The 282,809-nt window shown below is 51.2% G+C and overlaps 6 protein-coding genes and 1 non-coding gene across 12 annotated transcripts in view; 4 read left to right on the forward strand and 3 right to left on the reverse strand.

The window, feature by feature from the left end:
• Positions 1–6,058: 6,058 nt before the first annotated feature.
• On the forward strand, positions 6,059–18,174 carry EIF4A3 (eukaryotic translation initiation factor 4A3). Its single transcript, XM_052657411.1, has 12 exons — positions 6,059–6,283; positions 8,262–8,334; positions 8,941–9,007; positions 10,082–10,144; positions 10,964–11,096; positions 11,300–11,380; positions 12,576–12,717; positions 13,584–13,722; positions 14,346–14,461; positions 17,426–17,533; positions 17,634–17,761; positions 17,943–18,174. The coding sequence occupies exons 1-12, from the start codon at positions 6,115–6,117 to the stop codon at positions 17,957–17,959; spliced, it is 1,236 nt and encodes a 411-aa protein (XP_052513371.1). The 5' UTR covers positions 6,059–6,114; the 3' UTR covers positions 17,960–18,174.
• A 2,703-nt stretch (positions 18,175–20,877) lies between these two features.
• Positions 20,878–36,442, reverse strand: GAA (alpha glucosidase). Of its 3 annotated transcripts, none has more exons than XM_052657259.1 (20): positions 36,344–36,442; positions 33,084–33,750; positions 31,737–31,882; positions 30,647–30,812; positions 30,468–30,564; positions 29,869–29,988; positions 29,677–29,795; positions 29,461–29,592; positions 28,418–28,528; positions 27,857–27,970; positions 27,674–27,758; positions 27,132–27,249; positions 26,616–26,749; positions 25,338–25,489; positions 25,027–25,175; positions 23,706–23,847; positions 23,162–23,305; positions 22,572–22,736; positions 22,138–22,290; positions 20,878–21,735 (listed from the first exon to the last, which is right to left on the reverse strand). In XM_052657259.1, exons 2-20 carry the CDS (start codon positions 33,588–33,590, stop codon positions 21,676–21,678), a joined length of 2,814 nt encoding a protein of 937 aa, XP_052513219.1. In that variant the 5' UTR covers positions 33,591–33,750; positions 36,344–36,442; the 3' UTR covers positions 20,878–21,675. The 3 variants fall into 3 exon arrangements, with proteins under 3 accessions (XP_052513219.1, XP_052513220.1, XP_052513218.1); XM_052657260.1 differs by having other exon boundaries at positions 33,084–33,605; positions 36,344–36,391; XM_052657258.1 differs by lacking the exon at positions 36,344–36,442 and adding an exon at positions 36,081–36,098 and having other exon boundaries at positions 33,084–33,605.
• Positions 36,443–38,186: 1,744 nt separating this feature from the next.
• Positions 38,187–82,745, reverse strand: CCDC40 (coiled-coil domain containing 40). The gene is made up of 20 exons (XM_052658160.1): positions 82,717–82,745; positions 81,207–81,270; positions 80,361–80,783; positions 77,267–77,399; positions 75,962–76,125; positions 75,137–75,220; positions 74,840–75,059; positions 68,279–68,436; positions 67,960–68,082; positions 64,789–64,910; positions 51,453–51,696; positions 51,190–51,372; positions 46,821–47,066; positions 45,641–45,854; positions 45,054–45,223; positions 44,873–44,964; positions 43,343–43,463; positions 41,074–41,262; positions 39,386–39,544; positions 38,187–38,432 (listed from the first exon to the last, which is right to left on the reverse strand). Exons 1-20 carry the CDS (start codon positions 82,743–82,745, stop codon positions 38,187–38,189), a joined length of 3,384 nt encoding a protein of 1,127 aa, XP_052514120.1.
• Positions 82,746–83,615: 870 nt separating this feature from the next.
• On the forward strand, positions 83,616–171,478 carry TBC1D16 (TBC1 domain family member 16). Of its 4 annotated transcripts, XR_008201006.1 has the most exons (14): positions 83,616–83,676; positions 102,825–103,070; positions 105,837–106,434; positions 155,468–155,614; positions 156,682–156,829; positions 157,790–157,957; positions 158,493–158,641; positions 159,263–159,397; positions 160,164–160,350; positions 162,362–162,541; positions 165,060–165,206; positions 166,042–166,290; positions 166,443–167,101; positions 170,915–171,478. XR_008201006.1 is itself a non-coding variant. In XM_052657433.1 (13 exons), exons 2-12 carry the CDS (start codon positions 102,887–102,889, stop codon positions 166,288–166,290), a joined length of 2,292 nt encoding a protein of 763 aa, XP_052513393.1. In that variant the 5' UTR covers positions 83,616–83,676; positions 102,825–102,886; the 3' UTR covers positions 166,443–171,478. The 4 variants fall into 4 exon arrangements, 3 of the variants coding, with proteins under 3 accessions (XP_052513393.1, XP_052513396.1, XP_052513395.1); XM_052657433.1 differs by having other exon boundaries at positions 166,443–171,478; XM_052657436.1 differs by having other exon boundaries at positions 157,793–157,957; positions 166,443–171,478.
• A 37,359-nt stretch (positions 171,479–208,837) lies between these two features.
• TRNAC-GCA (transfer RNA cysteine (anticodon GCA)) lies at positions 208,838–208,909 on the reverse strand. Its single transcript has one exon. It is a non-coding gene; the product is annotated as a tRNA-Cys (tRNA).
• A 31,613-nt stretch (positions 208,910–240,522) lies between these two features.
• On the forward strand, positions 240,523–246,303 carry CBX4 (chromobox 4). Its single transcript, XM_052658279.1, has 5 exons — positions 240,523–240,840; positions 240,989–241,032; positions 242,180–242,245; positions 244,336–244,402; positions 244,648–246,303. The coding sequence occupies exons 1-5, from the start codon at positions 240,523–240,525 to the stop codon at positions 246,052–246,054; spliced, it is 1,902 nt and encodes a 633-aa protein (XP_052514239.1). The 3' UTR covers positions 246,055–246,303.
• Positions 246,304–282,736: 36,433 nt separating this feature from the next.
• The window catches only part of CBX8 (chromobox 8), a 2,428-nt gene continuing 2,355 nt past the window's right edge, over positions 282,737–282,809 (forward strand). Inside the window, exon 1 of the mRNA XM_052658281.1 lies at positions 282,737–282,809. This exon is cut by the window's right edge and continues 59 nt beyond it. Within this exon, the coding sequence (XP_052514241.1) occupies positions 282,800–282,809 (10 nt within the window). The 5' untranslated portion in view covers positions 282,737–282,799.

The raw sequence follows: 282,809 nt of genomic DNA on the forward strand, positions 1-282,809 counted from the left end.
TAGACGGACCTTAGTCGGCAAAGTAATGTGTCTGCTTTTGAATATGCTATCTAGGTTGGTCATAATTTTTCTTCCAAGGAGTGTCTTTTAATTTCATGGCTGCAGTCACCATCTGCAGTGATTTGGGAGCCCCCAAAAATAAAGTCTGACACCGTTTCCACTGTTTCCCCATCTATTTCCCATGAAGTGATGGGACCAGATGCCATGATCTTCGTTTTCTGAATATTGAGCTTTAAGCCAACTTTTTCACTCTCCACTTTCACTTTCATCAAGAGGCTCTTTAGTTCTTCTTTGCTTTCTGCCATAAGGGTGGTGTCGTCTTGTCTCTGTGGACTTGCCTATCTGGGACATTTCACATCAGTGGAATCATACGCACGTGACGTTGGAGGTCTGGCTTCTTTCATACAGCATAATGGCTAAAATATGTCCCATCACGTGGATGGACCATGTTGTGTTGATTTATTCATGTTTTGTGGACCCTGGGTTGTTCCCACCTTTTGGCTGCTGTGAGTCCTGTGGCTATGAACACATGGGCATATGTTTGCTTGATCTGTTGGTTTTGCCCATGGCTTCCCCATCTCATGATGGTACCCATCCAGATGCTCACGCCTGAAACCCAGGAGTCAATCTTCATCCTTTAAACCCTAACAGGCCCCTCTATCCCATATGTCACTCCCTGTCCAGAATATCACCTGGGCCCTCCTCTCACATCTTCACTGCATCAGCTCCAGCCACCACCACTGCCTCTCCAGTGGGGCTCCGGCTCTCAGCCCTTCTCTGGCTCCTTAATGCCAATCTCTCAACCTCTTGTTGCAGCCAGGCCACCTTTCTGCACTTGACCTTAGCCAAAAGAGTGAGAAGTGATAAGCCAGCTCACCTTCCCAAACTGATTATCAGAATGAGTCCTCTCCCAGCAAAGAATGACCACCCTGAAGAGGCTCCTATGGCAACCATGACGCATTTAAACTCTGTTTCATAATCTATTGTTGCTGTTGTTCAGGCAGCAAGTTGTATCTCACTCTTTGTGACCCCATGGACTGCAGCACACCAAACTTTCTTGTCCCTCGTTCTCTCTCAGAGTTTGCTCAAACTCATGTCCATTGAGTTGGTGATGCTATCCATCCATCTCATTCTCTGCCGCCCCCTTCTCCTACCCTCAATCTTTCCCAGCATCAAGGTCTTTTCAGATGAGTTGGATCTTCAAATCAGGTGGCCAAACATTGGAGCTTCAGTTTCAGCATCAGTCCTCCCAATGAATATTCAGGGTTGATTTCCTTTGGGACTGACTGGTTTGACCTCCTTGTAGTCCAAGGGACTCAAGAGTCTTCTCCAACACCACAGTTTGAAAGCATCAATATTTTGGTGCTCAGCCTTCAGGTGGCACTAGTGGTAAAGAACACGACTGCTAATGCAGGAGACATAAGAGATGTGGGTTCAGTCCCTGGGTTGGGAAGCTCCCCTAGAGGAGGGCATGGCAATCCACTCCAGTATTCTTGCCTGGCAAATCCCATGGACAGAGGGGCTTGGTGGGCTACAATCCATAGCACTGTACAGAGTCGGACATGACTGAAGCAACTTAGCATGCAGCTTTCTTTATGGCCCAACTCTCACATCCATACATGAATACTGGAAAGACCATAACTTTGACTGTACAGACCTTTGTCAGCAAAGCGATCTCTCTGCTTTTTAATATGCTGCCTAGGTTTGTCATAGCTTTTCTTCCAAGGAGCAAGTGCTTTTTAATCTCATGGCTGCAGACATCATTTGCAGTGATTTCAGAACCCAACAAAATAAAGTCTGTCACTGTTTCCACTTTTCTCCCTTCTATTTGCCATGAAGTGATGGGACCAGATGCCGTGATCTTAGTTTTATTTTTTAATGTTGTTTTAAGCCAGCTTTTTCACTCTCCTCTCTCACCCTAATCAAGAGGCTCTTTACAGCCTCTTCAATTTCTGCCATTAGAGTGGTATCATCTGCATATCTGAGGTGGTTGATATTTCTCCTGGCAATTTCGAATCCAGCTTGTGATTTATCCAGCCCAGCCTTTTGCATGATGTAATTTGCATACAAGCTAAATAAGCAGGGTGACAGTATATAGCGTTGATCTATTTCTTTCCCAATTTTGAACCAGTCCATTGTTACATGTCCAGTTCTAACTGTTGCTTCTTGACTTGCATACAGGTTTCTCAGGAGGCAGGTAAGGTGGTTTGGTATTCCCATCTCTTTAAGAATTTTCCAGAGTTTGTTGTGATCCACACAGTCAAAGGCTTTCAAATAGTCAATGAAGCAGATGTTTTTTTGGAATTCTCTTGCTTTTGCTAGGATTCAATGGATAAAGGCAATTTGATCTCTGGTTCCTCTGCTTTTTCTAAACCCAGCTTGTACATCATAGTCTATAAGACCTTTTATGACCTGGCTCAGCTCACCCCTTCTGTCACTCTCCCTCTGGCCCACATCCTAGATACTGTAACCAGGCTGGCTTTCTGTCCCTTGATTGTGCCAATCCCCTGTTCACTTGGCAGTCTCCACCCTACCTGTCCCTTGTTCCTGGAACCTGGGGTGTTACTGTGGCCACCTCTTCTCACAATTTACGTGGCACCTTCTTCCAGTCACCTGGTAAATCCATCACCCACTAACTCTGCTACTTTGCCTCATTTTATTTGAATCACAGTAATTAAAAAATCTCTAACTGTCTTATTGCCCTTCTCTGGAACACAAGCTCTGTGAGAGCAGCACTATCTGTCCTGCTTACTGCTCAATCCAGCCACTGAAACAGTGCCTGCATTAGGATGGTGAGGCCAAAATGTCAGATGCCAGTCATGTGGAGTCCCAGGTCTGGCTAGGTGTGGACCAGGTGGTGTTTAGTAGGATGCCCTGCCTGGCTGGGTGGGTTAGAGATACTTGTGCCTACAAAGGAACAGTGTTTGCCATTTCATAGGTGTGGTTTCTGGTAGGAAGTTGCTCTTTGGGGACAGTCCCTAGGATCTGGGACATCAACTCCTGTGGTGATGACTCATGGAAACCTAGCCCAGCCCAGGAGCACTGCACCCAAACCTCCACCTATTCCAGACAAGACGAGCTGCCTTGATCATCTACACCCTGAGTCCAATAAGGGTTCAGGGAAGAGGCAGGTCGGCTCCTCGGGTGCAGCTGTTTCTGTCTTGCCCACCACTCCAGCGTGAGCTGGGGGTTTCTGTGTTCCTCCTGCCCTCTCGTTCTGGACATCCAGGCACACCACACTGGAGCCCTGGGGACAAAATAGACACAGGCCAGCCCTCCTTGAGATTAGTCTAATCAGGTGAGATAAACTCCCTCTCCCAAATTTGGAGACTGTGGGAAATGAGACAGAGGGCTGAACCCTAATGTAACAGGCAGGTCCACCTTGGTGACCACTAGCCCTGGGACAAAGGGCATGGTAAGCCATATAAATAGTTTTTCAGGGACTCAGAGTGGGGCAGCTTTTACCCCTTGCTGTGCTGGAGGTTACTTTAACTTAGCAGGCGGGGCCTTAGTTTTCCCAGCAGTAGAACGGTTAAGACAATATATATGACTGCACTCCTTGGTCGAAATTGTGATGGAGGTTTCTCATAAGAATTGGAACATTAATCTGGACATTTAAGCAGTGAAATTATGTACTGACAGCTGAGCTGGGCTGTCAATTCCTGCTTTCAAAGTACAGTTTACTCTTAACAACAGAACTTTAAACTGTGTGGGTAACATCTACAGTGTTTTGGATCATATGACAACATTGATGTAGGTACCGAGAGACTGATAAGTCACCTTGCAAACAATGTAAACTTGGGTTATCAACAATTACAGTACAGTGCTGGTAAATGTATTTTCTCTTATGATTTTCTTAAAAAAAAAAAAAATTTAGGCTGCACCAAGTCTTAGTTGCAGCACACGGGATCTTTAGTTGCATCATGTGGGATCTATTTCCCTGATCAGGGATCCACCTTGGGCCCCTGCATTGGGAGCACAGAGTCTTAGCCACTGGACCACCAGGGAAGTCCCCTATGATTTTCTTAATAATATTTTCTTTTGTCTAGCTTACTTTATTGTTAAGAATACAGTGTATAATTCATAGAAATACACTATGTGTTATAAACTATTTATATTATGGGTAAGGCTTATGGTCAACAGTAGTTAAATTTGCAGTAAGTCAAAGATTATACTCAGATTTTCAAGTATGCAGGGAGTTGGCAGCCCAACACCCATGTTGCTCAAAGGTCAACTTGGGTGGAAGCTTCGGTCCAGCATAACATGCCTACGCAGAGCAAATATTTTAACAAGTGTGAAGAGCCAGGCTTGTTCCAACACACTATTGCTTAGATTATCCTCACCTTCTGGTAATAAAGCAAAGTGTGTTTCAGGGAATTCCCTGGAGGTCCAGCGGCTAGGACTCTGCGCTTATACTGCATCCTCATCAGGCACATTTAAAAGATCAATTACATGGACATATTCATACCTCAGGGCAAGAGCGTCAGGAGAAGTAAGACCCTTTGCTTGTTTGCTGTCTGTGTGCTGTGCTTAGTCACTCAAGTCACGTCCGACTCTTTGCAAACCCATGTACTGTAGCCCGCCAAGTTCCTCTCTGTCCACGGAGATTCTCCAGGCAAGAATATCGGAGTGGGTTGCCATGCCTTCCTCCGGGGGATCTTCCCAACCCAAGGATCGTTTGCTGTCAACATACTGCAAACCTCTGCTTTCTAATGTGTCTGGCTTAGTGGATAAAATGATTACCTAGTTTTCACTAAATTAACATTCACAAGAGGCCAGCAGTTCAAGCAGTTCTGGAAAGAGGCTGTGGATTAAAGATATGGCTAGTGATTGGAGGGGCTTCCTGGCTGGCTCAGCGATAAAGAATTCGCCTGCCAAACAGGTTCCACCTCTGAGTTGGGAGAAGATCCTCTGGAGAAGGAAATGGCAGCCCACTCCGGTATTCTTGCCTGGACAATCTAATGGACAGAGGAATCTGGCTGGCTACAGTTCACGGGGTCGCAGAGTCGGACACGACTTAGTGACTAAACCACCACAGTGATGTGAGGCAAGCAAACAATGGTAAAGGACAGAGCTGGCACCTGGGGAAGTTTGTTTCACGAAGTTAAAGACGCCATTCTCTCACGACACAGATGAACCCGCGGCAGGTAGCGACGGTGGTTCAGAAGCCGATTCTGGGCCGGATTCTTAGAGGCACTTAGAGAAGCTTAGCGTAAGATGCCATAACTGGTAATATTCTACAGGGCAACCGAAAGCCATCACCTCCAGGGCCATCTTTTCTGCAAGGCGGGATTTATTAGCGCCGCCATCAGACACGCGGAATACAGGGACTCAAAGAACAAGGAGACGCAGTCCAAGGTCACGCGACCATTCCTGGAGGCCGTGGAGCTGGGGACCATCTCAGAAGCCTAACTCTCCTACACTCGACCCCGGATAGGAGCTTTTCCATTAGCAGGTTAAAAACCGGCCTGGGGGAGTGGGATCGGGGGGCGGGGTGGTTAAAGTGAGAGCTGACAAGCAGGCAGTTAGATTCCAGATTTTTCAAAAGCAGACGATGTACAGTGGGGATATCCATCAGAAGGCAGTGATAACGAGTAATAACGCGTGTGCCGGTGCAGGGTTGGGGACGTGCGCCCAAGTTCCCACTCGACGCAGGGCCACCAGGGGGATTTCGCCCGGAGCACGGGCGTACTGGCGCGGCCTGCAATCCCGTCTGCAGGGGCTACAGGTTTACAGTCCCGCATAGAGAATCCGGGAAAAGCGAGGCGGGAGGGAAACCAATTGAGCCCGAGAACCCACCCAACAGGGCCCCACGCGGGGCTCCTCGGCGCCCCGCTGCCTCCGCACCGATTAATCTTAGGAGTGAGTAGAGTTCTGCCCTGCGAGATCCCACGCGAACCCCTCCCGAGCGAGAGCCACTGCACCGTCGGTCTCTCTGCGACCAGCCTCCGTTCCCCTTTCACGTGACCAGGAACGCCCCGCCCCTTCCGAGGAGTGGCCCCGACGCACGCTCGTACGCATGCGTGATGGCGTCACTTCCTGGCGGCGGCGGCGCGGGGCCTTGCTTCCGATTTCCGCTGCGGCGCGCGCTCGGCTCTCAGCCGGTTCGGTATCATGGCGGCTACGGCCACGATGGCGACCTCGGGTTCGGCGCGGAAGCGGCTGCTCAAAGAAGAAGACATGACCAAAGTGGAATTCGAGACTAGCGAGGAGGTGGACGTGACCCCCACGTTCGACACCATGGGCCTGCGAGAGGACTTGCTGCGCGGCATCTATGCCTACGGTAGGTGGGCTCGGGGCGCGGGCTGGGGGCGCCCACGGAGAGAGCACGGGCCCGGCCGGGGGTGGGGCCCGAGACTGAGAGTCCTGCGCCCCTGGGGGCTGGCGGTCGGAGGTGAGGCCTAGCCCGGGGGCCCTACCCGCGTTTGTGTCGGCTGTTCAAGTGTTCTCTCGGCATGGCGCCGTGCTGGGTCCCGCGAGGGCTGCAGGGTCCTCTGTGCACTCCCAAGTCATTCATTCAGTGGATGACTGTCTTGTAACTAACAGGTGCTAGAACGTGCGCGGCTCTAGGCACTGAGGGTTTAGCAGTGAACCAGACAGGCCTAGGGTGCTTAAGTTGCATTTGGGAGAAAGTGGTAATGACTACGAAGAAAATAAAGCGGGTTAACTGAATCAAGCATGACTGGGGGAGGAGAGAGTTAATAGGGCAGTTAGATTTGGGACCTCCCAGGCTGGAATCTGACCTGAGATCTGGGACAAAGCCCGTTATGAGTAGATGATGGTAGAACCGAGCAGAGAGAGAAGCTGGTCCCAGGGCCCTGCAGCCTGAAGCCTTGTGTATTCCAAGAAGAAAAAGAATTCCCCCTGTCCGGGGAACCTAGGGGCAAGATTGGGGCGTGGGAGGGGCACAGCCAACAAAGCGTGGTGCCAGATGATGAAGAATTTGAATTTTATTTTCAAGTCCAGTGGGGCCTTTGGAGGGTTCTAAACAGGGAAGTGGTGGGATCAGATTAACAGTTACAGAGGTGGTCCCGGGTGTCTGAAAAACGGAGGGAGGCGAGGCAGGAGAGGAATCAGGGAATGTTAAGAGGCTTTTGTTCCAGTCCAGGGAAGCGATGTATTGTGTTGGAAATGGAGTGCTGACAGGGTTTGATTATTGGTTGAATGTGAGGCTCAGAGGAAAGTCCTGGGTGTGTGAATAACTGGGTAGGTGATGATTCCCTCTCTTCTGGTGGGGGGCACTGGAGGGAACTCTTTTCTGGATGAGTGGAGCTTGAGGGACCTGTGAACTATCCTGTGGGACATGTAAGGGAGGCAGCTGGGGAGCCTGAGAAGAGGTGGGGTTGGAGATGCAGATAGGAGTGATCAGCACTTGTGCTTAATGCCTGGGACTGGGACAGACATCTTTTCTATCCAGCAGTCTCTGACACTGTGACAGTTCAGCACAGAGAAGGTGCTGAGGGAATGGGAGTTGAAGAGCCATAGCAGCCAGGCCTGGTAGTGTGGCTGACAGCCCTGTCTGCCTCTGGGCACCCAAGACATCGCTGCCCTAAAAACACTGTGTTTAGTTTCCCAAACCATGTGCTGTGTCATCATGAGGGATTTAATTCATCTGTTATATTTGCTTTTGTGTTAGATAGGAAAGTGTATTATATTTTATAAAACTACCAGAAATTGAGGTATGCTATGTTTATTTTCTTGCCCAATAGAGGGATGGTGTTGTAGTTTATGTAGCTGCATCAAGCAGGAATGTGAACCAAGCAGTAGGTGAAATGGAGTTCTAGGTGATATGAACAACTTGCAGACTTACTACTGGTTGGGAGTGGTGGCTACAGTACTGATTGGTTTATCCTCCTTTTTTACCTCAAAAAGTAATGTCACAGAACCCCCAGCAGTGCAGGTTATTATAATGTAAGCCAAACAATACACAAGTAATTGGAGTAAAGTGTGAGTCTCCCTGACCCAGATTCTCCAGGAGTAACCACAGACATTCTTTTTTTAACCTCAGGTCTCTCTGTTTTGCAACAATGTTCCTTAGAGATTGTTTCTGTATAAATAAGATTGTGTGTTGGTATGAAAATCTCCTTCAGCCTAGTACTTCATTCAGTAGCAGTTTCTTCTGAGCTTAGTATATTGGACATTGCATTACAAGTGGGTGGGGAATTTTAAAAAAATACCATCTTCCCTACAAGGAGCTCCCGTTATGGTTTTAAGTATGCTGTCCTAGTGGCTAGAGCTCATTTTTTTGTTTTAATTTACAGGTTTTGAAAAACCATCAGCAATCCAGCAGCGAGCTATTAAGCAGATAATTAAAGGAAGAGATGTCATTGCGCAGTAAGTCTGCACATGCAGTAGGATTCAGGTGCTAGTCAGCCCAGGAATTTGTGGTTTAGTGCTTCTCCATTCAAATGCCTCTACCAGCTCTTGACTGGACTTCAGCTATGGGCTGTTTTTATTTTTGTGTCCTCCACTCTAGAAAGCATTTTTTTTTTCTTCAAGCCAGATTTACTTACCTATTGTTTGGTGTATGGAACTTTTTTAATAGCTTTATTTCTGATTTGCCTTATTTTTAAAGACTCATTTACCAAAAAAAAAAAAGTCTGAAATTGTAGAAAAGAATTATATAAAAGGTAATCCTTTTGTGCTGCCTGGAACACCCATTCTACAGATTGTGCAGTTCTGTAACCCCCTGATGCAAAGGCCACTTTTACTGTCCTTATCACCTGTGATTTAAAGGTTATGCGTAAGTCCTACCCCCTTGTAGTTAAGATGTTGGTTAGGGCATTGGGGTCAGTGAAGGGGGGACTCTTGGAAGAAGCTGCCTAAATGCTTCTGCAGCCCACCGCCTCGGAGCACTGCTGCAGCAGGGGTTACCTGAATGGGAGCAGTGGCATGTAGCCGAGCATTCTACATCCCATTTATCTGTGTTTTCTTTACTAGATCCCAGTCTGGTACAGGCAAAACAGCCACCTTCAGTATTTCTGTCCTCCAGTGTTTGGATATTCAGGTAATCTTAAACTTTAATCTTTGGAAATACTTCCTTTACCTTCTGTAACTACAGTGTTCAAGAAGTACAGTTCTTAAATATATCTAGTACTGAATAAACATTTTTTAAGAGAATCTTAATTGTACACTAGTATCTGAGCTAATATCCTGTCAGAAATTCCTTTTTATTTAAACAGTTTTTTTTTAATTTATTTTTTTATTTACTTTAAAATTTTTATTTTCACTTTATTTTACTTTACAATACTGTATTGGTTTTGCCATACATTGACATGAATCCACCACGGGTGTACATGCGTTCCCAAACATGAACCCCCCTCCCACCTCCCTCCCCATAACATCTCTCTGGGTCATCACCGTGCACCAGCCCCAAGCATGCTGTATCCTGCGTCGGACATAGACTGGCGATTCGATTCTTACATGATAGTATACATGTTACAATGCCATTCTCCCAAATCATCCCACCCTCTCCCTCTCCCTCTGAGTCCAAAAGTTTTATTGAAATGCAGTTGATTTGCAGTGCTACATTAGTTTCAGATGTACAGCAAAGTGCTTCAGATGTGTGTGTGGATATATATACACATACATACATACTTTTAAAGATTCTTTTCCATTATAAGTTATCTATTTTATGTATATAGTAGTGTGTATATTTTATTTCCAAACTCCTAATTTATTCCGCTTCCCACCCTTTCCCATATTGTTTTCTATGTAAATTGGGAGGTTTTTTTAACTAGTGGAAATCCTTGTCTGCAAACAAGAATCCTGACTAGTATACCTCATTATTGCTGGTTATCTGGTTTAAGTAATATTCATACTTGCTTCCCTGAAATCAGATGTGTGGTTAACATGAGGTGATATTCAGAGTAGATCTGAGTCTGAATATATGTAGTCTACCTGGAGAAGGGAATGGCACCCCACTACAGTATTTTTGCCTGGAGAATCCCATGGACAGAGGAACCTGGTGGCCTACAGTCCATGGGGATGCAAAGAGTTGGACACAACTGAGCAACTAACACACACACACCTCTCGAAAATACTGAGGTTCTCTATTTTCTGACAAAAATTATTTTCCTAGGTTCGTGAAACCCAAGCTTTGATCTTGGCTCCAACAAGAGAGTTAGCTGTACAGATCCAGAAGGTGAGTTGGTTAAAGATGGCAGTGTCGTATTTGCAAATACACTTGGTCCTTGAATACATGAGTTTGAACTGCGTGAATCCCATTTATATGCAGGTTTTTAAAAATGAATACGTACTACAGTACTGCCTGATCTGAACTTAGGTGGCTCCAAGGATAGGGAGGGCTGACTGAAGTCTGTGTGGATTTCTGACTAAGCTTGGGTTTGGGGGTGTCTGGAGTCAGTATATAGGTGTCATCCCTAACCATCCTTTGCCATTCACACTGGTCAAGCCAACTGATTGACTTAATTGAATCTGTTTTTTCTCTTCTATTGGATTTTTTCCCCCTGATTCCTCATGTTTTGCCATAAATCACTGGTTTGTATGAAGTCATCTTTAGTTCTGCTTGTATGATTCCCCTTAGTTTTTTGCAATCTCACAATTATAATTTTTTTCAAAAAAAGTCCATCTTAATAAAAATAATTATAACTATTTTGTTTTTATAGTGTAAACACTGTGGAAATGGAAATGTGTTTGTTAAGATGTTAATATTGTCTCTGGGTGGTAGGATTGAATTTTGCATGTTTTCTTATTTTTCTATAGTTTCTAATACATACTGCTTTTATAATAAGAAAATAGTAAAACTAACTTCATTCTGGTGCAGAAAAGAGTGGAAGGAGGAGACTTAGGCTGTCTGTAGTTTTATAATAGAAGTAATAGCATACTGATGGTCATTTTAAATTAGAATAGAAGCAGTCTTCGTTTGGGGAGAACTCAGATATTTCTGACTTTAGAGTGGTCTTTGGGCAGACCTTGGACATGAACCTGTGTTTTAATTCAGGGCCTGCTTGCTTTGGGTGACTACATGAATGTCCAGTGCCATGCCTGCATCGGGGGCACCAATGTGGGGGAGGACATCAGGAAATTGGACTACGGACAGCACGTTGTCGCCGGCACACCTGGGCGTGTCTTTGGTGATTAATTGCTTTCGTCTGTAAAAAGTGCTTCAGTGATAGAGGACTGTTTTCATTTTGATATGCTATCTGATAACTTTTTGCATTTGAGTAACTTTTAAGAAGTGGAGGGAAGGTCCCTGAAATGCAATGAAAACTGGTTGAAATGGCTGGCTCTTTACTTAAAACCTGACCTCTACTTATTTGGAAATCTAATTTTATAGATATGATTCGTCGCAGGAGTTTGAGGACACGTGCTATCAAGATGTTGGTTTTGGATGAGGCTGATGAAATGTTGAATAAAGGTATGAATAACAAGAGTTTTCTAGAATTGAGATGTACTTCATGTATTTCTACTAAAATACATGCGGACAAATAAGTGAGGACCCCTTTGTGACAGCAGTTGTGCTCTTAATACAGTGACTGGGAAGTGTGTAATGACAGCTGTCACCTTGGTTCAGTAGCAGCTGTGACCAGTACCCCAGAGTCTTCACGCCTCTGTTCCCTGCACACCCCCCTCCGCAGTCTTCCTTCTGCATCGGGGGCCCGGGTGGGTCATCTCTAGATACTCTGGTCTCCCAGTGTAAAGGGAATAGTTTCCTTCTCAGGAATCACCAGTAACTCGTGGGGTTCTTCCCAGGTGTTTTTCTGGTCCCTGGTCCTTGAGCAGTTCTCTTAGAACCTAGAGGCTAATGGTGTCCCTCGGAGCTGCCCTCCACCCCACGTCTGTCTGGGGCCCCTTACCTGGAGGGCCTGCTCGTCAGCTAAGTGAAAGGTACAGTTACTACAAAGTGAGGTCTCTAGACCAGCAACATCTATGTCAGCTGGGAATGCACTGGAAATACAGTGTCTGGCCCCCTGATCTCAGCAGTCAGGGCCTGCCCCCTTCTCATGTGCTGTCTTCTAACCCCGTCCTGCAGAGGTGGTGGTGTGGTGACCTGAGGGCGAGGTCCTGCTTGCCAGCAGATTTTATTCATCCTGTACCCTGTGAAATAATGTAAACTAGTTGCGTTATTTAATAGGGAGGTTTTTAAGTCAAGATATCACTGACGTCTAACATTTTCCGGTGTAGAGCATGACTCAGTATCTGTGGGAGATTGGTTTTGAACGGGGGGTTTTTTAATTGATTTTTTGGTGAAAATCCAGATCTCTGGATTTACTTAAAATATGGCAGGTTTGGCCACCATGGGTGTACATCCTCAGGGCGCCAGCAGCTGGAACTGAGGTATGACCACCTGGCAGAGGCCCAGGGTTATGGGCTCAGGTTTCTGTTGTTTTCAACTGTTGGCATCCAGGACTCTTGGGTGGGATCATGGTCGCCAGAGCTCACCAGGGAGAGGAGAGGGGATGTGAAAATTTGGTCCAGCTCTATAAGAAGATTCCTTGTGAAATCTCACACCTTAAAGCCACAGTCTGCATCTAGTTGAGTGAACGCTGAGGTGCGACTTGTGTCAGCGTGTACAGCCTTAAAGCTCCTGTGTGTCTCACCCCTCACCCCAGGCTTCAAAGAGCAGATCTACGACGTGTACAGGTACCTGCCCCCAGCCACACAGGTGGTGCTCATCAGCGCCACACTGCCCCATGAGATCCTCGAGATGACCAACAAGTTCATGACCGACCCCATCCGCATCTTGGTGAAACGGTGAGGATGCCCTCTTTCTCAGGAGAGACTAAAGCGTAGCATCGTTGTGTCAGGTTTTCAGTTCAGTTCTGTTGCTGAGTCGTGTCCGACTCTTGGCGACCCCATGGGCTGCAGCACGCCAGGCTTCCCTGTCCATCAGCAACTCCTGGAGCTTGCTCAGACTCAGGTCCATCGAGTCGGTGATGCTGCCCGACCATCTCATCTTCTGTTGTCTCCATCTGCCTTCAGTCTTTCCCAACATCAGGGTCTTTTCCAGTGAGTCAGTTCTTTGCCTCAGGTGGCCAAAGTTTTGGAACTTTAGCATCAGTCTTTCCAGTGAATATTCAGAACTGATTTCCTTTAGGATTAACTGGTTTGATCTCCTTGCAGTCCAAGGGACTCTCGAGTCTTCTCCAGCACCACAGTTCATAAGGGTCAATTCTTTGGCTCTCAGCTTTCTTTATGGTCCAACTCTCACATCCACACAGAACATGAAAATTCTCTTGACTTTTCTCTTTGGAAAAGCAAGCTTTTATATATTCTCCTTTGATTCAGTAATTTCAGGTATAAAAATTTGCTGATAGTATTTGTTTATCAGTGAGATTATTTGTTGCTGGGAGTAAAATGTGTATTCTATTAAACAGCCAAACATTTTCTTTAGAACCATATACAAGGTGTGGTTAAAGGTTCAGCCTAACCTCGAGCTTGGGCTCATTCAGTGGAAGTGGTGACTCCTGGGAGGATGTGGCAGGTGGGAGGGTTGGGGATCTAATGACCAGACTCCTGTGCTGCCAGGGTTCAGGCTGGCACCTGGAATGGCACCTGGGCTGTGTGTGCCCTCGTTTGGGTTGGAGGGATGAGTTGACAAAATTGTCTTTGTCCTCCAGTGATGAACTGACTCTCGAAGGCATCAAGCAGTTTTTTGTGGCTGTGGAACGGGAAGAGTGGAAGTTTGACACCCTGTGTGACCTCTACGACACGCTGACCATCACACAGGCTGTCATCTTCTGTAACACCAAGAGGAAGGTGCGTGGTTGTCCTGGCTCTTTAGTGTCCTTGTGGCAAAACAAAAAATGAAAATCATAGAGCTTACACTTTTCCTGTTGAAGGCCAGAAGTACATGTTTTAGGCTCTGGGTACATGGTCTCTGCAGCATACACTTGGCTTTGCCCTTTAGATCAAAGTTGCCATATCTGATGGGTGGACAAGTGAGTATGTCCAGGGAACATGTGTACCGGGTGTTGGTCTGGTCCCGTGATTGTAGGCTCGGGATCACTGGTTTGGATGGCACCGGAGCCTGCGTTCTGTGAGCTCCCATGTGATGCTGATGTGTGGGTAGAGCTGAGAACCCTGGCAACTTTCCTTGGAAAAGGAGGATTTGGACTACATTCCAAAAAAGATTGGAATTAAAATTTCTAATGAGAACGTTGAAGCACATATATATGAATTTTTTTAAAGAGAATTTTTGCCCCAGTATTTGCTGGACAAATTTAAGTTTTCTGCACATCCAGTGAAGATCAGTGTGAGTTTTAAGAACATTTGTTTTATGAGTATTTGTATTGGTCCTGCAGGTAATTGACATGAAATCCTGAATCCAGTCTCTGGTTTGGTTTGTGAGCTTATGGCAGCCCCTGTCTACTCATCTGTAGGTTGACTGGCTGACGGAGAAGATGAGGGAAGCTAACTTTACAGTGTCGTCCATGCATGGGGACATGCCCCAGAAGGAGCGAGAGTCCATCATGAAGGAGTTCCGGTCAGGTGCCAGGTGGGTTGGGTGTGCCCTCTGCTCCTGCACTGGGGCCACGGGCCAGCATTTACGGGGTGTTACCTGAGCTCTGGGAGGTCGCTGACATGCTTGGTGAGCAGGGCAGCCACTGTGATGTGATAGACTAGGCTGAGGTGAGAACTAACCTTAACTAGAGGATCAGTTGTCTTATTTAGAAGCATATTTTTCTTGTTTCCAAAGAAGACGGGGATTTTCTGTTTATCCTTTTGTATTGGTTTTAGCTTAATCTCACCACAGCTGGCGAGCCCGGTTTGTATGATTTCTTCCCCTCGGTGTGCATTCAGAGTCGCCTTGTGGCCCAGCATGGGGTTGTTTTGAGGCCATTCTTTGTGCTTGGACAGGAGGGGTTCTGTGCTGTGCAGGCGCCCTGTGTCCTGGCTGTGCCTGTTGGCTTTCAGTTGGTTAATTGTGTTTCTCAGACCTTCATCCTTATCCCTCTCCCCTTGACTCTGTTTCATCTGTGTTGAGAGTGCTGGTCTTTCTCTTGGGGGTTCTACTTGTGTGTCCAAGTTCAGAATTACTAGATGTCTGGAGGATTTAGCCACTACCTTGGAAGTACCTGCCCCGCTTTACTCGGGCCTCTGTCCTGAACCCTGCTTGTCTGCGCCAGCCTCCTTAGTGTACCTTTCTTCTTTCACATCTGGTTTCCAGACTTAAGCTTTAGATGGATTTCGTGCAACCAGCATAGTGTTGGGTTTTGTTTTTCCTCTCCTTTAAAAAAAAAGTTAATTGGTTTATTTGACTGCGCCAGGTCTTAGTTGCAGCTTGTGGAATCTTTAGTTGCAGCTTGTGGAATCTTTAGCTGCAGCTTGTGTGTTCTTGTTCTCCGACCAGGGATTGAACCCAGGCCCCCTGAATTGGGGGCTAAGAGTCTTAGCCCGTGGACCACCAGGGAAGTCCCTGTTTTTCCTTTTCTTTTAATCTGATGATGATTGCTCTCTTTTAATTGGAATATTTAGCCCAGTTTTGTTGTTTGTTGTTCAGTTACTCAGTTGTGTTGAACTCTTTGTGACCCCGTGGACTGCAGCACGCCAGGCTTCCTTCCCTGTCCTTCACTATCTCCTGGAGTTTGCTCAAACTCATGTCCATTGAGTTGGTGATGGTATCCAATCATCTCATTCTCTGTCTCCCCCTTCTCTTCTTGCCTTCAGTCTTTCCCAGCATCAGGGTCTTTTCTAATGAGTCAACTCTTTACATCAGGTTGCCAAAATATTGGAGCTTCAGTTTCAGCATCAGCCCTTCCAGTGAATATTCAGGATTGATTTCCTTTAGGACTGACTGGTTTGATCTCCTTGCTATCCGAAGGACTCTTCTAGCACCACAGTTTGAAAGCATCAATTCTCCGGTGCTCTTATATTTGGTTTTAAATTTTATAAGATAAAATTGTCTATCTTTAAGTGTATTTTACTTGTCATTTCTTTAGTTTGGATTTTATTCTTGTTATTCCTTTCTTCACTTTTTATTTTGGAAAATGTTTATATTTTATTTCTTTGTGTATTTAGCTGCTGATGATGCTTAAGAGTTATCAGCAACTATGGTTGATGGTACTTTTATACCCTCCCCTGAGGGTATAGAGAACTTGAAACCCTTGACTTCAGTGACCCTCCAGACTTCTGTCGCTGTTTTCATGGGTTTTAATTTACATGTATTTCAACCCCCACAAGACGTTTTTGCTTCATGTGACGAAACGGGTCTGATTCATATCATAAATGCTTTGTGCTGACCACCCGCGTTACTCGTCTCTCTTTCCGTTATCTCTGAGCAGCTTCTGTCAGGGTTGCATTTCCTTCTGCCTGAAGGATGTCTCTATTTCGTTTGTGTCAGCTGGTCTGTGAAAATGTCTACTTCATCTTAAAACATCTCCTGATGTTGAAGGAGGCAGTCCAGCAGGATTGGTCTCAGGAGTCCCGTGGACATCAAGCTCTGGGCGCTCACATCCCTTCTGTGAAGTGGCCTGGTGCAGTTGGCCTTCCGTGTTTGGTGTTTCTTGGTTGCCGTTGTTCCTGTCAAGACACCACTCCTATGAAAACTGTCTTTTCTGCAGGCTGCTCCTTAGGTCTGTTTCGTTTGTGCTTTGTTTCAGTGGTTTTCACCCTCCTGGATCCATGTGTGAGTTGGTCTTTCCCCTCCTGTTTGGAGTTCACATGGCTCTTGGCCTCACCCCACAGGTGGTGCTCTGGCTGCACTCTTTGCTCTCCCTCTGGGCTCCAGTTCTGTGTCATTGTCTGGTAGCAGCAACACTTCTCCTGCTCTTTTGAACTTTTTTTCCTGTTCTGTTGTCCCTTCAAACTTTGAATGTTTCTATACCAGTGATATCCAGTAGGAATGTAAATCATGTAAACATACGTTATTTAATCCTGATATCATTTCAACATATCATCAGCATTAAAAATATTAATGAGGTTTTCTGCCCTTTTTTTTTTGGTACTAAGTATCCAAATATAGTGTGAATTTTACAACTTCAGGCAATCTCATTTCAGACCAGCCACTCCGGTGCTTTGTGACCTGGTGGCCTCAGCATTGGATAGCATGGGTCTGTGGTGTGACAGATTCTGTCCTTTGAGAAGGACAGAGTGGTGTGAGTTGCACTTCTAATTAGAAGACACTGTGTTGTGCACCAAAATCAGTGAGGCCGGTGTACTTGATTTTTCGCTAGACAGAAGTAAAATGTCCTTCCCAAGTAGTTGTTGCTCTAAACAAATTAAATGTAATAGAGTAAAAGATAGCCTATATACACACACATATATATGTATTTTTTTATTTTAATGAGGTAAACACATGACTTAACTAAGTAAACCAAACACGCCTTCTGAGTGGGGCTTTCTGGTGCTGTGCTGCATGCTTTAGCCTGCAGAGGGACCAGTTCGAGGAGCCCTAGTGTGCTCACAGCTGGTTTGACCCTTTTATGCTAGGCGATTGTCTCAAATGCCTTTCTTTCTGCAGCCGAGTGCTCATTTCTACAGACGTCTGGGCCCGGGGGCTGGACGTGCCCCAGGTGTCCCTTATCATTAACTACGACCTGCCCAACAACAGAGAGCTGTACATACACAGGTATGCCATGCAAGCTTTTCCTTGGTTTCATTCTTGTAGGTGGATATACTGAAACCTTCTTTGCTATGCTTACTAAAGTGATTTTGCTTTATTCTTAAAGAATTGGGCGATCCGGTCGATATGGCCGAAAGGGTGTGGCCATTAATTTTGTAAAGAATGATGATATCCGCATCCTCAGAGACATTGAGCAGTACTACTCCACTCAGATTGATGAGATGCCCATGAACGGTGAGACCCTAAGTCTGTCTGTGATTGTTGTAGGAAGAACTTCCTGGTTCCTAGTTTGGGGCACTTGAGGTTTTCTCATTTTGCTTTGTTTCTGCGAAGTCTTTTGTGAGCTTTTAGTTAACTTTATAAATTTTCATTTTGTTTGTATTATTTCTTATTGTTTATCTTTCTTCACTTTCAGTTGCTGATCTGATCTGAAAAATCTGCTCACTGGAGCCTCTTCATCTGTTTTGTATCAGTTTGGAAATATTTAGAGGCGGTTTCTATTTAACGGGGTTTGTGCGAACTCTATTCTTAAACCACCTCTCTCCCCACCACCTCACCCCAGAACGAACTCTGGAGATGGGGCTACCTTTTCTTACCCACGTGTAAATAATGCATTGCTTTCTTTTTCATTAAACATTTAAAACTTTTCCCATAAATTCTAATTTGTATTTCTTAAGGTGGACCCAGCTTTTACTGTCTGTATGATCTCCTTTTACTCTGAATTTTGACCTTTATGATGGTAAAATAGAAATGGTAAGCTGCCTGGCCTCTCCACGCTTCCCCAGATTAGAACCTGATCCCATTTCTTTAAGGATGGCAGGTGGGGGAGTCAGACCATCAGTACTTTTCTTTGGGTTGGCCTGGGTCTGTGTGCCTGCGTGCAGAGGGCAAGATAGGATCCCTGGGCGGATAACTGTAAGGAACCGTTCACAGCCAGGCTTCTCTGGGTTAATGAGCCCACCTGTCTTGGCTGAGGAGGGGCCGACAGGAAACAAGCCTCAAGGGAAGACACCTGAGAAACTCAGCCTAAATCAGATGTTGTCAAGTAAAGAAACAAATGCAGACGTCCACAGAAGTGTACCCTTGGGGATGATTCAAGAGTGGTATGTGATTTCCAATGGTTTCATAACCATTAGCCCTGAGTGTTGGTGAAGAAAGTGTGATGTTCATGTGAGTAGGTACAGACTTTCTGGAAGGCAGCCAGGCTCTTGGGCAGTAGGAGCCGTTGGAATGATACTCCCCTTTGAGGGAGTCACCCTGCCATCGGCAGTGGTCTGGAGTGCAGGCTGCACGGGTGTGCTCACCAGTGTCCCCAGCACCAGGGAAAGAGGCCTGAAAGGGCTGTGCAGCGCCAGGGGTTGGGGGGTGAAGCGACGTCCTATCTGCACAGATGCACACGGGCGGGTGTCTGGGACCGCTAGTGTCACAGGCCGAGTGGGTTCAGCTGCTCTCCATGGTGGCTAAGTGTTGGAGTTGGTGGGGAAATAACCCAAATGCCCACTGAACTGAAAGATGCAAGTACACATGATGGCTATTGTTTGGCAGTAGGAGGGAATGAAGAGCTGGCACATGTTGCAATTTGAACCTTGAAATAGGCTGAGTAGAACAAGCTAGTCACAAAGAGCCACACAAGTGCTTCTATTTCTATTAAATGTGTAAATCCATAGAGACAGTGGATAACCGGTTTTCTGGGGGCTGAGAGGGGGTGACTGTAAAGGGTACAGGGCTTCTTTGAGGGTGATGAAAATGTTCTGGAACTAGAAGTATGGTTGCACAATTCTATGAATATACGAAAAGGTACGGAATTGTACATTTTAAAGTGGTAAATTGTGCAGTATGTGAACTGCATCAAAAATCAGGTGGGGAATCTAACACTTCCTCTAAATTATACTTAAAAAGGGCATGAGCAAGGGGGAAAATACTTGTAAAGCATGTACTTGACAAAAGACAAACTGGAAAATACGAAGAATTTTGTGTGTAGGTAGAATGATGGTCCCCCCAAATGTGTGCTTAGTTGCTTAGTCGTGTCCAACTTTTTGTGACCCCGAGGACTGTAGCCAGCCAGGCTCCTCTGCCCATGGAATTTTCCAGGCAAGAATGCTGGAGTTAATTGCCATTTTCTCCTCCAGGAGATCTTCCCGACCCAAGGATTGAACCTGTGACTCTTGAGTCTCCTGCATTGGCAGGCAGGTTCTTTATCACTAGCGCCACCTGGAATTGGGGTCTAACATGACAAACTCAGAACTGAGGGCTAAGTATGAGGGCTACTAATTGTCTATCAACTTCCATTTTTTTTCTTAGGACCTCAGACAATAGTGAAAATAAACAAGGAATTACTGTCTGTCAGTGCTGTGGGCAAGAATATGTCCTAGGTAAGGAGTCTCTATTAAGAAATCCATCTGCGGGCTTCCCTGTTGGCTCAGTGGTAAAGACTCTGCATACTAATGCAGGAAACACAGGTTTGATCCCTGATGTGGGGAGGATCCCACATGGCTCAGAGCAGATTAAGCCTGTGCTCTAGAGCCCATGTGATGCAACTACTAAAGCCCATGCTCTCACTCTGAGAACTGAGAGAAACCCATCCACCCCACCGCGAATGCCCACATCTTAATCCCTGGAACCTGTGAATATCCCACATTAAATGGCCAGAGGGGCTTTGCAGGTGAGATTAAGTTGAAGATTTTGAGATGAAGGGCTACCATGGGTCAGAGTAGCGTAATGGAAGAGGCGGAAGAGAGTCTCAATGGTGAGGATTCAGCTCACTGTTGCTGGATTTGGTCCCCCGAGCTATGATCTGGAGTAGCCCCTAGAAGCTCAGGAGGATGTGTAGGTGACGGTGGACCTCAGACCTGTATGCTCGGGAGACCGAATTCCGGAGAGGAAGCAGCAGCTCTGCTAACACCTGATTTTAGCCCGGTGAGACCAAGTCAGACTTCTGAACTACAGAACTGTGATAGAATAAATCTGCTGTTTTAAGCTACGGAAGACTGTGGTAATTTGTCAGTAGCAATGGAAAAACTTTTATAACTCAGGGGGAACAAATCCAAGTAAAAAATAGGCAAAATACCTGAACAGACACTTCACCAAAGAAAATTGAGTTACATAAGTCCAAGAAAAGATGCTCACCATCTTCAGTCATTAGGAACATGAATCAGACCCATGAGATCCACTGTCCCTGGAATGACTGAAATTGAAGAGACTAGACCAAGCCACAGCAAAGCTAGTAGGAGCACAGAGCAGGTCACCCACTTCGGAAAACAGTTCAATTATACATACACCCCCTCCATGTGATCTGACCCTGTCATGCTTGGTGTCTGCTCAAGAGAAATGAAAACATGTCCATTCACACTGGTCCACGACTGCTGACCACATCTTTATTCCTAACAGTAAAAGGCTGAAAACACACTTAAGGCCATTAAAATTTGATAAACCATGTGGCACCTCCATACCACGGAAAACTATTTGGCAATGAAAAAGCACACATACTACGTGGATGAATCTCAGAGCAGTTGGATTAATATTAGGGCCCCCCCCAATTCGCTGTATGATTCCATTCATAGAAAATTCGAGAAAACAAACTGATTTATAGTGACCAAAAGCAGACCAGTGGTCGCCTGGGAACGGAAGCGTGGGCGTAGCAGCTTTAGTCCACAGAGCCCTTGGGCAGCAGGGGCACTTCAGATTGAGGGTTCCCTGAGTCCTGTGAACTCTGCTGAGTTGGGGGCAGCAGCCCCCAGTTCTGTGCTTTCATCGGGTCCCGGCAGCAGGGCCTCCCGAGGTGGGGGGCCTTGCAATGCAGGTACCACCCTGTCCAGGCACCACCTCTGCGTCACAGGCAGGCAGTGGTGGCTGACCGTGCACACACTGCAGTGACAGGCTACAGGAGCCAAGCTTCCGGTAAACATTTCCAATACAGGGCACCCCTCAGGGCACTGATCTGACTGGCATCTGGGCAGAAGACTCAGACAGGCTGCTGGCGCAGAGCCAGGGAGACAGACTCACAAGCGGATCTGGGTGTTCAAGGATGTCAGTGCCATGTGACTCGGGGCAGCCGCTTCTGACCCGAGGCCCCTACACCGCCGACTGAGGGTGCAGGCGCTGGGCCACTGGGAGGTCTGTGAAGAAGCAGCACACCGCTGGGCCCCGGGTTAAGACCAACTGATGACAAACTGCTCTCCCATGGTCAGCGAGACAGGGATGGCCAGAGTCTGGGGACAAGAAATAGGAAAACTGGGTTGGCAACTGAAGTGAGCAGACAGGAGCCTGTAGTGTGGCTGGGCAGTGGACGTGGGGCCTGGCCCAGCCCTGGGAGTCTCGCTGGGTTCCCTCCCAGCACTCTTGGCAGTGGCTGCCTCAATCTGCTTTGGAAACGAGCTGCCCTTTAACCAGGGACCGACAACATGGACACGGGCAGAGGAAAGATGTGAAGTGTAAGGGGCTAAACTTCCCACTCTTCCCTGATGTTCAGCTTCCTTTCTGCTCCTTCTAACACTCAAGTGTCCTCTCCATGCTGGACAGGGAGTCCCATGATGCCAGCTCAGCTGGCATTTCCCACCCCCTCACCCACCCTCAGGGATAGGCCCTCTGGGCCCAATTGTGGGCTCTCTTGCCTCCGTGTCAGGATTGAAGGTGAAGTTGGAGACAGGAACGCTGTTGCAGAGGACCTGCTGCGGGGCTGTGGCCACCCCTAGGACGGTCACGTTCCTCAGCTGCAGGCTGGCCCCCTCACTGCTCATGTGCACCAGCTTGTTTACAAAGGTGTTCTGGCCGGAGCAGAGAGATAGGACAGGAGGTGTGAGCAGATGGTCTGGGGCAGCAAGCCCCACTCGGGCAGGGTCTCTGGGCAGCACACCCCCCGCAACCCCTGGGATGCTGGCACAGTGCAGGGAACTCTGGTCAAGGGACTTGGCCCATGGGCTCTTCTCCCCTTCAGTCTGGTTGACCCAGTGACAGGTGGCCACCCCAGGACCCCAGGCCCAGCTACCCTCACCGAGTCAGGATAGTCACCCGAAGATGGCCCCCAGCCTGGGCGGATCTGACTCACGTTCTTGGCCAGGAAGATGAGCTGCGTGTAGTCCCCACCATCCAGCACTCCCAGGCTCTCCCCGTCGTCCCAGAACAGCTCCCCTTGGGCCTCCCCACTGGCTGTCAGGGCCACAGCCAGGGCCATGGGCTGCTTGCGGGACTCGGTGGTCGTGAGGGCAGGGCCCTGGGAGAGGGTGGCCCACGTCACTGTCCCAAGCCAGGTGGAGGCCTCCAAACCCAGGTGTGAGGAACACTAGGCTAGGACGGTGCCGTAGTGGAAGAAAGCAAGATCCGCAGGACAGTCTACGGCCAAGTAGCCTGGAGGCCCATGGAGACCACTGACCCAGGGGGACACCTCAGAGGACACAAGGCCCATGGAGGTTTGCAGACTGTTTTCTGAGTAGGGCCAATGAAGCTCTAGAAGGCCCTCCCCTCTGCCTGGCCTGGGAGTAAGTCAGTGCAGGGATGTGTCCTTCCCCAGCCCAGGTCATCCTCACCCTTCAGAAGCATCATCTCTCCCTGGGGGCAGACCTCCAGCTGGACAGAGGCATGTGGGGGCCCAGTAGCCCCAGGGCTGGATGAATGGGCTCAGGGGCCCGGTCCAGATACCTGCATAGGGATGATGTGCCCGGCCCGGAGGTGGACGTTGATGGTGTCCAGCGGGGCGGACAGAGTCACCCACTGCCCCTTGCTGTGGATGACAGACGTGAGGGGTGCAGGAGGCGGGAGGCTGCCAAAGGCTTCCATTGGTACCTGGAGGGGGATGTCATGTCACAAAGGGTCCTGAGCAGTGGCCAAGACACTGTGCTGTTGTTGGGAGGCAAGAGCGGAGACTGAGCCCCACAGTGGGGACAGAGCGAGAGAGGCAGAAGCCAGGGCTCAGGTGGGGCCGCTCAGAGAATGGGAGAAGGGGCAGGTGTGTGGAAGCAGGAGAACTGGAGTCCTGGCTCAGCTTGGTGGCAAGTCACCCATCCAGCCTCAGTTTCTCCATCTAGAAAATGGGTCCTGCAAGGCTCGTCCAAGGTGATGCTAGTGGAGCAGCTCCAGGTGAGGGCCCTCATGTAGCAAGGACCTCTCCATACCAACAGCGCCAGAGGGAGGACCCCTCCACCATCTCCCCCATCCTCCCAGGCTTCGAGGCCCCAGGACTCACCGTCTGCAGGTCGTACCATGTGCCCTGGGGGAAGTAGCCAGTGACTTCAACCTTCTCAGCCTCGAGCACTGGGGTGATGAGCAGAGCCTCCCCCCACAGGAGCTGGCGGTCCACAGTCCAGGTGCTGGGGTCCTCGGGGAACCTTCAAAGAGGAAAGACTGGCAGGGTGGTCTAGCAACCTCTGAGGTCAGTGGGCTCAGGAGGCCCATGGGGAGGTTTGGAAGGGAGCTGAAGGACCTGGGTTACACGAGGCAGGGCTGATTCTGGCCAAATGAAGTCAAGGCAGGAGCCAAGAATAACCTCTCCTTGCCTGATTATCCGGGTGTGACCTGTTTACATTTCCTACTTGCAAACTGTGCTCTTGCCCACGTGTTTTACTTGGTTCTTGATGTTAGTCTTACACTTGGTCTGAGTTTCTGTACATTAGGGAGAGTGTCATTTTATTGACAAGTGAAAGTCACTCAGTCATGTCCAACTCTTTGTGACCTCATGGACTATACAGTCCATGGAATTCTCCAGGCTGGAATACTGGAGTGGGCAGCCTTTCCCTTCTCTAGGGGATCTTCCCAACCCAGGGATCGAACCCTGGTCTGCTGCACTGCAGGCAGATTCAACTGAGCCACAAAGGTTTTCTGCTATTCATTTGCCTTGACAATCTATGTTTAGAGCAGTTTTCTGTTTATTTTTCTGTTTATGTTCAGAGAAATGTTATCTTTTCTTTCTCTAAGTTAAACCTCCTTCCTTTGCTTTCTGCTTTTGATGCTTAGAAAGCCCTCTCCTGCCAGAGCAGAGGGAAACATGGACTTCTGTTTTCCTGGGGCTTTTTCTACAGTTTAACTTTTGACATTTAATTCATCTGGAATTTAAGTTTGTATGAGATGAGAGGAAAATAGATTTTTGCAGATAGCTTACTAATTACCACACTACTGAAAAATCCTTTAACCCTCGGATTCAAGGAGCCATTTTACATAATAGTAGCTTCTCAGGTATACTGAGTCCTATCTGGGGGATAGCTATTGGATTTCTTTGGTGGTCTTATTACCTTAAGCCCCAAACAGATTCAATCGTGGTAGACTTACAACTGGTTTTGCCATCTGGGAGGCCTGGTCTGTACTCAGTGTTCACCATGGGATGTTCTGTTATCAAGGGCTCCCAGCCCTGAACTGGGATCCAGTGGGTGGGGACTGGGGGTACCTCAGCGGGGAGAGCCCAGATTTTGCGGCCACCTCTTTCGTCTTGGTGCCTGGAACACCCGACGCAGGAGGGCGGCTGCCCTGGGGTCCGTGGGCCTGAGGCCATTGCTCCCAACCCAGGCACTCACTGCAGGAAGAGGGGCCGGGCCACCGTCTCGCCTCTGGCGTGGGCCCCGTGGAAGAGCGTGTAGAGGTAGGGCAGCAGCGCGTAGCGCAGGGTCAACGCCTTCCTCATGGCTCGCTGCGCCGCCTCGCTGAACCTGTATGGCTCCTGCGGCTGCAGTGGAGGGAGTGGCAGAAGCACCTGGGATCTGGGGTGGCAGTGCCCGGTGCCCCCACCACAGGAGACCTGGCAGTTCGGGGCCAGCCAGCGCCGGGCTCCCTGGCACAGAAAGTGGCGTTCCCCAGGGCACAGCCTCCCCTGCCGTCCCCACCCTACCTGGCTGGTCAGGGCATTGTGGTTCCGCATGAAGGGGTAGAAGGCCCCCAGCTGGGTCCAGCGCACACACAGCTCCTCTGAGGTGTTGCCCAGGAAGCCACAGATGTCGGCCCCCACCAGGGGCACCCCCAGCAGATTGAAAAGCAGGGTTTCTGGAGGGCAGAGTCGGACAGGTCTGCAGATGCCACAGCTGGACCAGTCCAGGAGCCTGACAGATGTGTCTGTTGAACTGGCGAGGAAGGAGGATCTCTCCCAAAGCCCCCCCACCCAGCCCCCACCCGATGGCTGGTGCATCCTGCACTTGTGGTTTCAGCAGAACAACCAGCCGTATCTGCCCCCTAACACCTAGAGTGTGCAGGGCAACCTAGATTGGTCAGGGATGAATTGAATCCCCTTCCCTCCCCACAAAGGTTAAGTTCTAGTCCTAACCCCCAGTTGCTGGAAATGTGACCACATTTGGAAACAGGGTCACTGCAGACACAATCAGGTTGAGGACATCAGGGTGGGCACTGATCTACCATGACTCATTTCCCTATCAGAAGAAGGAATCAGGTACAGGAAACACAGAGAGTCCCAAACAAGATGAACTCAAACAGACCTACACCAAGACACAATTACAATGGCAAAAGTTAAACAGGATTCTGGCCTGACCGCCACGCTGGCCCCAGGGTGAAAATCAGAGCCAGTCAGCACCCGTGGGCAGAGCCAGCAGTGGCTTTGTGAAGGAAGAATGGACTCAGCTTGGCAGGACATCACATACGCATCACACATGGAAGCGAGCCTGTGACCAGGAAAGCACTTCCAGGCTGGAGGGTTTGGGGGAGGCTCTCTTCAGCTGTGACTTCAGGGGGTCACCTCTCCCCTCTCCCCAGGGCTCCTGAGCCATCCCTGGACGTAAGACGTCTGCAGCATCAGAGCTCTTGGAACAAAAATCAAAATTCTCTTTGCAAGGTGGAGCCAGGCAGAGACAACAGGGGTGGGGGCACCCTTTGGACTGAGCTCAGATGCAGTTTTCACGCAGCTCAGAACGTGGTCATCAGAAGGGATGTTCTGACAAAGCATGAATCCAAGATAGGATGCTGGGAAGAGCAGCACCACAGGTGAGCCCACTCACACGGGTAGCTGACTCGCACAGGTGAGCCCTCTCACAGGAGTTGGTGGCAGGCCCCACCCCATCGCAGCAGCAGCATCTCTCTGAGGACCTGGCTCTGGACAAACTCCCCTGGAGAGGGGGCCCACCCTCCCCTCCTTGCCCCACCTCCTGACAGGTGTGCTCACCTGGCACAGAGTAGGAAAGCTGCTCCCAGTTGCTCCACACATCCCCTGTCCAGTGGCCAGAGTATCGGCCATGGCCGGCAAAGGTTGAGCGAGAGATCACGAAGGGACGCGTCCCTCGAGCCTTCACCAGGGCCCTGGGTGGAGAGAGCTGTGCTGAGCGGGGTCACCGGGAACCCCATCACTGCCGGCAAGAGTGCCTGGCAGTGCAGCAGAGAGGGCGGGCTGGGAGCAAGGAGCCAGATAGCTGAGGCCTCCGCCCATGTCTGCCGGGCAGTCAGCCCTGCCACCCAAATACCCTCAAAATGCACGTGTCCCATGCTGGACAAACATCCCTTGAAGCTCAAGGAAGCCAGAGGTCCTGGCCAGCCCTGGCTCCCTGTCTCATCACCATGCCCTTCCTCTGAGGCACCAGGCATGGAGCTGGAGGGCAAGAAGAGTTAGAATGGGGGTGGCAGGGGCCCTGGGGGGAAGGGGCCCTGGGCTTCCTTCTCTCCTTCCCCAACCCTGGCCCCTCACCTGTGGGAGGCTAAGGCTTCAGTCAGGCCATACAGGTTGTGCAGGTCGTAGTGCGTGGACAGGAACTGGTGGCTGGAGGCGCAGATGGTGGCTGCCCGGAGGGTCCCGCCAACCACCCCTGGAGAAGAGGGGGCTGTTTCCTTGGAGCCTCTGCCCAGCAGGCTGGTGCCCCCCACATCCTGGAGCCCCTTGGAACCTGGGTACAGTCTCCACTTCTCCAAGGACAGGACAAGGTGGTGCCACAGCCTGGCCTCTGCAGACCCAGACTTCACCTCTGCCTGCTTCTGAACCAGCTGCGCCTGGAGCACCCGCTCTGAGCGCTCACGCAGCACACGCCTGGTCAGCATCACGTGGCTGGGGTCTCCCCACGGGAACCTCACTCCTGTCCCAGGCTCCTGCTATCCATCAGCTTCTCAGAATCCAGGGCTTCAAGCCTCCCAAACCAGAGAAGGGAAATCCCTTGATTTGAGCTATTAAATCCCCAGCTGACTAGTGCTGGGAACAGGCGGGTGGAGGCAGGCAGGGATCAGGGGACAGCTCACCTGGGAGGTAGGGTGGGTTCTCCAGGCTGTTGTCTGGGCAGCCATCCACTGAGCCCCTCACAAAATTGGATGGCTCGTTCATATCCTGCGAGAAAGGACCAGGGGTTGGACATCCTACCTGGTGCAGGGCTTGGGGCTGGTCCCCAAGGCCACAGGACACCCAAGGGGCAGGGCCACACTCACAATCCACATGCCATCGAAGGGCACTTGGGCGTGGAACTCGGTCACCATGTCCTGCCACCAGTCAAGAGCTTCGGGGTTGGTGAAGTCGGGGAAGGCGGTGAGTCCGGGCCACACCTGGACAAGAGGTCAGAGGGCAGACGGGGCCCCTGGAGCCTGCACAGAGGCCCTGGGCAAACCAGCTGTGGGCAGGGCTGCAGCCTCACTCCTCTCCCCTGGGGGTGGGTGGACTGCAAGGGGGAGGAACATGGGGAAAGGCCCCGGAAGCCACCCTCCTGGTCCTGGGCTTGCCCTCGGGAAGAGGCAGGGACTCTTCTGGATGCACCCCTGCAACCCCCACCACTCCTCCCCAGAAAGCCCCTGGGGACCCAGAGGCTCTGAGGTCTCCCTGAGGAACTTTGGAGCTCATGTCTGAACTGCCTGCAAACAAGGGCCCCTGACACAAGGATTCTAGGTGCCCTGCCTTGTCAGAAGCCACTGTCACCCCTAGCTGTGAACCCCGCCTTCAGTACCACTGGCTGGAGACCCCTCTTTCTCCCCCTTGCCCCCCAGGCCCCACTGTACCTGCCCAATCAGTGGCTGCCCAGTCTCATTGGTGATGAAGACCCCCCGCCTCAGACCCTCGTCGTAGGGTCGGTAGGTCCCAGCAGGGCCTGAGCTGCTGATGGCAGGATCCTGGAGAGAGAAACCGGTCAGGATGAGGCATAAACGCCTGAAACCTTGGCCCCATCGCTGGGAAAATGCTCTCCCTGAATGTTAGCAAGGCAGAAATGGATGCGGCTTCACATGAGTCAACACGCTGCGCATGGAGGTGCACGCGACCTGCCCCCGGATGGCCAAACAGGGAGCACCTGGATGCAAGTTACTTTTGCTTGAAGGGCCCAGAATTTCACAAATGCTCTACAGCAACCATTTATTTCATTTAGAAATAAAAATAAGAAACGGTCTGCACCTGCCCTCCTTACTCTGAGTGAGTGGCCCTGGACACTGCTCCCTTCAGAGGCGCTGTGAGGATGGAAATACCATCAGTCCAATTCCAAACGGATTTCCTCTCCTGAAGGGCATCCACGGTGGCGACCACTTGGTTGTCTCCCCCTCCCCACCTCCTCCTCCGGGCACCCCCCCCCCCAACAAGCTATACCAGCCCGAACTGCACCCCTCTGGCTGCGGGGACTGGCCTAGGGAAGTGTGTCTTTGTGCTGAACCACTCAGAGCCTGCTCTGCTCCCCACAAGGCAGAGCTGACCACTGGGAGGAAAGGCAGGGGTCTCACAGAGCGTTGCAGCTGCTCCGGCACACAGCTCCACCTGGCCTGCCCACAGCTGAGCGGTGTCAGCCGAGGGATGCCCTCACCACTTGCTTTCAGCGGTTCAAGCAACTTACAGCTGCAAGGATCCTGAGCAAAGACACATTTCCAGGGACATCACTGGATTGCAAAGGCCAAATCTATAAATCTGATATTCCCTCAATACCAAAGACCCTCAGAAATGTCCTCTGTGCCCAAGGCAGGTCAACAACGATGCCACTGAGTTGGAGCCACCAGATGCTCAGACCCTTGGCTTCTAAAAGAGCCCGCTCCGTGTGGCACAGGACACAAGGGGCACTCACCACGATCATGATGTACCGCCGACCACCCTGGTGGAGCTCCTGCACCATGGCCGGGAAGTCCCCGAAGTGGTCCTTGTTGAAAGTGAAGTCCCGTCTGGCATCCATGTAGTCGAGGTCATTCCACTGGACGTCCTGCAGCCACAGCACAGGGCGATTGCGGCCCAGGCTCACCACCCCCGCCCCGCAACGGGCCCCAGGCCCCTCCCCAGCACTCACCAGGGGGAAGTAGGCCCTGGTCATGTTCTCCACGACCTGGCGGGTGATGGCGGAGGTGGAGTAGCCCCAGCGGCACAGGTGGAAGCCCAGGCCCCAGTACGGCGGCATGAACGGGTAGCCTGGGGGCCAAGGTGACTGTGAGTGGGCAGGAGGGGCTGGGGAGGCAGCAGCCGGGGCTGGGGCGAGGCCTACCCACGACATCCAGGTACTGCTGCACCACGCTCTTGGGCTCCGGGCCCAGGAAGATGTACACGTCCAGGATCCCGCCTGTCGACCTCCAGCTGAGGGCTGGGCTGGGCTGCAGGACCACATCTGGAGGAAGCAGCCTTGGGGCTCAGGGACAAATACTCACCCCCCTTCCCTGGGGCCTTCAGCGCTGCACCAATGGGCCAAACACCTGCTGCAGAGGTCCTCCCGCAGGGAGCTGGGGGACCAGGACAGTCACTCTAAGCCCAGCTCACTGAGAAACTTGGAGCAAGACAGGAAGGTGCTGAGCAGCCTGAGGCCCCGCTTTTTGGCCTTAGTCCCCCTCCTCACATCAGAGGTCTCACCTTAGGGGCACCGAAGGATAGAGCTGGCAGAGGCCATGGCCCACTGCTCATTTCTCGGAGAATGTACAAGGCCCAATTCTCTGCCCCCTCTCTGAGACCTGCAGCCTGTCAGGCAGGTACAGAGAGCCCCAGGCCCCTCAAGGTAGGAGGGGGTGTAGCTGCACCAGGGAAACCCTGGCTGGCGGCTTAGAAGCAGAACTGGCCAGAAGATGTGGAGGGCCCCAGTGCCCCCATGCTTACCCATGGCATTGCTGTTCAGCAGGAAGACCCCGTGAGCCAACCCGCCATCCTCCAGGACCAGGTAGAAAGGGTGAGATCCGTACAGGTTCACGTTGGGCTGGGACATGGCAGACACCCCACTTTACGTCCTGGCCCATGAAGCCCCTCTGATCCCAGACCCCCTTCTGCCACCCTTTTACCTCAGGGGCGATGTCCCGGTTCCAGAGGGTGATCTTGGTCCAGTTGGTGCTGAGCATCAGGGACCCGAGGTGTTCGGCAAGGCCTGTGATGTAGTGGGATGGCAGGGAGGTGGACAGCTGCAGAAATTGGTCCGCAAAGAACAGGGGGGCCACCGTAGTGTTCAGCCTGCCAGAAGAGTCCAGGTGGCCTCACATGAGAAGCTGACAGCTCTCTGAGCCCTGACCACAAGCGGCTGCTGCCCCAAACCCTTCCAGTCCTGGGAGTTGTGGCCCTGAGTACCACCTCCCAGGAGGGCCAAACTGCTCCCAGACTTCATGGAGCTGCCCAGCCAGAGGCAGTTAGGGCACTCCAAGGTTCCACAGGGTCAAGAGAAAGGATGAGACAAGTTAACAACTGCAGTGTCTGGTAAACTGATATGTGCCGTGTGCTGTGCTTAGTCACTCAGTTGTGTCTGGCTCTGTGACCCCATGGACTGTAGCCCGGCAGGCTCCTCTGCCCATGGGGATTTTCCAGGCAAGAATACTGCAGTGGGTTGCCATGTCCTCCTCCGGGGGATCTTCCCGACCCAGGGATCAAACCCAGGTCTCCCGCACTGCAGGCAGATTCTTTACTGGCTGAGCTACTAGGGAAGCCCATGTTGATATGTACTATGTGATAAGTAAATAATAAAGCAGAGTAGGGGGTATTGCCTGGAGTGGGGCTGCTCCTTTAGCCTGGACAGGGTTTCTCAGCCGAGGCACTGGGCCAATCCCTCTGTGTTATGGGCCGTCCTGTGTGCCGCGGGGAGCTGGGTGGAATCCCTGCATCCCCGCCTTGGTGGTGACAATGTCTCCAGCTGTTGCCAAGTGTCCCCCGGGGAAAATCACTCCCAGTGGGCCTCCCTGGGGGTGGACAGTGTGAGTGGGGGGCCTTTGAGAAGGGGCCTTTGAAGGCTCGGGTGCAGGGAACAGTGAGCACCAGGGCCCCCGGGGGCCACGAACAGCAAGGAGGCCAGAGCAGGAGGGTGGACCACAACAGGGTCAGGGACGATGCCCTCCAGCTCCCTGGCCTTCCCACCCAGACTGGGGGGCACAGAGACGAGGCACTCACAGCACCCGTCCGTCCAGCTTCCGCCGCACGACCACCCCAAAGGGCTCCTCCGAGAACTCCACGCTGTAGAGTGTGAACGGTGCCTGGCTGTAGACACGCGGGGTCTCCAAGGGCACCTCATAGCGTCTATTGGCGGGATCTTTGATCTAGAGGACAAGAATAATGTCATGAGGCCCTTGGTGGCTGGCCGCCCCTAACACCTGTCTACTCCAGCCTTCACCCAGAGGAGGGAGGAGTCAGTTCAAGTCCCAGGGCAGCTGCACAGAGCGTGGAGTTGTGGACAGACTAGCCCACACCCCTGAGCCTCAGTATCCTATAGAGCCAGGAGAGCACCTCCTGTGGGCTGCCAGGTAAAATACAGAACACCAGGAAATCTGGGTTTCAGACACACAATTGTTTCTAGTATTAATATGTCCCAGAAATTCTATGGGACATACTTATGCTTAAAAAAAAAAAAAAAGACCAATTCCTCCATTATCTGAAATTCAAAATTGTATTTTTATTTCCTGACTCTGGCAACGGTTTTCTGCCTGGCATTCCTAGTCATAGGGTGAATGTGAATACATAATTAGATCACCCAACCATTGTTTGGGTACACAGTCATCACTCAGTAATTCATGGCTGTTAATTACTTTGTTAAAATAACTGGGTATTACTGAACTGCGTGCTGCAGGCTCTCTCACCTTTGTGTCTGGACATTCATTCAGTTGACAAGTTTTTACTGAGCACCTGCTATGTGACAGATACTGTCCCAGCAGCTGGGAATAAATCGGACAAGAGGCCCTGCCCTCAGTGGCTGGGATCCCACCGCCCACTGCCTGGAATGTGTCCCCCTTCCTGCCTCCTGCTTTAGGTCCCAGCTGCGATGTCACTTCCTGGGGGGGAACCTAACCTCCCACCACCTCACTTTAAGCCCTGCCCTCTAGAACACTCCTAGAGCCTCCCAGTCACTGTCTGAGTGACCCACTATCCCCTGAATGTGATGCCAGGTCTGCTCAAACCCAGACTCTGGTGAGGGTACAGTACACATCTGTGCGTAAATAAACACCCCACAGAGTCTGTCTTCAGGCTTCCCTGGTGGCTCAGATGCTAAAGAATCCACCTGCAATGCAGGAGACCTGGCTTCAGTCCCTGGGTTGGAAGATCCCCTGGAGGAGGGCATGGCAACCCACTCAAGTATTCTTGCCTGGAGAATCCCCGTGGACAGAGGAGCCTGGTGGGCTACAGTCCATGGGGCCTCAAAGAGTCGGACATGACTGAGCCACTCAGCACAGTAGAACCCGTCTTCATCCACTGTCCACACACTCTCTCTGCCCCTGCCCAGCCCGTGGCTCCCATCCTGCCCACCGTGAAGTGAAGTCTGCTCTCGGTCTCCATCAACACATCCAGCCTCAAGGTCATGATGTCCTTGGGGAAGAAGGTCGGGACGGCACGGGTCAGGGTGGCCGTGTACCCCGTCTCAGTGGTGGTCAGGTTCTCCAGCCTGTAACTGGGGTAGCTGGGAGGGAAGAAGCACCAGGGCTGCCCCATCTGGGCATCCGGAGGCCACTCTGCAGGCACGTAGCAGCAGCCGCGGGCCTCACACTGCTGCTGGGTGATGCCCTTGTCTGGGGCGCAGTCGAAGCGGCTGTTGGGGGGCAGGTCGCACTGTGTGGGCGCTGCCCTGGGGCTGCCACGGCATTCTGGGCTGCTGGCTCCTGGCTGGCAAGCTTGGTGAATCTCGTCTTGGGAGAAGCCTCGTAGTTCTCGGGGGACCACCTCCAAGTCATGAAGCAGGATGTTCCCCAGGAGGGCCAAGGAGAGGAGGGTGCAGACCCCCAGCAGGGTGCGGGAGCAGGGTGGCCACCTCATCATGGGTGGACAGTGGATCTAGGAAGCGGGCAGACAGAAGAACCAGGCTCAACAGGACAGCAGGAGGGAATGCCCAGGTCCTCAGGGGACTCTCAAAGCAGCTTCCAGACTTGACTTGGGGCTGGCCCAATAGCGCCCAGGGCGGAAGTGAGTGAGGGCAGACCTGGGGCAGGGAGGAAAAAGGGAAAGGAGAGAAAAGTCCCAAACAGGGAGTTGCAGAATTCTGCCCATTGTGAAGTCTTCTAATATGTCACAAATAAACGCATCTAGAATGTCTGTCAAAATGACTTAATGACTTAACAAAGACAAAATAACAAAATGACTTGACAAAATGACTTAATAAAGACCTACGTGACAAATTAAGTGGAACAAGTTCCCACAGTAGATGGAGTAAGTCCCGCTCTTGTATGAGGATTGTGGCTGAAGTGATTAAGTCTTGGCCAACGGGGCGGAAGTGCACCCTTTCTCTGTCCCTCTCTGCTGACCTGGATGTGGATACAGCCTCTGAGGGGTCTTGGGCACCACAACCCAGGGCAACACTCAGGGACGGCCAAGCACACGAGAAAGGCCTGGCCCCCAGGACTTGGCAAGGGGAGCCCCTCCTGGCCCCTGCCGTCAGGTGTGTGAGAAACCTGCCCATAGCAGTCTCTGCCATAGCCACTGCACTGGAGCCTTGCTCTGGTGAGTCTGGTGCTGAGACTGTTATTACCTGCATCTTGCTTGTTTGTCCAGCTCCTCTGAGGAGCAGCACCCATGGATATGGGACTAAACATAAATCTGCTTGAGAGAAAATGAGGAGGCTGGCAGAGAGGCTGAGACCACCCACATGTACCCAACCGTTTGACCTCACAGAATAGTGGCTCCCAGAGCCCCAGACTGTTATGCAGGTTAAGGAAGGTTGGGCAAGGTCATGGCGGTGGGAGTCCTCAAGCCATGAGTCCTCAGAGGGGTCCAGGTCTCCCAGAAGAAGCCTGCCCTAGTGTTAAGGGCCAGGAGGTGGCCCCTTGCAGGAGATGGCAGTGATGATTTCAGGGCACAGGAGCTGAACCTCTGTCAGCAAAGCTCCTTGTGGCAGGAGGTCTGTAAGCTGCATTCTCATGGCCTCTGGAAACATGCAGATACTGGGGGGTGGGGGTGGGGAGAAGTCACCCACCGCAGAAGTGCACCCACGTCATTGAGAGTCTGAGCCTGTACCAAACACAGACCAGTCACCTGGGACATTCTGGGCACCATACTTCACCAGTATGTAAGGTGTAAGAGCAAACTGTTTTCATTCACAACACTTCTGACACCAAAAGTGTGGGGCTTTTTCACACTCAGGTCAATTCAATTCTGATGAGAACTACTGGATTAGCAAAGACCCTACAGGTTGAGGGCTCAGTGCCATGAACTTCCCCCACCTCAGACACTACTTGCAAGTTCCAGACTGTCACTTGCACTTCTGACCACGCAGCTATAAATTCCAGGGTTCACACAACACCCCTCACATCAGGTTCAATAACTGGCTAGAACAACTCACAGAACTCAGGAAAGCACTTTACTTGTTTATCATAAAAGATACAACCTAGGAATACCCAGAGGGCAAGGTATGGAGAAGGGGTGCTCAGCTTCTATGCCCTCTCTGGGCTGGCCACCCTCTGAGCAACAAAATGTGTTCACCAGCTTGGAAGCTCTCTAAACCCCAACTACTTTAGGGTTTTATTATGTAGGCACGAAAGGATGAGATCACTGACCACTGGTAATTAACTTAATCACCAGCCTCCTTCCTGGGAGTGAGGCCAGGTGAAAGTTCCCACCCTGGAATCCTGCCTTGGTCCTTCTGGGGACTAGTTCCCATTCTGAAGCTGTTTACAAACCCCCAGTCATCTCATTAGCATGAAACAGACATTCTTATCACCACCAACATTCTAGTGTCTTTAGGAGTTATGTGTCAGGAACTGGAGGCAAAGACTGGGGATAAATATAAATTTTTTATACCACACAGTGCCCCAGCTCCACTTGACTCTGCCAGACACATTTATGATGGTGATTATTCAGAAACTTGGGGAACTCAAAGTGGAAGGTCTTGGCCCTTCCCACCCAGACTTAAGAAGTTGAAGAGGTGGCCAGTGGCACAGTCAGGGCAGCACCTCATCCCTTCCCTGTTTCCATTTTACAGACAGGGAAGACAGCCTAGAAGGGGGAAGAGATCCTACAGTGGGGAAGGGCCACACTCACAGCGCTCGACAGTTTAGAGAGAAAAATGGAGAAGGACTGACCGTCAGTAGGTTAAGTGACGCCCCGGAGGGCCTGTCGCCCCGTTTTCTGGGCTGTGACTTTGAACCATTGGTCCCCAGGCCACAGTGGTGGTACGGACAAGCTTCGTTCAGAGCCCAGCTCCACCACCAGCAGAGGCAGCTGAAGAATTTTAAACCTCCCGTGCCTCAGCTTCCTCCCTGTGAACGTGGGCAAGCACAGCCTTCCTCGCCCAGCTCGGGGGCAGTGAGTGGGTACCATGGAGCTTCCGGGATCCCCATGTTACTGAGGTCTCTGTCGTCACTGCTGACCGCTGGCGCGCGGCCCTGGCACGATGCCCTCAACTTCTCCAAAAGGAAAGCACTGACGACCAACCCTTCTATCGATCGACCCCTCCCTTCTCGGGCTTGACGACTTCCTGGATCCGCCAAGCCTCCAGTCTGGGGTTACCGCGGACCGCCCCGGCCCCGCCACTCGCTGGGACCACCCGCAGCCCCAGTCCAGCGGTCGGGCCGGCTCACCTCCGCGCACGCGCGCCGGCCGCAGCGGCCACCTCGGGATCCAGCGCCTGCGGCGCAGCGGCGGCGAGTCACGTGACAGTTCCCTGCGCAGGCGCCCTTGGTGAGTGCTCATCCCCGGGCGTGCGCCCTCTGGTGGTGGGGCGCGCAGGGGCATCCTCGCCCTCTTGGCCTCGGCGCCCCTGGAAAGTGGGAGGGGCCCAGTGGCCGTGCGCACTGCAGGAGAGAGGGCTCTGGCGAGAAGCCTGGCCTCGCCTTTTGCGATCTGGGCAGGGTCCCGATTGAGCGAGCTCTCCGCGTTCTAGAGCCCACCAGGCCACTCCAGAGGCCTGACTGCGAATTTATCACCCAGAGGCCGAACATTTGGAAGCAACTTAAACTTCTTCTGAAAGGAAAATGTCATAACCCATAAAACCGTCTGTCATGAAAATGTTCGATGACAAGTTACTTTTCATACAGTGAGAAAAGGCTCATGTTAAGAGGAGCAAGCTTGTACTGCAAGAAACTAACACAACATTGTAAAGCAACCATGAGCTAAGTTGCTTCAGTGGTGTCTGATTCCTTGCGACCCCGTGGACTGAGACCGCTGGGCTCTTCTGTCCATGGGATTCTCCAGGTAAGAATACTGGAGTTGGTTTCCATGCCCTGCTCCAGGGCATCTACGTGACTCAGATATTGAACCTGCGTCTCTTCCATCTCCTGCATTGGCAGGCAGGTTCTTTACCACTAGTGCCACCTGAAGTGAAAGTGAAAGTCGCTCAGTCATGTCCCACTCTTTGCAACCCCATGGACTATACAATTCATGGAATTCTCCAGGCCAGAATACTGGAGTGGGTAGCCTTTCCCTTCTCCAGGGGATCTTCCCAACCGAGGGATCGAACCCAGTTCTCCCACATTGCAGGCGGATTCTTTACCAGCTGAGCCACAAGGAAAGCCAAAAAATACTGGAGTGGGTAACCTATCCCTTCTCCAGGGGATCTTCCTGACCCAGGAATCCAATCCAATGCAGGTCTCCTGCATTGCAGGCAGATTCTTTACCAACTGAGCTATCAGGGAAAGCAGCACCACCTGGGAAGCCCAAAGCAACTATACTCAAATATAAATTAATCATAATAATAAAAGAGGAGCAAAATTTTCAAGTGAAAAGTTGGATCCTGTGACCCTGTCAGGTGGAACCAGGCACAGAAAGCCCTACACAGCAGTGTCAGAGTGGGATTGAGGGCTTCCCTGCTTCTTTGTGGGGTTTGCGTTTCTGAAATATTTTAGAATAAATACACTTTTTCTCGCACACTCAGGAAAAATTTTTATTTTCCTGCTGAAACATTTAAAATTATAGAACATTTTCCCTTTAAACTGCAGGGAAGGCATAGGTAGCAGGTGCTTGGGAGTCAGAGTGTGGGGGGAGGCGCCCTGGGTGGACAAGGACTCTGGACAAGTGGGGAGACAAAGGGAGGTCTGTATTTACACACCTGTGTGATCTCACCTCAGGCTTTAGGCCTCCGGACGCAGCCAGGGATTCACATCCCCCTGGACTTGCTCCCATAAGTTGGGAATCTGGATTTAACCTATGCTGGAGGTGGGGGCAGGAGCAGAGGCCTGTATTTCCAGTTTTACTAGGAGAAGTTAGCCCAACGTGGGAATGCAGGTTTGTGTTCACTGACACTGCCTTTGCAAGTGGAACACTCATCGAAATGGAACCACAAATGCAGGGATTTCCTACAAAAAATTCCTACAATGCCACCCTGTCTCTCTTAAATGGTGTCATTCTCTGAGGGCAGGAAGATTCCAGTTCTGATGACACACAAGACTGGTCTCCTCCTTGTGGGGGTTGGAGTCATCTGGCTCTCTAGGACCCGGATGACTCCAGCCTTTTGGCGATGGACTGGCTGACCTTGAGCAGGGCCTCTTGGAACTGGGGGTACTCTTCCTTCACGTGATCGAGGATGGTGCTGATGCTGACCAGCCTGTCGTGCAGACGCTTGAGCTCCATCAGCAATGACTGCTTATTGTGGTGCGTGAAGACGTACCGCCCGTCCTTCACGGCCTGCAGGTACTTGAGGCGCGTCTGCAGGGCCACGAGCTCAGAAAGATTCTTGGGAGGGACAAGAGACCCCATGTCAGGCTATGGGTGTTCAAAAGAGGACACCTGCTGGCCTGGCACGAACCCCGACTTGAGGATGCGCCAGGGGAAAGCTTGGCAGATCCAGGGGAAGGGGCTGATGGACCCGCCCTCACCCACAGTCCAACCTGACACGTGCCCACCACACCCATCTAAGTTGATCGGGCCCAAACACTGCAGCCCTGAGTGACCCCTGCCTTCTGCTCACACCATATTCAATCCAGCAGAAAATCCCAGTGGGGCAGCTTTGAAATAACGCGCGGAGTCTGATGGCTTCTCACCAGCCTGAGGCTACCCCTGGTCCATGCATCCTTCTTAAGAACTATGATGGCCTAAGACAGGTCCTGTGTCCACTCTCGGCCCTCACATTCCACACTCATCGTGAGAACCAAATGACTGCAGTGATCCTAAGTCACTCCCCCCACCCCATCCCTGAGGGAGCAGCCCATGGTCATGGTGCTGTCCCCTCCAAGCCTTGCAAGCCCGGGGCCGTGGGCAGCCTCCACTCCTGCTGTACCTGGGAGTGCTCAATCCCTTGCTTCCCCTTCAAACTTTGACTCAAATGTCACTTCCTCTGTGTGGCCATCTCTGACCACCCTGCCTCCTAGGGCTGCCCCCATCCACCCGACACCCCTTCTCTGCTTCCTCTTCCTCCAGAGTGTCTGTCACCATCAGAAATGAGGTATCATTTTGCTTATTAGTTTGATTATCTGTCCTCCCATCCTCAGATGGTGACCTCGGGGAGGGCAGGGGTTGTCACCTTTTCTGTTCGCTCTACCCCTCGCACCCAGGACAGTGTTGGCCCATGGAGCCTTCATGAGCAATGTGAGGTGGATGACAGCAGTAGGTTGCTGTGATCAGCCTGGGCTTAGCTGGGCCAGAGCAGGCCTTGCTGCTGGGTTCCTGTGGCCCTGGGGCTTGCCTACCTGTCGTTTGAGGGTCGCCAGCTGGTCCAGCTCAACTTCGAGCTCGTCGGCCTCAACCTGCATCTTCGACAACTGCTCCTGTTTCTCCAGGAGGGAGTCACTCATGGATTTTTGAGATTCTTCCAGTTCCAGGATGGTTTGGGTGCATTCCTCGGTGGCCTGAGGCGGGGAGGAGGGGGTGGTGAGACAGGAGCATCCTGGGACCCTGCCCCCAGTTATTCAGCGGACAGAGAAGAGTCAGGCAGGGAGGACCTCCCAGGACTCTCTATGCACACAATCTGGGAGGATTCCAAAGCTGGGATGTAGGAGAGTGCCTCAGGTGGGGAGGCCAGCGAGGGAGCCATGGCCGGATACTCTCTGGCAGTAGGGAGAGGATTCTGTTGCCAACCTGGGCAGAGGAGGCCCCTAGGGAGCCAGGAGGGGTGGAGAGGGGTGGATAAAAGAAAGTCCAGGAGTGGCCAACATGGCAGAGAAATGCACAAACCAGGACCAGAAAAGGCCCCTCTGCACCTCCAGGAATGTCCAAATATTGAGCAGCTGGATCAAATCCATCATTTTCAGCTATGCTTTCCTCATGCAGGACTCCCCCGACCAGGGCTATTCCAACATTCTCCACCTGGTCCTCTGGGTGACACCACGAGGTGAGGACCCATTTCACAGGTCAGTAAGCCAAGGTACAGAGAGGTCAGACAATATGCCTGAGCCACGAGTAGAAGAGCAGGGCTGGGACACATGGTGGGGCTCCAAGGCCAGGTTCTGTCTAGGATAACCCTTGCCTCTCTGGGAGGGGTCACTGCCCCTGTCTCCACTGACAGATGAGGAACTGTGGGGGTGGAAGGTTTCTCACTCACTGAGGCCACATAGCCAGCCAGTGGGGGCTGAGGGAAATCTGAGCTCAGAGCCCGGCCTGGTGACGGCAAAAGGAGGCGGCGCAGGGGCCGTAGCTGGTCCCCTCCCTGGGCACGCACACACCGCATGGTTGGTCAATGTGGCCAGGTGGACGGGGACATGGGCTCGAGTGGGTGCCCTCCATGTTCCCATCAGCCCATCCCCAGCACCCACTGGGCATCAGTGACACAGGGGCTCACACTCTTCACCAACACTCCATGCTTCCCTGACGCCATTTCTGTTAGAAGAGGGGGCAGAAACAGGGCCGCTTCCAGTCCTGAGCTGCACCTGCCTCACGGGTCTTCTGTTAAACCCAAGACAAACTCCCAAGCAAAGGCCTGATCAGAGCAGGGCGGTAGGGACACCTGGGAAGCACCTGTGGATCTGGCCACCACTCTGTCTTGACCCAGAACCGGCACTTGGGGTGTGGGGCTCAGACTTTTGTCCCCCAGTCCAGAAGAAAGTGGCCTGTCTGACTCAGGAGCTGAGCTCCTTCCAGCCCCCAGCCCCTACTGCCACTTGTCTTTCTCATAAAACAGCCCCAACATAGCAGCTGGGACCGCAGCTCCAGGAATGAGGGGCAGAAGAGGCGGTAAGGGGGATGAGGTGGGGAGGGACCCCCCAAGAAGCAGGCTGGAAGGACCGAGTGAAATCTCAGCCCAAGTCGGAGAAAGTGCCTCAGAAATTCGGCCCTGGATGGTCATGCACGGACGCCTGCCAGTGGGGCCGATGACCCAGCCGACCACCCGTGGACGGGGGGCCCGAGGCGGGGCCTCTTCCCCATGGCCCGGCTCCCCTACCTTGTGAATGTCCCTGATCTTCCGTTGGAGCTCGGTCTGCTTGTGATGGAAGTCTGTCCGGGTGAACAGCTTCTTGTCCATCTTGCTCTGCCCCTCAGCCCGGGTGGAGATGGTATCTCTTCGGGTGATGGCCAGCTCCATGTCCCGAATCATCTTCTCCTGCTGCTTCAGGAGCTGCCCGTGCTTGACCTGGGTGCACAGGGCAGGGGGGCTGGGCAGGAGAGGGGCCCGCGCCGCCTCCCTCTGCACCCAACTGAACCAGCGGGGAACTCATGCGAGTGATGCCCCAGGGAAGAAAGGAACGTGGGGGCTTTGTCAGCTGGTCAGAATGATTTCAGTCCATGTCAAGAATACCAGGTCAGCAGGGCGACACTGAGAAACCGACAGAGACGGGTAGATGGGGACGCTTGAGGACCACATGCAGCCTAGGGTTGGGTCCTGGAGTAGAAAAAGGACATTAGCCAGAAAAACAGTGATTTCTGCTTAGAGTTCGTTGTTTGGTTAACTGTATCACACCAAGGTTAATTGCCTTGTTAGGAAAAGGCATCGTGGTTTTGTGAGATGGTGGCCTGAAGGGTCTCTGGGGCCTGGGGCTGGGGGCTGGGCTGTGGCGGGAGTGGGGCTGTGAGGGGTGTCTGAGAGCTTTCTGCACAGGAAGGCATGGTCCACGTCTCCATGGGGCGGTGGCCACGTTATGTACACTGGACATTTCAAGTGAGTTCACATTACTGCATGTAAGCTTGTTTATTGTTTAGTCGCTAAGTCATGGCCAGCTCTTTTGCAACCCCATGAACTGTAGCTCGTCAGGCTCCTCTGTCCACAGGATTCTTGGCACAAGAATACTGAAGTGGGTTGCCATTCCCTTCTCCAGGGGATCTTCCTGACCCTGTGATTAAACTCATGTCTCCTGCATTGCAGGTAGGTTCTTTACTGCTGAACCACCAGGGAAGCCCTGTAAATAAATTATTCCTCAATAAAGTTGATTTAAAATAACAAGAGGGGGACTCCCCTGGCAGTCCAGTGGCTAAGACTCTGTGCTCCCAAGGCAGAGGGCCTGGGTTCAGTCCCTGGTCAGGGAACTAGATCCCACATGTTGCAACTAGAGATACCATGTGTTGCAACTAGACCCAGTGCAGTCAAATAAATAAACATTTTAATAAATCAAGATGGTGTGGATTTGGGCTCTTAGATCAGTGCACACAGAAGACAGCCCAGAAAGAAACCCCCCAAAATATGGATGCTGATTTCCATAAGGATGTCATTGTGACATTGTTTGTAGTGACAAACAGCAACAAACTGGAGACAGTCAGCATCTTCACATCAACCTGGGAAGGCTTCATTAAATTATGTTGTATCCATAGGATATTCTGCAACTATTAAAGAAAGTTCATGTCTGTATCACTAAAAAAAGAATAAGTTGCTAAGTTATATGTACTATTTTGGTGAAGGAAAACAAAACTGAAACACAACTAGGAGGGAGGGGGCTGGCAGTCCCATTTGTGTGTGTGTGTCTCCCTGTGTGTATGTGTGCACCTATGTATGTGTGTGTGTCTCTGTGTGTGTGCGCCTGTGTGTGTTGTGTGTGTGTGTAAGCTTTGTGGTACAGTGCTTGACCTGCTGCAGCAACATACATGGCTTCTGTGGTTTGAAAAGTCAGTTAAATGGAGTGCTTATTAATGGGTGCATTTGATCAGAATTCCTCTGGACTCAGCCAGCAGGGTTATTATTGACCATGTAATTATAAAAGTGATATATTTCTTTTTATGACCTGCTGTGATTTGTATCCTTAAGTTCCTAAACCTTTGGCTCAGTGACAGCCTGTGATTTAATTACCAGCCTTTTTTTTTTAAGGTAATGAAATCCAGCTAAAGATGACAGTAGAGAGAGAACATGCCTCGATGGGGAAACATGGTGTGTTCCTTGCACTCTGTTACTGAGTGAGTCTTTTTGGTCCAATGGTGGGATACATCTCACAGTGGGTCATGAGATTGGGTGGGGATTGGTCACAGTCAGCATTTAGAAATACTGGAGTACATTGCTTGCTTGGAGTGAGGGTAACATAGTGATTTGTGAATACCGTGCAGGTCACTGTGTGTCCTGTGACCATTTTGGTGCAGTAAGAATAAGAACTGGACAGGCACTGGTGGAGAAAGTCAGCAGGGGGAACAGCGAGTTTCCTTGGTGTGCTTGGAGTGCAGGCTGCTGTGCCAGAGCGGTTTCTTCCTAGGACCCCAAGCTCCAGGCCCCCCACCTCCCTCCTTCCACCCACCTTCATCCTGTGTATCTCTGCCTTCATGGCCCGGATCTCCATCTGGCCTGTCTCAGAATCCACAGAGGCCCGCATCTCTTTTGCCAGTTGGATTTTTTTCTCCCAAAGCATGATCTGGTGTCTTTAAGGGGAGGGGAGACAGTGTAAGAGCTGCAGAACAAAGGGTTTTCTTTCTGGAGCTTCGGTGAGCATGGCGCACTGTGCTTGGGGCGTGCTGTGCTTGGAATGGCCTCAGAGCTCACGGAGCAGTGTGATAGGCTGGGAGACCCTTGCCTTCCTGATGCAGGCTGCCCTTGCTGAGCAGGCGGCATGCTTAATTTGCAGGCACCCAGGCAAGGGTTTAAATAGAAACAAATGTCCCCCATTTGGGGACCAGAAGGTAAACTCAACCCCAAGGCCTGCCATCCTCACCTAGAGAGAGGGGGGACAAGGGAGAAGGCAGATATGTAGCTTTAGGAGAAGCTGAGTAAGTCAAATATAAGTGACAGAAGTTGACATAAGGAGAAGTCAAAAGCCTAAATAGACCAAGAGCCTGAAAACTATTAAAATGTTAGCAAAGACATATGCCCCCCACCCGTTGTCTGAATGTTTGTGTCCCCACCTCGCAAATCAACATGTTGGAATCCTCATGCTGGGTCTTTGGTGGGGGCACGGGTGATGAGGTCGTGAGGGTAGAGTCCCCATGAATGGGATTAGTGCGCTCATAAAAGAGACCCCAGAAAGCTCCCCTTCTCTTGCCACCCTGGGAGGACACAGTGAGGAGTCTGCAACCCAGAAGAGAGCCCTCACCCGACCTCACAAGTACCCTGATCTCGGACTTCAGGCCTCAAGAACTATGAGCAACAAATTCCTGTTGTTTATAAAGCTCCAGCCTGTGGTGTTGAGTTATAGCAGCCTGGAGGCACTAAGATCCCCTGAAAAAGTTCCAGGTAGTGTTATGTGTTGACTCTGTCAAAACGCAGGGAACGGATGGTCCGTTTGCCGCTCAGCGCCTTGGAAAGCACATGACGCCAATTAGGGTGCACAAAGGGCAGCTCAGGGGTCCTTCCAGCTTGGAACGCAGACCCGTGCACCCCGAGGGGGAAGACATCCACAGGAAAATATAATAAAGGCTGCTTCAAAGGCAGACAGAGAACATCGCACTATGGTTTAAAACAAAAAAAAGAGGGAAAGAAACCCACAGAGAAAATGGTAAAGGAAGAGGGCTGGATTAAGCGTGATTCTCCTTTCTACTCTGCACTCATTGCTATGGTTTACAATGCTTACCGTTGGGTCTGGGTTACTCTCATAATCAGGCACCAGAAAGATCACACAGGTTTTAAAGTCTGTCCTGAGGGAAGCCACTCCACTTCCAGTGATCGCCATCATGGCTTTGCAGAAGGGCTGCCCGGAGGCACAGAACTCGCTGTTCCCAGGGAATCCGCTCAGGTTCCAGGACCGTGCCTCCCCCGGCCCCCCCCCCTCCCGCCCCGCAACTGGTTTCCGTGAACCGTGGGCAGCGACTCTCCGGACCGGCGCCTGGGCACTCACTCCGCCTCCACCAGGCTGTTGAGCACGGCTGCCTTCTCCTCGCTCAGCTGATTCAGCTTCTCCTGCATCTCGATGGTCTCCCGCTCTGAGGCCTGCGTGGGGAGGACAGGGGGCGGTGGGCGGGGCCGAGGGCTGCGCGCACCTGCTTGCCCCGCCCATCCGCTCTGAGCCCGGAGCGCACCTTGAGCGAGCGCACGAACTCGCCCTCCGTGGCCAGGTTGTCCTGCTGTAGCTCCTCGGAGCTGCACCGGTTCTGGTTCATCAGCAAGTTGAGCTTCTTCAGATCGTTGTCCAGGTCCTTCTTGTGGCGCTCGATCTGCTTCTGCTCCTTCTTCTCCTGGTTGATCTTGTCTGTGGGGAGGGTGGCCGGGGGTGGGGAGTGGCCCCTGGGGGTTGTGATCGGGGGTCTGTGCCCACGGCGCCCTCCCTCCCCGCTGACCCTCGGGCATCCCCACCCAGACGGCGGAGGCAGAAGGGGACGTGGTTGCCGCTCAGACACTGAGTCCCCAGGAAAGGCGAGCAAGCTCTGGGGTAGGGGGTGGAAAGCAACGACCCCGACCTCGCACAAGCAGGTTTGGGCGCCCCGAGGGGCGGACAAGAAGGCGGCAGGATCTCTGGGAAGAAACAGGCACGATGTGTCCAGGCAGAGTGGGCCCAGGACACCGGCAGCACTTCCTGTGGGGCTGCCGGCCCGGCTGACCCGGTGGGACCAGGTGGCCCCAGAAAGCCTCAGCAGGTGCTGTGGAGGGGCTGGGCAGGGGAGCTCACTTTCTATCCGTATTTTCTTCTGCTCCAGGATGTGGATCTCCTTCTTGGACATGTTCAGGGAGATCAGGTGCTCCTCGCGCTCCTGCGTGACCTTCACCATCTCTTGCTGCAGCCGCAGCCAGGTCACCTGGGCCTGTGTCACGCTGGTGTTGTTTTCCTCGATCAGCTTGGTCAGCCTCTTGATCTCCAGCTCCAGGGGCCCCACTTCTTCCCCCTGAAAGCGATGTTCACCAGAAAGCAGGCTGAGTCCCTAAACTCAGGTGGGCTGCAGAGGGCGGGGACACCTAAGACCATGCCTCTGTATGCTGAGTGGGGGGATCTTTACTCAGAGGGCCTAGGGGCCCTGTCGTTGTGTCCCCTCTTCTGCAGTCCCAGGCCATATCGTGTGACCTGCTGTGGGAGATTCTGTTTTGGTGATTTGCCAGTCTGCCACCCCCTTCCCTTCCCTCCACTGGCCTGGCCCCACCCTGCCCCAGTCTTGTGGGGCCTCTGTTTCCCAAAAGGGCTTTGCAAATAGTCTTTTCACAACAGACTGTCATAGGTTAGGGTCTTTACTCCCTTGGAATCCATTCGGGTTGCAGCTCTGAGACCACGCTCTGGTTGGGGTCTACCTAAGAGCGTGCCCACCGACTGCCCCTGCTGCTTTGGGATTTGAGGCTGTTGTGGGGTCCTCAGGTCAGGGACACTGGATAACCTGTAGAACTTCAAGCCTCAAACCCATCAGACCACTAAGAGCAGCGGTGAGTGAGATCCTTCCTGCTGCCTGTCTTCACATAGTCCATGGGACACACAAAATATCAAAAGAAGACAATTTCGTGCCAGGCGGAAGTTATACTGAATCCAGACTTCAGGGGCCATAAGTAAGGTTTCATTGCACATGGGCACACTCGTCTGTTTACCTACTGCCTGTGGCTCCTCCTTGTAACCGCTAGGGTGAGGGGTTGCAACAGAGACCGTATGGTCCATAACACCTGAAATATTGACTATGTGGCTCCACATAGAAGGTCTGCAGACAGCCCCTGAGTCAGCATTCTACACAGACATGTACATTTCACCCGTAAGAGGGGTAGGGTGGGAACGCCTGTGTCCTACATGAGTCCGTTCCTGAACATAAGCAGTTTCGGAAATGGCCAGGCACAGATATCAACCCGAGTGGCCTCTCCTGGTCCCGGGGTCCTACCCCAAGTTCAGAAACCATCTGCTCCAGCTGCTTGTTGAAGAAGTTGATGAGGCCTTGCTTTCTTTCAATCAGGATCGTGCGCCTGGAAATTTCATTTTCACTGTTGGTGATGAGGTCGCTGACTTTTTTCACTTCCTTGTCCAGCTCAGCCAGCGTCTTCTGATGCATGTCCAGCCTGCAGTTGGTGTTCGTGACGTCCAGGGTGGCCTGAGCAATGTCACCGTCAATTTTGGAAAGATGTGTCACCTGAATAAGCAGAAGGGAACAAGTCTGAACTTTTTCCCTCTTTCTGAGAGGCTCCACATGAGCTGGTTGGCTTCTTGTTTTCCTTGATCTGGATATTCATCTGGAGAAATTCTAAAACAGAGGAGGATGTTGGTTTTTTCTCCACCTTATGACCTGTCAAAGGACTTACTTGTTTGACACTAATGATTCCTCACAAAAAAAGAAAGCTGATATTATTATCTCTTCTTATCAAACAGTAAAATACATTGAAATGGGGAAATGTAAAAATACAGATGATCACCCGTAAGCCTGCCACATAGTTATCCAGCATCACTATTTAGAATCTATCCTGCCTTCTTGACTTTGTATATAAACCCTCCTCCTCCCTGCCCAAACAAAAACAGGGTCACACTGTACATATAGCTTTGAAAGCCACGTTTCAATTTGACACGTCATGTCATTTTTAATGGTTGTATAACACTCAGTCATATTTGTAACAGAGATTGGGAAGCAAGTCACAGCTGTCCCTGGGAATGTCATCTGTTCCACAAGTACAGGGGCCCTGCTGTCGACAGCTCATGTGCTTTTGGTGAAGAAAACCAGCATGCCTGCCCTCTTTGAGCTTGTCGTCTGTCATCAACATTCCTACTCGAAATAATGCTATGACAAATGCCAGCTTCTAACTTCTATTTTATGGGACAAATGTCCTTTGCATTTCACTAAAAAATTGGACACCGTCCTGGAGAGAAAAGATTGTACTGTGGGGTGTCATTTACCACCTGGCCAGAGGCTTGTGATCCTGGAACTCTTGCCAACCATGGTTTTGGGGTTGGGAGCTTCAGCCCAGGGCAGAGCTGCCCAGGGCTCCTTGGACCTGCCCTCTGTCCTGAAGGCTGAGCCAGCCCACCCTACCTCCTCTACAGGTTTCAGAAGACAGATTTGCTCCATTCTTTCCTACAGTGGAGAGTTGATTGTAAGGACACTTGTGAGAATTAGGGAGGGAGGCAGCTCAGGCTCACTTTGGTGTCAGGGCCCTTTTCCCTGGACTGTGGCTATGCCTTGACCTTGCCAGCCAGCCTCTCACTGTTGGCTGCCCAGCGGCTCCTGCCCATGCAAATCCTCAGCTGTTTATCAGCCTGCGGCTCCCACCAACTCCTGCCCATGCTCCAGTCATCTCTTCTCTTCCCCCACGTGACCCCAGCTGGCTTTGTCAAACACCCACTCTCTGACCAACTATCATGCCTGGCTTTCCAGGACATCCCTAGGTTTAAAGTCAGATCTTGCCAGCATCTCAAGGCAACCAGCTCCCTATGGTCACAACTTGGCCCCTTTGGCTCCTCTGAGCTCTGGTTATCCACCCATCCCTTTCTTTGCCAAGATTATCCAAGGTTGCCAGGTCTTCACAGGGACCGTGCTTCCTCACCATACTGGAAGGGCTTCAGTTCCTAAGTCTCCTTTCAGCCACCAAAGAGGCCAACCAGAGCACCCTGACCTCCCCTCAGCCTCCTCAGGCTGTTTGTCCCCCATGTTGAGACCACCCTGGCCTCCTCCTGGGACATCAGTACTGCTCCTTTATTAACTGTGTAGACCCCATGGTTCACCTATGCCTGCAATCCCTCTGAACACAGCTCTGGATGATTCTGTCCCTCTACAACTTCTGCTCCCTGTCCCAGATATCCTGTTTGTCACCAGGCCACAGGGGTATTGAGCAGTTGGAGAAGTGCCTCCTTTCAAGAGCTGGATTTGCTATTGGCTATTGCAATAAATGCTGGCCCAGGACTCTTTATTGCCCTCATGTGGACATGAATAGTAGTACACCTACTGCCCACAAAGCGCTCCAATACATGCTGGTTCAGGACTCTTTACTGCCTTCCTGTGGACATGGGTGGTAGTACACCTGCCACCCACCAACTGTTCCAACAAATGTTGGCCCAGGACTTTACTGCCCTCGTGTGGACACAGATGGTAGTACATCAGCCACCCACCAAGTGTTCCAACAAATGCTGGCCCAGAACTCTTTACTGCCTTCCTATGGACACGGGTGGTAGTACACCTGCCACACACCAACTGTTCCAACAAATGCTAGCCCAGGACTTTATTGCCCTCCTGTGAACATGGGTGGTAGTGCACCTTCTGCCCACGCATTTTTGTAATAAATGCTGGTCCAGGACTCTTTATTGCCCTCCTGTGGACGTGGGTAGCAGTACACCTGCTGACCATGAATTTTTGCAATAAATGCTGGTTCAAGTCTCTTTACCGCCCTCCTGTGGACATGGGTGGTAATACTCCTACCCCACGAATTTTTGCAATAAACGCTAGCCCAGGACTCTTTACTGCCCTCATGTGGACATGGGTGGTAGTACACCTGTATCCCACCAAGTGCACAAATGCTGGCCTGGGACTCTTTACTGCCCTTCTGTGGACATGGTGGTAGTACGCCTACTGCCCACCAAGTGCTCCAACAAATGCTGGCCCAGGACCCTTTACTGTCCTCCCGTGGACATGGGTGGTAGTACACCTACTGACCATGAATTTCTGCACCACATGCTGGTCCAGTACTCCTTACTGCTGTCCTGTGGACATAGGTGGTAGTACACCTATCACCCGCCAAGTGTTCCAACAAATGCTGACTGAGGACTTTACTGCCCACCTGTGGACATGGGTGTTAGCACATGTGTTGCCCACATGGGTGACTGGGAAAGGGGGACACCAGGGAGCCTGGGGATCAGCCTCTGTGATGTTGCATCAGGGCCGGGCAAGTTTATTTGACACTCACCACACTGCGTAACTTTTCCAGTGCACACTTGGGCCCCATTGTTTTGCTCCCAGCAGGTAGTCTTGCCCCCACTTCCTGGAATAAGAACTGGCAGGACTCCACTAGCATCATCCAGGACATCTCAAGGAGACCCAGGCATGCACAGTCTTGGCTCCAGCCCCCTCTCCTCAGTTCCTGGGCACAAGCAAGCCAGGAGCCAGCTTTTCTCCTCCCAGGTATCTGGAGGCATGAGGTGCCTCAGAGTTCTAGCAAGCCACGTAGACAGCACCCTGAGGCAGGGGGTCACACAGGAAGAGCCAAAGAAGAAACAACCTAAGTAGCAAATTGCTTTTTTCAGGACATAGGGACCCCTGCTCAGAGAAAGGAAAGACCCTGGGGGAGCAAAAGAGAGCTCTTTCCAGGGATAAGGATTGGGTCCTCAGTCCAGAAGGGCCAGTCACACTCAGGACCTTCAGGCACATTCTGGGAAAGCAGAGGGTCAGGCTACTCCATGATTCATTGTAAATGCTCCTACCAATTTGACCAGGGTCTCTGCTGCAGCAATTTATCCTCAGACATGTGGACAAAGATGTGTGAACAGGTATGTTCAGTGCTGAGTTATTTCTAAAGTTTAAAACATAGAAACAACTTTAAGTGTCCAAAGAGAGAATTATTAAAGAAAACATGTATATTTGAAGGATAAAATGCGATGCATAAACCAACAGGCACTTTTTCTAATAACATTTATGGAAAATGTTATGTTAAATATGACCAATAATGTAAAATAAAACACTACACACACAGTGAAAAATTAATGGGCTCCTACACTTGTTGTTTGTGCACTTTTCACTCTGTGTTGTGTTTCAGTAAAATTAATGAAAATGGATTAGAGTGGTTTAAAGACTGATATATAGTAAGAGTTCTATGTCCTCTCAGGTTGTGTGTGCATATGTATCTTCACATGTCTGTTCATGTATGTGAACAGGTTAAACAAATGTGTGTGTGTGTGTGTGTGAATCTGTGTGCTTATGTTTGCTCATGTGTGCATGTGGGGATGTGTATGTGAATGTGTGTTTCTGTGTGTCTTTGTGTGTATGATTATGGCCATGTGTGTTTAGAAAAATTTCCAGAAGGAAATACACCCAAGTTTCAGAAGAGATTATCTGTGGATGGTGGGATTGCAGCTGTCTTAGTTTCTTCTTATGCCTTTTCATATTTCCAGGTTTTCCACAATAAAAATGCATTACTTTTACAACTAGACAAAAATGAAAGGTGAATGGACATGCTCAGTGCCCTTCCACTGTGGTCTGTCCCCACTAGAGCTGCCCAATGTTTGAGCACCATGAAAGCATCCACCCATTGTGGCCCAGGTGTGTGCAGCTGGCATACCAGGTTGGTCTTTTCCTTCTGGAGCTTCAGGATGAGCTGGTGGAAGTATTTGGTCATCTTGTTGGAGGTCATGTGCTCCTGCAGCTTCTCCGTGATGGAGGCATCCATCTTCCTCCTCAGCTCCAGCTCGTGCTGGATGGCCTGGTGGAGAGTCTGCAATTCTCCCATAGTTGTCATGTATTCCTAGAAAGGAAGAGTCAGAGGGTGGATACTATGCGGCAGAGTGGGGAGGCTTGCCCTGCTGGTGGGGGACATGACTGTACCACATGGGCCTTGCCCAGTGCATCCTCTGTGTCCAGCAGGGTGAGCCTGTAGGTGTTAAACTCATTCTGCAGGGCCTCCTCCTTAGTCAGGCACTGTGAAGTCAGTTTCTGCATCAGGTTGGCTTCTGTCTCTGCCCGGTTCAGGATGCTGGCCAGCTTCTCATTCTTTTCTTCCTCCTTCATGATGGATTTCTTGTAGGCTTCAAGCTCACCATCCATGGACTTGACTTGATGCTGGCATTCACTGCCAAAATTGAAAGAGCAAAGCCAGGACATCAGAACACCAATGTGTATGGTGGTACCCTACTGGGAGGAAGCTCATAGAGTGAAGAGAAAGAAATTAGGAAACCAACTCTATTAGTATTAGTCGAATATTAAAAAAAAACTTTGCACTGCTTTCAAATATTATTTATTTTTTTAGCCACACTACACAACATGTAGGATCTTAATTCCCCAACAAGAGATCAAACCCATGTCTCCTGCAGTGGAAGCATGGACTCCTAACCACTGAACCACCAGGGAAGTCCCAACAGTGGTTGAATCTTGACTACTATTTTCTAATGTGCTGGAACTATTACCCTTCTCAAGCCCTAGTCTAAAACTCTTCTAATATTGTGATGATAGGAGGAGGAAGGACAGGAAACTGTTGGCTTGTGCTTGGTTGTGAGGAGTGGTCACTGCCAGCCCATCTCCTTTAGTTGTGATCATAATCTTGGAAAGAAAATGCTGCTATCTCAGTTTGGCACTCTTGAACATGAAGCTCAGGGCATTTGAGTAAATGGTGTGGCTGGGAGGAACACAGGTGGCTGTCTCTTCAAATTCTCTCAGCATACTGGCCATGGACATGCCCATAAGTAAAGTCAAGTTAAAAACTGCAGATTCTGGATAATGGAATTTGAATTTTTGTGTGTGAGACATTTTTTCCCTTAATTCTTTTCAATGACCAAATAGAACTTTAAATACCTCATTGGCATACAATTAGGCTTTATCCAGTTTTGTTTTTTTTTCTCATCTCATCAATGTAGCAGTAAACATCATTAGTCAGTCAGTTCAGTCACTCAGTTGTGTCCGACTCTTTGTGACCCCATGGACTGCAGCACACCAGACCTCCCTGTCCATCACCAACTCCTGGAGCCTGCTCAAACTCATGTCCATTGCATTGGTGATGCCATCCAACCATCTCTGTCATCCCCATCTCCTCCTGCCTTCAATCTTTCCCAGCATCAGGGTCTTTTCCAATGAGTCAGTTCTTTGCATCAGGTGGCCAAAGTATTGGAGTTTCAGCTTCAACATCAGTCCTTCCAATGAATATTCAGGACTAATTTCCTTTAGGATGGACTGGTTGGATCTCCTTGCAGTCCAAGGGACTCTCAAGAGTCTTCTCCAACACCACAGTTCAAAAGCATCAATTCTTCGGCACTCAGCTTTCTTTATAGTCCAACTCTCACATCCATACATGACTACTGGAAAAACCATAGCCTTGACTAGACGGGCCTTTGTTGGCAAGGTAATATCTCTGCTTTTTAACATGCCATCTAGGTTGGTCATAACTTTTCTTCCAAGGAGTAAGCGTCTTTTAATTTCATGGCTGTAGTCACCATCTGCAGTGATTTTGGAGCCCCCCAAAATAAAGTCTGTCATCATTACACATTAAAAAAAAAACAACCCTGCACTCTGAAAACTAAAAGATACTGATGAAAGAAACTGAAGATGACACAAATAGATGGAAAGATATATTGTATTCCTGGGTTGGAAGAATCAATATTGTCAAGATGACCATACTACCCAAGGCAATCTACAGATTCAGTGTAATCCCTAACAAATCACCAGCAGCATTTTCCACAGAACTGGAACAATAACTTTTTTTTTTTTTCAAGTTGAAACAAAATAATTTTTATTTCCTAACCCATGGCAAACATATACATCCAATATGTACTTATCTTGCATACTCAGTCACAGATGACTTCCAAACTACAACTGCCTTCATATTTAAGCAGGAACTAAAAGTTACCTTAGTTGACATGATAAATGCTCTTAGATGGATCATGTATGAATATATTGGATTGGTGACAGCAGAATCTGACTGATTAGTTCTATAAGTTTAAAGCTTGGAAAAGCTACTACGTTCACATCTAACACTTTCCGACAAGTAGGATGCAGCAATATCAGCTTGTATTCCAGAGAAATTTCCTTAGTTTTTCTGGTGATGGAACCACTTATCCACATCTGTTGGTATTGTGCAGGCAGATTCACATGGTGGTGGTAAAGCATCCACAATGGCTTTGGCAGCATCAGGATCACACTGGAAGGGGCTCTCAGACACCGTGGTGTTCATGCAGCTGATTCCTTTCCCATCAGTTTTCTTAGTCACTAATGCTCTCCAATAGTCATGAGTGCTTTCAATAATGTCAAATGCAAAGTTCTTATCTTTAAATTCTGCATTGAAAGCAAACTCATTCTCAGGTTTTCCATCTGGAACCTTGTACCTCCTAAACCAATCCACAGTAGCTTCCAGGTAGCCAGGTTTCAGCTGCTTGACATCATTAATATCATTATAATTGGCTGCATCAGGGTCTTCCACGTTAATAGCAATGACTTTCCAGTCGGTTTCCCCTTCGTCAATCATCACCAGAATGCCCAGAACTTTCACTCTGATAATTTCCCCTCGTGCACACACCTTGCTTCCAATTTCACAAACATCAATTGGGTCATTGTCACCACAACAGCCAGTGTGTTTGTCATTGTGTCCTGGGTCTTCCCAAGTCTGAGGGATGGCACCATAGTTCCAGATATATCCTTTATAAGGGAACAGATTTGCAACATAACGGAGTTTTCCTTTCTTCACATCTTGTTTAATTGGGTTTAAAGGGTCCTTTGTAGCAATCTCCATTTTTGCATTCGACCAGCGTGGTACTTCAACAACCATGTGAAACACTTCCTTATCTGCATAAATTGGAATATCATGAAATGGAGAGATATATCGTCCTTTTTCATTTTTGAGGAAGACTCAGTACTCGAGGGTGAAGGGCGCCACGCACTCCCGGAACAATAACTTTTAAAATTTGTATGAAAACACAAAATATTCTGAATAGCCAAAACAATCTTGAGAAAGAAGAACAAGCTGGAGAAATCACACTCCCTGACTTCAACTATACTATGAAGCTACAGTGATCAAAACAATATGGTACTGGCACACACCCACACACACACACACACACACACACACACACACAGCAGATGCATAGATCAATGGAACAGAATAGAGTCTGGAAATAAACCCCCAAACACGGTCAATTAATCTAAACAAAGGAGACAAGAATATACAACGGAGAACAGACAGTCTCTTCAATAACAAGTGCTGGGAAAACCAGACAGCTACTTGCAAAAGAATGAAATTAGAACATTCTCTAACACCATATACAAAAATACACTCAAAATAAATTAAAGACTTAAATATAAAGCCAGATACTATAAAACTCCTAGAGGAAAATATAGGCTGAACACTCTTTAAAATAAATTGCAGTAATATTTTTTTTGATCCATCTCATAGAGTAATGGAAACAAAAGCAAAAATAAACAAATGGGGACTTCCCTGGTGGTCCAGTGGTTGAGAATCTGCCTTGCAATGCAGGGGACACCAGTTTGATCTCTGGCCTGGAAAGATCCCACGTGCCATGGGACTATGCACCACAACTGCTGCGCCTGTGCTATGCAGCCCACTAGCTGCAACTAGAAGCCTGCCTGTCTAGAGCCTGTGCTCCACAATAAGAGAAGCCACTGCAATGAGAAGCCCATGTACTGTGATTAGAGAGCAGTCCCAACTCTCCACAACCAGAAAGCATACACACATCAATAAAGAGCCATCACATTTAAAATATAAAATAAAAGAAAAAATAAACAAATGGGACTGAATCAAAATAAAATGTTAAAATAAACAAATGGGACTGAGAAGCTTTTTCACAGTGAAGGAAATCATAAACAAAAAAAGAAAACATACAGACTGGGAGGAAATATTTGCAAATGATACGACCGACAAGGGATTAACTTCCAATATATACAAACAGTTCAAATAGCTCAATATCAAAAAACCAAACAACCCAATCAAAAAATACGCAGAAAATCTAAACATACGTTTCTCCAAAGAAGGTATACAGATAGCCAAAGATGCTCAATATGGCTAATATTTAGAGAAATGCAAATCAAAACTACAATGGATATCACCACACACCACTCAGAATGGTCATAATCAAAGTGAAAGTGAAAGTTGCTCAGTCGTGTCTGACTCTTTGCAACCCCATGGATTATACAGTCCATGGAATTCTCCAGGCCAGAATACTGGAGTGGGTAGCCTTTCCCTTCTCCAGGGGATCTTCCCAACCCAGGGATCAAACCCAGGTCTCCTGCATTGTAGGCAGCTTCTTTACCAGCTGAGCCACCAGGGAAGCCCAAGTATACTGGAGTGGGGAGCCTATCCCTTATCCCTTCTCCAGTGGATCTTCCCAATCCAGGAATTGAACCAGGGTCTCCTGCATTGCAGGTGGATTCTTTACCAACTGAGCTATGAGGGAAGCCCACCAGTCAAAATGGTCATAATCAAAAACTATGAATAACTGGGATTTCCCTGGTGGTCCAGTGGTTAAGAATCTGACTTGCAATGCAGAAGACGTGGGTTCAGTCCCTGGTTGGGGAACTAAAATTCCCACATGCTGCAGAGAAACTAAGCCCTTGTGCCCAAACTACTGCGCCCACGTGCTCCTGGAGCCCACATGCCACAACTAGAGAGCCACGTGCTCCTGGAGCCCACACGCCACAACTAGAGAGCCCATGTCCTCCTGGAGCCCACATGCCACAACTAGAGAGCCATGTGCCACCAGCAGAGACCCCACGTGATGCAACCAAGACCCAACTTGCCCAAACAAATGAATACTTCAAAAAAGCACAAACAATAAATGCTGGAGAGGGTGTGAAGAGAAAGGAATCCTCCTACACTGTTGGTAGGAATGTAAATTGGTGCAGCCTCTACAGAGAACAGTGTGCATGTTCCTTTAAAAACTAAAAATAACGTTACCATGTGATCCAGCAATCCCACTCCTGGGCATGTATCTGGAAAAGATGAAAGCTCTAATTTGAAAAGATATATGCACCCCAGTGTTTATAGCAGCACTATTTACAATACCCAATACATGAAAGCCATCTACATGTCCATTGACAGATGAATGGATAAAGAAGATATGGTGTATATATAAGTGATTACTCAGCCATAAAAAAGAATGAAATAATGCCATTTGCAACAACATGGATTGGACCTAGAGATTATCATATTAAGTGGAGTAAGTCAGAGAAAGACAAATACACGGTATCACTTAAATGTGTAATCTAAAAAAAATAATACATATGAACTTATTTACAAAATAGAAATAGACTCACAGACATAGAAAACAAACTCAAGGTTACCAAGGGGGAAAGGGGTTGGAGGGATGCATTGGGAATTTGAGATTAACAGATACACTCTGCTGCTGCTGCTGCTAAGTCACTTCAGTCGTGTCCGACTCTGTGCGACCCCATAGACGGCAGCCCACCAGGCTCCCCCGTCCCTGGGATTCTCCAGGCAAGAACACTGGAGTGGGTTGCCATTTCCTTCTCCAATGCATGAAAGTGAAAAGTGAAAGTGAAGTCGCTCAGTTGTGTCCGACTCCTAGTGAGCCCATGGACTGCAGCCCACCAGGCTCCTCCGTCCATGGGGTTTTCCAGGCAAGAGTACTGGAGTGGGGTGCCATTGCCTTCTCCAACAAATACACTCTACTATATATAAAATAGATAAACTAGCTCAGAGAACTATATTCAACATCTTACAATATGTGGGCTTCCCAAGTGGCTCAGTGGTAAAGAATCCACTTGCCAAGCAGGAGACGTGGGTTCAGTCCCTGGGTTGGGAAGATCCCCTGGAGAAGGAAATGGCAACCCACTCTAGTATTCTTGCCTGGGAAATCTCATGGACAGAGAAGCCTAGCAGACTACAGTCCACAGAGTCACACAAAAAGTCAGATACAACTTAGTGACTAAACGACAACAACACAATAGATATCTATTTATAATAGATCTGAGTCACTTTGCTGTTTGCTGTATACCTGAAACACTGTAATCAACTATACTTCAATTTTTTAAAATGAGCAACATATACCTCATCAAAGAAGATATGGCAAATACTCACACGAGAAAATGCCCACTATCATTAGTCATGAGGGGAATCAAATTAAAATCTCAACAGAACACCACAACATGTCTACTAACGACTAAAATGAAAATGATGGCATTATTAGGTATTGGTGAGGATGGGAATGCTTGGGAATCTCAATGCTGTGTGTTTCCCAGAGTGGCCTGTTCCATTTTGCATTCCCACACCAAGATCTGCATACAACGTCACTGCAGCTCTGGCCATGCCACCCTCCAGACTGGAAACAACCACATGTCAATGTATCCACGTGAGGGAATACTACTCGGCAACAAGAACGGACAGACTGCCGACCCTGAAACGTCAGGAAGACTTTCAAAGCACTGTGCAAAGTGCAAAAAAGCCAGACAAGAAGAGCTGCGTATCGTGTGATCCCATTTACATGAGATTCTGGAAATGACACAACTACAGAAACAGCAGATGAGCTGGAGGGGCTGGAGGTGGGAAGGGGCACTAGATTTGGGGTTGCCAGAAGTATATGATATCTTGAGTGTGTGATGGTTACTTGCCTCTGTCCATTTGCTGATCTGAACTGTGCTCTGACAAAGGATAACTTCTTATGTAATAATAATGGTAATTGACATAATAAATAATTTACCTAACAATGATAGTTTAAAATAATAAATTTTTACATAAGTTATCTTCAATAAACCAAAGTTTTAAAAGTTACTTATTTTCTTATACTTCTTTAGGAAGTAGAAGCCTTATAAGCATCTAGAATTTGACAATAATAAGACATCCAAATTTTTTTGTTTATTGTTTTTTTTGGCTGCACCATACAGCACACAGCACCTCCCCGACCAGGGACTCAGTGGCGCCCTGGCAGTAGAAGCGTGGAGTCTTAATCAGTGGACCACCAGGGAAGTCCAACATGTCCAGTTTTCATGACAGAAATTGGAACACTCAGTAAGACAGGCACAGGCAGACGCCAGAATGCTAGCTAATAAACTGTCATTGTCACAAAAGGAGAAAGACGGTGGTATTTGAAACCTTTATTTCTGTTTTCCTAATTTCCTGGGATGTGATCACTTATCCTGAATAAAAATTATTCTTAAAAAAGACACACTTGGGAATTCCCTGGTGGCCCAGCGGTTAGGATTCGGTGCTTTCACGCCGTGGCCCAGGTTCAATCCCTGAGGGGGAACGAAGATCCCACAAGGCACACGGCATGGCCAAAAAGTAAAATAAATAAAAAATTTTAAAGACACACTTTAAAACTGTCCTTCACAGAGAACAGACTAGTAGTTGCCGAGCAGGGGAGGTCAGAGAGGAGATGAAGTGGGAGGTTGGGGTCAGCAGATATAAGCTTTTATAGAGAGAATGGATAAACAACAAATCCTAATGTATAGAACAGGAAAACTACATTCAATATCCTATAATAAACCATAATGGAAAATAATATTTAAAAAAGAATATATATATGTATAACAGAATCACTTTGCTGTAGAGCAGAAATTACTACATTGTATGTAAATCAACTATACTTCAATAAAAATAGATTAAAATGTCCTTGATTAACAGACACGAATAGAAAAAAAAACCCCAAAACATAAAGAACTTGTGGAGTCTAGAGTATGTCTGAAGCTTGACCCAATCCATCTGAGGATTAAGAGGGAGCCTGCTGCAGAAGCTCAAGGCGGTGAAGCTGACAGATTAACACCTGACAGAGGCGCTGAGCCCCGCCTGCCCCCGGGTTTCCTGTCGGAAAGTATGGCAGAAGCAGAAACCCAGGCACAAGGGGACCTGTGTGTGTCCTTGACCCTGAGAGGGCGTAAATTCTAGGCAGGGTATCCTCCCTAACCCCAGGTAAGCACAGTTTAAAATTTTCTGGCTTGTTCTGAGATGTTTCACATGGGAATAACCGGTTTGCTTTTTTTTTAACTTTTATTTTGTATTGGAGTACAGCCGATTAACAATGTTGTGATAGTTTCAGGTGGGCAGCGAAGGGACTCAGCCATACGCATACATGTACATATCCATTTCCCCCTGAACTCCCCTCCCATCCAGGCGGCCACATAACATTGAGCAGAGTTCCCTATGCTATGCAGTAGGACCTTGGTGGCTAGCCACTTGAAATGCGGCAGCGTGTACATGTCGACCCCAAACTCCCTAACTAGGCTCGTGGGCTTTGCAGGTGTGACTTCCAGTGTTTGCTGCAGCCTCCTCATGATTCTGTGGTTGGGACCCCTCCTGATGGGACTTTGTCACTAATGGTGAAGAGTTGGTGGGAATCTTGTCTTTCACGTCTTATTGTAGCAGAGACCTATGTGATCTCAGGTCACCTGCTGGGTCCCAATCAACACGACATGCCCATGAGTCCCAGGGAGCGAGGGCCACTTGGCCTCCCCAAGTGGGAAGGGGGGGATGTGACACGGTGTGTCAACAGGGCAATCCCCAAGGGCCTTGCCAGTGCCCTGTGTCTGCCCTGTGTTAACCAGCAGCTCTCTGTGCCTATGGCAGTCCTGGGTGTCCAGAACTACAGGCCTCCCTGGGCTTGGGGGGCGTTGGCAGTGGTGGGGCACCACCTGCCAGACCCTGGGCCTGACGGAGGCCAGCCGGTGCTGAGGAGGTAGTCCCTGCCTCCAAGTCCCATACCACCTTCCACCTCCCTCTCTTCTCCCACAGCTAAGGCACTTCCTCAGCACCCAGACAGCTCCCAGGAGGGTCGGGGGTGGGGAGGTGTCTAGCTTCATGTCCAATGTCTGGACCATCAGCCAGGAAATCACCATTTTTGTTCATTTTCTAAAATGGTCTACACGCTACGAGCTGGTATTTGGTACTTTAGTTTAGCTGCTGAACTGGCCTGGAAGTCCCAAACGATGCAATGTTCTGTTTTTGCAACACCTTGAATGCAGAGTTCCAAAGAATAGCAAGAAGAGATAAGAAAGCCTTCTTCAGCGATCAATGCAAAGAAATAGAGGAAAACAACAGAATGGGAAAGACTAGAGATCTCTTCAAGAAAATTAGAGATACCAAGGGAACATTTCATGCAAAGATGGGCTCGATAAAGGACAGAAATGGTCTGGACCTAACAGAAGCAGAAGATATTAAGAAGAAGTGACAAGAATACACGGAAGAACTGTACAAAAAAGATCTTCATGACCCAGATAATCATGATGATGTGATCACTAATCTAGAGCCAGACATCTTGGAAAGTGAAGTCAAGTGGGCCTTAGAAAGCATCACTATGAACAAAGCTAGTGGAGGTGATGGAATTCCAGTTGAGCTGTTTCAAATCCTGAAAGATGATGCTGTGAAAGTGCTGCACTCAATATGCCAGCAAATTTGGAAAACTCAGCAGTGGCCACAGGACTGGAAAAGGTCAGTTTTCATTCCAGTCCCAAAGAAAGGCAATGCCAAAGAATGCTCAAACTACCACACAATTGCACTCATCTCACATGCTAGTAAAGTAATGCTCAAAATTCTCCAAGCCAAACTTCAGCAATACGTGAACCGTGAACTCCCTGATGTTCAAGCTGGTTTTAGAAAAGGCAGAGGAATCAGAGATCAAATTGCCAACATCCGCTGGACCATCGAAAAAGCAAGAGAGTTCCAGAATATTGTCACCCTGCTTAGTTAACTTCTATGCAGAGTACATCATGAGAAATGCTGGACTGGAAGAAACACAAGCTGGAATCAAGATTGCCGAGAGAAATATCAATAAGCTCAGATATGCAGATGACACCACCCTTATGGCAGAAAGTGAAGAGGAGCTAAAGAGCCTCATGATGAAAGTGAAAGAGGAGAGTGGAAAAGTTGGCTTAAAGCTCAACATTCAGAAAACGAAGATCATGGCATCTGGTCCTATCACTTAATGGGAAATAGATGGGGAAACAGTAGAAACAGTGTCAGGCTTTATTTTTTGGGCTCCAAAATCACTGCAGATGGTGACTGCAGCCATGAAATTAAAAGGCGCTTACTCCTTGGAAGAAAAGTTATGACCAACCTAGATAGTATATTCAAAAGCAGAGACATTACTTTGCCGACTAAGGTCTGTCTAGTCAAGGCTATGGTTTTTCCTGTGGTCATGCATGGATGTGAGAGTTGGACTGTGAAGAAGGCTGAGCGCCGAAGAATTGATGTGTTTGAACTGTGGTGTTGGAGAAGACTCTTGAGAGTCCCTTGGACTGCAAGGAGATCCAACCAATCCATTCTGAGGGAGATCAACCCTGGGATTTCTTTGGAAGGAATGATGCTAAAGCTGAAGCTCCAGTACTTTGGCCACCTCATGTGAAGAGTTGACTCATTGGAAAAGACTCTGATTCTGGTAGGGATTGGGGGCAGGAGGAGAAGGGGACGACCCAGGATGAGATGGCTGGATGGCATCACTGACTCAATGGACGTGAGTCTGAGTGAGCTCTGGGAGACGGTGATGGACAGGGAGGCCTGGCGTGCTGCGATTCATGGGGTCACAAAGAGTTGGACACGACTGAGTGACTGAACTGAACTGAACTGAACTGACTTTGGTTAGTCTCAGATTCCCTCCTTCACACCTATCTGGATGCAGCGCTGCAATCACAGGTCACAATTCTCACAGCATCCTGTGCAGTCAACACATTTGAAAGGAGGCCTCCCTCCTCCATGGCTGATGTATCTGGGGTTGCAGGAAGGCCAGCTGAGCCAGAACTAGTGCCCCGTGACTTGTTGTTAGGGGAGGTGTGTGTTGCTAAAATGAACATTCGATGGGCACCTGTTATATACACATGATGTCATTTTTCTCATCAATGAGATCAGCACAGTCGAACATGTGCTCAGTTGTCAGGGAGGGGGCTTTGGAACACTGCTGGGGGAGGTGTTATCGTCTCAGCCCTCCTGGGAAATCCCTGTCCAGCCTGCCGAGTGCGTACCCTGGAATCCAGAACTTCCCGGCTTGATAGGGAACATAATTATACAGAATGATATAACTATAATCGCCCTGGATGTGACTCTGTACAGCAACATTGTGATGGGAAAGGCATGTGGATAACCTTGAGTCCATCAGAAGGTGTGTGGCAGGAAAAGAAGGAACAAACAGCCGGTGTGTTTTGGTTTGGGAAGATCTCCAGGACACGCAGCGGAATGAAAAGAGCAGGCACAGAACATGGCACGAATGGGAAAGTGAAGGAGGCGAATTTGTGCAGTCTCTTTTGCTGTCGTGGATGACCTAGGGATGGAGACCCAGGAAACCAGGAGGTGTGTGTGTGGGAAGGGGAAGCAGACCATGGAGGACACGGGCCTATTGACCTCACTGAATATGAGTCTACAGATAGTTTAGACCAAGTCACTGTGTTATCTATTCAAAATACTGAATTTCAAAACAAGAAAAAAGAAAAGGAGTGACCGTCAAGCCATGCCTTAGAGGACAGGTAGGAGCAGCCGGGGGGAGTGGAGGGGACAAGGTCAGGAGGAGGGTTGTAGAGGGACATCCAGGTTAGTCCTGGAGACACAGAGTGCTGGGCTAAGCGCAGCGTGTCCCCCTGAACTCTGGAGGTCCCTGTGTGGGGGAGTCCACAGGCCATGAGACTCTCGGCCTTGACCTTACTCAGGGTCAGTGTTAGGCAAGAGGCAAAAACTGCTCACTAGCCAAGGCCTCTGCTCACCAAACATGGGGCAGCACTCAGTCGACAGACACAGCGGGAACAGGTAGACCAGCAGCCCCGGCGGGGGCTGGGCAGGGGTCAGCCCAAGCCCACAGCCCCGAGATAGCCCAGTTCCTCACCTGCGTGTTCAAAGGGAAGGCAGATTCTTAGCCAGACTTTGCCTGGATAATTCTATGATTCTCCCTTTGGCTTTCTTTTTTAAAAAATTTATTTACTTATTTCAGATTTTAAACATTCATTCATTTAGTTCTGGCTGTGCTGGAACTTTGTTGCTGAGCGGGTTTTCTCTAGTTGCAGGGAGGGGGGACTACTCTTTGCTGCAGCGCACGGCCTTCTCATTGGGGTGGCTTCTCTTGTTGCGGAGCACGGGCTCTAGGTCACATGGGCATCAGTAGGTGTGGCTCATGGGCTCTAGAGCACCCGCTAAATAGTTGTGGTACATGGGCTTAGCTGCCCTGAGGCACGTGGGATCTTCCCAGAGCAGAGATCGAACCCGTGTCCCCCTCACTGGCAGGCGGATCCTTAACCACTGGACCACTGGACCACCAGGGAAGGCCTCCCTTTGTCTTTCTATCATCGACTCAGGGACGCGAAGGAAATGAGTATTTTTAGTCTGGTATTACCCACATAAATGTGGCTCGTTTTAAAAACAGTCATAGGTATATGCCTCCATTTTTGTTTTTCTTAATCACAAGACTGAGAAGGAATGTCTCTCCTAGTTGTTGGGCTACCAGAGGCCATGCCATGGGACTGGCAAAGCAACCCAATCCCTCCTCCCCGTGGTCAGCAGGCCTCTCCTGGGCACAGCTCACTGCCAGGCTGCACGCTGAGGGCTGAGTTGAGCTATGATGCGTTCCTTCCAGGACCTGCTTCCACACTTGGGCCCCAAGCATCCTGCTGGTTTGGGGAACTAAGGCAATGGTGGAAGGCCCAGTCTCCAGCACCCCACCCAGGGTGCACGTCCAGTCCTTGCTAGAAGTGAGAGGGGAATGCCAGGCGGGGCCTCTTCCTTCCCTTTTCGGGGAGATTAAAGCAGGATTTCGGTTGGAACTCAGCCCTCGGCAGAACAATAGAAGAAGGGTGAAGTTTCTGCACACAGGTGGTGAAACTGCAAATCAAAGGGACACCTTTATCTCTCCAAGATAAATACCCCTTTTTCTTTCCCTCTCTCTCTCACTGTTTCTCCTTAATCCTCCCAGGAAATCTGAGCATGAAAGCTTTGCAGCTCCCGGTGCCACGGAAAGTTTGAAAGGATTTAAAAAACACTGAAATCTGGGTGAACAATAAGGGGGGGTTTCAAGAACGGAAACTGGGGCCGCAGGGCTGCAGGTGCACCCCTTTGTCCCAGGAGAGCCGGGGACGGGCGCTCCGTGCTCGCCTGGGAGGAGGCGGGCATGGAGTCCACTTTGCACCCGCCTCTGAGTTCCCACATGTCATGAGTTCTCCCACCGCTCCATCCAGGGCCCTGCCTGTGGCCCCGAGAAGCCTGGCCCGCCTCTGTGGCAACCAGCAGGGCCGCCCGTACCTGAGCGCCTCCTGGATGGTCCTGTGAGCCTCGTCGCGATGTTTCATGCCCACCAGGCTGGTGGCCCACTGCTGCAGGATGTGCTTCTTCTCCATGTGGATGGCCTCTATTTCCGTGCAGGCCTGCAATGGAGAGTTGAGGTTACGTGGACGTTGGTCTCACGTCATTAAGCTCAGAGCCCCCAAAAGGACGTCAGAGAGCCCCGAGCTTCCCAAATCACCTTCCTCCTCCGTGACCCTAGCTTTGCTTTATATGCAGCAACAGAAGGACGCACGTGAAATTAAACATGGCTCAAAAGGCCCATCCAACACTTGCCTGAGTCTTGAGCCCCAGACGTGACACGGGAACAATAACAGTACCCACATGCTGGGGCCATCAGATCAGACAGGACAGTGCCTGTAGGCCCAGCACACTCAGCTTGACCCCAAGTGCTGGGTCTCATGAATGCCCTTATGTGTCATTCCAGGGGAATCACTGCACTCCTAGCAGTTTGGCCTTATGCTGATTCTTGGAAGGGGCACAGAGTGAGGGCTCAGGGGAGGCCCTCTTTAGGCCACGAGCATCTTAGTGGAGATGCTGAGTCCGATCAGCCTCTGCTCTTGCGGGACGTGCATGGTAGACACTAGAGGAGGTCAGAGCGGCCTCGAACACTCACAGGGATGATAAGAGGGCAGAGCTGGATGTGAAAGGAGGCATTGCACTGGGGAATCCTACTCCTGTCGTCAGGGCTTTAATAAATCATCTATTCATTACCATTATAGAGCATAAAGTGGTGAGTTAATTATACCATGACTGCTGAGACATTTCTGGATCTGGGTAAGTTATTAACTGAGAAGCCCGTTCTGTGGCATGGACCAGCTTCTACACCAATGGTACCCGGCTGAGGCAGAAGGAGCCAAAACTGCTGGGCTCCTCCCCAGGCTGGGCTCAGTGGGGACGGTCAGCCAGAGGCAGGTGCCCTCCCATGGAGCTCCCCAATCTGCCAGACAAGGGCTTGTTGACCAAGGTACAGGCTGAGATGTAAAGACTGAGCTGAATTTGGTTTTTAAATGTTTTAAACACAGTCCCCATTAAAAAAAAAGTGTTCGTTCTATGCAAATTAGAATATGTAAATAAGCAAAAAGAAAATAAAAATAATCCCATTATTTAAAGTTTACATTTCTATCACCCTGATGTTATCTTCCTGTGTGTGTGTGTGTGTGTGTGTGTTTTATTTGCCGGTGTGTATGCAATCACATTCTATTATTGTTTTATAACTTAGTATTTAAAAGTAGCATATTGTGAATGGGTTTCCATGTCAGCAAATATTTTATTGGTGAGATAGTCCTCTACTGTATGGATATATCATAATTTGTTTAACCAACGTCCTCTTCTTGGGACTTTCTTTGCTATCACACACAGCACTGTGTCCCCAGGGACTCTCTATTCATTTTCTTCACTGAGTATTTAATGTACAAAAAGTTAATTTGCATGCCCATTTTCCCTGGAATGAAGGCTGAACAGTGATATTTCAGGAGAGTGTGCTAGGGCATGGGGTGGGTGCCTGTGACATGTGGTGCAATACTGCCCTTGAATAAAGATTCTGATGAAGGCACGCTGCACCCCCACTATCAGTGCAGAAGCCCTGGTTCCCTTGCCTTGCTCATCTTCGCCAATTTGGTTGGGAAAACCCCTGCCCTGCCCTCGTCTGTCATCAGTGTCTGTGGTGCACCTGCCACAGCCCCCACCCTTCCCCCAGCCCCCTGCTTCTGGGTGCAGAAAGGCAGGATGAACAAACGTGGGATGGCCCTGTCCTGGCAGGACACAGCCAGCAGGGAGCGGTGGGAGACACAGAAAGACGCAATGGAAGAAAAACGACAGCGTCGTGTGTGTGTGTGTGTGTGTGTGTGTGTGTGTGTGTGTGTGTGTGATCAGCACAGAGCAGAAATGTGCGTGGCAGATTCTGGATTGATTTTCAAAATCTCTTTACACCACCAAACTTACTGGTATTATGCTTAGAAAGCCCTCTTCAGCCCAGGACTCTACAAATATTTCTTTTTCTTTCTTCTGGTATAGCTTCCCTCATTTCAATAGCTGATCCCATGTGGAATTTGTTTTAGTGTGTGGTATGAGGAAAAGATGTGATTTTTTTCCCCCAAATGATTAACCAAATGTCCCAACACCACTGGGTGCATAACTCACTTGCTCTCCATTAATTTACAATCCATGAAATTTCTAGGCAAGCGTTTCCTTGATTCTGGGCTCTCTCACAGGCTCCCACAGACTACCTGTCTGTCCCTGACTCCAGTAAGTCATTATTTTAGCCACTTGGGCTTTATAGTATTTAATGTTAGGGGGGGACCCACCATCCTGGTTTGTCCTGGACTCCCCTGGTGTTAGCTTAGAAAGTCTCATGTCTCAGGAAACCTGTCATTTCTGGGCAAACAGGCTTCATGAACTTTCCTCCCTGGACACTTCTCTGCTAGTCCTCTGAATTTATATTTTAGGTAAAGTTAAGAATTGCTTTGTTAACTAAAAAGCTTCCCTCTGCCGAGATTCTGATGGGCATTCATTCTAGATTAAGTATACTCACAGGTTGGTGAGAACTGGGCACTTTCCCATGTGGACTCAGGTATATTTGTTTGTTTGTTCAAGCCCACCCATTTGTCTTTCCTTCAGTGAAACTGTGTTGTTTCTTTCATGCCGTCACTGCATGTATGAAGATAGATGGTGATTCACAGATTAAAAAGCGACAGCAATTTTGGTTTCCAGTGCCAGTCACTGAACTTGGCGTTGCATTGAGCCTGGGCTCTCTCTTACTCGCCATGGAATGGAGATGTGGGCACTGCCCAGGTGTGCCAGCAGTCCAGGCTGAGAATGGTTAGGGAAACTTCAGCTCTCCTTGAAAGAGGTCTGCTGTTGCTAAGAAGCTTGTTAAGGATGTCCCAGCAAGCAGGACAGAATGTCCCAGCTCCTGGGACATCTTCTAGTGTATCACTGCTACGATGAGAGTAAGAATACTGGCCATCAGTCAGCTGGTATCATTACCGTGAGTCAGTCAGATGCTCTGAGATGCTTATGAGGACAGACAGATGTGCAGGGGGTGGGCCCGCTAACTGAGGGCTCAGTCAGCCTCTCAGCAGGCATGCAGGCACTTCCCAGGCGCTGCCAGATGGCGTGGGTGATGCGTACCTCACTCACTGCTTTCCTGAGCATCTGAGTGTCTTTAGCCTGTGCGTGGTACTGGGCCTCGAACAGGGAGGTTTGTTCTTCCAGCTGGTTGGCTCGGGTGGTCAGCCGGTCCACGTGCAGGTCCTAGAAGGGCAGAGATAAGATGCATGGTGAGACGATAAGGGATGATGCATGGTTGGTCCCCACCAACCCAGACCCATGTCAGCGATCCCAGGCTGGACACGGCTCCCCTAGGGCTGTGGTATTCAAACAGGGGCAAGGCTGACTGGGAAATCCAAGGTGTAGCCATCGTCACGCGGGCATCGTCTTTGCAGAATACCTGCTGCTGCTTCTCCAGCTCAGCCCGCATGCGCTGGGCTTCTGACTTCTTCACGACTTGCTTCATCACTTGGATGTCATCACGCACGTCCTGGTCTATGTTCTGCATGTAGAAGAGATGCAGAGCCAGGGTCTCCATCTCGGTTTGCAGAGCTGCCACTGGGAAGAGAGGGGGAGGGTGTCCCAACATTGCACACAGACCGACACAGACGCAGCACTCCTCCCCCCACTGTGGGACGGGCCTGAGAAACAGCCTCAAAACTACAAAGACACAGACCATGCCATCAAAGACCTTACAGTCTATTCATAGGTGGAGAGACAGAATATATAACAACCTACACAGCATATTAAAAAGCAGAGACATTAGTTTGCCAACAAAGGTCCGTCTAGTCAAGGCTATGGTTTTTCCAGTGGTCATGTGTGGATGTGAGAGTTGGACTATAAAGAAAGCTGAGTGCCAAAGAATTGATGCTTTTGAACCGCGGTGTTGGAAAAGACTCTTGAGAGTTCCTTGGACTGCAAGGAGATCCAATCAGTCCATTCTAAAGGAAGTCAGTCCTGAATATTCACTGAAGGACTGATGTTGAAGCTGAAACTCCAATACTTTGGTCACCTGATGCAAAGAACTGACTCTTGGAAAAGAGTCTTGCTGGGAAAGATTGAAGGCAAAAGGAGGGGATGATAGAGGATGAGATGGCTGGATGGTATCACTGACTCAATGGACATGAGTTTGAGTAAACTCCGGGAGTTGGTGATGGACAGGGAGGCCTGGCGTGCTGTAGTCCGTGAGGTCGCAAAGAGTTGGACATGACTGAGCGACTGAACCGAACTGATGCCCATCAACTGCAACATGCTCTCCAACTCCCACCACATGTTAGAGATTATTCATGTCCAAGGATGTTTTGAAACAGTGTCAAGGTTATGAGGCCTTGTGTTAATTTTACAGATTTCTTACCACATGGAGGTGGCAACATCAGGTTCAGTCCTAAATCTCCTGGGAGAAAAACCAGCCTGAAGGGTGGGCTGAGCACCACTGAAGTATGGGTTCCTTGTAACAAAACTCTCATGAGATGGATTTATAAGCTAGAACATCAGCTTATTTAGGGAGATAGACTTCCACCAGTAACTGTTCCCTGGCGTAGAGCGTTCCTTATTCAGTGTGTAGATCCAAACGGAAAATCGATTTATAGATCAAAAGGCTGCTGGGTGAATATCATATTAGAGTCAGGTGTTTCTGAAGGATGGACTTAAACTTGACAAACACATTTTTTTTTAACATCCAAGATGATTTAAAAACTCTAACACTAGGGAATTCTTTGGGTCCCATGTGGATGAGAATTATAGGGGAGGGGAATGGAGGGGGTACAGGGAAAAGAGGGGGGAGTTTTGTAGAAAGAGTGGTTGCTGGGTGGACTGTAGGAGTGTATCTGGGGAGAGGGTCTTTAAAGAGGTCATTAAGGTAAAATGAGGTCACTAGGGTGGGCCCGAACGACTGGTGTCTTTAGGAGAAGAGGAGGTTAGGACACAGACACACAGTGGATGGGCACAGGGAGATGATGACTGTCCACAAGCCCAGGAGATTGGCCTCAGGTAGAACCACCCTGCCAACACCTTGATCTTGTACGTCTGGCCTCCAGAATTACAAGAAAGCAAACTTCTATTGCTCAAGTCGCCCGGCCTATGGCCCTTCGCTATGGCAGACAGCGCTGAATAACCCACCCTACCTGAATCAGGGAGCTTGCCCACCCTTCCTCCAGGGCACTCACTTCTGCCCCCTCTTTCCTTGACTGAGAGCCAATATTTCGAAATTTTTTTTAATTAAAAAAATTTTGTTCATTTATTTTATCTTTGCCTGCACTGGGTCACCGTTGCTACAAGCAGGCTTTCTCTAGTTGCGGCGAGCGGGGGCTGCATTCTAGCTGTGGTGCTTGGGCTTCTCATTGCAGTGGCTTCTCTGTTGCGGAGCATGGGCTTTAGGGCCTGTGGGTTCAGTCGTTGTGGCTCAGGGACTAAGTTGCCCCGCAGCATGTGGGATCTTCCCAGACCAGGGATAGAACCCATGTCCCCTGCATTGACAGGCAGATTCTTACCACTAGACCATTAGGGAAGTGCTCAAATATTCTTTTTAATTTGTATTCTTTGAACATTAGTGAAATCAAGTCTGTTTTCACAGTATGAAGACCGGCTGTCCTTTTCCTTCTTTGGCTTGCCTGCTCATACCATCACCCCTTCTTCTAGAGCAGGATATCTTTTACCTATTAGGCTTTGAAGGGCCCTTCATGTAATAAGACAGGGTGGGCAGGGTCTTGAAAAGCACCCATGAGCTCTGCCCTGGTGTCACTCCTGAGATCAGGTTGTGTTTTGTGGCAAAAAGGGTAATTATCAGACGGGCCTGACCTCAGCAGGTGAGTCCTCTAGAAGCAGAGTTTTCTTGACCTGGTGTTAGAAAAGGAAGTCGGAAAGATATGCAGGGTCAACAGGCTTTGCTTAGCATGAAATAGGAGTCTAAGTGTTCCTTTTTGGATGGTCAAATGAGCGAAAATATTTAGTAACTTTAAAGTGCAATCTGTACATTCAATTTGCAGTAAATAGATAGATTCCAGAGTAAACTTCCTGGAACTCCCTACTCTGCACCATTGATCTATTTGCCCATTTTTTTCCCTTGAGCCATTTTGTTTCTATTGCTGTAGATTGATACAGTGCTTTGATACCTGTTAGGACAATATTCCCTCATTACACTTCTTTTTCAAAATTTTCTTGGATATTCTTACGCATTTAGTGTTCCAAGTGATCTTGAAAATCGATTTGTTGAGAATGGAGAATTTTTAAGGTATTGCTCTGGAATAATTTCTAGCAAGCATTGATAAGGGGGAAAAAGCAAGGAACAGAGTGGTGGGCATAGTACACAGCTACTTGTTTAAAAAAATAGAAAAAAATACAACACCCTTATAACTTTGCTTTTATATGCAAAAATATCTTTAAAAGAATATACAAGAATCAATAATACCATTGTGACTCTGCAGAGGGGGCTGGACTGGGCCAGAGGGAGACTCCAGAGAGCTTCAATTTTGTATTATTGCTCCTCAAAAATAATAAATAACTATGTTAAATAAATTCAAGCTCGCCCAAACATCCCATTGTGGATTTTAACTGGACTTGCAGTGAACTGCTTGTTAATTTAGAGAAATAACATTTATATACTGTGCATCCTCCCATCCCATTATAATCATGACTGTTCCATTTATTTAAATGTTTTATATCCTTTAGTAAAGTTTTATTGTTTTTCTTCAGACAGGTTCGCTTGCTTCTTTTTATTGATTGACTGATTGATTTGGCTGCGCTGGGTCTTCCTTGCTGTGTGTGGGCCTTTTCTAGTTGTGGTGTGTGGGTTTCTCATTGTGATGGCTCGTCTTGTTGCAGAGCACGGGCTTCAGGGCGTGCGGGCTCAGTCACTGTGGCACAGGCTTAGTTGCCCCAGTGCATGTGGGATCCTCCAGGGCCAGGGATCTAACCCATGTCCCCTGCCTGGGCAGATGGATTCTTAACCACTGGACCACCAGGGAAGTCTGGTTCACTTGCTTCTTATTAGACTTATTCCTAAGTAGTTTATGGCTGTTATAGCTATCATGGATGAGATTTTTTAAATCACACTAATAATTCATAATCGGATATGACTGGCAGAAAAGAAAATTATAACTCTGGTATTCAGTTACTTTATAGATTTCTTATTGCTTTTATTTGCTTCTTTTTCAACAGTAATCTTGAATCTTCTAGGTAAACAATCATACCATTGGTGGAGAATGAGTTTCATGATGTCATATCCAGAATCTATACTTTGTTTATATTTTCTGTTTACTTTCATAGCTGGAACGTCCAAAACAGTGTATCCTCATCTCATTCCTTACCTTAGCTATGATCACTCCAGGGCTTTCCACTGAGTAAAACTGTCTTATTAGTTGCTGATAAACACTTACAAAGAAATTTCCTTCTACCCTAGTTTAGGATGAATAATGAGTTTTATTCAAATACCCACTGGGCATCCACCCAGAAAATCTTTTTGTTCTCTCTCCTTTAAGAAAAAAGTGCAATGAATCAGTAGATTTCCTAATTTCAAATTATTCCAGAATTAAGCCCTTCTTCACTAGGAGCCATTTTTTTCTTTTCATATATTGCTGAACCTAATCTTCTGTTGCTGAGCAAAAGTTTAATATTTGCTAATATTTTATTTAGGATTTTCATATCATGTAAGTAGGATCACTATGTTTTTATACACTGTAAGCTTTTTCCAGTAAGGATTATACTGAGAATTATAAAACAAGCCTGGGAAGAATTTCCCAAAATTTCCACCCTCTGGAGGGTTGAATAACATAGGGAATGTCTGGTTTTGTCCTGTCTGTAATCCTATGGCATTTCCCTCCTTTTACCTTTGGAATTTAAAAATTTCACCAACTATGTCTGGGCATGTTTATTTTTTCTTCCACCCACCTGGCCCTACATGAGTCTTTACACCTGAAAATTCATCTTTCTTGAACTCATGCAAACGTTTTCCTCTGATGTCATTGGTTAATGCCCCTAATCTCCTGGAATTTCTATGTTATGGGTGCTGACTTTACCAGACCTACATCCATGTCTTTTATCTCTTTCTCAGAATGTCCATCACTTTGGGTTTTTGCTCTGAATTCTGGATAGAATTCCTCACACTGGACTTTTAGTATACAAATTCAGTTGTTCAATTTTCAGCAGTGCTGATTTATCTATTTTGTACTTTTTGGGGGAGGGGGGGATGTTGCTGCTGCTGCTGCTCCTGCTGCTAAGTTGCTTCAGTCGTGTCCGATTCTGTGCGACCCCATAGACAGCAGCCCACTAGGCTCCTCTGTCCCTGGGATTCTCCAGGCAAGAACACTGGAGTGGGTTGCCATTTCCTTCTCCAGTGCATGAAAGTGAAAAGTGAAAGTGAAGTCGCTCAGTCGTGTCCGACTCTTAGCGACCCCATGCACTGCAGCCTTCCAGGCTCCTCCGTCCATGGGATTTTCCAGGCAACAGTACTGGAGTGGGGTGCCATTGCCTTCTCCGAGGGGGGGATGATGATTCTATTTTTTAATTCTGAGTGTCCTTTTCTCTAATAGTTGTTTTCCATTTGACTGGTGAGATAGCCTCTAAAATCTCACGTCAAACACCAGTTGCACATGCTGTTTTCAGAACCCGATGCTTGTCTGTGGAGAGGTCTGCTCTCCTGTCTGGGGATGGCTGCTGTGGACTCACACTTGGGTGTGAAGGTTACTGACTGGTGGGTTTCACCTCCCTCCCAGGTAAGGTGGGCAACCGTAGACACTGTCCAGAGGCAAAGGCCCATGTTTCACCTACAGGACAGGGCAGTGGCAGCACCTGGTGGGCAGGGCTGGGACCATCACCCAAATTCTTTAGTTCAAAGAAGGGAGAAATGGTGTTGTGAGGTGGGTCCTTGCTCGGTGGAGCAAGCTCTGCCCCTGCTCCCTGGTGACCTCCAGAAAGGACACAGTGTCCATAAAGACAACTGGATCTTTCCAGAAGCCCATCTGCGCTTGAGCCTCTGATGAGGGTGCTGGTGACCACTGACTGCCCCTTTGTGGAGGGAGTGGGGGACTTGTATCCTCTTTCAAACTGGTCTAACTTCTGTTATAACTGGAGGATGTGGCTCCACTGTTCCAGTGTGAGTGCCCTGCTCTTCTCTTTTTGGTAATTCTGTTAATTTGGTGATAATCAGGGAGGAGTGCTCCCTAAGTGAGCACTTCCCCAACTCTGTCCAGAATCCTCTCCTACATTTCTCAGGGTCCAAAATGCTTCTTTCCATTGACAGTTGAGATACAGGTGTGATTCTGTTTTCTTCCAAATTCTTTTAGGTTACTTCCCCCATTATAATAGTCACACAGAGGTGACGAAGAAAGTCGGAAACACGAAAAACACAAAAACTGAAGTAATCTGCTGCGACCACGCTGTTCACTGTGGCCCACTGCCTCGCTCTGTGCAGGGCTTCGCTCTGGTAGGAACAGTAACTAGTCCTAGCCCCGTGGTCTCTTCTGCTCCAGAGTCACCTGCTCCCCTTAACCTGCCGCACAGCCTGGGGCTGCAGGGCTCTGGATCATGGGTCCCTGCACTTTGGATTGGCCTCACCTATACCTCCCCACCTGCTTAAACCCTGCCCATCCCCACTCTTCCCTGCTTTCTGGGGACCCTATCTTCCATCCCAGCAGCCCAGCAGCCTCTCCCACTTTTGACTCCATAAACCCAACCTGCCGGCTTTTAGTGTTCGCTGCTTTGCCTAATTAGGTGCATTTTAAGACATGTCTTTCCTTCCCAAAAAGGATGGGAATGCCTCCAGGATGTGAACACATCTTGCCTTTCATGATATCCCACAGTGGCACGGGGTCAGGACAGCACATGGGGACACCCCTTGGGGTCATGATGGCACTTGGGCCACCCCACCCGGTTGCAAAGGTATTCAGGGATTCGATGGCAGGTGAGGATTCCCCTTGGGGTCTCTGTGGCATGTGGGGACACCTTCAAGGACGCGGAGCTGGCTTACGCTTTTTGCGCTCCTCGTTGGCAGTCTCACAGGTCTTGGCGTAGAGCAAGCGCACCCTCTGCAGCTCCTCCTCCTTCTGCTGCCTCGTGCACGCAGCGATGGAGTGGCGGTCGTGACTTTTCTCAAGCTGCATCTGCAGGCGGGCCAGGTGCTGCTGGACCCCGTAAAGATTCACCCCTAACTCCTGCCGCTGGACTCGGCTTTGCTTGGTGGCCACGCTCTGCACCAGAGAGAGAAACTACGTCATGGAGATGCAGGAGGGAGCACAGCTAAGTGGGAGGTGGGACAGGTACGCACCAGTTCTTGAAGTTCCAGCCTCATTTTCTCTATCTGCCGGTTAAGGTAGCTCTTCAGGGCAGCCTGGAATCTTATCATCAGGGGCTAGAACAATGGAAGAGCATAGCCAGTTATTGTCCTGTCCCCTCCAGGGCTTAGCCACAGCTCTTGGTGGGGCGGAGACAGAAATGACTTTCATACTGGGTGCTCCCCACTTCTGCCCAGGATTCTTCAGAAGTCGCTTGTGGTCTCACCGTAGGCACTGAAGGACCTGAGTGCATATTTTGACAAAATGACAGGATGAGCTGGGGTGGTGGTACTGGTTTAATTCCTGGAGCTGAAGGGCAGTGATTAGCAGAGCCTTGGATGCCAGCACCAAATGCACTTTGAGCCCCATTTCCCACTGCAACCTTAGTGCCAGTCAAGACCCATCCTTCCCACTTGCCAGAGGCATGGGACACACAAGGCAATGGCTCTCAGTGGAGGTGACCTTGCCCCCACCCAAAGTCTGGAGACATTTCTGGCCATCACAACCAAGACGGCGCTGCTGGCATCTGGTGGGCGGAGGCCCCGGGGTGCTCCTCAGCACCCTACAATGCTCAGGAAGCCCCCACCACAAAGAAATGCTGAGTCTGAGTGAATGAACCTGAATGGAGAATACACTTGACACGGTGGCAGCCCAAAGCCTGCAGATAATCTATTCGGGGAGCAGATGAGACAGAGCATGGCATTTGCTGGGTAAAAGGTGGGCCGTGGAGGCTCCAGGCAGAATAGGGCAAATGCGGCAGTGTCTCTAAGTCCAACTTCGCCTGTGTGGGGCAAAAGCAAAACCCCCGAATGTCTTACATGGTCTGGGTCCAAGACCACCAGCTGGGATCTGTCTTCTTCCGCCTCATCGCTGCTCTCAGATTCCACTGTCTCCACCAGGCCCCCTTCCTCCACCATGCTTAGCTGCTGGATCCTGTCCAGGAAGGAGGACGCGGCTCCCTCCCTGGGGTGGGTGTCGGGCTCTAGGGGGACAAGTAAGGGGGGAACAGCAAATGTTATTGAGGAGTTAATAGAGAGAGTGCTTCTCTGGGGGGAGTTCATCAGAAAGCTAAATGCCCAGCCTCATGCAACATGAGGGAAAAGAGAAAGACAAAGCACCCCCTTGGGTTAGGGTTCACAATGCTATTCACAGGGTCTTCTGCTCATGAATTTTCTCCTAGCTAATTCAACATATTTTGTAGGAATGATGGAACTTTAAAGCTAGACAAGAAGCAAACACATTTTGTGGATACCTTTTAATACATAAATAATGAACAGAAAGGGGGCTTCTTAATGATGGACTAGATTTTTTTTTTTTTAAAGGAAAACAACGGATACGATTGAAAAGCAATCAGTGAGGCTCAAGTTTCAGCTTTTCTTCCTTCCTGAGCTGGAGAGATCCTGTTTGGTTTCTAACTCATTTACATGAGTGCTGCCTGCACGTCACTTGCAGGTGAGGTGAGGTTTTGTTGGCTAGATCGTCTGCACACCACCATCAGATGGAATACTTGTTGTTGTTTAGTCACTAAGCACTATCTCCCAGAGTTTGCTCAAACTCATGTCCACTGAGTTGGTGATGCCATCCAACCATCTCATCCTCTGTCATCCCCTTCTCCTCTGGCCCTCAATCTCTCCCAGCATCAGAGTCTTTTCCAATGAGTCAGCTCTTCCCATCAGGTTATATACAATATAAAATAACCCAATCTGCTTTCTCATGTACTCAACACTGGGATACCAGAACCAAGTGGAAAGATAGGGATGTGCCTGAAAGCACCATGGAAAACTCAGCCCACAGGGACATGTTTAGGGCCAAGCTCCCCTCTGAGACCAGAAGGCCAGGGCTGTGTCACTGGATTTCGGTCCAGGCTTGGTTCTGCCACTTAAATGGTTAAGTTACTTAATGACTCTCATGGTGTGTAAAATGGAGAACAGTTCCTTCCTCACCAGGTAAGTGAAAGGATTAAATTAGATAGACCAGAACAAATGTTCCACGTGTCTTATCCATTTCTGTTAACGACATTTTTATCTTTAGGCTCACAGCCCAACAGGAAACGAGGTAACAGGGGGCGAAGGAGTGAGAGCCCTTGCACAGAAGGCGATGGGAAGCGGCCTGTCCCGTGGTACCTGACTCCGGGGTGAAGGGCACCTCTGTGCCCGGAGGCAGCTCGTCAAGACCCAGGGATGTGTCGCTGCTCCCCGGGCTCTGTCTGAGGTGATGCCCAGCCTCCAGAGGAAAGACCTTCTGCTGGGGCGCTCCCTGGGATTGTATAGAGCAAATACAACCAAATCTGAATTTATGAGGGTTTAGTCAGGACTGAGGCCTTATTCAAATTTGATTATTACAGTGTTCAAAATTTAACACAGTTGGTAAAGCAATAGAAAATTACTTGCATATCATTTGGCTTTCGCAATTGTCAAAACAAAAAACACCTGCCTCCACCCCAGTGAGGGATTTAGGAGTGGTCTCTGCCCATCTAGATCTGTAGCAAAGTGTAAACACTGAGGCATGGGCATGTGCTGGATGTGAGTTTCTTTATTTCCAAATACTGCTCTCCCCGAGGCTGGTAAACAGCATTTCTGAACGCCTGAGCCCTGTCCAGGGTCTCCCGAGAGAGCTGTTTCTTCTCTTCTTTCAAACGGTTTCACTTTGGGGACATTTCCAGAAGAAAATGTTTTCCCAAGCACCTGGCTCCGTTTTAACTCTAAAGGAGACTCTTGCAATGATTATCATTGACAATAACTACTGCTGCTGATGAACTGGTGAACATGAGTAAGGGCAGACAATGACCCTGCATGGGACCCTGCAAGGTGGATGCCAGGCGTTTCTGTCTCCTGCAAGGGAAGCAGCTCATAGAGGCTGAAGACCTTGCTTAAGTTCGCCTAGCCAGCCAAGGGCTGTCTCAACGCCCAGCTCCTGCTTTTTCCAGCTGTTTTTCCTCAGGTGATGCTGCTTCTAGAAATGACTTCTGAGGCATCCAGAACCACAGTGACATTCATGGGAGCCCAGAGTCCAAAGCCTACCTCTGGGGGGTCCAGAAAGGGCTTTTCTTAATGACCACACCGATGACCCAGCAGCTCCCACTCCACAGTTAAGTTACTTGAGAGCTAGGAGGAGGGAAATAGGGTTCTCTCTTAGGGTTTGTCTCTGCCCTTCTGGTTGATCAAATTTGGAGACTGTTTCCCAGTGAGTTTTCTTTTTCTTATAAAGTAAGAGGTTTTATTAAGATACCAAGCCATACTGTTTTTTTCTCTCATACCAATCTTCTTTTTAAAAAGAATTATTTATTTACCTATTTATTTGGTTGCTCTGGGTCTTAGCTGAGTCATGAGGGTTCTTTAGATGCAGCATGTGGAATCAACCAGGGATTGAACCTGGGATCCTTGCATCAGGAAGGCAGAGTCTCAGCCACCAGACCACCAGAGAAGTCCCCCAGGTGAGTTTTCTAGAAACTAAACTTGAGGATGCAAACTGGGTTTACAGCTCAGCAAGCGACCTATGCTTTAATACTCCTGGCTGTGTTTGGTTGCTTGTTTTTTCAGCCGTGCCATGTGGCTTGCAGGATCTTAGTTCCCCAATCAGGGACTGAACCCAGGCCCTTGGCACTGAAAGTGCAGAGTTCTAACTGTTGGACCATCTGGGAATTCTCGGTCCTGGCTATCTCATAAAGGAGGGCACTGTTTAGTTGTTAAAATCTTACAAGTGGTTTTGATATGCATTTGTCATTTGTAGTCATAAAGCTTAATTATGGTGCATCAAATATTGAATCATGTGATTCTCTAAAGTTATTATCTCTTTAGCTTTCACAGGGTGGGGAGGAACTTCACAGTTCAGAGCAAGCATGACTGCCACCATAGCTGCATGCCTCCGGGTAAGGAAGTCCTTTGGCTCCTCAGTTTCCTAATCTGAGCAATGGGGATAATAATAGTTCCCACCTTATGGGGTTGTTGTCACTGAGACAACACACGTAAAGGGCATGGAAGTGTCCAGCCCAGAGTACATGATGAATAAATATAATGCCTTCTCTTCCTGCCCTACCCCTCGCTTCCCTTCTAGAACAATCAAACCTAAAGCCAACAGGTGGAGTTGACCCAGTATGGAGTGATGAGTCTGGACAAAATGAGGAGGGTGGGTTCCAGAGACTGTCCCCAAGGTGAGACACAGGTATCAGGCCTGGGCCTGGTGAGGAAGGTCTTGGCACGGAGAGTTACAGCCCAGACATTTGGGGGCTTGCCCATCAGTAATGGACAAGCTGAACTGAGGCACCACCTGATAGAACACCAGAAAAACATGGCATCCTTCAGTGACATTCTAAACCTGGAGACCTGAAAATACCAGGCAGAACCGAGCTGAGGGACATTCTACAAAACAGCTGGCCTGTGACCTTTAAAAGCGTCAAGGTCATCAAGGTCAAGGACAGATTGAGAAGACTAAAGAGATGATACAGCTGAAGGCAGCAGGCGATTCTGAAGTGGAGCTCTACTATAAAACACATTACTAGGACACTTGGTGAAGGAAGCCTGAGGTGTATTTGGTAATGTAACACATTGATTTTGATAATTATCACATGGCTGTTTGTGGAAAACATGTACGAAAACATTGGGAGGCAATTTACTGTCAAATGCTTTTAAAAACATTCTTAAAAGTTCTTTAAGGTACTCTAGTTTTTCTGTGTGTACTTGATTAAAAAGTTCTTTAAGGTACTCAGTTTTTCTGTGTGTACTTGATTTAAAAGTAAAAAGTAAAAGTAAGCCTATAACTATTATTATCCACAGCTGCACTGTCCAGTCTGGTAACCACTTATAACAGTTGGATATATACATTTAAACTAATTAGAATCCTCAAAAGGTGAAAAGTTCAGTTTCTCTATCTCCCTGGCCACATTTTAAGTGCTCTGTAGTCACACGTGACTAATGGTTACCATACTGGACAGCGCAGATAGAGAGCATTTTCATTATCATGTAGAGTTTTACTGGACGGTGTTGCTCTGGAGACTGGACACCCGGATGCCCTTACGTGGAATGTTTCCAACTTGGGTTTGGGAACACAAAGGAGGGTCCAGAAACTCTTGGCCTATGATGGTGGCTCCTGAGACTTAAGTTTGCTAAGACATTTCTAACAGGCATTGCCATGTGAACTATTTATAGTGTACCCTGAGTTCCTCACATAGATTTACAAATGTCATGAGCAGTAAAACACTATAGACCTCAGGCTACTCACCTGGTTCATTTGCTCAGACAGGCCTAATACTTGCTGGGAGCTCTTTGTGGTGACGAACCCCATTCCTGTGGATTTGGATGGGTGGGGGGCCTCTCTGTCCTCAAGACCCATTTCCCCCCTTGCTTCTTCATATGGGTGTGCGCGGTCAACTTCATCTTTCGGTCCCTCCCCAAGACTGATGTCTGAGGAAGCCAGATCTAGAGAACTGACTTCCCCTTCAGGGGACATGGCTTCCAAATCAGATTCCAATTCCTCTTCTAATTCAACTTCCTCTTCCATTTCCATTTCCCCTTGGCTTCCTCCATAGTTCCCCTGGGCTGTGACTTCCCCATCATTTTCAATTTCCCTTTCGGAATGCTCTGTAGCACCCTCAGCTTCTTCATTCCTCTGGTCGTTGCTCTTCTCCATCGACGATACCTGTAGCTATGAAGCAGGAAAAAAAAAATCAGGAGACAAATTGTAAAGGATCTTGTGAGATTTTATCCTTAGTAAGGTAACTATACTGATGGGAAAACTGCATCTATACACTTGGAGCATCGCTAAGAGATTATATTTCATAGTTTAGCTTATCTGCTCTTTCTTTTTTTGGTAAATATCTTGCATCCTTTGTTACAGGAAATGAGCTCTGAAAAACTCAGGGTGATCTAGGCGTGGAATATCCAAGGCATTCTTGATGAGCCATCAACACTTCAGAAGGAGGAGGAAGGAAACTAGGTTTCTCTGCAACTGAACCGAGTCTGTTCCAGAGCAAGGTCATAGGATCATCGTGCAATTTTCTTAAACAAATCTGAACTCTAATTCCTAGTAAATACAGCCTAGACTAATTCATCCCATAAGGAACTTCACCTTGCCGCCTTCAACATTCTGGTCCTCTTCTCCTTCAGAAGACGATTTGCCTCCCAAGTGAGACCTGGTGGCGGAGAAACAATTGAACAGTTTCAAATAACATCTTTCTTTCTCTTGGCATTTCTCTCCTCCTCACTGTCTATATATCTAGTTTTTATATTTACTTGTTAACTGTCTGCCTTCTCTCTAGGCTGATGGCCATGACCTTGTCACCAATACCAGCACTAGACCATGCCTGTCACACGGCACAAGAATCACTCCAAGAGTGAGCGAAAAATGCAATGATTGAAACATTTAAGGAACAGTACAAGTAGATTATGCTAGAAGGTCACTTTAAATATACTTGTGTTTGTGACAAAATGGGGAAAATAAAAAACAAAATAGGAGAAAATTGCACAAAAAGGACAAATACTGTAGAAACTTTTAGTTTCCCTATGATTTGGATAGTACAAGAATGTCACATTCTTAAAATTGTTTTTTTCTAATTAAAAGTCAAACTAATACAGCCATATGTGACACAGACAATGAAAATCCCCTGTGACTTCTCTCCTGTTCAAGATAACAAGACGTAATAGTAAGAGATTTAAGGATATTTTTTATGTATTATTTTTTATTTTTTAGATATTTATTTGGCTGTGCCAGGTCTTAGTTGTGGCATGGTCTAGTTTCCTGATCAGGGATTGAACCCAGGCTCCCTGCTTTGAGAACATAGAGCCTTAGCCACTGGACCACAAGGGAAGCCCCAAGGATATCTTCTATCAAATATTTTTCTGTGCATTTAAAGCCACCCATCCACCAAATTAGAGATCACACTATATACACTGTTTTGGATTTAGTCTTTTCATTTATTGTAATCTGGACTTTTCCATGTCAATAGACGCAGACCCACCTTAAAAAAAAAAAAGAAAGAAAGAAAGAAACAATACAGAGGTGTCCAATGTGAAAGGTAAATTTTTTAAAATAGTCTCTATCCTTTTAAACAAAGTGTAAGAGAGGAGAGGCCTGATGGTCCTGTGTTAGTTTACCTGACTATAGCCTATCTGTGTGCTCAAGGCATTCACGGTGGGGCTGCCTGGCCCTACCGAACCCAGTCCATCACCTGCCACCTCCAATCCCGGTGAGGTTGGGCTGGTCTCCCTCTCACTGACCTCGCTGGGCAGCATCCAGCACAGAGACCCCTGCTCTTAGGGCTCTGCAGCAGGGATTACCAAGCATCGTGGTTGCCATGGTTACTGTGGACTGAGCAAGTCCCGGGTTTCAGAGAAAGGAGCGCCCAGAAAAGGGAAAAAAGGGAGGGTACGGGAGAGGACAAAGGGACGAGAGGTGAGAAAGCAGAAGGGCGTGCAGGAATGTGGGGGTGACCGGGGAGGTCAGGAAAGGCCCAGAGAGAGGGGAGGCAGGGGTACAGGAGAGAGGAAAAGGGCATGGAAGGGAAGGGGTGCCTAGGGGGCTATGGGAAGGGGGAGGTGTGGGGGCAGCTCCGAGGCCCCAGATCCCTAAGCCCGTTTACCCGCCAGCGCTGCCGTCCGGCTCCGCCATCTCCAGTTGCTATGCGACGCCGTCAACATCCGGCGGGCAGGGACCACGCGCTGGGCTTGCAGTGCAGGAGGCCTTTGTGCCATTTGTGTACACTAGAAACACAGAATATTTAACTCTGTAAATGTATTAAAGGATAAATACGCATCTTCTCCATCTCTAAGTCCGAGCTCTACCTAGCCTGACTCAGTTTCTGTAAAGCGACAACCGTGTCAACGTGTGTCCTGCCGGCCACTCTGGCGCCCCAGGGGCTCGCGCAGGGCACCCGGGAAGCCGGGGACATGGGACGGCCAAGTGTCCTGAGGATGGCAGGAAGAGGCAGGGGCGCGAGGGGGTCCGGAGCCGGCCGCGCCTTCGGCGACCGAGCCTCCGCCAAGTGCCTGCCTGTCCATCTCCGGACCTGGGGGGCTCAGTACCCCCTTCCCGAGGTTCTTGCGAAGAATTCATGGCGGGAGAGGGATGCCCCGTGGCCTCCTGGTGGGTGTTGTTCTCTTCCTATCCCAAAATAGGAAAAACAAAAGCAGAGGAGGGGACAGAGAGGGCGAGCACGCACGTGGCACGTCCCAAGGGTCCTGCCTTTACTCCGGGGGCGCGGGGCTTCCCACTGGGGCAAAGTCCCGGGGCCGGAGGCCCGGGCGGGCGGCGAGGCCCGGAATAGGAAGGGGGCGTCCGGGCCCGGGCCTCGTACCGGAGAGCGGAAGGTGACTGGGGCAGTTCCGCGACACGGTTGGGGCCGGGTTGGGACTGGGGCTGGCGGGGGTGGGGTGGGCGGTGGGTCTGATTGGGCCGGGGGCCGGGTTGGGCCGGGGGGCGGGCCGGGGGCCGGGCCTCGCCGCGCGTCCCCGCCCCACCAAACCTCACTGGCGGCGGCTGCAGTGGCGGCGGAGGCGGCTCCGGGAGCCGGCGCAAATCCGGCCCCGGGTGCGGGACCCGGGTGGGTATCGGGGACCTGCCGGGGGCCGCGGGGGCGGGGCCTGAGGGGCCGGCGGGGGACCGGGCAGCGCCCCTCGGCGGGACGGGCTGGGGGCGCGCGGGGCGCGTGGGCCTGCAGCCGCGGGGCCCGGGAGGGGCCGGGGTCTGGCCGCAGCGCAGAGAGGTGCAGGGCCAGAGCAGGAGTGGGGCGGCAGGATCACGCGGGGAGCTCCCTGAGGGCCCCCTCCGCGGTGGGTTCTGGCGCCCTGGGCAGGGAGTGGGCCTAATTTGAGGAGACTCGGTCTCAGGCTGTCTGAATCTGTGGTCCGGAGAACTTGCGGTCTTTGTCTGGCTGGATCGTCAGAGCACGCGAATGAGAACTTGTAGGGGCCCGCCGTTTGCCGACACAGCCCCCCAAAGTGTGTGTTTCAGCCGCACGGGGCGCGCGCTTAACATTCTCGGCCTTGGGGTGGGTGGTCTGGGCGGTCTGAGCCGCAGGTCATGAAATTCACACCCTTTAGGCCCGAGCTCTTCCTCTTGATCTTTTCTTAAATGATAATAAAAGAAAGGAAGAAAAAAATAGAAAGAAAGAAAAGAAAAAGGGAAAAGGAAAAAAAAACAAAAACCCCGGCAATTTAAGAGTTCTAAATATAACCTAAGGCACGCTGCCAGAAGGCATGAATCTTGAAATCCTGTTATTCCCACACTCCGAAGTTGGTGTCATATGTTGGCCACAACCTAGTTCAGATTCTATTCAGAAACAGAAAACGACATAATACGTTCACTTTTCTTACCATGAAGTTTGTTTTACTGTTTCCTCAAGTTCATAAGAGAAGCCAGGCCAGCCCCTGTGTCTGGTCCCCTTGATCCTTCTTTACCACCTGCAGGCACCAATTCCTATGTCTGTAAAGAGGGAACTGGTTCTCAAAAACCAGCCATGTGATGGAGCATATTATTAAAGGGCAGGGGAAAGGCCCAAAAGGAGAATTCCATTCTAAATCTGTCACAGATTGATTAGAGAACTTAAAAAAAAAAATCTGTGTTTGTTTTAGAAATTCCCCACCAGAAACATCAATATTTTGTTGACTAGCAAACATTAAACACTTTTAAGGACCAGGAAAACTTTTGCAAAGAAAAGATTATTAAAGTGAGGAAAGCCTCTTAGTATTAACTGTGAAACTCATTCACGGCCGTGTGTTGTTGGTATCGGAAGGCTTGTTCTCTGCTGAGTGCACTTGGCTTGTGGAGCGTTTGTGGTGAGCAGAGTCTCAGAATATGACTGAGGAAAGTTCTTATCAGTGGAATTTTTTAATCCTCCAGTCATGATGATTGTGATGTAAATAGATTCTGATTATGTTGCATGAAGTAAACCCATAAAATCAGGAACTGAAGTGATCCCCATTTGACAGGTAGAAACACTGACCCTTAAATTCCCCAAGTTCACGCATGGAGTGACAGAAGTACAGGCCTTGGGCCCAGGATGCTCCAGCTCCACTGTACCACACTGTACCACAAAACCACTGTACCAGACTCCCCCCACCCTCTTGCCCCTACCACTCACGTGCACACATTCTCCCTGCCCTAGAGACTTGGAATAACATGGTTCACTCTGCCAAGTGACTCATAAACATTCGAGAGAGTGAGGACTAACCGACGTCACCACTAGCTGCTAGTATCAATTCAGCTGAGTCTATAAAAAGCCCCCCAGGCCTCAGTGTAAAGGCATCTGAGATGATAGCCTCTGCGTTTGCAGAACCCTACCTACAACTGCTGGTCTCCCTGGCTCAGGTTTTGGGTAGTTCAGTGCATGGGTTTAAAACATGGCCTCCAAATACAGACTGCTGGATTTGAATGCCAACCCAGTGCATAGTACTGACTTAATGCTACTGTGCCTTGGTTTCTCCATCTGTAAAACGGGAGTAATACAACCTGTCACAAAGTTCTGTTGCAACAGTTATCTAAAGTACCTAGTACCTGGCTCATTCAAAGTTCCTGTTAATATAAGTGTTTAATTATTATTAGTGACCATGGTTTGGATTTTTCACGTTTAACTAGATTGGTAAAAATATTTGGTTTTGTTTTTTGGTTCCTTGTATATGTGGTCCATCGGGTGGAAAGCTGATCATAAGCAGAAGTGGAATTCTCCATTTAGATATATTTACAGTCTCTCTCTTTTTCTTTTTTAGTTTTAAAATGTGGACATTTATTATTACAAAATCAACTGGTTTGATTTTTAAAAACTACTATATTTTAAAATAATACAAATACAAGTTAAAATAATTGTAAACTGTCATTCTTTTGAGTGCAAACAAATAGTTACCCAAAGAAGAAATAAAACCTCCTTGTGTGCTCAGTTGTTAAGTTGTGTCCAACTCTTTGCGACCCCATGGACTGTATCCCGCCAGGCTCCTCTGTCCATGAGATTTTCCAGGCAAGAATACTGGAATGTGTTGCCATTTCCTTCCCCATAGATATATTTACACTCTTGATAATTTTGTGGGGTGCTGGGTCCCCCTGGGCCGACCAGGGACCAGGGTGACCAGGTTGCCTGGCAACGCAAATCTGGAGTAGAGATTTTAACTTGTCCCCCTACATCCAGCCAAGGGTCCCCAGTTTTCTCCATAGGCCTAAATCCTCTCCTATAAAATTAGTGAATTAGCTTCATACAGTGGTACAGTTGGGGAGGGTGACTTTAAACATGAAGGATCTGTAGCAGTGGAGGTTGGTTTTATTGGTGTTCTTTGTTATTGTACATTTTTCTATTGTATTTGTATTAGATTGATGAATGTTGATGAGGCCATTGCACACAGAAGGCACATACTTCTCCCAGCCCACCCCCACCTCCTCGAAAATGACATAGGGAATCTTTTCCCACTCACTTCCATGTTGGTGGTTTTGATGCTAGCAACCACCCACGTGTCCTCTGGGCACTTGGTCTTGCATCTGTAATAAATCTGCTTTGATGAACTACCTGATGATATGTGATCTGAAGCATGTCCTTTACTCCATCTTCTGAACTGATACAGCCATCCTCAGAGAGGAGAAATCAGGCGCTTAAGACTTGTTTAAAAAAAAAGATCAAGTTCGCCGTCTGCGTGTAGTAGCCTCAGTTGTAAGGCTAGTACAAGGAAAGAACTGAAAGAACCCAAATGCATTATCCAATCTGAACGGCATTCCCTTCTCTGCCTGAGCCTCCAATGGAGAGTCTCTCCAGGTGTTTAGAGTTGATTGGAGAAGGAAATGGCAACCCACTCCAGTGTTCTTGCCTGGAGAATCCCAGGGATGGGGGAGCCTGGTGGGCTGCCATCTATGGGGTCGCACAGAGTCGGACACGACTGAAGCAACTTAGCAGCAGCAGCAGAAGCAGAGCTGATATACAAGATGAGGGGTCTGTATGGACTCACCTGACTGCATACAGAGATGTGGTAGTATCTTTTCCATGCTCTTTCTAGATTGGCTCCTACAGAAACCACCATCACCTGGGTGCACCCTGAGCCTGTGTCTGAACCTGCTTGCACACTTTGGTGTTTGCTCTGGTTTTCCACTGAGTGACCCTGAATTCAAGTGGTTGATAAATTGGTTGTTACACTCTCTGGCATTGGAATCAGGACAAAGGACATATCTGTCAGATGGCATTTGATACCTTTACGATTTTTCAATTTCTTCTATTTTTTAATGTTTATTTGGCTGTGCTGGGTCTTAGTTGCAACATGTGGGATCTAGTTCCCTGATCAGGGATCAAACCCAGGCCCCCTGCATTAGGAACACAGAGTCTTAGCCACTGGACCACCAGGGAAGTCCTGGTTTTTCAGTTTCTGGAGCTAAAATGCTTTCCCAGAGGAAGATCAAGTGTGTTGCATTCCGGGGGTGTTGTCAGTATGTTCCCGCCCAGTTTGATTTCTGTTTTGTGGTGCATTAGCTACTCCTTTGCCACAGACACTGAGAACCTCTCTGTGTTAAAGTTTATAGGCACAATATAGAGGTCAGATGCCCCTCATCCACTTTGGGGTTGGTCAGTGGTTTCCTGGTTGGCTTTACCCTTTTTCTTGCTTTTTGGGTTTAGTCCTTCCTCAGTATGGATCCTGACTCATCTTTAAGTCTGTTTCTTCTTGCAGGCCCCCCCTTCCTTGGCATGTTGGGGGAGGTGGTTTGAGGGTATTTTCTGTCCAGGGGCATGGGCAGCAGATGGTCTTTCTCTGGACAGGCAGAGGGTTTGGGGTTTTCCAAGGAGTGGGTGATAATTGAAGTGACAACTGGACAGTTGGGAGAGGAAAAACAGCTAAGCAGGCCACCAGGTCTTCCCTCACCCTCGTTTCTTTAACTGTCTTCTCCAGTTATGGCCTCTTGAGGGTCCTTTTTCCTTATGGCAGTTGGCCCAGGGCCCCAGCTCTAGTATTTCTGCCCTAAACTTCATTCCTTCGATTTAACTGCAAGTCGACTGTGTTGTCCTCACTTCCACACAGAGGGCCCCACACACAGCAGCCCTATCTTTGGGCCACGATCTTTTCCATGTAAATCCTGAATGCAAAACACAAGTGCAGCAAATATATTTCTCTTCTGCAATGATCCCATAATTTGGACCTAAATAAGAAGAGGGGTGATATCAGCTCCCAGGTGTCTTATCTGGGCAGCGAGACTGAAGAAGACCCAACTTCCCCAAACTGTGCACCCCAAAGAAAAGTTTCCTGATCTGCAATATTTGTATCACCCATTGAACTGCAAAACCGGATGTTCCCAAAAAGACTGCGGTGCATGTGCCTGGCTCTAGGAGAGAAAACCGGGGCCTCTTGTGAGGTGTATTAGCAGCAGATGTTTTATGAGAGGAAAACAATCCTTGTTTGCCTGTGCCTGGCTCATGTTTAAGATGGCATTACCATGTCCCTGCTCTGTGTTGATTGGTCTTTGAGGGCAAAGCAGATGAACTAGTTTCTTCTGCTCATCTGGCAGGTGACCAGAGCTCAGGGCAATTTGCTTCTGAGCAGTGTGACAGTGGCAAGTTTGGGGGAAGAATCACCTGTGGGCTTTGCCATACAACACGTCCCCTAAGCGTTCATCGGCCCCACTCCCTACCTGCTTCCCCCTCACTGCAATGGACAGCTGTCACAGTGGACGTGGGCTGTGACAGGTGTGCGGGAACTGCCAGATCACGAGCTGCCAGGACCACACTTGTCCTGTTGACCCAGGGTGGTCCTGCGGCGGGGACATGGCACAGAACAGTGAACGGGAGAAGTCTGGGCAGAGCCTCCCTCCTACTGGCTCCAGCCTGCTCTGTTTCTTTTGTCTTCTTAGAAAGGTTCAAGAGGTGTCTGCACCTTTGCTCTATTTGTTTTCCATTTGGGAATTGATGCAGCTCCTTACACCAGCATGGGGGCTTCCCTGGTGGCTCAGCAGTAAAGAATCTGCCTGCAATGCAGGAGAGGCATTGGGTTGGGAAGATCCCCTTGGAGAAGGAAATGGCAACCCACTCCAATATTCTTGCCTGGGAAATCCCATGAACAGAGGAGCCTGGCGGGCTACAGTCCATGGGGTTGCAAAAGGGCTGGACACGGTTTGGTGACTAAACCACCACCAGTGCCAGCGCCTTACACCAGCACAGGAACCAAGGCTCTGGCACTTGTCTGTGCACAGCTTTCCTCTGTCCTGTCCAGCCATCGCAGAGGCTGGGTCTCCCCTCTGCAACGTCTAGGCCCAGGTTCTCATCATATTGCTTAAAGGCTAGTTGTTCTGAATGGAAGTTTGATGGACAGTGGAGATGGAAAGCCCCCTGGAGAGTTAGAAGTCAGCTCTTTACAGTGTCCTTGGTGTGATGTGGTTGGCAGAAGAGCAGTCCCCAGATGTCCAGATGTTACTTCCTAGTTCTGGGACCTTGTGACTGTATTGGGTCATGTGGCAAAGGGGATTCAAGTTGCAGATGGAATTAAAGTTGCCTATTGGCTGACTGTGATGTGGAGAGATTGTCCTGGATTATCCAGTGAGGCCGTGTCATCACAGGGTTCTTGAAAGTGGAAGACGGGGCCAGAGTCAATGTCAGAGTGATGCCCTATGAGAAAGACTGCACCTGCACTGCTGGCTTTGAAGGAGGAGGAAGGGGCCATGAGCCAAGGGATGTACGTGGATTCTAGTTGGAAAAGACAGGATTAATGGATTGTCCCTTGGAACCTCAGGAAGGAACCCAGCCCTGCTGACACCAGAGGTTAGCTCAGTGAGACCTGGGTTGACCTCTGGCCTCTGTAACTGCAAGATAATACACTGTATAGTTTTAAGTCTCTATTTTTGTGGTGACTTGTTACAGTAGCCAATACACTGGGGATAGAAGTGCTTTGTGAAGGATGCAGGAGAGGAGACTTGTGTCTTTTCTAAAGGATGTCATTTCTGCGTCTGTGTTTTGCTCGTTTCTGTCTTTTTTGATGACTTTACCTCTCTATCTAGGAGGACTTTCGCTGGGTCTAAATCACTAAATCTTGGGGAATGAATTTGGGGTAATAGTTTCTTTTCTAAAAAAGAATTCTTCAGGTTTCTTTTGGCTGTTCTGCGTCCCCTTTGCTGTGCTTGGGCTTTCTCTAGTTGTGGCGAGTGGGGGCTACTCTGTTGCGACGCACGGGTTGCTCATTGCAGCAACTTCTCTTATTGCAGAGCATGGGCTCTAGGCACACGGGCTTCAGTAGTTGTGGTTCAAGGGCTTAGTTGCTTTGAGTCATGTGGGATTTTCCCAGACCAGGGATCAAACCCATGTCCCCTGCATTGGCAGGCAGATTTTTAACCACTGGGCCACCAGGGAGGGTAATAGATTCTTAACTTTACCCCTGTAAATATTAGCTAGAGGAGAGCCCCACCCCACCACTGCCATACGGAGCTACAAAAGCCTTGCTTCCTCTGGGCCGAGTGTCAGTGGCCACGTGGCTCCTGGGGAGGGAGGAGGGAGCATGTGTGGTTAACAGCAGGTCTGCTGCTGCCCACTGGCTCCAGCCCAGCATGGCAGGGCCAGTTCTGAACAGGGCTGGAGAGAAGAAATCTGCTATCCTTCCCAGGCCCCACCCTGCTTCTCTTGGGGCTGCTGCGGTTTCTGACATCTCTCTTCTATAGGCACCCTCTCCCCACTCTCCAACCACCTCAAAACCTCTCTCCTCCTGGAAGCAAACTTGAGTTACCTTCATCACCAATGTGACTTACTCCTGCAAGTCGCAGAGGACCAAGAATAGTTCTCAAAGATGTTCTAATTCTTAAAGAGTTGCAGGTTAATAGGAAGAATGACTTCCTAGTCAAGGAGTTTCTGCAGTCTTTTGTTTCATGAGCATGTTTGTGTTTGTGTGTGTGTGTGTGCGTTTTCTGAGGAGAGGCCAAGTTGATCTTTTCTTTCAAATTATACAATAGCCTATTTTGTAAAAAATGTGGTCCTACCCAGTGGTTCCTGATGGCTCAGAGCAGCACAGAATTCAATGTGTATTCATGCATTGATCAGAGATGGTTAAAAGCCAGCACTGGCATTTTTATTTTATATCTTTTAAAATCATTGCCTTTTTTTGCACACTCAAGCTAATGCACATTCCAGATCTTGGCCTGACTCCATTTCTGTATTCTTTGTGCCAACTGCCAGGTTGGCATCACTCTCCTTTCCATCAACAAAAACATGGCATTTGGAACTCTACTGAAGATGGCCTTTCATAAAAGGAACTTCTCAGAGATGTCATGGGCTCAGGAGCTTATAATCTAAGATCAACAATACTGATAAGAACATAACCATTTTAAAAGTAAAAGTATTAAATGAATGCATTCAAGGAGAATGAGATTTTGTTTTGTTTTCTATTTTTAAATAGTTGTCACGGTTCTAGCTGGAACTGTTTCTCTATCCACCCTTCATCTCTCAGGATTTGGGGAGAGGATTTATAATACTGGTACAAAGTGCTTTGAGCATCTCAAGCTGCTTTTTTATTTCAATTAACAGCGAATCCTTAGTAGAGATGCAAAAAGTCAGATAGCTGTTTCTGACTATAGACATCACTGGTTTTGTGTGTCTCAGGATCTCTGCTGGTGGCATTTTTAGATTATACGAGAGGGTCCCCTTGTACAGGTCCTCTCCGTACACCCTCTCCAGGTCCCCACCTCTATCCAGGTCAGGAGGAGAGTCAGACTGGCCCGTAGAAAGACCCCAGATCTGTAAAGGGGACCTGGGTGTTCTGCTTGCTCCAGGTTCTGTACCTGGCAACCTTTCTGGAGCACAGTTTTCTGGTCTTCCAGTGGGGTGGGAATCTTTGTTCCCTGAAGGACTCCAGGTCCCAAAGGTCCCGGGTAAAAACTGCTCTGCACATCTGCTCAAGAACTGTTCAAGGTCATGCATCTTGTGGATTCAGGGACATTAGAAGATCTGTCATCGGGTTGCTTGGTCTTTGCCAGCCCCTGGCATTGCTGCTGGCAGCCTGCCCTCAGTGCGGGGACCTGAGCTCCCTTTGTCACTGGCCTCAAGCTCCCTGTCCTTTTCCTTGCCTCCATCCACACCATTCCACTTTATTCTGGCCTCTTTGGCTGCAAGCTTCCTGGTCCCAGATTTTTTTTTTTTTAATATATATTATTTTTTTAGGGCGGTACGGAGAATCTGTACACCCTCTCCAGGTTCCACTATCATTACTATTTTTTCATTGTGATAAAGTACACACAGCAGATTTTGAATACTGAACACTTTGAAGCACATAATTCTGCAGCATTAAATGTATTCTCATCCTTGTGTGGCCATCACCCCCATCCATCCCCAGGACTCTTCCCTCCCCTCCACCCAGGCCGCTCCTCTGGCCGGGAGCTTTCCTGCATACCTGTTCCTACTCCTCCCAATGGCTCCTTCCAAACAGCCCCTGTCATCCCAGCCCGCGGTGCAGGGGTCAGGCCCTTGATTAGCTCTGCCTCCCTACCAGTCTCTCCTCCGTTTTATGGGTCCCTAGGCATCTGGTCCCATCACTTCATGGGAAATAGATGGGGAAACAGTGGGAACAGTGTCAGACTTTATTTTTGGGGGGCTCCAAAATCACTACAGATCGTGATTGCAGCCATGAAATTAAAAGACGCTTACTCCTTGGAAGGAAAGTTATGACCAACCTAGATAGCATATTCAAAAGCAGAGACATTATGTTGCCAACAAAGGTCCGTCTAGTCAAGGCTATGGTTTTTCCAGTGGTCATGTATGGATGTGAGAGTTGGACTGTGAAGAAAGCTGAGTGCTGAAGAACTGATGCTTTTGAACTGTGGTGTTGGAGAAGACACTTGAGAGTCCCTTGGACTGCAAGGAGATCCGACCAGTCCATTCTAAAGGAGATCAGTCCTGGGTATTCTTTGGAAGGAATGATGCTAAAGCTGAAGCTCCAGTACTTTGGCTACCTCATGCAAAGAGTTGACTCATTGGAAAAGACTCTGATGCTGGGAGGGATTGGGGGCAGGAGAAGAAGGGGACAACAGAGGATGAGATGGCTGGATGGCATCACCGACTTGATGGACATGAGTCTGAGTGAACTCCGGGAGTTGGTGATGGACAGGGAGGCCTGGCGTGCTGCGATTCATGGGGTCGCAGAGTCGGACATGACTGAGCGACTGAACTAAACTGAACTGAACTGGAGGCATCAGCCCCACTCTGGCCTGGCAATGACCCTCTTCCTTGGCCTGAGCCCCAGCCCTGGTGTCTTTGAAGGATCGCCTCCACCATCTCCTTCAGGGCCATGACCCTGTGTAGTGCACCCTATAAAAGTTCCAGCTGCCCCTCCTGTTGGCTGTGATGTGGACCCTGCTGTGGAGCAGTCATGTGCTCCCCACGGACCCAGGGAGTGCACCCTGAAGGAGACAGGGGGCCCCTCCCAGGCTGCCCCCTGTCTCAGCTTGGCCCCAACCCCTGCCCCACCCCCAGCCTGTTGAACCCTCTGGGGGCTCCCAGTTAGGACATAGCCTCAGGGTCAGGAGAGGGTGGCAAGTGTACAGAGGGTGCCCATGGGAGCGGTAGATGTGGCTTGAAGGTGGGATTGGCCCCAAGGCCAAGACTTTTCCTCTCTAAGGCCAATCGCTGAAGCCTGAGAGCCTGTGAGCAGAGGGGCTGGGAGAGGGATGTGATGTGGGCTCCACCAGGAGATAGCTGGTCAGGGAAGTGGGGGAGCAGGTGCTGGGGCAGGCCCTCCTCATCCCCACCCTGCTCCACCAAACCCTCTTCCCAGTGCTCCCGCAGCCTCTGGCCTGCTAACTCCTCACCAAGCCTGTTGGAAGCCCAGGCGTGTGGTCTGCTCCGGACACAGTTTCCCCTGCAGTGGTCAACCCAGAGGAAATGATTCCGGCAGTGGGCACTGAAGGGCCAGGACGGCCCGACCTTAGAAATCTAGGCAGGGGACTTAACAGTAGTACAAAGGGGCCCGCTGCTTCCCAGGGGTCTGGTCGGGTGGATCTAGGGACCCTAAAGGAGCTGGACACTGCTCTGCTCACGTGTGGCTTATCTGTGAAGCAGGAACCACATGACTGATCATAAACCTTTCCACCACCCCGGGGTCATAGGGACACCCCTGAGGGACAGGAGGGGACACAAGGAGCTGCTCCCAGCCAGCCCACTGTTCGTCAGGTCTCGTTGCCAGACCAGTGGGCACTGAAGTCCCGGGGCCTCCTCGCAGGAGGTCTCTGAAGGCCATTCTCCAGGCCAGCTCCTTCTGTGTCGCATCCCTGGGCACAGAGCTGCACTTTGCTCTACTCTGGGTAACACGTGGGCCCAAGCCACTTTTATTAACCCAGTGACAGGTGCTGGGCTGCGGGCGGGGGAGAGGCCTTCTGCAGTCTTGGATCCACCCAACACTCAACATCCAACTGGTGACAGACCAGAGGAGGCGGTGGGGGAAGGCCCTGGGCAGCCACTGACATGTCATTAATTTGTGCTGATAACAGCACAGCCTGAGCGGCAGAGGGGCTGGTCTGCCTCCTGTCAGAGCCTGATTCTCTGGCTTCCTTGGGGGTTCAGGGAGCAGTAGGTGAATGGTTCCCAGTCCCACATGGTGATGGTGGCACCTGGGCGCCCCCTCCCCCGGACCTCCTGGGTCAGAGTGTAGGGATTGCCCTCCGAGTTTCTTAGAGCCCCCTGCTTTGGAGAAGCACTGCATCAGGTGACCGTAGAGCCTCTGGACATCAGTGCTGTTCTGGCTGAGCCCTGCTTTCTTAGCAGCTCTGCTCGATTTGGGGCAGCTGCACCCCAAGGGCACTGTCCTGAGCTTTGGGCCTGGGAGGGCCTCCATTCTCGTCTGGGAGGTGGAGGCCTTTCAGCAACTGTGCTCTCTGGGATTCTTTTCCTTCTCTCTCTTCTGACAGGGTAGGGGTAAACTCAGATTTATGTTCACCAGCTGGAGGACTCGGATAGAACTGCCAAATTAGGATGCTGCCAACTCGGATGGTGGGAGCAGAATAGAAATTCACACCAAGCAAGGAACCCAACCTCTGCGGACTCGCGTGTTGCCTGGCTTCCCCATGGAGGTCGGCCACCAGACACAAAGTGTGACTGTGGAGCTGGGCAGTACTATGTGACAGGCGATTGTCACTCTTAGCTTGGGCGCAGGTGAGGGGCCCTTGGCAGGCCCCGCTGGGTGTGAGACATTCTGGATACATGGGCCTTGCCTTCTAAATAGCAACAAGCCATCTCTTTCAACAGAAGCAAAATAAGGCAGTAAGGGGGATTCCAGAGGAAAGGACTGCAAGGGGTGGGGATGTGGACAGGGAGGGCGTATTTGGAGAGCTTGCTCTGGGTTCCTTGCTTTGGCCCAGATGAAGAAGCTGTAGCTGGCGGATCCTGAGAAGGACTGCAGTGGCTGGATGCAATCACCATGTCAGCTGCCTATGAGCAGAGCCCAGTTATTGTACACCCGGAGGGGACTGCCAGTCCCCACGGAGGAGAGGGGCTTCCATGATCGATGGCGTAAAGGGCAGGCCATTGAGTTTCTGAAATTTACTGTAACAGTGGTGCTGCAGTGGAGTGGGGGTGGTTGCTGGGGAAAGAGGTTAACATGACCCTCCCCTTCCTCCATAGCCCCCTTTTTTTAAATTTCTCATAAGTTGGTACATGACAAGTATCTGAGTTTTAGTAAGCCTTAATTGATCTCCCTATTTTTCAATCAAATAATAGTATACAATAAAAATGGGAAATAGTGATAAAAAACAACACACTCATTCAATGAGCTAGTGAACGCACAATTTTTTCAGGTAAATGTATACTTTGAATTAGACTTTTTGAAATATCAGAAGTAGTTCATTGAAAATGGAACCATAAGAAAATTAGATGAAAATATAAGCCAACAATTAATGGATTTTTGGCTTGGGAAGAATGATATAAAGTGTAAAACTGATAAAAAGAAATCACTAAGGGAAAGTTACCATCAGTTTGCCTAGATGTTTAAAACGTCTGTATTTCAAAATAGGTAACACGATTTAAAGGCAAACAACAGATTAGGGAAAATATACATACAGCAAAAGATTAAGATCTTTGCTATATAAATACTTCTTTCCTATCAATAAGGATTCTGACACCCCAGCAGAAATATTGGCAAAGCACACAAATAGACAATTCACAGGTAGAACATAAATGTTTAATACAAATAAGGCAACTCACTCAAGCAAATGGATTATCAGAAACCATTTTGCAATGACCAAATTAGCAAAAAGTCAAATCCCTCAAAACTCTGATACCTTTTTAGAAATCCACTGGACATTATATCAGTTTGGCCTCCTAAGGAAATAGCAATCCCAGAAATTAACCTAGGAAAACAGAATACAGATGAAGATTTCTGCATAAAAATGTGAAGTTTATTTTTTAGGTAGCCACTATTTGGGGAGAAGGCAATGGCACCCCACTCCAGTACTCTTGCCTGGAAAATCCCGTGGATGGAGGGAGGAGCCTGGTAGGCTGCAGTCCATGGGGTCGCTAAGAGTTGGACACGACTGAGCAACTTCACTTTCACTTTTCACTTTCATGCATTGGAGAAGGAAATGGCAACCCACTCCAGTGTTCTTGCCTGGAGAATCCCAGGGACAGGGGAGCCTGGTGGGCTGCCATCAATGGGGTCACACAGAGGCAGACATGACTGAAGTGACTTAGCAGCAGCTGCAGCCACTATTTGGAAGACAAATATCTAGTGATGGTGGCTGGTTCAAGAATGGTACATTCTTGTAATATATTTATAGCTGTTAGGATGGAGGGTTGACAATTTGGATTTTTTGATTAGTTAATAATGTGGTGTATTAGTTTTCTGTGACTGCCATAAAAAGTACCACAAACTGGGTGTCTTAAGCAACAGAAATCAATTTTCTTACAGTTTCAGAGTCAGGAGACCTGAGATTGTGAAGGGTTGGTTCCTTCTGAGGCCTCTCTCCTTGGCTTGTAGAGAGTTGTCTTCATGTTCACACTACATTCTCCTTGTATACCTGTGTCTATCTCCAAATGTCCTCTTTTTAAATGACACCATGGACTTCCCTGGTGAACCAATGGCGAAGACTTCAAGATCCCAATGCAGGGGACCTGGGTTTGATTCCTGATCAAGGAACTAGATCCCACAGGCTGCAACTAAAGACCTTGCGTGTGACAACTAAGACCTGGTGCAGCCAAATAAACGTTTTCCAAAATAATAATAAAATAAAGGACACCAGCCACTGGATTAGGGCCCACCCTAACGACCTAATTCTGACTTGATTATCTCTGTATAGAAGCTACTTTCAAATAATGTTGAATTATGAAGTGTAGGGGCTTCCCTTGTGGCTCAGATGGTAAAGAATCTGCCTGCAGTGCAGGAGACCCGGGTTCAATCCCGGGGTCTGGAGAAGGGAATGGCAATGCACGCCAGTATTCTTGTCTGTAGAATTCCACAGACAAAGGAGCCTGGCGGGCTACAGTCCCTGGGGTTGCAAAGAGTCGGACACAACTGAGCGACTAGCGCACACACAGATGAAGTGTGGGGGTGAGAACTTTAACATTTTGAATTTTGAGGGGACACATTTTGGCTTATAACACGTGGAAAAATATGTTATAACAGAAAGCAAGATATGATATAATTCCAGTAGGTGGTTTTGTTTTGTTAAGATAGACACAGAAGATAGTAGAAAATACACAGATATTTTTGGGTTGTGAGTTCAGTGACACGTGTTCTTTATATTGACACTTCTCTGAACAAGTTTCATAATTAAAAAAAGAAAAAGCTTTAAAAAAAATAGGTCAAGGAGTCTCCACTTCTAGTTTGAAAGAGAGCAGAGATTGGGAACCAGTTTTAATTGAGGTGAAATAGGTTCATGAAGGAATGAATACATTGAAAAAAATAAATGAACATTTTCTGAAGAGAGTAAATATTCGTGACTAATGTTTAACAGACGTGTGGGATCTCCAAGAAGCAGATTATCTCCCACCCTTGAACAGCCTTGGGGGTGGAGCTGGGGAATTGTCCTTGCTTACCCAGGCTGGGTGGGGGGGCCTAGGAGCCGGAACTCCAAGCAGTAGAGGACAAAGTTCTCCCGTCCAGGTGCGTCCACTCACTGGGTGACTTGGGGTGTGCAGTACCTGTTTTCTCATTTGCAAACCTGTACTGCTAGGACTCGTTTCCCAGGGCTGCAGTGGGACTTCACAGCCGATGTGGGGAAAATGCTATGTTGTGAACACTTGTATTTTGGAATCCCCTTCAGAGCTTGCAGCACATTCTTTTGATTATGCTCAACGGTGGCAAACCATCTTCACTTATACATGGTGTGGTTTTTGGAATCAGCTGAGCGTTGTTTGCAGCTCATTCTGGCAGTTAGGGCAATTAAACTAAGTATTAGTAATACCATTTGAGGCTCAGAAGGAGGTAGGGCCCCAGCCCCGCCCCAGTCTTGCCCACCCGGAGGCCACGGGCCCCAGGAGGCCACTAAGCACCTGGACCGCGGCTGGTCTGAACTAAGGTGTGCTTATGTTCAAAATACAAACCAGACTCCGGAGACGTAAAGGATGTAAACTAGCTCATCAGTAACTTTTCCGTATTGATTACATGCTGAAGTGATACTATTGGGGATATAATGGCTTAACGAAAAATGTATTGTTAAAATGAATAGCTGTACTTTGTACTTTTTAAAAGTACAGCTACTAGGAAATTTAAAATTGCATATGAGGCCTCACATTGTATGTCTCCTGGGCAGTGCTGATCTGAAGAGGGGAATTCATTTTCTTGTATGGCTCATTAACTGATCTTGTAATTCTGGAGTGATTCTTGAATTCTAAAAATATTCCAGATGAATGGAATGAAGTCATCATTAGAATTGGAATATAGCTTTATCAGGTCATTAATTGGAAAGAAAACACATATTCTGATGTGTAGGTTCCAGTGTGATTTAAGTTTTGAATCTTGGTCAGATGTCGTGTGTTCAGGCAGGATAACTCAGTGGTTAAGATGGGGGAGACGCCCCCTCGACCTGGGGAGGCCAGAAGGCTTCCCCAAAAGTTGGCCTGGAGGGGGTTTGGATAGTGAGGAACAGCCCTGCCCTGAGTCTCCAGAAAGTGGTCTGAGCCAGGGGTTGGCCACGTGTAGCCCATGAACCAAATCCAGCCTTCTGCCTGTTTTGTACAGTGCACAGGCTAAGGCTGGTTCTGACATTTGTTTTTCATAATTTGATTTCTTGGGTTTATTTTTGGGTATGCTGGGTCTCTGTTGCTGCGAGGGCATTTCTCTAGCAGCAGTGAGCAGGGGCTACTCTCTCGATGTGGTGCACGGGCTTCTCACTGTAGTGGCTTCTTTTGCTGTGGATCATGGGCTCTAGGGCGCTCGGGCTTCAGTAGTTACAGCATGTGGGCTCAGTAGTCTTGGTTCCAGGCTCCAGAACACAGGCTCAGTAGTTGCGGCACACGGGCTTAGTTGCTCTGCGGCATTTTCCCAGATCAGGGATGGAACCCATGTCTCCTGCATTGGCAGGCAGATTCTTTACCACTGAGCCACCAGGGAAGCTTGGTTATGACATGTTAAATGATTGAAAAAAATTGAAGGATTTTCCTGTGTGACAGGAAACTGGCGAGAGTGAAGTGAAGTGAAAGTGTTAGTCTCTCAGTCGTGTCTGACTCTCTGTGACCCCATGCACTGTAGCCTGCCAGGCTTTTCTGTCCATGGAATTCATCAGGCAAGAATACTCGAGTGGGTAGCCATTCCCTTCTCCAGGAAATCTTCCAAACCCAGGAACTGAACCTGGGTCTCCTGCATTGCAGGCAGATTCCTTACCATCTGAGCCACCAGAAGAAGCGAACAGTCTGATGGGGGCACAGCCACACCTGCCCGGAGACTGCCTACTTTTGCACAACAGGAATGAGCTGAAAATACTTCCTTTCTGGCCCTTTACAGAGCCAGCTTACCATTGTCGAGGCTGAGGGGTCAACTTGATTCTGTAACCCACATTGAAAGTGGGGTCTCAGGCTTGGGGGATGCCGAGAAGGGGTGGATTCGGGACCCTGGACATGGCCAAGATGGAGGGGCTTTTGTGGCTCAGGGATGAGAAGGCAAGGACACCAGCTGGTCCTGGGTCCCCAGGGCTGGTGATTTTCAAAGTCATCCTGCCCTTAGGAACTTCAGCAATGACAGGGAAGAGAGTGGTGGATTTCTCTAGGCAAAGGGGCAGAGATGGGAAGGGTGGCTCCGGGGGGACCCCATGGGACTGTGTTTGGGAGAGTTAGTAGCCCCAGACACAACTGAAAATATACAGGTAGAGGGGAGATCAGAGCAAGGGGCCCAGAGGGGCAACCAGAGAACCATAAGGGACTAAGGATCCAGCTTTCAGCACCTGATCCCAAGACATTGAAGGAAATTAGCCCCAAGACCACCCCTCCCCTGCTGAGCCAGATGGCCCCCTAGTCCCTGCTGTCTGCGCCAAGAAACTGTCCAAGCACTGGACACAAAGAGAACTCCATTTAGGGACCATCCTAAATCAGCCCTGGATTTAGGGGTAAGTGTACAAAATGCAGAAAGTGCGAAGAGCAATATAATTTACCCTGAGAACCTCCTCCAGTTGATAATTTAAAAGAGCTTTATTGTGGTAAAATATACATGACACAGGGAATTCCCTGGTGGTTAGGACTCTGTGGTCTTAACCATTTTCAAGTGACAGTTCAGCAGCACTGGGGACATTTGGGTCCATGTTGTGCAGCCATCACCAGCATCCATTTCCATAACTTCTTCATCTTCCCAAACAGTAACTCTCCCCATTAAACACTAACTCCCCAGCCCTCACCCAGCCCTGGGCACCCCCACTTCTATTCTCTGTCTCTGTGTGTTTGACTGTCCCAGGCACCTCGTGTAAATGCAGTATTTGTCCTTCTGTGACTGGCTGGTTTCACTGAGTATGTCCTCAAGTTCCATCCATGTTGTAGCAGGTGTCAGAAGTTCTCTCCTTCTGAAGGCTCAGTAATACCCCATCATATGGGCAGACCCTGTTTCGTTTATCTGTTCCCAGTCAATGACCTTATCATATTGGCTTCAAGTCTTTTTTGTTTCTTTCTCTGAGAGTTGGAATTGCAGCCCATCTGCGACACTCCCGTTCCAGCCACCTCCCCCTTTGAGGCTGGCCTGCACCCTGCCCAGTGTGGCCTGGGTCTCAGACATCTACGATCTCTGACCAGGAGCTAGCTTTCCACACATCCGTTCATTTACACAGGCGACATCATGCCCGTGGTAGGGACTCCCAGCTTGGTAGGCAGCCTGCATGAGCCCCATGGACAGGAACATTTGGTTGGTTCACATAGCTGCTGCCTGGGCTTCTGTTTCATTTTTGCTGGAGTTAACATTGCTTTCTGCCAGTGTGTCAGGTGTTGGGTTTTCATTTCATGTTCTCAGTCCTTCCGTTTCCTCTTCAGTGAATCGCCTGCTTTTTCAGTTGGGATGTTGCTCCTTTTTGCGGGGAGTCTTTAGGAGTTCTGTATATGTTCTCAAGGTGATTCTTTGATTCCTAGTTGTTTTTTTTTAAAGAATGAATTGGTTGTTGACTCGAGTCCTTTATCTATCACTTGTGACCCCTTCCCAGCAGAGGCGGCCAGCATGTGTTAGGACAAGAGGTTGGGCTTTGGAATGATGACACACACAGGTCAGGTGAGGATGGAGAAGACCTGGAGGAGTAGGACATTCCCTGGGGAGTAGAGGGCTGAGAACCTTAGGAAGGAAGGGACACAGTGGTGAACTCTGAGCAAAGAGAAAGCCTGGAGGTTTCCCTGGTGGCTCAGATGGTAAAGAATCCACCTGCAATGCAGAAGACCTGGGTTTGATCCCTGGGTTGGGAAGATCTCCTGGAGGAGGGCCTGGCAACCCACTCCAGTATTCTTGCTTGAACTGTGGTGTTGGAGAAGACTCTTGAGGGTCCCTTGGACAGCAAGGAGATCAAACCAGTCAATCCTAAAGGAAATCAGTCCTGAGTATTCATTTGAAGGGCTAATGCTGAAGCTGGAACTCCAATACTTTGGCCACCTGATGTGAAGAACTGACTCATTAGAAAAGACCCTGATGCTGGGAAAAATTGAAGGCAGGAGGAGAAGGGGATGACAGAGGTTGAATGGCATCACAGACTCAACAAACATGAGTTTGAGCAAGCTCCGGGAGTTGGTGATGGACAGGGAAGCCTGGCGTGCTGCAGTCCATGGGTTTGCAAAGAGTCAGACACGACTGAGCGACTGAACTGCTGTGGGAACAGGTTCCTCTAGACTGGTCCTTTTGTAGGAGGTACACACTTTGGGCTTGTGGGATCTTAGTTCCCAACCAGAGATTGAACCTGGGCCCACAGCAGTGAAAGTGCCCCGTTCTAACCACTTCACTGCCAGGCAGTTCCCTAGACTGGTTCTTCATGGGGTGAGTTTGCCTTCAAAGGATATTTGCAATGCTGAAGACATGTTTGGTTGTCATAGTGGAAAGGGGTGCTAGTGGAATCTGGTGAGTTGAGGCCACAGATGCTGTAAAACACCCTACAAGGCACAGGACAGCCACCACCACTAAGAATGACCCAGCCCCGAGTGTCCCTCGCGCCACAGTTGAGAATTCATTTCCTCTGTATGGCCTTGTGCTAGCACGGCCCCTTCTGTGGTTGCACAACTTCCGTTTACGCTTACTGGTGTGGGACATGATGCTGCCCCAGGAATGCCCCGTCCATGTTGATGACCTTGGGCCATGCCTGTCCTCTCTCTTCCTCCCCCAGGCAGGTCTGGAAGAGCCCCATCTGGGCCCAAGTGTGCGGAGGATGGAAACACTGCCCCGGCAATGTCTCTGGGCCGCCTCCTTCGCCGGGCCTCCTCCAAAGCCTCGGACCTCCTGACCCTCACCCCGGGTGGTGGCGGCGGCGGCGGGCCCCCCTCCGTCCTGGATGGGGAGATCATCTACTCCAAGAACAATGTCTGTGTGCACCCCCCAGAGGGGCTGCAGGGGCTGGGGGAACACCACCCAGGTGAGCCCGGTGCGGGGAACCTGGGGTCACAGGCTGGGAGAAGAAGGCTTGGGGTCACAGGACCGGGGAGAGCTGGCTGATCTCTCTGAAGTTAGCAAGCTCCTGCATCACTTCCCCGTTTGCCCTAATTTCCCCATCTGGGAAGCACACCAGTGACCTTTGACTCACGGAGGGAGGCAGGACGGTCGAAGGGGAATTAGCTGTGTTTGCGATGGAAGAGGGCATTCGTGTATACAGGGCTGCTGCGAGAGGGCTGCTGGGAGGCAGGAGTCCCCCAACTGCAGGGAGGGAAGTGGGGCATCATCTTCAGGAAGCTGCCCCGGGGAGGTGGGGAGGAGATTCCCCCAGGCCCCCTTGAGTGTGTGCGGGAGCACAGCCCTCAGGTCAGGCTTGGTGGTTTCATCCCTTCCTGCCTCCCAGAGTGTGGGATGAGGACCGAGCAGGTTGTGAAGCGGGCCTGGGATGCTGGGGACATGGAAATCATTGATCCTGCGCACCCTTTGTGCTTAAATCCACTGTTCTGAGATGGGGGAAGGAAGCTCTCAGCCTCTGCACAGATGGAGATGGAGAGTCCTTTCCTGGCCCTCCACACCAGAGCCTGGAGTTACCCTGGGCTGTTCGAGGGACACTCCAGCCTGTGGCTCTCCTGAGTCCCAGGAGTGGGCAACTTTTCCTGTGGTGACAGTGACTTTGCAATCTTTTGCCAAGCCTCAGAGAAAGAGACTGCATTTTTTTTCAGGGCTCCAACTGTATTCTGAGCCCCCAAACAGCAAGCTCTCTTGGGCACTAAGGGAGTGGGCATAGATTCTCTTGGCAGGAGTGTCACTGATTGAGACTGTTCTTGGGTAGGGAACCTGGGGATGTTAGACCTGGTTATGGCAGCGCACCACCCACACCTGAGTCCCTCAGCCCTGCTGCCTCCAGGAAGCATCCAAAAGATGGATTAGTGACACTAGAAGCCTGTGTGGTCCTTTGATATTTGTGCAAGTGTACAAGATAAATGTGTTGCTTCATTTAATTTGCACAACGATCTCCTGAGAATGCCAGAGTCTGGGTGGGCCTCTTAGAGAAGGAGGCTGGTGTTCAGAGGAGCTCCCCAATACCAGCCAGAGTAGAGGCAGAGAGAGGGCAGGCCCTGGGCTCTTCCTGAGGCCTCTCTAGGCTGCTGAAGGGTGCTGCTGGGTCCCCAGTCCCCGTGCAACCTGCAGCCTGGCTGCAGCCCACCAGCGTCCAGACAGAAAGTCTCACATCAGACGTCAGTACATTTAAAAATTAAGAATTACCAATCCGATCTGGGCACTTTACTGCATACAAATTAGGTGTTGACAAAGTATTGAATAAATAAATTTATTCTAAAAAAGACAAAAAGTTTAACTTATGCTAATGAACTCTTTGGAAAGTATTCTGTCCTTCTGTCTTGATAAGCATATCTTTACAGTGGACAGTTAGGTACAGATTTAGTCATCAGACCCTCCAGGTTCCAAAGCAGGAGAGCCGACTTCCAGCCCCAGCTCCTTCCTGGATTATAAGGACCCCGAGTCTTCTCCAGGGGACATCACAGGTCAGGTGGAAAGTCCCGAACAGGTCCTAGAAGCAGATTCTGAACTGAGAGGGTGGGGGATTCCAGGGTCCTGGTCCCTGAATTGTGCTCTAGAAGGCTGAGTGGCATGTTGCCTTGCCCCTGTGGATGCCTGACAAGGGCCCAAATTCTGAGGACTCGGGGGGTGGGGAGCAGAGGTCCTAGGCCTGAGTCTGAGGGTGTTGCATGTTCTGGGCATAAAGCAAAAAGAGCTGCAGCCTTTGAAGGGCTTCTGGTATCATCCTTGCCTGATGGGAGGCAAGGGAGAGGGGGCCAGAGGTCTCAGGGTCCCTTCCCAACCAAAGCCATGTGGAGACACTTGACCTCACCTGAATATTACTCTTCTGAACAACTGGTTGACGACCCCCGAGTTCCCCGCTGTTTTGGAAGTGGGAGCTGGGCTAAGGATTCTAGGTTGAGTCAGAGCCCAGCAGCATGACAGGGGCCCCAGCTCCTGCCCCAGGGGCTTCTCAGAGACCCAGAGGCCTGGGGACCTGGGTGCCACAGGCCTAAGAGTCAGGACATCCCGAAGTGGCAGGTGTCTCGGGAGGAAAGACCACCTTCCTCCCGGACGGAGCATTCAGGGGCCCTAAGGGCCCACCCATGTGCTGCTGGCCTCGGAGAACTGCTCTTCCCTTCTTTGTCAGCAATCCAGGACGTGACATTGAAGATGGCCCTCCTTCTGAAAAGCAGTGTGAAAGAAGAGATGCTGAGAAGCCTCAGCCAACAGGGAAAGGCCCAAATGCTACTCATCTTGGATATTTATCTTTTGTGTGACATAGCAATAAAGTCTGCAGCCCGGGTCCCTCCTAAGATTGCGATGAAGCCGGTGGCACTTCTGGGTCCCTGGGCGCCTCCCCAGCCACCTGGGCTCATCCGGAGGCCATGAGGCAGGGGAGCCCAGGGCCGTGGACAGGGTGGGGCTCTGAACAAGAGGAGGAGGGAAGGCACAGGATAGACTGCTGCTTGAGGGCTCACCCCCTGGATCTGCTCAGTGTGTGTGCTTAGAAAACGCCCACAGCTCTCATTCATCCTGAGTTCAACTGTATCCCTCAGGTGTGTTTTCTTAGGGCCGGGCTGCACAGCCGCACAGTTTTACTCACCCGGGTGTGGTTCCGGGAAGGAACCAGCTAGAGGCACTTGGAGCACAGCCCTCCCTAACCGTCTGTGCTCCTGACCCCTCACAGGCTACCTGTGTTTGTACATGGAGAAGGATGAACTGCTGGGGGCCACTCTCATCCTCGCATGGGTCCCCAACTCCCGGATCCAGAAGCAGGACGAGGAGGCGCTGCGCTATATCACCCCCGAGAGTTCCCCCGTGCGCAAGGCACCCCACCCTCGGGGCCGGCGTGCCCAGAGCTCAGGGGCCCCCCACCAGCCGTCCCCCACGGAGCCCAGGTCCACCCTGATCCCCAGAGATGAGGACATCCTGGTGGTGGCCCAGAGCATTCGAGATACTGAGTACGTCAGCCCTTCGCCCGAGGATGGGGAGAAGCTGGCCCCGGGCTTGGGGACAGACGGCCCCCTCCCAGCCTTGCCACCGGCCCACAGCGACTCAGGAATTTTGTCGGCGGTCAGTTCACAAAACGGGACAGAAGAGGGCCGGGAGCCCCGGCCGGAGGTGGGCGAGGAGGAGGGTTCCTTGGAGCTGTCGGCTGAGGGTGTGAGCAGGGCCAGTTCCTTCGACTCGGACTCAGAGGCCTTCTCTTCACCCTTCTGCCTCTCGCCCATCAGCGCCGCCCTCGCGGAGAGCAGCAGCTCCGTGTTCCTGGAGAGCGAGAGCGGGTGAGTTCCCCACTGCCCCCTGTGTCTCTGGGGCCGAGAGCAAGGGCCTGTGTCCCCGCTCTGCTCACTGAGTGTGGAGGACACCTGCATGCCATCCCGCGGGCACCAGAGTGCCTTCACTTCATGCCACCCCAGGGGGTTATGAAGGACATGCAGCCTGGGCTGGGGGGCTGGGAGTTCCCTCTTCCTTCTCTCCCCTTCCCTAGGACTAAACCTTCCCAGCCAAGTCTGACTAGCCCCATACCCCAGTCCAGACCCCCCGGGACCAGGCCTCAGCATCCTGGCGTCTTCTATGCTCATCACTGGAGGGACTGAGATGGTCCGTCAGGCAAACCCAGGGAGGCCAGGGTGGCGGCAGAAGGCTTGTGGGGGAGGCCTGGTCCCCAGCCAGGCATGGAGCCTGGCCCGCCAGAAGGGCCCTTAGCCTTTCTACTTCTCACACCCTCAAGCTGTAAGAGGCTGGAATGCAGCCCCAGGGGGAAGTTGGCAGCATTTACTGTACAGCCGAGAGCCCAGGGGAACCAGATGCCTGGGCACATTAGCGGGCTCACTTTACTTGCCACACACACAGGGGCTGGGAGGAGCAGTGAGATGTTGCCTGAAGGGGGAGGGTTATCATAATGTCACATGGTGTCGTTGTTAGGGGGTCTCGGGGCCTCCCAGAGGTGGGCGCGCACAAGGCTCATGAACCACAGGCTTGGGTTAACTCAGAGCAGCCGGGGCAGGCGTGGGATGGGCAAGCATGGGACTTCTACAGTCCCGTCTCGTGCTTGGCTGTGGTCCTTGTTCTCATTAATTTCCAGGCTAATGATGGTGATGACAGTGAGTGCTGACGTTAGTCAGTCAGCATGTAATTCTTGAGCTCATGATGTGAGCTGGGCATGTGATCAGTGTGGATGTCTGAGTTTTGCCTGGGTGCAGGGCATGTGGGCCATGGATTAATTCTTTTTAGGCTCACAAGAACCCCAAACCCTGTGACGTAGGTGCTCACATCACCCTCTGTGTATTGAAGGGAGAAGTAAGGCTCAGAGAGGTTAAGGAACTTGCTGGAGGTCACCCAGCCAGTTCAGGAGCTGAGCCAGATTTGAACCCTGCTGGGTTTACAACGGACCTAGAGTAATAAGGTCACAGGAACTGATGTGAGAAAAGGAACAGGGTGGAGGAATGGGGAGCGCTTTGCTGGTTTCAGAGGGAAGGAATTTGAGACGAATTCTTTCCTGTTTTCTTCCCCAGTAACATGTGATCCATTAAAGCCCAAGGGTGAACTGATAACATTCTTCTCGCATACTGAAGCGTGCATGTAAGGGAGAGGTCGGTCAGCTGCAGCCAAGGACTCCAGTGTCCCATGAGGTTCCCTGAGCCATGTGCCGGTTTCCCACTAGGGAAACTTGAAGCCCTGCCTGAGTCCCGCTGCCAGCGGGGCTCTGTCAGAGCGCCCCCTGGTGGTGCCACGCTGCCAGTTACTCCTCATCAGCCCTTCTCAGCCACTTTCTGCCTCTATGGATTGCCTGTTCTGGACATTTCACGGCAATGGGATCATGCAACTTGTGTCCTTTCGTGTCTGCCTCCTTTCACTGAGCATAATGTTCTCAAGGTGCATCCAAGCATGTCAGGACTCCATTCATTTTTATGACTGGCTAATACTCCCAGCAATTTTCACCTCCTATTGGATTTGGGAACGTTACTCTGTACTGCGTGCAGACTCCTAACCTGAAGCTGGGTGCCATCTGTCAGGTGTGGGACTTTGGCTGTCCCGTCATGAGTCCTTTCTGTGCTCATGCTTTGGAAACCCAAGTTACATCTTCCAGACCCCTGTTCCACCCAATTTAGCTTAAGGTTCATGTTTCCACTTAGAGCTGCAGGGCATGCTCGGAAGGAAGACTGCAGTGTCGTGAGGGAGATCCCTCCCTCGCCGTGGAGCCTCAGCAATTCCATATTGCTTGCTTTTCTGGCTCAGTCTGACCAGTTCCGCCAAGGCTTTGGGCTGGGGCAGGATGGCCATGAATGAGGTCCCCTTCCCTGCCTGCCAGGAGCGTGTGCTTCAGTCAGGGGCTGATGCAAAAACAGACTGTTTTTGAGATGCAATGTGAGAGGTATTAGATGGAGGCACCCTAGTTCCTGACCCAGCCATGCTTGACAGGTTGCTGGAAGTTTAAAAAAAAAGAAAAAAGCAACTATGGATTTCAAGAGGGACTGGGTGGGCCCTGAACTCTGCATTTTCTGCCAGGCTGCTCCTGCTTCTTTGCTCCTGGAGTTGAGTTGCGATTTTGTCTCCCCACCGCATTCGAGACCTGAAAGCAAAGCTGGCGTGTCTCCACTCCCTCCTGCCCCCTGCCCCCCTACAGCTCCCGCCCAGTGATGGGCCTGGAAATCTGGACTAAATGGTCAGTAGCACTGGGTGCTATAGAGCAAGGCTTCCCAGCCCAGCAAAAAATGAGAATGCCCCAGCAGCTTTGAAGGCCCCTGATTCCTAGGCCCACCCAGATTGATTGAACCAGAATGACTGGGGTGGTGCCTGGGCGTGGGCAGGGATTGACCTCTCCAAGGGTCTCCAAAGTGCCACCGGGCTTGAGAACCACTGCTGTGATAAGGGGAGCTTCACTCATAGCTCAAGTGGTAAAGAATCTGCCTGCAATGCAGGAGACCTCAGTTCAATTCCTGAGTTGGGAAGGTCCACTGGAGAAGGGACAGGCTACCCACTCCAGTATCCTTGGGCTTCCCTTGGTAAAGAATGCGCCTGCATTACAGGAGACCTGGGTTCGATCCCTGGTTTGGGAAAACCCCTGGAGAAGGGAAAGGCTACCCACTCCAGCATTCTGGCCTGGAGAATTCCATGGACAAAGGAACCTGGCAGGCTACAGTCCAAGGAGCACAGAGAGGCATGGGCCTTGTAGAGAGGGCATCTGGAGTGAGGTTCTGGAGGACCAGCTTCTGCTGGACCAGACTCCCTACAGGGAGCTTGTCTTTGAGGATTTGAACGTGTGACTCCACGGGCAGAGGCTCTTCATTTAACTGGGAATTGGGTCCCCTCGGGGGAGCAGACAGGCTGGCTCATGGGATCCCTCTAGTGGCAGAACTAAAGAACTACATGTGGAGACTGAGCGTGTGGTTGGGCAAGGGTGGGAGGAGCAGCCCCCCATCTGAGAGTCCCTTAAACATTTTGTGACGTGGCAAGTAGTTTACGGAAGGGTCGAGTGGTTAGAATGACAGTGTCCACTTGTGTGCTACCTGTGGGGTTTAGCCAGGCACAGCCTCATCCTTAGATGAGGCCACCTGCCATAGCCACCCCAGCATGTGATGGCTGGAAATTCTTGACCCATGTGTGTCCAAAGACTGTTGGGAAGTGGGTGGACAAGGAAGGCTGTGTGGCTGACATGCCATCATGGACCCTCCTCCCACTGAGGACTGAGTTCTAGAAGCAGGGGCTAGGGTCTGTGGCTGTCTCAGTCCCTTACCTTCCATAGTGTCAGAAATCAAGGCTTTGGGTTGGGATGAAGGTGAGAATAACCACCAGACAAGGTCAGTGGCTAGCCTGTCATTCGTTTATGTCCTGAGAGGTACCTGGTCCAGTCTCTAGGGCTAGTTGGATGAGGATGTTGTATAACAGGACCCCCATGTGGACCCCTATGTGGCATCTCAACTGCCCCCCGCCTGGGGAAGTATGTGGTGACATTTATGAGCTGAAAACACAGCTCCCACTCCCTAAATCAAAAGGTATCTTCTGGAACTCATCCCAAGAACCAATCTAAACTACAGAAATAAAGCATATTTGCATGAAGATGTCCATCTTGCTCTTCTTTATAATGGAGGGGGAAAGGGACGAATCTACAGAAAGAGATGCATCCATTACTGTTCGTCTTCCAGGTTAAGGGGTTTTATTGGGGGCCTGTGAGCCCCCTGAGGTCCTTCACCACTTCCTGTATGTGTGCTCATGGGTGTCCATTTACCTGAGGAGGGGCCACTTCTGGCCCCAAAGGTGCAGAACTTTAGTACTGCCAGACAGAAGATTGTGCAGTATTAGTAAAGGTTATACATCAGTGTGGAAATTTATGGTGTATCAGTAACAAAGCAGGTAGCAACTAATGTACACATTTTGACTGAAATCCATGGGAAGGCCTGATGCATGAATGAAGCTATCCAAGCAGTGCTGCCTACTAGAACTTTCCTGATCTGTGCCATCGTGATAACACCACTGCCTTGCTTACCTGGGGAATACGTGAAAGATGGCTAGTGTGACTGACAAGCTGAATTTTTAAGTTTACGTGATATTGATTGAGATAAATTTAAGTGGCACATGTGAGCACCCTGTTGGACAGCACCAGCTGAGGGAAAGCTGTGCCAATGTTAGGATAATGTGGTTGTGAGTCATTTTTTTTCTTTCTCATGTTTCAAAAATGTTACAGTGTGACTATATTAATCATATGATGAAAACAAGTTTTAAAACTAGATAGCCAGGGACTTCTCTGGTGGTCCAGTGGTTAAGAATCCGCCTTCCAATGTAGGGGATGTGGGTTGGATCCCTGGTTGGGTGCTGCAGCTAGGAGTTTGCATGCCGCAACTAAAATATCCCGCATGCCTCAACTAAAGAACCTACGCACCGAAGATCAGAGATCCCATGTGCTGCAACTAAGACCTGCTGCAGTCAGATAAATCAGTATTTTAAAAAATAGATCACATAGCTCACAGCCACTGCATAGCTCAGACTAGCTTACCCCCATCTGCTGTCTTGCATGCTTGTTAATGAGAAGGCCCCCTAGGACCCCGTGAGGTCCTCCCCATGAAGCTGATGCTCGCCCCCACTCCCAGGGTAAATGTGTGCCGAGTGAAGGGTGGTGTTCAGGTTACAGAATGAGCTGGGTGGCCTTGCTACTTCAAGGCTCTCACCTTGGCATCATTGGGGTGGTGGTCCAGACAGCACAGACACGGGTCCAGGGAGAGTCAGGTGCAGCCATGCGGGGATGAAAGCTGCCTGGCCCCGGGGTCCTACTTGGATGTTCACCTTCCTGCCGACCCCTCCTCTCCTCTTTTCCCAAGCTTGCTGTGGTTTGGCCAGCCGTCCCCCACAGCCTCACCCTTCTGCAGCCTCCCTCCAGCTGGAATGTGCTCCCCTCCCCTGGAGAAACCCCAGCCAGACTGTGGTCTCCTCCATGACCCCAGCTTTTCCCCCAGAGTTCCTGCCGCTTTCCCCAGGCATCTTGTTTCTGTGGCATTTAACATATGCTGCCTCTTGCTGTTGCTTTTCCTTGAGCTTTACCGGTTTTCTGGACCAGCGCCGTCCTATAGGACTTTCCATGGTGATGAACGCTGTCCAGTGCAGTAACCACTGGCCATGTGTGGCTGTGGACTCCTGGAAATGTGGCTCTGGAAACCAAGCAACTGGATTTTTTCACCTTTAATAAATTTCAAGTCCAGTAGCCACAGGTGGTGAGGGCTTCCATGTTGGACAGTGCAGGCCCAGAAGAAACTGTGCTTCTGGGGGGTGGGAGGGGAGGCTGGTAGTCACCCTGCTTGCAAAGAGGAGCCCCTCAGAGTGCTCTGTCAAGAGAGAGAAAGGGGAAAAGGCCAGAAAAGTGAACAGGTGTCCCCGCCCCCCACTCAGGGGCTGGTTTCCTAGGGGGTGGATGGTAGGAGAGGTCACAAGCAGAAGCCAGTGAGGAGGGAGGGTAACGATGGAGCCAGCCCCGAGGGCAGTGACTGCGACAGCATGACGGCGCCCACCCCACAGAGGGAGCCAGGCTGAAATAAATGGCATCTTAAGTGCTTTTTGCCTTTAGGAGGAAAAGGCTCTGTGACACCAGAGTATCAGCCGTAAAGGCTGAATTATTCATACTGTCTCGATGTCACTGGTGTAACTGGCCCTGCTTCTCCTACCCTGCTCTGGGGAGAATCCAGCCTCAGAAGGACTGAAGCCTATGAGCTGGGTGGGGCAGGGCCAGGTGCTGTCACTATTGTGGGGCTGCCAGGAGGGACCCAGAGGGGGTCACGCTGGTCACCCAAAGCCTGGTGAGGGGGCAGGCTGTGCGATGCCATGTGATTCTTAGTTGCTTTGGGCGGTTTTCATAAATAGCCTTGTTGTTCCTTTTCTGTCCAACCATCTCGGGGCAGGGGGGCAAGGCTGCAGGAGTAGAAACTGCAGGGCGTGGGGGGTGATATAAACAAGGAAGACACTTTTTCCCCCTTCCCACCCAGAGCAGCTAAAGCAAATAAGAACCCTCTCCCAGAGGTGGGAGATGAAGGAAGAAGAGGAGGGGCCAGAAGGATGGGACCCTAAAGAGATGAAGAGGGGGAGCAACAGAGAAGGGCCAGTGGCTGGGCCAGTGGATGTCCTCAGAGGCCATTCCAGCAGCAGTGGCACTGGGTGGGGTGAGGGAAGGTCCTGGGGCTGTGCCACCCAGGAGAGGAGGGTAATGGCTGGAGAGCATGAATGTGGGTCCTAGAGAGATTTAAGAGGTGGAATGGCCAAGAGTTGGTGAGAAGAGGGATGGCCAGGTGCTGGGGGGCACACCCCCCAAATTTCCGGAAAATATCTCTGGGCTAGCTCAGTACTGGGCCAGCCCAGGTGCCCCGGATGCCCTGAGGATGTTCCTGGAACACCCACCCTCACCCCCTGGGGGCCCCCAGCAGCAGCCTGGCAGCCGAGAAGCTGGCAGCTTCCAAAGATCTGTTGTTTGGGTTTGTTTGTGCTTCTGTAACCGGGAGCTGAGATTTATTTCTTTAAAACATCCCATCTCCCGACACCCTGCAATCTGTTCTGTGTGTCGTTAAGACTAATCTTGTCTTATGTTTCTGTAGCACTCGGCAGGCTCTGTGCAGCATTTCTCCCTCCACACCGCCCCCCTGCACCCACATCCCTGCTCCATGTGCGGCCCCCCAGACAAGGTGGCAGTCACTTACCACTGCCCTGCTCCATGCCTAGGGCTGGCCGATAGCAGGGGTCCACAGGAAACCCTATTCGAGAAGGGCAGCTGGTGGGACTGAGCCCTTGGACCAGCCTGGGAGCCTCACTGCCAGGCAGGGAAGCCAGGTGCTGCCTGGGGTGGAGGATGGCCCTTCAGCATCTACCCTGCAGCTCTGGAAGCACACTGGCAGCCGGCTGCCGCTGGTTCCAGGAGCTCGGAGGGGCTGCCAGGGAATTCAGGCTGGGTCTCCACAGTGCCCAGTCATTTGATGTGAGACTCAGGGTGGCTGTTTGGCTCAGACATGCTGTCTGGGGAGGGAAGGGTCAGGCCATCTGGGCTGGGCCAGGTCTTTCGTCAAATGTAAACCAAGCCCTGTGTGATCCCCAGGGCAGGAGCTTGTCAAGGTGTTTTAATCTCTCTGTCTCAGTTTCCTCATCTGTGCGGTGGGGCCACTGTGAACACAAAGGTGATGAGTAAAAGGAGTTCCAAAAGGCTCAGCACAGAGTAGGCAAATGGCAGTCATTTACCAGGACGCTAAAAATAAAAGTGGCATTTTTATGGCACCTATCAGAGTGCCAGCCCAATCCTGAGAGCTTTGTGTTAGTTTCTTGGGGCTGCTGTAAGGAAGGACCGTAAACTGGTTGACTTAGAAAATCAGAGAGAGATTCTCATGGTTTTGGAGGCTGGAAGTCTGAAATCAAGGTGTTTGAAGGTCCAAGGAGGTCCTTCCTGCCCCTGCCAGCTCCTGGGGCTCCAGCTGTCCCTCGTGGCCACGCCCCTCCAATCTCTGCCTCCTTCATCACGTGGTTTCTCTTCTTGGGAGGACATCAGTCCTTGGATTTAGGGCCCACTCTCAATCCAGGATGAGCTCATCTTGGGATCTTTAAATAATTACATCTGCAATATGTTTCCAAATAGGGTCACATTGGGAGATGAATTTTGGGAGACCCTATTCAATCCATCTTAGGCTTTGTGGGCACTGAGTGTTTAACCCTTGAAACAATGCCCAAGGTTGGGGTGTCCTTCTCCCATGGTAGAGAAGGTTGAGGCACGGGGTCACAGAGCGAGGCTCCTAGCTGAGGTACCAGCTATGATGTTAAAAACAGAAAAGCAAAACAAAATCCAGCCCTGTTTCCGTCATCACTTGGCACATGAGTTGCCCCTTCCGGCCTAGTCCTGTTGGCCCCCTGGGTCTGTTTGGAACCCCGCCCCCCACCCAGAGGCTTGTGGGGCTGGAGCAAAGATGCTGTGGAAATCTACTTGTGACATAAGTAATATATGTCCATTTTAGAAATTTGGGAGGAAAGGCATAAAGAAAATATTTATGGTCGTCAATCCTTCCAGCATTGCTATTATCATTTTGGTTTACTTCTCTCTGGCCTTTTGAAGATGGGGATTGTAATTGTCCATCTGAAGAGTTGACAGATCTCTATAAAGGGCCATGTAGTGAGTATTTTTGATTTTTTGAATGGCACAGCCTCTGTGTAGCTTCTTAACTCTGTCCATAGAAAACAGCCACTAGCAATATGGAAGTGATTGGGTGTGGCTGGGTTCCAGTAAAATTTGATTTATGGATTCCTTGTATTTCATATAATTTTTATGTGTCATGAAATAGTTCCCTCCTTTTGTCTTTTTCAACACTGAAAAATGGTCAAACCCATTCTTCGCACAAAAACCTACACATGGATGTTTGTAGCAGTTTCCTTTATAAATGCCAATACTTGGAAGCAACCAAGATGTTCATTCTTCCATAGGTTAAGGGAGAGAGAAACTGGTCTATCTAGACAACGGAATTCTATTCAGCACTAAAAAAAAATGAGCTATCAAGACAGGAAAAGACATGGAGGAAACTTACATGCATGTTGCTAAGTGAGAGAAGCCAATCTGAAAAGGCTACAGACGCTGTGATTCCAACTATATGACTTTCTGGAAGAGTCAAAGCTATGGATACACTGAAAAAAGATCAGCGGTTGCCAGGCATTAGGGTTGAATAGAGCACAGAGGATTTTTAGGGAAGTGAAACTATTCTGGATGATGCTGTGATGCTGATACATGTCCTTATGCATTTGTTAAACTCTAAAGAAAGTACAGGGCTTCCCTGGTGGCTCAGCAGTAACGAATCCACCTGCAATGCAGGAGACCCGGGTTTGATCCCTGGGATGGGAACATCCCCTGGAGAAGGAAATGGCAACCCACTCCAGAATTCTTGCCTGAGAAATCCCATGGGCAAAGAAGCCTGGCAAGCTACAATTCATGGGGTCACAAAAGAGTCGGACACAACTTAGCGACTAAACGGCAATAACAGTACAGAATGTACAACATCAAGAATGAACCATAATGTAAACTATGGGCTTTAGTTAATAATAATGTAGTGATATTATTCATCAGTCATAACAAATGTATCACTAATGCAAGACGTTAGGGGAACATCTGTGTGAGCGGAAAGGTATCTCGGAACTCTTTGTTCCTTCTGCTCAGTTTTTCTGTAAACCTAAAACTGCTCTTAATAATAGGCTATTAAAATATTCTTAGGTCATGGATTGTACAGATAGCACGCCGTTACGTGCTGACTCCTGGTCTAAGCCAGCACTGCTCAGTAGAAATGTAGTAAGCCACGTATGTGATTTAAAATTTTCTAGTAGTCTCGCTTTTAAAAAATTCCGTCTTGAAATAACTATAGAGTCACAGGAAGTTGCAGAATATGTACAGGGAAGTCCCATGCATCCTTCACTCATCCTCCCCTGATTGCGGTATCCTGTGTAAAACCATAATACACATTCCAGACCAGGAAATGAAGTTGGGTACAATGCACAGATCTTGCTGGTCTTTCAAACTCCATTTGTGTGTACCTGCATATAGAATCCTGTGCAATTGTGTCCCACGTGTAGCTTTGTGTAACCACCACCACAATCAAGGTACAGAACAGTTCCATCACTGCATGGCTACCGTATGCTCCCCCTCATAGTTGCAGCCACTGCTATATTCTCTGTCTCTAGAAGACTTCCATATAAGTGATATCACATGCTCTGTCACCTTGAGATGGGCCCTTTTCACTCAGCATAACTCCCTTGAGCCCCATCCAAGACACTGTATGTACCTGTAGTGCTTTCCTTTTTATTGCTAAGTAGTATTCCAAGGTGTGCATGAACCAGTTTGTTTAAGTGTCCACCTTTTGAAGGAAAGATATTAATGGGTTGTTTCCAGTTTGGGGCATTTACGAATAAACCTGTTGTGAACATTTCTATATGGGTTTTCGTCTGAATGTAGTGTTCATTTTTCTGGGAGAAATTCCCAAGAGTGTAATTGCTAGGTCATATGTATGATGGTTGCATGTTTTTTCTTAAAGAAATTGCCCCAATTTTTTTCCAGAGTAGCTGTGCCATCTTATATTTTCACCAGCAGTATAGGTGAGTGGTATAGTTTCTCTGCATCCTTGCCAGCATTTGGTGCGCTCAAAGCAAGGAGATCCAACCAGTTCATGCTAAAGGAAATCAGTCTTGAATATTCATTGGAAGGACTGAGGCTGAAGCTGAAACTCCAATACTTTGGCCACCTGATGCGAAGAACTGACTCATTTGAAAAGACCCTGATGCTGGGAAAAATTGAAGGCGGGAGGGAGGAGAAGGGGACAATACGACAGAGGATGAGATGGTTGGATGGAATCACCGACTCAATGCACATGAGTTTGAGTAAACTCCGGGAGTTGGTGATGGACAGGGAGGCCTGGCGTGTTGCAGTCCGTGAGGTTGCAAAGAGTCAGGCACGACTGAGTGACTGCGCTGACTGACTGACTGACTGTTTTATATTTTGCCCATTTTGGTATGTGTGTGGTGTCCCACTGTGGTTTAATTTGCATTTCCCTAATGATTAGTGATGTTGAGCATTTTTACATGTGTTTCTCTGCCATCTTCTTATTCTCTTTGGTGAAATGTCTCTTCATGTCTTTTGCCTATATTCTGATCTTCCTGGTGGGCTATCCTGGTGGCTCAGATGGTAAAGAATCTGCCTGCAGTGCAGGAGACCTGGGTTCAATTCCTGGGTTGGGAAGATCCCCTGGAGGAGGGCATGGTAATCCACTGCAGTATTCTTGCCTGGAGAATCCCCATGGACAGAGGAGCCTGACAGGCTACAGTCCCTGAGGTTGCAAAAAGTAGGATATGACTGAGTGACTAAGCACACAGGACACACAATCTTTCTTTTTAACTGTTATATGTTCGAGAGCTCTGATTTTCTACATGCTAGTCTTTCGTCAGAAAGGTAATGTACAAGTATATGTCTGGAGTTACCTTTTCATCCTCCTGGCAATGGCACCCCACTCCTGTACTCCGGCCTGGAGAATCCCATGGATGGAGGAGCCTGTAGGCTGCAGTCCATGGGGTCGCTGGGAGTCGGACACGACTGACTGACTTCACTTTCACTTTTCGCTTTCATGCACTGGAGAAGGAAATGGCAACCCACCCCAGTGTTCTTGCCTGGAGAATCCCAGGGACGGGGAGACTGGTGGGCTGCTGTCTATGGGGTCGCACAGAGTCGGACACGACTGAAGCGACTTAGTAGTAGTAGTAGAAGTAGTAGCAGAATCTTTCACAAGGTAAAATATTTTAATTCTGATGACACCCAATTTATCAATTGTTCCTCTTGTGACTCTTGCTTTTGTTGTCAAGTCTAAGAACTCTTGGCTTGTCCTGAATCCTAAAGATGATCTCCTATTATTTTCTAAAACTTTTGTCATTTTCATTCTACATTTAAGTCCATGACCCATGTGGAGTTAATTTCAGTATAAGGAATGAAATTTAGGGCAAGGTTTTTCTTTCAGCCTGGGAATGTTTTGTTGCCCCAGAATCATTGAAACGGGGTACCTTCCTCCATGGAATTGCTTTTGCACTTTTGCCAAAAATCAGTTGATCATAAATGTGTGTATCTAATAGCTGCATTTTAATGAGTAAAAAAAGAGATATGTAAAATCAATTTGAATAATTACCCAGTATACCCCAAATATTACCATTTCAACGTGTGATCAGTATTAAAAGTTAATGGAAGATGTTCAGTATTCTATCTTTGTACCTAGTCTTAGGGAATCTCGTGTGAACTCTAACCCTAGAGCACATCTCGGTTTTGTTTTGCTTTTTTAAAATTTACTTTTAGCTGTGCTGGGTCTGCGTTGCTACCCGGGCTTTTCTCTGGATGCGGAGAGCAGGGGCTACTCTAGCTGCAGCATGTGGGCTTCTCTTGTGGAGTGTGGGATCTGGGTGCACAGACTTCTGTCACTGCAGCACGTGGGCTCAGTAGTTGCGGCTTCCAGGCTCTAGAGAACAGGCTCAGTAGCTGTGGCACGTGGGCTCAGCTGCTCCTCAGCATGTGTGATCTTCCTGGATCAAGGATCAAACCTGTGTCTCCTGCATTGGCAGGCGGATTCTTTACCACTGAGCCACCACATCTCAGTTTTAATTCGCCACATTTCAAGTGCTTGATGCCACGTGTGGCACAGGACCATGGAGTTGGCCAGCTCTAACCTCTACTGGTTGGTGTCCTGATATGGTTTTATTGTTGTTTTTTTTTTTTCCTAGTATTCTCTGGCTAGCCCTCTTCCTTTGTCCTTGATGGCTGGGCAGCTTCTAGGGGGAGGTCTGATGAACATTCTGTTGCCCCTGCTTGGGGAAGGTTCTGTAGCCCTGACTTGGAGCAGAGATTCTGGAAGTCACCAGTGTTACCCAAGGAAGCAAGATTCCAAAAAGACAGGTACCTGGTGGAGCCCTTGCGTGGGTCGATCTTGAAATCATATTGTTGACTGTCCTCTCAAGGACTGTCAGCTCTCTAGAAAGCCAGCCTCTTTCTATTAAAGCTGTCAGGACAGGGTGGAAATAAGTGCATCAACCCTCCCAAAGTGAAAAGAAAGAAGTTCAGCCTCCAGGGGAGGCCACACTCCCGAGGGAATTGACAGTCCCACTGCAGGATGACTGTCGAAGGACAAGGAAATGAAACAGTTGTCAGCCTTTGCCCCTCAGCTCACAAACCACCACAGCCCCTCTGGGGGTCCTTGATGCAACCCTCACTGATTTGTTGCAGGGGGTAGTGGGGATGCTCTCTAGGGGGCTGTTTTGCTCTGACTGCACAGAGCCCCTCATGGGAGCAGGAAGTCAGAGGCCCTGGGGGCCCCGGCTCTTGCATCAGCAGCCCTGGCAGGGCCTCTGCAGGGCCCACACGAGCTTCTGAGAGCTTTGAGCATAAGGTCACAGAATAATGACATGGCAGTCTCTGTCTTTGGGGAACCCCCCCAACTTGGCTGTTGCAATGTAACCCAATACCTGATGAAATCCTCCCCCAAAGCAAGAGGGAGGTGACCAATGACCTTTGTCATTTGATGGGAACGTTCCTGTATCCTCTGCTGTTTTCCTTAATGTTCATTCCCAGCAAAGTAAACAAAGCATTTTTACTTGGATTTTCTGTTCAATTCAACCAGTGTTCCCTAAATGCCTGTGGTGTGCTGGGGAGAAAGGGCTCCTGGTGGCCCCTCCACCATATCCAGAATGTGCTTCCTTGCTTCGGAAATCTGTTTTGGGAACCTGAGAGTGTAGTTTCCCTGACAATCTAACAGCCGAAGCCAAGCCACACTGGTCATCGCAGATACGCTTGCCCTTTGAAAGTCATGGGCGAGTAGAAGCAGGCCTGAACTCTGGTGCCAGCAGGTGGCCTCAAGTAAATTCCTGACCTTCCTGGGCGGCAGGCAGTGACACAGATGGTCCCTAAGTGTGGCCACCCTAGAGCTGAGCCCCGGGCCCCCTCCCAGCTCTGCCCAGCTCTGTGCCCTCACATGTCTCCATCCTCATTGCCCCACCTTTTACCCCAAACAGTGACCGTCCTTGCCCACCAGACCATCACAGGCGAGTGGCTCCTAAGTGCCCTGGAGGTCCCCAGGAGGAGATGTCGAGACGAGCCTTCAGGTTTAGATGGCCACATGCTTCTTCTGTTACATTTTATTTGATGGTTTCCAAGATGGGGCGCAAATCCTCTAAAGTTGGGAAGGGGCTTTCCTGAGAGGCTTTGGGGACAACAAAGGTGCTTGCCAGGGTCGGGGTAACAAGGGGCTAAGAAGCCGGAAGTGGAAATGTTCTGAAAGGAGGGAGGGTGGCTGTCTCATGGGTCACAGAAAGGGAGACCAGCACACGTCTGGAAAGGAGAGGGAGGGAAGGAGACCTGGGACCCAGCAAAGGGGCATAGATGTGGTCTCTCCCTGGAGCCCCAGGGCTGGCAGTTAGGACCGGACCCTGTAGATGGTAAGACATCAGGATCTGTCTTGCTTCTGTAAATATTTAAACACTGGGAGGATTATTTTTGGTAGCTACAGTCTCTCTCCGAGCCTGGCGGGCTGCCGGCCTGCTGGGAAGGGTGTCGAGTGACAGCGGGCTCTCTGCACGCACCCCTGCGCTCCGCGTGCTCATGGGCACAACGGCCAAAACTTAAACTGGGTCACGGTTCTCCTTTCTGGGAGAGCCTGACCAGGCACGGGCTCACAGGCTTTCGTGTCCGGGGTAAGACCAATGTGACCAACACGGATGTCAAGTCTCCGAAGTTTCCCTGATGATAATTGAAAGCGACAGTGCCTTGAGCTTCCAAACCGCGAGCAGTGAAGTAGTGGGGCCAGCCACCCCGCCAGGCACCCCCTGGGGAGGTGGCCACGCTCCACCAGACCCACCTGGGGTGAAAGGACTCATTGTGTGCCCCCGCAGAGCACGAGGGGCTGTAGAGAGCCGTCTTTGTCGCGTCCACGGGGCTGACGTGCAGAGGAGCCTGCTCCTGTGGCGGGCGTGGACGTGGGGTGCCGACGTCCACCAGGGCCCAGCTCTCTGGGAGCAGTGGCCGGTTTCCCCTGGCCCCAGCATCAAATCTGTCTGGGCATCATGGCCCTGCTTCTTCCCTATGGAACACGAGGCTGGCATACACCCTCCCTTGAAACTCCATTTTCCCGGAGGTGGCACTTCAGCTGAGGAGGGCTCTGTGTGTGCCCAGCAGATGGCAGGCTTCCCCCAGATCAGCCAGGGGTGTGCCCTGCCCGCTGAGCCCGCCCCGCCTCCCACCCAGAGAGGAAGTTCCATCTGCCCTTTGTTGCTCACCTGTTCCCCCTCCCGTCTCACTGCCTGTTCCCGAGGGGCTGCCTGGATATGTGCTGCTGAGGAGGGGGACACAAGCTCAGGCCCAAGCCAGACTCCCTTGGCTGTGGGGCCGCCAGACACGCCTTTCCTGGGCCCCATCTCTATTTTCAGCCAGCCTCCATCTCCCTGCCGACTTTCCACCTCCTCTCTTGGGGGTCTGACAGGTGGAGAGTTGCCAGCATGGTGCCCCACACCACCCTCAGCCTTGTGCCATCCACTGCCCCCCCAGAGACCAGATGGTTAGACAGACTTGGCCTCTGGCCCCAGATCAGAGACACACGGCCAACATTAGACCTGGGATGCCAGGCAGCGGTCATCCCGGGATGCACACTGCTTACTGTCCTTCTCACTGCCCCTGTGGACATGCTGACCCCTGCCACAGCCCAGCTGAGTCTCAAGCGTGGCCTTGTTTGGGATTTACTTTGTTGGACACTCTCTCTTTAAATAAAAAAGTTAATGGTTTTTATATAAACAATATATAGTTAATACAGATGTGTTAGACATAAAGGAGTGGTACCCCAAGGAATTGAAAGCAGGGACTCAAAGAGTTATTTACACACATCTTCCATGACTTTTAAGAACCAACTTTTTCAGATTAGCCATAAGGCTGTGTCGATTGTTCCTCACCCCAACATTGGTCTGGAACTCCAGTCACGCTGCTGTGGCCCGGGACTGCTGGCTGCGGGCACCTCTGCACCAGCTCTGGTGCAGCAACCGTGCACCTCTGTCTGGTTTGGAAGGAAAGGCCGGCAAAGCTAGCTGTGGCACCAAGGCTGGGGGCTGACCGTGGCCTGGGCTGCCACCGGCTGGTCTCCTCCTGGTGAACAGGGCCTGAGACTGATCACCACACACACTTCCCTGTAACAGGGACCTAAGCCTGCTCTCAACACGGCTTGTTCAACCCAGATCTAAGGCGGTTGAAAATCAAAACCAGTTTTAGGCCCTGAAAGTAGGTTCTTCAGAGACTCCAGTGGGTGGGGAAAATTGGAGGAAGCTCTGGGAGGCTTGTCAGATCAGGAGATACTGCTGCCCCAGCCTTTTCCAGAACTTAGAAAGCTAGACTCTCCCTGTTGTCTTCTGGGAACTGGGAAAATGAACACACCCTTCTGAGTGCCTGGCACCGAAGGGAGGGTACCTAAACAGGACCCTGAGTCCCTGGCCCCCACCCCCCACCCCAGAGGATGGGAATTGACACTGGGAATCCAGGAGGGGGCATCAGGGAGGGACTAACTGGGCATGCCAGCCACGAGGGTCCCCCTGCCTGCCCCCAGGAATCTCTACCAGTAACCTGTGGTGAGATTGGCCAGGGCCAGTGTTTATACCCCTCCTCTTGGGCTTCCCTGGTAGCTCAGACAGTAAAGAATCTGCCTGCAATTCAGGAGACTTGTGTTCAATCCCTGGATTGGGAAGATCCCCTGGAGAAGGGAATGGCTATCCACTCCAGTATTCTTGCCTGGAAAACTCCATGGACAGAGGAGCCTGGCAGGCTACCATCCATGTGGTCAAAAAGAATCGGACACGACTGAGCGACTAATATTACTTTCTTATAACAAAAGCACTGGTTTTTCTATTAATGAAGCTTCTAGAGTCCTCCCAGCCTGCAGCAAAGCAAAAGGCAGCTCAGGTCACAGGCAAAATGAGCGAGGGTCACTGGGGAGGTGGGCCTGGCTTGTGGGAACTGGGCTGGTAAAGCCGGCCTGCTTTCCTCTCCCTGCCTCCCTTTAGCCTGCTGGGCCCTGAGGGCCAGCTACTATAGAAGCCCATAGCCCACTCTTTCTTGCCCTGGGGCCAAGTAGCAGGAGGTGGCGTACCTGTGGGGACAGGTCCCCAGGCCAGTGCCAACTGGACTGCTGCAGAAGGCATGCCTGCCTTCTCAGAGGAACCATATGCAAAGTCCAGACCTCCAGAAACAGCTAATACATGGAGTGACCTTTGAGTTTGGCAAGTGCTCAGCCAAAGCACAGCATGAACTTGGCCCAAATGGCCAGCGTCCCTAATGGCACAGTTCAGGACCTCCAGGCTGCCCTGGAGCCCATGCCTGGGGTCATCGCTCACAGGATGGCCTAGGCAGAGTCTGAGCCCTGATGACTCAGCACCCTTCACCTCTGCCGGGACAGGGCCACATGCAGACGGTGCCTGTGCAGACTTGCTGGTCTGCCCAGGATGAGAACGGCCCCGCCTACCTGGGGATAAGCCTTTAAAACAATCCTGAACTGTGCACAGGCCCTAAGCCCTGGCGAGGAGAGAAGAGAGGTGAAGAAGCTGAACTTATTCAGACTTACTCTGCAACAGGCAAAAAACCATGTCTTTTCATCCTTGAAAACACCCAGCACCACATTTATTTTGGAAGCGCCTGTCATTCAAACAAAGCTCAAAGCCGAAGGGTCACCTGCGCGAGGCCACACCAATGGAGATGATGGGGCCCTGGTTAAAAGGCTTTGCACGTTTAACTGCATCCAGAGCAGTAGGCCCCGCTCTGAGGACTGACTCTACTTCAATTGTTTAAAGGGCAAAATTCACTCCTTGCTCACAGCGCCTCTTCATCAGGGGAAAGCAGTGCTGCTTGTGAGGGGTCTTAATGGTCCCCCACATTTGGGGCGCCCTTGGGGCCACCTTAAGTCCCACTTGTGAGTGGGATTGCAGTTCACCACTCCCTGGCTGCTCACACTGCTTTCACCCAGAGCTGGCATTCGTGTAATGGACTGAAAACATCTCCACTTACCCCTATGCCTTTTCCCTCATTTTTAAAGAAATGTCCTTTGGGGAAACCTTTTTCTCTCTTACTGACTGAAAGACTTTTCCTTGGTGGAACTGAGGGTACCAGGTCCCCAGAAAGGGCCCGGCCTGGGGGCAGGTGTGGGCTAGGATGTGGTGACACCGCCAAGCCTGGCAGGAGGGGGAGGCACGGCTGTGACCGGGCTTTTCCACGGGGCTGGCCCGGGCACACTTCATGGTGCTGGGCTGAACTGAGCTTTGATACCGAGAGGTTTTAACTGACAAAACAAGCAGGGACCACTAAGTTTTGCTTTGTGGCTGATTAATGATTAAAGGACCAACAGTCCATGCATAAAACCTTCCAGAAAAGCTCTTTTCATCCATAAAGTCAGTGGTTTGGGGCCTGTCCTCTTTGCAGTGGAATGGGTGTGTTGAGTTGCGGGCATGCGCTGACAGAACTCTTGGTTCGGGACACAGGGGAGCAGCCCCAGCTGCTGGAGCTGGGAGCAGATGAGCTGGGCATGTCTGACTTTCCACCACCATCTAATGATTGAGCAGATCCGGGGAGCCCCATCGGGTGGTGCACACGGCGCCCCTTGGTAGCTGACGGTATACGGTTTGGATTTAACACACAGCTCTCCGTTGTTGACAAAGAAAAGCTATTTCCAGTTTGCACAAACTGGCCACAGCCGTTGCTGAAGCTGGGAGAGGGGCCGGCCAACTGGTGTGACTTCTCGGGTGGTAGTGTTTTGTTTTGTGACTTTGGGAAGAACGTGAAAGACTAGGCAGACATGCACTTGCCAAGGAGCCCAGGGCTGGTGGCCAGGCCAGCACCTCCCTGGTAGGTGTCAGGGAGAACGTTCAAAGTAAATAAAGACTGTGATTTCTGGGCCTGCATAGTACCTTTCCCCTCTCTTTCCTAATCCCAACACCTGGGGCTGGAACCCCACAGGAGAAGCTCTTGTCCTTTCATAACTGAAGGTTGAGCTCGGCCTGGATGGTAACAGGGATCCTGACTTAAAACACACATTCACACACACATAGTCACAGGTATACAGACATACCATATATATACGAACACACATACGTACACCACACATGCCACACACATACTCACACAGTTTCAGGGAGAAGAACTTCAGAGTATTTTGCTGGAGTCAGAAGGAAATATTCAATGACTTCTCATTCTCCTCTGTATGTTTAGTTTTCCCTTTTTTGAAAAAAACCACTTTCAGAATTGCCGGGCTGGTTTTTCCAAATTTGAGATAGAGTCAGCCCTTTATATCCACCAGTTCAGCATCTGCTGATCAACCAACCTCAGACTGAAAAAGCTTGAGAAAAAAATTTTCAGAAAGTCCCCAAAAGCAGAACTTGCATTTGCCACATGTGAGCAATTAGTTGGGCTTCCCAGGTGGCCCAGTGGTAAAGAATTAGTCTACTGATGCAGGAGACACAGATTGGATTCCTGGATCAGAAAAATCCCCTGGAGGAGGAAATGGCAACCCAATTCTTGCCTGAAAAACCCCATGGTCAGAGGAACCTGGCAGGCCACTGTCCACGGGGTTGCAAAGAGTTGGACGACTGATTGAGCACACACAGCAATTATTTACATGGCATTGACATTGTAGCCTTGCCATTAAATTAGATATTATAAGTCATTTAGATATTATAAGTCATGATTTAAAGTTTATGGGAGGATACATACACCCCAGTGTTCATGGCAGCAATATTTACAATAGCCAAGAATGGGAGCAACCCAAGTGTCCATAAAGAAGATGTGGTATATATACAAAGGAGTATTACTCAGCCATAAAAAGAATAAAATAAGGCCACTTGCAGCAACATGAATGGACCTAGAGATTATCATACTAAGTGAAGTAAGTCATATAAAGAAAGGCAAATATCATGTGATAATCACATATATGTGGAATCTTAAAAATGATACAAATGAATTTATTTACAAAACTGAAATAGACTCACAGATGTAGAAAACAAACTTATAGTTACCAAAGGTGAAAAGAAGGGAGGAGTAAATTAAAAGATTGAGATTAACAGATATACACTACTGTATATAAAAGAAGCAACAAGGACATACTGTATAGCTCAGGGACCTGTGCTATATTCAGTCTCTTGCAATAACCTATAATGGGAAAAGGATCTATATATATGTATGCATGCATGCATATATATATATATATATATATATATATTTAAGTATATAGGGCTTCCCAGGTGGCCCTAGTGGTAAAGAACCCACGTGCTAATTCTGGAGGTGTAAGAGACAGGTTCAATCCCTGAATTGGGAAGACCCCCTGGAGAAGGGAATGGCAACCCCCTCCAGTATTCTTGCCTGGAGAATCCCATGGACAGAGGAACCTGGTGGGCTGTGATCCGTAGGGTCACAAATAGTTGGACACAACTGAAGCAACTTAGCACAGATACACACATATATATCTAACTGAACCATTTTCCTATACATATGAAAATAACACAACATTGTTAATGAACTATACTGCAATATAAAGAAATAAATAATGTATCTGGGAGGATGTGCGTAGGTTATGTGCAAATACTTGCCATTTTATACAAGGGACTTGAGCATCCTTGTTTTTGGTATCCTCGGGGGCCCTGGAGCCCACTCCCAGAGGTACTGAGGAAGGACTGGATACCTCCTAGATCTCATACAGACATAACATCCAAGACCCTCGGAGAGCTCCAGGCAAGTGGACCTCCAAACACGTGTGTTTGCTCCATACTGAAAGCTCCCTAAAGGAAAATCCCTCACCCGCCTGTAAGCCAGCTGCTGTTGAAAGACCCCCAAACCCCTCTGAACCCAACTCTCCTATTCCTACTTTACATCCTTTCTCCTGCGAACTGGCTTGCCGCAGTGCCCAAAGCTCTCCCTGTGGAGTGAGGCCACAACCACAAAACGGGGAAAGAACTTCCCAGGGGCACTCCCAACCCCAGCCTCCACCTTCGGAGAGAGTGATGGCTCCTGGTTACCGGGCACATGCTTGCACCTGTTTGTTCTGTTTTAAAAATAACCATCCTTAAAGAAATGCTTGTTCGTCACCACACCCAGACCAAGATGTTCTGGACAATTCCTTCCTGGTTGGGTGGGGCCTGTGATCCTGCTCCTGGCTGGAGACCTCAAATCCAGCTCCTCCCAGTGGTCATGACAAAGGCAGCCCAGGTTCTGCCTGGACATCCCCCGACCCAATCCTGCCCAGCCTGCCCAGGAACGGCATCGGACACTGGGCTGTCTACAGGCTTCTCACTCAACCAAACCTTCCCATTGATCTAACAGGGGTGATGTGTCCCACTGAGGATGCAGGACGCAGGGCTCAGTCACAGCCTCTTGCAGGGTCAGATTTGCTGAGCCATTCCTTGTGAATGGGAAACTCGCCTGGGATGATGAGGTTAAACCCACTGACTTGCTGGAGGGGACCCGCCCTTTTGTAAGATACAAATAATGGGGGATGGGGGACATCCTCATCCTTCGAAACAGGAGTTGCCACCCAGAGCCCTGCTTTCTCAAGTGGCAGGGACAGCCTTTGTCCTCCGACACAGACCTCAGAGTGAGGATGTCCTGCTGGCAGAGGCTCCGGAAAATGTCCTGGGGGCTGTGAAGCCACAGAGTGGTGTTGAGGACTTGGAGCCTAGGGGCCTGCTCTTTAGCTCTGATTCAAAACTCTGTGTATTTGTGACGATCAAAAACATCTGCTTGGGCTGGACGTCCATCTGGGAGGACGATCCGAGATCTCACATTCAAGACACGAACGTACCCTTGCAATGTGGAGTGCATGCGCGACCTGTCCTCGAAGTACAAGGTCTGAGACCCATGTACAAAGCTAGTGATGACTTTGGACCTGAAGTGGGTGGGGGCGAACCCAACGGCATCATTGCTGCCTCCCCCCACCCCCGCCCCCTGCATTGGGACCGTGCAGTAATTGGCACTGCGGTGATTTATGCAAGTGCTAATCAAAAGATTTTATTTTCTGATTATCTCTCCGTTTGATGGATGGCAGATGCCAATGCAGTCAAAATATAAACACATTCCAGTCGGAACGTTTCAAAGAAGAAACTAGCCATTCCAGAGAGCAGAGGAGGGCACCCCTTCTGCTGCCTGGCAAAGAGTTTCATTGGGGAAAATTATTTTTCATCACCTTTTTGCTTTCTATTTAAATTAAGCTTCACCAAGCAAGTTTGGCAGCAGCGAAGGGCTCCTAATTTGGTCCCCCTTGACCTCTGCTGCCTTGATTGGCAGTTTGTTGCCGGGCGGGAAGTTGTGCCCGCGAGGTAGGAACAGCAGAACAAATGCCCTAGGACAGCTCTGTGTTCCCCGAGGACCCCAGCAGAGCGGCGAGAGCGCGCAATTAGAGAGGTCTTCACACAGAAAGTTAATTAGCTACTAAATAGCATTTAGCACAGTTTACGATGGGAAATGCATGTCTGAGAAGCAAATGGAGACCAGTGAATAATGGTGGCCGCAAGACGGGGGGGTCCTGGCCGCTGACGCTTCACTCCTCGGGCCTGACTCAAAGCCAGGGTCTCAGAGCACGGGGCCTCTGTTTCCTCGAGGGTGGAGGGAGAGAAGGAACCTGAGATGTCCTGGTCCACGTGCCCGGGAGCTGTGCCCCCAAGAATGAGGGCCAGGCACCCCAGGAACAGGCAGGGCAGGAGGCATGCCAAGAATCCGCCTGGCCTTGGAGTGGCTATCCTGCCTCCTATGTACTGTCCAGCTTCTCAGTTGCAGAAATGAGTTCAATATGCCTTCAGTTACTGGGAACTGTGTGTGTGCTGGGTTTCAGGGTGTCCCCCAAATTCATGGTTCCCCAGAAGCTCAGAGTAGACCCTTACTGGGAAGGGTCTTTGCAGGTAAAATTAAGGCAAGGGTCAAGATGAGATCATACTGGATTAGGGTGGGCCCTACATCCCAATATGTGTCCTTATAAAAGATAGAAAAGAACACCCAGACAGGGGGCAGAGGCCGTGTGACATGGAGTCAGAGATGGCAGTGATGCAACTGTAAATCAAAGAATGGGAAGAGTGTTTGGAGCCACCAGAAGCTGAGAGAGGTGAGCAGGATTCTATCCTGGAGCCTTCAGAGGGACCATGGCCCTGTGGACACCTTGATTTTGGAATTCTGGCCTCCAGAACTGTGAGAGAAGAGATTCTGATGTTTTAAGGCTTCCATTTCCCAGTGGTTTGTTACAGCAGCCCTGGGAAACCAATAGTGTAGGGGTCACATGACAGCCCCTATTTTAGTCCCTGGGAGGCCCAGCGTGGGTGCTGGTATCTGAAGCCAGAGATGGGTTGGTGGCCAGGAGAAATCCAGGGACCCCCGGAGGGCTGGCAGGGAGTGGGGGTGGGTCAGGGCCTTTGTGTTCTGTTACTGTTCCAGTACTGACTCTGGTGTGCTTATTTGACCCACTTGATTCATTTGCCTGTTGAAACCTTGGGTTGATTGCTTGGGGCAATTTTTATTTTTGCCTTTTGTTTGTTTATTTGGGGTTTTTTTTTTTTACCTTTGATGCTTTTTTAATGATTTGGAGGGTGTTTTCTTTTTAAATTATAAACGTAATACCTGCTTACTAAAGAAATTTTGGAAAATAAGAAAAGGTAAAACAAGGGAGTGAAATCCTACCTACAGCCAACACAGCCACTGTCAGCATTTTAGTGTATTTCCTCTAGCTTTGCGATTATTTTTTTTGTTTGTTTCTGATGCTTGAGTTAATTTACAGAGTTGCAGACACACTGTAAAATTTGGTTTCTTGGTTTTTAAAATAATAATTTAACAAGTTTTATATATATTTTAACTTTTAATTTTATATCAGAGTATAGCCAATTAATGGGCTTCTCCAGTGGCTCAGCAGTAAATAATCCGCCTGCAATGCAGGAGACCTGGGTTTGATCCTTGGGTTAGGAAGATCCCCCGGAGGAAGGCATGGCAACCCACTCCAGTATTCTTGCCTGGAGAATCCCATGGACAAAAGAGCCTTTCGGGCTACAGTCCATAGGGCTGCAAAGAGTCAGACAGGACTGAAGTGACTGAACATGCACACACATAGCTGATGCCATAGTTTCAGGTGGACAGCAAAGGGACTCAGCCAAACATAAACATGTACCCATTCTCCCCCAAACCCTCCTCCCATCCAGGCTGCCACATAACGCTGAGCAGAGTTCCTTCTGCTATACAGTAGGACCTTGCTGGTCATCCATTTTAAATATAGCAGTGTGTACATGTCGATCCCAAACTCCCTAACTATTCCTTCCCCTCATAAATTCTGTTTTATTTGATACATGCAAAAAACATATATAACATATAATCGATGCAGCATAATAATAAAATGCACCCACGTTACCCATCACACAGCTGTATGACTGAATTGATTCAGCTACTGGGCTTCCTCCCTCCCCTGGAATCCAGGCTCCAGAAGGGAATCACTTTCTGGAATGCTGTGGGCATCATTTCCCCCCTCCTTTAAGGCAGGCGGTCCACATTTGTATTCCTTTCCCAATAGTACGTATTGGGTTCAGTCTGATGTTGAGAAGTATTAAAATATCAGCATCCTTTGCCACCTTCTGTGACCCAGGTCAGTGTCTAAGATCACACAGTTCATTCCTGTGGTGAGGTACTCCAAGCTGCAACTACTCCGCAGTTCATCTATCCAAGTTCCTGGCAATCGCCACTTGGTGTGTTTTCAGGGATTTTCTCTATGACAATCCTCATGCCCGTCTTTGGTACATGGAGCGAACCCCCTCTGGGATATGTATGCTCAACTCCACAAGATGCAAGTGTTGTTTCACACCAACGATGGGCTAGCTTAGGTTACACTCACCACTGCCAGGATTGTGTGAGTTCTGTCTTGCTATTTTCAATTCACGCTTTGAATGAATGTCTTCTTTTTCAAAAAATTGTATTTATTTATGGCTGTGCTGGGTCTCTGTTGCATGGGCTTTCTCTAATTGTGGCAAACTCTACTCTCTAGTTGTGGTGGTTTCTCTTGTCGCAGAGCATGGGCTCTAGGGCCCGTGGGCTCAGTAGCTGTGGCACACAGACTTAGTTGCCCTGTGGCATGTGGGATCTTAGTTCCCGAACCAGAGATCCAACCGGCGTCCCCAGCATTGGCAGGCAGATTCTTAGCCACTGGACCACCAAGGAAGTCCCTTCCCATGTCTTCTTAATAGTAACCATTTTTAATGCCTAGTAAATATCCTATTGGATAGATATACAACTTTTCACTAGTCCGTCTACCTTTCATGGATATTGAGTTGTTTCCAATTTTCTGCTTGTCCTAAGAGAAACCTCACTGGGCTTCTACTGTGCTGGTGTGCAAATAGGATTATTCCTCCAATGGGCTCCCAGAAACAGAATCAAAGGGGGGAATCTTTTCAATTCTTTAGACACATCGCCAGTTGTTGCTTTAAAGATTTGAGTCTTGGTTGTGGAGAAATTGACAGATATGCACAAATATATAAATATTTGTGTACATACACACAGAGGTCCTACATATACGTGTGTACAAAGGTCCAATGTGTAATTTTGTGCATGTGCAAAGGTTTAATGCACACATTTGCTCTGAAGTTTGGTGTGATATTATTTTCCAAAATAATAAAAACAGGAACCATCCCAAGTTTTCACCTATAGGAAATGTTTAAATAAATACACAGAACCTGAAGCAACACTTACAAAAAAGTGTGATTGACCCAATGTACTAAAAAGGCCATGAGTAGGGTGACTGAGAAAGATCCAGCTGTAACAGTATTGACAGCATGCTCCTATTTCTGCTTTACAAATGTGCATATATGTGCATATGTGTGTGTGCACACACAGGACACCCCCACGTTACCCAGAGTTACATGGAGGAGCAGGATTGAGTCTGGGCTGAAGCCGGTGAAGGAACAAGAGACTTTGCAGTTTTGCTTTACATGCCTCTGAGTGTCTGAATTTGTATCAAGGGCATTCCTCTTCCCATGAAAGAAGGGCTCATGGGGAGGGTAGAGATTTGACTGCTCACCCCGCCTGGGGCAGGAGGAGGAGCTGACTTCATGGTACATCTCTCAACATTGGCTTCCACCCCTTTGGAAATAAATTATTGCTGATCCATGTGCTAAAAACCATGCTCCTTTGCATTTTTTATGATTGAGGATTTTGCATATATTTCTGTATGTTAATTCATGTTGTTTCTTCTTTTGTGAAGTATGTGTAATTGGCCCATTTATCTCCTGGGGTCTTTGACTTTATGGAAAAGCGCATCAAAGAGAGAAGGCCCTCATGTGAGGGTCCCCAAAGCCTCCTGCCAGTACCACCATGTGGGGATTACGTGGAGACCAAGGGGCAGGAGATATAGCACTTCTCTTGGATCTGCCCCTCATGATGTCCAGTGTCCCTTGTACACTGTAAACCAGCTCCAGGGAGGGGTAGTTGCTTGGCAGTCAAGGCTGACAACAAGCTTTGGGGTTGGGCTGAGCCAGACTGCTGGAAGATGGCTGTTTCACCCCAAGAAGCAGAGTTTCCTAAGCCCGTCCTCCCATGTTGGTAAATAGCCATTTTGCTCTAAGAAAATTCTGTCAGCCAGCATCCCAACCCTGGTTTGCCTCAAATGCCCTGAGCCAAGCAAACAATGGCTTGGTGCCAAAGGATGCTCTGGGTCAACCTGGAACCAGGCCCAGGGGACAAAGAAACAAGAATGATGTGTGAGGGGCATCGTAGGAAGGGACGAAAAGGATCCAAACAGTTCTGTTTTGATATCACTCATGGGATGTGGTGCTCTGAACAGAATTCAGGTTTGTGGGGTCCGCCGTGTGGATGGAATTTCAGTGAATGTAAATAGTAGCCAACACTCCACCCAAGAGTGCAAGGGATTTTTAATTAATTGTCATTATGATTTGCGGTCTTGGGTCAGGAGTGGTAGAGAGTGGCAACCAACATTTCCTCTGAGGCCCCTCGGCACCCAGGGCCCAGTCATCGGCCCCTACCCTTGATACCAGCACCTGGTGTGGAGTCCTGAGTCACCCACGGCTCCCCTGCCAGCCTGCAGAGACTGAGGGTGCTGGGCCAGACACAGGAGGGCACAGCAGGGCTACCCCTGGGCCATCGTCAGTCTGAGTGTCCCAGATGGCATGTTGGGCAGAGTCTGTCAGGACTGGCTGTCTCTGCCTCTGGGGCTCCTGGATGGTTCATGGGACTGGCTGAAAAATAAGAAGGAGCCACATGGAAGGTGCAAAGCCCAGAGCTCAGAATCCAGAAGGTTCTGGCTCCCAGCTCCTCACTCCCTCCCACCAGCTGTGCTTCTCAGCTGGTCCCTCAGTGTCTTCGTTAGGAAAATGAACCCACTGGCTTCCTGATTTTTGAGGTGCTTCTGTAACCTCAAGCTCTTTCTCTGAAGAAACCTTACTTACCCTGACTCATGCCGCAGCACTCCAACACCCCATTGCCCTTCCCCTAGAGGCTTCTTTCTGGAAGGACAGTCCAGCCCAGCAGGTATAGTCCACTGATTCATGTGATGGCCAAGCAGTCCTTGCCTGAAGCTGAGAGAGAAGGCGGGCTTGGGCTGAAAGCCTGAGAAAGAGTTCATGAAATTTAATCAGATGCCTAAGGGGAACACCTAAATTTAGTCAAATTATTATTAGTATTCATTCCATTTTTAAATTGCCTAGGGGAACATCACCGAAAAAGTTGGGAACCACCAGCCTGAGTGGTGATGGTTTTGTTCTGCAGACCTGGGGGACCTGCCAAGGGACTGCAGAGGTCCTGACCTACCACACAGCTGCTGCCCCCAGCACCCACACTGTGAGCCACTTTTGGGGGTGCAGGGATACCTGACCCAGAGGGTCCAGGTAGAGCGGGTGCCCAAGGTGGGGTCAGGCAAAGCTTATGTATTTAGCCATGATAGACGCATACAGATTCATAGGGACCTAGGCTTCATCAGCCCTAGGCTCTGGTCAGCAGAGCCCCCCTGCCCACCCATAGCAAGGTCCCTGGTCAGCGAACCCCTAGCCCCCAAGAGTCCGCTTCTTGTTACTGAGTCTCTGCCCTCCACCTCTACTGGTTCTGCAGGCTGGGCTGGGTTTTTGGAGGAGGACCATAGAGTCCCTTCCCTGTGTGACTCGGGCCCAATAGATGGTAGGTGACTTTTAGAGGGTGATGGGCAGTTTCAGTTTTTACAGGAAAACCATACAAGATTAATGTGATGCCTTTTTAAAATTAAAAAAAAAAGTTAATTGAAGTATAATTGATTTATTATATTGTGTTAGTTTCATGTATACAGCATAGTAGTTCAATATTTTACAGATTATACTCCTTTATAGGTTATTACCTATAATAGGGCTTCCCTGGTGTCTCAGAGGTTAAAGCGTCTGCCTGCAATGCAGGAGACCTGGGTTTGATCCCTGGATTGGGAAGATCCCCTGGAGAAGGAAATGGCAATCCATTCCAGTATTCTTGCCTGGAGAATCCCATGGACGGAGAAGCCTGGTAGGCTACATACAGTCCATGGGGTCGCAAAGAGTTGGACACAACTGAGCGACTTCATTTACTTTATAGGTTATTACAAGACAATGGGTATAATTCCCTGTGCTATACAGTATATCCCTGTTGCTTATGTATTTTATATATAATAGCTTGCATCTGTTAATTCCATACCCCTATGTGTCCCTTCCCCTTCCCTTTCCTCTTTGGTAAACACAAGTTTGTTTTCTATACCTGTGAGTCTATTTCTGTTTTGCATATGCACTCCTTTGTATTATTTTTTAGATTCTACATATAAGTAATAACTTGCAGTACTTGTCTTTCTCTGATTTATTTTACATAATATAATATTCTCTGAATCCATCCACGTTGCTGCAAATGGCAGAATTTCATTTTTTATTGCTGACTAATATTCCAGTGTGTGTGTGTGTGTGTGTGTGTGTGTGTGTGTGTGTGTATCTCGCGTCTTTTTAATCCAGTTGTCCATTGATGGGCAGTTGGATTGCTTCATGTCTTGGCTATTGTAAATAGTGTTGCTACGAATGTTGAGATGAATGTATATTTTTGAATTAATGTTCTTGTTTTTGTTTCCGGGTATATACCCAGGAGGAGAATTGCTGGATCATATGACATGTTTATTTTTAGGCTTTTTTTAATTTACTTTTTTGAGGGTTTTTTTTTTTTAATTGAAGGATAATTGCTTTACAGAATTTTGTTTTCTGTCAAATATCAATGGAAGCTCTGTACTGTTTTCCATAATGACTGCACCAATTTACAAGGTGGCTTTTTTTTTCAAGGTGCCTTTTTATGACAGTAAATTACCTGACCTGCAAGGTTCTTTCTACTCCCAGCCAACACTTGGATTACAATTGAATGTTGGTCCCATGGAAACGACACAGGAACATGTCTCACACTCAGGTGTTTGTGACAACCTCTGTTTCCTCTCCTGTCCTGCCCGCTCCCCCCGTCTTCCTCTAACATCACTTAGTTGGCTTGGGCTGGAGTCGTAGTTTCATTTTGAAAGGGTCACGTGACTGGCCGTGAGGCCTGGTCTGCTGACAGTGAGGATGCCCCCGCCTGCGAACGTGTGTGCTCTGCCTGCCTCTGCAGCTCAGGGTGTTGTCTGGGTGGCCGCTGCGGACCTTGCCGTGAACAGGGTCTAGGTCTCACCGGAACTTGTGTCGCTCGTGGTTTTCTCAGTCCTACAAAACTTCCCAAGGGCAACCATCAATGGGCTGAGTGTATGTGGCTAACAAGAGCACTTAGTTTAGAAATATCTTATTTTCTTACCCATGTGAAGTTCCTGTAAAATCTGGGGGAGATGTGTGGCTCTGTTTTGTCCTTTTTGTGTTTAGAAAGCTGTCTCTGCTATTGTCTTCTCAATGAAGTCTGTCTCCAGGATGAAGTCAGTTGGGAATGAAACAGAACAATTGGTTCTCAGAAGCCTGGTTCGGGAGCAGCTAGGAATGGTCTCTAGGCTGCTTGGGCTATTAATTATTTTGCTTTATTTATTAGAGGTACCCAGCATCCCTTAGCCTCCAAGCATATTTGCAAAATGCCTTAAGGGAAAAAGAAAAACAAATGATTTCTGCCATCAGAGTCTCCAGCCCATAATGAATGATACTGTATAATAATGTTAAGTGGGAAAAGCCCCACATAGGATCCCGTGTACACCCTGAGTCTACCTGTGTGACCACCATAGATGCATATGATACATGGATGCTCAGAAACTCATGAAAGCAGTCGGCTTGGCTGAGTGAAATTTTTCTTAGTTTTACTTAGAAATCTGATGATGTCATGCTATTTGACTCAGAAAAAAAAAAAAAAGAAAATTAGAAGAAAAACAGCACCCAGAGGGCTAGTGGGTTCTCTCCTCCTACCTGCCAGCACCACTCCCCCTGGCTGGCCAATGGAGAAGAGAGGCCTAGCCTGGTTATCTTTTCCTAAATTGTGTTGGTAATAAACCTGAATAACGTGCCTGCTCTCCTCCTCCCCGTGATTTACACCTTTCATAATTAGCCCTGTGCGGCATCAGAGCCGCCCAGCAGAGTTAATGGCCTGAGCTCAGCCACTGTCCTCCTGGCTCCCAGGAGAGCTGAGCTCTCTGCACCAAGAACTGTGATTGAAGTCGGGCCGGCCCATCCTTCCTGTGGCTCTTGAGCCCCTTGAGAGGGACGGGAAAGCTATGTTGATCTCAAGTGTGGCTGATGACACCCCCAGCTCAGCCAGGGCAGGTTCTGGGAGCTGAAATATCAGGATCCAGGGCTTCTATTCTGATAAGTTCCCATTTCCACTTATGTCAGAGATGACCCCTTGAGCCCAACAGAACTAAGTTCCCGTGGTGATCGTCAGCACCAGGGTCTCCTAAAAGACTGGGAAGGGAAGTTGCCGCAATTGCTAACGTTTAGTGCTCTGGCCAGCCATTCTGGAAGCGACATTGATTGACTGTCTCTGGGTGCATGGCGGGTGGCGGGGGGGATCTGCCAGCAAACCCCAGAGCAGGGCCCCACAGTGTCCAAGGTCAGTAGAAACCAGGCAGAGTCCATCCCAGAGGGTAGATTCAGCTGCCACTATGTGTGTATGCTTGTGTGTTTGTGTGCATGTGTGTGTGATGTTAATTACAGCAGACGTGCCTACAGCTTTGCTTGCAACAGTCAGCTTAGAAATGGCCAGAATTTGAGAGCCTAATAGGGTCTCAGAGATCAGAATCCAGCCACTGTCACCTCCATTTTACTGAGCGAGGGATTAAGGTGCAGAAAGTGAGACTTCCTTTGTCATCCATCTGCAGCCTCCTCCGTGCCAGGCCCTTATGGGGTGAAGGTTACAAAGACAGTTAAGACAGCATCCCTGCTGGAGGGCATGACATGTCAGGAGTGGCTCAGAGGCTGGGAAAGGGCTCAGGGCCAGGGGGATGAGGGGTCAGGGAAGGTGGGCTCCCTGTCAATGGTGGAGGGCAGCTGCCCCACACCCAGCCTTGCTGCCCCGTCCCTCCTCCTGGTTAACAGAGTCCTAGTGAGGCTCCCAGAGTCAGGGTACAGGGAACACAGATAAGACAATCTCTCCCTGAAGTCGTCACTCATAGAGGGCTCTGCCAGACCCCAAAGAATGAGGAGCAGAGAGGTGCAGGGGACATAATGGTGCAGGGGAGGAGGGCGTGTGTGTGTGTGTGTGTGTGTGTGTGTGTGTGTGTGCTCTCTCAGTCATGTCGGACTCTTTGCGACCCCATGGAGTGTAGCCCACCAGGTTGCTCTGTCCATGAGATTTTCCAGGCAAGAAGACTGGAGTGGGTTTCCATCTCCTACTCCAGGGGATCTTCCTGACCCAGGGATCAAACCCATGTCTGCACCACCTGGGAAGCTGGCAGGGGAGGGGAAATGAGTGCAAAAACTCAGGTATGGGACTTGAGTTGGGAACAGCAAGCACTCTGGAGCCTGAATTTGCAAGGAGGTGACTGGGCTGGCTGCGGTGTTGGAAGGCAAAGGACATCCCGCCCAGTACTGACCTCCCAACAGCCACAGGCTGCTGGCAGAACAGCAGGCTGCACCTAACAAGCAGACAGATTAGCAATGTCCACTCAGTGTGTCTTGGGCCCTCAGCCCTGTCCCAGTGCTTTCCTCTCCCATCTCCCCATTTTATGGCTGAGAAGGCCAGGGCCCAGTAGAGGAGATAACTGGCCCAAGACCACATAGGCTGGCTGAGGAACCAAGCCAGGACTGGTCCCAGGCCTTCCAGGCTCTACGCTGAGCGAAGGGAGGATTTCCCATCCAGTTTGTCTTTGGCAGAAAGGATGTAGCCATACCCCAAACATGCCTGATGTGGCTGTTCATGTCTCAGTACTTAAACACACGTGTGTGCGTGCTGCCGTGATGTGTCCCCCAGTATCCTCATTCCCTTTAGAACTCTCCTTCCTGTATTTTTAGTTGGCTGCTTGTCAGTCAAGCAACATTTGGAAGCCCTATGTGAGTAAATGCCGTGTGGTTAGTACGTGATAGAGGATAGAAACAGATGCTTTCTGGGGACTTCTCTGGTGGTCCAGTGGCTAAGCCTCTGTGCTCCCAACGTAGCGGGCCCAGGTTTGATCCCTGGACAGGGAATTAGATCTCACATGTCACAACTAAGACCTGCACAGTCAAATAAGTAAATAAAAATAAATATTTTTTTTAAAAGAGAGAGATGCTTTCTACTGCTGCACAAGAGATAATTTAGTATAGTGGTCAGGGCACAGTGTGGCCTTGCACAATGACTGGGCCTCTCTGGTGTCAGCTGTCACATCTGAAAAGTGGGCATGCTAGCAGCGATGTAGTGGAGATGCTGTATGTATCTTTAGGACCTAAACTGCTCTGTACGTGTTGGTTCTTACTTTATCCTGTCCTCTAGGTTTTGTCTGGGCAAGGTACAGTTAGTAAGGTCAAGGTCACAGGATGACCTATATGTAGACTAGTTAGCTTTTTGGAAACAAAGCAGAACTCAGAAACGCCCAGTGTAGTGAAGCTGGCATCATGGACCAGCCTGCATGATGTCCCCCATGCCCTGGCTGGCCACCTGGCCTAGGAATGGGTGGAGACTGTGGGGGCGCAGGACATCAGTACTCGTGACCAAGAGAGGCTTGTTGTCCTGAGACCCAGAGGCTTAGCCAGGTCGCTGCAGAGCCCCATCCAATCCAAAGGAGCTTTGAAACAGTCCCTCGCTCGCCATGGTCCAGAGTGGTACTCATCTCCCCATATGTGGGCAGAGGCAGGCTTCGTCAGAAAGTGCATCTGTGCTGAGGGCTCTAGGGACAAAACTTCTCAGCTGTCAGTGGCAGGTTTGGGTGGTTGAGGGCCTGAAGCTGGTGACACGCAGACGGAGTTGGTGGCAGACTAGAGTAAAAGATCTTCGTCTTTCCCAGTCACAGCGGACCTGTTGTGGCCACGGCTCTCTGAATGCCCCCTCCTACGTTACTCATCCTTTAAAATCAGGAGCCTGGGGCTCCCAGAACATCCGGGTTGCCCAGGTTTCCTTCTTTTAAGCAATCTTTTTGTCTGACAATTGGGTCTTCACAAGGGCCCTGGCAGCCCTTTAAGTAGGCGCCGCAGGATGCGAGAGTTCTGAGGAAACTTCGCTGCTAGTGGGGCCAAGTGTGTGACCGTGCGGGGCGAGTGCCACAGCTATGCCAGCTGGCCGACTCTCCCCACCGGGTGGATTACACAAGATCGCCTTGTTTGTTCTTCCTCGAACCCCTCAGGCGGATTTTGGACTTCGACGTTACCAAGTAGGAAGACAAAAAGACTAAACAAAAACTTGCTTCCCCGAAACCCGAAGCCCTGTTGGTGGGGAGGGAACACTGCCCAGACGAAGGGGCCTTTCTGGGCCTTTTTGTTTTTTTAAAAACAATATTGGTTCCTTTCTAAAATATTTATCTATTTTTGGCTACTCTGCTCAGCTTGAGGGATCTCAGTATCCTGATCAGGGATTGAACCAGGTCCATGGCAGTGAAAACCTGGAATCCTAACCATGAGGGCATCGGGGAACTCCCGTTGGGTCTTTGTGGGCTTTGCCTTCTCTCAGGGTCCCTGAGGGCAGCAGCGGAACAGCCCAGCTTCTCCCAGGGGTCACTTTAAAGAAGAGGCAGTAGATAGGGGGAGGGAGGTTGCCCCAGGGGCAGTACAGAGGTTTCCCCCCACCCCCGCCAACCAGTTCAGAGATGGAAATAGGACAGGAGTTCCACAGGGAGACGTCACGCATAGTCACTTTGGAAGCAGAGCAGCCAGCCTTCTACCCACTCTACTGATGTTCTTAAACTTATCCCACAAACTCTTCATTATCCTCAATAATGCACCTCCGTGGCAGGGTTTCCTTCCTTCCCACCTGTTGCTCTGCATGGCCTTTGCATGGGTCAGGGGCTGGCCAGTCCTACAGCTGATCCAGCATGGGCATCCACCCCAGGAAGATGAAGGAAAGATAAGAAAATATTATTTGGAGAGGGGGGAACTAAGAATTCTAAATCAGAAAACTATTGTTTTTTTAAAAAAAAAAATATTATTACTGGGATAAAACACAATTTACTATTGCAATCATTTTTGGAGTTTAAAAATTTTTTTAATTGGAGGAATACTGCCTTACAATATTTCACTGGTTTCTACCACATAACAATGTGAATCAGTCATAATTTATATATATATATATATATATATATATATATATATATATATGTATATGCCCTCTTGCGGAGAAGGCAATGGCACCCCGCTCCAGTAGTCTTGCCTGGAAATCCCATGGATAGAGGAGCCTGGTAGGCTGCAGTCCCTGGGGTCGCGAAGAGTAGGACACGACTGAGCGAATTCACCTTCACTTTTCACTTTCATGCACTGGAGAAGGAAATGGCAACCCACTCCAGTGTTCTTGCCTGGAGAATCCCAGGGATGGGAGAGCCTGGTGGGCTACCGTCTGTGGGGTCACACAGAGTCGGACACGACTGAAGCGACTCAGCAGCAGCCCTCTTGAGCCTCCCTCACCTGCCCCATCCCACTCCTCTAGGTCATCACAGAGGGTCAGGCTGGGCTTCCCATGTTATAGAGCAACTCCCCCCCCATCTCAACCATTTTTAAGTGTACAGTTTGTAATATAAAGTACATTCACACTTTTGTGCCATCATCCATCTTTAGAACTCTTTCATCTTGAAAAACTGAAGCTCTATTCATTAAACTCTTAACTCCACATTCTCTCTCTCCTCTAGCCTCCAGTAACCTTAATCTGCTCTCTGTCGCAATGAATTTGGCTCTTCCAGGCACTTCATTTAAGTGAAATCCTCCTTTTGTGGCTGGCTTACCTCACTGAGCATAAAGTCTTCATGGTTCATTCATACTGTAGCCTGTGTCAGGACTTTGTTCCTTTTTAAGATGGACTAATATTCCATTGTATGTGGTGACCACGTTTTGTGTATCCATTCATCTGTTGATGGACACTTTTTTTTCATATATTTTAGAGACATGGGTATTATGAATAAGGCTGCTATGAACATTGGTTTACAAATATCTGTTTGGGTCTCTGCTTTCGATTCTTTGGGACGACCTGATTAAAATATCAATGAAAAAAGAGAAGTGTTGGTTGTTCAGTCATGTCCTACTCTTTGCAGCCCCCATGGACTGTAGCCCACCAAGCTCCTCTGTCCACGGATTTCCAAAATATCAGTGCCAGGGCCCTTCTTAGAGTAACTCCAGCCAGCCCTTCTGGCTTCCTTATTATTCCTTCTGCTTGTGCCCAGGCTCTTCCTTCTACCCAGAGACACGCAGGACCAACCCCTGTGCCACTGTGCTGGGACTGAGCCTTTCCAGGGGCCACACCCGCTGCTCTGGGTGCTGCCTTCCTCTGACGCCTCCAGTTCTTCGTGACTCTCTGACAGCAGTACCTGGTCCGTGTGGTGTTATCATCCACGTGCTCATGGTCCTCAGCTTAGCTTTCCTATGAGATTCCCATCCTCTGGTGGGCAGGGGGTCAGCTTCTTCACGTCCTCCTTGAATGAAGTCAAGTGTTATAGAGAAGAGTGACTGATTGACTGTAATGAAAGGGAAAGAAAGTGAAGTCGCTCAGTCGTGTCCGACTCTTTGTGACCCCATGGACTCTAGCCTACCAGACTGCTCTGTCCATTGGATTTTCCAGGCGAGAGTATGGGAGTTGGAGAAGGCGATGGCACCCCACTTCCTAGGGAAGTCATTAATGAGTCCAGGTGAATAAACGATTACACTGTTCTTTTGTAATTGTGCCTGGGCCATTCTAAAATGGTGTCTGCAAGCTACTTTTTAAATACATGAACGCATGAAGCAAGGTAAGAATCCCCAAGCTGCCAACAAAGACGGCTTCTTGGAGGGCACACTGGACAGGATAGGGAGGTGTTGGGAGGGGCTTTTCCACTGCTGATTTTGCACACTTTAGTATTTTTTTAATTTTTAACCACAAAAATGAATTTGTTACTTACAATATTAAGTAATAAAAAAGCAAGGACTCTATTTTTAATGGAAAATTATTTGTAATATGAGATCATTTCCATTCCTTCACTAGGAGGAAAGTTAAACTCAACAATGTAGGAGCAAAATGAATTTCTCTTCCCAGGGTAATGCCATTTTCCCCATAGTGATGGGTGCCTTTTTCCAGCGTGCGTTGCTTACTCGACCTATTAATGCTCTCTGCACTCTCTGCTTTACTGGCTTTCTTCCCCGCCTCAGGCCTCACCCAGGCTCCCCAAGACCACCCTCAGGAGTGTCTGCCCTCAGCCCCTCAGCCTCCCGCCTCTGTGTCCACATCCCCATGACACAGTCACTCCCTGACATGCCTTCCCCTCGTTCTCCACCAGAATGAAAGTCTAAACGTCTGGCAACATTCAGCTGTCCCCAGAACAGGGAGGCACTGAGAACTTTGTGTTGAATAAACAAATATTGGCTGAGGTCACGCTTTGTGCCTTTGCCAGGAGATGTTCAGGCTGAATCAGACAAGGGAGAGGGGGGACACAGGGACTTCTTTTTATTGAGATATCATTCACATAAAGTAAAACTCACCCTTTATTTCTTTTTTTAAAATATTTTATTGTAGTACATGTTGCATGAATTGAGACACAGATCTTGTTTACTTTTTGGCCATGCCACTCAGCATGAGGGATCTTAGTTTCCTGATCAGGGATCGAACCCACACCCCCTGCAGTGGAAGCGCAGTCTTTATCAGTGGGCCACCGGGGCAAAGTTCCAAAATTCACCCTTTAAAACTATACAAAGCAATGGCGTTTAGTTCATTCACAAAGTTGTACGACCAGCCCCACAATCAATTTCCGGAATATTTTCAGCATTCCAAAACAGTAACTCCGAAACCATCACAGTTAAAACTCACTCCTGCCTTCCCTTGGCTTGTACCAGCCACTAATCTGCCTTCTTTCAGTGGGTTTTTCTGCTCTGGATATTCCATATGAAAAGTGAAAGTGAAAGTCATGTCTGACTCTTCGCAACCCCATGGACTATACAGTTCATGGAATTCTCCAGGCCAGAATACTGGAATGGGTAGCCTTTCCCTACTCCAGGGGATCTTCCCAACCCAAGAATCAAACCCAGGTCTCCCGCATTACAGGCAGATTCCTTACCAGCTGAGCTATCAGAGAAGCCTAGGTGTGTGGCCTTGTGTAACTTGTTTCTCTCACTTAGTATGTTTTCAAGATTCCTCTATGTTGTGGCACGTATCAGTATTTCACTAATTTTATGCCTAACTAATATTTCATTGTATGGATGTACTGCATTATGTTTATCCATTTTTCAATTGATGGACATTTGTGTCATATCCCCTTTGGGGCTATTATGAATAATGCTGCTATGCACATTAATTCATATACAAGTTTTTGTGTGGATATATATTTTTAATTTTTTAGGAGTGGAACTGCTGGGTCCTATATGGTAAATCCATATTTAACTTTTGAGAAACTTCCAAAGTATTTTCCACAGTAGTTGCACTAATTTTTATCCCCATCAGCAATGTACAAGGGTTCTAATTTCTCCACATCCTCACTGACACTTATATTTTCCATCTTTGGTTTTTATTATAACCATCCTAGTATGTGAAATGGTACAATATTTCACTGTAGTTTTGACTTGCATTTCCCTCATGGCTAATGATGTTAGGCATCTTTTTATGTGCTTAATGGTCATTTGAATATTTTCATTGGAGAGACATCTATTCAGGTAGATCCATTGTTTAGTTGGGTCAGTTGTCTTTTTGGTGTTGTGTTCTAAATTTTTCTTTTTAAAAATATAGTCCTTTATCACATATGTGATTTCAAATGTTTTCTCCCATTCTATGGGTTGTCTTTTTTACTTTCTTGATAATTTTCTTTGAAGCTCAAAAGATTTTAATTTTGACAAAGTCCAGTTTATCTCTTTTTTTCTTGGATTGCTTGTCGCTTTTGATGTCATTGAATAAACCATGGCCTAATCCAAGGTCATGAAGATTTATGCCTATGCTTTTTCTAAGAGTTTTATAGTTTTAGCTCTTCCATTTAGATCTTTGATCCATTCTGAGTTAATTTTTTGTAATGGTATGAGGTAAGGGTCCAAATTCAATCTTTTGCACATAGATATCTAGTTGTCCCAGCACCAGTTGTTGAAGACTATTCTTTCTCCCACTGAGTTGTTTTGGCAACCTTGTTGAACACCAATTGGTCATCAATGGATGAATTTATTTCTGGACTGTCAGTTCTATTCCATCGGTCAATATATCTTGTCATTATGGCAGTACCTCTTTATAGGGAGTTTTGAAACTGGGAAGTGTGAGTCCTCCAACTTCATTCGTCTTTTATAATATTGTTTTGGCTATTCTGGGTCCTCTTGCATTTCCATATTATGTTTAGACCAGCTTGTCAATAACTCCAAAAAAGGCAAGTAGGATTTTGTTGGGGATTGTGTTGAATGTATGAATTAATTTGGGAGTACTGCCATCTTAACAATATGAAGTCTTCCAATTCATAAGCATGGGATGACTTTCCATTTGTTTCAGTTCAGTTCAGTCACTCAGTCATGTCTGACTCTTTGTGACCTCATGAACCACAGCACGTCAGGACTCCCTGTCCCTCACCAACTCCTGGAGCTTAATCAAACTCATGTCCATCGAGTTAGTGATGCCATCCAACCATCTCATCCTCTGTCATCTCCTTCTCCTTCTGCCTTCATTCTTTCTCACCATCAGGGTCTTTTCCAATGAGTCAGTTCTTTGCATGAGGTGGCCAAAGTATTGGAGCTTCAGCTTCAACATCAGTCCTTCCAATGGATATTTAGGACTGATTTCCTTTAGGATGGACTGGTTGGATCTCTTTGCAGTCCAAGGGACTCTCAAGAGTCTTCTCCAACACCATAGTTCAAAAGCATCAATTCTTCAGCACTCAGATTTCTTTGTAGTCCAACTCTTATATCCACACATGACTACTGGAAAAACCATAGCTTTGACTAGATGAACCTTTGTTGGCAAAGTAATGTGTTTGCTTTTTAATATCCTGTCTAGGTTAATCATAGCTTTTCTTCCAAGGAGCAAGTGTCTTTTAATTTCATGGCTGCAGTCACCATCCACAGTGATTTTGGAGCCCAAGAAAATAAAGTCTGTCACTGTTTCCATTGTTTCCCCATCTATTTGCCATGAAGTGATGGGACCAGATGCCATGATCTTCGTTTTCTGAATGTTGAGTTTTAAGCCAACTTTTTCACTCTCCTCTTTCACTTTCATCAAGAGGCTCTTTAGTTCTTCTTCACTTTCTGCCATAAGGGTGGTGTCCATTTGTTTAGGTCTTTTTAAATTTGGCTCAACAGTGCTTTTGTGGTTGCTATGTAAGTCTTTTACTTTGTGTGTGTGTGTTGTAAATGGAATTGCTTTCTTAATTTAGTTTTTGGGTTGTTCATTGCTAGTGTATAGAAATGCAATTAATTTTTGTATATTGATCCTGTATCCTTCAACTTTGCTGACTTCATGTATCAGTTCTAACAGGTTTTTTGTGTGTGTGGATATGAATTCCTAAGGATATTCTATATGCAAAATCCATCATCTGCAGATAGAGATAATTTTTACTTCTTTCCTTCAGTCTGGATGCCTTTTTGCTTCTTTGCTTTTCCTTGTCTAATTGCCCTGAGCAGAACCTTCAGTAGAAGAGAAGGGGTGAGGGCAGACATCCTTGTCTTGTTCCTGATCTAAGGGGGAAAGTTTTCAGTCTACCGTAGAGTATGATGTCAGCTGTGGGTTTTTATAGATGCCCTTATTAAGATTGAGGAAGTTCCTTTCTATTTTTAGTTTGGTAAGTGTTTTCATCATGAAAAGGAGTTGGATTTTTGTCAAATGTTTTTTTCTGCTGCTATTGAGATGGTTGTGTGGTTTTTGTTCTTTATTAATCTGGTGTATTACATGACTTGATCTTCATATGTTAAACCACCTTTGCATTCCTGGCATAAATCGCACTTGGTCATGGTGTATAATCCTTTTTAGATGTTGTTGACTTTGATTTGCTAGTATTTTGTTGAGAATTTTGTGTCTCTGTCATGAGGGATATTCATTAGGGCCTAGAATGCTCTGTTCTTGTGATGTCTGTCTGGTTTGGGCATTAGGAACTGACTTAATGCAAAGTCCAAAGCAAAACACACCAAAGAGAATGATAAATTTCTAAGGATTTTGCAAGAAATAAGGGAAAATCAGCATATTTGGGGTACCTGTGACACATCAGATACTCTCCTTAGCAGCTTCCCTAACATCAAGGGAAGACAGAGAAACTGGGTCTCGGAGAGTGAAAAGAACAGGAATAGAGGCTAGAGGGCAGGTAACCCAGGGGGAGGAACCCAAGGAGGCAACTGCATGGAGAGAGGGCCTTATAAGGTAGAAAGGATGTGAGTTGTCCAGTTGTCCTGAGATATAGTGGGACTATATAAAGGGGTATAACTTGATTGAATAATATTCTCCTAAATCCATATCCACCTGGAACCTCAAAACTCGGCTTTATTTATAAAGAACATCTTTGCAAATGTAATTAGTTATGATGAGATCATTCTGGATTAGAGTGAGCCCTAATCCAATGACTGGTGCCCTTACAAGAAAATAGAACAGAGACACAGAGAGCCACACCCAGAGGGAAGAAGGCCCTGTGAACAGGTAGAGACTGGAGTGATGTGTCACGTGCCAGTGAAAGCCAGAGACTCCACCGAAAGCTGGAAGAGGCAGGGAAGGATCATCCCCAAGGCCTTCCCAGGGAGCTTGGCCCTGCTGACACCTTGCTTTCAGACTTCTGGTCTCCAGAACTTCGAGAGAGAAATTTCTGTTGCTTGAAGCCATACAGTGTGATGCAGTGATACAAGGAGGTGTGGGCAAAAATGAGCTGATATTACCTTGCACCAGGCTGAGGACTGGGGCTTCACTGGTGGACAAAACCTGATGGCTGACGGTTTCAGATCCAGGAGCATGGGGCAATGGGGAGCAGTAGGTATGTTTTCAGGGGCATTCTTTAAGAGATAGTTTTTAAAATAGAGTTTTATTTTCCTCTGTATCTTCCTTTATTTTCTTTTTAAGTCATTGCCTTTGTCTCTGGAAGTCACACACATCATAGGTGTCAGGAATTTGAGCTTTGGATGAGCCTTTGCCATTTACCACCTGTGAAATTTGAGGATGATGTTCCTGGTCTCAGTCTTCTTAGCTATAAAATGGGGTTAATAATATCTCCTTCATAGTGTTAGCATGAGAAAATCTTTAAAGCAATCAGCAGAGCTCCTGGCACATAGGAAACCTCAAATAAATGGTAACCAAGATAATGATTGGTTATTGATACCTGACTTTTTCCTTTTTTTCTTTTCAAAATTATCCTTATTGGTTTTACAATATAAAGGCTAATATGGACTTGTTTAAAAAAAGATGGAAGATCAACTTATTATTTCTGAGTATTGAAATGATACATTATTCTTTTTAGAAAATATGTAAGATAAAGAACAAGATGAAAACAAACTATAATGCCACCTAGAGATGATTTTTATTGTCATTTTGGTGTGGTTTTCTATTTATTTATGTAGATATAAAATATTTATAAATATACATTATATACAAAACTATGTTGTATCATATTTCATATAATTTTCACCCTACTTTCTTGATTCAACATAATGGCATTTTCCTTCATCATTGAATACTTTAATAAAATGTTTCACACTAGTTTAATGGCGTTGTATCATATGCATGTGCTACAATATATTAAAATATCCCTGGGGCTTCCCTGGTGGTCCAGTGGCTGACTCCACACTCCCAATGCAGGGGTCCAGTTAGGGAACTAGATCCCAGATGCCGCACCTGAGTTCACATGCTGCAAATAAAAACACCCATAAATAAATAAATAAACTATTTTTAAAAGCTTAAAAAAATAAAATATTCCTTACTGTTAGAAATCTGATAATCATATTGAGTACTGGTAATTTTTTTTACAACTTTCTTGAAGTATAATTGAGTTACAATAGCTGCATATATTTAAAGTGCACAGTTTGCTGAGTTTTGACATACGTGTACACATTGTGGTTTCCGTTTCCATTTCTCTTGTGATCAATAATGTCTTATGCTTATTTGCTACCTTATTTGGCGAAGTGTCTTTTCAAACCTTTTGGCAATTTTAAACTTGTGTTGTTTGTTTTCTTTTTACTGGGCTTTGAAGGATCTTTATATATTCTGAATATAAATCCTTCATCAGTTATATATCTTCAGTTCAGTTCAGTCGCTCAGTCGTGTCCGACTCTTTGCGACCCCATGAATTGCAGCACGCCAGGCCTCCCTGTCCATCACCAACTCCCGGAGTTCACTCAGACTCATGTCCATCATGTCAGTGATGCCATCCAGCCATCTCATCCTCTGTCGTCCTCTTCTCTTCCTGCCTCCAATTACAAATATCTTTTCCCAGTCTCTGGCCTGACTTTATTTTTTTAACAATACCTTTCAAAGAGCAGTTTTTCATTTTAATGAAGTCCGATTTTCACATTTTTCTTTTATAGATCATGCTTTTGGTATCACATCTAAAGAAATTTATCTAGCAACACTATTGAATTTTAAGAGTTCCTCATACATATTCTGAATACAAGTCTTTTATTGGATATGTGTGTCATGAATATTTTTTCCCAGGCTGTGGGATGCATTTTTATTTTCTTTAATGATGTAATTTGAAGAAAAGACTTCTCAGTTATCTAATCTATTATTTATTTTATGTTTTGTGCTTTTTTTTTTTTAAAGAAAACTTAGCCTATTCTAAGGTCACAAAAGTATTCTTTTATGGATTCTTCTAGAAGCTTTACAGTCTTAAGTATTATATCTAGGTCTGTGATCTATTTTGAGTTAATTTTTGTTTATAACATGAAGAAAGTGTTGATGTTAATTTTTTCATATATTCAGATATCCAGTTGATTTAACAACATTGGTTGAAAAACTGTTCTTTTCTCCACTGAATTGTTTTTGCATTTTTATCTAATTTTTTTTTTGTCGATTATATTTGCCTATTTCTGGGCTCTCTATTTTTTTCCATTAATTAAGAAATTTGCTCTTTAACCAACACCAAACTACACTGATTACTGTAGTTTTTAATAAGTCCTCCAACTTTCTCCTCTTTTTAGAGTTGTTTTGCTCATTCTAGGACTTTTGTATTTCCATATGAGTTTTAGAGTCAGCTTGCCAATTTCTACGCAGAAAATTCTTCTGGAATTTTGATTGGAATTGTGTTGAATCTGTAGATCTATTTGGCAAGATTACCATCTTAACAATGTGACCATTTCAATCTATGGACATAGTATATCTCTTCATTTATTTAGTTTTCCTTTAATTTCTCTCAGCAAGGTTTTGTGTTTTTCAGTGTAAAGGTCTTAATGTCATTTGTTGCACTTATTCTAAATATTTTATATGGGCTTTTTGCTACTGTAAGTGGAATTTTTTATTTATTACATTTTCCAATTAAGTGTTACTAGTCTTTAATAATGCAATTAATTTTTGTATAATAACCTTTTATTTTTTTAACTCTGGTAAATTCACTGATTAGTTCTGAGTTGCTTTGTAAATTCCATGGGAATTTTTTCATGTAAACAATTATATCATCTGCAAATGGGGAGTTTTACTTCTTCTTTTCCAATATTTATGAGATTCAGTTTCTTTTCTGTCCCTTACAGAGCATAGAGCCTCCCAATCATAGGGGGAAAAAATTCAGTCTCCTACCATTGAGTGTGAGGTGAATTGTAGAATGTCTGCAGGTGCCCTCTATCAGTTTGAGATGTCCTTCAATTCCTAGTTTGCTGACAGCTCTTCTTCTGAATGAGCATTGGACTTTCCTCAGAGGCTTTTTTGTGTCTATTCACATTAAGTGTTTTTTGTAGGTAACTATGGCTGTTTTCTTAGGTTCAATACCTGGAAATGAAAGTAAAGGGTCAAAATAAATAAACATTTGTAAGGCTTTGGCATTAGATTTCCAAATTGCCATTGAGAGAAGTTTGGCTGGCATACAGTGCCCCCAGCCATGCAAGAGTACTTCCCCAAATCCTTACCTACACTGTATTTTATAAACTTTTAATTATCACCAACTTCATAGACCTCCCCCTAAATTGTATCTTGCTTCCATTTGCATTTATTTCATTACTCTGAATATGAAAACATTATTGGTTATTTGTGTTTATTCTCTAGTGATTGTTTTTTCATGTCATTTTGCCATTTTTTTTTTCCTGTTGGGCACTCATTTTTAAAATTTTTACATACATTTTTTCATACTAAGGATATTAACCCTTATCATATATATGTCTCAGTTTGTTCTTTGGCTTTTCATTTTTTAAAACAGATTTTATTTTTTTAGAGCAGTTTTAGATTCATAACAAAATTATGAGGAAAGTACAAAGATTTCCCATATGCCCCCTGCCCCAACAACATGCAAAGCCTCCCCATCACCAACATCCCCACCAGAGTGGTATGTCTGTTACACTTATAACAGTGACACATCATTGTCCCCCCTAGTTTACATTAGGATTCATTTGGTGTTGTATATTGCATGGGTTTTAACAAATGTATAACGACATGTATCCACCACTATAATATCACACAGAGTAGTTTCACTGCCCTAAAATTTTTCTGTGCTCCACCTATTCACTCCTTCACAGTCCCAATCTCTGACAACCATTGATTCTTTTACTACTATCTACATAGTTGTGCCTTTTCCAGAATGTCATAGAGTTGGAATCATATAGTATGTACCCTTTTCAGATTGACTTCTTTCACTTTCCTCCATACCTTTTTCATGGCTTGATAGCTCATTTCTTTTTCTTGCTGAATAATATTCCATCATCTGGATGTACTGGTTTGTTTATCCATTTATCTGCCAAAGGACTTCTTGGTTGCTTCCAAGTTCTGGCAATTATGACGGGCCACCGAAGGGCGGCATTAATTTCAACCACCCTCCCCCACCTCTACTCCACAGGCACACAGCACGATTTCCAAAATCTCATGCCCTTCCCAAGGCGCCATGTCCTGTGCACCCCATGGGACAGGCTAAGGTTTACGGAAACCAGATCCAGGATGGACACTCACTCTGGCAGAGTCCAGGGTGAAGGCTTCTGTTCCCCCGCTATGGTGGAAGGACTGGGGCCCAGAGGGGAAGAACCCTGGAAAGAGGGTCCCACACACACCTTCTGGCAACAACTTGCCTCTAGGCAAAAGTCTGCTTAAACCCTTTTACAACTCCTGTGGGGGAAATTATTTGCATTAATTAATTGACTAATTAATTCCAGGCACTATACTTGGAACCTACAGCTGGGGTTCCATTGACATACTGTTCAACTGACCCAAAAGGCTTAGGAGGAACAAAAGCAAGAGCCAGCTTAGAAGTTTGGATATTTAAAAATGTTAGTCTGGCCGCAATGTCTCTTTGACCTTGAGAACCACAATTCAATAATTTTGGAGGAAGGGAATTCCCAGGCAGTGGTTAGGACTATGCTTCCACTGCAGGGGGCCTGGGTTGAATGCCTGGTTGGGGAACTAAGATCCCACATGCCTCGAGGTACAGCCAAAAAAAACCCCAAAATAACAATTTTGGAGGTTTCTTCCCTCCTGCTTGAGCTTTTTCTGAAAACAGACACTATGTATCAGTTATCTATAGCCCTATAATGGAGGACTCCAAAACTTAGCAACTTAAAACCACTGCATTTAATTTGTTCACAGTTCTTCTGGCTGGACTGGGCCAAGTCTAACCATTCTACTGGGTGCTCTGGGGCTTTCTCAGGCAGCTGTCACTAACTAGGGGGTCAGCCAGGTACAGGGTGTGTCGTGGGCTCTGTGCATGAGGTTTGGAGACTGCGGTGCTGTGAGCTGGGTCTCTCTCTCCTTGTGGTCACTCATTTGTACCTGCGCTTCCTTACATGGTGATAGGAATGTGCCAAGAGGGAGAATGTAGAAGCCTCTTGAGGCCAGGCTCTGGAGCTCATAGGATGTCACTCACACCATATCCTATGGATTAAAGCCACTGAAAAGACCAGCTCAGACTCAGAGGTGGAGGAATGGACACCACCCTAGGAATCTGAGGCCATATTTAAACTCCCAACTCTGTGCCTGACATTGCTGTGATTAGCAGGTAGACAACACATCTGCTATGTTTTGCGATGACAGAGTTGACCTTTCTTATTCATTTCTGTTTTTGCATGTTGGTGATCCTCAGAAAGAAAATGCTGTATTTCTTAGAGTTTAGCATCTTCTAGTTGTACCTATAAAACAGTTTTAACTTCTAGCATATTGAGAGTTATTGCCCTAAATAAACCTTCCTTATAATTTTAATGTACCACACATAATAATTTTATGAACAAGCCAGGTTATATGCAGCACATATGAATATTCCTAAAACCAAAGGGCTTTGCATGTATAAAAAGATTTTTTTAAAAATTATACATATTTCAAATTTCCCAAGATTTTATTTCCATTTTTTTTTTCTATGACTTTAAAATTCCCAGACATTTAAAATTTCACCCCAGGCATGGGTATTAAATCTCTGTGTCCTGTGCCAGGCCTGTACTGGGAGCTGGAGATGCAGAAGAGCAAACGAGATACAGCCCTTAACCCCATGGCAATGGATCTTGAGGCAGAAGCAGATGTGGCCCTTGGTGACCTAGATGACTGTACAGACATCTGCTGCAACAGGCCCGAAATAACAAGAACCAAGGCTTCCATCAACTTTGCTCCAGTTTGAATGGTGGAACCCCAGCTGTAGGTCCCAACACAAGGTCTTGAATTAATCAATCAATCAATTAATGCAAATAATTTCCCCCGCAGGAGTTGTAAAAGGGTTCAGGCAGACTTCTGCCTGGGGGCAAGTTGCTACAGGAAGGTGTTGTGGGGGGTGCCCTCTCTCTGGGGCTCCTTCCCCTCATGGCCTCAGTCCTTCCACCACGGCAGGGGAGCAGTAGCTTCAGCCAGGACTCTGCCAGAGCCAGTGTCCATCCTGGATCTGGTTTCTGCAAACCATGGCCTGCCCTGTGGGGTGAGCAGCACGTAGCATGTTGGGAAGAGCATGCAGATTTTAGAGGATCGTGCTGTGTGTGTGTGCGTGTGGAGTGGTGGTGGGGAGGGCTGAGGTAGGGGGGACTGGAAATAATGCCACCCTTTAGTGGCCCCTCTCTGGCTGGGCTTGGAGGTGAGCCCGGATGGGCCGGCCCAGTCGGGAAGCATGCCAAGCACATGCTCTCTGGCCACTGCGGCCTCATTGTTCAATAAGCAGATTATGAAATGCTGCGAGAAGCGGCTTGGTGGGGGGCTGTCTTCAGCCCTGCGGCCTGCCTTGTTTTGCAAACAATCATTGCATAGTGCAGCCCGGTCAGGGTCCCCTCAGGAGGACAGGGAATCCCTCAGCCTTTTTGGGTCTGGGTTTGTCGTGTGGCCGCGTGCTTTAGCTTGTTTGCCTTCTTCCCCATCCGGCTGTCTGTCTTCACCTGAGTCTGTTTCCTGGGAGACCCCAGGTGCCCCTCAGAAATGGGGGGACTTGGCTCCACCCACCTCCTTAGGCAGGTAGGGAAGAACAGCACACCAGGCCCAGTGCTGTTCTAGAAGCAGCAAAGGTTCTAAGGCCAGTCTTCGTCCTCTTTGAGGAAATTCCGAATTAGACAGATGGTGGGTGAACAATCCCGAGTAGCTTCCTTTGGAGACCTGGTGCCCATCTGAGGAAGAGGCGCCTTCAGATTAATTGCCTCCGACACTTTTTATGTTCTTGGCTTAAACAGGAAAAGCGGGATAAAGCGACTGCACTCTTAGCTCTGCAGGATGTTGGGGTTGGACCGATGTTTGCCTTTACTCTATTTTAGCAGTCATCTGCTAGAGTTTACTATGAAATCTCAAGAGACGTCATTTTACCTGCTGTGTAGCTGATTCCATGAAATAAAATATTTTGCAACCGAGGGTCCAAATAAAACAATGAATTTTTTAAAGAGGCAGAATAAAAGAATGGGGTGGTATTGCTAAACTTTGAACTGAGAGGCCATCGAATACCCTGGTGAAGTATGCCACAAAGCTTGGGTTCAAATCCCAGCTCTACCACCTGCTAACTGTGTGACCTTGGACAAGTTACTTAACCTTTCTGAGCCTTAGTTCCTGTTCTGTACAATGGGGATAATAACCGCTCATTTCCTAGGATTATTGTGAAGATTATACGTGATAAAAAGCACAGGGCAAGTGGTTAACACAGAGCCAGGCTCAACTAAGTGTTTACTGGTAGTATTAATAGCACTGCAGCCGAAATGTTTCCTTATGGAATCAATATTTTTTCAGGAAAATACTGAACCAGTGTGAACTCACATGGAAGCCCCATGCTGTCTAAAACGGTCACAAAACAGGCTTCTTTTAGCAAGCCTTGAAAACCAGGGTGCCCAGCACCAAGCGCTGTTCATTCTACTAGAAGGCCTGTTATTATCTTCACTTTGCAAAGCAGGAAACAAAGGTTCAGAGAAGCTTGCTAACTTCCCCCAGGGTCACACAGCAAGGGCTCAAACCCAGTCAGTAGGACCTCAGCTGTCATTATGACAGCCTAGTGCCTTTACAGAGGTAGGACAGAATTTGGTCACAAAAGTGCTTTCCCATCCACATTAAAGTAGTTGGGCAAGACCTGTGATGGGATTCATTCATTCATTCATGGATGTTCATGGAGAACCTCTCTGCACAAGGTGCTCCGGTATGTCTCTGAGCAACACACATGTTTAAATGGTTTCCCCAAGCCCTCCCTGCCCTTCCCCCCACGACTGCACGACAGACACGTGTGGCCCTCATATGACTTGCTCCACCAGCTCCCCCTCCAGCGTGGATGCCCACCTGCAGTTCCCGGACGGCCCCCAGCGTTGGGACGAGCCGCAGAGGGCCGGCGCCCTGGAGCAGATCTGTGGTGTGTTCCGAGTGGATTTGGGCCAGATGCGCTCCCTGCGCCTCTTCTTCAGGTGAGGCCCTCTTGGCCATGTTCTGGAAGCTGCCTGTGTGCCTGCCGTGTCCCCGGGGGGCCGTGCTTGGGTCTAGGACCCTAACGTTCCCAACCGTTGCTTCCCAGCATCACTAGTGCCCTGGAGGCAGTGCCCCACAATGGCTGCCCCCCAGGAGCCGGGTCTGGGTAGCTCCCAAACTCTTTCCTCTGCCTTCAGGGTGATGGTAGCAGCTGTTGCTTGTGCTCTGGTTTGGGGCAAGATGATAAACCAGGGCTACACAGAGAGCAGTAGCTGCAGGGAGCTCCCGGTCACCCAGTCAGAGGCCCAGCTGCTCAGTGCATGCTTAGGATAGACTATGGCTTTCTAGATAGAGACACTATTTTCTTCATGATGGGGGGCCATCCCTCTCAGTTCCCCACCTAACAGCTACCTCATGTCTCTCTTCCTGAAAGCTGCAGGACAGCACCAGCCAAAGACCAGTGCTTCAAAGAAGCAATTGTGCCTCTGGGGGGGTTCCCACACGCAAAGCCCTATCCTGCGTTTCAGGAAAGGGCAGTCAAGGTTGGGTGATGGCCCTGAGCACATATAGTGAATTTCCCTGGAGGATTTTCCCAGAGTGACTTCTGTGCTAAATGGAAAGCCCACTGGAGGGGAGTCCCTTAGTGCCCACCCATCTGGGTTCCAAATCTGATTCCATGTCAGGGCATCCACCCCTAGGAGACAGATGATATGATATCATGATATCTCCATGATATCTCCATGGTATCCAGGACAGAAGGGAGGATGTGACCTGGCCGGCAGGGGTGGGGACTGAAGGCTGCTCTGGCAGATCTCCTGGGGGCGAGGACAGTCCCACCTGGGGCCTCCCCAGGAGGGAGCTGCTTTGCCTTCTTCAGCAAAGAGGGTGATGGCTTCTGTGAGGGCATAATTCTGTCTGCTTCCCGCCAGCAGCCAAACTCCTGGGGGACTTTCTGTTTCCTGCCTCTGAGGTCGAGTGATAGCGGCCTCTGATTATACTTGGAAATAAAAACCCATGTTTACATATTCATGGGTCTGTTCTCTTCCCCCCTCCAATGGCCGCTCAGCGATGAGGCCTGCACCAGTGGCCAGCTGGTCGTCGCCAGTCGGGAAAGCCAGTACAAGGTGTTCCACTTCCACCACGGTGGCCTGGACAAGCTGCCTGACGTGCTTCAGCAGTGGAAATACTGTACAGAGACGCACCTCAAAGACCAGGTAGCTAGGGAGGGGGAATGGGTGCTGCCCCCCCTTCCCCTCCCTTCCCCTCCCTTCCCCTCCCTTCCCCTCCCTTCCCCTCCCTTCCCCTCCCTTCCCCTCCCCTCCCTTCCTGCCTCCCTTCCAACCCAGACCAGAACACCCACTCTCTCCCTTGGAGTCCCAGGCCTCAAGGGTGTGACCTGTGGTCGCTGGGGGCAAACAGAGCAGCAACTTTGGGTTTAAAACATGTGCCCAGGCTTCTGGTAAAGGCAGTACTCCGCACTTGAAAAATCATGTTTTGACAAGGCTTCCTGCCATATTTTCCTCAATCTACATACAAATGTAATAAGAGCTCTTTAATTATCTGTTTAAGATAGTGTATGTGCTTATTAGAAACGGGCTGACTTTAAAATTCCTTTCCTTCCCACAGAGCCTCCTGCTGGCTTCCCTTATTACAGTAGCATGGCTTTTTTTTCCCCCTACATTGAACAACCTTTGATTTTTGAATTAAATGTCAGCTGCAGTTTTGCCCTGGATCCGTGACTGCCCGTGGAGACAACCTGACAGGCGGGCTCCCCGCTCGCAGAACAGCCATCCCTTTGTATGTGGCCAATCACATGTAATTTATTGCAGGCCCTCCCGGCAGAGGGAAGTTGGCCGTCCCAGGCATTAATTCCGTCTTTGCGGCGGGGCCGGAGGGAGAGTGGAGGGGAGAGGCGGTCGGTGGGAGTGGGCCGGGAGCCGGGAGCGCGAGGGGGGACCATGGTAAGCGGACGGTATTTTCATTTTAATTGCGTCTAATTACACTTGCCATTTAGGGGTTTGTATGCGGGGGAGAGGCGTCCCCCTCCTTTCAGAAGAGGGGAGGGGGGGAGGCGTTTACATCCCGCGAAGAGCGCGGGCTGGCTTCGAAAGCCGAGCGTCTAAGCCACTGTTACACTCCCCCCGCCCCCCCGCCCCGACGGTCCTCGCGTCCAGCAGGTCGCCGACGAAAAGACGTGTATGCAGTTCTCCATCCGGCGTCCCAAGCTGCCGTCTTCCGAGACGCACCCCGAGGAGAGCATGTACCGACGGCTGGACGTGGCGGCCTGGCTCCGCCACCTGAATGCGCTGGGGCAAGTGGAAGAGGAGTACAAGCTTCGCAAGGTGAGGCCCGGCGCGTCCGCGGGCCCGGCGGCTTCGAGGCCAGGGGTCGGGGCCGCGCCCACGGGCCGCTGCCTCCGGCCGGGTTTCGGGGACGAGGGGGGTGGGCGGCGGTCGGTCCGCTGACGCCAGCGGCTGTGTGAACGCGCCCGATAGAGCGATCAAAGCCGCTGCGATGAAAAAGCAACCTCCGGAGCGGGTTCGGGGTACCCCGCGACAGCGTGTATAGAAGAGCTCGCAGCCCGCGCCCGCGATTCCAAAACCGGGATTAAGGCCCTGACGTGAGAACGACAGGTTAATCTGAGCGCCGCACCAGGGGGGGGCATTGACATTGAAATGAGCCTGGTTTGTGTCCTGTATGGGAATGGGGGGCCGGCACTTTCCCCTTCTAAACATGTGCAAATTGCAGCGATCTGAATCAAGGCATCAGTTGTCAAGAAGGCGCAGCAAAGCCACCAAAACACAGATCTCCGGGGATTTGGGGGTGCTTTGAGCGGTCCTGCTTTGGCCCCTCCCCAACTTTTGCCGCTTCCTCCAGGCCATTTTCTTCGGCGGCATTGATGTGTCAATCCGAGGGGAGGTCTGGCCCTTCCTGCTGCGTTATTACAGCCACGAGTCGACGTCGGAGGAAAGGGAGGCGCTGCGGGTGCAGAAGAGAAAGGAATACGCCGAGATCCAGCAGAAAAGGTGACCGCGGCGCCCGACCGGGGCCCCCCTCGAACCGCGGAGGGGAAACCCTCGCCGCCCCCCCTCGGAGCCGCGGAGGGAAATGCCATTTGGAAAGGCAATTTGAGGTGCAATTCAGCATTGATAATATGTTCCCTGACCCATAGTTTCCTTGGAAAATGGGTCTCCCAGGACCGTGAGCGATGGGTCTGGATAAGTGCAGTCATTACCCCCGCGCCCGGCCCCGGGACTGGCTCTCTTTAGCTCGCATGTCAAGGTTTTAGAATTCTTTTTCAACATACTTAACGAGGCACTGACATCCCACTACTGAACGCCGGGGTGGCAGCGGGGCTGGGGTCGAGGGGAGGGCAGCAGGGAACTGGGGATGCTGAGGTCTGTTGGGCCTCCCTGACCCTGTAGTTTCGGTGAGCTCTCCCCCAGACGCTGGGACCAGTGAGACCGAGTTAATTTGGGAAAGCCTTGTGCACAACGCCCCTACCCTGCCCGGAGTCAGTGGCAGCTGGAGGGTTGGCCAACGACCCCAGTTCCCATCTTCGAGCAGGGCGGGAAAGGGCGCCCCTGGTGGCCTGGAGCGGGTGGGACGCTTGCTGACCTCCCAGCGGGCTCTCTGCTCCGTGCCAGGCTCTCCATGACCCCTGAAGAGCACAGAGCTTTCTGGCGGAACGTTCAGTTCACCGTGGACAAGGATGTGGTTCGGACAGATCGGAGCAACCAGTTCTTCCGAGGCGAAGGCAATCCCAATGTGGAGAGCATGAGGTACCGCCTCCCCAGCCAGCAGGGTTCCTTCCCAACTGGGTTTCACTCCCATCTGCCGCCCGCGGAGCCTCACCTCACCCCTCAGGTCTCAGCTGACCCTCTGGGAAGTGGACCAGCCGCAGAAGCTTCTGCAGGGGTCAAGGATCTTTCTTCTAGGTTCAGTGCCCCAGAACCAGAGAGTCCTTAGCTATTTTAGGCAATGTCAATGGGCCCCTTATTGTCCTAGTGACCCAGGGAAGGCCTGGAAGCCCCTCCCAAAGGTACCAGCAAAGGCCCTGCCCCCTGGGCATCCACCAAGCCAGTTGCTTGGCCCACACCAGCTGTGAACCCGCCTCCCTCGAGTGTCTCCCTCTCCCATTGGGTGGTCCTCTGGGAGATCAAGCCACGTAGGGGCTGAGGCTGGCATCTCTGACATTCTGTTGCCTCCTGGCAAATAATTGCACAAAATTAGCAGCCCATTAAAAAACGTCCCTGCCAGCCCACCCTTTGTCACAGGCAGTCGACCATTAAGAAAATCAGATCCACATTCCTCCTTGCTCTGCTCTAGAGGACTGGGGCTGGTGAGTGCCTAAGTGCAGGCCCTTACCTTTCCCCAAGCTCTGGAGATGATCCCAGGAGCTGCTCTCCTTCCTCTAAGATCAAGGTGAAGCATGGGGGCCTGGAGAGCCCAGAGTCTCCAGCCTGGGGTTCTACTGGCCTGGAGAACACATTGCTACGTTATGGCCACCCTCCACTGACCTCCCTGCTCTCTGCACTGCATCTCCAGGAGGATCCTGCTGAATTATGCGGTGTACAACCCAGCCATTGGCTACTCCCAGGGCATGTCGGACCTGGTGGCACCCATCCTGGCTGAGGTCCTGGACGAGTCAGACACCTTCTGGTGCTTTGTGGGTCTGATGCAGAACACAATCTTTGTCAGCTCTCCTAGGGACGAGGACATGGAGAAACAGCTGGTGAGGCTCTCAGATGTGTGTGGCTTGGCTGCTGTGGGTCACCAAGCAGTGGGAAAGCCAAGGTGGGCCTTGCTGATAGACTGTGGGGGTGCTTAGCCCTGGGCCTGTGGACTAGGGACAGCTCCCCCAAGAGGGATACGTGCTGTTCCCAGGTCCCAGGACACATGCTGCCATCCCCACCTCACACTCCTGCAGTCCAGAGGGTCCTCATGTGGCCTCCCTCCTCCCTGCATGTGGCATCCTAACCCAGGTTCCCTGGGGGGAAGGGGTCACTATCACACCTGGCCCTGTGCTTTATAAAACGTGTTCTTAGGTGTATCTGGGTCCCCCACAGGGGACATAGCCAGGGTTCCTAGGGATGGGAATGGGAGGGGCTCTTGAAGCCGCCCTGAGGCCCACTGGATAGTCATCACAACCCCACCTCGAGGGCAGCAGGCCTGTTGTGCCCAGACAGCTCTCCTCCCACCATGACCCCTGCTAACCTACACAGACCAGGCAGCAATGAAAATTGGGAGTGAGGAGGCAAAACTGGGTAAGGTGGGGCCGGGAGTGCCCACTCTTTGTGCACTCCAATCACCTGTCAGGTGCTGCTGGCGCTAGGACGTGGTCTCGGGTCCCCAGTCTGAGAGATTCTCAGCCTGGAAGCTGATAGTGCATGGGCAGGATGCTGAGTGTGCTAGGGAGTGATACAGAAAGAGCTCTGGTGATAGAGAGGGAACCAAGAGGAGTCCCAATGTCTCCTTGGGCCAGGCTGACTCCACGGCACATGGGATCTGGCCATGAACATTGCCAGGCCTGCCAAGACTTGGCTGAGCAGGGATTTTTGGGCAGTGACACTGGGTGGCCCAGTCAGGTTGGTGGCTCACATGCAGTGAGCGTCGAGCTGAATGGAGGGCCTCGAATGCCAGACCAAGGAGCACTCCTGTCGACCAGCTATTAGGAAGCTGATGAAGACTGTGGATAGGAGAGCAGGACACAGCAGGGGGACTGGAGGAGAGGGAGCCAGGAGCAGGGAGGTGGGGACGTAAGGGGAAGGGAAGGGGCACCAGAGCAGGGGCGGGGGGCATCCATGAGGGAGGGAGGAAGGGGGTCAGCTGCCTGCCTGGACTTGTTGACCCTGCTCTGGGCCACTAGGTGAAGAAACTGGCCAGTCTGGAAGGATCCTCAGAATCAGTTTCCATGCCACCCCAGTGGCTGTCTCAAGTAGGAACAATGGGCTGTTTGTGTGGGAAGGGGCCTGTGAGTCACCAAGACCCCCCCGTAGGATCCCCCGGCTGTGATCTCAGCCGAGCCTGCCCACTCCACGCTCTCTGTGTCGGCCCTGTGATGTCAGGTTTCCACGGTACCTGGGGAGGCAATTACGGGCTCTGACGTGATTCGCCGCTGACGGCTCCACAGCATATGGCCCCGTGACTCGTTAGCTGCTGGAGATCGATTTTACAACGGTGCTGGTGAAGTCAGCAGCCCAAGCCGGACGCTGCCAGAAATAGCCTTAATCTGGTCCCACGTCACTGGGTGGTGACCTGAAGCACAGGAATCAAGCCTCTCGGGGTTCAGAAATGCCCCCTCTCTGCTCTGAATCAGCTATGGGAGATGATGAATCTAGGTGATCGGAGTGGAAGGTTGTTGAGTGGGTGCGGGGGAGGGGGCGTTGTCAAAAGGAAGCTTTGCTCGACATCTCAGAAAGGAGGGGGTGTCAAAAACAGCCCATGTGGTGCCTGAGAGCCAGGGGTCTTCCTGGCCTCAGACCGGCCACCCGCAGGTTGCTCTTGCTGTCCCTTGCCACAGCCTCTGGAACAGTCCAAAATCTGGGCTAAACTGACCAGGACAGATGTGAGTCAGACTTCCAGTGACAGAACAGAATAAGTGGGTGGAGACCCATGAAGCAGATAGAGACTTCACGTGTGGCACACCTGCTCTGAGGGTAGGGGAGCCCGATGAGGAAGGGCCTCGGTGGGAGGGGGCTTCTGGGGCCAGGCAGGCAGGCTCATTCCTCTGGCCTCGCCCCCAGCTGTACCTGCGGGAGCTGCTGCGGCTGACCCACGCACGCTTCTACCAGCACCTGGTCTCGCTGGGCGAGGACGGCTTGCAAATGCTCTTCTGCCACCGCTGGCTCCTGCTGTGCTTCAAGCGGGAGTTTCCCGAGGCCGAGGCACTGCGCATCTGGGAGGCCTGCTGGGCCCATTACCAGGTGAGCCAGGCGGGCACACCTGGCGTACAAGGAGGGCAGGGTGCCCGCGTAACCGGGCACCTCCTCTGGGGTCCCCTTGCTCCACCATCCCTGGCCCCCCACAGGCCACATTCAGCCCCTCACACGGCGACTGCCTTCTAGTCCCACGTGGCCAGCCTCCGACCTGCAACTCGCCTCCCAAGTAACTGAAATCGATGCAAATTGCCCACTGACTGCACTCATTACCATGTTCTGGGGCTGAGCACGCTCCTGTCACAACCAATCAGCGTGAAAGACGTTGCGGGACCAAGCAGGACGCTGGTGCCCACATGCTGGACCCAGCGCCCACCTGCCTGTCCCCCTAGGGATGGTTCAGGGAAAGGGTCCTGAGATCCTGCTTCCCTGCCAGCCCCTCTGAGAGCCCGGGCCCCGCCCACTGTCGCCTCGCAGGGACGTGATTTCCCCTTGCCGTCCTTCATTATCAGCATCTCCTCAACAAATTCCCCTGAGAGCCTCTCGCTGGCCCTGTCACAAGGCTTTAACGCCCAAATTAGCAACAAGCAGGCCATGTTAAAGGATAGGCAAGTCTCTCTGAATCCATTAGCCTTAAAAAAAAAAAAAATAGTATTGACGCATCCGAGAGGTGGCCAGGACCATTTCTGCAAGACCGGCCTCCATCCTTCCTATGGCAGCTGGCGCAGCTTGGATTAGACAAACCTTGCTGATAGATGCGCATGCCCACCAGCGCTCAGAAATGTGCATCAGCGTCTGCCCTCCTTACTAGTGTTGAAGAAGGATTATGTCTGATAGAAGTGAGTCTGAAGAAGCCCGCTGCTGGTACCACGGGCTGTTTCGTATTCATCCATCCTCGCCCACCTCCTCCTGCTCCCTCCTGGCCCAAGTCTGGGCTGCATTTCCTGTGTGGATTAGCCTGCTCTGTGTGTACTGCAGGGTGGAATCTAGGAAGCACTGGCAAGGATGGTCCAAAACACTGGATCACGTTTAAAAGAAAAAAAAAAAATTGTGTCTGCTTTGCACAAAGCCTCATTGCATCTTTTCTAGCAGCAAATTTGCCACCTTCGGGACATCACATTTAAGCTAATGTTACATGTGAACCCAGAGCATCACCCAACAGATGGGGCCATTTCTCAGGCTAAATTTAGCCTCATTTGGCCCCACCCCTTGATCAAATTAGTGGCAGGAGGTTGAGGCGGGGGATAGTAGGATGGTGGTAGTGGGGGTAGGCTAATTCATTAGAGTGAGCTCTGGCGGGAGGTGGGGGGCGGTCACTACCAGCTGGTTTAACTTTAAAGTGTCCCCAGAGTGTGAAGGGCTCTGTTTTATTCATTTATTATACTTCCAGTTTGCCCTCAGGGGATAGGCCCTGGGCCTGGTCCAGAGAACTGGGGTTAGTCCGGTACTGCCCTCCAGCCGCTTTTAGAATGTGCACCACCTTATCTTCCCCATAATCCTCTCCCAAAGGAGCTGGACATGAACCTTCCTGAAACTTCTCCGCTGTCCTGTCCCCACCCTACCCCACCAGCCCCAGCCGCAATTCAAATAGCTGCAGAAGGATCGTTCTGAGCCGCAGCAAGACTATTCCGGATTAATTCAGAGGAAGGGGCTGGGCAGTCTGGGAATGGCCTCTCCAGAGTGGGTGGGCTGTGGGGTGTTTGCTGCCCGTAACCTCTGCCCGCGCATCCAAGGCTCTGCCTGGCCCTGTTTGGGAAGGAACAGGGTTCTGTCTGGCTGGGTGGCCAACGTCAGGAGACTAAACACAGGCTTCCTGGTGGTCCTTGTCCTTCCTCTGCCCCTGGGAGCTAGTGTGACTCAAAGGCAGTGTGCCCTCAGAGCATCCGGGCCGGAGAGGACACAGGATGTACCCCGTGAGGACCAAGCGCCAGCATCCTGCTGCAGGCCTGGCCTTGCTGGGTAGCAAAATGTGAGGCAGCCTGCAGGGAAGGCAGCGGAGTCCTCAATGGGGCCTGAAATCTGGTTAAAGAGGGTGGGCTCATTGTAGGGAACTATGCGGAGCTGCTGTGCTTGGCTCTGAGGCTCTCATCCCCAGTTTTCTTACCAACAAACCTAAGAGTCATCTCAGCACAGTGACCAGTGGGTGGCTGCCGGAAAGTTCATCTTCCTTGATAGCATGTTCCACCACCCACTGGAGCAGGGTTCTGACTCACCATCTCTCAAGACCCCAGAATGGGTAGTAGCCAGGCTTCAGAGGAGCATGTTCTTTGCCCATGTGCTGGAGAGGCTCCTAGAGGGCTCCCCAAAGGGGACCAGCTGCCTGTCGGTGACCAACCCCAGCATCTCCCTTTCACGCATCACAGCAGCCTTTGGATGTAGGTGCTGACACTGGTCCATTTGCAGGTGGGGAAACTGAGGAGGCTGATGGGCTTGCCGAGGGCTGCACAAACCCAGACGGCCTCACCTGGGAGCCCTTGACCCCATAGCTCTGCTTGTGGCCTCTACCGGCAGTCAGGACCCGGGGCTGGGTCAGGGGCCTTATCTGAACCCACTCTCTACCCCCCAGACAGATTACTTCCACCTTTTCATCTGCGTGGCCATTGTGGCCATCTACGGGGATGATGTCATTGAGCAGCAGCTGGCCACTGACCAGATGCTTCTGCACTTTGGGAACCTGGCCATGCACATGAATGGGGAGCTTGTTCTCAGGAAGGTGAGTGTGGCCCCCCAATGTGCAGCCCTGCCCTCCTTACACAGAGCCCCACCTCTACTTCAGGGCTCCACCCCTACAGGGGCCCCTATAAGCTCCACCCCCCACATTTATAAATTCCTGCCCACATGCAGAGCCCCGCCCCCACCCTCCATCCTGGGAGCTCCCCACCAAGGTCAGAATGTCTGGCAGCTGCTCAGGACGTGCATCAGGCTGACAAAAGAGGCCTCTCTCCTCATGGAAGGAACAGATTACCCATTTTGACAGACAGGTCCTCCACCGTGAGGCACCTCACTCATAGCCCAGAGCTGGGAAAACTAAGCAGAAGGCTTAGGAAGGGGAGGTGGCCAACCTTTCATCCAAGGTTAGTGGGATAAATGGGGCCTTTGCCACCTCCCTACTTCCCAGGCTCCTGCTGGAGACACCACTTCTTAACGCTTTCTGGTGTTTTCCAGGGGCAGCGAGGAGGGCCTAGGGTCTGGGGTGGAGTGGGCAGGAAGAGGGCTTGAAGAAGTCCTGCAGGGCAGAGAGGTGGAGCCATGGGGCCAGGCTGAGCCAGGGATGGACAGGGTGGGCCCCGTTCCACTTTTGGCAGCCCTATTCACCTTCCATATGAAGGCTGTTGGGGGAGCCGTCTTTGGGTCGAGCCGCATGGGAGCGCGGCTTGTGAAACTTCATAGCCCCTGCCTTCAGCTGGATCAGGGTGTTGAAAGGGATGAGGCAGGCAGAGCCCTCACCCTGGCCTGGCACAAGGAGCAGCCTCGGGTGCTGACTGTTGCTGCTCTTGGATCGCTAGCTGCCTGCTGTCCCTCATCACCACTGTCCTCTCTCTTTGCAGGCGAGGAGTTTGCTGTACCAGTTTCGCCTCTTGCCGCGGATCCCCTGTAGCCTGCACGACTTGTGCAAACTGTGTGGGACTGGCATGTGGGACAGCGGTTACATGCCTGCCGTGGAGTGCACGGGCCAGCACCCAGGGTCGGAAAGCTGCCCGTATGGGGGCACCGTGGAGATGCCTTCCCCCAAGCCCCCCAGAGAAGGCAGGAAGGGCCCAAAGGTGCCCCGAGAAGGCTTCAGTTTCCGCAGATAGGTTGGGCTCCCTGCACTGGACGAGGGGTTAGGGGACCTCTGCTGGGTCCCAAGCATGGGGGAGGGGGTGGGGATGGGCGTGGAGGGGACAGGATGGTAGAAACGGAAGGAAAATGCCCTTGAGCAACATGAAGGGAAACTTTTCGTATTAAGGACAAAATTGGAGTCCGGACGTGCCAGAAATAAAACCCACCAGCTGCCCAGAGAAAAGTCGGCTCCCCAAGCAGCGGGACCAGGATGCACGGCCACCCTACCTGGAGACGCAGGCTTGCTGGGTTCTCGTGTTGCCCACCTCTGACGGATCTCAACACAACCCAGGAGTTCCTCCAGCTTCATCAGCCACCAAAGGGTATTATTGCCAGGTACTGGGAAAGGCAGAGACAGAGACAGAAGGAGAGAGTCAGCACTGGGGAGCCCAGAACAAGGGGGTCCCATCCAGGCCCAGAGACATCTTTGCAAGCTGGGCGCACCCCCTCATCAGGTTTCATTCTTTGAATAAATCAAACAGACTCCACAGCTTCTCCAGCCACAGCTGCAAAGCTGATGTGAAGACATCTGCCAAAAAAAAAAAAAGAAGGCCCCACTGATTTCAGGGTAGAGAGGTGTAAAAGCAGGAGGCTGGGGGTTTTCACACTGTCCGTTTCAACATCCGACCCTCTTGGTATGTGAAGGAATCTGCTGCCTGTGAGCCTGAGCACGGGCTGTTGAAGTGTTGGATTCTTCTCCCTTAGTTGAAGAATCGTCTACATTTAGCAGTGTTGAAGGCCATTTTCACCAAATACTGCGACCAACTTGGGGTTCGATGGGTCGAGGTATGTATGTGTGTGTGTGCACGCAAAATTCTCTGAAGGGAATCTGTAATGTTTGAGGGAAAGGGCACAATGTGAACTGACCAACAAGACAAAGGCAGCTGAAAGTGCCAGAAACACTCCCACTTCCCTGCAGGGTCTGCGTTCTGCCGTGACCGCCAGTCTTCTGTAAGTCAGCGTCTCCGGTGGTCAGATGCGTGAGCAACCACAGTACGATAGCCGTCACTCAGGGCAACCCTGCTTTCTGTGTGGGAACCAGGTCTTCTCAGCATGCTCTCCCTGCTCCCAGAGCCTCCCCAGTTACTCCTTCTGGGGTTTAGAGGAGGACAGACAAGGACACGGGAAGGCTCCCAGCCAGCATAGAAGACTGGAGCTATTCGCACGGGAACTGACAGGAACAAGGAGCCTGGAATCGTTCCTTGAATCCTCCTGAATGTCCTTCTGGGGAGAAAAATCCTTGAAGTGCTGAGAGTCATCACAGAGACACAGCCCAACCAAGGCTTCTTCCTGCCCCCAGCTTTACTCACTTAGAGTGGACGCTGCTGGATGGCGCCACTTTAAAAAGTTGTTTATCAACAGGAAAGAGGAAGTTATCAGCCTCTTCCCTTCTCAGCTTCTCTATGAGTCCATGTCCTCCAGTGGGCAGAAGACTGACACTGGGACTTCCAGGTTGCTGACACCTCAGTCCAGGAGCCTTTTGGGGAGACTATCCTGGAGCCCCATCAGTGCCCAGATCTTGGGGTACCAACCATTATAGTCCAGCAGCAGGGCCCAGGCTGGATAGACTTCTCATCTGCTCAGCTTCTGGGAAAAGAAGATTGCCTTTCCATCCAGAGGATGGCTCCTGATCTGTTATGGAAGTGGCTTGAGTTACCAGGCACTATGTTGACCCTCCTCTAGAGACCACATCTCCATGAACAGGTGTATCAGTTATCCATTGCCACAGTAATGCTGCATAACAAATAGCCCCCAAACATGGTGGCCTCAAATAGCATGCACTTAGCTAGCCCATGAGTCTGTGGGGCAGCAGCTCTGGCTGGGCGGTTCTGGTCTGGGTTGGACTATTAAGTTCCAACAGGGTGCTCACACATGTAGAGGTGTGTAGAGGTCAGATGTGGCTCTGCTCCATGCCTCTTACATCCTTCCCACAAGCCAGTCCCGGCCAAGGCAAAGGTGCAGAATCAGAAGTGTGTAGGCACCTTCCCAAGCCTTGACAGATGCTGCCCCTGCTCACCATCCCATTGGCCAAAGCCAGTCACCTGGCCAGACTCAGCATCTAAGGGTGGGGAAATGGAACTTCCTCTGCAGTAAGAGAAGTCACATGCCTAGGGGCTGGGGACTCAGGGAGGGGTGAGGAACCAGACGGCTGGTAGGCAGCTGGAATTGGGAGTCTACCATTACCGCCACAAAATCCTGGTCTAGATAACACTGTTTTGGAACTCGCCTTTTACCAGGGGCATGACTTTCTACTGAAGGGACTGGAGATGCCTAAACGGGGAAAGAGTGCGCCCCTCCCTTCCTCTGTAGCCAGAGTGCATCTGCACGTTTTCTGATACCTTGTGCCTTTGGGCTGCTGTGTGGGGTGGAGGGAGAGGGGTCCTGGGTTCCCTCACTTTGAGGGTCCTGGGTGGAAAGCACTCATTCTGAACCTACCACAGCCCCTAACCCTCACAACTCCCCAAGACCTTGTACCAAGTGCCACCCCTGCCTTCACTGCTCCGACCTCACACTCTGTGTGCTGGGCTGGGCCCCAGTGTGGTCTGGGCTTCATGGAGCAGCCAGGACCTCAAAAAGCCGAAGACTTGGGTGTATGGGCTCTGTGAGGTCCCACTGCTCCGGAGGGATGGAGAAAGCCCACCCTTATACGGCTCCCTTAATCTGGATGCAATTAGAGGAAACCAGCCAAAAACCCTGTGGCAGCTGTTGCCCCAGGATTATTCCCAGCCAGCAAAAGGCATTAGGGTGATAATTCAGTCATTAGACTTCTAGCCTTCCCACCACCAGAACGTGCAAATACGGGATAATCAGCCCGGCACGGCCATCTTCCCTGATGCTGCTTATTTAACCCATTTTTTAAAAATGACACTTAATGTTATTGGCTGGTGTGCGTGTGCACGCATACTTACAAGTTTCCCCACTGCTAATGTCTGTGCTGACGTTACCTGATGTCGTCGGGGCCTCTGGGAAGAGAGGGCACCTTTGATGCACACGTGCTGGTGAGGAAAGGGCAGAGGGGCACAGACTCACCAGCCCAGTGTGGGGTTCACCCTCCCAAGGAAGGGGAGACAATGGCAGGATGAAGCTGGGCCCAGGGAAGGTGGGAGATGCACAAGCTGGGGAAACAGTGGGATTGGGGTCTGATTAAGTGCAGAAGGGAACAGTGTGCTATTCCAGAAGGTTCTGACTTAAGTCCCAGCAGGGAAGACTTGGAACTCACAAATCAAGGGAATCGGTGTTCTTGAGCCAATTAGGGAGGGATGGGCAGGCTGGGGAGGACCCGCCTCCAGCCCAGTCCACCTATGCAGAGGAGGAGGGTCTGCAGTCCAGAAGCGCAGTTCCATTGGCAGACGTGGGCTGGACGCTATTAGCAAGCAGCGCTGTGTTGTCTTGATCGGACAGGACAGTGTCAGGCACGACGGAGGTTTTTGAATCCAGGACCTTTGTGTTTTCTGTCAAAGCCTGCTGGGGGCAGACAGCTAGACAGGATGAAGATGCTGGTCCTGAAATGAGGGCAGAAGTGGCTGGCAGAGGTCCCCCAGCTCTGACCTTTGATTGGGAAACAGGGCAAAATCTGTAGTGGGGGGGGGCCTCTGTGGCCCCGGTGTTTTGTGAGGTCCCTCTGAGCTCTCTCGTCTGAGTCTTGTTTGGTAGAAATAGCTGGGAAGCAGCAGCAGCAAGGTGGGGTGGGAATCTGCTCAAGGCTGTGCCCTGGCCCTGCGGAAGCCTCCATCTCCTGTTTAGCCTCTCCTCCCCCATGGAGGGAGAGTGGGTGGTGGCAGGAGGACCTGGGTTCACCCTGCTGAGGGAAGGAAGCCTCTTCCAGTTTGTCTGCCCAGCAGAGGCCCCTAGAGGCTGCCCTGCCTCAGAGGAAGGAGGCGGAGTGTCCCCGGGAAATCCCACACACACGTGCAGGGGTGTGGCCGGCCTGGGAGCTGTGCCATGAACCCACAGCAAGGGGAGGGAGCCTGTGGGTCTGGCCTGAGCCTGGGCACTTCCCCTGGAGATTCTGGGGAACCAGATGGCCCAGGATCTGATTAGCCTTGGATTTCTAAGCTGGGCTGCAAGGCCTTCCCTCCAAGTGAAAGCATTCTGTCCCTGGCTATCCCTGACTGAGAAGAGGGACCTGCCCCCACAGTTGTGAAGCCTAAGGACAGGGCTCCCCTACAGAGGGTGAGCAGTGCTGTGTAGAAGGAAGACACTTACCTAGGGGTCAGGAACCTGTTTCCCGTCCTGCCTCTAACCCTTTCCAGGTGCATGACCTCCCCACCCTGAGCCTCGGGTCCCTCATCTGTAGAATGGGAACACTGCCTCTGGCTTAGTCCACCTCACAGGACTAGTGCAGGGACTCTCCAGGTGACAGTGTCATGAAGATGGTTTCCCAGTCCCGGGGACCTCACCTGCCACTCAGGGAAGAGACCTGGCCTTGCAGCCTTGGCCGAGAGGCGGTGTGCTCCCAATCTGAGAGCTCACCCTGCTCCAGGAGTCAGCAAACCCCCACCCTTCCACACATCCACCTGACTGCGCGTCCCCAGCTAGGGGTACTCCTCTGTGCCTCTTCTGTGAAATTCACCCCAGGCCACCTCTCTCCTGCCACAGGGAAGACTCACCGTGAGCCATGACCTTGGTGACCCCGAGAGACGTGTCTGTGTGCAGCGTGCCTGGCTCTGCATCAGGACGTGGTCCAGGCCTCAGGGTCCTCCCCTGGGGCTGTGAAACCCACTCGAGCCTGGAGCAGGGAGGGGGCTGTGGCCCCCCGTGTCAGGCGTAGAGACTGGAGAGGGATGTCCCTAGGCCTCTGGGGGGCAGGGCGGGTGTGCAGACAGGCTGCAGGCATCTGGCCATTAAACACATTGCACTCAATTTCTAGGTAGGAAAGTACGTTTCCAGTTGAGAGATCAAGTCACTTGGTCTCTCCAGCACCTTGGGTTAATCAGAGGGCAGGGTTTCTGTTGTCTTAGGGAAAGTTTAAAGAAATTTCCACCATTACCAAGAGATCACTGATGTCCATGGCAAGCAATTCTTTCTCTGTATTTTATTTTGTTTTTTAAATACGATCGCCTGCTGCCCCAGGCTTGGGACTGGCCACTCTGACCGCTGGGGCCCCAGCCCCCACAATGCTTCCGGCTCTCATGGATCCCACTGCAAAGTAAATAAAATCATACTGACAACAAACATATGCTCTGCGGCACCTCTAAGAGGTCTGACAAGGTTTGTCAGGTCCAAATGTGGCAGGTTCCGGTGCTGGGTGAAGAGGGCCCCCATGGAAGAGTAAGGAGGGCCAGAGGGCTGGCCAGTGGCAGGCCCTGCTCTGGGGAACCTGGCCGGCGCCCCAGGGGTCCATCAAGCATCTGAAGGGGACAGGCACTTAGCCTGCTAGAGGGGAGGAGCTGCTTGCCTCCCTGATGGAAAGTTAGTGGGCAAGTGCCCATGAACCCCGGTAACTGGGAGCCCTGAGACCGGCCCCAACACCTGGAAACACACAGCATTTTATTGAGATTTAGCTGCTAGGCCTCCAGTTTCAGGAAAAGCCAGAGTCTTATAAACTTTTTGCGGAGGCAAAGAAGATGAATTTGACCTTGTTAAGGGTGGGATTCAGGCATGGTGCTTCTCTCACCTCCATGCCCTGGAGCCCTACTGCAGGGAACATGCCCCAAGGATTACAAGGAGGTGAGCAAGGGGGCGGGAGCCCATCTGGTTCTGGAGCATGCTGGTGGGTTGCAGGCTCTGGGCCCCAACGTAGTGCCTAAGGGCTTGCAAATGGTTTTTTGTTTTTTGGTTTTCTATGTGCCTTTCCGTCCTTTGCCTGAGAGGGGAGGAGGGCTTATGTGCCACCATCTGAGCGTTGGCACCAAGGGTCTCGTGTCTTCAGGGTCTGTCTCACTCTCCACCTACCTGGTCTTGGCTGAGACCACAGAGAGCTTCATCACCCCTTCTCTGCAGGCATACCCCTGCCTGAGGCTGGCTGACCACACAGCCAGGAGGGGCAGCAGGCCCAGGTGATGCTTCAGCTGCCGTGCATGGCTGGTGGCTCCACTTAGAGAAACCTTTACCTGTCCTTTGGGGGATGGGAGGTGCCACTTCTCCCACAGGTCCCATTCTAACCTGGGAGCTGAAGTCACAGCTGATGGCCAAGTGCAGACAGAGAGGCCGCTTGGAGTTCAGGGGCACTGACAGTCCAACCATCACCACCCTCCAGGGCATGGCTGTAGGTCGGTTTGTCCTCAGAAAGGGATGGTTCCAAACCCACAGAGCAGCCATGCAAGAGGCCCATTATGGTCCCCACCCCCACCCCCGCCTTGGGCCGTGGCCTTTCAAATCTGTCTGGCCACTGATACCCTGGGTCTGCTCCAACCAGGAGCTCCATCAGGTGCTTGTTCTGCTCTAATTCTCCCTGAAATAACAGCCATGTAGTCATGGCCACAGAGATGTGCCACCCAAGAGCCAGACTCTTCAGGGCAGCCTCTGGAATGGCCCAGCCTCTGTTGTCCTGTGGTCCTGAGGATTGCCCATGTGCCTGGGAGCAACTTGTCTGTTGCAGCACGGATGGGCAATCTGCATGACTGGCAGTCTTTACATCGCTGCTAGCGGCAGAAACTCTCCTGAGGTCCATTCACTTCAGAGACACCATCCAGTGCACCCTCCAATCCCATCATCCCTCCATGCATCTGTTCAGCAAGTGTTCCACGAACCCCACCAGGGAGACTGGTACCATTGTCTCAGGACCTGCTCCAGGGACCCGAGGTCGAGCACACTGGGTCACAGGTTTCTGGGGCAGCGGTATGTACACTTCAAACCCTCCAGGAGCATAACTGCCTTGCCAGCCCTGGGAGAAGCCACTCAATGTCCGCACCTTTGGGGCCCCCAGGGTAAACCCTGAACTCCCCAGGTCGGAGTGGCCTTTGGCTTCAGAGACTCAGAAACATCACTGACATGATTTTCTTTCAGTCAAGTTGAATCCCATTATGAGCCCTATCAACCCAGTTCAGTCTCAGTTATTATTGATGTCTCTCCTTGCCCCCAGCACCCACCTGAGGACATGTCATGGCAAGGGTGGGAGCAATCCCACACAAAACATGCAAGGGGCTGTCTGCTCTTGGCCTAACATTGCCATTAAGACACCCTCTGTCCAAACCCAGAGAGTGCGTGAGGTCTGGCTCTTTCCTTTAGTTGGAGCCCTGATGCTCAGGCACACTGCATCTCTATCCGCATTCTGTCCCTGTGCTGGGAAGCCACCACCACCATACACACACATACACAAATGCACACACAGCCAGGAGGTCTCAGCCAGCCCTCCTCCTCCCCGGTTCGGTTAAAGCACTGGCTTTTAACACCAAAACGTTTTGAATAGGGGTACAGCCAATTAACAATGTTGTGATGGTTTCAGGTGAACAGTGAAGGGACTCAGCTCTACATATATATGTGTCCATTCTCTCCTAAACTCCCCTCCCATCCAGGCTGGCACATGGCATTGAGCAGAGTTCCATGTGAAGGAGCACTGGCTTTTAGGACAGAACCCACAGGAGGCTGGCTGCAGGCTCCTTCCCACCACTCAGCAAAAACTTGGAGCACCAGGGCTTGACAAGCATGGGAGACCCTTGGAAGAAAAATTACAGTGAGATCAGGGTCCCAGTCATCTCTGTGAGTTATCAGGGAGCACAAGTGATCTCACCATTGAAGTGAATGTGTCTCCATTACCACCCCCCACCTCCTCACAGCCACTGGGGAGGGTGGGACCCTCCCCAGCCACTGTCACACCCTCTGCAGACTGGAGGACACCTGCCAGTGGCCTCATGGACCACATTCAGATGCTGGCCATAAGACACCCCTAAAGTCATCCCTCATCCTCAGTCTATCCCCTCTCTCACAGGTGAGGCTCTCCTCTCTCTGCATCTCATGAGAGCAACCAGATCTCTGGGCTCCTGGGGCATGTCCATGTGATTTAGACAAAGTGGTTTGAAAATATGCCATTATTCTCCGAATATGATAATATATCTGCCATGATAGGTCAAATGCCACAAGCTCTTTCATCAGCAATTTGACACTGAACAAAAGAAAGCACTTTATATTTTGAGTTATTAGAGAGAATGGCTTAATGGTTTTCTAAATGGACCTTTGGATGCTGAAATTAAGATGGTGCAACAATGGGATAGTGCCATAGGCTGGGTATAGCAGCCCCCAGGAGGAAGAAGCAGGTTCAAACTCCTCTCAACCAACAGGAGACATGTGCAGCTCCGCAAAGTGGGGAACCTTCACCAGGGACCAGATACAAAGTTCACTGAGGTCACTGATTCCTGGCCATGAGTAAGCACAATAGAAGAAGACACTGAGGGTTCTAGTGGCCACAAGTTTATGGCGAGTGAGCGCAACAGTCTGGGGATTTTAAAGCCTAAGAGTAGAATACAGCAATGGACAAGGGCCAGGAAGCCTTCTGGAATAAGATGTCAGAGCTTCAGATCAGTTCACTGGAGAACTATGGCCAATGCCTGACTGGACGCCAGCTACAGGGGGATGGGTAGAAGATTCTGAAAGGCACAACAAAAGACTAAACAGACCTCAAAGGGTAGAGGATGGGACCCTGTCTGAAATAAAGACTGAAGGATAGCAAATGTTATCAAGAGTTTATGACTTAGTGACAAGAATGCCAACTAGCTACTCTCCACTCTTCTGGTGAGAAGAGCTGGGCAGAGCCACCTGTGGTCACAGGAGGCAGTGCTGAAGGGCTAGGCATCGGGAAAGTGAAAGTGAAAGTTGCTCAGTTATGTCCGACTCTTTGCGACCCCGTGGACTTAACAGTCCGTGGAATTCTCCAGACCAGAATACTGGAGTGGGTAGCTTTTCCCTTCTCCAGGGGATCTTCCCAACCGAGGGATCGAACCCAGGTCTTCCGCATTGCAGGCGGATTCTTTAGCTGCTGAGCCACAAGGGAAACCAGGAGCTGACCATCAAATCACCAGCCTCTTGATGTCCCATCCCCTCTGCCCTCCAGGACTCTTGGTGTGGACTCGCCCTTCATGGGAGAAGCCCCTCGCTCGCAGGGTTCCTCACTCTGTCCAAGGCGAATAAGTACAGGGACTGCGAATGAGTGGAGCGTTCTGGCTTTTCGTATAAGCTCAGCCAGGAGCCTGCTTTCTGTGGGGTCTTAGTGTCCTTCTGTAAAGGAAATCCAGGTGTACTTAAGGCAACCAGCTGGGACAAAGAACCAACGAAGCATATACACAGTGGGGGGAGGGGGGTGAGAGGTGGGCGGCATTACTCTGTGATGACAATCCTCCCAGAGCTCTGTCAGGTATCCAGGCCCTGCCCTCCGTTATGCCCACCTCGTGTCCCTGTTGGAAAACTTTAGAAATTTTAGAAAAGGAACGTCCCTGGGACCCTCAGACCTCTGGGCAGATGTCCTCTGGGGGAATCCCACCCATCTACCCAAATGGCAGGGTCCGTTCTATTTCCAGGAACATTCTGCCTTTCTCCAAAGCCCAAGCCATCCTTTGGGCTTTCTGATAAATCCCCAGGTTCTGTCAAATGATGAATTTAGATGGGAGTTCCCCACCCCCATTCTTGGTCTTACTCCTCCATGGGGCCACATGACTGCCTGAGCTGTGCTGATAAATAGCAGTAAACTTTCAGGGCTCAGAGTCAGCAGCCTGAAGCACAGTGGCAAGGAGGGGGTGGGAGGTGTCCGGTGCTCAGGGACGTGGGGGTGAGGGCATTTCCAGGGGAGGTGAACTGCTGGCTTCGAAGTGGGGTGAGATAAAGAGCTCAGCTCTTCCCCATGTTTCTTGGAATGCACACTTCAGGGCTGTTGGCGGTGGGGAGTGGGGGAATAGTTCAGGAGGGTGAGATCCAGGAACTTGACTCAGGCTAGTTTAGGTAGGAAGTGGCACTGCCCTCACAGGTGTTTCTTCAAGAGCTGGCAGGTGGGACAGCACAGCAAGGCTGGGATTTGGTCCCCTACTCGCTGACTTCCAGCCTGAAGCTTCTCCTAACCCCTCCGCAGCCCTCGAATCTGCACCCTCCCCCATGCAGTGGTTGAAGGATACTGGAGGTAAGGGGTCTTACCAAAAAGACCACTGCCCCTCAACCCACTGGACCAGACTGCAGTCACCAGGCCAGCCCCAAAGAGCTTACCAGGTCCCCAAAATAGGGCAAGACCCCCAGGGTCTGAAATGGTTCACCAAACCAGCCTGGTCTTCTGGATCCTTGCGCAGACCTCGACTCCCATCACAAGCCTGAAACTGACCCAGAACACCATGGTCTGCTTGTAGAGTGAGGTGCTGAGCCCACAGAATGTGGCTTCTATTAGAGGGGACACCCCACCAGAAAATGTCCCACCAGTTGATGGGTGCAACTCCTGTGGCTCCTGCCCCAGCTAAGGTTGGACACCTAAGAGACTGCCAAAGCGTGCCTGGAACTGAGCTCCCTAGCGGGTTTTCCTTTCCAGAAAGCAGGTTCCAAAATTTGGGTGGAGGCCTGCTGGGCATACCCTGCCCCCTGGGCCCAGGGGCACCAGGTAGGTTGCACGAGGCTGGAGGTGGGCTGCATGGGCCCCCCACTGCTGTTCTCAGCTGTCCTACTGGATCTCAGACACAGACCTGGCTGAGGGATTCAGCAACACAGTGGCATCTCTGCAAACCCAAGGCTTCTCACTAGGAACTGGTCTTCCAGGAGGGAGGGAGGCTGGCAGATGCTCCCATCCCCGCCCTGCCCACAAAAGGCCTGGGGAGCGAGGATCCTCGCGCCTGGGGCCCCACTGGGGTCTGGTCAGAAGGTGGCAAGTGTGGGCACGGTGGGGCCCCCCGAATCCTCAAAAATAATCCTCAGTGCTAATTCCCATTTCCCCAGGAACAGGGCCAGCATCGCTCAGATCCATCCCATTTTCTGCAAAAAGGCTTTTGATTTCACACCCAGTGGACCTTTTCTCCGAGTGGGAGTCCCGCCCTACACACCTCAGGGGCCACCGTGTGGATGGGTTCCTGCCCATGCTGGGGATGGGAGAGGCACCAAGGGAGAGGGGCATGCAGGACCGGACAATAGCTGGGGCTTCAAGAAGGAGGGGACTCAGGGCGTGGAGGGGGCACTGGGGCAGGGGGCTGGGGTAGAATGAGGGAGAGAGAAGTGCAGGAGGGAAGCGAGAAGGGGGGCAGCCCCCTCCAGCCCTCCTGGGCCCACTGATCTAATCATATCAGGTATGCTCCAGATAAATATTAATAACCTGGTGACAGAGGGAATTTGGGGAAATCTAATTAAAAGGGCACCATGCAAGCTGGCAGCTTTACTAAGGAATCACTCCTGGTGAAACACATGCGCCAGAAGAGGATGCATAGTGAGCTCCCGAGGGCCCTAAGAAGGAGATGAAACCCCTCCACCCCACACCCGGGGCAGCGTGGGCAGGACATGACCTTTGGCAGGGCGGGCGCCTGACTCCAGTGTCCTCTGAGTGCCCCCACCCACGTGGCCCCAGGCCATCACTCCCAGGCACCAGCCCCGAGCACCATCTTGAGGCTAGGGCACCTGGCTGCCCCCTCATTCCAGCGCTTTCACCCTCAGCTCCTCAGCTTCCCCTGTCTCTGCATCCAGCTGATGGTCTCGACAAAACCTGAACAAGTACCCCATATCCCCTACCCTCCTCCAAAGGCCAAGAAAAGGCAACCTCGGGCCTCAGAGGGCTCCCTGGGTACCTGGGTTTCCCTGGTGGGGGCACCCGGACCTCTCAGTAACGCAGACCTGACCTCCCCAGCAGGGTCCTAACCCACCACTGAGAGCTGCCTATTCTTACCTCAGACAAAGCCCTCACCCCAGGGCCAGAGGGGCTCCGTGCCACGACCCCAGAGCCCGGTCTGCTTGGCAATATCTATCTGCCTGGTGGGTCCCTTGTCATGGGATTCACAAGCTCCCAGGACCCATTTTCTCTGGAAATCAAGATTTATTAGGGCCCCCCGTGTGAGTTAATGGCTCGCTTCGGCCTTCATCAACTTGGGAGCTGAGATCCCTCCTGGGCTCTGCCATCCGGCAGCCCAGCCCCCACCCTCCCCTGGCCCCTGGCCCTGTCCCTGACAGACAGATGGATGGCCTGTCCCGGCAGGTTGCACAGCTCTTGGACCTGAACAGCAGCATCGCTGGCTCTTTATTCTGTATTTAGGGTAAACAGATCTCTCTTTCCAGGCCCCTCTTTCCCTCTAAGACTGTCTGCAGGAGAAGCCCCTGGGAGGGGTGGGTCACCGCTGACTGTCCGCCTGGCTGGGAGGAGGCCACAGCAGGGAGGCCCAGGAAGAGAAGGAGTTAGTTCATCCAGTACCACTCCAGACAGGGGCTCCATCCTCCCAGCCATGTCCTGTCATCTGGAATACCTCCCATGGTGGAGAACTCACTACCTGTCAGAAGAAGCTACTCTTTGGCCAGGAGCCATGGGACCTCTCTGCGGACTAGGCAGGCCTGAGCGGGAGGCCAGTGAATACCAGGGAGGCAGGTGTTTGGGACACAGACCCTGCAGCCCTTTCCATCCACTATAGCACTCAATACTCACCGCACCCAGATGGGGGCAGTGCTGGGTTTACCCTATTGCCTAGAGGAGAAAACAGAGAGGTTAAGTAATTGGCCCAAGGTCACCCAGCCAGTAGACGGCAGAGCCAGGACTGGTGCCCAGGCTTTTCTGATTCTCTTTTCCCTGTGCTTGGACAGTCTCTGGCCAAGGGCTTGGGACCATCCTTCTCCAAGGGAGGGGACATCTGAGCACTCAAGTGGGCACCTTTGAACTGAGCTACTCCTTTTGCCGCTGGTTTTTGCCTCACGCCCACCCAGGGAATGACGGATGGGACGTGTGAGCTGGCATTGCTGCATGACCCCGATCACGACCTTTTCTGGCCCTCTGTCTGGGGGCAGGATGTTGGTGTGTGACACCCGGCCAGAGGAGGCAAGTCTTCACCCCCTCTAGGGGCTTACCGGCCTCACCGTGCCTCACCCTTTCCCCTGGGGCCCCAGCGCCCAGCAGGGAGGAGTCAAGGTCACCCAGACCCAGGCTGCCAGGAGATGCACCCCGGAGCCGGCTCCCGGAGCTCCACACCCCCTACAGGCTGGTGAGAAATGTAGATTGTCCTGCCTGCCCAGCTAGGGGCCCACAGAGTAGAATGACCTGAGTCAGATGCACCCTTGGGCTTGGTTCTAAGGTAGAGGGGGAGGTGAGGGCCGAATGGGGCAGCTCTGGGATGGAAGGAGGAGCTGCCAGTGTCTGAGTGTCCCTTGAGGCAGGGAAGGCTGTCCCTTAAAAAAAGGGGAAGCGAGGCCAGGTGGGAGCTTCTCTTCAGGGGGCAGAAATGGAGAAGGGCGGGGCTACAGGGAGTTGATTCTGAAGTAACAGAGGCCCTGCCTCTCCCCCACTGCAGGGTCCAGCCCAGGCCTTCGCTCAAGCGGTGCAGTGAGGAGTGGAGAAGAGTGAGCTTCAGGCTCTGTCCTAGTTTCCCCAGGTTAACAACTCAGCTGCAAAATGGGGCTCTTTATCTGCCTTCCAATGCAGAGGATGTGGGTTTGACCCCTGGTTGAGGAACTAAGATCCCACATGCCATGGAGCAAGTGAGCCCATGCCCTGTAACTTGTTAACTCATGAGCCACAACTAGAGGAGCCTGTGCACCAAAGCGAAGACCCAGCACAGCCGAAAAACGGAGCTCTTAGTGCCCCCTCCCGGGGAGAAGAGCAGGGACCATGCGTTGAGCATCCGTTGTATACCAGAACCCCGGTCCAGGTAGAGGATGGGTTTTCAGGGAGAAACAGGCTGAGGGAGGGGAGCTGCTTGCCTGAACCCACAGGGAAGAGCCACGGGCAGATTCAGAACCAGTGGGGTGGGCCCTTCACAGCACCCTGCACCCCTTTCCTCCTCCTGCCTGCTTGTTCCCCACTCACAGGGCTGCTTCAGGGGGCCACTGGCCCCTGCCCTCATAGGACACTGCCAGGTCCGCTGCATCCATAGCGTGGGGCCAGGAAGAAAGAGAAAGAAAGAAAGAAAATCACATAGAGAATGTTCAGGGAGCGTGACAAGCTCCACTGATGGCACAAGGGCCCAGAGAAAGTGATGAGTCTGAGACGGGGTGCTGGAGGGTTGTGATGGAGGGTGCAGCTTCTGCGCTCTGGAAGATGCCTGCATCCCTCCCACAAAGTGGCTCAGCTGCCCAAAGTCACCTCTTCCAGCCATCTGGGAACCGAGGCATGCACACCTGCCTTTAAAGGATCCTGCATCCCGGGTACCAGGAAGTATTAATACCAGGGTTTCAGGATCAGGACACAGGAAAGGTGATTGTGTCCCCTGGTCATGTCATTCTGCAGGGTCCTCACCCTGACCAGACATGAAAATCACATGGGGACTTAAAACCAAGGGGGCCTGGACCCTTCCCAGCTGTGCAGAGAGATGGGGGAAGCCCTATCTGTTTGAGGGGCTTCCGTGGTGGCTCAGGGGGTAAAGTCTCCCTGCAGTATGAGAGAACCACACTTCCCCTCCACGCCCTGAGTCTCCCCCACTCTTGAAGATCCCCTAGAGAAGGAAATGGAAACCCACTCTAGTATTTTTGCCTGGAGAATTCCGTGGTAGGAGGAGTGTGGTGGGCTACAGTCCATGGGATCACAAAGAGTCAGACACAACTGAGTGACTAACACTATCTGTTTGAAGGTCCCTTGGCACCTCAGAGTGGATGCCCCCCCATGCCCTTTAAGGGGGCTGCTCCCCACTAAAGCCTGGTGCTCTCTCACTGCCCCTCCCTCCTCCTCCCACCCACGTTGACCTTTGAGGCTGCATGGAAGTACCCACCCTTCTCCCTAGGGAGGTACTGGGAGGGAGTATCCGGCACCCAGGACTCCCTGGGGCTCTTTTCTTCTCACCCCACCCCTGCTTTTCTATCCTGGAAACCACAGAAGTAGAACCTGTCTACATCTGCAAGCTTAGATCTTAAATCCACAGACTTGCTGACTTTCCAAAGTGCTAAGCTGGTGTGACCACATGATGCTGCACCCTTATTAGACAAGAACCAGACCCTAGTGAGTCCTTGGCAGCCCCTAGGCCAGGCCTGCCAAATCTGTCCTGCCCACCCTTGCTCCCCCTTCTCTGGGGCCACTGATGCAGGGCTTCTGAATCAGAGCATGCCTGGGAAGCCAAAGCTGGACCAGGCGATGCAAGGGGGCATTGAAATGCTCTCACCTCCTCCCAGCCTGGGCATCAGGGCCTAGCCCAACTGTCCCGCATGCCCCCAACAGCAGGGGCCACTTCTCTCAACCTCTGTGACTCCACAGCATCCCAGATCTTCAGGCCCTGGTCCCCATGGAAAAGAGAGCAAAGAGAGACTGGGTTTGGCTCTAAGGCCGTCTTTTGGGGGGGGCTCCCAGACCCAACCCATTTCTAGGCAACGTGTGTCTCCCCTAATTTGGACTTTGAGTAAAAGAGTGGGTAGGATCCGCATTCTTGCATCCAGCTGTAGGAATGTGAGCACATCACACGAACTCTCTGAACTTGAGTGCCAGCAACCAGGACATTGGTTCTACTTCCCAGAGCTGGCTCCTTCACCTCCACCCTCCAGGTCTTGGACTTCCTACTGGGACCTCGCCCTCAGCAGTGGGTCACTGGCATGGCCCTGAGGCCCCCACATTCAGCATGGAGCCTGGCCAACAGCAGCCTCATGGTCTTTGAAGATAATAAATTAATACACAAGTGCCCCTCCCTGACGCTCAGCAAATATTGCCAGAATGAAGGCACGTCACTACCAATATGGACACATGTCAGAGTACACAGACCATAAAAGAGGCCGTGACAAGTGCTGATGGAATGATAAGATTAGATCCCAGATGTAGAGGCCGGCCCAGCAGGCCGCTGAGGGGTGCACAGGGTGGAGTTTGAGAACATTCTCGCTGCTGTCTGGAATCCTCTGTGCACCGAGAGAACTTTGGTTCCAATCAAATATCTCTCGCTGTGTGACTTTAGGCAAATTGCTCAGCTTCTCTGAGCCTCATTCTGCTCACCTAGAGAATGTGGACAGTAACAATACCCAACTCTCACACTTGTTTCAAACTAAATGAAAAGCATGAAGTCAGATAGATCATGTCACACGTGCCTGGCCCATTAGAGGCCCTCAGACTGCGGCCATGTCATTAGGGTCTGCCTCACCTCACGTGGAGAGCACAGCTGCAGGAGAGACTGAGTGGTTTGTTCCTGTGTCCTCAGTTCTGCTGCCCTGTGCAAGCCCCCTGTTACCTGTGACACCATTTCTGGGCTTCCCCCACCAAGGTTTCAAAGCTCTCAATGCCTGCCCCACGGCAAGGTCCAGGGCACTGCCTTGTGGGCCCAGCTCTCTGTCTACTGTTTGTCCAGCCCTCACGGCATCCTGCAGACAGACAGGTCCTGGACCATTTCACAGATGAGTAGACAGAGGCCCAGAGAGTTGTGGAACATGCTAAAGTCACTTGGCCTGACTGGGGCCAGCCCAGAGGGAATGGGGTGGGGGTGGGGAGTGTGAACACAGAGGGGCAAAGGGGATGGCTGTCCCCAAGATGGGAAGGCCACCTGGACCTGACCACAGTTGGGGGTTTCTGCAGACTTGTGTTCAGCCCCATTGGTTGGGGCAGGCCGCTGGGATGTTCGGGTCTCCTACTCCAAGGCAGCACTGGTGCCTCAGCCCCTGTGGGCCCTGCTCTGGGTGAGGGAGTGAGGGTTCCAGGAAGCAGAGACCATCTACAGCACAGATCAGACTCTGCTGGCTGCAACCCAGGGCCGGGCAACTAGCACAGGCTTCCCAGAGTCTCACAGGATTTGTATCTTTCACAGGCTTTGATTTCACCTGAGGGACAGGGCTGTCAGCATTTTGACGGTGGTGGTTTGGCCTTACCAGGCTAGGGGAGGCGATGGCAGGGGAATGGGGGTTCCTGGAGCTCCACGGAAGGATGAGGAGATTGTCAGAGAGGAGCGCCTCCTCAGGAAGATCTCATATCCCTGGGGGAGGGCCAGAGAAGCTGGGTCAAGGCCTCCAACCTGGGGGACGGACTCAGTGACACAGGGTGGGGTGACAGGGTTGCTGGTCAGGAGCTACCATGCTGGGGGAGGGGTGCTGGGGTCCTAAATTTAGGAGGCTAGTATCAACTTAAAACAATAAAATAGCTGGGAATTTTAGCAGCAAAATGGGTTTCTTTGGGAACAGCAAAGAATTGCAATTTGGGACATGTTACCCATGGCAAACCACAGGCAAGTCAGGAGAACAAAGCAGGGTCACTTTCTTTTATAGAGGAGAAGGGGGATTGGGAGGGGCTGTTATAACCAAAAGAGCTCATTGGAGGAAACTAGGAGTTGGAAGTGTTGTGGCTTTTCATTGGCTGAGCTGTGGCAATCTCTCAATGGCTGGGTTGTTGCCAGGCCAAGAGAAATTCTTCCTTTTCTTGCTGGATGGAAAAGTAGTAACCTTCTTGATGGAGATGTGGTGTTCTCTTCCTGTTGGGTCTGCAACTGATGCTGAACGGTAGACTATGAGAGCTCCCACTCTGGCCTCCCAATTCCATTTTATTTTATTTTTTTCAAATTATTTTTTGGCCGCGTCTTGTGGCTTGCAGGATCTTAGTTCCCTGACCAGAGATTGAACCTGTGCCCTTGACAGTGAAAGGCTGAGTCCTAACCCCTGGACTGCCAGGGAATTCCCCCAACTTCATTTTAAATGAAGCTTCTGTTTATTACATTTCACACTGTAGAGCTGAGGTATGATGTCACAAGGCTTGATTGGAAGTGCTTTCTCTGCCCCTCTTCAACCTCTCTATGCGCAGTGGAGGCCTCCCACGCTGTGGCAGTCATCCGGGGATCCCAGCTGCTTCTCACTTCCAGAGGGAGGTTTGTGCATGCCAGGGGAGAGCCAAGAGCCTGGCACGATGTGATGGCAAGAGCGCAAGATTCAGAATAAGGAAGGCCCTGAATTTCTGGGCCACAGTTAGTCTACACGGTGACAGGCTTCGGCTGAAGTGAATGCTTTGGCAGCCCCCACCCAGATGGAACAAGGATCAGCCAGGCACTTTCTGTTATTCCTCCTAGTGGCCAAACAGGGTAGGGCTATTATTTTCCACATTTCTTCAGTTAGGAAACGGACGGAGGCACAGGGAGGTTCAGCGACCTGCCTGAGGTCACACAGCTGCTTAGTGACCAGCGCAGGATCACTGCAATTCCTCTGGCCCTCACCTTCTGCCCTCGAGGTTGCTAATGCCAATGGGAGGATGCCAACTCAAGGACAGGTGTCCCAGGGAAAGACTGGCCAAAATCAGCTCCCGGAATGGAGGAGGGGTGGCTCTCACCAGAGAGTAATGTGCAGGAAGGTAGAATGGCCCCCCTCTAACCTGGCCTGAGCCCCACGGATACCATTAGACAAAGTCCCAAGGGAGAGAATGCACAGATTGGAAATGACCTAGGACACTCAAGGAAGAGTTGGTCCTCCCCACAGATCTGAAGGAACAGGCTTATGGGATAAACGAGAGGCAGTGTAGTGGGGCTCAGATCCCAACCTGTGTGCCTCAGCTGCCTGCCCATCCAAGTAGGAGAGAGCTGCCACCTTCCACACAGCATGGGTGTGAGGGATGAGATGTGCCAAGTCCTGTCCGACTCTGTGTGACCCCATGGACTGTGGCCTGCCAGGCTCCTCTGTCCATGGGATTCTTCAGTCAAGAATACTGGAATGGGTTGCCATTTCCTCCTCCAGGAGATCTTCCCGACCCAGCGATCGAACCCGCAACTCTTAGGTCTCCTGCATTGGCAGGTGGGTTCTTTACCACTAGTGCCACCTGAGAAGCCCTGAGAAACGAGACAATTGAGGTAAATACAACAGGTGCCTGGCACCAGGCAGGCCCTCGACGGTCCAAAGCTGCTTCAGATAATTTTGACAATACCCAAGCAAGTTTTCTGATGTCCTGGTGGGGCGGAGGGGGGCGGGAGAGGAGTGGGGGGGGCGGGAGACGGAAAGGGGTGATTGAACTAGGCCCCCCTTCCTGTTGTCAAGGGGCTGGTCAGCCTGAGGCCTGTCTGAGGCCTGGGGGCCTCCTGAAGGGGCTGCTCCCTGTTCTCAGCTATCTCTCAGCCTTGAACTTTCTATTCTCTTTTGCAATCCACTCAGAAAGCGGCATTTCTAAACTCCCTTCTTATCACCGGGAAACTTCTGACACAATAATAGCTGATTGTACTGCTCTCCTGGGTGCGGCTAAATTCCTGGACCCCACCATCCTCACCGAGCCACCCACCCCCCACAACACGCACACCTTTTTTTTTTTTTTGGTAGCTTTGGAACTATAATGATGCCATTGTGATTGGTGTGTTCAGGTGACAGTGTGACCCTTGAGTTTAGAAGCATGAACGAGTGGTGGGGGCTGGGAAGAAAGGAGCAGAGGAAGAGAGAGGGACCTGGAGGCAACCAGTGAGACAATCAAGGGAAATCTTAGAGCCACGAAAGGACATTATCTTGCATCAGTCACCTGAGATAGCAGTGCCTGGACTGGCTAGATTCGAAAATATGTACTTACTTGTCAAAATACCAATTTTTTTCTGTTTTTATAATTTTCTCCTTCTCCTGGAGCCCAGCCAGTAGGACTCAGCTGCATAGAGTTGATACAGATTCATCTGAACGGAAACTAATAACAAGCCATCAGATAACAACTCTTGGTTGGCCACATGCTGCCATGGGGAGTGAGTCAGTCCCAGCCCCTGGCCAGCGTAGCTCTGTGGCCCTGGGAATGCCGCTTTCCAGAGCTCAAGGTCTGTAAATAGAGCAGGTGTGATGCCCTTGGTTCAGGGGTAGGTGCCGGCCACTGTGAGGCCCCAGGACTGGGCCTCACATTCCTGCTTCCAGTTCACTAGCCTGCGCCCTCAGGAGATGGCCCCCACCCAGAGCTCGGGTGCCACCTGCTACCACTGTCCCCTCGGCCCAGGGGACTTCCTGCCTCACCTGGGCTCCCAAGAAAACCCCAGGAGGCATTTCTTAGAATGTTCGGCAGTTGCTGCCCATTCAGAAGGACTTGGCAGGGGCCCAGTAGGCGGAACAGAGAAGTAGATTGAATCTGAGACCTGGCAGCCAGGTGTACTGGCGGGGAGACTGACAGGGCTAGTATGCTGCCCACATGGACACTAGGGCCTGTCGCTTTTTGGGGAGCTCAGGAACCCTAACTTCCTGCGATGCCACCCCTAGGGCCTCTACCTGCGAAGTGGCACCTCCAAGACTAACCCTTCCTTGGCTGGTTGGTCCAGGGAAGCAGGGTAACAGGAAAACGGTGAGTTGGCATTCAACACCATGAGTAGGCTCACAGAAGGGAGTCATTCTCTTTGTTAAAGAAACAAATATGCTTAAAGACATTGGTATTTGCTCTCTTCTGAGTGTTTCACTAGCTTTGCCCCACTCAGCCTTCCCCACAAGATCTGACTGGGAAAGGGGCACTTGTCCACGGCAAGGCCCTGGTCAGTCGCCTGGCCAGTCTCATGGCAGGGGCTGCATAGGCATCTGGCTGACTCCAGGGACACACCACCAGGGCTCAGGCATCCCAGGCTTTATTTCTGCCCTGAGACCCCTTCTGATCCTGGCTGAAGCCCCCCAAGGCCTGTGGGACAAAACTTGGACATCAGAAGAGAGACCTAGCTCACTGTCATCTTCTCAAGTGGCTGGACTGCCCTGCCCAGCAGAGGGCCTTCAAGGGTTTGGGCTCCAGATGGACGTGGCATTGGAGAGCAGAGAAGAAAGAGTAGCCAGGCTGGGAGGGGCTCACAATTGGGAGGAGCCCACGTTAGGGACATTCAGAGACCACTGCAGTGGGGGCTGGGACCAACCTTCACAGGTGTGCCTGTCTCTCCTGGAGAGAGGAGACATGGTTTGATCTTCCCTGGGCATGGTGGGCAATTTAACCCCAGGAAGGACTTTCAGATGTCCTGTGAAGGGGGTCATGAACTCTCTGTCATTGTGCCATGCAAGCTAGCCTGGAGAGAGCACTGGATAGCAGGCTTGTGGGTCAACCAGATGACCTCTGAAGTTCTGAGAAAGGCCAAAGGTTCTGAGAGCTTAGCTCAGACCTGGAGCTGAGGGACAAGGGAATGGGCTCAAGTCAAGGAAGGACCAGGGGTTAAGGGAGCCTCCAGGAACCCAAGGGATTTGGAAATGTTTGTGCATCGGTCCTATCTGACAGAGAGCCAGGCACACACACACTCTGTGTGCTATAAACAGAGCCATGAGCCACAGGGCAGAGCCACAGGGTAGGACCACATGAGAGAGGGACAGAGGCCATGGCAGTTGGGAGGAGCCATCTGAGCAGGTGAGGTCAGCCAGGAGGGCTTCCTGGGAGAGGTGACTCTCCTGCTAGGCAGGAAGGACATCTCTGAGTCTCTCCTGCTGTCATACTTCCCCCATGAGGGCAGAGGCAGGCCACCAGCCTCTTGCCGAATAAGTGGCAGAAAAACCTGAGCCTTTAAAGAAAACCAAATTACTGAAGCTTACATGACCCAAAACCAAGCATTTTAAAGTGGCATCTAGCCCATCCATTATGTTGGGCAGCCATCCCTTCTATCTAGCTCCTCAGCATTTTCATCACCCCAGGAAACCCATGCCCATTGACCAGTTCCTCCTCATGCCTCTTCTCACAGCACCTGGCAACCATCAATCTGCCTTCCACACTCACAGATTTGCCATTCTGGATATTTCATATCCTAAGCCATTTTTAAAAGAGCAAAAAAAAAAACAGATAGTTGGGATCTGGTCCCTCTGCATGTTTCCAGCTGTGAGATCTTCAGCATAAAATTTTGTCTTCCTCTGCCTCAGTTTCCTCATCTGAAAAATGGGCATAAGAGTGTCTCATAAAAAGGTTGTTGTGGGCAAAAAGGGGTCATCTGGGCAGTCTGTTGAGTTCAGGTCTGGCCCTGGAAGCCTGGGTGCATTTTAGCTGCTGTTGCCACGGGCATCAGATGTTAGCATGGGGAGGGACAGGACAGTGGGAGAGTGGAAGGGCAAAGCTGGGAACAGGAGATGTGTTTTCCACCGGGCAAGGCTTGTGTGTGTCCCCTGGGCAGTCCCAGACCTGTTTCCAGTCTGTATCGACTTCTGTGATATTGGGCCTTAGTTTTCCCATCTGGAATGGCAGGGTCTCACAGCGGGTGGAGCCTGGCATGATGCTGAGGGTTGGGAGATACGCAGGAGGGAGTATTCTGTCCCCAGGCAGGGTTGCAGTGGGGATCATGGTGGTCTCAAGAGGAAAGACCTGGACTGGGTGACAGCAGGAAGGTGCCCAAGGCGACAGTGATGGCGGTTGAGAATAGGCAGCCAGGGCCCTGGCTCCTCTGGCTTGTCCTCTGGAGCCGAGCTTTTGAACAAGTGGCTGGATGCTTCCTGTCCTGGCTCCCCTTACAGGCGATCCATCAGCTCAGCTGTTACTGTCTGGGCCAGCGAGTGGCCATAAATGCACCCGCCACCTCCCATCGGCCCCCACTACCCCCCCCCCCCAGCAAGTGGGCCAGGTTTTATGTTGTAAGAACACTGTGGGGCGTCTCAAACACACCGCTAATGACAGGCATCATGAAGCAATAAAAGTGATGGGGCTGAGAGGGGGCTGGCGGGAAGGGCGGGGGGCCGCCAGTCCCCGGCTCCCCTGGCGGTGGTGGCAGGAGCTCTAGGAGAATTGATTAGTCTTGGACGTGCTGACCTTTTTGTTCTTGAAAAATTGCTTTTGAGCAGCTGAGGCAATAAAAGTAAATTGATTCAGAGAGTACGAGGATGAAATTTGCGTTAGGCAGGGAGGGGCAGATAAACGCCTCTTGACGTCAGCACTCCTCCCCGCCCCCCCGCCAGCCCCAACCCCTGGGCAATACAGGGGCAGGACCTGAGGAGCCTGGCAATGTGGTGCTGGGGGCCGCAGGGCCTGGCACACACTCAGCAGAGCTTCACCAAATGTCTGGACAGAGAAACGAAACTGATAATGAAGAAGGGAGGGCTGGAGACGAAAAGAAGTCAGACTGTGGGGAGGGGAAGAAGGCAAAGAAGAGAAAAACACCAAGGGGAAACAGCTAGGGGAATTCAGGCTAGACAAGAAGAAGGCAATGAGGACCCAGAAGGGAGCCAGGGAAAGGAGAGAGGAGATGAGACTAGCCCAGGCTCTCCTGAACACTGCCTGTGCCTGACCATCTCACTGAATCCCCACAAAGCCTTATATTTGTCCCCACTTTATAGAATGAGGAAACTGAGGCCCAGAGAGGTCATGTCACCTGTTCAAGGTCACTCAGCAGACAATGGTAAAGCCCAGCTAAACTCCTCTGTGGCCAGGCAGGGGGATCCCAAGGGTGGACCCATTACTAAGTCATTGTCAACACCAAGGAGGCCCCCACTGCAGGGTGGTGGGCTGGGCGTCAGTCGTCCTGTGTGCCCCTCACCGCCTGGAGCCCATTTCTTCACTGGGGGCCTTGGGGAAATGGCATAAGTCCGTGTTCGTGAAATCCAGAGCTGGTTGCCCAAGATGCGCTGGGGAACTGACTCCAGTTGCTGGCCCAGGAGACATATTTGATCTCTGCAGTAGCCCAAACCACCAGCCACCAGGGTATCTCCACTTTCATGAGCCACGATCCTGGATTTGGGTTTGGGGGTTTGAGATGTGGGATCCTGTGACTCCGGGGTTGGAGTATGCAGCTTCAAATGGTGACTAAACACCAAATCAGGCCCGTGCAGTAAGTGGTTGATGTCTCTCTAAAATGCAGGCACCCCACGGGGTGAAAAAACCTAAACACATCCAGACTCTGAGTGATGTTGTCATCAGGCTGCCCTCTGCCCCCAGCCGGCCCCAGAGGGACCCAACTAAACGTCAGCTCAGACGTTCTGGATTCCACACCCTGACATGACTCTCCCACCCGCGGGCACCGCACCCTACTGGTCTCTTCTCTGCCTCTGTCTCACCACGCGCTCACACCTGCGACCTTCGCCCTCGTCTCCCAGCCTCGGGAGAGGGCCAGGAGGCTTTGCTGCCTCGATATCCCCGGAGGGAAGGGGCTTGCCAGAGCCTCTGCGAGGTCTGGCTTTCCAGCCTCCCTGGATGCCAGCACGGGGCCGTCCAAGTGCCCCAGCCCCCACGCGCAGCTCCAGCGAGAGGCAGCCGGGGTCTGGAGTTGGCCGTTGTGGGTTCGCGCTGCGGGTCCTTGAAGGGAGGGACTGCGAGGAACCGCGGGGCGCCCCTCCCCCTCCCCCTCTGGGCTCCCGGGGGGCGGCGGGCCTGGGGCGCGCGGGTTGCCGGGCGACCGCCGTTGCCAGTGGAGACGCACACGCACACATCCCCCTGGGCGGCAGAACGAACGCAGGCTGCGGCGGGGCGGTGGGTGGCTGCGCTGCGGGGCGCGCAGAGGATCCTGCAAGGAGGAATCGCGCGGGGGATCCTCCAGCCTTCATGATTCGGGGATGGAGGGCAACCTCTGGCCCCCATTACCTAGTCGGAGGCGGGAGGACCGCAGGACACCCACCCCAGCGCCTCCTGGCCTGGGTGCCAAGCTCCCCATGCCCACCGGCCCTGAGCGAGTGCAGGAGAAAAGGCGGCAGTGACTCCACTCATGCTTCCCAACCCGACTGCCATATGCCTGGCAGTTTGCCTGCAAAGGTCCCAGGAGGATGGAAAGGGAGATTTGTCACGGGAAATGGGTTACTTCCCTACAGGGAAACTCTGAGTGATGGGGAAGCTTACCTGAGGTTTTAACTGCTAGCGATCCGACCGGCTGTGCTAGGATTCGAACCCAGACTCCTCACGCTGCCAACTTTGTTCCTAAGCTTGTGGGTGACCGTGGGCGGCGCTCTCGCCCTCTCTGGTTGCCCTCTTCCTGCTGTAAATAGAGGTGGTTCCTGGATGTGGGAGTGCAGCCTGGGGTGCAAGCTGGGGCCTGGCGCTGGGCCTGGAAGCCACTGCGGGGCCCCGCCTCCCTCCCGAGCGGTCCTAACACTGCCAGCGCATGAATAAGGCCTGGCAAAGCGCCGGGGAGGGTGTGCAGAGGTCAGCCGAGAGGGCTGTGCAGGCAGCCTGCTTGGGACTTCATGCCAGGTGCAGCCAGGCGATTCTGCCTGGGCACAGCCTGTTTCACTTCCTCTGGAGCAGGGGGGCAGCCGGGAGCGAGTGGTGGGGGCTGGAAACAGGGGACCCAGCCAGCCACGTGCTGGAGCTGAGAGCCGGGAACTTACTGAGGTCAGGTTTTCACCCCTAGTTCTCTCCCCATGAAGACCAGTCTAGGGGAGCTGGCAGAAGTTGCCATGGGAGGTCCCCTCCCGTGTCTGGACTGGTGGTCCACCCCGTGGCATCCAGGGCTAGGCTCCACAGCAAGATCCTCACATGGCTAAGTTCTAAAAGACTCCAGGAATCTGTGCCCACAAATATGGCTAAAGGCCTACCAAGTGTCTGCTGCTGCTACTGCTGCTGCTAAGTCACTTCAGTCGTGTCCGACTCTTCACGATCCCATGGACTGCAGCCCACCAGGCTCCTCCGTCCATGGGATTTTCCAGGCAAGAGTACTGGAGTGGGGTGCCATTGCCTTCTCCACCAAGTGTCTAGTCTATGATTATAAATTCATCAAGATTCACTCAGCATTATTCAGTCATTTCAGTACTATTGTGATACAATGCAAATTTCTCTGAAAGTGTTCTGGACTTCAGAGTAGCTGTGTTCTATATTCAGTGGGCCATCCCAAGCAGGTCAGTGACTATAACATTGAAAGGGCCCCTTTCTGGGGAAAGGGCATCACTGCTCACTTGGATAATGTACCCACCACCACCCAAATTTTGTCTTTCTCCCCAGAACCTGAGGCTGGTGGAAAAGAAAAGCCTGCTCTGCAAGGCTGTCCCCGTGGTGGCCCGTGAGCCGTCCACTCCTCTGAGTGTCCTGGGTGTGATGGAGAGTGGTCAGGAATGCTAACTGCACAGGCCAACTTGCTCTGCAAGGACGGGAAAGGCACTTGATGTGTGTGCAGCAAGGTAGGTGGCAGCATGAACAGTTAGGGGAAGTGTGCCTTCTCAGAGGAGCCACCGCACACCTGTGGATAATGATTGGGGGGTGGGAGTGTGTCTATGTGTTCACCATCTGCAGGCACATAGGGTGCAGTGTGCACATACAAGGCAACACCTGGGTGAATGCCTTTCCTGGTGAGTTGGTGACACACTTAGAACATTGGAGGGAAATGACTTTCCAGGGACTCCAAGCAGTGTCCATGCAGGAAGCAGGTAGTCCCTGCCCGGTGGCCAGAATTGTTGTCTTTGTTGTCATTCAGTCGCTAAGTCGTGTCCGACTCTTTTCGACCCTGTGGACTGCAGTAGGCCAGACCAGAACTGACCCTCCCCTCCCTATGGCTAATCTGCAGGAGGGAAGTTGTCATGGAACCCCAACAATCCCAATTTCAAGTTCCCCAGAAGCCAACACTTTGGGGAGATCTGCTGAGGCTTTAGTGGTCTGCCCTAGCTGAGAATATCTGGGTAACTGCCTTTTAGAATCAGTGGACAAGACACGTGCAAACTCCACTGCCGTTACTTTGCAGCCTCCTTCAGGCTTTGTCTTGGTTTGGTTTGTGACTGTCCAGCAAATTCCAGCACGTTGGACTGCTCACTTTTCCCACCAGATCTGGGTATCTCCTAACAGTCCTCTCCATCATCAGTGAATGGATATTTCATGCCCGAAAAGCCATCCATCCTGGTAGCGTTTGTTGGGTTTTGAAGGGGAGCCCACACCTGTTCCTGAGCATGGGCAGCACATGATGCCACTCAAGCAAAGCCAGACTTACTGGAGAGGCGACAGCCCTGGTCTGTGTGTGGTCAGCCACCATCCATTGTGTCCCTCTATGGGCGGGTCCTGGCAGCACTGGGGGTAGCTGTGTGAGCCTGGAGGGAGTCCCTGTTCTCTGGAGAAAGCTGAGTGACCACGTGCTCCTCTCACAAGGTAACGTGCTGTGTACAAAGACGGGAGGGCAGCTCATTCCAGCTCAGCCTTTATAATCCCACCTTTAGATCCTCCAGTGGGGGCAATAGGTGGTCTTTTTCAGTGCAGAGGAGTGTTTGAGATGACTGAACTTCCCCACAAGGACACGTGGTGTATCCCAGATCAGAAAGTGCAGCACCTATTTAATTCGGGGCTTCCAAGAAATAGACCTTCGTGTAATTCTGTTTGCATGGAATGTCCAGAATAAGCGCCTCCACAGAGACAGAGGATTAGTGGTTGTTGACTGGAGGGAGGGAGCAGAATGGAGAGTGATAGCCAATGGGCACAGAGTTCTTTGGGGTCTAGGAAAATATTCTGAAATTAGATGATGGTGGTGGTTGCGCAGCTCTACATGACTGAAGCCATTGAATTTTACTCCTTTCAATGAGAGAATTTATGATATGTTGATTGTGTCTCAGTAAACCTGTTAAATATTTTAAATAAGTCTCATGGGGAAATGTTCCTGATGGTAGTAACCAGTATGTACATAATTTCATCTTTATTTTTAAAATATATGCACAGGTGTATGTGGTGGGAAAACAGACAGGAAATACACTAAAACACCAGCAGTGACTTTGGCTGGGTAAAGGGATCAGAGGAGGTTTTATTTTTCCTGCACAAACAGCCAGGGGGCAGGATCCATCTAGACTTGGGGGTGACACTAAAGCCCCAGAGCCAAGACCCTGGACCAGCCCATCCCTGCCCACGGTGGACCCCGTGACTCACCAGCAGAGGCATCATGCATCAGGCAGCTGGGGGTCAGCTCCTCCCTGGGGAGGGAATGCTGCAGGGCCAGCCAGTGAGATGGGCGGGGTGGGCGTGGTGGGGGAGTTGACCTGTGAGCCCCACTCTGGCTGTGAGCTTCAACTGGTTCCCCTCCAGGCAAACAGGCAGGAGAGGTCAGGCAGGAGGCCAGCAATAATCACCCGCCGGGCAGGCAGGCTTGGCACCCCTCCTTCATTCCCAGGCAGAAAGGTCACCCCTGGCGCCCGGGCCTGCCCTGATGCCATGGCCCAGCAGCAGAGCTGACAGATGCGCTCATGACCCTCCAGGACGGTTCAGGCAGTTCCCCAGGAGGGAATCCAGCAGGGGGCCCATATCAGGCCCAGTCAGGCCCTGGGCCTGACTCTCATTCTAGGCTCCCAGCAAAATCCTTAGCCCATCGAGTCTCCATCTGGAGCAACCATAGCCCTGTGTTTTCCAAAGGAACTGGCTCCATAAATAGTGGTAGATGAATGGATGGATGAAGTGGGACAGTACCCTGCCTGTCACCTCCGGGTGGCTGGAGGCGCACACGACCTTGTAGGGGAAAGCGCCCAGGGAGCAGGGTCAGCACCACGGGCACCGCCTGAGTCACTTGGTTATTCCTGGCTGCGGAGGAGGCGGGAGTGGGGCTGAGAAAGGAGGCCACCTGGCTGCCTGGGGGCTTGGCGAAGCTGCTGTCAGGGAGTGCAGCCCTGGGGTAAGTCGAGCAGGGGTGTCTGTGGCCGGGGTAGGAGGTTTTCAGAAGGCTGCTGGACTGGGCTGGAAGTCATGTCCAAATTAGGGCCTGAGTACATGGATGCACAAGCTGGCAGCTTGGTGTGCTCAGCGCCGTGCAGGTGGTCAGTGAGTGCTTCCTCAGGCCCTGGCCTGCTCAGGGAACTGGGCTGTGACCATGAATAAGGAGCCACAATTAGCCCTCCCTTTCACTGTCCTGATGCTGGTCTGGCTGGTGCTCAAGGATGAAGGACTGCCTCACAGTGCTTGTTGCCTCCAGAGCCCAGGGGAGCCCAGAAGATCACAGGTTCAGCCAGCTGTGGGTGCTGGCCCAAGGGAGACCGAGCCGATAGAAAGCTCATGGCATGGATGGACCAGGGGCTCCCCGCAGCACAGAGAGGCCACGGGAGTTAGTGCCAGATGCCAGAAACCCAGGTTCAAGGCCCAGCTCTGCCTCTTTCTGTGTGGCCTCAGGCAAGTTACCTCACCTCTCTGAGCCCTGGTCTCCTTCACTGTAAGATGAAGTTAAAAATAGTGCGTCCCAGAATCCATGCAAGGGCTCGGTGCAATAAACACTATATGCAAAGTGCTTGGCATGTAGTCTGTACTTAAAAAGTGGCAACTGTTGCCCTCCTATAATTTTTCTATTATTAATAGAACTAATATTAATATCATTACTATTACTGTCCAGTCTTAATATCTTTAATCCCAAGACGAGATCAGTCCCCAGGGCTATCCCTCCGTTCTTCAGCCTTCTCCCCTTTCCACACACCTAGCTCTGGTGACTTAGGGTATGTTAAGCTATTTCTCATGAATATGAAAGGTTTTGCCCCAAAAGCTCTTCTGACTTGGCAAAAGATCCAAGTGCCCATCCTCAAACTTGTCCACTTGCTTTGTGACCATGGGTGTCCCTTCCCTCGCTTTAGTGGCCTCTTGCGTGGCCTCCAGTAGTGCCTGGTGCCTGGTTCCCTCCCCAGTCAGCAGGGACCCAGAGCAGAGCTGGTGTGAGGAGGGGTACTCCAGGCTCTGTCTGGGGGCCTCTTACACCCTGGCAAGGCCCAGCCAGGCAGGAGGAGGCAGCAGGAGGGGTTTAAGGAAAGGCCAAGGAAAGAGGAATCTCGGCCCTTGATGTCAGCCTGTCTATTTTTACATCCCATCCCTAAAGGGGCCAGGACGCCAGGCCCGTGGCCGTCACTCAGCATGAATGTAATCCCCAGGGAATCGGGTGTCTTTGGGAAATTGGACCCAGGCTGGGGATGCTCAGAGGCCCTCAGTTCCCCTAGGGGGCCTGAAACGAGGGAGATCCTGGCCTCTGGAATCAGATGGCCTGGCCTAAGCTGAGAGTGGGGCAGGGGCTCCACCTCTCCAGACCCCCAGCGTCCCCTCTGTGAGATGGGCCTCACCCTCCAGGCCTGTTGAGAGCTGAGGGGGTGGAGCTGCAGGAGGGCTTCTGGGTGGGGTCTGCTGGGAAGCAGGCTGAGTAGACCAATGGCCACAGGCCTTCTGGAGAGGACTTGCCCTGGGGGAAGGCCCTGCTCCCCTGAGGAGGGCCCTCTGAGGGCATGGGTCAGGGGCCAGCACGACAGTTTGCTCAAACAGCAAAGACCTCACAGCCTGACTAGTGGAAGTCAGGGAACTTCAGGGAGGTGGGGGGAGACTACCCGGATCTGCCTTCAGGAATAAGGGGCTGATTTCCGGCAGATAGCCTGGAGCTCTTGGGCCACCGTGGAAGGTTCTGTCACTCAGTGGAAGAGCAGGCCTCAGCCAAGGGCATATCCTTCCCAGGGCAGTGGGCATCCCACAACCAAAGAGGCCCTGCCAGCCCCACCTAGCTGAGACAACCCTGAGCCCAGGTGTGGACTCTTCCTCGGGGCTCCCTGAAGGTCTGCCCCTTCCTGCTCTCTCTCCCTCCTCAGGTGAGACCCCCAGCTGCTACGCCTCCTTCTGACCGCAAACAAGCCACTCAGGTCCACACAGCGGGCTGGGCAGGTGTGAGGTCCTGAGAAGACCCCGCACGGATGCCTGCCTCCAGTTCCCCAACCACAAATCCACCTCCAGGACTTCTGGAATGGGTTGAATTGTGTCCCTGCAAAATTCCTGTCTATTCAGAACCTCAGAAGAGGAGAACGCAGGGTTCACGCAGGTGTCATTAAGTTAAGGATCTTGTGATGAGAGCCTCCTGGATTTGGGGTGAGCCCTAAATCTATGAGTTCCACGAAGAGTAGAGACACAGAGAGACACGCAGAGGAGGCTGAGGGAGACGGAGGCAGAGACTGGGGTGATGCAGCGAAGGAATACCAAGGGTGGCCTGCACCCCTTGGGAGACAGGGTGCCCCCTCGGGGCCTCCACGAGGAACTGGCACTGCCGACTGTGAGCGAATACATTTTTGCTGTTATAAGCCACTTGGTATGTGGTGATCTGTTACAACTATCATGGGAAATGAATTCAGTTTAAAGACAAAATGGTCTAAAGGCACAGGGATCGCGGTTCGTCCCTTGCAAGCTGCCTTACTCACAGGTGCTCTGGTGCTGTGCGGTACTTTTATTCTGAAGTCACTTTGGTGTCTCAGCTGAAGAGAAATGAGATGAGATTTCAGTTAAAGGAACAGGCTTGTAGCTGTTAGGGAATATTTGTTGGGGGGGAGCTGGTGTGGAAGAAGGGACACAATTGCAGGGTGACCCAGCACCCTGTTTTAGCACTGAAAGTCCCACACCCCAAGAAACCTCAGTGCTGGGTGAGATGCACCCAGCCAGCCTTGTGGCCCGGAGGCCTTTGCAGTCCAGTCGGGTGAGACAAGGAGGTCAGAAAAGGAGGGAGCTGGTCTGGGGATGTTTGGGGAGAATCGGTGGGTCTGAGAGGTGTGAGGACAGGAGATGCCAAGGCTGAGGGGGGCTGGTTTTCAAGAAGACATGTTTCCCTTGGGATGTGTAGGTTGACGTCTGAGTGGGCTGAATGGCCTGGGAGCTGCTGTGCAGCCCTCCCAGACCAGCCAGGAGGCTAGTGTTAGAAGCAGAAGTGAGAGACCAGGACGCCAGGGGACCTCACTCCAACCATGTGGAGAAACAAATGCCTCAGAGCCCTGAGGGTGGGGGGTGATGCCAGCCCGGTGGTGAGAACCCTGAGACCGCAGGACCCAAATGCTGGACACAGTGGGCAAGGCCAGCAGGTGCAGAGAGGAAACTACAGCTCGTTCACCCTGTTAAGAGGCACAGCAGGTGACAGAGAGACCCAAAAGCAGCAGAGCAATATGAAGAGGGGAAAGAGAGTCAGGCCACACAGAGAAACCTGATAAACACGACTTCAGCTCGGTGGTCAAGGTCGACATCGGCAATGATGGTCAGATGCCCTTGACATGACAAGTTGAGCGAGGCCCTTTATCTCTGCAGTCTTCCTCCCCTAAACTCACCACTCAGTCCAGTCCAGAGAACAACATCAGACTTGTCCCAGTGGCTGCGTTCTGCAAGGTATCTGAGCAGTGTTCCTGCAAAGCACCAAGGTCATCTGAACAAGGAGAGTCTGAGAAACTTACAGCTGAGTGGTGCCTGAGGAGACGTGACCAACAATGTAACGTGCTTCCTGGATGGTGTCCTGGAACAGAAAAAGGACATTAAGAAAACTACGGAAATCTGAAGGAAACACAGGCTTTAGCTGGTAATAATACGTCAATATTAGTTTGTTAATTGTGAGAAATGTGCCATCCTTATGTATTAATACTAGCAGAAACCCGGGGTAGGGTGTATGGGAGCTCTGCACTGGCTTGGAAGCTTTTCTATAAGCTTCCATTCTAACATTAAACATCTATTTCGAGGACTTCCCTGGTGATCCAGTGGCTAAGACTCCATGCTCCGCATTGCAGGAGGCCCAGGTTCAATCCCTGGTCAAAGAACCAAATCCCACTTCTCCGACTAAGAGCCTGAATATCATAACGAAGACGGAAGAATCCGAGTGTTACAACTAAGACCTGGCGCAGCCAAGTAAACATATAAACAAAATAAATATTCTTTAAAATGTTTAGTTTTTTAAAAAAGGAAAGGAGCAACATTCAAAGAGTACAGATAATCAGATTTAAAGGAAGAGATACAAATGGATGAATAAATATGAGGAAATCCTTGATCTTTCTGATCACTAAATAAAAGTAAACAACAATGAGATATTTTTGCCTTATCCTATGGGCAAAGATGAAGACTCTGATGGTACCAAATGTTGGTGGAGGAGTACTGAAACAGGCACATGTTGAGAGCAAAGAAATTGGTCATTTGTCCCAACGTCATAAACTCAAGGGGCCAAAAGGTAATTTGTTGATGTCTATTATAATATTCACATCTTTGTATACTGTGAACCAGCAGTTCCAATTCTAGAAACCTAGCCTCCAGAAACTGTGGTGAAAAAACATTTGCTTAAGGGCACAAAGATATTTGAAGCAGTATTGTTGGTAAGGGCAAAATTGAGGGAAAAAGTATGTGAATAGAATATTGATTAAATACATTTTGATACATTTAATGGAATTTTATGGATCCACTTTAAAGAACTGCATGCATTTTTATAGAATATATGAAATTTATAGAGAAAGTTTTCCAAGATAGATGATTGAATCACAATGCAAAGGATTTCCCTGGTGGTCCACTAACTAAGACTCAATGCTCCCTATGCAGGGGCTCCAGGTTCAGTCCCTGGTAAAGAACTAGATCCCACATGTCACAACTAAGAGCTCACATGGGGCAACTAAGACCTGAAACAGCCAAAGAAATAAATACTTTAAAACATGATAAGTGAAGTGAAGTGTAAGTCGCTCAGTCATGTCCAACTCTTCAGGACCCCATGGACTACACAGCCCATGGAATTCTCCAGGCCAGAATACTGGAGTGGGTAGCCATTCCCTTCTCCAGGGGGATTTCCCCAACCAAGGGATCAAACCCAGATTTCCCCCATTGAAAGCAGATTCTTTACCAGCAGAGCAACAAGGGAAGCCCAAGAATACTAGAGTGGGTAGCCTATCCCTTCTCCAGGGGACCTTCCCAACCCAAGGAATTGAACTGGGGTCTCCTGCATCACAGGCAGTTTCTTTACCAACTGAGCTATCAGGGAAGCCTTTAAAACATGATAAAGCAGGTTGTAAAACATTTACATGACTGCACATGCACACACACACAGGTGTACATAGACGCAAACAGGGCTGGTTTCATGGAGAACTACTTCTGAAGCCACACAAGGCTGCATGCTCAGAAGAACCTCTGCTTGGATTAAGGGTCTTAATAATTTTATTTTTGGACATGTGTTTTGTAAGTGAAGTCTGTGGGATGTTAGAGTGTGTGCATGAGCAGATATTTGGATATACGCCCCCTTGCATATGGCGTCGGCAATGTCCCATGAGCATGGAGTTCTGTGGACCTGAAGGAGTTCAGTGAGATTGAGTGTGAGAATGAGGCTCATGCATTATGCCTACAACCAATGAGAGGGAACATTGATGACTTCCAAAGGCCACACCTTCTGTTCAAGCCAGAACTTACTTTGAATGCAGAAAGAATGCAAGGTAGTTTTAAGAAATTGAATAATCAGGAAAACCTATCATCTACTTTCTGACCTGTGTTCCTTCCTTGTATTGGTCAACTACTCATGCTGAAACAATGACATGAAAGGTAAAGGGAAAATAGGGCACCCTATCACTCCTTTTCCTCCCAGCTCTTCTCTACTTATTGACCTCCCAGAGCCCCGTTTTCTCACCCATCACAAGGGACAGGACTGGCCAGTTGTAAAGCAGTCAGGTCGAGGGTGTGCAGGGCCCTTGACGAATCCAGCTGTTCTGTTGGATTTTCCATCAGTCTCGGTCAGATGCAATAGTGCTGGGTCCAGGGCTGGGTTCTGTGTCCCAGCCACCCTGGGTAGGGCATCACTTTCTTGCAGAAAGTGGTGAGGGGAGGAGCAGCTTGGGCAGGCTGTGATGGGGCTGGCACCCATGCAAGGTCTCAGAGGACATCCCTTGTACAGACCCTCCTTAGGAAGTGACTTGGATAGGCTTAGCCCAACAAAGGAGTGCCAGGAAGTAATGGGGCTTCTTCCAGCAGTTACACAGGGAATCACCCATGACCCAGTTAGTCCCCTCGCAGGTGTGTACCCAAAAGAACTGAATGCAGGGACTGGAGAAATACTCCTACACACATGCTCATAGCAGCTTCACTCACCATCATCAGAAGGTAGAAACAACTCAGGCGTCCATCAGCAGGTGAATAGAGACATAAAATGTGGTCCACCCGTCCAGTGGAAGAGTATCCAGGCTTAAAAAGGAAGTTCTGAGCACGATCCAACCCAGATGGAACGCTGAAAACACAACGCTGAATGAAGGAAGCCAGACGCAGAAACCATGTAGAGTAAAATTCTATTTCTATGAAACGTCCAGAATAGGCAGAGTCCCTGGAGGGAGAAAGTAGAGCAGTGGTTTCCAGGAGCAGGGAGAACGGATAAACAGGGAGTAACGACTTAATGAGGTCAGAGTTTCTTTCTGGGGTGAAGAAAAGTTCTGGACCTAAATAAAGGGGATGGTTGCCTAACATTGTAAATGTACTAAATACCACTGAATTGTAGACTTTAAAATGATTCATTGAGACTTCCCTGATGGTCCAGTAGTTAAGATTCTGTGCTCCCAGTGCAGGGGGCATGGGTTCAATCCCTGGTCATGGAAGTAGGATCCCATATTCTGCACAGTGCAGCTAAAAAATAATAATAATAAAAAATGAAATTAAATCTCAGGCATCAACTTATAAAAAATAAGTAAATAAAGCAATTCATTTTATGCTATGTAACTTTCACCTCAATTTAGAAAAAGCAGAAATAGTAGTGCTAATTAGCAGTAGGGCTGGTGGTGGTGCCAGCAGTACTGTAATACTAGTAGTACTAGTTGCAGAAGGCAATGGCACCCCACTCCAGTACTCTTGCCTGGAAAATCCCATGGACGGAGGAGCCTGGTGGGCTGCAGTCCATGGGGTCGCTAAGAGCTGGACACGACTGAGCGACTTCTTTCACTTTTCACTGTCATGCATTGGAGAAGGAAATGACAACCCACACCAGTGTTCTTGCCTGGAGAATCCCAGGGATGGCGGAGCCTGGTGGGCTGCCATCTCTGGGGTCGCACAGAGTCGGACACGACTGAAGTGACTTAGCAGCAGTAGTACTAGTACTATTAGCAGTAGTTGTAGTACTAGTAGAACTGGTAGTGCTAGTAGTATTGGTAGTACTAGTTAGTGGTAGGAATACCTAGGCCTGGACTTCTCGATTCTACCCTAGGTGAGGCACGAAGGGAGGCCATCCCCAAGATGCCAGCTGAGCAGTGGCACCCATCAGCAACTCTCCAGGCTAAAGCAAGAGCAAGAACTCCAGAGGGTCTTCTCCCTAACAGAGGCATTCCAGCGACTTTATCTGTTATTGATGAGTTGGAAGAACTCCAGCATGAGATAGAGGCAGGCAATGCCAGCAAAAGGGAAGACAGAGGCCCAAGGAAAACACCAAAGTCGTAATCATTATACGCCACTCAGCTGTGCACTGAATTTTTATATACAGTCATAATAATATAACATTATTGATCTTCTACTTTTAGTACCAACCTATAAAAGCATTGACCATGAGTGGTTTCAGAGTAGATGACTGATATCAGCAGCCTTGGCAGTGCCCAAGAAGCAGAGCTGTGGAGTGGGGTGTGTGGGAAGGGGAGCCCCAAAGGGCAGGGCAGGAATTCTAATATCCTTCACCTTCCCAGAGGGAAGCTGAGACATGCTGGGACAGTCTTTTGTGGCTCTAGAAATGGAGTGGGACAAAGTGACATGGATAAGGAACAAGGGAGCTAAAAGCAGTGTAGAACTGAAGGACCAGCAGCAACAGGAGACAGAGGGCTTCACTCACGCCTGACACTGATGCAACGCATATCTGCATCTTTGAAAGTCTGCCACTTGGAGGTTTGTGTGTAGGGGACTTCCCATAAAACCAATTGTACACAAGCTTTTTCAGAAAACTGAAGCAAGAGAGCGTTTGCCAGTACATTCTATGAGTCTTGTACTACCCTGATACAAAAATCAGACAAAGATGTTATAGGAAAAAAAAAAAAACAACAGACTTGGGAATTCCCTGGCAACCCAGTGGTGAAAACTTGGCACTTTCGCTGCCATGGTCTTGGGTTCAATCGCTGGTCAAGGAACTAAGATCCCAGAGGCTTTCTAGCACAGCCAAACAAACAAACAAACAAAGATCAATATCTTTCACAAACAAGGTACAAAATCATTAAGCAAAATTTTAGAATTTTAATGATATATTAAATTTATTAAAAATTTAATTACATATAAAAAGAAAAATGCAGCATTACAAGGGGGAAACCCAGGAGCAAAGACTGGTCCAATATTTGAAAATCAATCAATGCAGTCCACCATTTTAACAAACTGAAAAGAAAAGCTGTATGATTATCTCAAAATGGAGGAAGAAAAAAGCACTTGACAAATCCAACATCCATTGGTGACCCTCCGGCAAAAAGAAAATTCTTAGCAAACTAGGAAAAGAAGGGAACTTCCTTAGTCTTATACAGGACATCTATAAACCCCATAGCTGACACCAAAATAAATGATGAAAAACTAACATTTTCACTCTAAGATCAGAAACAAGACAAGGATGTTCACTTCCTCCACTTCTAGTCAACATCATATTGGAGGTTCTAACTGGTGAAGTAAGCCAAAGGAAAAAAAAAGCATTCAGAATGGGGAGGGAAAAACCTAAACTGTCATTATTTTCGGGCCATAGTAACCATCTAAGTAAAAAATCTAATGGAATCTACAAAAATGTTTGCTAGAACTTATAAGTGAGTCTAATAAGGTTACTGGAGAAATATCAATACATTAAAAAAAATCAACTGTATTCTATATAATAGTAATGACCAGAAATTTTAAAAGTTTAAATATCATAAATAGCATCAAAAATACCAAACACTTAGGGATAAATCTGACAAAAAGATGTCTAAGAATTGTACACTAAAAACCATAAATCATTGCTGAGAGAAATTTAAATGATCTAAGTCAATGAAGAGAGATACTGTGTTCATAGCTTAGAAGACTCAATATCATTAAAACTATCTCTTCCCCCCAAATTATATATAAATCCAAGGCAATCCCAATCAAAATCTCAGCAGGCTCTTTTTGGTAGAAATTGAGAAAGTGATTCTAAAATTCACATGAAAATATAAAAGAACCTAGAATAGCTGAAACAAATTTGAAAAAAAAGCATGAAGTTGGAGGGCTAACGTTACCCAAAATCAAGACTTAAATAAAGCTACGGTAATTGAGGCAACATCGTATTAGTGTGAAGGGGAACAAATAGATTGATGGAATGGAAATAGATTTGAACATCCCTGTACAACTGATTTTTTACAAAGGTGCAAAAGCAGTTCCGTGAGGAGAGTAGTCTTTTCAACAAAGGAAACATTTGGACATCCATATGCAAAAAGAACACTCCAATTCATACCACCCACCACTACAGAAAGCAACTCAAAATGGATCATTGACCTAAATGGAAACCAAAAACTACAAACTTCCAGAAAAAAAAGAGAGAGAGAGAGAGAGAAAATTTTGTGACCTTGAGTTAGGCCAAGATATCTTAAATGCAGAAATAGATAAAAAGAAAAAAATCAATCGGAGTCATCAAAGTTCATAACTTTTATTAGGGGTTGCCTAGGGCTTAGGGTGGGGTGATTGCTAATGGCGATGAGGTGGTAAAAATGTTCTATATGTTCTATGACTGTGGTGATATTTGCACATACCGTGAATTTCTAAATATCTTCGAGTTGTACACTTCAGTGGTATTGTATGATGTGTGTGTGTGTGTGCTCAGTCGCTCAGTCATGTCCTGCTCTTTGTGACCCCCTGGACTGTAGCCCACCAGGCTCCTCTGTCCATGGGATTCTCCAGGCAAGAATACTGGAGTGGATTGCTGTTTCCTTCTCCAGGGGACCTTCCAGACCCAGGGACTGAACCTGTGTTCTCTTGCTTTTCCTGCATTAGCAGATTCTTTACCACTGTGCCACCTGGGAAGCAGTATGGAATGTGAAGTATATCTCAATAAAGCTATTATAATTTTTAAAAGAAAAAAATGAATAACTTTTGCTATTTGAAAGACTGTTAAGGGAATGGAAAGATGCAAACAAGGAAAAATATTTGTAAATCTAATGAAGGTTGCATATGAAGAATATAAAAGAAACCTTCAATGCTATGGAACCTAGCAAAACAAACAACCCCCTTCCCCTGACCACCCAAAAAATCCTCATATATGACTTGAACAGACACTTCATCAAGAAAGATATGTATGAAAAATAAGTACATGAAAAGATATTGAGCATCATTAGTTATTTGAGAAATGCAAATTAAAACCAGAGTCAGATACCACTACACACCTATCAAAATGACTAAAATTAAAAATCTGATGACATAGAGTGATGATGATGTAGGGAATCTAGACTTCCCAACACTGATGGTGAAAATACAAAATGGCACAATTGCTTTGGGAAAGTGTGACAGTCCTTAGAAAGTTCAAGTATATCACATGACCTACCCATCCCATTCCTGGGTAATAAAAGCATGAATACGAATGTTCTTAGCAGCTTCATGTGTAATAATAAAAAACTGAAGACAACCCAACAACAGGTGAATGGATAAAGAAGCTGTTATTTCCATGTACTGGGACACTGTTTGGCAATAAAAAGAAATGAGTTATTCATGCACACAATGGCGTGAACCAATCTCAAAACTCGGCTGAGTGAAGGAAGAACAAAAAAAGAGTATGTACAGTATGATTCCATTTATATAAAACTCTCCAAAATGCAAACAAATCTTTGGTGACAGAGAGCAGCAGATCAGGGTTTGCCTAGGGAAGGTCTGGGTGTGAGGAGGCAGGGAGTAGGGAGGAAGCATAGACTGCGGGAGTGTTCATGGATGTGTTCACTATCTTGAATACCTATGTCAAAGTTTATCAAATTCTGCCTTTTAAATATTCGCGTGAGTTTTTACATGCCAATTATACATCACTAAAGCCATTTTTTAAACAGTAATATATCTTCATTTTAGCAAGTGAAACAATGCAAAGATAAATAAAGAAGACATAATCACTGTCCCCTCCTTCCCTCCATTCTCTTTTCTCTAAGGTTTCCAGTGGGCTTCCCTGATAGATCGAGCTTCCGTCATAGCTCAATTGGCAGAAAATCTGCCTGCAATGCAGGAGACCCCGGTTCGATTTCTGGGTTGGGAAGATCCACTGGAGAAGGGACAGGCTACCCACTCCAGTATTCTTGGGCTTCCTTTGTGGCTCAGCTGGTAAAGAATCCACCTGCAATGCGGAAAACCTGGGTTCAATCCCTGAGTTGGAAAGATCCCCTGAAGAAGGGAAGGCTACCCACTGCAGTATTCTGGCCTGGAGAATTCTGTGGACTATAGCCCATGAGGTCACAAAGAGTTGGACACAGCTCAGCGACTTTCACTTGTCACGTGTCACTTCCCTGATAGCTCAATTGGTAAGGAATCCCCCTGCAATGCAGGAGACCCCGGTTCGATTTCTGGGTTGGGAAGATCCACTGGAGAAGGGACAGGCTACCCACTCCAGTATTCTTGGGCTTTCCTTGTGGCTCAGCTGGTAAAGAATTCACCTGCAATGAGGGAGGCCTGGGTTTGACCCCTGGGTTGGGAAGATCCCCTGGAGAAAAGAAAGGCTACCCACTCCAGTATTCTGGCTTAGAGAATTCCATGGAATTTATAGCCCATGTGGTGCAAAGAGTTGGACTGAGCAACTTTCACTTTTTCGGGGCTGCTCTGTAAGCCATGGTGTGAATTTACTGCAGTTTACATAATCACCCCTCTAAAAGCTGCCCATTTCAGTTGTTTCCAGTTTTTTGTTTGTTTGCTTTGCTTTGGTTTTGCCCACCGCCACCAATGCTGAAAAGCGTTCTTTTATGTCAATTTTCATAGACTATTATTTTTATTTCTGTAGAAGAGGCTCCCACAGTGGGATACTGGGTCAGAAGCTATTTTGAATATTGTGAATTATTTTCTTCTCAGTAGATATTGGCAGATTATTTCTGCCAGGCATGTATGAGATGTCAATGTCCTGCATGGTTTTGCCTCAGTGGATCTTAGTGTTTGTATAAAGAGTGAGCAATATATCATTTTGAATTTTCCTATCAGTGAGGTGAAATATTATTTAATTTTGCCCACTAGACATAGTGTGGTCGTTGTATCCATATTCTTTAATACAGTTTTCTTTTGTCGGGGTTGACATGTGCTTTAAATTCAATTGACCATTTAAATCTTATTTTCTATGAATTACATTTTTCTATTGTCTTTTTTCTGTTGGGTTGTTTAGCTGTTTTTTATCAAATCATATTAGCTTGTTGCATATTGAAATTGAACATATGATACACATCTACATACGCATACATTATATACATGCAAGCACAAAACGCACGTCATGCATGTGTGCAACCATTGTATATACACACTGTATCACAGAGCTACATGTAGGCATGCCTACATATATGCACATGCATTATACGCCAATATATACATACACATAAGTCCATGCACACATATATACACATGCGCATATATACATATGCATGCACCAGCATCCTATTTACATATACACATTCACATGCTCATACAAGACATATATACAAATACATGCCTGCAGGAGTTCCCTGGTGGCCTAGAGGTTAAGATTCCAGGCTATCATTACCCTGACTAGGGTTGAGTCCCGTGTTGGGTAACTGAGATCTTGCAAGCTGTACGACTTGGCCAAAAAAAAAAATTTCTGCATACACATATATACATACACACGCATAATAAACACACACACACACACATGCATCACATGCACACCATGGAGAGAAGTGTGGGTCCCAGGGCCATTCCAGCAGGAGGATCCAGGGCCATTCCAGCAGGAGGATCCAGAGCCTGGACAGGGTGAGGGGTGAAGCCACAGACAAGCAGGGGGCAGGCAGATGGACTGTGGCAGCCCTTGGAAAGGGTTATGAGAACCACTTGGCTTTCTGTGACAGCCTCTGCCACCACCTCTTGGCACCCATATGGTGAGGCTCTGGGGTTCCTGCAGTCCACACCCCCAGCACCTCCAGCCAATCACACCTCGATTCCACCCTTCTCACCTCCTACCAAGAAGATTGCTACAACACTGGGTGAGCAAGTAGGGCTAGGTCCTCTGAGGAGCTTCGATGTGGACTTCTTCCCTGCCTGATGTCTCCTTGGGGTGTTTTGGGTGAGCAGTTTTTGACATGTTAAATGAGAGATTGCTTTTTTCCCCCTCCCACTCATAAGACTCCACTCTTAAGACCTTAATTGCAGAGGCTGTGGGCTGACAAGTGCTTGTCTCAGCCTGGCAGGTGCAGGTGATGTAAACTTGCAGCGTCTGGCAGAGCTAAGCCAGGGGGCCTCGGTGAGGATGCCAGATTTTCCGGACACCGCGTGGCAGCTCCAGGGGCAATGTGGGGCAAGGAGGGTCCCTCAGGTGTGGGCACTGTTATGCGCCAGATTCACACCATCATCTAATTCCTTCTTGGCTTCTCAGACCTCCCAGCCCATCTAGAAAAAAATTTTAAGGAGAAAAGTAAAGGCATCTAAGCAGGAGGGAGGTGTCCATGCTTCACTGAAAGTGTTAAAATGTTTTTGTTTTTTCCTGTTAATTTTTTAAATAACTATTTATTTATTTGGCTGTGCTGAGTCTTAGTTGTGGCAGACAGGATCGCTGAGGTATGCAGGATCTAGTTCCCTGACCAGGGATGGAACCCAGGCCCTCTGCCTTGGGAGCACAGAGTTTTAGCCACTGGATCACAGGAAAGTCCCTAATATGTTGACACTTTTAGATAAATTATGAGTGTGTGTTGTAATACCCAGAGCAACCACTAGGAAAACCATACACGTAGACTCACCCAAAGTGAAGTCACTCCGTCATGTCTGATTCTTTGCGACTCTGACTCCATGGACTGTAGCCCACGAGGCTTCTCCATCCATGGGGTTTTCCAGGCAAGAATACTGGAGTGGGTTGCCATTTCCTTCTCCAGGGGAAATTCCCCACCCAGGGATCGAACCTGGGTCTCCTGCATTGCAGGCAGATGCTTTACCCTCTGAGCCACCAGGGAAGCCCAGACTCACCCAAAATCATTATAAATAAATCAAGATGGACTCCTAATGTTCAAGTAATCCACAGAAAGGCAAGAGAAGAGGAGCAGAGAAAGCAAACAGAAAATCAACAATAAAACAGCAGACTTAAATTCTAACATGTTAATAATTTGCCTTAATGTAAATTATTTAAATACACCAATTAAAAGGAAGAGATTGGCAGAGTCTTTTTTTTTAAGTGATCCAACAATATGCTGTTTACAGGAAACTCACTTCTAATTCAACTATGACATTTCCCTGAAAAAATCCACAAATGGCGAATGAACATAGGAAAATACCTTCAACACTGAAAGCCATGAGGCAAATGCAAATACAGATCACAATGAAATGTTGCTACACATCTATCAGCATGGTTCAAATAAAAAAATAGTGACCACACCACACGCTGGCAATGATGCAGACACACTGGGTCACTCATGCATTGCAAATAGGAGTGCAAAATGAGACAGCCCCTCTGGAAAACAGATTGGCAGTTTCTCACAAAACTAAACACGCATTTGCCATATGACTCAGCAATTGCACTCTTTAGCACTTAGCCTAGAGAAATGGAGGCTTATGTTCACACACACACACACACAAAAACCTGTCCATGAATGTACATGGCAGACTACTCCCAATAGCCCAAAATTGGACCTTCCACAGGCAAATGGTTGAACAGTATATCCACACCATGGAATACTACTCAGCAATAAAAAGCACTGTTGATTTACTCTTGGATTAATCTCCAGGGAATTATTTTCAGTGAAAAAAATGCCAATTCCAAAAGGTTATGTAGTATATGATTCCATTTATCTAACATACTTGAAATGACAAAATTATAGAAAATGGAGTGCAGATGAGTGGATCCTAGGGGTGGGGTGGGAGGTGCATTGGAGAGGGGAGGAGCGAGGTATTAGTGGTTATAAAAAAGGGTGATACCAGAGATCCTTGAGGTCATGGAACTGTTCAGTATCTGGGCTGTGGTGATGGATATATGAACCCACACAGGCGATAGAGTTATTGAAACTAAACACACACACAGATGAGTACAAGCAAAACCAAGGAAACGGTAAGATGGGGCATTTATATCAACAGTGATATCTTGGTTGTGACATTGTGCCATAGTTTCACGAGATGTTACCACTGGGTGACCCTGGGTAGTTGTGCTACACGGGATCTCTCTAGGTTGCTTCCTCCAACAGCATGAGAATCTATAATAATCTCAACATAAAAAGGTCAACTTAAAAAAATAAATGAGCAAAAATAAACAAAAACCAAACCAAATTCCCTCCGGATTGCCCTGACCTTCGGTCCTGTCTTATGACTCCCGCACTGCCCCCCCCCCCCCCCCCCCCCCCCCCCCCCCCCCGCCTCATCGATGCTCCTCCAGCCTCCAATGACCACAGTACGTCACTAAATTCAAGGTTATGGCTTATCCTCGATTCTCCCAAACAAAATGCCTGTCATGGGGTTGGCTCGATTTGCAGGTGTTTTCTTTAGAAAAGTGATCCAGGGGGCAGGAGTGAAGAGGAGAGAGCATGAAGCAGGGAAAGCTGTGACCCAGGGAGACGCTGCTTTATGGAGTTGCGATCGCAACGGCCCCTGACCCTGGGGGCGCAATGGAGCACAAAGGGGAGAAGCATTTGTTTGCCGTAGACACCTTGTCTGTCAAGGATGACTCTAAGAAACGTACTCGTGGGGTGCACGTGTGTGGGTGCCAGAAGGGTTCCTTTCGATTCCCCCACCTTGGACAGATGAGAAGCAGTAGGATTGAAAGTCCACCTCTGGCCTCTGACCTATCCGCCTCTCATGGTGTCCCTTGGAGCCTCATCACATCGCATATCTGGCAAGCTCCTCCCACAAGCCTTCTACCTAAGGTCAAGCTCAAAGCCCACGATCTCTCTCCCCATAGTCCATGGCTCCAGCGTCTGGGGGCACTCCAGGGATGGAGAGATGTGGGGCCCAGCTGAAATCTCTGTGTGTCTGCCTCCTCCCTCCCACCCTGGCCAGCACACGCCCAGCTGCTCTGGCCACCCAGCTCAGATAAAACTTCACAGAGAGATTAAAAGTCACCGTGCACCTAGCTGGCAGAGTGGAGGTGCACACAGACTGCCTTTTAGAAAAAACCAGAAGGCCTGCAGGGGCCTGGCAGAAGGAAGTCACTGAATTGATGACTGTTGAAGGGCTGTGTTCCCAAAGCACATGAGCCAAGGACCATGCTCTGGCCGCAGCCCCGAGACCAGAGCTTCCCCCAGGTCATGGGTCATAGCCCCGTCGGGGAGGCAGTTGTGGCAGGTGTCCGGCACCACCGAGCAGGATGTGGGGTTTCTGTTACTGATCTGTCTCTATACCCCATGTCTTTCAGATTCAGTGTCCTTCACAGCATAGCAGCCAGGACCAGGAGTCCTTGGTGAAGGCTACCCTAATCCAGGATGCATGTGTCCCGAGAAAAAGGAGGGGCCTCCGCTTCACCCCAGGCCCTAAATGGCTCCAGGGTTTCCCAGGCATCTTTCTGCAAATCCAAGAAGAAAGGGTGTATGGCGATCACAGGCCACTAGGTAACTGTGGAGTCCTGGCCTGAGGTCACCTGGGGTCATCTAGACTGCCCCTACCCCTTTCTTCACAGCAGGATGGGGAATTTGTTCCTCTGAATCACAGTTCACTGCCCTGGCTGTCATGAGAACCACCTGGGCAATTCTGTACACACACACACACAAATCCACCCAGATTCTGAAGCAGTGGGTCTGGTCAGGACCCCAGGATGGTATTATTTTAAAGCTCCTTCATGATTCTACTGTGCAGCCTAGGTGCACAGTCCACTCCAATCTCCAGGGCCATCACAGTGAGGGCTACTGGTACCACGTTACTGATGTCTCAAGGCCTCCATGTGCTCATCTGTAAAATGGGAACATGATGCCTACCTCATAGGTATGTCATAAGGAGTAAATGGGAAAACCCTGGCAGGTGTCTGGGTCCCGGTAGGGACCCCATAATGAGTGTCCCTCTCTCAAAAGCCCTCTTCCTGTGTTGTCCAAGTCCCAGCCTCCACTATGCAGTAGTGGAACTGGAATTGTCAGCCCTGAGTTCAAATCCTGTGATGCTGCTTCCCAGCTGTGTGACCCTGGGCAAAGACCAGAGAAGGCCCCAAATCTAGAGCGCTCCTAAAATTATGAACATCACATCACATCACAGACCTATTCAGTAAGGACTCTCTGGGACCAGGATGCTAGCATTTTTATTTTAACCAGAACACTAGGCACCAGAGACAGCCAACCAGATGCCCATGCTTAGGGTCCACAATGATCTCATTTTTCACAGCACTAAATGAGACTAAAGGAGTGAAGGGGCCTCGAGAGTGAAAACACAGAAACAGGTGGGGATGAGCGGGGTTCTGCTTCCTCCCCTTCCCAGCTTCATGATCCCTCTGAGGCTACACCTGTCTCTTCCAGGTGGCTTCAGGCACGGTTAGTGTCAGCGGCTGCTTAGGCCCCACCGTCCACTAGATGGTCTTCCCTGCGGTAACTCTCCTGGCCTCTGGCCTGCCTTCCCCTCGTGCAGGTGGTCTGGCTGGTGAGTTCGATGGAAAGAGAGAAACACATGACTCAGCCTCCCACTTCCCTCCTTGGGTCCCACCAGCTGCGCCGGCCACACAGGAGCCTCTGCTCTCCAGGCCAAGAAAACAGGCAGGGCCCCCGGGGAAGGACCAGCTGCTGGATTTGAGGGACCCAGAGCAAATGAAACTTTGGGGCTCTTGTTCAAAAATTATGGAAAATTCTAAGACAGCAGTTGTTGTTTAGTCATAGTTGTAAGTCGTGTTTGACTCTTTTGCGACCCCAGGGACTGTAGCGTGCCAGACTCCTCTGTCCATGGGATTTCCCAGGCAGGAGTACTGGAGAAGACAGGGAGGGCAGAGCACTAAACCAAGGTGGTGAGTTTGGGAGTGCTTGTCCCACTGGGCAGGTTGCCTATGGTGAAGCCACCCTGCCCCAGGGGAGTGGCAGGGGTCCAGCTCAGCTAATGACACAGTGGGAAGCGAGCAGCGAGCAGACCAAGCCACCTTCTTTCACCCAGCATGCCTCCCTTGGCCTTTCAGAGCCTTGCCTCTCACTCTCCGTTCGTGATATTTAAGTGGAGCTAAAAGGAGCTATTCATTCACCCATTCAGGACACTGACAGTCTGCAAGGAGACTTGACAAGGGAAAAAACCACACTCAGAACCTGTCTTCTAGATACACATGGTCCAGGAGGCAAGGCCTTTGCTTGATCCCACTCAAATCCCTCTTGCTGCAATGTCAACCTTCTCCTCTGGCCCAAGAGGTAGGCGGGGCTTTCTCAGAGGGCCAGTAACACCGCTTAGTCCGGAGCCTGGATCTGAGATCTCAGCGCCTCCCTGGCACAGAACTGCCTCACCTTCCGCCCAAGGTACACACCCAGAGCAAGGGCGCTGTCATCCCGATTCCTCCCTACCTTCTCATCAGCAAACCCTGCAGAAGAACCCATTCCCTGGACTTCTGTCCACCCCCTGCCCTGGTTCCAGTCACAAGATTCCTAGGTTGAGCTGTTGCGATATTAGCCTAACTACCTCCCTTGCATATCCCTCTAGAATATTTTCCAGTAGAGCTCAGGCCCCAAGCAGTTTGGCACACCGTGTAGGGACAGACCCCAATTTCAGGGCCCTGGATTAAAAGCCCCTGGCTGCTGCAGCTCCTCAGAGATTTGTGGCCCCAGACCAAAGGGACCAGTCCCCCACACCCCTACCCCATGCTGACCCTCAGTCAGAGCTGGGCTATTTGGCTACTTGGTTTCCAAACCACTGATAGTCCCTCTTGCCCTGTATCTCCAAACTGAGGCTGGCAGGGGGCCAGGGTCATGCGTGTTACTGAGGAGCAGGGGTTGGTGGAATTAAACCCCCTTAACCTCCCTCTCTTTAGTGGTTGCTGAGAAAAGAGGAAGAGAGCCACCAGGTCAGAGTTTCCTTGGGAGGTACCCACCCTGCCAGTCTGTTCCCCCAGAGACCTCCAATCCTCAAAATCAGGTGGGCATCTCCCTAAAGGAGGGAAGGAGGAGGAAGATGGGCTAGTGGGTGGAGGTAGAAGGTAAGCTCCCCTGCCACCCCCCAGAGCTGGTCTACCAGGCAAGGTCTCAGGGACAAACGCTTAAAGAAGAGGCTCTTCTTCCCCACACTGTACCTGCCTCTCTGCAAGTGACCACAGATACACCCATGTTTAAGAACCTTGGTGAGGCCCAGAGAGAAAAGGGTACCAGGAGTCTGCCTGATGGGGAAAGCAACGTGAGGGGCTGCAGAGGGCAGGGGAGAGTTGGGAGACAGAAAGACCAATTCCAGAGCCTTCCAAAGGCTTGCCCATCCCCCAAGCCAGCATTTAATCCTCCACCTCTGCTACTTAACCTCTCCCACCAGGGGCCAGGCACTTTAACTCTATTTAAATAGGCCCTTGAGGGCCCAGAAGAAATTGTTGCCAGCAATTCAAAAGCCCTGAACCCTGAGAGCAATCAGTGAGGGACAGACTGGCAGGGTGGGTACCTCCCAAGGAAACTCTGACCTGGTGGCTCTCTTCCTCTTTTCTCAGCAACCACTAAAGAGAGGGAGGTTAAGGGGGTTTAATTCCACCAACCCCTGCTCCTCAGTAACACGCATGACCCTGGCCCCCTGCCAGCCTCAGTCTGGAGGTACAGGGCAAGAGGGACCATCAGTGGGTTGGAAACCAAGTAGCCAAATAGCCCAGCTCTGACTGCCCTGTCCAACTGCCCTGGGTTCCAGGCTGTCGCCAGAAGCTTTCCCATGTCTCAGAGGCCCAAGCCTACTATCCAGGGGAGGAGGATCACACAGGAGGGTGGTGTTGGTACCCCAAAGCCTGGTATAGTCCTCACTGGGCCCACTCTCTGTCCTCCTGGCTTCAGTTCAGTTCAGTTCAGTCACTCAGTTGTGTCCGACTCTTTGTGACCCCATGAATTGCAGCATGCCAGGCCTCCTTGTCCATCACCAACTTCCGGAGTTCACTCAAACTCAATCCATCGAGTCGGTGATGCCATCCAGCCATCTCATCCTCTGTCATCCCTGTCTCCTCCTGCCCCCAATCCCTCCCAGCATCAGAGTCTTTTCCAATGAGTCAACTCTTCACATGAGGTGGCCAAAGTACTGGAGTTTCAGCTTTAGCATCATTCCTTCCAAAGAACAACCAGGACTGATCTTTAGAATGGACTGGTTGGATCGCCTTGCAGTCCAAGGGACTCTCAAGAGTCTTCTCCAACGCCACAGTTTAAAAGCATCCATTCTTCAGTGCTCAGCTTTCTTCACAGTCCAACTCTCACATCCATACATGACTACTGGAAAAACCATAGCCTTGACTAGATGGAACTTTGTTGGCAAAGTAATGTCTCTGCTTTTTAATATGCCATCTAGGTTGGTCATAACTTTCCTTCCAAGGAGTGTCTTTCAATTTCATGGCTGCAGTCAGCATCTGCAGTGATTTTGGAGCCCAGAAAAATAAAGTCAGTCACTGTTTCCACTGTTTCCCCATCTATTGGCCATGAAGTGATGGGACCAGATGTCATGATCTTAGTTTTCTGAATGTTGAGCTTTCAGCCAACTTTTTCACTCTCCTCTTTCACTTTCATCAAGAGGCTTTTTAGTTCCTCTTGACTTTCTGCCAAAAGGGTGGTGTCATCTGCATATCTGTGGTTATTGATATTTCTCCTGGCAATCTTGATTCCAGCTTGTCTTTCTTCCAGACCAGCGTTTCTCATGATGTACTCTGCATATAAGTTAAATAAGCAGGGTGACAATATACACCTGGCTTAGATTCCTCTAATTCTCTTCAACCCAATTTAAGGAACCCCTAGTCAGGCATACCTGATGCAAATACCCTTCCTGGCTGAAGAAACCTGGGCAATTACTTCCTTTTCTGCAAAACGGGCTTCAGAGCTCTTGTGAGGGTTCAACGAATGATACACGGGCTGGTATCTGAAAGATAGGAAATTCAGTTCATTTCAGTCGCTCAGTCGTGTCTGGCTCTTTGCGACCCCATGAACCACAGCACGCCAGGCTTCCCTGTCCATCACCAACTCCCGGAGTCCACACAAACCCATGTCCATTGAGTCAGTGATGTCATCCAACCATCACATCCTCTGTCATCCCCTTCTCCTCTTGCCCTCAATCTTTCCCAGCATCAGAGTCTTTTCAAACGAGTCAGCTCTTTGCATCAGGTTGCCGAAGTACTGGAGTTTCAGCTTCAACATCAGTCCTTCCAATGAACATTCAGGACTGATTTCCTTTAGGATGGACTGGTTGGATCTCCTTGCAGTCCAAGGGACTCTCAAGAGTCTTCTCCAACACCATATCTCGAAAGCATCAGTGCTTCGGCACTCAGCTTTCCTTATAGTCCAAATATCACATGCATACATGACCACTGGAAAAACCATAGCCTTGCCTAGACAGACCTTTGTTGGCAAAGTAATGTCTCTGCTTTTGAATATGCTATCTAGGTTGGTCATAACTTTCCTTCCAAGGAGTGTCTTTCAATTTCATGGCTGCAGTCAGCATCTGCAGTGATTTTGGAGCCCAGAAAAATAAAGTCAGTCACTGTTTCCACTGTTTCCCCATCTATTGGCCATGAAGTGATGGGACCTGTTTCCCCATCTATTGGCCATGAAGTGATGGGACTGGATGCCATGATCTTAGTTTTCTGAATGTTTAGCTTTAAGCCAACTTTTCACTCTCCTCTTTCACTTTCATCAAGAGGCTCTTTAGTTCTTCTTCACTTTCTGCCATAAGGGTGGTGTCATCTGCATATCTGAGGTTATTGATGTTTCTCCTGGCAATCTTGATTCCAGCTTGTCCTTCCTCCAGACCAGCGTTTCTCATGATGTACTCTGCATATAAGTTAAATAAGCAGGGTGATAAGAGGGCATCAGAGGGAAGTCAGAGGAAGGTAGGAAGGTACAAGGCCAAAGCAAAGAGTCACCTGGAATTCGGTGTGAGCAGAATCAGTCCCTCTAGGTCTGAGCAGACTCAGTCTTCCAGGTGTGGGCCAACTTTCAGTCTAAAATGATTGAACCCCAGTGTCTGAAGCCACCCAGCACTTAGAAGTTAGGCTACCAGACAAGACATAGAACACAGCTAAATTTGAATATCAGATACACAGTAAATCATTATTTTAATATAACTATGTCCTGGACTTGCATAGGACAGTCATTGTTTATCCAAAATTAAAATGTAATTCAGTGTTCCATGCTCCCCCACGAGGGTGACATCGGTACCTCAAAGCCTGGTATAGACCTCGGAGGCCCTACTCTCTGCCTACTCTCTGGCTTATCTTCCTCTAATATTTTCATTTGCAAAATCCTCTGTATTTTCATTTGCAAAATCTGTCAGTTGTAACTGAAGTCTATTCTGTAACAGGGGTGTTTGGTTTCAGTTTATTAAATACCCTGTTGGGAGGAGGCAAGATAAGAAAGTTAAGTGAAAAGTTGGATACAGATCTATAAGCACACTATCATCATTACTTCTTTTTAAATTTTAATGTATATTCGCCTAGAGAGGAACCCATATATAGACACTGTCCAAGCCCAAGACAGAAACAGAGGAGATGGACAGACATGGAAGAAAGGCTGGGAGGAAAGTTCCAACAGGTTAACGGTGGCTATGTCTGGACTGCAGGTTCCTCGCTTTCCCTTTTAAATTTTTCCAACATTGTTCAGTAAACATATTACTTGATAAAAAATACATTTTAAGCTCATCGCTTCGGTGGAGAATCTTTTAAAATTGCTCGTGCATTGTCGGCTTCCCCAGTGGCTCAGTGGTAAGGAGTCCGCCTGCAACGCGAGAGACTCAGGAGACCTGGGTTCTATCCCTGGGTCAGGAAGATCCCACGGAGAAGGAAATGGCAACCCACTCCAGTATTCTTGCTTGGAGAATCCCAAGGACAGAGAAGCCTGGCACGCTACAGTCCATAGGGTCACAAAGAGTTGGACAAAACTGAGTACATTGTTAATGGCCAAGTGAATAAAAGATAAGAAAATATTCACACACCATCCTTTCCCCATCTGCCCCCTCCCCACCTCTGCCCCCACACACACATCTTAAACAGCCTTATAAAATGCACGGTGTTTCCCCAGCCAAAGGCACCAACATTCTTTATCCTGCTCTTGACGGGTCTTTGTGGTGGGCACCAATAGCACGTCAGGCCTGGGCCCTGGTGCTGATGACCTTGGGGTCCACATAGCAGGGGCTGACGGGATAGGGGGTGGCTCGCCCTGTGCTCACAGCCCTAGTCCCTCCTCCCCACTCCTGCCTATGCTTTTTGAGCCTTGCACTTTCCTTTGTTTTTATAGTTTTCAGTTTCCTTGATCACTGTCAACTGTCATTACTCACTGCCGTCTGCATGCCTGCCCCCAACAGCCATTCTCACTTCTGTGTTTTCCTTCCAACCCTCTGTGAACGCTGTGGTTGAGACTGTGTGAACAATTTGGGCAGGCAGGCTCAGAGTGGAAGCATAATTGCTCTCATAAAAAAAAGAAAGTGGGGAGACTTGAGGGCATGACTTCATGAATCCTTCTCGGTTTCCATAGTCACACAGCAGAGGTAACAGTCCACAACTCTGAGCTCTCAATGGTGTTGGGTTATTGCATTTTTCCAGAAGCATTTGCCTTATAAGTGTACATATTGAAAAGATTTTTTTCTAGGTCCCATCTCAGAGTCTACACTCTTTATATGTATCACCAAATCCCAGTCCGGTGGAATGGGGAAATGAAAGCACATGGACATACCCCATGGAGCTAGGGGTTCCGAACCTGAATGAAGGTCACAGGGCACAGAATTTGAGGTGACCATGGTGAGAAAGTGTGTCAGTCAGGGTTCAGATGAAGACAACAGAAGCCACTCTGGCAACGTCTGGCAGAAAATGAAACTAGATGCTTATAAAAATCCTTGGAAGGACTGGAGAAGCAGGCTATTCTTTGCTTCCAAAATGGGCCCTAAGACACCACCAAACTGGCCCATCAAGAAAGCTACCCCTCCCTCCCCATCAATAAGGTGGGAGACCAAGACGACAGCTTTGGGACCACTGGCTTCAGAATGCCTGGAGCAATCAGAGCACCCACTGGACCAACACTGACCAAAAACTAGGCCTCAGCCTGCCTCTCAACACCCCCAGGGCTGGGGGCCAGCCCACAGAATGCTGCCTCACATGCCCACCACCAAACATGCCAAGAAAAAAAGCAGAAGCGTGGCCTTTCCATTGCTTCCTGCTTCCAAATTCCCAAGAAGGCATCTAACTGACCAAAGTGAGTGGCAAAGAAGTCTTGGGATAGCTGGGTTTTGCCTTCCTCTCTGAGACAGAGGAAGGTGGCAGAATGGCTGCTGAGTGCCAGCCTGCACATCCTGCACAGAAGGTTCAGAGAAGGACGCGTGGGCGAGGACCGGACTGAGAGATAGAATCGACCACCTGCCAGTCTAGGAAATGTCCTTCAGGAGGTGGGGGTGGTGGCCCTGAGCTACTGCTCAAAACACCTAGGCCTGGGGCTGCTTCTATAATCCATTTGCTATGTGATCTTGCCTGGTTCCCATCCATCACTGAACCAGGATCCGGAGGGTTGCAAGTCAGCTCAGGGTAAAGACAGGCCACCTGGAGATCCCACCCCAGAGGTTAAATTTTCAGGAATTTGCTGGCTGGTAAACTTCATGTTGGGAGCTTGAAATTGACCATGTAGCAATATTTACACCACAGAAATTGGCAAATTATATAAATGGAGGGTTTTGTCCTCATCACTCAGAACTAGTTATTAAACACTCACTGGCATGTATTGATTCAGGCAATAAGGATTAGTGAAATGTCTAGGAGGCTGTGAGCTTGGTAGGTCTGCACCCTGACTGCAGGTGAGGATCATCTGAGGAGTCTTTGTCAAATCTCAGACCCCAGGCCCCACCCTAGACAACTTGAACCAGAAGCTGGAGGAAGCAGAGGAACAAGGCAGTTGGCCAGAGAGAGTCATGGGATGACAGGAGGAGACTCCCAGGGTGGATTAGCTGGTGAACAGAAATCCTCCTATTGGGACTTTCCTGGTGGTCCACTGGCTAAATCCCTGTACTCCCAAAGCAGGGGACCTGGGTTTGATCCCTGGTCAGGGAACTAGATCCCACACGCTGTAACTAAGAGTTTACAGGGGGCAACTAAAGATCCTGCATGCCGCAACTAAGACCTGGCACAGCCAAATGAATAAACAAGTATTTTCTTTAAAAAAAAATCCTGCTGGGAGGAGCTGCTGATGCAGACAAGAGAGCAGGCAAAGGGCGAAGTCCTCAAAGGATTGAGAAGGAAAGAGCAGAGCCAGGCAGGCTAGAGGGTGTGCGGAGAGGGAAATGGGATGGGCGGGTGTGCAGGCAGTGCAGTGTTCCTGCCCGGGACACCTATTTCTCAAGGAGGGGATATTTTCATCTAGGAAGAGCTGGGGGGAGAGTGTTGCTTTCAGGGTGGTGTTGACTGCCCCCTCCTCCGAGTTCACTTGCCCACAAGGACCCGCGAGGCTCCAGAGTCCCTCAAAGTGAACAGAATGTGTAATAATCAGCAGAGGCAGGAAGGTTCACCTCCCAGTTCAATCCAAATGCTGGGACCTGAAGGGGAGGTCTTAAATTGTTTTATTGTTTGTTTGGCTGGGGGGGAAGCAACAACAGTGCATGGTGGTTGTAAACTAAATTCAAAAGTGCAAGAGAGGAAATTTCCTGTCACTCCAGCGGTTCGCACTCTGCACTTTCACTGCCAAGGGCCCAGGTTTGATCCCTGTTTGGGAAACTAGGATCCCACAAGCTGTGGGGTACGGCACAAAAAGAAAAAGAAGAAGCCACTTTTAAAAAGTGCAAAAGAGAAAAATAAAAATAAAAATCACTAGATGGCACCGCCCAGAGGTGATGACAAAGGGTGAACATCCCTCCAGGTACGTACCTCTTTGTGTGAACACACGTGTAGACAATGCTACCCGCACTCCCCTCAGAGCTGAGCCTGATTGCTCTGCTGGCAGCCTGAGTCCCAAACAGGCAAGGAGAGGAGAGGAACGAGGGAGCAGGGCCCCTTCCAGCCCATCGCAGTGACACCCAGGCTCCTGGCCGCTTGCACTCCAGCCTGACCCGACCATTGTTCCGACCGGCCTCACCCACTTGGTCTGGAGGTTGCTGGTCTTAATAGGGGGTAGTGTACTGTGTATAGATTCCACCTCAGCCCAGCTCCCCTGCTGCTCAGGGAGTCTTCCCCTAACCTCCTGGTGACCCTGACTGCAGCCCCATCTCCCCCAAACCACCCCGCAGACAATCTTATCTCCAGTTTTTCTCCCCACCCCATCCCAACACCCTCCTCTCCCCAACACCCTCCCTCCCAGGAGCTCCAGAACGTGAGCCCTCACCCTTTCCCTTTTTAAATAAATATTTTTAAAAATATTTATTTACTCATTGGGTTGTGCCAGGTCTTAGTTGCGGCATGCAGGATCTTTAGTTGCCCCCTGCAAAGTCTTAGTTATAGCATGTGGGATCTAGTTCCCTGACCAGGGATCAAACATGGGTCCCCTGCTTTGGAGTACAGGGTCTTAGCTAGTGGACCACCAGGAGAGGTGGTCCTCATGCCCTCTCCCCTCTCCCCACCAGTCTCTGCACTGGCCACCCTTGTCCTCTCCCAGGTGGACCCCCATCCGTGCTCCCAGCACCACTTCCCCTGATCCTCGATGCCTCCTCCACTCGACCCCCACCCTCTCTCCTGCCATGAGACACACACACCTTTTTTGGCCCCTACTGGCCGCTCCAGCCTCAGCCCTTCTTTCACATTCTCTTTATGGACACTTCCCTGATGTGGTCAGTGGTTGAGCTTGCAGCCTGTGTACATGTGTGTGTGCTCGAGCGTGCAGTCTGTCCCATCCTGCTCGACCTACGTCCATCTCAATGGAGACTGCCCATCCTCCAGCATCCCCCCAAAGAGAAGCCTCTCTTTCCATGCTTTTTAAAAAAAACCTTTTATTTATTAATTTAGTGTTGTTGGGGTCTTAGTTGCGGTACTTGGGATCTTCGGCTGCGGTGTGCCAACTCTTTCCAGAGCACCTGGGCTCAGTACTGCAGCCAGTGGACTTAGTTGCTCCCCAACAAGCAGGATGTTGGTTGCCCTGAAGCATATCTGATCTTAGTTGCCTGACCAGAGATAGAACTAGCTAGCGTCCCCTACATGGCAAGGTGGATTCTTAACCACGAGGGGAGTCCCATCTTCTTTCCTTGCTTTTTGAAGAGTGACCCAGTCTAGAGCTTCAGCCTGTTCAGGAATTCTGACAACAGCACAGTCCCTAAGGGCTGATCATCCTCCCATTTCTCACTCTCCCAGATTCCTGGGAAGTGGGCCCCCTCCCATCCATTTCACAGAAAAAGAGCCTGGGGTCAGGGAACCCCACCTGTGGTCAGGGCAGAGACAAGACTCTGGCCCACATAGTTCCTAACCATTCTGCCACACAGCCTTCCTCGCTGGCTACTGCTGACTGCCTGGTCACTTCACCTCCCACCTGCACGAGATCACGTGCTCTCTCGGTGACCTCTCTGCTGTGCGGGTATTGCCCCATCCTGCTGATATTGTTCCCGAGGCCTGTTACCTCTACCCACACTGTCACCCAGTTCAGCAGGGATGGCTTTAGTCTGTACTGTTGCAATAATCTGCTCTTGTTTGCCTATTCTTGTCCACCCCACCCTCTGCTCCCAATTAATCTCCTGAAACACTGTCAAGGCATTGATTGCATCACTTGTCAAGTGTGGGGTTGCAGCTTGGCTGTGGTCAGCGTCTGGTGAGCTCAAAGAAATCCTTTGGAATTCTGAAGCCATTATCCCCAAAACTGTGTGTGAAGCTTGAGGCTTCTGCAGATAGAGCTGAATGTGAGGGACAGCCTGCTGAGGACTAGAGCCTCAGCAAACCCAGAGCAGGGTCGGCCGGAGGGATCCTCCTATTGTTCTGGGGTCCAGCCCAGCGAACAGGCTGGGTGAGTGTCCTAGGACTGGTGTAACAAAGGGCCACTCACTGGAGGGCCTGAACAACAGGAACTGCTCCTCTCACAGCTCTGGGGGCCAGAAGTCCGAAATCAAGGTGTCAGCAGCGAAGGGCTCTCTCTAAAGATTCCTGCCCCTTTCAATTTCTGGTGGCCTCCAGCAAGCCTTGGCATCCTTGACTTCTAAATGTATCACCCCAAAGTCTATCCCCATCTTCATGTGGCTTTTGCCCCAGTATCTCTGTGTCTGTATCCAAATCTCCCTCTTCTTATAACGAATCCAGTCATAGGGGGTTAGGACCCACTCGAACAATCTTGTTTCAAGTATATCGCATTTGCAAAGATCCTCTTTCCCAGCAAGATCCCATTCTGAGGTTCTGGATAGAAATGAAATGGGTGGGGTGGACTATTAAACTCAGTACTGTGACTGCCCCAGCAATAAAGCAGGAGGATCCAAACGAGGCACACAGGCACAACCAGAAAAGTGCCAGGAAAGGAAGAGGCTGGAAAAGAATTAGAGGAGAGTGGAGCTTCTGAGTGGAAGGCAGAGAGAGGAGGAGAGAGGATAGAGAACTGTGGAAAGCGGCCAGAGGAACAAGGACAGACAGAAGCTGCCAGGGACAGACATCCCGGGGGCAGAGTCTGTGCCTGGAGGCTGGAGGTCAGCACCCACCAGGACTGCCTACTGATGTCACCATCCCTGAGAGGAGGAAATGTCTCCAACTCCAACAGATTAGGCATTTTTATCCCAGGCATCTGGATGCAGTGAATGGAGGCCCTGCCCAGAGTCCCAGAGATTCACAGCTCGCTGAGCAGCTGACGGCCACCAGTCCCGCAGGAGACACATGCGCAGAACCATCCTCAAGGACGAAGCCCCATAATTACCTTCAGCTGCCAGCAAACAGCATCCACTTAAATGATAAGCAGATGCTCACAGCCCCTCCTGGGTCTGCTCCAGGCAGCATCCCACAGACACCTTGGAGGTGCACCCTGTCCTGCTGATATCAGCGGCTTCCTGCCTGTAACAGAAGCCCAGACCAAGCACCCAGGAAGAAGACACCCTTCTCCAAAGAAACTCCAGCTCCAGCTGTCCTCTGCCAGCCAGCCAGTCTCCTAGGCTGTCCCAGGAAGGCAACTTTGAAGTGAGCTGAGTGTACAGGGGACACGTTATTGATGTGAATGTCCCGTCCCACAGATGTCTGTGAAGGCCACCACCCACCCTGGCTCTGATCTCACTTTTTAAATCAACCTGGATGGGCCTACAGGGGGAGGTGGGCTGGAGGCAGCATTCTTGGTGGGCACTTGCTTTGGCCCAGAGGAAGCCCCCTCGCCAAGCCTGATACCAAGCCTGACCACGCTAAGCACACAAATGACCACATGACCCCGGACACTGGGTCCAGCCACTGGCCTGCCTCAGGTCTGTAGGGCTGTGAGGGACATAAACCAGGTACAAATCATAAAGCTCTCACGGGTCAGATGCCCAGAGGGCTTTGCTCAACTGGGATTTGGGAGTTATCACATCCAACCCCGAGCCTGCTGTGTAATATGGGGCCACAAAGCCTCATGTGGCCTTTGAGAACATGAAATTCACCAAGTGCCAGAGGAGAGGCACCCAAAGCGCAAAATCCACGCCCAATTTCCCAGACTAACAACAACAGACATAAGGTCAAATACTTCATTAATAAATTTTTATTGGCCACAGGTTGAAGTATTTTGGATATGCTGGGCTAATACACTAAATAAATCTTACCTGTCTCCTTTTACTTTTTTTACATGGCTACCAGAAAACATAAAATTACAGACTTGTCTCCCATGACATTTCTTTTGAACCGAACTGCCCTAGACCCTCACGATAAACAGAAAAGTCCAGTGGCCCACCTGACCCTCACAGAGCAGCCTGCCTGGCCACCTGCTGAGTGACGCTGAGTGTGGGCTCCTCCGGTCCTGCGAAAAACGAGGAGTTTCGTAAGATCCTCAGTGCCCAGTACCGCGACAAACCCTGTAAAGACATTTGGGCCTGAAATTCAGTCCTAGAGGTCAACGGCACTGTTTACTTCACATGGTGTGCATTCCTTCAAAATGAATCGCCACATGCTTGCCCGAGTGCCTGCGAGGGACATGGGAGATGCTGAGGAAATGCAGACTTGTCCCACCAGCTCCAAATTTATAGTTGAGCGGGAAGATAAGACCTGCTTGTGCACAGACACGAAGCGTTACGTCACCGTCCCACACCATGTGTTGAAGTGTCAACACAGAGCTACAGATGTGAGGGCCGACAGACGGAGCACAGGGTCTGCGTGGCCCCCTCAGGGGGGAGGGGCAGTTTGCAGAGCAGACAGTACTGTGCGAGACTGCCTGGCGTGCGATAGGCAGCCATCAGAAGCACAGACCTTGGGTAAGTGTTTGCAATCCCAACTCTGGCACGTAGCAGCTGCGTGAAGCTGTTTAGTCAGCATCTGAGCCTCAGTTTTCTCATCTGTGAAATGGGGATAAGGTTGCCCGTCAGGGCTCTCAGGAGGAGCCAGCATGCAAGCGAAGGGTCTCATGCCAATCCTGTGATGAAGGGAGTACAGGAGTGCTTGGTAAATCTTTGTCCCCTCTCTGCTTGCCCTAGAAGAGAAGGAGCAAGGCCTGAACAGGCCAGGGCCTGAAAGAAGTGAGGGAAGACTGCCCATCTGTGACAGGGATCCCCAAAGAGAGCAGAGTGACAGATGGGGGAGAGGAGAAAGGGTTAGACAGCAGGTGGGTGTCAGGGAAAACCTCTGGTGCTCCAGTGAGAGGAGTGGGGTGATTCGGATGAGAATGAGTAATGAAAGAGAATCTGAGGGACTTACCTGGTGGTCTAGTGGCTAAGACTCCATGCTCCCAATGAAGGGGCCCAGGTTCAATCCCTGGTCAAGAAACTAGATCCTACGTGCCGTGACTGAGACCCATTGCAGCCAGATAAATACATTAAAAAAAAAAAAGAGGAGGAAAGAAATGGGAATTTGAGAATTTGAGGCACATTGGGAGGGAAGACAAGAAGCAGAGAGGCCAGAGCCACAGTGCTTGCCATAAATCCAGACATTTGGAGATGAGGGTGGAACCCAGGGCTGGAGCCGTAGGAAGGGAAAGACCAGTAACAACCCCAAGAGGTATATCTTTCCAGACATTTCTCTGGGCACATGTGTTTAGGGGGAAACTAGAGTGTTGTAACAGCATCATGCTGTCTACTTTAGTGACACTCATCATATCTTGCCCTCGTAGGGACATTTGGTGGAAGCAAAGGACAGCTCTTGGGGTCAGAGTCCTTCTTCTGTGAGTCTGGCCCTGAAAAGGGGGGCCGCTCATGTATAAAATGGATTATAATGGAGCTGACAGGCTGGGCATGTCAACTGTGTTTGAAGACATACCCCAGCACTCAGCCCGCAGCAGGAGCACAGAGAGACTAGCGGTCCTTCTCTTTCTACCAACAAGGAAAGGACTTGGGACTCTCACGTGGGGATCCGCCTTGGGCAGCAGAGTAATGGAGAAATGAGGCTTTGTGGCAGATACACCGGACTCAAATCCTGGCTCCACACCAAACTGAAGGGCTTGAAGGAGCACTTTATTCTCTCACAGCTTTAGATCCCAGAAGTCAAAAATCAAGAGGTGGGCAGGGCCGTGCCCCACCCTCCTAAGGTCCAGGGGAGGACCACCCCTTACCTCCTCCAGCTTCCGGAGGCCCCAGGCTTACCTTGGCCTGTGGCTCCATCATCACGTGGCATCCTCCCCAGATGTAAGGAGAACATCTTGTATATCTTCTCCTCTTCAGTCTCTTTTAAGGACACTCGTCCTTGTATTTCATGCTAATCCAGAAGGATCTCACCTCAGGATCCTTGCCTTAATTACACAAACACTCTTATTCCAAAGAAGACCATGTTCTGAGTTGTCAGGTGGACATATCTGGTGCCAGTGGGGGGCTACTACTCAACCCATTACAGTCTGCTTTTTGCCCCCGCTCCAAGTTCACATCCATCCCAAATGCAAAGCACACTATCCCTCTTGTACATCATTACCTTCTCTTTGCCTCGGTTTCCCCACAGAGCTGAGGATAATATGACCACTTTATGTGGATAAGGTAAGAGTATGTTCACCAATGTATGGCAAAAACCACTACAAGATTGTAAAGTAATTAGCATCCAATTAAAATAAATTAATTAATTTTTTTTCAAAAAAGAGTGTGTTCACCAGGGCCCTGGCCCAGAGCTTGGTGGGTCCAAGTCACTGGAGCCACCTCTCTCTAGTCCTCAGCCCTTACTACCTCTCCTGGCTCCACCTTCTCAAACGATAAACTCCCTGATAATGGGAGCCTGTGTCCGTTTAATTTGCTCCAGTCCTCACTACAAACCCCAGACTCTCCTGAGGCTGGTCACCAGGTGTACTAGGTGTGACGACCCAGGGCCTGGTCATGACTAGGGAATGAAAACAGCCTGCGGAGCACAACTTCCAGCTGGAAGTGTGGAGATGAGTGGGGCCACCGTGGGCAGGGTCCCAGCCCTGCTGCCACTGCATAGCCAGGTAGAACCTTTCTTGTCTGTAAGTGAGGGACATGGCGTCACCTCTCAAAATGAGCTGCCTGACAGTCCTGACATGCTGCCATCATAGGCATGTAACCCAGGGGGTCCCTGGTCCTACACACAAGCCAGCGATTGGCTCCCCTGGAGCTGGGTAGCAGCCTAGTCCCCTTTTCATGGCCTCCTAGCCCCCTCCTTTGCTCTTCCAACCAGGGCTGGGTATGCATTAGCCCAGCCCCTCCCAGATGAGTCACCCACGCCACCCCCAAGTGCCCAAGGCAGGCACTGGGCTTGGTGTTCAAAGACCCTCTTCACACGCAGTAACCCAAAGACCCAAGACGGACAACACAGATGCCGGGACCCTGACGCCAATTCTCAGAGAACGCCAGTTCCCCTCCACACCTCTGACCGAGACCCAGCTCAGCTCTGCCCCTGCCCCCTGGGCCAAGACAGCTCATTTCCCTGCACAGAGGACTTCCCAGGGCCACATAGACCTAGTAAAGCATTCAATTCAAATGGAAAATAAAGGCCTGCTCCCCGTAATCCACGGTTGTCCATTGAAGCCACCAGGAACAGAGGAGCCATATGTCTTGAGGACCCAGGAGTTCCAGGGGCTCCATGGGCCCTGAATGTGAGGCTTCTGGAGCTCATAACACCTGCTTCCACACCTCACCTGTAGTGAAGTGTGTAGCTTCAAGCTCACCTACCCACCAGTCAGCGTAACCAGCTTCCATGACCCCAGGCATCCTTGTCCTGAGCTGGGATTCTGACCTGGGCTTGGTTGCCTGGGTGCCTCTCTGTCTTGACAGCAATCATGAAAACAATAAAATAACAATAATAGCTAACATGTGTTGTGCCTTCCGCCTGGCAGGCGCTGTGCAAAGCTTTGCCTATTGATCCAGTTAACCTCCAACACTACCAACTGTTTTATCATTAGCCTCCTTTTCAGGATGAGGAAACAGGTGCAGGATGATTAATCCGTTGCTCAAGGTCACAGAGGGCAGGGGGTAAATGCCCCACCTCCACACAGACCTACGCAGCCTGGTTCCTGGAGTCTGTGCCTTTAGCCCTACCCTCTATTTTTAGTGTTTAAGTCTTCAAGTCCATGATGCTAACAGGGGGAGAGATGGTACTTCTGTGATGCTGCTTAAAAGATGACCTGGTAGAGAACAGGTCATCCAGGAAAGCTAAGCACGCGACCCCTTCTCAAGGCTTGGGAACTTGCTCCGTGTCTAGGCCTGACCTGGTTCCCCTCACTTCCCTGCTTAAAACTGCCAAAGGACTTCTACCCGATTAGAATCAAGTCCAAACTCCTCATCACAGCCACTAGGGCAAACAGCCTTCATCCTTCTCTCATGTGCTCTCGAAGCCCAATCCCCCAGCTCACACTGTCCCCGTGTCCTGCCTTCCTTCTGGTCCTCAAACACTCCTGGTCTGTGCTTGATTCAGGGCCTTTGCACATGCTGCCCCATCTCTCTGGAGCAACATGCACCGCCCACCCCATCTTTACCTAGTTGTCTCCTTCTCAACATATAGGTCTTAATTCACCTGTGACTTGCTCAGTGAGGCCTTCTCTGACCACCCACCCCCTGCAATCTGAAGCATACTTTATGCAAACACACTTATAGAACAAAACAAAATAAAAGGATAATTCTTTCCCACCAGCAAGAGGAGAGCCAGGGTTGGAGTTGGACCAGCCCCTCCTTGGGTTTAGCAGATACGGAGGCCAGGAATGTGGACACAATCAGTCTAGGACACAAGGATCCCTAACAGGGTTGGAGGACAGACAGAGAAGCATGGGGCAATCCTGAGGATAATGGGGCCTTTGTATGGGGGCCTGGGCCCATCTACCTTTAGGACAATGACTTAGGGGGGTCTGGGATCCTGTGCCACCTATGAAAGGGAGCATCTTGTTCGGGGAGGAGAAGCTACAAGGATGCTGTACTGAAAGGACTTGGTTCACCATCCACAGGTCTTATAGGTCTTATGATAGGATCTCCGTTAAGATCCTATCAATATGGGACTTGCCAGGGGTCCACTGATTAAGAATCTGCCTTGCAATGCAGGGACACTGGTTCGATCCCTGGTCGGGAAACTAAGATCCCACAAGCTGTGGAGCAACTAAGCCTGTGCACATCACAATTACTGAGCCTGTGAGCTTTGGAGCCCAAGTGCCACAACTACAGAGCCAGTGCACCACAACGAAAGATCCCTTGTGACGTCATCCCACATGCCAAAACTAAGACCCAACGCTGCTAAATAAATAAACAACACATTACAAAAGTGTATTCCAAGAAAAAAATAATCCTATCAATATGCCAGGTGTCCCTGTGTCCCTCACCCCCTCTGGGTCCTGCCATGGTGTCCTAGGATCCCAGTTCTTACTGTCACCTGTCCCAGGCCTGGGGCTCTCCTCCAATGTCCTGGCCTTCTTTAGGGCTACAAACAGTTGAATCAGTGTCCTCAACCCCATTTCACTAAACATATTTCACTTACTTACATTAATCTAAGTGCCTCCTCTGGGCTGGCCCCTGTGTGAGTTGCTGATAAATGTTTAGGACTATCACCTAGAGGGGTGGGGGTCAGGGTGGAATACATATGATCTTACTCATATAAAGAATGTGTATCATAGAATTTACAAATATTCTTTACTGTAAACTCTATAACCAATTGATTCACAGAATGCTTTCATTGACTTTTTTCCCCAAACTCTTAGATCAGTGGCCAACATATGCTTGCCACTGATGAATCAGTGTAGTTCTGACAAGAATGTTAGTTGATACTGAAGCCAACCAGTAAAGTGAAAGGGAAACAACAAAGAAGTCAAACCTCACTGGTTCATAATGATGTGAGTGGCTTCTTCACTGAATCAGATAAGAGGTTTTTAATATCAAAAGAATATTCCTTCAATTTTTTGTGGCATTCACAATGTAATGGCTGCAGACAGGACATGCTTTTAAATTTAACCTGTATCATTAACATTTTTTTCCATCATTTTCTTAAGTCTAGACAACCAGTGAAACAGTAATGCAAGATGTGATTTGCAGTGTTTGCCAATTTCTGTGGTGTAAATACTCCCACCACAGCTAGTTTCAAGCCGCTGGCAGGAAGTCACTGAACAGGGAACTGGGACAAGAGGCACAAGAGCCACCATTGTCCAACATTTCCACCATCAGATACAATAGAAGCGAGTCACCCCCAAGAACATGGTAAGCATCAAATGGAGTGAAATCATTAGGAAGAAATGAGTTTTAAGCATGTATTACCTTTGTAGTATAATCTATGTCATTATAAATTTGGTTAAATTGTTTAAAGTTTGGCTGTGCCAGGTTTTAGTTGCCGCCGGTGGGCTCTTAGTTGCCAGGTCTTAATTGAGGCATGTGGGATCTTTTTTCCTTTGCAGCATGCAGATCTTTAGTTGTGGCATGTGGGATCTAGTTTCCTGACCAGGGATTGAACCCAGTCCCCCTGCATTGGAAGCACTGTGTCTTAGCCACTGGACCACCAGGGAAGCCCCTGTTGATAATTTTTGAATGAAGGGCCCTGAATTTTTGTTTTGAAAACTGGACAAGCAACCCGCTGGACGTGCCTGGCGAAGGACAGCCGGTCTAGTGCCCTGACTTGCTCTGTGCCATTCCAGGTCACCCATGTGAGAGAAGAGAAACCCAGTTTCCTGACTAATGTGTCCCCAGGAGAGGAACATGCTGGTGGGCCTTCTGTCTCAGGAGACTCCTGTCCAGCTGGGATCCTGTCTGCAGTGCTCCGGGCCATGCGAGGAGGGCCAGAGGCTGGCTGTTTTGACAGAAAAAATTCTGTCCACTGGATAAGCCTGTTCAATACTCTATTGACAGATTCACCTTGGCAACCTGAAGCCTGCTCTTCCAGAAGCACCTCTCCCTCCCTGCCAGTCTTTGGTCTTAAAGGCACACCTCCCTCTCCTCCCAGCTGGTGCGGGACCCAGGGGGAAGGGGCCAGGCCGAGCACTGGGTTATGACATGAGCAGATGTTGGGGGCACTCCTTGCGTCCAGCCAGAAGCCCCAGTTCCACTCTGCATGGGGACCTCCTCCTTTACATCTTCTACTCCATCCCGGGAGATTGACAAAGAAGCCTTGGCTCCCTGGGGTTGGGGTGATAGAGGCAAACACTCCACGTTAACCCTTCTCTTCTCTAGAAGGTGGACTTAGGAACCCTGAAGTGGCAGGAACGGGCACTCCTCTGTGGGGTTGGAGGGTCTGAGTTTAGGGGTTAATCGCTGGTGTGCAGCGCGAAAAACCAGGGCTCTAATGAGCGCTGTGAAAACAATATAATCAATGCGTTTGAGAAACAGCAAGTGCCAGCTCTGCAGACTTTGCAGACACTGGCCTGGCCCTTCTGAAAGCCAGAGTTGCTCCAGCGCTGGGACCTATCCTCCAGGATACACACAGGTCCGACGGAGGAGCACAGGGCTTCTTTGTCATTCCTGAATGATGTGCAAAAGCCAGTCAGAAAGGCATCAGGCTGAGAAGCAAGTGGGAAGTGACCAGGGGACAAATTACCCTTGGTTCAATAGCTTCAACACCCACAGCATTGCATTTGGGTCCATCTGTCTGTCTGTCAGTCAGGGCCTACTGGAGAAAGAAGGCAGAAGGCAGGCTCAGTGTAAACAGGAAAGTATCACTGCCAGTGGTGGGTAACTGAGAGGGAGATGAAGCAGTTGTATCAGCAGAATGTGTGGGAGAAAGCAATCCCTAGCTACTCCATGCACAGAATGGCTGTAGTTGGTTTTCAAAATTCTGAGAAAGACCTCTCTCCCACCGAGGTTTCTGCGGCGGCGTTTCTCTGGTCCTGTGCAGTATTTCTTGGCTCCCATGGCATTTGTTTTGGTCTCCAGGCCAAAAAAGAAACCTCTAATCCCTAATAAGTTTAAAAAGAAAAGGACCCTTTCTCTATATGGATCTTCTTTCATGAGACTCTGCTGTTTCTTTGGAATCAAAGAAAACATCAGTGTCAAGCAAGGAGGTGGGGGTGGGAGGCACAGGTCCATTTCTGAACCTTTCGATCTGAATCCGTCAAAGAATACAAAATCACCCCATTATAATCATTACTGTCAAATCGCAGGCAATCAACTCGCTGACACAGGCCAGATGGACATCCGGGAGGAATCCATAGAGCCAGAGCTGGTTCTGAGCCCTGCAGAACTGAACCCTTTAAATCAAAGAAGGAAAAAAAGGCAGCCCTTGTGTTTTTATTTCCTGGTGTTCCCTGTTACATTTACATGTTTGTTTGTTTGATTTTTTTCAGGAGCATCAGACAGAAACCTGCACTTCAAACCGAGGAGAAGTGGCCCAAGGATGCCTATAGATAGATGGCCACACGTGCAGATCAATGTTCTGAACTCCCCAGTGCCATCAACCCAAAGCCAACAACTGAGGCAACTGAACCCATCCACAGAGACAGCTGGTAGTTCCCATTCACCAACTCTCCCCAGAGACGCCATTCTTGACAGTTCTCCCAGAAGCAGGACCACATTCTAGGAGCCCTGGGCGCTTTTGCCTTTTGGGACTCCTTTCTCCATTAAAAAAAAAAAAAGTGTTAAAAATTATAGTTTATAACTGCATTGGTATAAAGATGAATACATTAATATTCTACATTAAAACATGTTCTTGAACTTAAGCTTTTTTCTTTCTGATTTTAAAGAAATTATATATACATACAGTGGAATATAATTCAGCCTTAAAAAGGGAGGAAATTCTGACACATACTAACAACATGGATGAATCTCAAAGACATTATGTTAAATGAAGTAAGCCAGACACAAAAGGACAAACACTGGATGATTCCACTTACATAAAGAACAAAGCAGTCAAATTCACAGAGACAGAAAGTAGAATAGTGGTTGTCAGGGACTGGGGGGAACAGAGGAGGAGTTGTTGGTTAATGGTTCGAGTTCCAGTTTGTGAAGATGAACAATTCTGGAGATGGATGGGGGTGATGGCTGCACAACGATGTGAATACACTTAATGCCACAAAACACTTAAAATGGTTAAAATGTTACATTTTATGTTTTCACACATATACATAAATATATGTAGTATATTTTACCACAATTTTAGGGCTTCCCTAATGGCTCAGATGGCAAAGAATCTGTCTCCAGTGCAGGAGACCCGGATTCGATCCCTGGGTCTGGAAGATCCCCTGCAGAAGAGAATGGCTACTCATTCCAGTATTCTGGCCTGGAGAATCCCATGGACAGAGGAACCTGGCAGACTATAGTCCATGGGGTCGCAAAGTATAGGACATGACTGACTGACTAACACTAACTAACTACAATTTTAAAACAACAAAAAGAAATTAGAATACTTTTGTGGACCCCTAAAAGTATTGTGGGCCCTGGCACTGAGCCTTCCCAGCCTTATAGAAAAGAGACCCTACCCAGAAGCACACAGCTGGCTGGCTTGTGTGGGCCCACTCATGCCCTTCATCAACCCCATATTCATATAGCCACCCTCCCCGTGTTCCTTCTTCCATCAGCCTAAGCCCAGAAAAAATGAAACACAGAACTTTATTTGGGACTTCAGTGGATAGAGATAATCGACACATTTCAATTCAGCTCCTGCCTTTCTCAAGGCTATTGTCTCCATCAGAGGAGAGGACCTGAGGTCCCTTCCTCCTTCCCAGGACATCTCTTGGGGTTTTATTCTCTTTCCCAGTCAGCAGCCAAGGGGAGTAGCCCTTACAGGGAAGTGTCAGGGCACTTTTAAGAGGTGGCATTTGTCAGCCAAGACAGCATTTTTTTAATTTTTACTGAACCTCAGTTTAAGGAAGAGAGTTCCTGGTGGGGTTTCTACTCTATCCCTTCACCACCCCCACCCCAGGTCCTACATGAAGCCAGCTGGCTCTCTGGGGAAATCTGCACTGTAATATCAGTTTACTTCTTATTGGCCCTTTGATAGCAGATCAGGGGCTTTGTGATGCTCTTGACCTGTGACTCCTTTAAAAACCTCAAATCGAAAAAAAAAAGGATATATTCTCCTCCTGTCGACTTCTCTGTGAGTGAAAGGGCACTGAGCAACGGGTCGGTTTGGGAAACAATGGCCTTGACTACTGAGTAGTGTTTAGTCCTGAGTGTGCAGGGGGTGTTCCTAAAGCTTAAAGTCGTTCTGGGGCCGGTTGTTTCTGGTTGGGCAAGGCAGCAGCCTCGCAGCCCAGCCGGAGTGAGGGGAAGGGGTGGGGCTGTGCCAGAAGCAGGGGGCGCGGGGCTCCTCTGCTCACCCCCTACATGAGACGCGCACTTCGCCCCACATCTCCATCCCATTCCGGGGGAGGTGGGGCGATGCGGGCGGGGGGAACCGGGCGAAGGGCTGCCAGCTCCAGCGGGCCCCGGCTGCCAGCCAGCCCAAGGGGAGCCCGCCCCCTAGGGGAGGGCGTAGCAAGTGCAGGCTCCTCGGTGCCCCTGCCCCGGCCCCGCCCTGGCACCTGGAGCAGGCAGGTGAGGCCGCTGCCGGGGTCCCCCGGAACCGAAGGGACTCCTTGGGCGTCCTCGGGGACAATCACAGAAAACGATCTTCCGGAAGAAGCTGGACAGGAGGACTTCTTGGACAAACCCGGGGGTTCTTTCTGGAGATGGGGTCGCGGAGACACCCACCGTTTTCTACCAGGATTCAGGAGGGCGGGGCGAGGAGGAAGTGGACTAGGTGACCACGTCCGACGACCTTGCCGTCGGGAGTGGGGGTGGGGTGGGAACACGGACGTGGAGAGACCAAGTTTCAGGACAGCCAGATTCAGCTCCGGAAGTGGCCAAAGCCGGCCCCCCCGATACAGACAATACAGGATTTGGGGGGGGGGTGCCCGAGGCGTTACCACCCGCCCCCAGTCCTTGGCCCCCGCAGCACAGGCAGAACCGTGCTCTGGCTGGGCCCTCCCGGCCGCCATCCCACGGTCACCGGATCCCTGAGCACCCCCCTCCGTTCTCTCTTTGATCCTGCAGGGACACCCCCGCCCCAGGTGTCCAGCGGAGCTTGCAGCGCTCCGGCCCCTGGGGATCGATCGGCGAGCTGGCGACGCGCCGCCGCGGCTCCGGAGCCACCGCCCCCTCCCCCGCCGCGGCTACGCAGGACGCGGCCTCGGAGCAGCGTCCTGGCGGTTGCGGGCCGCGGCCGGACCCGGCTCCAGGCCAGCCGCGAAGGCGGAGACCGACCGGCTCCTTCCGATCGCTCCGGCCTCGCCACTACAGGGTTGGCTGGGACGAAGAGGGGGAGGAGAGCGAGCCCAGCTTCCCTGGCCGCGGCGCTCGGCACCCCACCCCCGCTCCTCCTCCGTCGCCAGCTACCCACTCCTGCGCGCGCTTAACCCTCAGCGCGCCGCGAGGCCGGGACGGGGGCGCGCACTGGGCTGGGGGGAGGGTGGGGTAGCAGTTACGCTTCGGCTGACTACTACTTCGGGGTGCGCCTGGAGATTTTAATTTTATTCCGAGGTTTGCTGCAGCAGCTCTTGGTTGGAAAAAGGAAAGAAAGAAATCTGCCGTGTGTGTGGGCCCCGCAGGGTTTGGGGGGCGCAACGAAAGCACCCGGGAGCAAAACGCAGGGGCGAGTGTGAGTGGGGAGAACCTCGTAGGCACAGGAGACCTGAGGGGAGTCCTTGGGCAAACGAACCCCAAATGAAGAACACAGCGCACAGAGGCCGTTTTGTGTGCTCGGCGGCGGCGGCAGGCGGTGGAAGCTACACCAAAGATCATATTTGAAATATGGATCCTGGGGGCGCCTATCTCCAGGCGGGCGGGAGCCCTGCGACCGAGCTTGGGATCGGGGCTGAGTGGGCTTCTCCTAGCGAACCTGGGAAGCTGCCTTGACGTTGGGAGGGGGTGGACCAGCCGACGTCGTAGAAAACGACGCGTCCCGCTTTGGCGCTGGCGGCCCCCGCGTACCGCAATGCGGAGACGCGGCCCTGCGGCGGTCAATGTGGCCCCAAGGCTTGCCCCAAGGGGCCACAACCTTGCAGCGTGCCAGATCCGTTCCCCGACCGTTCACCTTGCCTGGCCCTCCCACTTGGAACCCCAGCTCCAGCTGTAGCCGAGCGGCTCTCTGCAGACGGACGCGGGGGCGTCAAGGGCTTCACCACCGAAATGAAAGCCGACCCTTGGCGGGCCATGCGACAAAGAGCAGAAACATGGGTGTGGGGCCTCAGAGGGCGGAGGGGCGCCCTTAGAGACAAAGTCATCCCTCGGAGAAGGTGCACGGGGCAGCCTTCCGGCTCCCACACAGCCTCCCTGCTCTCCTCACCGCCATCAATAACAACACCCCCACACACATACACAGCCCCACCAGGCCAGCTCCCCCAAAGCCAGCGCTAAAATGCAAAATTGCTTATGTCAGAGCTGAAGTCAAAGACAAGTTCCCCTATTAAGAACAGAAGAGAGAAATGAACTCTAGTCAATACCTGGGCAGATTTTGTAGACGTTGCTAGTAAATTCTCCCTCAGCTACTCAAAATCCACCTCAGGGGTTCTAAAAAGTCACACTAACTAGAGGGCTTTCTTAGTGGGGGACTAGCTGGGGAAGTCACAGGCGGCCCCTTCCGGGCAGAGCCCAGACCTGGGCTCCGTGGGCGGGTAGTGGCATCTCCTGGCAGAGAGCGTCCATTCAGAGTTTCTTTAAGAAGTCGTTTGTTTCCCTCAGTTGACATGGGTCAGGCCCCTTGGGGATCCGAATTGTCAATGACCACCCTCGGGTCCAGGGCCGTTAAATTTTTCCAGGCTGCTCCAGGGTCTGCTCTTCCAGCCCTCTGCCCTCGGGGTGGGAGCCTGAGCTCCTCAAGAAAGCACCGCTCCTCTCTTGGGGCCCTTGAGGGCCCCTAGGGGCCCCAGCCCGAGGTGGCACCCAGAAGACTTCTGCCCTTCAGGGGAACCAAGGTGTGCGATCTGCCTCCGGCTGGAAGGGGGCAGCATCAAAAGCGCAGGCCGACGACCCTTCTCCGGGGTTCCCCGTGGGCTCGGGATATCCCGGCTCGGAGGCAGGGGCCCCAGCTGAAGGCTCTGGGAATCCCGTATTTAGAGCTCCATTTGTCTGTTACTCCCTCGAAGGGGCCAAGACGGGGCGGGATGGTAGGGGAGATCCCACGGGAGATTTTCCAGGAGGGGCTTGCAGTGCACACCGGGGGAGCTTCGAGGGCTCACGGTTCCCCACCCCTCAGTTTCTGTCCCTTCCTTCTCCCTGCAGCCCATTCACAGCCCGGAGGACCTGAGCTTCGCCCCACAACCCGCTGGCAGATGAGCGGTGGTCTAGGGCCGGTCTGCGAGACAAGGCTCCGGCTCGGGGAGTCGGCCTCTCTCCACGTTGGCCCACCCACCGCCAGGACGAAAGAAACAACCACGCGAGTTCCCGGGTTCGGCTTGCCTATTTCGGTCACTTTTCAAACCGGGAGCGGGGGCGGCCGGGGACTCCCGGGGCTTCCGAGGAGCTTCTGGGCGTCCCCTCCCGAAGTGTTGGGGAGACTGCGGCTGCTCGCACGGTCACACCGGCAGCTCCAGAAAAGACCCGCCGTGTTGGCCGGTGGGAGCCACCCATCCTCCCCAACTCGGCAGCAGAGCCAGCTCGGCTGCTGCGCAAATTCGCCGTCGGGGCACCGGGTGCCATCGCGTGGCCCCCGAGATCCCGAGCGGGGGCCCCGGAGGGGCGCGGGCAGGGCGAGCTGAGCCGTTGCCCGCGGAGTCCGACGCCCTGCCGGCGCGAAGGCTGTAGCGGCCGCTCGCCCTCCCTCGGCGCCCCCCTGCCCGGGACGCCTCGGAAACACCCATTGGAAAAAATTTTCGGGGGGGTTTCTAGCGAGGGGGCGGACGGAGTGTCGGGAAGCTCGGACCCTCCCTGGACGAAGGGACTGTCCTGGACGAGGTCGCTCCAGATCTCCCGACAGACTGACATTGCCGGCGGCGTGGCAGTTTGGTAGGCTCAGTTCGGAAGAGGGACTGTCGCGCTGACAGCGTTTCCTCCGCCAACTTCAGGGACCCTGCCCCTTCTACGGTCAAGTTGTCCCACACGAGTGCTCCTCGCCTTGGACATGAGGGTTAGGAAAGAGCTCAAAACCCAACAGGAGGAGGAAAACCTTTCCCTGCGTCCCTCTGCCAGCTTCTATAAACCCAGAGAGCCCCCTTTCCCCAGTACTACAGGAAGGCTTCGCCCCCACCCAGGCAGGCGCGCCCCCCAACACCTTCTGGGGAAATCTTGTGTTTGTGCCTCAAGCTTGTCAGAGGGCAGTCTCTGCAGACCGAGCCCCTCTCTGGGGCAGCCAGAAAGGGATCCCCGCGCCGCCCCCCAACCCCTCCAGGCTTTGGCAGCGGCCGCCAAGACAGCAGAAGCCGCCCAGACACGGGAGCTGAGAGGTGGTGGTGAAATGGTGGAGTCCATGTGTGCGTCCTGAAACACCAGACCATTTCCAAGCTTCTCCTGGATTCCTGGGAGAAAAGGAGCCCAAAGCGGGCTTTGGGGGGTTCGCTTCCGCACCCCGCCCCTCCCCCCGCCCGCTCGAGCCCCGGCGCAGTCCCCATCCAGCATTCCGGGACTTGTGTCAGGGCGGGAGCGGAGACCCGGATGGCTCTTTGCCCGCCCCCCTCGCTCGTTCCACTCTCGCTCGGCTTTTGCTCCTTTCCTTTCTTCCACGGACGCTCAGCCAAGAGATTGCGCAAGCTTCCTGCTGCCGGTCCTTCAAGGGCCCGGAGCCGGGGGCCCGGGCACACCCCCGGGTAGGCGCACCCCCGCCCCTATCACTCGGGTCGCCCTGCCCCCTCCCCAGCACCCCCCCTTCTCACTCCGACCCCACAGAGCTCGCGGCCCCGCGGGCGGCGCCCTCGGGAGGCCGCGTGGGGCGCAGCAGCTCCCCCAGCCGGACGCCGGAGCTGCACGCCGGAACGCGCCGTCTCGCCGCCGGAGGTGCTAAACTTCACACTCGGCGGCTTCTCCGGCCAGGTCGGGAGGGCCTCGGCTCGGCCGCGGCTGCCGGCCGGGGACCAGGGAGCGCGAATTCGTAACCAGCGCTTGGCTCCTCGGCCATTCCATTCACCTCCCTTTCGTGCGGCCCCGCTGTGCCCTGTTCAGTTTCAACCCTTTCTTGGCCTTCCCTGCCTTCTCTTTTCGAAGCCCTTCCCGGGACCCCACCAAGTCCTCTCGGGCCCCCAAGTAGACCTGGACATCCTCTTCGTCCTCCTTTGTCCTCCCTGCCTCACGCCGTGTTGGCCGCGGGGTGGGGGTGGAGGGTTGCTGCTGGAAACCCGACCTCCCGCCCGCGCCCCGCCAAAGACAGTGCTGAGGGTAAAGTAGGAGCCCAGCAGGATTCGGGGAGGGATCGAGAACACTTTGGTAGGGTTCTTGAGCTCTAGGGCCCCAGGCTGGCTGCTCCTCTATTCTCTTTCTCCTCTCGGCGCTCTTCTCCTTGGCGATCCTTTGCACCCAGTCCTCTCCTCCCTATCTCTCTTCCATTCCTCGCCTTCCTAAATGCCCTCAGCCTCGTGGGGCGGGGCGGGGCGGGGCGGGGCGGCGGGACCCGGGGGCGGGGGGAGGGGGGGTCCACGAGCTGCCCCGGCTCCGATTCCGCCCCCTGCCGGCGACCCCCTGGGAGTCTGCACATGACGCAATTCGGTGCAAATGGAAACTGCAGTGGATGCTCCCGTGGCCCCCGGCAGGGGTCCCTGGGCAGTGCACGCTGAGAATGAGAGGCGAAGGGGGCAGGCCAAAGCGCTAGGCCGTAGGCGAGGGGTCGCAGCCAGACCCTCGCGGCCCCGCCAGGCTCTTTACCCCCGCCTCGGCCCCCTGCCGACACACCTCTCTCCGGCCCGGTCCCGTTCCCTCTCTCCAACGTCCCTCTCCCAGGCTCTACGATCCCTCCCCCTGCACCTCCCCGACGCCCTCCTCCTCCTGGCCCCCTCCCGCGCCCTTCCTCCACCACCCCCCCGCCCCGCCCGCCGCCCAGGCCCCGGGCCTCCGGTAGGCCGGGCTGCGCCAATCCCGGCCGCGGCCCGCCCCCTGACGCCGAGCAAGGCCCGGCGAGGCCCCGCCCGCTGACGTCCGGATTTGCATGAGTTCTTGTGCAGCCGCGGCCCGGGCTCAGTTGTCTCAGCGAGCGCGAGCCGGGAGCCGGGGCGGGCGCGGGCAGCGGCGGGCGGCCGGGCTGTGCAGGACGAGCGGCGGCAGCGGCGGCGGCGGCGGCGGCGGCGGCGCGGGCGGCAGGGGCTCCTCGGCCGGGCCGGCAGCGGGGCGCCGGCGGGAGCCAGCAGTGTCTGCAGCCGCGCCGGCCGCCCGCGCCCCGGCGCGCTCGGGTTCGGCCATGGAGCTGCCAGCTGTTGGCGAGCACGTCTTCGCGGTGGAGAGCATCGAGAAGAAGCGGATCCGCAAGGTAGGGCGGCGCGGGGGCGGCGGCGAGGCGGCGGGGGAGCGGCAGCCGGAGCAGCCCGCGGGGAGGCGGGGAGGGGGGTGGGGAGGCTGCGGGCCGGAGCCGGGGATCCCGCGGAAGCTGATGGAGTGCTGTCTCTTCCCCCCCTCAGGGCAGAGTGGAGTATCTGGTGAAATGGAGAGGCTGGTCCCCCAAGTAAGTAGCGGCCGAGGGGCGGGAGAGCCTGGTGCCGAGGCGCGGGGCTCCCGGGCTCCGGACCAGCCGGGCTGGTGGGGTGGTGGGGGGAGCGGACGGGAGGCGGGGTGGAGGTGGGGTGGAGGGAGGAGGGGGTGGGGAAGTCGGTGGCAGGCACTGGGGAAGCCGAGCCGCCGAGCCCGAGCCCGGCGCCCTGTGTTGTACTCCGCTCTCCGGGAAATGCCATCACTAATTTATGCACTAAAAGGAGCCGGAGGAGCTGGAGAGACGCGGGGCCGAGCCGGGGAGGCCGGCGGAGGGAGGGAGGGCGCAGGCACTGACTGATGTGCAGCAGAAAATGGCTCCTTTCCCCTTTCCCTCCACCGAACGGCTCCATATTGCAAAACCAAAAAAAAAAAAAAAATTAAAAAGCGACGAAAATGCAATTGTGTGCCTCTTCCCTCCTAGTGGTGCAGGGAGAGGAAGAAAAAAGGCAGAAAATGTTGGGAACTGTCACTGCGGCGCTTTTGGTGGGGATTTTTTTTTTTTTAATTTGAAATGCGAAGGCACCGGATGGAGACAGACGCGCAGGCACACGCACACACACTCACACACTCACACACACACACAGAGGCATATTTTTGTGTTGCTGAGTATTTGGGGGTTGCTTGCCCGTGACAGCGGGCTCCAGAGCCGTGAGGGGGTGTGGAGGGGGGCCGCGTGGCTGACGGTGATCGGATTAGGGGTCAAATAGAGAATGGCTGAAGCCCTCGCGGAGACTCGGGGCTGGGGAGAGGAGGAGGGGACTGCGACTTTGCATTTTGGCTGCTTTGCACGCAGGATTCCTGGTGAGCAAAGTGGCTTTGGAACATGTCGCAGTAACATGCTTAAAATTCTTGACAACTGCAAAATAAACTGCTAGTTTCATTTTCCTTACCCCTCCCCTTTCTTCCTGCCCTTGTGTGTTTATTTTGACTTGGGAGGGTGTATTAGGGACCGTGTCAGGCCTGCAGAAATTTACTCTCCACCCCCCACATCCACAGCTAAATAGCTTTCAGTTCATGAAGACAGAGTAGGGCCTTATGTCATTCCCCACCTGGAGGCCACAAAGCTGGCTCGGTTTTTTTTTTTTTTTTACGCCGTGTCCCCCTCCCTTTTCCCTTGCAAGATATAACACGTGGGAACCCGAGGAGAACATCCTGGATCCCCGGCTGCTGATCGCCTTCCAGAACAGGTGAGCGTCCCCCAAGCACCCGCCGCCGGCAGCCGTGACCGTATATGGGAATGGGAGAGTGGGCCAACGCTGCAACAGGACAGGGGGAAAGGGCCGGGACGGGGGCTGGCAGGAGTCCCCTCCCCCGGGTCTGAACAGGCACGACTGGGGCCTCGGCTCCTCTAACCAACGTCCTTGGCGGTTGCTGCAGCTTGGGGTGGGGGCGGGGCAGGCCCGGAGAAGGAGAGGCTTGTGTTTGGGGGAACTGCGGGAAGGGCGCTTGCGGGTGGCCCTACAGCTGCGCGGAGAACTTGGGGCTGCGCCTCGGTTCTCTGCCGGCCCCCCCTCCTGTGGCTACTTTGGAGCCCCACCCCCGGAGCCTAGGTGTTGCTTTCCTGCTGCCACTGGCCGCTTGGCACGGGCACCTCTCGGGGCAGCTCCAAGGGAGCTGGCATTGTGAAACCTCCGGACGTCACAGAACTGAACTTAACCTGTTGGGGACTGGAGAAAAGTTTACAAGACCTTAAGCCGCCACCCTCACCCCCCAGGGAGCTTGGGGTCGACAGGGGGCAGATTCTGTCTGGCGCTGCGTGCCCTTCACACCTCCCAGTAGGCTACTTGGTGGGTCTGGCCCACATTCTCAGGGCAGGGGGAGTTTGGCCCACCGGTTGTGGGGTGGGCACTGCCTGGTGGTGGAGGGGTGGCTTCTGACGAGGGGTTCGTCGCGCGCACAGATGCTTGTCACGCTGCAGCTGCTGCAGCTGGATTCACCACCGGTGGCTGTGGTTCTCTGTTTCGGGAGGACAGAAGGGGGAAGGGCGATCGAGGAGGGGCGGAGCAGCAGGAGCCCGCGGAGCTGGGCCACACCGCGGCCTTCCATCCCCCCTCCCCTTTTTATTTTGCATTATTTCCTGTGGAGCGTTTGCCTCTAAAACTGTAAACTCTAGCCCCTTGGAAGGAGAGACCATCAGGGAAGTTGCTCTCCTGACGCAGGAGGGCGCCGAGAAGGGATCCTGCCCGGGTTCCACCTGGGAGTTCACCAGCCTGTAACCATGTCAGCGGCTGATGCCATGTTGCATAATGGATCCCCGAAGATTTAAAACGCAGGCTGTTGCAATGCCATGCAACTTTGGAATCAGGCCCCAGCCGGGGCCCCCAGGCATGACAGAACTCCTCTGGGTTAGCCCAAGGGTAGAGGGGTGCCTAAGGTCTGGAATGGGCTGGAACTTTGGCCTACGCTGGAGAGGCACTCGCTTCTGCCATGGAGGGTTGGGCAGTGCTAGGACCACCCTCCCAACCTCGGATCATCCTCCACAGGCTGCCAGCGAAAGCCTGACAGCTGTATTGACCAGCACCACCGCCCACGGGCTTTTATTAATAATTTGGAAATCAAGGGAAGCTGGGAACCCGGGCTCGTCGAGTAGGCGGTGCTTCTGTGCGTCTCCCCGCCCAGCAGCTCCGCCCCAGCCGTACCAGAGCTGGTTCACCTGGTGGCTGCGAACCTGGCCAGGCCCTGGCCTCGGTGTGCTGCCCCCGCCCCCAGCCCCTAATTGGCTCATTTGCCGCTGTGTAAACAAGGGCGCAGCCCCTCCCCCTGTTTAGTGCCTGGCCTTTAAGAAAACGAGTCCTCCCTTCTGCCGGCGGCACTCGTCATCTGAATCTTAATGAGGTCATTAGCATCCCGTGCCTCTGACGGGGAGGCACCCGGTTGACGCTCACCTCATTTGGACTTGTTTTCATCCCTTGGACCCCCGAGCTCACTGCGTTTTGTGCAGGGCCACGGGCCCAAGGCTGTGGGCACCAGTGCCAAGCTGCCCAGTGTCAAGCTGCGGGCAAAGATTCAAGGCTGTGGGGGGCCCCATTTCAGGTATGGACATCTGAGGTGGGGGAGCCCTTCGGAGAGGGCCCCTTGGGCAGATAAGGGTTGGTGCTGGGGTAAAGTGGAACTCTGGAACTGGACCGAGGCGTCCAACTGACGGTAGAGGCAACCTTCTGCCCTGAGCCCTTGTTCCCTCTGGTTCTTGCTGGCCTCACGGCTCACCACAGTGGGGGCAGAGCAGGAGGGGAAGTGACTGAGGCTAACAGCACTGCCCTCTGTTCCCTCTCCGCAGGGAACGGCAGGAGCAGCTGATGGGATACCGGAAGAGAGGGCCGAAGCCCAAACCACTGGTGGTACAGGTGAATACACTCCCGGGCCCCAGGGCCAACCACGACTTATTCCCTTGACGTTGCCACCTGAGGTGCCTCCAGGCTTGGAAGTCGGGGGGAGTTCCTCTGAAGCACCCAATTCCACTTCATCTTGACTTCCCACACCCTTCCCCGACCTGGTATGGGCTGGAACACTCCTGATGCTGGAGGCTTGCTCTGGGGCTGGTCTGATCCCTCCTCTTACCTCCCCCTCCATTCCCACTCCGTCCCCCCAGGTACCTACTTTTGCCCGTCGTTCCAATGTGCTGACCGGACTCCAGGACTCCTCGGCTGACAACCGCGCCAAACTGGAGCTGGGCGGTCAGGGCAAGGGCCAGGGGCACCAATACGAGCTCAACAGCAAGAAGCACCACCAGTACCAGCCGCACAGCAAGGAGCGGGCGGGCAAGCCTCCACCACCAGGCAAGAGCGGTAAATACTACTACCAGCTCAACAGCAAAAAGCACCACCCCTACCAGCCGGACCCCAAAATGTATGACCTGCAGTACCAGGGCGGCCACAAGGAGGCGCCCAGCCCCACCTGCCCGGACCTAGGCTCCAAGAGCCACCCGCCCGATAAGTGGCCCCACGGCGGGGGGGCCAAGGGCTACCTGGGAGCCGTGAAGCCCCTGGCCGGTACGGCCGGGGCTCCAGGCAAGGGCTCCGAGAAGGGTCCCCCCAACGGGATGACGCCGGCCCCCAAGGAGGCAGTGACGGGCAACGGGATTGGGGGAAAGATGAAGATCGTCAAGAACAAGAACAAGAACGGCCGCATCGTGATCGTGATGAGCAAGTACATGGAGAACGGCATGCAGGCGGTGAAGATCAAGTCCGGGGAGGCAGCCGAGGGCGAGGCGCGCTCCCCCAGCCACAAGAAACGGGCTGCTGAGGAGCGTCACCCCCCAGCAGACAGGACTTTCAAAAAGGCCGCGGGGGCGGAGGAGAAGAAGGCGGAAACGCCCTCCAAGAGGAGGGAGGAGGAGGCGCCGGGGACCGGGGACCCGCAGTCCCAAGAGGCTGGCTCCCGCAAGCTCTCCCCGACCAAGGAGGCCTTCGGCGAGCAGCCTCTGCAACTCACTACCAAGCCCGACCTGCTGGCCTGGGACCCGGCCCGCAGCACACACCCGCCCTCCCACCATCACCACCACCACCACCACCACCACCATCACCACGCCGTCGACCTAAATCTCTCCCATGCGCGCAAGCGCTGCCTCTCCGAGACCCACGGCGAGCGAGAGCCCTGCAAGAAGCGTCTGACGGCGCGCAGCATCAGCACGCCCACCTGCCTGGGGGGCAGCCCCGCCGCGGAGCGCCCTGCGGACGTGCCCCCCGCTGCCGCCCTCCCGCAACCGGAGGTCATCCTGCTGGACTCGGACCTAGACGAACCCATAGACTTGCGCTGCGTCAAGACGCGCAGCGAGGCCGGGGAGCCGCCCAGCGCCCTGCAGGTGAAGCCCGAGGCGCCCGCGACCGCGGCAGTGGCTGCTGCGCCGGCAACAGCGGCCGAGAAGCCCCCGACCGAGGCCCACGAAGAACCCGAGGAGCCACTGAGCGAGTTCAAGCCCTTCTTTGGGAATATAATTATCACTGACGTCACCGCGAACTGCCTCACTGTCACGTTCAAGGAGTACGTGACGGTGTAGCCGAAGGGCGTCGGAAGAGGAAGCGCTTCACGCTCTGGGACTTAACACCTGGGGCCTGGGGGCGGACTTCTCCTCTGCAACTGCGGGAGCTCCCGGCCCGGCCCCAGCGCGAAAACGGCCGAAGCCGCGGCAACCGCGTCCCTCTGCCGGGTCTTGGCTGGAGCGCCCGGCCCACACTGGCACCTTCCACGCCGTGCCTGCGGGTCTCGCCCTCATCTGCCGCACCCCCTCCTCTCGTGGACCTCCGGGACTGACAGGGCAGCCACTCGCGGCGGTCTAAGAGTTATAGTATTATATTTTAACCGTGCTAACTTGTCAAGTGCAGACTTTACTCCCGTTTGTACGTGGTGTTATATTGAAATGTATTGTTTGAGCTCAAAAGGCCCACCACCCCCTTCGGGCTGATATATATATATTTATTTGTAGGTATTTATATATTGAAATATAAAAGCCTAGATTTATGGAGTTTCCTCTAGATCATGTTATATTCTATATCAGACGAACTATTTTCCGTTGGCCTTTCTACCCGTTCATTCAGTATTTCGGTTGATTTCATTTCCTCCCCTTCCAGGAACTGCAATACCAGTAACCTTGGTATATATTTTTTGATACTGTACACATGGATGTGTTGTTTCTATGTGCAAAACAACAAAAAAAAAAGTTTGTTAAAAGGCTAAACGAGCTCTCTAGAAACTGCTGCTACTAGAAATGTCTAAACTATAAGCTTCCAATTATTACCTGCTTGAATGTAAATATTAAATGGAGATGTTAAGGTGCACTTTCGCTGTTTGAGATTAGCTAAGAGGGGACGTCAGAGACGGGGGAGGCGGGGTGCGGGCGGCGCCTGGACCCCTCTCCGCACCCTACTTCCGCCTTAGGTCCGGCGGGGGGGTGGGGGTGGGAGGACCTATCGCATCCTGCGATAAACTTTTGCAAAAGCAAAGTGAACTGGTTTCACGAGCAGAGGCGCCCGCACCCGGGGAGTGACCCCGCTCCCCGGAAGTCGAGAGGCTTTCCAAAGGAGAGGGGAATTCCTGCGGGGGGGCTGTGCTGCCGTCGCCCCCGCTCTCAAGAGTTTTTGGGCCTTGGCTGCCCACCGCGTGGGCAAACCCGGGATCTGCAGAGTTGCACGGGGAGGGTTGCACGGGTGCTCGAGCTGCACGGAGACGTGGGTGGGGCTAACCCTCACCCTCCCCGCCAAGCCCACCCGGCACCTGCTGATTTTTGCCCCTCACCCCACAGGACGCAACACACCCTGGCGCTGGCCCTGGTGCGGCAGGGGTGTTCCTTCCTAATAATCCCTGCCCGGTAGGGCAGGTTCCGCAGGGAGGGCACCCTCCCACCCTCTCCAGCGTCCCTCGCTGCCATCGCTGGCCCCGCCCCACTGAGGAAGCTGCCGAGGCTCTTTCTCTGCCAGGCTCTCTCCCCGGAAACCACCAGGCCAGAAGCCGCGACTGGAGGCGCCGCGAACGCGGCCGGGGCAGGGGGTGGGGGGCTTCCCGCGAGGTGGATGGGTTGTGGGAGGGGGGAAAGGCCTGCGAGAGCAAGGCCTTGCCGGTCCCCGCTTCCTGAGTGAGCAGGAAAATGTGGGACCCCATCTCACCCATCCTGCTTTGCTTTGGGTGGTTAGGCAGTGGCCCCTGGTTTCCCCACGCAGGAAGGGGTTAAGGGTCCCCAGGGAACGAGGGGAGTGGGCCGAACTCGAACTCCAAGGTGCCGCTCCCCCAGGCCAGGAAGCGGAGACCCAGGACTGCTGCGGCCGGCCTTGGCCAGCTTTCTGCAAACGCAGCGATCTTCCTCCTGGCTGGGGTGGCCCGAGCAGGGCCAGGGGCCACGGGACTGAGGGCCTGGTAGGCGCGAGGCTGTTGCTGGCCCCCAAGTCCGTTGCCTGCCAGCCTGGGACTGAAGAGCCTAGCCTCTGTTGGCCGCCAGAGCGGAAGAGGTCAACGCGGTTCATAATGGGGGGTGGCGGGGTGGAGAGGTGGCGAGAGAGCACAGAGTTGGGAAGGCCAGGAGAAGAGATAGAGGGCCAGGAGGGCGGGAGGCCTGAATGCGGACAGTGTGGCCAGTGTTGGCTGCAGGCCACCAAGCGGCTGGAGGTGGGGGAGGGAGCCTAGCGGGGGGGAGGGGAGGGAAGGAAGGGAAGCTCTGGGAAAAAAAAAAAAAAAAACCGTTGGGAGTTTCTAGCCCTGGCTTTTGTGAATTGCCCCTCCCACTATTCCCATCACCCCAGCCCCCTTTAGAGTGAGTTAAACGCTCCCCCTCCCCCTTCAACGTAATGAATGCCCTTTGCCACCCTGGGAGTGGAGGGAGGGGTAATCTTGACTGCTCCTGGCAAACTGCCTGCTCAGCACTAGAATTGGGCCTGTCCTTCACTGACTGGTACACAAAGGCACATGCCAGGCGTGGATTTCGTCTCCCTGTTTTTCTGGTAGAAGAGAACTAAAAAATTGGGGGTAAGCAGGGGAACCCCTTGTTCAGGTCTGCACAGGTGGTGACCTGGGAGTGATCCTTAGCCCCCAGGGGTGCCCCTCCTGCCCAGAGGGTGGCCTCTACGAAGCTGAGCCTGGGCAACAGGGGAGAGGAGGTAGAGGATGGCACTGTTGGTGAGCAGAGAAGGAAACGGCTCCACTACCATTTGCAGAAAGGTGTGGCCTGCAGGTGGTTTGAGGCCTTGAAAACTGAGCCTGGTGGTGGACCTCCTGGGGGAGATCTTCGAGCAGGATGGTCCTTGGAACAGCCTGGAACCTAAGTTCAGAAGACCAGCAAAAGGACAGAGGCAAATGGATAGGTCAGGAGGGGCAGCAAGATGCCCCACCGGCATGAGACTCAAATCAAGAGTGTCCAAGGTCCCTTCTGGCCCAGGAGGGATAGGACTCTTGTTGGCTGGGGCCCTTAAGCATCTTGTTCCAATCAGACCCCACAGAGGTCAAGTGTCCCTGTGGGATGAGAGTCTGAGGTTCTGATGGCTAAACAGCTTGTCCAGCTCACCTGGCCAGTGCCCAGTTCTGTACTGACTCTAGAATCAACCAGGTGGTCTGCTGTCACACTGCAGAGAGGTACACCAGGGCAACGCGCCCCTCCCTGACCTCTCAGACATAGATGTGTCCAAGGCTCAGGAACACTCACAGAGGGCCAGGGTTCCTGGCATCGGGACAGGGGAGGGGAGCCCAGTAACCCAGATATAAGCTCTGTTACAGATCTTTGTCACAGATGTAGGCTGCTTGTTCCTAATAGAGGGCAGAGATGTTTGTCAATGCCCAACTTTCACAAGCAAGGGGTCCTAAGCCCTCTCTTTTCCTAAACCCTTACTTTGAGCCCAAGTTCAGATGATCTGGGATCTTAACCTTGCACACTAGGAAACCCAGAGTTCTGTCTTTTCTCCAAACAAACCTTTGCGGCTGAGCCTTGAGCATAAAGCTGAAGCTGACTCCTTGCAGAGAGAGGCACTTGTGTATCCACCCATCCCTCAGAGGCTGGTCCCTCCTGCACCAGCCAGGTTCCAGATTCCAACTCTAGTCTCCCTGTAGCCTGCACCACTGCCACCAACTCAGTTTCACAAGAGCCAAGTTTCGCCCTTTGGTGTTAGCTCCATCCTTGGATCCTACCAGGGTACTTAGGAGCTAGGGTTGCCAGGCTGAGCGCATAAAAATCTAGGGTGCTCAGTTAAATTTGAATTTCAGATGGACAATGAATCATTTTTTAGTGTGTCTCATGAAATACTTGAGATATGCTAATACTAAAACAATAACAAAATGCTTTGTTTTTGTGAATTCAGATTGAACTGGGCATGCTGGAATTTGTCTGGAACCTCACTTGGATCCTGAATAGTCTACTTAGTTAGTCCCTGCCCACAGGGAAGTTTCAGTCCAATAGGAGAGAGAAACTGCTGAGAACTAAGCCACAGGGGTCCTAGTGAGTGCGGTGATTGTAGTGACATTGAGTATGTTTGGCATGACACAGAATGGTTGCTGGATGTCCAGGGGCCTTCAGCTGTGATTTAAAGGGGAAGGGAGTGGTGGAGTGAGCATGTGACAAGGCCTAGACAAGTAGTGATGGAAGACCAGACTTGGTCTCGCCATCGGTTGGCCCACCTCGGGCTTCTGAGCTGAGTGTCTTCCCCATTCCCACTCACCCCAACAACAAAGTCTAGAACATACAAGGAGGGCAGAACAGATCAATTGTAGAGCCCACTGTGCTTAGTCATGTGGGACTCTTTGTGACCCCATGGACAGTAGCCCACCAGGCTCCTCTGTCCAGGAGGATTCTCCAGGCAAGAATACTGGAGTGGGTTGCCATGCCTTCCTCCAGGGGATCTTCCCAATCCAGGGATCAAACCCAGGTCTCCTGCACTGTAGGCAGATTCTTTACCAGTTGAGCTACCAGGAAAGCAGTACCCACTCTCCCACCAAAACCTCTTCCCTTTCTATACCTCAGTTTCCTTAGCACCTTCAAAGACATGCCCTGACAGTGAGGATGAACTGGGTCGGGAAAGAGCCTTGAGCTCTTCTGGACAACTCCCCAAGTAAACACATGAGTTATTATTATTTTTTTTATCAGGGAACATTAAACATTTCATGTCAGATTCAAATGCCTTCTAATGACTTCTGGCTGAGAGCCTCAGCTTGACCGAGGAATAGATACCCAGAGATGTTTACCTCTGAACTGACTGCCATGTCTCCCTCCCCTCGCCCCATGCCCTCTATAACCCAGTGCGCGCCACCAGCCCTTTGCATTCTGCCCTCACTACCAGCTTGGTAGATAACCCATTGACCTGGAACCTCAGCCTCAGCCTCTCCAGCTTCATCCTGGTTCACCAAGGCTGGCACTGGGACAGGAGAGAGATAAGAGCTATGCCTGCATTTGTACAGAACCAAATCCTGATGCTTTTTTAATCAAGTTGCTTCTAAGGTTTCATATTATGTTTGCAGCTCATCTGAGAAGGCGAAGACTCTAAAGAGGAAATGGTACTAACAGCGGATATTCTCGGATGCAAGTATCCATTTCCTGTGGCCATAGTTCAGATGCACCCCACCCCCTGCACCCTCCTTTTCCTCTCTTCCCCTTGCAGTTGCTGTTAATAGCTAACATGGAATGAGTGCCCACCACCTGTGGGGGGGGTGTTTCAGGAGATCATCTCATTTAACTCACACAGTCTCCCATGAGGTAGGTCCCATCACTGTCCCTGTCTCACAGATGGTAAAACGAAGGCTTAGAGGCTCAAGTAACCCATCCAAGGTCAAACATCCAACAAACAGGGGAACAGGAGTTCTGGGCTAGCCTCGTCTGTCTGCAGGGGCTATGCTCCCAGCTTCCAGGGTTCTGTGGGTTCTTCAGAGGTGAGTTCAGGTCTCATCCCCTCCCTGAGGTTGTTCTAGATTATTCCAGCCTTTACCAGGGCCTGCTGTGCCTGAACTCCTGCAGTAATTACTGCACCCCCACCAACTCATCAATCAACTGCTACAGCATCCATGTGTGCACATGCCTCTGTTCTCCAACTGGACAAAGCCCTGCCCATCTGGAAGGCAGCGGACATGTCTTGGGTATTTCATGCAGTCCCACAGTGTGCTCAGTTCCTAGATAAATACCTCGGAATCAGATGCCTCGTGTGTGTATGTGTGTGTGTGTGTGTGTGTTTTGTCCTGTGTGTATGTGTTTGTGTGTGTGAGAGACAGAGATGGGACTTTCAGACAGTGATGCTGATCACTGCACTGCAAGCTATTAGCAGCAGACACAAGGAAGGCCCCCGTGCTGCCCCCAGGGGCTCAACCCCCATGACCACAGAGCTGCACAGCAGAGACTGGGGACTCAGGCTGCTCTCTTCTGCCCAGCCACCGGCGGGCGGCAGACACTTGGGCACTGAGCTGCTCCATGGGTTCCGCCGCCCCCTTACTTCTCACCTGATCCATCTGTGTGAGTTTCAGGAGACTCCAGGTAATTATGTGGTAATTGAATTTAGGGAAACCGACCCTAAGGATAATTCTGTAGTCACTTCCAGAAGACCCATGGTTTAATTTCCATATTTAGCTAGTGGTACACGTTATACGGTTCCTGATAGCACAGCAACCACCTTCATATCCTTAAATATCCTTAAGTATTTAGTTTTAACATGAGGTTCAGAATAGTACAGATATGGGCATGTTACTCCAAAACATGCAGAGTTAGCAACAAGCAGAAGACACAGTATGCACCCCTTTTAAATTTTCATATATGGTCTTCACATAAGCTGGGTGGATAAGATCTGACTGTGAAAAACTCACCAAATGCTACCTGTAATTATTATTTCACTTAATCAATGATCTGCAAGTTGTAGGGGCAAAGAGCTGCCATTACCAATGGATATCCAAGGTGTGTGTGCATGCCTGCATGAGTGTGCATGTAGGTGTGCATTTATAACCGGGGAGAGAAGTAGCGATGCAGCCTGTACCAGCAGGAACACCTCTCCTTTGCTGCCTGAACGAGGATCCCTTCAAGCGCACCCTGGAGTTTAATATTGCCAGCGACTGGCCCCGACTCCTTTCAACGTGCGCCAGGTGTAATGTAAACCTCCCTGCATTTCCTCCCTTTCCTGTTTCATCTGAGAAATTCTTCACTAATTCCATGGTATCTGGTTTCTCATTGTTTTCTCTGCTTTAGACAGCCCCTTGGGGTGGGTTTAGGAAGGTGTGCTTAATGCTCTCAGCCTTCCAAAGTGACACAAGCACTTCCCTCACGACCACTGCTATCCTCCAAAATCTTTTCCACGGGACGTCTCTGGTTGTCAGGGCAAAACAAGCCATAACGTCTTGGGGAGATGAGCAAGCACCTGTCACAAATCAGAGGATGGTCATGGGCAGTCTATACCACAGCATCCAAAAGAGAAAACAGGATAGTCATGGTCAGCTCCTTTGTAATATAGCATTAAGTTTATATTAATGTTCCAGTGGTTATAAGGTTATATTAATGGTGTGTCTTCCATTCTTTGTTGAAGTAGTGCTGTTTGGGGTTGAAGACAAGGAGGAATACAGCTAGATGGAGGAGGCCTGGGCTATTCCAGATGCAAGCAGGGGACCATACATTTTCCTGTGATTCTCTAAAGGAGGTGGGATTACAAAATCATGTGAATGTTGGGGGGTGGAGAGAGAAGAGCCTGGCAAGCAGAATCCCTCCTATGAACAACGGAAGTGAGCATCCTTATAGCCATTTCCTGCTTTGTTTTTTGTATTCCCTGCTCTCCCATCAGTGCTGAGTGGAGGGAAAGGAAGCCCTAGGCAGGGTGAGGGAGACTCAGGTCTGGCCAGATTCTCCTCAACCTTCAGTGCGTCTTCCTACCGTCTCCTCTCCTGGCATGGGAAATTATTTATGTTTGCAAATTGCTTTTGACTCACATGAGTTATTCTCCTTGCCTGCCAACAGGTCTGGGGATGGGAGAGAGTTATTGAGCCGGCAGCTGAGAAATCCAGGGGCAATGGCAGAAGGAGCACTGAGGCGGAAGTCACGAGCCTCGGGATTTGGTCCCAGCTCCATCACTGCTATGCCATTACTTCCCCTTGCCGGGCCTCAAGCTGCTCATCTGCAAAATGAGAGGGCTGGGTGATTTCTGAGTGCTGAGAGCCTTGGTGGCTCTGATATCCCCTGGGCCTGTGACCCCCGAAGAGGCACAGACAGGGTTGGCGCCAGCCCCTGGGCTGCTCCCTGATGTGGGCTCGGCAGTGCTGCTGCTGCTGCTGAGTACTGGAGGGTGGAGAGGATGCTGCCCAGCCCTGCCCCGGCAGGAAGAACTAGACAGGGCAGCGGGGCAGCCGGTAATGTTTCCTCCCTTAGCCTTTTGCTTCATGCTGGTCCTTAGTGAGGCCTGTTTCCATAGACTAGGATGAAAACAAATGTCGGCAGAGGAACCACCAGAGCGGAAAGTCCCTGTACACAACCAGAATGAGCATCCTAAACATAACCAGGGCCAGGGCAGGATCAGCTGCATGACAGGTGGATAGGGGTCACCTGGCCTTCGGGGAGGAAGGGGTTGGCCCACTGATGATGGAATCATTGGCTTCTGGAAGCCCAGAGCAGAGAGGGGTCCCGGAGTTCCTAATCCAAGTCCTTCACTCTACAGATGGAGAAGCTGAGCCTCCCAAAGCTGAGATCAAGGTGAATTATCGATGATTCTCTACCCACAAGTGGATGCGTATGTTCCAACAAGGAGTAGTGCTTCCTCCATTCATCCACCATAAAGTTGGATTTAATAATAGTAATAATTCAAAATTCAATGCCATGGCCATGACGGATTGGCTGCGTGCTGCTCTTGAGAGCCATGGTCTGGCCTCTATTCTCTGACTGTGGTTTGGGGCCTAACCCAGAGAGAAAAGAAGCCCGGGGTCTGGGCTTCTTCCAATCCAGTGACCACCAAGTGGGGATGAAGGCTGTTGTGGGCTCAGCTCTCTGAGGTGGCAAGAGACCTGCTAACCTCAGAGCTTTGAGTTGGCTCTGCCTTGGTATTTGTTCAGTCCTGGCCAAACCACAGTGAGCCTCAGCCCTGGGTCTAGAGGGGAATTTGGGGTCTGTGCACTCGCTCATGAGAGATGACCTATGGATGGGCAGAAGGCAGTCAGACAGCAAGAAGAGAAACTTTTCTGCAAATCCCTTTTCTTCTAGGGCCTGCCTTTTCTCCTAGGCCCAGAGATGAGTTCCCAGGGCCATGATATTCCACCTGAGTAGACTATAATGCCTCGAAGGTCTAGCTTCTCATCAGTTCCATATGATGAGAAGGAATGCAAAGATGCACCCAGTCTTCAGCTGTGAGTCAGTCTGGTGGCAGGTCTAAGTGGTCTTGCACACCTTTCAGTACTTTGGAGAGAAGAGGGTGATGCAGGACCAAAATCAAGGGGGGCAGAGGCAGCAGCAGGGAGAAAAGGAAACCAGAGAGGACCAGAGATAAAGAGAGAGACAGACCCAGAGGTAAGGAGACCAAAAGGACCAGGACCAAAATAACAGAGAATGAACATTAAAGAAATAGAAAGAGAGCAAGACAGAAGCAGATGAGGAGAGAAACCCATACAGATAAGGAGACACAAAAGGCTGGAAGAAATCAACTGATTGAAAAACACTGTGTTGGAAGGGATCAAAGTCAGTGTCACCAATATGGGGACAAACTGACTTGCGTTTCCTGATATGCTCCACGGAGAAGGATACAGCAACACTCCAGGGCATTTCTCCCACAAACGTAGCACCTGAATCTAACCATGTAGAAATGTCAACATCAAGGTTGAAGAACCCACAGAAAAGCAGAGGCTCTGTCCCAGCTTGTTGTTGTTGTTCAGTTGCTAAGTCGTGTCTGACTCTTTGCAACATACCAGGCTCCCGTGTCCTTCACTAGCCTGTCCCGGGTTAAAAGAGATGAAAAAGACAGGACCCCATGGACTATACAGTCCATGGAACTCTCCAGGCCAGGATATGGGAGTGGGTAGCCTTTCCCTTCTCCAGAGGATCGTCCCAACCCAGGGATGGAATCTAGGTCTCCTGCATTGTAGGTGGATTCTTTACCAGCTGAGCCACAAGGGAAGCCCAAAACACAGGACACTCAATGCAATTCATGATCCAGGTTTGGCTAATGGAAAAGGAAAAAAACTTGGCTCTAAAGAGCATGACTGAGAATATTCACAAAATTTGTCTATGGACTCTAGGTTAGAAATAATATTGGATCCATGGTAAAAGACCTGATTTTGATAACCATACACTGGTTATGTAAGAAAGTGTCCTTGTTCTTAGGAAAAACATATTAAAGTATTTAGGCATAAAAGGGTAAAGGTCTCCAACTTACTTTCAAATAGTTCAGACAAAATATGGGGGGTAGGTGGGGAGGGAGGGAGAGAGAACGATAATGCAAATGGGAAAAATGTGAATAACTGGTGAGTCTGGATAAAGAATATATGAGAGGGGCTTCCGTGGCAGTCCAGCAGTTAGGAATCTGCCTTGCAATGCAAGGGACAAGGGTTCAATCCCTGGTCAGGGAACCAAGATCCCCGGGGACAACTTCACTGCAACAAAGTCCAACACAGCCAAATAAATATTAAAAATATATATATATATGAGAGTTCCTTTACCATTCTTGCAACTTGGAGCCTCCTCTTCGGGGTTGGGGACAAGTGTTGGCTGACACCAGAGGCTCACACTGAATCTGGGAAGAACCAGATGCACCTTCCATGCGAGCGAGGCTGAGACCCAGCTCTCCAGCAGCTGAGAACATCTGGACAACTTGACCGTCCCTTTCCGCCTGCTTGAAGTCCTATTTCCCAACCCTTCACCCCCTGACCTCAACACAAATTAATGGGGGTCCAGGACAGTGGGCCCATAGCCACCAAGTCCCACAGCAGGAAGTCAAGGCGCCTCCAGCTCAGCCTGGCTACTCACACCTCACAGTAGGGCATACCGTCACTCTGTGGCCATGGGAGGAGGCAGGATCTGGCAGAAAGGGGAAGGATTAGGCCACCGGGCAAACTGGGCTCCAAGTGCCAGCCATTCTGCACTCACCGGTTCTGGGCCCTGGGGCTGGCGGCTCTGTTCCCTAGAGCTCCCCAAACCTGGCTTATTCTTACCATTTCGGTCTCCTAAATGCCACTTCTTGAGAGAAGCCTTCCCTAACCAATTATTCCATTCATTATCCTGCTTTTCTTCTTTAGGGGCTTCCCTGGCAGCTCTGACGGTAAAGAATCTGCCTGCAATGAAGGAGACTCAGGTTCAGTCTCTGAGTTGAGAAGATCCCCTGGAGAAGGGCATGGCAACCCACTCCAGTATTCTTGTCTGGAGAATTCCATGGAGAGAGGAACCTGGTGGGCTACAGTCCACGGGGTTGGGGCACAAGGAGTCATGACTGAGCGACTAACGCTTTCTTCTTTAGAGCAGGCATCCTTAGCTGAAATCTGGATTTATCTGTTCCCCTCTCCTCCCCAGTAGAGTGTAAGCACCTGGAGAGGAAATCTGTCTCTTTTACTCATTGCTCTAGTCTCAGCTTCCAGAACTTGGCAGATACACCAGAGCTATTTGTTGAAGGGAGGAAGGAGGGAAGGGAGGAAGAAGGGATGGAAGCGGGGGAGGAAATCTCTGAACCTCTCTGAGCCTCAGTTTCTTCACCAGTGAAACTGGAGGAAATTGGTGCAGGGACTGCTGAAAAGTTTGCTTGGATATAGGATTAAGAATGTCCCAGGGTAGTGTTAGACCCAAAGAGGCAGTAAGAGGCTTCAATTGTTAATATGACTGTCTCAGGCCTAATCACAGCAACCCCAACACTCTTCCACCCCTGCCCATATCATTGTTCAGACATTTGGTAATTAATTTGGCAACCTGGACCTTTCTCTTTTTGGCCATACCGAGCAGCTGGTGGGATGTTAGTTCCCCGACCAGGGACTGAACCTGGGGCCCTCTACAGTGAAGCATGTAGTTCTAACCAACCACTGGACCACCAAGGAATTCCCATACCTGGTCATTTTAATTTCATCTGGGGGAGGGTAGATTGGAAGGGGTTGGAAGGATTGGAATTATTTTGTCATAGTTTGTGTTTTAGGTTTTCTGTGTGTGTGTGTGTGATTTGATTTTATTTGATTCAGTACTATGAACTGGGCATAGAGCTACAGCCGAGATCTCCCCGCCTCTGCCCTCCGGACCTGACAAGCCAGGAGTCCTGTGAATGCTGGCAGGGTGACAGGCGAAGTGTGGGTCCAGCTCCCAGTTTCTGCATGGGCCCCAGAAACACTCAGCCATGCTTCTCAAGAAGAGATTCTTGAAGGGAAGCATCCCTGGGCCCCCAGATTGCCCTACTCATTCTGACCTGGGGATTTCCATCTTGATTTAGTTGTAGAACATGCTCGAAAAGAATCTTGCCTTCAGTTCTCTGGCTTGCCTCTCAGTAATGGAAGAGAGACAAAGCCAACTGAAAACAGGCAATAAATGTTGCCAAGTTATGAGTGAAAAAGTGAGTGAGTGAAGGAAGGAAGGAAAACCTCTGGGAGTTTTAAGTTAGTTTAGCTCATACTTTGGTTTCTTTTCTGGCACATATAAGACTCTGGAAACACTGGGAAGAGTCCAGTCTAGGCCCGACCATTGTCCCCAACCAAAGCTGGCATTATTTGGGACCAACAAGCTTGTCGAGGTGTGACTAGCATCCCAAATGAAGCTGGTTTCTCTCCCAACCTAATTAGGGCCCACGTAGAGAACCCTACTGAAATGCAAGCCCCAAGGAGACAGGAAGTAGCTCAGAAGGGGTAAGAGAAAGATTTCAGAACCATATCCACTGAAGTTTGTTTACCATTGTCTAGCTTCCCTTGTGATATCACTGAAACATGCAGATACACACTGTGCATTGCAGGGAACACACCACACAGGCCAGTTTAACTGATCAAATCTTGGCAAGTTAGCAAGTAGGGATCATGTGCCCACTCAGTAGCTTCAGTCATGTCCGACTCTTTGTGATCCCATGGACTGTAGCCAGCCAGGCTCCTCTGTCCATGGGATTTTTCAGGCAAGAACACTGAAGTGGGTTGCCATGCCCTCCTCCAGGGGATCTTCCCGACCGAAGGAACGAACCTGCGTCTCCTGTATCTCCTGCCTTGCAGGCAGATTCTTTACTGCTGCGCCACTGGCAAAGCCCCAGTAGGGACCATATTGACATTTAAAACATTAGCTGCGATCTCCTAGTCTGGTTCAGCCGCCTCTCCAGCTGCCTGGAGAAATGAAATGTGCCTCCAACTCCAGACCAGCTGAGTCTCTCGTAGACAAGCCATCTCTTTGTGTTCTCCATGCCTTGTATGAAGGGTGTGGGAATTGCCATGTTGAATGGACTGCTGACAAAGGAAGAGACCAACGTGTGACCTGTTCAATCAAATTTCCATCGTCAAGATAAGAGTGGGTGGGACTTCCCTGGTGGTCCTGTGGTTGAGAATCTGCCTCTCAATGCAGGGGACCTATGCTTGATTCCTGGTTAGGAAACTAAGATCCCACATGCTGTGGGGCAACTAAGCCTGAGCACAGCAATTAGAGAAGCTCACACACCTCAACAAAGACCCAGCACAGCCAAAAAAAAAAAGATAGAGGGGGAGAGAGAGATAAGAGTGGGCAAACGGTCAGGTCTATAAATAATGCTTTCAAGAGGGGCTCTTCCTGAACCATCTCACAGATTTGGCAGGTGTGAGCTGCCCATTTCTTTCTGTCCCAAATGCAGAGCTGGCCAGCTCTCTCCCTGGAGCTTTGGAAGCTCACCATGCAAGAGCCCCCTCTCGTCTTTCTCTACCCAGCCCTGAGCCAGGAACATAGAATCTTCTTTAGCCACGAGATGGTTCTTATCTCTCCTGCCCTGCAACCATGCCACTGCCTGGAAATTAACTCAGGTGGTGAAGAAGCCTCCTCCAGATTTCCAGTTTCTGATTAAGGTGAGGAATCTCCACCAGTGACCAAAAACATGCCCAGAAACCCAGGTCAGGGCTGTATTCTGTGTCATGCCTTGCAGGGATCCCTGTGTCTCTGCCACTCTTGACTGGTCTCTCTTACCTGCTGAACCTTAACCTCTCTCACTAGGAGGGACTGTGTCTTTGTCACCATCATTCTCCAGCACAGCATCTGGAAGGACTGGATAAATATTTACTGAATGAATGAGCTGTGTTTACAAGGTTACAAGTCACTGCTGCTTCCTCTCTCCCCGTGTCCCCCAACCGAAACTCAGAAAAGAGTAAAAATTCAGGCAGAGGCTTTCTCAGGGGCCGTCCCCTAGTACCCCCCTCCCCAAGTCAGCAGGATTTCCCACCTGCTCATGGGATGGGAGCAGAGGAGGTATCTCTTTTTCTCTCTGAATATCTAAACAATAGCCAATAGTTATTAGATTCAATCTTTGTTCTATACTCTTCTCTCTTTTATGAAAGACATTGCTTTTGTCATAGCTTGTGAGGTACTTTGTTTTCTCTCTCTGTCGGATAATTTTCATCATCAGCTTGAGTTTAGGATAAATGCCAAAAGTGACACCAGCTCCTGAGTAAACACCATTGCCTTGTGCCACATGACCTAATAACGACAATAACTCACAATTATAGATTGCTCACTGAGCCAGGCTCCAGAGGAGAGCCCTAACATGCTTTTTCTCTTTTAATCCTCACAAAAACCTGATGCAATACAAACTGTTATTACCCCCAGGAGGAAATGGATGCTTCGAGAGGTCAAGTACCTGGCCTGGGGTCACAGAGCCAGTATGCAGTGGAGCCAGGGCTTGAATCCAGGTAGCCTGGGCTTCTAACCCTCGTATCACACTGCTGCCCTCAGGAGTCTTTGCACACAAAGAGTGTCTGGCCAGGATGTCCCTCTTCAGGAATGGCAGCATAGTGACAACCATCTACACATCAGAGGCACCAGCTGTGAACTGAGATGAACCCTACAAAGTGAACCACTCCTGGGACCACAGAGTCATCACAAAGCAGGAGCTGCAAGAAGCCTTTAATAGACCTTAGGAGCCACCCCCTCACATTATAGACAGATGCAACGATGCTTGGGGGCCCACACTTCAGCTGGTAGAGCATCCAAGATCATCCAAGAGTGCTTCTGCCTATGGCCCCTGATTTGTGGTCCACTCTCAACGCAAACTGGACAAGAGACAGTTTGAGATCAGATTTGGCCTGCTCAGTTCTTGGTTCAGGCCTAACCACCCTGGCTTGTTTCACAGCTGACTCAGCCCTCTGGAGGCCCCCCAAGTTGAACATGGTTTTAGAGTAGCCTCCAAAATATGAGGCTGCTGGTTACCACATCTGCTCTACAGACCTGGCAATAAACTCTCTGCTCCTTGTGCCTGAGTTTCTTTGTAGCCTCCTCTCTTCCGCAATTGAGTGCGGACAAAGGATTTTTATTCACAAACCTCATGTCATGGTCATTCTATTTCCATGGCCACTCCATTAATTTAAATATATATATATATTTATTTATTTGGCTATGCTGGATCTTAGTTGTGGAGCGCAAAGTCTTTGATCTTCCATGCAGCATGCGGGATCTTTAGTGACAGCTTGTGAACTCTTAGTTGTGGCACCATTAACGCTAAGTTTTGGTCACATCCTCATGGGATGAATGGACAACCCTCAAAGTACTGAACCAGAAACCTAGGTTGTTCAGGCAACTTCCATCCCAGCCTTGGCTGCAGCCCACATCGCCGAATGAAAGTGTTATATGCTCTCAATAGCACTTTCTTCCCCAGTGCTTATCAAGGTTGCGAATTATATTAGGTGTGTGGCTTTTCTATTACTGTCTCCTCTCACCCCAGGCTTCAAACTCCATGAGGTCAGAAGCCAGGCCTGTTTTATAGTAAAAATAACTCTGAGCACTGGGCTTGATTAGCATGGAGAAGGTGCCTAGGAAATCTTTGTTGAGTGAACAGGTAAGAGGGTGGGTGGATGGATATGGATAGATATTGAGAGAGTGGGTTTAAAAAAAAAATGTCTAGATGCCAGATTACCAGAATGGCACCTGGAGCTGAGGGAGGTCCCACTGTGCACAATGATGAGGCTAAGGAGGGCTAGAGTAGGTGCAATAATTCTTCCTCTACCTTCCTTCCCCACCTGCAGTCTCTCCAGCTACCACCCTGGGGACCTCCCGCAGAAGGATGTCCCCTGTAACTGGTAGCCCCTGGGTTAATGGCAACCTCAGGAGGTTGGTGAATGGGACTACATTCTCTCTTGTTTATTTGGATTTTGCCCTTTCTTCCCCAGCCTGCTGCTCCAGGGAAGGTATTGGGAATATTCTAACAGATGTGAGGGAAGCAGATGAGCAGGCTGGAGCAGACAACCTTCACGTACTTCCCAAAGTGGAGCTGACATCACGCATTTTATCTGGACATGACCCTACCAAGGAGAGGAGGTGGATGGGAGAGAGGGAGGAAGTCCATTCTTGCAGACACCGGTTTCTAACTGCTGCTGCCTCCACTCTAGTGACACATGGGACTTCATAGGCTTGTGGGCACCTCCTTCATGCCCTTGGTGCAGGGCCTAGGGTAGTGCTGGGAACAGAGGTGCATTTGAGGAAGCATCTCTATAATCATAATGGCAAAGAGGACCATAACGGCATCAACACTAAGATGCAAATTAAAGACTAACCTTTCCTCTGCTTTTCTAATCAGGGCACTGTAAGTACCAGGCACTTCCCATGGTATTTCATAGGGTCCTGCCATGGTCCCATCCTATAGACAGGGAACTGGGAGGCCTGGGGAAATTCAGCTCCAACAGCAGTGTGCCCAGTTGGGAGCCATGGTTCTGTTTTGTCTGTTCCCTGGAATCTTATAGGTGGAAACCCTAGAGGTCATTCAGGTCACCCTCAAACCTAAGCAGGAATTGCTCCATGACTTCCTATGATAGCACAGCAGGCCTACCAGTCCCAAGCAGCCGCTCTGTCAAACTCTAGGGATTGCTAATTGTTGCCTGCTCCTCTGTTAGCAACCCATAGAGTTTAAATCCACCTTCTCTGCAGCTTCCTTCTGTTTCTTCTGGGCTGCGCCCCCAGGGGCAGACAGGGATCCAAGTGCTGGGAGCTCTGGGGGACATAGCCTTGGCAGGAGGGTTCCCCCCACACACACACGCCAACGGGGCTGACCCCCAACCTCACTCTGCCGCGGTCTTTTGAACCTGACCTGTACCTTTGCTCTTGGCTCCTACGCGCGCTCGCGCGCACACACACACACGCGCGCACACACACACACACACACACACACCACGCTTTCAGAAAGGACACACACACACGCGCGCGCGCACACACACACACACACACACACACACACACCACGCTTTCAGAAAGGAGACAGCCTCTGTCTAGCCTGGAGTGAAAGAGTAACTAGTACATTTTCCTGGTTCTTCCCATACCCCACCCCACCCCCACCCTACTCCCACCTTCTTTTTTTAAACCTTTCGGATGGATCTAGAAAGAATAAGCCAGCTACGACGCCGGTTGTGGAGAGGCGGGAGATGCTCTCAGGGCAGATAGCTCTGCTCAGCCCCTTCCCCAGGTTAACTGCGATGGGGGAGGGGAAGCATCTTGGAGCAGGGAGGGGTGGGCTTATCCCGGAGGACACCCAAGCACGACCCCAACACTGCGGGTGGGTTTTGATTGCCCTCTCCTTCCCCCTAAAAAAGCGCGATGGGGATGGGAAGGGGCGGGGCTCGGGAAAGGAACGCACCGGCCGCACCTCGACCCTGCTGACTCGGCAAAGCTGGCTCCGCCTGCCCAAGCCCGGCATTAGGAGTAGCCGGGGCGCTCGACAAAGCTGGGGAGTGACGCCCCTCCACCTGGCATGCCTGTCTGCCCTTCCGCGGCCCCGGCCCGGCGGACGACGCTGGCGGCCGGCCATCTTCCCTCCTCGCCCCCGCGGTCGCCGCCTCGCAGCTCCGCACCCGGGAGAGACCGCAGGCCAGCCGCCACCCACCATCCCGGCCTCCGTCTGGGGGTCAGCTGGCGCGCGCCAGCGCCGTCGCCACGTGGCGGGTGGGACCGGGGCAGCTGGAGCCCTGCCCTCTAGGGGGTTCCCATCGACAGGACCCGGGAGCTGGACGTGGGGGCGCAGTTGCTTTCTTGGGGGCATCCTGGTGAACTGTCGGTGAAGCCTTTGAAATATTTGCGCAGGGAAGGCTTCGGTGCCACATGTCCACCCTCCCACTTCGGTGGGACTGCTCTGGCCTTTCCCGCCCGCGGTTCCCTCGAGGTCTGCTGTTCTTCCTCTGCGTCCTCGGTCGCATGGGGGCAACACTGTGATCCCACGCAACAGCCACTTTCTAAAGGGTTGACATTCAATCCTAGGGCTCAATTCGGTGTCCCGACCCGATTGTAAGCGCCCCCAGGGCAGCCGAGTCCGGAACAGTGTGCTCGGGGCATGTCTGGAGGCGGCTCTTCGGCTCTTCGCCTGGATTGTCCGGGCCAGCGACTGACCCAGCAAGTGAATAGCGATGAGGCCCGGGAGTGGAGTTTTCAACCACGTGGAGTTTTCACGATGGGGGAAGACAGGGAGGGGAGCAACCTGGAAGCCCCCAGAGTGTGACCGGGTGTGTCCCTTTGACGGTAGCCTTCTGGGCAAATCCATTAGTTGCTGGAGCAGCGGAGGCTGCGAACGAGCCGGGTTCACCCCACCCTGGGAGCGGGCCGCCAGCCGCCCGGGGAGGCTTGGGAAATGGGCGAAGTGGTCAGACTGGTTTCCGGAGCCGGGCTCGGAATCCACGCGGGCTGGCAGGCATTGGTGGGGGAGGATTGAGCCCCGCCAGCGGTGTTGGCAAGGCCACCCTGGGATGCTTTGTTTCCATCCTCGAAGGAGACCCTGCAGGATGGGGATGGGAGGGACAGCAGAAGTCCGGTTGGGAAACCCAGTTTCAGGTATGAACCAGTAGTCTGGCAGCTCCCCACCCCTCTGGTGCCCAGCCCCCTTCTGCCCCGTCCGGACTTTAGCCAAAAGTATTTGGAAGACTGAGCTCCCGGTCCACAGCGAACCTGGGCTTTGATCTTGGTATTTGAAAGCAACAAGGGGAGGGGTGGGGTATGTGAAGAAGAGTCCAGCTCTGCCACTAACCTGAAAGACCATGCAGAGGACACTCCCCTCTCCCAGCCTGTTTCCTCATCCATCACCATCCTTTCCAGTCTGACACTCCTGGGGGTCTGGGTGCACCGGGAGATGGGGACTCAGAACCCCTAGGGAGTCGCGTGGAAAGGAAAGGAGGGTGCAGAAGCCGATGGCCACCCGCTCCCTCCCAACCTAGGACGGGCAGTCGGGAAGAATCAACCAGTGGTTGGAGACCTTGGGTGCCCCCACCTCATCCCCAGGGGCTGGGGACTTGGGGACGAGAAAATGGAGTCTTCAGGGAGAAAATTTCCTACCTAGGAACAGTGTGGCACTTGATGGAGTAGGCTGACAGGAGCCAGATTCTCCCTCAGTTTCAGGGGTGAGGAAGGGGTGCCTCACCTTCCCCCCCCCCGCCCCCCCCCCCACATCATAAACCCCCAAGTCAGGAAGTCCTGTGCAGGGGCGGTGAAGGAAGGGGCTGAGCAGCAAGCTGGGGGTTTGGGGCGACAGCACTGCCATCCCAGAAAAATGGAGCGCCGAATCTCGCGTTTGCAGCAGCTGCTGGGCAGCTCGGGGGGTCTAGAGAGCCGCCCACGCTGCGGTCTTCTTTGAGGTTCCTAGGGGGGAAACGGGGGCGTGACGTGGGCACTACACGAGGTCAGTGGGGGCTCGAGGATTAGTGACACCCCCCCAACCAACCCAAGTAGAAAAGAGAAGGAACTCGAGGCTAGAAGAACACCCAGCTCCTGTCACTCGCCCAGCCTGCGGGGGACCCCACCCCCCGCTTCCCGCAACCAGGGTGGGCTGCGGCGAAGGCGCGGGTCCAGCCCGGCGACCGAGGTGGAAGAGGTCCTTGCTGACCCTCTAGGGCTAGGCGAGTGGCCGTCGCACACGGAGCCCACCCCCCCCTTGGGAGGGGCTGTGCTGGCTCCCCGGGAGGGGCGGGGCGAGGGCGCGGGCCCCGGAGCCCCCAGGCCGCCCAGCCCGGGTGGGCTGCAGGGGCCCCCGCGGGCCCGGGGCGGGCTTTGTCTGCCGCGGCTCCTCCTTGGGAAGGCGCCAGCCCGGGTACAAGATGGCGGGGAAAGGGTGGGATCGCAGGCTCTCGCCACGCGGAGCGGCCCCGCTCTGCCTGCAATGCAGCAGGGGGAGGGGCGGGAGGCGGCGGCGACACTGCGAGTCCCCCGCCCCCGCCCCGGCCACCGAATGCGCCCCCCCGCCGGTGACCCCGCGCCCCTCTGGCCCCGTCGCCTCTGTCTGGCGGCTGCAGCCACCGCCTCACTCCGCAGAGCCCCGGCCGCGGCAGCTGCAGAAAATGGCTGCCAAAGCGGCGCCAGTCGCCACGCTACCACGGGCGGGGGGCGGGCTCCGCGGCCGGCCCGCAGCCCCGCTCCCTTCCGCGTCCCGGCACTCTCCGCCCGGGCGCCCGGACCCTCGTGGGCACCGGGGAATCTGGGGCCGCAGCGGGGGGCGAGAGGGGAGGGGGAGGGGCGGTTACCTGCCAGAAGAGGGGGCGGGGGTGGAGGGTGGCAAGGGGCCAGTGCCAGGAGGGCGCTCTCTGTCCGTCCCCCCCATTCCGCATGCCCCGTGCCCTCGCGAGGTCGCGGCGCCCGGGTGGGGCAATGCTAATGGGCTGTTGACCTCGGTGACCGCTTGCAGTCCACTGTCCGCACCGCCACCCCCTCCCCCGCGTTTGAGGCTGGGCTGGCCAACCCCGACGCCCCCTCAACCCCCCGCCACCCTCGGCGAAAAATAAAAAATAAATTTAAAAAGCTGTGTGCGTGCTGACTACAAAACGACCCAAGCCCGGAACTCTGCGGAGAAGATCCGGGTGGATTCTTCGGCGCCATGAGCCGAAGCGGCGGCGGCAGCTCAGCAGGTGCCGCGAGCCCACCCTCTTCTCTGCAGGGAGCAGCCCCCCGACCCCCGCCTCCGCCCAGCCAAGGGCCGCCGCCCGCGCCGAGGAGGCGCCCCCGGTCACCCTGCCTGGCACCCGGGCCCAAGCACGCTTCTCTGGGCGCCAAGGGGAGCCCGGGGCTCTAGAGAGAGGTGTCTAAAGCGATCTGGGGAATCTGCCGGGGGTGCAAGCTTAGGGCAGGGCCTGGGGGCGCACCAGGGAGGGAAGGAAATTGCCCCCCGGAGCCCCAGGGCTGGTATTGCTGGGGAAAAAACGAAAAGTGCGAACAGAGGACCCGTGAGTGGGGTTGGGTTCTGGAGCCCGAACAACTTGGCGCAGTCGAGTGGGTCTGTAGCCCCCTATTACTCCAATCGGGAGAAATCCGGGCCGTAGTGAGTCCAGCTGGCCAGGAAGAGGTGTTCCTGTAAATTGGAACTTTATTTTCCCCTATCTGCAAGTTTCTCTCACCCCTCCCACCAACCGCGTACTCAGCTTCAGCGATTTCACCATTACTGGCTGGAAATTTCAAATTCAATAAAGAGGGCAGGGGCCAAGAGCCAACAGGTCAAGGAACGGGGTTTCCAGATTAGAGAATGGCTTCTGCTCACACGTAAAGAGACACCTCCCCGTGACAGGAGAACATCTGGGGCCTCCTCCCTCCCCTCGCTGGGCGAAGGTATCCATCCACCTACCTAAGCACGCAGAAACTTGGGGTTGGAGATTTAATATGAATGACCTGGCTAAATGGGCGTGGGCAGGTGCGGGGCAGGGATGGGCTACGTGGAAGTATCAGGAGGCTGCACCCAGGCATCCACGGATTTTTCCAAGGCTCAGAGAGGTCTCCATGGCAGAGGTCCAGCGTTGGGCGCAGACCCAAACAAATCCTCTGCCCCGAGGGCATCCCCAGTCACTGCGCGGGAGGGAAACTGCTTTCTGCTAGTCAAGACACCGCGGCAGCAAATCTCAGCCAAGGTCGGGGAGGGATATGTGCTGGCACCAAGGGCTGCTGCGGCCGCAGCGCTTCCTTCCGCAGAAACAGCGAGGAGGAGGCGGCCAAAACTAACTCCATCCAGCAGGCAGCGCCCTCCTCAGTCTCGCACCCGCGTTCCCTGGCAGAGCCCGCTTCTGCCACCTTCCTCGGAGAGGGTCCAGGTTGGGGAATTCGAGTTTTGGAAGAGAAAGAGGGCGAAGGCGAGGAAGGATGGCCGAGACCGGGCAGAGGTCACGCAGGTCATCGTTCTCCGTTTCCCATCCCCCACCCGAGCCAGGTCTTCTGTGCGACCCCCACCTGCGCAGGGCTCCAGGCACAGGCTTCCCAGTAGAGGGCATCGCTCAACGCCTGGGCTAGGCGGCGGCCCTAGAGGCAAGCCCTGTCACGGGCAAAGTCCCAGGGCGCTAAGGTGCTCATTGTCTTAGCTGTCCCCTTTGGTTCTCCTGGGGACAAGCCCGAGTCCCCGAGAGGGTAGCTCCGGTCGCCGCGGCGTCACTAGGAGAACACGCACTTCGGAACTGGTTACCACTCAGGAGGGGTCAGCTGGACACCTGTGCGTGCGTGCGCGTGCGCGCGCCTCTGAGAGCGAGGGAGGGGCTGAGGGGAGCCCCGGGAACCGCTGTGCGTTTACTGCCCGAGTTTGAGGCAAACCCGAGCCTCAGGTCCATGGGAATAGGGACATCTTCCTCCTCGGGTTCCCGTCCAGCGGGTGGGCTCAGCGCGGAGCACCTGACCTGCATCCCGCAACCTCCAATGCACTGCGTTCTGCCTGGAAACCCGAGTGTGGCTCTATCAGTGCATTTTTCTCCCTCACGAAGCGTTCCCTCCACCACTGGCAGTTTTTTAAAACAACCTTTCAATGAGACATCGATTTATCATTATTATGATTGCATTCAGAAATCCACCCCGAAGGGACACCCTGGGAGATAGTAATTTGGTGGTACCTAGGGCGGTTTGTGGTTTAGCACATCCCTAGTTCCATAACCACATTTCTTCGGCAGCTAATTGCTCTGATTATCTTTGGGGCGGGAGAGGTGAGCGTGAGTATGTTGCGGGCGGGGAGACTTGGACTGTTGTTCCCAGAGCCCTGTGCGTGCACACCGTGGACCTGATGCTGCGGCGGCAACCGCAGTAGCAACGCGCGCACACACATACACACCCTCCAGCTCCCCTCCCGCATCCGGGCCTTCCCGCTCCTCCGTCACCGCTCGCAAGGGTTTGGGGAGGGGGTGCGTGGGGTGGAGGTGGAAACGTGAGCGGAGGGGGCGAGAACAGGCTGAGCGGGAGGAAGAGAAAGATAACCAGGCCGAGGGGGAGGGGGAACAGCCGCGAGGAGAAAACTTGGGGAGAGGGTCAGGGAAAAATGGGGGTAAGCAAGGAGAGGGGTGCGGAGACGAGAGGCGGGGAAGCCGCGGGAGAAAGAAAGGGAGGTGGTGGGGAGCGGGCGGGGGCGGCTGGCTCGTTTCCACTCGTGAGAGCCGGTTGCCGAGAGACGCGCGGGCCAATGAGCTAGCACCAGCTCAGCCCGGCGCCCGCCGCGTGCCCTTATATGGTGCGGCCGCTCGGCGGGCGCTCGCGCACATCGCCATATAAGGGCAGGAACCTAAATACAGGCTATACCTTGTTCTCAGCTCGCCCGGCCGCGGCCTCGGCGATCGATGAGCGCGCCGCCGAGCGGGCTGCGGCGCGCGGGTCCCGGGAGCCGGCGGGGAGGGGGCTGCGGCGGCTGCGCGGCTGGGCCAGATGTGGCTGGCGCAATGGCAGCGCGAGCCAGCTGTGGCGCTCGGAAGGTGTAACCCGCCGCCTGCAGTCTCCCTCTTTCCTTTCTCTCCCACTCCCACCTCCCACTGTTTCCGAGGTGCAGATGCAAATGAGCTAGAATTGACATCTCATTGCTTTTGTTTTAAAAAAATAATGTGAGCGAGTCTGTGTTAAGTCTGAGCAAAGGGCCAAGATCACGAGAAACCTAGCCCCACTATAGGGAGCTGGTAGAGTGGGGAGGAAAGAGACCTGGACTGTGATTTGAAGGTTCAAGGTCCCCTCAGCTTTCTCCCGAGACCTGGCCCGTGGTGCCAGTCAGCTGAGATCCAGCGCCCCCTTTTCTCCCACCTCCTCGGCGCCAGGCCTGGCGGAGGTCCCAAGATGGGGCTCGAGAAGCGGGAGCTGAGTGTGGCCCGAGCATAGAGGACCCACAGGCTCGTTGCCCGGGCGGCCCAGGCAGCCTGGAGCCAGCGGAGCGGCGGGAGGCAGCGGTAAGAGGCGGCGTCGTCACACCTCTCTCAGCGTCTTTTTTGTACCTGCCTAGCTCCTGGACAGCAGGCTATATGCTACCCAAGGCGACAGGCCTGGCAGGTCCGCGGCCCAGCAATGCGATTGGGCCCAAGGAGGCGAATTCAGACTGCTGCGAGGGGGAGGGCCCGCAGGAGGTCTCTTTGAGAGAGGAGGTTGGCCAGAGGGTAGCCTCAGAACAACGGGTCATCCTCAGACATCTCCCGGCTCCTGCGTAACCGTTTGACCCCAAAGTCCTGTCTCCAGCTTGTTGCACTGCTTGCTTTCTCCCTTCCCACTTCTGACCAGTTTCCTAGCCCACCCAGAGAAGAGTTTTGGCCTCCTCCAGGCGAGGGTCTGGACCAGGAATGGCCCCTGGCCAGGATGCCTGCCAGTCTGGAAGGAGCCTCAGTGGTGTGATGACATAGTTCTCCTGCCAGCAGAGTGGGTGGGACATAGCTTTGCCTGTGAATGTTGTTGGAGACCCCACATGCTTACCCATGGCTCCCCACTGTGTACCAGGCTGAGGCCTTTACTGCCGGCGGACATGAGAGACTCCCAAAGAGTCTTGCCAGAGGCTGATAGTCCTGAAGTAACCTATGCATCTGGGCCAGTGGCCCCCAGAATCTGAGAGACCCATTCCCCATCACCCAGTGCACCGGTGTCTCAGGTGCCCCTCTCCATGCAGTTTGCACTGGGGTTGTGTCCACCTTGTCTTGGCTTCCCCAGTGCCCAGAGATGCCACAGAGAGAGTCTCTTCCTTCTAAGGAGGCCATTTCCAGTAGCATGATGCCACCTATAGAATGTACCTGGAATTAGTCCCAGCTGTGGCTATGCCTCCAGCAGCCTGGTGCTGTACTGGAACTGGAGGGAAGATAATGCTCCCTTCTTGTCCCTGACTGAGGTTGGGACTGGAGGGGTAGCCTCGTCACCCAGCGCTTTCTCCAGGACTCTTCCCCTTGCCTTCTTGGACCCCCCAGCTGTTTAGTAGTTCTGCGCCTGGCATCACTTGAGAAACTGAGACCAGAACCTGGCATGGCTGGGGCAGGAATTCCCAGATCTCCCCAGGAGTCCCTGTGATTTCCCAACAGTCACAAGCTCCAGGGTTGTGTGCTGGCTGAGGCATCAGTGGCCAGCAGTCAACGGTGAACAAGTACTTTGTAAAGGTTTTGGGAGCCCAATAAACCTGACCACATGACCCCAAATGTACAGAATGGGGAAACTAGACAGGCTGCTCTAAGGCTGCCTGATCCAAATGACCCTTTTACAGGACAAACTGATGTCAAGAAGGGGAAAGAAAAATGACTTATCCAAGGCATCTCAGCCAGTCAGGGGTGGAGCAAGTACAGGTCCGAATCCAATTTTTTTTCATTCCCCATCCACTGCTGTTTGGATTATCCAGGCATGTCTCGGCATGAGCTTCCATGTTTTCATGGCTTGGTGGTCCTGGAACCCTGGAGCTGGTGCATGAAGTCTCATGATGGCTGCCCAACTGGCTTTACCTGGCCTTGGAACTGACTGCCTTTGATGGCATCCAGTTGCTCTTTCTGGGTGGCTGGGGAGGAGGAGGGTGGCCAGAGGCAGGAAAACTCTGTTGGACCCTGACCTCAGGCTGCTGGGCTGCTGGTCTGGCCAGAGTCTGAGAAGTCCAAGGGTCAGTGACCCCAACTGCACCCCAGATGACTCTGTTATGCCAGACGCCATGACTTGGAGCAGCAGTGGGGCGTGTCTAGCTTCCTGCTGTGCTTGGTTCCAGTACCATGACACCTCCTCTTAGGCACCGCAACTCCTGGGTGACAGACCTAAGTCAGCCCTGTCCTCAGCTTAACTTGGTCACCAGTAAGTTACTTAGCCCCTCTGAACTTGTTTCCCCATATTTAAATGTGATTACTAAAGTCTCCCTCTAAAGACTGTGATGAAGAATAGAAGAGTTCGGCAGCTTCTAGCCAGAGCTTGGCATGGAGCGAGCAGCCATTGCTCAGCAGATGGAAGCTACATATATCCACTGCCACCACTCCTGCACACCCTCTTGTACCAGGTTAGGCACAAGGCTCTGCTAGACAAATGACCATAAAGCTTCATGTACATCTGAGCCCATGTAGAAACATGGGAAACTCCATGTAGAAACTCCCAAGCACTCTCCAGCAGGCTCCCTTGGGGAGCTAATTTGTGGGTGTCAGCTCCAACTTCCACCTTATCCTTGCATAAATTTCTCCAGTCAGTACTCTCCAGTTCTAGCCTGGCTCCATCCTCTGCTGCAACCCAGAATCCAGCAATCTAGCCCTTGGCTGGCTTCCCTGAACATCCCTAGGAGCTCTCTGGTGTAGACTGCACCAACATCTTTCTCTCTGGGGAAGAGAAGTGCCTGAACCCACAGAGGCTGGAGGAAGCACTACCTTACTGTAGGAAATTGAGCCTGGGACCTCTTTACTCATCTTAGAAAAACAGCACCTCTGTGTGTGTGTGTGTGTGTGTGTGTGTGTGTGTGTGTGTGTGTGTGTGTGTGTGTGGTCTTGCCTTCCTGAGATCCAAATTACTCTCCATGTGGGTCCACTAGAGGTACCTATCAGAGCAACAAAATGGGAAAGACCCTGCCAGTTTGGCAGTTGGGAATACTGATTTTCCAGAGAGGAGGAAGTCTGCTCATCTTGTGGGGCAAAGGCTGAAGGCACTTTCCTGGATTCCCCTGAGCTGGAAACTTGGGCTGGACAGCGGTTGAAAGCCTCAGCTGGAGGGAGCAGCGGGATTAGCCTACAGGCTCGGAGTACCCTGGGGTAGGGTGGGGGAGGCTCTGTCTGAGGCTCCAAGTCATCTCCTCCAAGCCACCTCTCCTCCACTTCTGTGCCCAGCTTTCCTTCTCTTCCCTCACATTTGCCTCTGGCACACCCTCGCTCTCAGGATCGGATCCCCACGGTGGATATCGGTCCACTAGTCAGCCGAGAGAGGCCACTGCCCCCACTCGCTTCTGACTGGTCCAAGCGTCTTTAAAGTCCAGCTGGCTTGCTGCGATCCCCGCACCCACTGCCCTCACCCTCTCCATTTCCTCTGGACCAGTCCGCGCGGACCCGACTAGTGCAAAGTGGGGCGCGAACTTTTCGCCTAATTACACTGGGGAATTTGCTCTTAGAAGTTTCCGCCTCCCGGGAGGAAAGCTCACCACCCCGCTTCCCCGCACTGAGGCTTGCGACAGTGACTTGGAGCCCGAAGCCTGGCGCCCGGCGCCCCCAGGTCGCGGGCGCCGTTCCAGCCGGGTGGCCATCGCCTCTTTCCGCGTGGGCCGCTCTTTGTTCTTGGTCGGTTGAGCCCGGCTTGGCTCCGGCTCTAGGGTCAACGAAGCTATTACTCCGGACTTCGCAGGCTGGATGGCGCCTCCTTCAGGAGGAGAGGCTGCTCGCGGGCTGGGGAAGTTCGATCCCTCCCCTAAGCTTGCGGTGGGGGGTGGCGGTGCGGTAGTGGGCAGGACTGTTTAGGGAGCCACTGCCCGGGGCTGCTAGAATACTCGCAGCGGCTGGAGAACGAGGTCGGGTAGGGACCTCCTTCAGACTTAGATTCAGGAAGCTGTTAAACCGGCAACGCCCTGAAAGTCGGACTCCTTTCTCTACTCTTCATTGGGTGTCCACCTTACTCTCCCCAAAGGAGAAACTGAGGCTGAAACCTGGATCTGGGATTGGGAGGCCAGGAGCCCCAATTCTCCCCGCGTTTCCCAGCTAGGAAAAGACTCGAGCGAGGCTAGAACCCTTGCTCCGGTATTCCAGGGGTGCTCTTTCCCCAGGGCACCCATACCCCTAGGGAAGAAGCTGTGCTATCACACCCACCGCCAGGAAAAAAAAAGATAATACCTCTGGGGTTGAGCTGCGCCACCCAGGGAGGTGTAAAAAAGTCTGGATGGAGACTGCGTCCTAAAGGCAGTGATAATAAAAGCAGAGGAAAGAGAAGGATGGAGGGAGGGCTGGCTTACTGTCCCAACCCAGTAGTCGCCACTCTCAGCGACACCCTCTCCCGTGCCGGGAGGTCTGTTGGCGCCCTCCTTCCTTTCCGCGGAAACAGCCAGTCCCTCGACTGTGGGTTAATCCTCCGCCCATTTCCCCTCTCGCTTCCCCACTTCACTCTGCAGGTCGCTTCACTCTCAGCAATTCCTAATCCTGCTTTCCCTCTGCAACTCTGATTTTAAAAGAAATATAAGAATTACTTCAAAAGAAGTGACCGAAATGGTGGCTTTTTCTGCCACCTCCTTAAAAAACGTAAAACTTCCGTCTTCTTGGAAGAGATAGGGAATTCCTGTCCACAGTGCGATGCAGGGAGGCTGGGGGTGCACTGTGCTCTCTCTGCGTGGTTTGCTGGGGAAGACAAGACTGACCTTGGAGGGAACAAGTCCTGCTGAAAAAATCCTCTGGAGCCCAGAATAACCCTGAAAGTGGCCCCACGATTACAATTCTGGTCCAAATCCATTTACCATATTTATTTGTGGATTTCTCCCTCCCACTCCTCTTCATATTAAAAAAGATCAAAAAGACGTTTTAATGTATAAAAGATGTTTCCTCTGCATAATGCCCTCATCACCACCCACATACCTTTTTTTTTTTTTTTTTTGCTTTGAATCCAAGGACTTTTGCTGTGCCAGTCGTCGCGGCGACCTTCCCAGAGCAAGGAAGTGCTTCCTCTTGATCTGTCCAAAGGGTTGGGGAACTGAGCCCTACAGGGGCCAGGCCAGAGACCCAGAGCGCTGATCTGCTGGATACCTCCTTAATCTTTGTCGAACGGCTGGTCTACCTTTTCTCTGCCCAGTGCTATTTTCAATGTCGACCTGCTTCTATCCCCAGCAACAGTACATGCTGTCCCTGTTTCTTGGGCCACTGAACCTCCCACGAAAAAGAGTGTTTTCCAGGATTCCCACGGTGGCTCAGTCCTTCACCCGTTTGGCCAGAAAGTAGCTAAACTTCAACTAGTTAAGTAACAAACTCAGCTGTAACCTGACATTTCCACTACTTTAAATTTCACCGCTCCCTGGTCCTGGTCAAGAACCCCATACTCTCAGCAAAATCAGTTTTTCTTGCCGTAAGCCTCTGTTTTCAGGATCTAAAGGACTAACTGAAGAAATAAAATTAATTTTGCCTCTGATTACTGTGTTATTCTAGATAAGCCATTATTATGCAAATAAGAGAGTGCGGCTTTCAAGTTGAATAAGAACCGTGCCGGGTAGCGGCGCAGGACTGCCCCAGATGTTTGCATAATTACTTCTGCCCTAACTTCGAGAGGGCAAAATGTCAAGGGAGGAAGTGGTGCGCGTAAATACGGTACCACGTTCCCTGAATTTGATTTCCTAGGGAAGGGCGGGGAAGCCGATCTGAGGCTTTCATCTGGAGCGAGAGAAGGCGTCCCGACTCTCTGGCGAGGGTGTCCCAGCCCGAGTGGCCGTCGACGCCCTCCCCCTCGCGGGTGAGCCACCCGCCGCCAAGAGTGGCCGGAGAGACCCGGGTCTCGCCGGGGCAGTGAGGCGCTTGCGCGGGGACTGAGCCGCCGCTGGCCGCGCGCTTTCCGGCAGCCCGGGAACCGGCAACTCGGCTTCTGGGCGTGCGCGGAGCCTGCGCGCTCTGGACGCTCAGCCTCGACGTCCGTCCGGCCTGGTCGGACCCCCGACAGCGCCCCCTCCCAGCCCCGGCGCGGGGCTACAAGGAAAGGCACTGATCAGAGCCGAAAGGACGCGAGGTTCCATCCACGTCCATCAGAGGCAAGAAGACCGGACCCTCCCAAGAACCGTCGCCTTTTCTCCGTCGAATCTCAAACGTCTGCCCCTCAGGTTTCCCGTACGCCCCCGCGAGGGCGAACGCGTCGGCGGAGCTCGGCCTGCGCGGAGGTTCCGCCGGAGCACCCAGACTCATCCCCCCGCCGCCGCAACATGTGCCTTTTTGAAGGACCTGGGAGGCTTTTGTTTCTGATCTCTGAAAGGGGAGACTGGAGGTTGGCTCTTCTCAGCGTGAAGAGCCTCGCGAGGAAGTGGTACTGGCCGAGGGATCTCGAGTTTGGAACTAACTCGAGGTCCCGAGTGAGTGAGTGAAGTCGCTCAGTTGTGTCCGACTCTGCGACCCCATGAACTGTAGCCCACCAGGGTCCTCTGTCCATGGGATTTTCCAGGCAAGAATACTGGAGTGTGTTGCCGTTTCCTTCTCCAGGGTATCTTCCCAACCCAGGGATCGAACTCCGGGTCTCCTGCATTGCGGGCAGACGTTTTACCATCTGAGCCACCAGGGAAGCCCCATTAAAAAGTCACTTCAATTCCATCCGCTTGGGGGCGAAGTAGGAAGTGAGAACGAACGTGAAGAGCCCGACGGAGTAGGAGGCATCCCTGCAGATTCCCTGGGGGCGGGAGATAGGCTGTGGGGTTGAAGAGGGCAGTGCGGTGGCGACCACTTGGTCGGCATTGCTGGCGACCGAAGTGCCTACCTTGGCAGAGGTAGAATTCTAGGGAGCCCAGACCTCGCTGAGCGCAGGCTCTGGGGCTACCAGTCTTCACCCGGTGTCTTCCCTTGGGAAGTGTGTGTTCCCTGCCTTCCTGATGGATGGGGTCACCAGCGGGTAGGCAGCACACACACAGGGACCCTGCCTAGTCACTGCAAGGCCAAGGCTGTCCCCATGCAGACAGAATGCGGAGTCAAACTCTCCTCCTGGAGCATCTTGAATCACAGGCTGAAGTCAGTGAGTGGGTCAGTGAGTCCTGAGGCCAAGGCTGACGCTGCAGGGGAGTTCTCGAGTCCCGGGAATCTCGGGGCTGGGAGGGTTTGGATAACACCTTCCTCTAGGATGGGGCGCAAAGGCTTTGACCCTTAAGTTACCCATTTGTCTCTGGCGGCTCTGCCACTCCCCCCTGCCCTTTTCACCTCTCCCAGTCCTGCCCTGGCTTAGGCCGTCGAGTCTGAGCCCCTTCTTCAGGGCCGAGGGGAACCGAACTCCGAGACTCATCCATTCTCGGTCCCCTTCCATCCTGCGGGACAGGCACGGATATGCAGTAGCTCAGGTCTCCCACTCACCTCGGACCTATCTCTCCTTGAACCCCGCAAGCCCCAGAGTGCCTCCGGGCTCCTGGAGCGGGATTTCGCAAGCAGCACGAGGCTGCCTTCCTGGAGAAGATTTGGGGGAATTCACCCCGCGGCGCGCGTGAGCGCATGCGCGCCAGCTTCAGCGCGGTGCGCGTGCTCCCGCTGCACCACACCCGCTGCCCCGCACCCGCGAGGAGCTGGGCCTCCGCGCTGCAGGAGTCGCGGTTTTGGTAGCGAGCCCACCTGCTGCGACGCCTCGGGACAAGCATCCCAAGGGGCGAATTTAGACTGCGTCTACGGAGTCTAAGGAGCAATTTCCCTGGGAGGGTCAGTGAGCACCCAGCTCACTCTTTGTGGGTACCCCTCATGGGAGGCAGGGACAGCTCTGGCTGATACTGGATTCCTTGAGGGAAAGTCACCCAATCCAGAACCACCAAGTCTCATTAGCCTGACCTGGTCCCAGAACACTAAGAAGGACAAGTGTTACAGTAATAATGAACATTTATTGAGCATTTACTTATGCCTGACGGTGTGACAGTGCTTACAAAAGTGTTAATATTTCTTTTTAAAATAACAATTATGGGGACAGAAGCACAGAGTGGTTAAGTAACTGGCACAAGGGCACACAGCTAATAAGTGAATTTGAACCACTGGCCCTGGAGCCCACAATTTTAGCCACTGTGCTCTGTGATGAAGAAAAAACAAAGACTTCCACCATCACCCAGCCTCCAAGTGGGTTGATTGGGCTCCTAGAATTCATCCCTGACTCTGTTGTTCTAGTCTTTTTTTTTTTTTTTTTCTCATGGCCCAGATCAATGTTTCTGCTTAGCATGGTCAGGTTGCTCACTCTTTGGCCCTTTCTTACCTTGAATAATTTCCATAAGCCAGGAAGAAGTGAAACATCTAGAGGGTTCCAAACTCCTGTCCTACAGTATCAGAGAGCGCTGGGCTTGGGACTCCTCCCACAGAACCCCTGCTGTGTGCCCCTGGGCAAGTTATTTGGCTTCACCGTGCCTCAAGTTTCCCCATCTGTAAGATGGGGATTATGGAATTACTTATATCTGGTTGTTGTGAATGTTAAGTGGGATAATGCAGCTGCTCAATAGATGCTGCTTGCCCCGTGGAGCTGCCATTCATCCTGTGATTTCAGGGGGCTAAGTCAAAGGTTATGTTGCTTCTAGAGTATGTACAGGCTTGTGAGCAATGTGCAGCATGGTCAGCCCTTTAGTATCCTTTGCAAATTATTCTAGTGTTCCTGACACCCATTGGAAGTCTACTCGGAAGGAGAAAATGGGACAGGAGAGGTGGGAACTTCTTGATTTTGGGAAGGACTAGAGGCTGGAAACCTCTAGGTTCCAGGCCAGAAACCTTGGCAGCCTCCCTCCTGTCACCATCCAGCCTGTCCGGGTCGGGTCTTTGGGACGTCTTTGCAAGGTGTTGGATCGCCTCTGCCTTTCTCCCTGTAGCGGGCGAACAGCCTCCCATAGGCATCCGGCCCTGGCCCACGCGTGGGGGTGGCAGAGTCGGAGGACGCCTGACGGGCTCCGGGGCTGCTGGTGGCAAGCCACGGGCCGCGATCGCCGCACACGCGGCCACGCTCGGAGCCACCCGTGCTCGCTTCGCGCCGGAGGGAAACGGATTTCTAAATCCGCCCGCGTCCGCGGCCAAGACCAGGCAGGTCCGACACCCGCCAAGCCGCGGAGCTGAAACGCTCCCAGTGAACTAGCCGAGGCCCGGCCGCATCCTCCAGCTAGAAGACGCGCTGGGGCTTGTTGGTTTGGCCGGCGACCCAGGAGCCGAGCCCGTCACCCCGGTCGCCCTTCCCCTTTCCTCCCCTCGGACCACGCCAGCCTCGAGGACTCCTCCCCGGGACTGAATCCGCGGGCAGCAGACACCGGGCAGCCTAAAAGAGCCCTGGACCGGGGGCGGCCCTCAGGTGAAGGAGGCGGGCGCGTGGGGGCACAGTATCCCGACACCTTCCGGAGACTGGGCCGAAAGCTGGGGCTGGCTTCCAGAACCCGGAGCAGGTTCTGGGGGCACTTTGTCGGGAAGGGAAGTGGCAGGCGTGTGCCCAGTTCACCGAAACGAGTGCAGAATCGGGCAGTAGACCTAGGGGGTCGGGAAGCAGGTGGCCCGATATGGGCGGGCGTCTGTATTTCCACAAACAAAGGAACAGGGCAGCTCACCCCGGAACTAGGGAGTGGTGGGAAGACGGCTAAAAGAATCGCCGACAATTTCCTTCATAAAAATGCGATCTGAGAGCATTTGATTTCCACTTTCACTCCCCCTCGCCCTCCGCCCCGACACACGCACTGTCTCCAAAGACACTCAAATTGCAGCCATATGGGGCTAAAGTAATAGGAAGCAGTTACCTTATTTACTGAAGTGGCGGCGCACTCAAATTTGACAGCCGCAGCCGAGGACCGCCGGGCAATGAAATTAAGAGCAGAAGGTTCTTTTCTTTAAAACTTTGTTTTGTTTACACCCAGGGGTGCACACGGGAAAAGCAGTTATCTGACTTTGAAAGGTAAAAGAGGTTGTGTGTAGGAAAGAAGGGAGGTGGTGAGAACTGAGTGATGAGGAAGGCAGGTCCAACAAGAAAGGTGGAGAGCTGGGTTCCTTCTTCCCTTGGTTTCCAAGTGTCACGGGCTGATCACTTTGAAAGAAGGGGTAGGGACTCAGCGGGAAGGATGCCTGTACCCACCCCCCACGCTAGCGCCCTCCATGGCAGGTACAGGCAACCTCCCGGGCCAACCAAGAAGGCCCCAGCTCTGGGTCGCACTAAGACTACAAGCCCATTTCTCAGATTTCTTCTCACTTAGTCCCCAAACTCTCGGGGCGTCGAGGTCACTCAGTGACCGGTGTTCACACTCTCTCCAATCCTGGTGTCTTGCAAACAGATGGCAGCGGTGCACGAGTCAGGAGTGAGACACACCCCCATCACCAAACCCGGGGTTTCTCCCCCCACACCGCAGGACTGAGTTTCTCTGCAGCGGACAAGAACAGGGCTTGGTCTGATTGTTCTCATGTTATTCTATGCCTCTCCTTTCCTTCAGGATCGAGTTCCACCTTTGGTATGGGTGCTGTAGGAATCCCCGACGTTTGCAAACTCAGACACTTCCAAAGCGCTAATTTTGTTCAGAACAAGTGTTTTCACAACCAGGCATAGAGACAGGCAGAAAAATGCGGGAAAGCAAAAAAAAAAAAAAAAAAAATTACTAAATACCCCCTGGAGGAGGGGCGGTGCACAACAGCGCCAGGGTTTTCATTTCCCACTTGCAGCTTCGGAGGCACTTAAGCGAAGAAGAAAGAAAAGAGAGTGAGAGAGGTACGAAGGAAGAAAGAAAGGAAAGAAGGAAGGAAGGAAGGAAGGGAGGGATGGAGGGGAAAAGGAGGAAAGAAGAGAAAGACAGGGAGGGAGGAGCTGAGCTAACTTTTTCAGCGTGAAACTGAAACCATCGACCTCTGCACGCCTCGTGCAAACTCCGGGTTTGTAAAGGCACCCAACGCAAACACAGCTCGCGGGAACAGCGCTCCAGAAACCCTATCAGAAGGGAAACCACCACTCTTTGCGGACGCGGGCCGACTCGCGAGGGATGGGGGAAGGACGTGGGTGGGGAGGGGCGGTGGCGAAGCCCCTCCGTTCCTCCAGCCATTTCGGGACAGGCTCCCTCCTTCCGGCTCCAAGGTGGCCCTGAGGCTGCCTGGGGAATTCAAGAGACCGGTGCGTGGCTGGCACAGCCGGGCAGCCGTCGCCACAGCGGGCAGCGAATTCCAAGAGGCTGCGGGCGGGGCGTGCAGAGCGACCCGGGCCCAGGGCGGAGGGTGGGCTTTCTCTGGGCGGGGAAACCAGACACTTACAGGCGGCTGAGGCCGACTTTATTTTTACTGCCCAAACTGTTGGAAAGTATTTAAGCTTAAACAGAAACAGCTGTATCGCTGGCACCGGCCAACGAAACTATTTGTTACCGGGAATGACTTTTTATGATTAAGGACCCGGCCGTCGGCGGCCTCTCGCGGGCAGCTCGCGCGGGTCGCCAGGGCTATCTAGGCATCGCCAACTCGCTGTTCGTTAAGACCGAACGGCCAGAGAGATGGGACTGTTCACCCAGAGCTCACCTTGTAAAGTTTGAGCAAGGCCAAAATCTGGACCCCCGCCCCGTTTCCAAGGGTGGGGGCTGGGAGTGCGGGAGTGGGAGGGTAGGAGTTGGGGCGGGAATCTCTGCGGTCCCGCGCACCCAGGACCGCGCCGCACCCGTCGCGCACCTAACTTTGGACAGGAGGCCGGTTTTCCGCTCTGGGCTTCCTGCCCTTTCGAGTCAGACTCCTTGGCTCGCCTTTCCTCCTCTCTCTTGTTCTTTTTTTCTCTCTTTCTTCCACCACATCCCTCGCCAAGGGAAACTGCTTCCAGTCAAGTTTATCACCGATGTTTTAACTAAATCTTGGGTTCCGAGGAGTGGGTGCTGTTACTTGCAGCTTGGGCGGTAAGAGAAAAGGGTCGGGGATTGCTGGGCCCAGACTGGGCTTCTGTCTCTGTCGCTGCCGTCCCAGTCACGGGTCACCGCGAGCTGAGCAGGAGCATGCAGTTTGCGTGTGTGCAAACGCAAGGCACGCGGGACCCGGTCCTCGCCCCCTTTCCTGGACCCCGCCACCTTCGCCCCTCTTCGTCAACCTTCAGTGGACACTGTGAGGCTCCCCGGGTTTTCTCGCAGTGTCTGTCACGCGCATTGGGATGAGCTGCCAACAGGAAGAGTGGGGCACAGGCCCAGCGGGTTGCCCGGGTACGGGTAAAGCAGGGAGCTTCCCCAGTCGCGCTCCCCAACCCCAGCCAAGCTCCAGACTCTGCCTTGGTGGTCGTCCATGCCCTCCCCAACACACCCCGGCCTGGGGCAAGGAGCGGCTGGATTGGGGCTAGCGACACTTGGGGCCAGGGCCTGGCGTGGAACAGCAACGCGGGCTGGCGGCAGGGGCAGGTGGCTGCGGGTGTCCGGGACGGGTCGGGGAGGGGGCAGGAAGAAGGCGCGCGAACTCCCCCACGGGATCCTGGGGTGCGGGAAGACTGGGGCGGCAACGGCGGGCCCCCACTGGGTCTGCATTCGGCCTCCAAGCTGGGGGCGAGCGCTCGAGCCCAGCCCGCCTCGCAGGGCCCGGAGGGTGGCCGAGGGCAGGGTTGCGCGACCGGAGAAGGAGACACAGGCACATTGATTTGTTAGCGGGATGGGGCTGGCGGCAGCGGGGGGAGGCCGTTGCCATGGAGACCGAGGGTCGGGTGTGCAACCCGGGGGTAGGGGGCCGGGTGGGAACGCTGACGAGGGGCGCGTCGCCGGCACTAGGGGGTTCGGGCGCGGCCCGCGGCGCCCCAGCACCTGTGCATTGTGCATTGTGCGGCGCGGACGGCGGCGGGGGGAGGGAACGACGCGAGTCTTGGCGGTGGGGGTGGGGCGGGCTGGGGGTCGCCAAGGGGGCGGGGCCTGGCTGACACCGCCGCCAGGGTCCCAGCGAGAGCTGTGGGGGACGCTGAGCACCGGGGGGACATCTTGGCGGCGGGGAGGGGGCCCCGGTGGGGACCGAGGGTGGACGGCCCCCCTGCCAGCCCGACAGACTGACAGCGGCCGAGCCCGCCTCCACGCTACGCCACTTCCGGCGGCGGCCCCAACCCCCCCCCCCCCCCCTCGCGCTCAGTCTCCGGAGTCGCCTCGGACTCCGCCCCCTGGCGATTGGAACGCGGGTCACGTAGCAACGCGGGGGAGAAAGCGAGAGGGGCGTGGCCCAGAGTTCGCCCAATCAGAGCGCGGGAGAGCTGGCTCTGGCCGCTTGGCTTTAGCAACGTCGTTAGCAACACGTGGGGCGGGAGGAAGCGCGGGGCGAGCGGGGAGGAGGGAGCTGCGTGAGGGAGGGGGCGGGGAGGGAGCGAGCGCGCGGGAGGGGGAGGAGAACTGACGTCAGCGGGAGAGTATTATGGTCTGTCGTGCGCTGGCTGCTGCTTTTCTGCTCCTGGAAGCGGCCAAGGGGGGAAGCGCCGAGTCAACATGGAGCTTT

Source organism: Budorcas taxicolor, chromosome 19 (assembly GCF_023091745.1).
Source record: "Budorcas taxicolor isolate Tak-1 chromosome 19, Takin1.1, whole genome shotgun sequence".
Classification (NCBI taxonomy): Eukaryota; Metazoa; Chordata; class Mammalia; order Artiodactyla; family Bovidae; genus Budorcas; species Budorcas taxicolor.

Coding starts and splice junctions, on each gene's coding strand:
- CBX4 (XM_052658279.1), top strand. CDS start 240,523: ATGAGTTCTTGTGCAGCCGCGGCCCGGGCTCAGTTGTCTCAGCGAGCG. Junction 241,033..242,179: donor TGGAGAGGCTGGTCCCCCAA/GTAAGTAGCGGC, acceptor TTCCCTTGCAAG/ATATAACACGTGGGAACCCG. Junction 244,403..244,647: donor CCAAACCACTGGTGGTACAG/GTGAATACACTC, acceptor CCGTCCCCCCAG/GTACCTACTTTTGCCCGTCG.
- TBC1D16 (XM_052657433.1), top strand. CDS start 102,887: ATGTCTCTGGGCCGCCTCCTTCGCCGGGCCTCCTCCAAAGCCTCGGAC. Junction 156,830..157,789: donor AGACGCACCTCAAAGACCAG/GTAGCTAGGGAG, acceptor CCTCGCGTCCAG/CAGGTCGCCGACGAAAAGAC. Junction 159,398..160,163: donor CCCAATGTGGAGAGCATGAG/GTACCGCCTCCC, acceptor CTGCATCTCCAG/GAGGATCCTGCTGAATTATG.
- CCDC40 (XM_052658160.1), bottom strand. CDS start 82,745: ATGGCGGAGCCGGACGGCAGCGCTGGCGG. Junction 41,263..43,342: donor CAGAGATACACAGGATGAAG/GTGGGTGGAAGG, acceptor CTGTGCACCCAG/GTCAAGCACGGGCAGCTCCT. Junction 39,545..41,073: donor AGATCAGGGACATTCACAAG/GTAGGGGAGCCG, acceptor TCCCCGCCTCAG/GCCACCGAGGAATGCACCCA.
- GAA (XM_052657258.1), bottom strand. Junction 29,796..29,868: donor GCAGTACCTGGATGTCGTGG/GTAGGCCTCGCC, acceptor CTTGGCCCCCAG/GCTACCCGTTCATGCCGCCG. Junction 22,291..22,571: donor TCATCTTCCTGGCCAAGAAC/GTGAGTCAGATC, acceptor TGCTCCGGCCAG/AACACCTTTGTAAACAAGCT.
- EIF4A3 (XM_052657411.1), top strand. CDS start 6,115: ATGGCGGCTACGGCCACGATGGCGACCTCGGGTTCGGCGCGGAAGCGG. Junction 9,008..10,081: donor TCCAGTGTTTGGATATTCAG/GTAATCTTAAAC, acceptor TTATTTTCCTAG/GTTCGTGAAACCCAAGCTTT. Junction 13,723..14,345: donor TCTGTAACACCAAGAGGAAG/GTGCGTGGTTGT, acceptor ACTCATCTGTAG/GTTGACTGGCTGACGGAGAA.